The sequence below is a fragment of the Perognathus longimembris genome, chromosome 17 (genome assembly GCF_023159225.1).
Source record: "Perognathus longimembris pacificus isolate PPM17 chromosome 17, ASM2315922v1, whole genome shotgun sequence".
NCBI lineage: Eukaryota > Metazoa > Chordata > Mammalia > Rodentia > Heteromyidae > Perognathus > Perognathus longimembris.
In genome coordinates this window covers 17,982,506-18,196,893 of record NC_063177.1, presented here as the reverse complement: position 1 = coordinate 18,196,893, position 214,388 = coordinate 17,982,506, and the positions used below count along the sequence as shown (strand labels likewise).

The following is a 214,388-nucleotide window of genomic DNA, read 5'->3' as shown; positions in this document are numbered from 1 at the left end:
AAATTTTATTGAGTAACTATTGTCTGCCAAGCAATGGGCTAGGAATTGAGGGACATTCAATTCTAAATCTATACATTCCTGCATATGGTTCCAACTCTACATTTAATTCCAAATGTCAGAAATTTTAATGTAGTGAAGACATATCACATAATGGCATATGGTTACAAATATAATGCATACAATAATGAATTTGTACCAAGTTGACAATTCATAACACTAACCAAAAGTATAGGCCTGGGTCGTTCCTTTCTGAGTGTTATTGTAACACACTGGCCTGTGCTACAGATAGATAAATAGTACAATATAATCTGTAGGCATGACTCATGTGGTTCGACACCTGCCTAGCAAGCATGGGCTATCTAATACTAAGAAGGCTGACATAGTAACAGCCCTAAATCCATCAATTCCCCTTCCTGTGACTTTGAGACAGTTACTTCTCTGTTAAAGTCTCAATTTTCTCAGCTCAACAAAAATGGATTCATAAGAACTTCCTCATGGGTGGCTGTAAAGATTAAATAAAATAATCCCTGTAAAGAATGTATCATAGTTGGGGACTAGTGGCTCACACCTGCAATCCTAGCTACTCAGGAGGCTGAGATGTGAGAATTGTTTTGAAGCCAGCCAGGCCGAAAAATTCATGACTCTGATCTATAATTAACCAGGAAAAAAACAAACAAACCAGAAGTGGAGCTGTGACTCAAGTGGCAGAGGAGAGAGGTCCAAACTTGAGCCAAATAGCTGAGCAGGAGCACAAAGCCCATGGTACTGGTACATATACCCACACCCTACAATGCTATTATTATTATTACTATTATTGGGCTGGTAGTGGTGGTTTTGAAGACTACTTATCCCTTCTGTTTTTGCATTTTATCTAACCACATTTACCCTGGCCACTTATTTGCCAATGCATATTTGCATTTCCCTAATGATCCTCTAGAAATAATGTCCTCCTCCCCAAAGGTGTTCTAATGGTGTCCACACTGCCATGTATGGATATTTGGTGATTCCCTCTTCTTCTGTGTTCAGATAACTCTACTCTCTAATAGTTGTAGCTTTATATAACATCAAACACATTCGTATTTATGTTGTTTGTTTTTCATGACAGGGTTTCACTATAGAGCCCAGGTTGGCCTCATGCTGTTGATCCTCTTGCCTCAGCTTCCCAAACAGATCTCCATCAAATAATCCCAACTCTCACCATCCACCAAGGCTTAGAAACATCTGAGGGGAGAAATGGCTGTCCCGACTTTCCCTTCTTGTCTATCCTCCTTGCATTTTCTGGCAAAGGTGCAGAAGATTATCAAAATGGATGGAGTGGGCAGTAGGAAGGAGGTAGATGTGGAAAAGGAGGAAAAGAAGGACTTGTATAATCTGTACACTGAATAATTAAAGCCTGAGTAGGCTGTGCTATTAATAACTTTCTCAGAAAAATGACATTTTGTTGCTCTTTGGAATGAGCTTGATTCTGTATACATATCCAATAAGGATGTTTTTATGCTACTAAAATATGGAAGAAGCTGCTGGAATCCGAACACAATTACCAAATCCAACAGTTCCATTTGTGGACATATCTTATTAGCTTGCTTCCCCCTCCCCCTCCCCGTCCACTCCTTTTTGTTCTTCTCAGTTTTATTAAGACAAGGTACCAGGATGTAGTGCAGGCTGGCCTCAAATTTACAATGCTTCTGCCTCTACCTCCCAGAGTATGGGCATGACAAGCGCGCACCTTACTCCCTAGTTTGTTCCTTTTAATTTAACCATTCCATATTAATGTTTAAGCATGCCAGCTGTACATGAATATTCTTTTAAGAAAATCAGCAAATTTCAGATAAAGTGAAGATTCTCTTTGACTCTACCCTGGTTACCTTCTGACTCCCCAAGAGGGACCCACCGCTATGAATTAGGGAAAAATTCAGATTTTTAAAAAGATTTCTTTATATGTAGGAAAAATAATGTCTCATTTCAGGAGCACAGAAAAAGTTTATGTCAAAGATTTTGTTTCCTTGATAACTTACATGTTTCTGAGAATCTGGCCACACTGATTCACAAAGATTTAGCTCACTGCTTTTAGAGTACTCCCAGTACAATATACCAACTCTTCTAGTTTGACAAGCATTACATTGTTTTCACTTAAAAAAAGTTAAACAGTGCCACATTAAATATCTTTGTACATGTCTCTTGATTCATTTGTGCCTATATTTCTCCAATGTTAACATCTAGAAGGAAAAATACTAAACTATAAGGAAGGAAAAAATAAAGAGCCAGATGCCAGTGGCTCACGAGGATAATCCTAACTACTCAGGAGGCTGAGATCTGGGGATTGCAGTTAGAAGCCAGCCTGGACAAGAAAGCCTGTGAGACTCTTGAAAAAAAAAGCCAGAAGTGGAGCTGTGGCTTAGATTGTAGAGCACCAGTGTTGAGTGAAATAGCTAAACAATAGTATCCATTCCCTGAGTTCAAGTTCCAGTACTAGCATACATGGGAAGGGGGAGGGAGAGGAAAGGAAGGAAAGGAAAGGAAAAGGAAAGGAAAGGAAAGGAAAGGAAAGGAAAGGAAAGGAAAGGAAAGGAAAGGAAAAGGAAAGGAAAGGAAAGGAAAGGAAAGGAAAGGAAAGGAAAGGAAAGGAAAGGAAAGGAAAAGGAAAGGAAAGGAAAGGAAGGAAAGGAAAGGAAAGGAAAGGAAAGGAGAAAAAGAAAGGAAAGGAAAAGAGAGAAAAAGAAAGGACAGGAAAGGAGAGAAAAAGAAAGGAAAGGAAAGGAGAGAAAAAGAAAGGAAAGGAAGAAATACAATTGTAATGGGGCCAGCAGACACTCAGTGTTTGCAAGGGTGTGGGGGAAAATAGGCTCCCTCCTGCTTCTGTGGAAACAGACAATGGGCAATTAGGCAAAATCAAGACCTAGGTCTCAACCACCACTTAGTGTGGTGCAGATATGGCAGACTGGCCTTTCTTTTCCCTTTACTCACAAATAACATTCAGCACCACTGAGACAGACATGGTCTGATTCCTCTGCAGCTTGCAGGTAAAGTTGACTCCATGGTCCTTTTCACTGATGGGAGAGACACAGACTGAGCTGGTGTTGATTTTGTTTCCAGGTTTCAAATCTACTCTCCCATTTTCTCGGTACCAGAGAAGTTCTTCATCCCTGGTGTGATTTCTAACAGCACATTCCAGAGATGCTTGGACTCCACGTTGAGTTTCCAGGATAGAGTTCTCTGTTTTACCATTCACGGTTAGAACCAAACCTGAGGGGAGAGAGTGAAACTATTGGATGCCTATCAATAGGAGATTGGTGAAATGAACTCTGTTATATCAGGGCAACAAAAGGTATTCTCCACAGCTAATTATAGTCCATATTAGCTGGGCACTGTAATCAATCCTAGCTACTCAGGAGGCTAAGATCTGAGGAGAGAGGTTCAAAGCAAACCCAGAAAAGAAAGTCTGACGTTTACTTCCAGTTAGCCACCCAAAAGTCAGAAGTAGAGCTGATTCAACACCTACGCCTGGAGTACAGGCACCAAAACAAAACATACAGACAAAACCTAACTACAAAGAAACAGTCATACTGAGTGATACGAATTTTTGTTATGGTGGTGATGGTTGTGGGGCTTGAACTCGGAGCCTGGGCTCTGTCCCTGAGCTATTCAGCTAAAGGCTTGCATTCTACCACTTTGAGCGACAGCACCACTTCTGGTTTTCTATTGGTTAATTGGAGAAACAAGTGTCACAGGCTTTTTGCCTGGGCTGGCTTCATACCACAATCCTCAGATCTCAGCCTCCTGGGTAGCTAGGATTACTGGTGTGAGCCACCGGTGCCTGGCTGGGTGACATGATTTTACAAGGAAATAATCACACAATGTATTAACTTTTAAAAAGGAATATTAAAAGTGAGAGTCCCTCAGTTTTACTGCCCATTAGAATCACTTGGAGTTCTTTTTTTAAGAGATGCTAGGCTCTCATTCTCACAGCCCTAAATGAATGACATGACTACAACTTGGGCAATAGACATCTTTATGGGGCTGGGATCTAACCCAGGTCCTTGCAAATGCTAAGCAAAGGCTCTAGTGAACTACTGAAGTTTGAGAATCTCAGAATGACCTTATGTAGAAACTATATATATACATATATATATATACATACATACATATATATTATACAACAACAACAATCATAGCACATATTCATGGAGAAAAGTCTTTGGGAAAAAATTCCTATCTATATTGACTTGGATTGGTAAAATGGAGACAAAAGTTGTGAAATGCCAGATTTACTTTGTTCTTTCAAGGGATTAGAAGTAGAAAAGCAAGGGAATAGGAATGAGGAAATAAAAAGGAAACACAACTAGCAGTATAAAAAATATTCTGAGATATAGCATTAGGCAAAAAGGCAGAATAAAAAGTACATGTCTTATACTTACTATAAATGTATCAGAATTGAATATGCATCTTGGCAAAATCTGACTTAACAGCCCCTTTCTGATTTATTGACAAGATTATAGATAAAATTTTATATTGCATTTCTAATGTTTTAGTACTGTTTTGGCAGTGTTGAAAATTAAAAGATGTTTAAATAGATAAGGATTATGGGATACAAAAGTTACTGTGGGGTCAAGAATCAGGATCTGTAGCAGGGTTTTTTTTCTGCTCCAAGTTTTAGAAATTCCTTTTCTAAATTTCCTTTTTAATTTTCCTGGTCAGAAGTAGCAAAATTTAAAACATTCACTTCCACACACCTGGCACCTGGTTCTCCCAGACAATATTCATCAGTATATTCTGTTAACTTGTTTGTTTCCTTTTTTTTTGGTGCTAAGAATCTCAGGATCTCATATATGCTAGACAAATGCTCTACCACTGAGCTAATCTCATAACCTTCATTTGTCTTTGAAAAACTTTGGCTCTTGATAAAGAAAATGGATTGTTCCTTATAATTTGGAAGACTGCATAACCAAAATGTTAGGTAGTTTTCTCTGAATGATGGTATTTGGGGGTGGGGTAGTGTGTGTGTGTGTGTGTGTGTGTGTGTGTGTGTGTGTGTGTGTTGTTCTGGAAATCCAGGACTGCTCACATTGCAGGCAAGTGTGTTGCCATTCTCCCTCCCTCCCTCCCTTCCTTCCTTCCTTCCTTCTTCTTCCTTCCTTCCTTCCTTCCTTCCTTCCTTCCTTCCTTCCTTCCTTCCTCCTTCCTTCCTCCCTCCCCTCCCTCTCTCCCTCCCTCCCTCCCTTCCTTCCTTCCTCTGTTTCTTTTTGCCAATCATGGGGCTTGAAAGCAGGACCTAAGCACTGTCCTGAGCTTCTTTTGCTCAAGACTAGCACTCTACCACTTGAGTGACAGCTCGGCTTCCAGCTTCTTCTTTGTATGTGATACTGAGGAATTGAACCCAGGGCTTCATGCATGCTAGGCAAGCACTCTACCACTAAGCCACATTCCCAGCCCATACTGCCTAATTTTTTTAAAATATTTTTTTTGGAGCTGAGGATTTATTTAACCCAGGGTCTTGCACATGTTAAGTAGTATGCCCTCTACTACTAAGTTATATGTTGCCAATGCCATGCCTAGTTTATTTTACCATGACCATGTAATTAATGCTTTTTAAATCTGGGAGTGTGGAGGAGGAGAGAAAATGCAATTAATATTTTGTTGTAGGTGGTATATTGCAATAAATAGATTATTTGGGGGGGTAAGATTAGTATCAACATGTATTATAATATAGAAAAAAATCTGCTGGGCACTGGTGGATCATGACTGTAAATCCTAGTGACTCAGGAGGCTGAGATTTGAGGATCCTGGTTCAAAAACCAGCTTCCAATTAACCACCAGAAAACCCAGAAGTGGTGCTGTGGCTCAAAGTGGTAGAGTGCTAGCCTTGAGTAAAAAACTCAGGGACAGCACCCATACCCTGAGTTCAAGCCTCATAACTGATCCACCTCCCCCCCAACACCACACAAAAAGGGAAAATTCTGGCTGCAGCTATGGAGACAATAGACTAATTCACTTTGTCTTGTACTACCAGAAAAATGAAAAGAATATTTTTTCCACTGAATTTTCTGTTACGTTACCTGACTCCTGTATTTGAGCCATACTAATTTGTGTAGCCAAATGGGAGTTTAAGGTTGTGTCCAATGCCCACTGACTTTTTCTTTTCTTTTGCTGTTCCTAGGGCTTGAGCTCAGGCTCTGGCTTCTGTCCCTGAGCCTCTTTGTGCTCAAGGTTAGTGCTCTACCATTTGAACTACAGTGCCACTTCTGACTTTTTCTAAGTACTTTATTGGAGATAAGAGTCTCACGGACATTTCTATGCAGGCTGGCTTTGAACTATGATCCTCAGATCTCAGCCACCTAAGTAGCTAGGATTACAAGTGTGAGCTATCGGGGCTCTGCTGGCCTTTTCTTTTGTGTGCTGGTACTGGGGCTTGAACTCAGGACCAGGGTTTACTCTCTCCTCAACCTCCTCTTACCACCTCTTCCTCCTCCTCCTCCTCCTTCTTCTCAAGGCTAGTACTCTACTACTTGAGCCACAGCTCCACTTTTGTCTTTTGGCTGGTTAATTGGAGATAAAAGTCTCATGGACTGTCTGCCTGATCTGGCTGCAGATTGACATCTTCCTCAGACCTTGGCCTCTTGAGCAGCTACAATTACAGAAGTAAACCACTGAATCCATTGAACTCTTTTTGTAATCTGAAATTTGATTTCTCCAGAAAGAGACAATGATAATGTTAACTTACTTGTCACTTCACATGGCAAAAATACCATCACTAAGAGTAGAAGCCTGCACGTTCGCAGTAGACAGCTGCTCTTCCATGACATTGCTAAAGGATCCAAGGGTATTGGAGCTGCTGGGAAAGAAGAAAGCGGTTGGATCTGTACTTTGGTCTCCAATGAGTTTATGAACTTGCTTCCTGTCTATTAGGCATTTTAAAAAGGAATCCCAGATGAGTCACTCAGGCTGTAACGGTTCTACCTTTAGTTTCAAATTAAACAGCTCTGTTCTGATTAAGTTCAAAGTACTTTTAGTAATGCTAGTATTTTTTTAAAGATAACAAAAAGAAAAATGCAAGGAAACGGGCATTAAGATATAGGACAGCTGTGGGAAAACAAAACCGTTTTCCTTAGAGAAATAGAAAGGTTTGTGTTGTTTTCTTTTTTTCTTATTTATTGTCAAAGTGATGTACAGAGGTTACAGTTTCATACGTTAGGCATTGGATACATTTCTTATACTGTTTGTTACCTCCTCTCTCATTCCCCCCTCCCCCCTAAGCCAGGTTTTTTTTTTTGTTGTTGTTGTTTTGCTAGTCTTGGTGCTTGAACTCTGGGCCTTGGTGCTGTCCCTGAGCTTCTTTTGCTCAAGGCTAGTGCTCTACCACTTGAGCCACACACCACTTGTGGCTTTTTCTGAGTAGTTTACTGGAGATGAGAGTCTCACAGACTTTTCTATCTGTCTGGCTTTGAACTGTGATCCTCAGATCTCAGCCTCCTTAGTAGTTAAGATTACAGGAGTGAGCCACCAGCGCCCAACTAGAATGTTACTTTAACAGAAAGAAAAGTGAAACTTGTTTCATTCTTAGGTGGTCCCTACTAATAGACTCATTCTTCTTTCTTCTTTTCTTTTCTTGGGGGGAGGGTACCAGGGCTTGAAATCAGGACCTGGGTGCTGTCCCTTACCTTTTTTTTCTCAAGGCTGGAACTCTACCACTTGCCTCACTTGACTCACACCTCCACTTCTAGCTTTATGCTAATTCAGTGGAATTAGGAGTCTTACAGACTTTCCTGCCTGGGCTAGTTTTGTACTCAGATCCTCACAGCTCTCAGCCTCTTGAGTAGCTAGGATTACTGGCATGAGTTTTCAGCACCCAGCAGACTCCTTCTTTTTGAAATGCTTACTTTGATAATTTTTGAAAAGCTGTTCTCTGACTGTAGGGAGTGATGTGAGACCATTCCAAATTCCATAGATTAATGGTGTGTATGTCGAAAAGGCTCAATGGAAATGTGGCTCTAATTTTGAATCAGGCTAAATAACTTTGAGGTTTTCCATCTTAAAACTCTTTCCCCCGACCAGGTATGAACTTGGTTAAATAGTAAATAATCAAGGTTTATCCTGTGCTATTGCTGCTACAGGCTTTTCTGGGAAAAGCAATGTTCCATTACTTCTGCCCTGGGGCCCAGGGTATAGCCAAAGTCCTGGGTTGGGTCCCCAACACCACAAAATAAAGGAAAGAAAAAAAGAATACTACTATAAATATAATAGAAACACACATGCAAGAGACATGGTGTTAAATTCTTCACAATCATTCTTTGGATCATAAGCCTTACAACCATTCTCTTCAGGCAGTTCCTCCTTAGGCTGTTTCTCTTTGGTTCTTTTCCCCAAATAAAGGTAATACTTATCTATCACAAGTTGCACAAAAACACAGCTTTTACAAAAATGAATTTTAGTACTAGTACTGAGGTTTGAACTCAGGACCTTGTGTACTTTTTCAGTCATGGGTGGTACTCTACCACTAGAACCCCATCTCCAGTCTAGAATTTTGCTCGGAGATTAGAGATAAGAGTCTCAAAAATGTTTTTCCTGGGGCTGGGGATATGGCCTAGCGGCAAGAGTGCCTGCCTCATATACATGAGGCCCTGGGTTCGATTCCCCAGCACCACATATACAGAAAATGGCCAGAAGTGGCGCTGTGGCTCAAGTGGCAGAGTGCTAGCCTTGAGCAAAAAGAAGCCAGGGACAGTGCTCAGGGCCTGAGTCCAAGCCCCAGGACTGGCCAAAAAAAAAAAAAAGAAATGTTTTTTCCCTAACTGTCTTAGAACCATGATCTCAGCCTTCTGAGTAGCTAGGATCTGAGCCACTGGCACCCAGATAAAAATAAAAATAAACAATAATAATAAAATTTGGGTGGAGGGACTTAAACTCAGAGCCTGTGTGCTGCCCCTGAGCTTCTTTTCCTCAAGGCTAGTACTCTACCACTGGAACCACAGTTGCACTTCCAGCTGTTTTGGTAGTTAATAGGAGATAAGAGTCTCATGGACTTTCCTGCTTGGGTTGGCTTTGAACCATGATCCTCAGATCTCAGCCTCCCGAGTAATTAGGATTACAGGTGTGAGCTACGGGTGCCCAACTGAAAATAATTTTTGATTAAAAAATATTTGGCTATTGTATTTTGGGGAACACCACATGATTACTGTACATCCAGTTAAAGCTTCAACTTTTCTTCTTTCTTCTTTCGTTATTCCTTCTTTTCTCCCTCCCTTTCCCTCCCTCCCTCTCTTCCTTTCCTTCCTTCCTTCCTTCCCTCCCTTCATCCCTTCCTTTCTTTCCTTTTCTTCTCTCTCTTTCCCTCTCTCTCTTTTTCTCAAGGCAGTTTCTAAAGGTTTACAGATATGCTATAATTTGTCCAAGACCCCAAAGACAGTAAATACAGTAAACATCAAGGTACAAGATTAAGATCTGGACGTTACAGGGCCATGATTGTAAGTACCTTCTTGCCTAGATCAATATTTTCTTTCTTTAAAAGCTGCTGTTAATCCCTTCCAGTTACTGCCATTCCATTGACCTTAGCAACTTAACACTGAGTATTAACCATCAAGAGTTAGAATTTAGGGGTGACTACATTAGGCCTCCTCCCCTGTCCCAACCTGTCCTGACAGGAGCTAGTCTCATTCCTGCCAGGCTCACCTGTTTTGGCTTGGCTAGCAGGCCTGAATCAATCCTTTAATAAGATGCAATTAGCACTAACATGGACTATTTTATAATTTTCAGTTTCTGCCCAGGACATCTCACTTTAGTCTACCAATGATGACTTTTAGAATTTGGTCATTCATAAGTCTTCTCCAGCACTCTCTGCTGTAGGTAGGTCCTTGGGAAAGACTGGGAGTGTGGGCTTCTGGGCAGACTTCCCCCTGTCCTGCAGACACCTTCTCATTCCTTCACTGCACCAACATTCCTCATTTTCCACATGGATTTTCCTCACTCAACTTTCTCATTCTATCCAAGAGAGGCTTGCCACTTACCTGCTGGGCTGCAAAAAGCTGACTGCCTTGGCTGTTCTGATGCCTGGAACCCTGAATTCTTTCCCTGTTACTCTCCTTTATAATGCTTGAATTTGAACACTTTATGACAGTAAGGTCAAATGAATAAGATAAATTGGGTTCAAAGTCTATTTTCCTTTATGGATTCTTAGAGAAGACAGTAATTGGGAAAGACATCTTCTTAAGATCTAAGTTTTTCTCTGTACTCAGGTTACTGGGTGGGGCCGGACATTACTAACAGGGGTGTATTGTTTCAAGGAAGCCCTAACTCGCACAAAAATATCTGTAGCACATCTTACCAAATGCTGTCATACTCAAATGAGATGACTGTGCTTTGACAATCTGATAATTCAGGGATTGTGATGGGAAAAGTCTGAGCAGAGATTTATTTGACTTGCACAATAGTCCAAACACTGGAAGATTCTATACAACTTAGTGCTGGCAAAGTAGTTCTTGTCACTGGCAAACTAGTCCAATGTGTAAGCAGTGCCACACCAGACCCAGTAAAGACATTTTCAGTTCCCTGAGAAATCTCACCTGATTGAAGAATCATTGCATTAAACTTCCAAGAATTAGCAACAGGAAATAACTTTATTTATTGATATATATGTATGTGTGTTTATGTTATTATTATCCAAGTACATATTATCTGCCAAGTACAATTGTTCCCATCTATACAAAAAATAGAAGAATACTGATAGTTATCCATGCTTTTTTTTCTTTTCATTTTCTGTTGCATGGTGGTCTTGGCAAGAGATCACAGAGCTCCATCCCCAAGCCTATACATACATTTGAACACAATGGTTAAGCATCTCAGAGATCTATCTCTTACTGGTTGTGTGACTTCAAAAAGTTATTTAACTCATTTAAGCTTATTCCTGTTGAATCAGTACAATAGAAATAATACCCTCCCCACATAGTGGCTGTGAGATTCAGTGAAGAGGAGCATATAAAGCTGTGCTATACTGGAAGGTCTTGAAATACAGTAGGTATTAATATTATAATTATTATTAAAGTAAGTTGGACAAGGCATAATGAACAATAACAACTCTCTTTACAGTATTGTCCAAGAAAGGATCACTAGTAAGTTGGCTGAATGCAAGACCCTTCTCTGCCAAGTAGATTTGGAGCTCCTTCCCTTTCCTTCCCTTCCCTTCCCTTCCCTTCCCTTCCCTTCCCTTCCCTTCCCTTCCCTTCCCTTCCCTTCCCTTCCCTTCCCTTCCCTTCCCCGCTCCCTTCCTTCCTTCCTGTTTCCCCTTTTCAGTACTGAGAATTAAACTCAGAGCTTTGAGCTTTCTATTCTCCATGGTGCCACTGATTTTCCCCCTTTTTTGTGTGTGCCAGTTTGGGGACTTGAACTCCAGGCCTGGGTGCTATCCCAGAATTTTTGTGCTTAAGGCTAACACTCTACCACTTGAACCACAGCCCCACTTTTAGCTTTTTGGTAATTAGAGATGAGTCTCATGGACTTTCCTGCTGGGGCTAGCTTTGAACCACAATCCTCAGATCTCAACCTCCTGAGTAGCTAGGATTATGGACGGGAGCCACCAACACCTGGCTTTATCCAGTGGGTTTCTTTTCTTTTCTTTTTTTTTTTTTTTTTGTCAGTCCTGAGGCTTGAACTCAGGGCCTAGACACTTTTCCTGAGCTTCATTTGCTCAAGGTTAGTACTCTACCACTTGAGTCACAGCACCACTTCTGGCTTTTTCTGTTTATGTGGTACTGAGGAATTGAACCCAGGGCTTCATGCATGCTGGCAAACACTCTACCACTAAGCCACATTCTTGGTCTGTTTTGGATATACCCTTTTGGTGCAAATTGTTTGGTTAAAAGTGACCTCATGAAACTTAGTAAGATAGAGAAGGAAGGAAAGCTAATGAAGGATGTGTTAATGAACAATTTACTCCTATGGGTAACTGACACTCTGGAAGTCTTTGACAAGTTCTACAAAAAATTCCTCAAGATCAACTCACAATGGAGAGGGAAGTTTGGTTGAGGAACACTTTTGGGGTGTTGCGTCTCCAGCATTCCATTCTGACTTGTGAGGTCATCTGTCTCGTGTTCTAGACAAGTAGGTCTAGAGGAAAAAACATGCAAGAAGTCACTGTTATATAGGAATTATGTTCAGGGAACCTTTTTGTAGGTCAAGAAGCTGTGGGTAGGTTTCCAGCAACAACTTTTACAACTGGGTATTAGATTACATTAATAATAATGGTTAATTATTCATAGGTATAATAGTGATAGTGACATTTATTAGGAGAATTCCCCTAATTTTCAGGAGAAGCCTGCTGAAATATGTAGGGGTTATGTGTTATGAAGATTACAATTATCAAATGACTCAGCAAAAATAGTGCTGGGGATCTAGCTTAGTACACTGTATGCTCAGCAGTCTGTGTGCTTGATTTTCAGTATCACAGTAAAATAAAATAAATATAGCAAACAATAATTAACATTTACTGAATCCAAGTAGGGGTAGACTTACTAAACAAAAACGTTGATGAAATATATTTAGCAGATATTATTGAGTATTATGCACCAAGTTTTCTAAGTATCAGGAATGCTAGATCCATCCAAACCAATATGGTGGCTATGTCCTGAACTAGGGAAAGATGGCTTCTCAGGTCACTTGACTGCCACCTGTGGAATAATTCTACAAAGCTAAGATGTCTGCAAGGTGAATGGTGCTTTCTACTCTCCATAACATTAAGTGCATGCTGTGGGAGATACTGAAATGTGTGAAACAAGGCTCCTGATCTTCACAGGCCTTAAATTCCCACGTTAGTAGTGATGCTCAGGAGCCTTTAGAGTGCCCTCAGGTGCTGAGGGATTTCAAGAAGAAAAATGATAGCATGGCGCCTCTTCTGGAGAGTCAGGGAAGTGATGTGAATATCCAAGGTGATAGCAATCCCTAGAACGCTCTTCTTTCCCATAACAACTGATAGAGGGGAAGAGATTAATCTTTCTTCTTTTCAAAAATAGTTAAGCCTAGTAGTTAACCAGTAAGCCTAGACAGTATGACCAGTTGGAATACTAACTGAGTTCAGATCTTGGGATGTAGCTCAGAGATGCCAAAGCCGCTAGTTCCATCCTCAGCACTACATAAACCAAACCAGAGTTCAATACTCCACAGCTTCCACAAGTAGTTTAGGCCCAGAGTGGGAGAGGAGGAACAGTCTGGATTCTGAAAATTCCCAAAATAGAGAGACCCATCTGTTCCACATTTCTTAGGCCCAGGCACTTTTGAAAAATGACCAGAAAAGGGAATCTAGGACTAGCAGTCATGGCTTTCTGATTAATGTGGGTGTAAGAATTATAGAGGGCTGGGAGTAGAGCTCAGAAATACAACATACACTTCACACACACATACACACACACAGTTCTGGGTTCAACCCTACCAACACACACACATACATACACTTGCACGCACATGCATGCACATAAATCACCAGAAGTGTTTCTCAGAACCTTTCTTTCATTAACTCTGGTAGGACTCAGGAATCTCACCTTTAACAAGCCCCCAGGTGGCTCAGATTGATCACTTTGAGGACACCACCATCCCACCAAACAATAAACCAACAAAAACCTAAATCAAACCCCAGAACAACCATAAATATAATCATAAAAGCATCAGAATTGCCACTGTCTAGGCAAAGAGTAAATGAACTAAGTCATGCTTTCTCACCATAAATTTTGGAGGGCTTCGGCCTGCACTTCCCGAGGACTATATATGATTCAGCTGGTTTAGCATATTCATGTAACTTTGAAATTTGGCATGCATGCACAGCCTTGAGTGGCCAGACTTAGCCAAATGCCACTTTTGTTTAGTCAGAATAGAACCATACACCACTGGTGGACAGAGGGATGCTGTTGCGGAAGGCCAGAATGTGAGCCTGTGAAACATGTGCTGTTGCTACTTGAGAGTCTGTAGGCAGAGGGCTTTGAAGGTAGAACAGGACCATCCATCCCCACCATCTTCTTTGGCCTGCCTGAATTGGAGGATCTGAGCACCACCCATAATCCACTAGGACTACCATACTTAGCAAATAAAAATACAGGAAACTGTTGGGCGCAGGTGGCTCATGCCTGTAATCCTAGCTACTCAGGAAGCTGAGATCTGCGGATTGCAGTTCAAAGCCAGCCTGGGCAGGAAAGTCCCCATGAGACTCTTATCTCCAATTAACCACTCCCAAACCTGAATGGAGCTGTGGCTCAAACGGATGGAACTCTAGCTTTGAGCAAAAGAAAAAGAGCTCAGGGACAGCTCCTAGGGTCAAGTTCAAGCCACCTGACCGACAAAAAAAAAAAAAAAAAGGACACAATTGTTAAATTGCAGATATATAACAAATCAGAGAGCCTGCCTAGCATTCAAGCCAGGGCTTCCATCTCTAGCATTACGAAAAGGCAAAACAAAACCTGACAATAACCCAAAGGTAAAGGCTCCCCAAACCTTTGACTTTTTCCCTAAAGTTGTCTGCCTGCACACTGATAGCAAGCTGGAGACTAGGTTGGTAAGCCTTTATTTCCCCAGCTTCCTCTTCGAACCAACTATAGCCCCAAGTTGACAAGCCAGCACATAGGTCTGAAAAGGTAGCCATGATGTGACCTTTCTGATGACCACTAGAGGTCCCTTCTCACCCACAGTGCTCCTGGAACTTCTTGGAGCAAATCTCTGCCTGTAACAGGCATGACAGGCTTATTCTGTACCAAGCAGTAAGGGAGGGGCTGAGATATGGCAGAGATGGGGAGTTGGGGGGATACAGAATGAGGGAACCATAATAAAAGGGCTTCCTCAGAAGAAGAGAGTGAGGTCCTCCAGCATCAATCATCAAGTCCTGGGACTTAGGACGTGGGCACTTCCCTGAGCTTCTTTTGCTGAAGGCTAGCACTCTACCACTTGAGCTATAGTACCACTTCTGGCCTTTTCTGTTTATGTAGTATTGAGGAATTGAATCCAGGGCTTCATGCACACTAGGCAGGCATCCTACCACTAAGCCACATTCCCAGCCTTCTCTAGCATCAATTTTGAAGAAATAATTTTCAATCAAGAGCAGGGTGCTAAAACTTCTTCCTTATCCCAAAGAGGAAAACCCACAAGACATTCCACCACCTAATCAGGCAAACATGCAATTTCCTTTTGTGTATAGTATGGTTTCAGAAACTGAAAGTTAATGAGGCTTTAGGTTCAGGAAACCTCATTTGCCTTGGTACCTTCTAAAGGGTCTGACCCTAGTCCGTGTGTGTGTGTGTGTGTGTGTGTGTGTGTGTGTGTGTGTGTGTGTGTGTACATATATATATATATTTATTTATATTCTTTTCCTTAAAGACCCACCCACACCCATGGAAATATCAGACCTCAAGAGCATGTATCTAGCCCTGACTGGCCAGGATATAGAATTTCAGAAGAGAGGAAAGAAAGGGTGAGGAGTTTCAAAGGAAAGTCTCCTGGAGATTGCTAAGAGGTTTCCTGTGGGATGAGGAAGGGATTTATACAGCAGCCAAAGAACCTGGCAGCCACCTAACTTCTGAACAACCAGAAGTGGGAAGTCCCCTCCTCCTGACAGCCCAGAGCATTCTGTGGCCAGCAGGAGTTTGCCAAATCTTTAGAGGGAAGGTGGTTCACAGAGAACTGCCTGTAACATCCTGTTGGCTGCTTTCTGAATAAACAAATTATCCTGCCAACCATTGTGTAGGGGGGAAAAAAAACCCCAACAAAATCTAAAATCTACAGTTCTGGAGTTGCTATGAGCTATGATGAGCTGTGAACTTTACAAAGGAATAAATGGTCAGGTAGACCTGAACCTAAACAAACCACCTGCTCTGAGTAACTTAGAGACTTAATAGTGAACTCCTCTTGTCTTTCTTCATGTATTGCCCAATAGCCCCAAACCCTAGCCTCAGAAAGACAGATTTGAAGCTATGAACTAGTGGTTCATACCTGAAAGTTCATCACTAGTGACTCTCATCACTAACTAACCAGCAAAAAGCCAGTAATGAAGGTGTGGTTCAAGTAGTAGAGAGCAGAAAAAGCCACACAAGAATGCAAGGCCCTGAGTTCAAACACCAGTAAAACACACACACACACACACGAAGAAAAAAACAGACTTGAAATCTACTGTCCTGTGTTCATATGCTTAGCTGCTCTGTGAATAAATTCTGTTTGGAAAAAAACTCATTTGGCATACTGAGCAGTAGACAAATGAACAATTTTGTGTCAGGGTTCTGGGTGCATTCTGGAATACAAGCTAAAGCAATACCCATAAATTCAGAAGCCGGTGACTTAGTGGAGCTAGAAAGCTTTTGATTTTGGGAAGACAGTATGTTTCCATGGATAGAAGTATACCAGCAGCCTTGTGCTGGGACCAGCTTGCACACACTTGTGAGAACTGGGTGCAAGTCTCATCCTAACTCAGCATTCAATCACTTCCACTTAGTAGCATGAAATAGCCTTAAGTGAGAATATTTACATTGTTGTCACTGACAACCACTAAAAATCAGAGTTCTCTTTTCCAGAACATTTATCAATATGTCATTGCCTGCATCTCTCCTCCCCCCTCCCCCCAACAGAGCTGGCAAGTGCTCCTTGACAAAAGAGCACAAATGCACACTTGCCCTTTAGAGCTAGCTGCCCTCCTTGTTTGGTCATGTGGACATCTTTAGTGTTTTTCTACTAATGACATCCTGGTCCCAGACAGTGATCTCTCTCTTTCTTAAATTCACTATTGTTCTTGTCCCTGCACCAGGAGGCCCGCGGTGTCTCAGGGATTAAGTAGCCAATTGTGAGAACTTTTGAGGCAAGAACACAGCCAGGGCAGTTGATTTATCCATCTTCCTACCAGATCTGCATAGTGTCATCTAAAAGGAAACCATGTTCAGACTTGGGTAAGGTCTGCTTTGTCTTCTTTATGGTGCTAGGGAACAATCCCACAGCCTTATGTATGATAAGCAAGTGGTCCACCACTGAGCTCCACCCCTAGTCCTGACCAATGTTCTTTCAAGAAACTCAAAGTTCTCATAAATGTCCATTGTGGGGGGCTGGGGATATGGCCTAGTGGCAAGAGTACTTTCCTCGTATACATGAGGCCCTGGGTTCAATTCCCCAGCACCACATATACAGAAAACGGCCAGAAGTGGCGCTGTGGCTCAAGTGGCAGAGTGCTAGCCTTGAGCAAAAAGAAGCCAGGGACAGTGCTCAGGCCCTGAGTCCAAGCCCCAGGACTGGCAAAAAAAAATAAAAAATAAAAAATAAAAAAAAATAAATGTCCATTGTGTTCCTCTAGCACTCTACAAGTTCCTCTAGAAGTTGAGGGTGAGCATCTTTCAGTCACATAGAAATAGTGTGCAAAGAAAAGTCATGTGACTGCTCAGGCATGAGACTTGCCCAACAATAAATGGCATAGCTCAGCCTGAAGACCTTGAGTTGCAAGATATTACATGGGAGAGAAGAGGGAGGTGCTAACTGCATATCAGGTTGTCCAATGGTAAATACTTTTTGAGGGAATTTCATGGTGTCACTCAGTGGTAGAGTGCTTTTTTATTATAATAAGCACAGCAGGTTGCTTTATAGCTGATACTCAATGTCTCCAAAAGTGCTTGACACTTGGTAATATTGTTAGGAAACAAAAACCCTTGTTCATGTATGGTTCAGAATGAGAAAGAAAGAAAAGAGAGAGATAGGAGAGAGAAGATAAAAGAAGAGAGAGATAGGGAGGAAGGAAGAGGAAGAAGGAAAGAAGAAGGGAAAAAAAGAAGGAAATTGGACTAGAATGTGGGTCAAGTGATAGTACTTTCCTAGCAAACCTGCCCTGAGTTCAATCCCCAGTGTTGAAGAGAGAAAAGAGAATAGAAGAAAGGAGAGAGAGAAATAAAAAGTAAAGGAAAGAGGAAGGAAGGGAGAGGGGAAGGAAACAGAAGGAAAGGAAGAAGAAAGGAAATTAGGGCTGGGAATATGGCTTAGCGGTAGAATGCTTACCTAGCATGCATGAAGCCCTCAGCACCACATAAACAGAAAAAGCCAGAAGTGGCACTATGGTTCAAGAGGTAGAGTGCTATCTTTGAGCAAAAAGAAGCCAGGGACAGTGCTCAGGCCCTGAGCCCCAAGCCCCAGGTGGCAAAAAAGAAAAAAGAAAAAAAAAAGGAAATTAGACTGGGGTGTAGCTCAATTGATAGAGTACTTTCCTAGCAAACATGCCCTGAGTTCAATTCCCAGTATTGATTGAAGAGAGGGAAGAGGAGAGTTAAGCAATGAACCATTCTGTTAATAATTTAAGAAATTTCAATTAAGTAACATGGCAGAACTTGTAAGGAGAAGCAATCCCTTGCTGCCCCTCACTGTCTCCTGTCATCTAAGCCTATGCCTCTCCAGGCAACTTGTTTAAGATTTTAACTATTTCTTCTGGTAGTCACTACCTTTCTAGATTGCATACTATAATAATGAGCACAGCTGTTTGTTGTATAGCTGGATCCGCAGTGCTTATCAAAGAGCTTGACACATGGTAATAGTTTGAGGGAGGAAAAGTCCCAACACTTTTCTTTCTCTTCAGTGCTGAGGGTTGAACCCAGATTCTTCAGTCCTGATTGTTTCTCACCTTATTAATGGACTTCCTATTAAGAGAGATGAGGATTTAGTGCACTAATCACACTTCCCCTTCACCTCCCAACTGCTTCCAGTAAGGATTTGTCAAGATTTGTAATTCTTTCATAATATAGATACACCTTATTTGTGATTCCACGACTGTAGTCACATTTGAACTGAAGTGAGAGAATCTTGATTGCAGAGCAGACTTGTCTGTGTTGAGGACCCACATTTTCACTGCACATTCAGGGGTTGTGCATCCAGCACTTTCAAACAAGACTGTCCTTCTGCCTCATTTGGGGAAATCTTTTTTGTTTTTTAAATAATAGGCACTGAGAAATGGATTTTAAACTAGAGGCCATCTTGGGCCAACACATTCCGAGAGAGAACAAACCCAGAATGATGGACCTGAGGCAGGATAGATGAGAGGAAATGACAGTGGGACCCTCAGATGCCTGCACCATATCTTTTTTGGCTTTGCTTTACTAATTAAATTTCTTGGTCTCTACCTCAATGCACCCTAAAATTCTTTGGGGGGAGGATAAAGTCACAAACCCCAGGGTCTCCTCCTTTTGGGAGACCTCCTTGGAGTCTTATTAACTCCCTAACCCAGTGAACCTCAGCTGGTTTATTAAACTGAGGTTAAAAGGTATAACTGGGGGTGTGGCTCAGTTGTGCTATTTGTTGAGTGCATATGAAGCCGGGAGTACCATCCCCTGCGTTGCTTTGGGTGGAGTTCAGAGGCATTTGAAAAAACTACCCACAGTCCAGCTTTGATTGGGCCAAATTCCTCAGGTGAATTCCTACCCTCTCCACAATAGGGATTCTTGGGGCTTAAGAAACAAACAGATATGCTCTGTGTTTCTACTACTATTTGGGGATTAAAACAGCCCAAGTGCCCCCTGTGCCCAGAAGCAAGCAGAGTGGTTGCTGAACACAGTCCTGGCAGAAGTCCGGGTGTAGGTTACACTAAAGAAAGTCACTGATAGCATCTTGGGTCAGAGGCTGTGAAAGAAACACAGGCAGGGCCTTTGTTTTCCAAGACCTTCTGGCTGGCACTGCATACATACACAACACAAGCCCTGTCCATGTTGGTGCTTTCTACAGATCTCTTGTTTGTGTCCACTTCTATCTAGTTCCAGAAGTAGACAAGCTTTGCTTGTTTACTGTCGGGTTTTTTTTTAGCCTCCCCCCTCCCCCCACCTGTGGGAGAGATGGTGAAGGCAGGCCCGACTGGACAGCCAAGAAAGGAAAGGGCCAACAGACTGCCCGCACCCTCCCTCACCCGGAGGACAATCAGAAGCATCTTGGAGTCAAATCCATGCAAGATCTTGTTTATTGAGGAAGTACATACAGCTAAATAGGGCACAGGAGCCAATCAGGTCAAAGATCAGCAGGAAGGGGAGGGGTGTAAGGGCAGAAGAGCCAGGATGTCACAGCCCACAGAACCGCCTCTGGGTTCATCGTTAGGTGCCATTTTAGCCACACGTGGCCCCAGGACTGAGAAACAGGCGGGGCCAGCTGGTTGACTTCCAGGCGAGTCCCACAATTTATCTACACTTTCTTCTCCCTGGCCACACCCAGTCTTTGTTTTTAAAGGTTCTTGCTGGTGCTGTGGCTCTGAGAGATTAAATTTACAGGGTTTTTTTGTTTGTTTGTTTTTGTTTTGCCAGTCCTGGGCCTTGGACTCGGGGCCTGAGCACTGTCCCTGGCCTCTTTTTGCTCAAGGCTAGCACTCTGCCACTTGAGCCACAGCACCACTTCTGGCTGGTGCTGGGGGATTGAACCCAAGGCTTCATGTATATGAGGCAAGCACTCTTGCCACTAGGCCATATTCCCAGCCCAAATTTACAGGTCTTGTAACTATCAGACTTGTGGACTTGGGCAGCACCTAGGACAGATGGTAGAAGAACTTAGTTCAGGACTCTACAGCTTTCTGTTGATCTTCCACCTGCTAGAAGCCCAAGAACTAGCCTCTGCCCTGCCTTGACCCCAGGCCCAGTCTTGTGGTTCAAGATAGGCATCTATCTCCCCATAGATGACCCCATATTATGAGCAGAGCCACTCAGTCAGTCTGTACCTCCTGGTCCTTACTCATCAGCAGGGGAAACCTAGCAATGTTTACTGTGTTGCTCTATACTTAGAGACAATTCCTCCTACTAGAGGAGCATAGTAGGAAATGCTTCCTGACATAGATTTGAATTGCATAAATTTATGGTCGAACACCATGAATTCATATTAGGTAGTTAAGAGTAACAGGGTGTTGTGCCAAGTCGCAAGACCACCACCAAGAAGACCACCGAGACTCAGATATTCCGAAATGCAAAAGCAAGGCAAGGCTTTATTTAAGCGAGCTGCAACTCGGGCCTCATCCTACCCACCGACACAGCGGAGGTTAGGAGGGAGCCCCGAGCTGTGATTACACAGGGCTTATAAAGGCAAAGAACAAGGTTACAACAATCAGGTGTTCAAGCAAGCAAGATTAGGACACAGGTACAAATCTGATTGGCTCAGGGTTCAATTCTAAAATGGGGTTCACGTGGTAAAATGGGGTTCACGTGGTAAAATGGGGCCTGACTTCAAAGTCTGGCACTTCATTTTCCCCTTTTTCTTTTTGGTACCTTGGGAGCCAATCATGGCTCCATTCTGTCCATTTCATTGCCTTGCATGTCCAGGGGATGATATAGAGGTAAGGCATGGGCCAGTAGGGCCCAATGTAGTAACCAAAGGGCCTGTCACCATTTCTTACAAGAATGGTCTCTGTACCTCTGTTTTGCATGCCTCTAGTTTATCCTGCCTCATCTTCCCAAAAACAACTCTGGTCCCTTGGTTTTAAAGGGGGGCTGATAGGTGAAGATCATCCATCTTCTGTAACTTCTTCAGGCTGACTCAGGGGCGTTGACCTTACCTAGCCAGGAACCTATAACCTTAGTCTACTTTACCAAGGGACTGCAGGATTACTGCAAACTGAAAATTAACTTTCAGCTATACAGACTTACCATTAGCTGTATAGTGTTTAGTATCCAAATGTAAGCAACAAAATAATACATAAACTTCTCAGCTGTGCTCTAAGGGTCGGGTGGCTATACCCGTATTCCTGAGCAAGCCCAAAACTACCTAAAATAAGGGGGTCACCTCACTTTGGAGTGACCTGCCAAAATAACATCAACACTAGCCAGGGTAGTAAGGAAAGAAGGCAAAAAGAAAATTATAACAATATTCAGTCTAACTTTCTTTTCTTGAGGCGAAGGCAAAGCGGCTGAGTTGGGTGCTTGGAGACCTCCCATGTTCCACCACGGTAGTTATCGTCCAGGGCAAAGGGGTCAGCTGGCCTGGCGTGGAAGCAATGAACCCAAGTGGCGATGCCGTCTAGGGTTCCTTCCACCGTGGTTCTAAGGATTTCAGTCCCCTGGTCTGAATAAATGGGGGGTAGGGACAGAAGCAGAATCATAATGCCTTAAGTTGGGGTCACATTCTCGTGCATGAGCTGCAAATAATCGAGTTTACACAAAAATTCAGCATCATCCAAATCAGCAAGCAATTCAGTCTGAAGGCTAGGGATAATGGGCGGGGGTTACCTGTACATTATTTCAAAAGGAGTAAAGCCAAGCTGATAGGGAGAATTTCTTACTCTAAGCAGAGCAAAAGGAAGGAGTGACACCCAGTCTGCACCAGTCTCTAAGGCCAGTTTAGTTAAGGTCTCTTTTAGAGTCCGATTCATTTTCTCTACCTGTCCTGAACTCTGGGGTCTATAAGCACAATGCAATTTCCAATCTGTCCTCAGTGCTGCGGCTATTCCCTGACTTACTTTTGAAACGAAAGCCTGTCCGTTGTCTGACCCAATGGTGGATGGGAAGCCATACCTGGGTAGGATTTCTTCCAGGATCTTCTTAGCCACTACATTCGCAGTCTCATGCTTTGTTGGATAGGCTTCCACCCATCCTGAAAAGGTGTCTACAAAAACTAGCAAATATTTGTAATTTCTGTGAAATCTACTTCCCAATACATGCCTGGCCTATTGCCACAGAGGTGAGCTCCTTTAGTAATCTGTTGATTGGGGGCATTGGCAAGCTGACAGGCCTTTAACAGATCTCAATAAGGACACAATCTCAGGTCTACAAGCTTTCTTTCCTGAACAGATGTATCAGCTTAAAATTCTCACTGCCAGTCAGAGCTTTGAGTAAATGCGGGGGGTTGAGATTTTAATCTATCCTCTCATTTGACAAACTTACCCTTACTAACCACTATCACAGATGACTGGCAAGTTCCGGCCCAGTAGACAGACATGGGCATTGGAAAGGCATGCTTATGAACTATTCTTCTAGGACTTCCCGGCTTTAACTTTTGAAAGGCCAAACAGGAGTGACTCTAGGATCTGACACCATCTCTGCCATCCAAGCAGTGGCTTACTGCCTCTGGATGCTCCATCACTTTTGTCCCAGGAGGAGTGACTTTCCACTGGACTTGGACTCAGGGCTTGAGCGCTGTCCCCCAGCTCTCCAGCTCAAGGCTAGCACCCTACCACTTTGAGCTCCACACAACTCCGTTCCCAGCACTCTGCTGGCTGCTTAGAGACAAGTCTCTCACAGGGACCTTTCTCTGCCCGGGCTGGCTTCGAACCGCAAATTTCAGATCAGTGAGTCTTACAAGAGGCCACTTTACTCCAATTAGAAGCAACAAGGTGGTCCACACAGAAGTAGTTTTTAAGCATGCTCTCTTACCTGGAACTTATTAAGGGTCAGTATTAGATCTCGACAAACTTGTAGGAATCACCTGTGCTTCTGTGGGCCTGCTGGAAACTGTTACAAAAACCTACAAAGAAGCTGGAATGGCAATTAAACATTTTGGTAGCCATAATTCTCCTTTTCTCACTTTGCAATAATTATTTAGGACAATTTTACTTCCAAATTTCTTATCTAGAAATGTATTCTTGATTTCCAAAGCCTTTTTAACACTAACACAACATTTTAGCTTTTATCTGCATCGGAAAAACTGAAGCTCACAGGCATTCTGAAACCAGGTGCTGCCCTTTGCCTATGGGCTGCTTGTTTCAAAAGAGCCTTTTTTAAAATTTTTCTTCAGTCCCAGTTACTGCACGGCATGAAGACCTTTGAATTTTTCCTTAATGCAAGAATTACAATTAGAAATACTTATCCATTCAGCTTTCCAATATATTAGTGAGAAACATTGGCCAATTTTGCCATTTCTTCCTACATACATAGAGGTAATGAGAGTTTACTTCTATCCCCATTAGTTTAGTATATATATATATATATATATATATATATATATATATATCCTTTTAAATCCAAATTTCTGACACTTAGCTCTGATTTTTTTTAAATTTTAATTAAAGAACCCTGAGAAATCCTTTAAAGCATTTGGAAATGCCCAAACTTGATGACCCTTTGACTTTAGACTTAAACGTAGTTTTGCATCATACTGCAGTCTTGAACATGTTCACACTCACACATGCACACACATACATTTTCAAAAGATCTTAAAGTGCGCAGAATAAGCATCGGCCGTACATTTTAAGACAAAAACCTTTAACAATGATTTTAGCATTTTCCAGCCTCATTTTCCAGGGCTAGATAGTTTTAGTAAAACATTTTTAGTCTTAGTAAAACATTTTAGCGCACCAAACAATTTTCTGCTTAAGAAGGCTGGGTGGGGGTCCCCCTAGAGTTCTTTTTTGTGGACACTCTCACTGATTGACTGATTGTGGGCTGTCACCTGTACATCTTTCCAGTGAGCTAAAGTCAAGTCCAGGGGAGTGGAAAGAACGTTCCCCATTATCTGTTTGTCAGTCAGGCACAGCGCGAGAAAGAAACACACAAAAATAATCACAGGCACAGAGACCAGACAACACTTACAGACAGACTTAGGGAGCCGCGGCTTACAGGTTCGATTGTGTCTCTCCTGCCCCTGTGAGGAGGCAGACCACACAGTCTCACTGTGTCTCTCCTGCCCCTGTGAGGGGGGCAGACCACACAGTCTTGAGGCTCTCTCTCTCCCGTTCCTGTGTAGGAGCGGACCAGACAACCCCAAATATAGAGTGGATGTTAGAAGGGCCTCCCAGTTCAGTCCTTCAGGTTCAGGGTGGTAGTGGGAAGCCTGAGCACCCTGTGGAGGGCTCGAGGTATTCTCCAAGTCCTCCAGGACTGCCCATACGAGCGTGTCCACTCCGGCTAGTCCTTTACTACCTACGGGTTCAGATTCAGGTGGCTGGTCAAAACAGAAAACAAGGGAGCTGGGGATATGGCCTAGTGGCAAGAGTGCTTGCCTCATATACATGAGGCCCTGGGTCCGATTCCCCAGCATCACATATACAGAAAACGGCCAAAAGTGGCGCTGTGGCTCAAGTGGCAGAGTGCTAGCCTTGAGCAAAAAGAAGCCAGGGACAGTGCTCAGGCCCTGAGTCCAAGCCCCAGGACTGGCCAAAAAAAAAACAAAACAAAACTACAAATCACACAGACACAGACACACAGAATGAACAGCGCTATTTTCTTACCTTTGGAGTCTGGGGTCTCGGGGGTCTCTGGGGCCATCCCGGACGAAACCCCAAATGTTGTGCCAGGTCGCAAGACCACCACCAAGAAGACCACCGAGACTCAGACATTCTGAAATGCAAAAGCAAGGCAAGGCTTTATTTAAGTGAGCTGCAACTCGGGCCTCGTCCTACCCACCGACACAGCGGAGGTTAGGAGGGAGCCCCGAGCTGTGATTACACAGGGCTTATAAAGGCAAAGAACAAGGTTACAACAATCAGCTGTTCAAGCAAGCAAGATTAGGACACAGATACAAATCTGATTGGCTCAGGGTTCAATTCTAAAATGGGGTTCACGTGGTAAAATGGGGCCTGACTTCAAAGTCTGGCACTTCAAGGGAAATCTAGAAATGACTTTAAAGATGAAAATTTTTTTTTGTCTCTGTGTCTCTGTCTATCTCCTCCCTCCCTCCCTCCCTCTCTCTCTCTCTCTCTCTCTCTCTCTCTCTCTCTCTCTCTCTCTCTCTCTCTCTCTCTCTCTCTCTCTCCAGTCCTGGGCCTTAGACTCAGGGCCTGAGCACTGTTCCTGGCTTCTTTTTGCTCAAGGCTAGCACTCTACCACTTGAGCCACAGCACCACTTCTGGCTATTTCTATATATGTGGTGCTGAGGAATCGAACCCAGGGCTTAATGTATACAGGGCCATATTCCCAGCTCTCTCTCATCTCTTCTATGTGCCAGTCCTGGGGTTTGAACTCAGGGCCTAGGCACTGTCCCTGAGCTTTTGTGCTCAATGCTGGTGATCTACCACTTGAGTCACAGCCCTACTTCAGGTTTTTTTTTTTTTTTTTTTTTTTTTTAGTGCTTAATTAGAGATAAGAGTCTCATAGACTTTCCCGCTCAGGCTGGCTTTGAACCAAAATCCTCACATCTCAGCCTCCTGAGTAGCTAGGAGGTGTGACAAAGTGACAAAGGCACTCATCTTTGTCTCATATTTAAGAAATCCAAAGATATCCTAGGACTGGTATTGCCATACCTTTGTTCCTGCCACAGGGAGAAAAAACAATAAATTCAGATCGTTCCCAATAATTGCCCATACTGGCCCACTGAAGGGGATGAAAGAAACACCAGTTTTGTAATAAACGTGTATCCAAGGATAGCAGGCTTACTCAGGACCAGCTTACTTAGACATTCAACCCATCTCCAATGCTCAGCATGAATGTAAAATACTAGTTCTGTAATAAGTACATAGAAACTGCTTTTGAAAAAAAAATCAAAACCTTACTTGGGTCCATGGGTTAATTAAAAGCAGAAGAAAAGTTTGACATCCTTGTTTCCATTTTGCATTTGTTTCCTTTACTCTGAGTATCTCTTTTTTGCAAATCACCTTGGGTTTCAGAAAAAAACAGGACCAATAGATAACAAAGACAAGAACTTCTCTGAATGCCTGGAAGAATGAGAAAAGAGATAATGATTAACAGCCACCCCATGGTTAGGACTGTTTATTTCTTTGCTTACGCGTGGTACTGAGGTTTGAAGTTTTGAGCCAATAATATATATAATGAATGAATTAATTAATTTTTTTTGCCAGTCCTGGGCTTGAACATAGGGCCTGAGCACTGTCCCTGGCTTCTTTTTGCTCAAGGCTAGCACTCTACCAACTTGAGCCACAGCGCCACTTGTGGCCTTTTCTATATATGTGGTGCTGGGGAATGGAACCTAGGGCGTCATGTATTTGAGGCAAGCACTCTTGCCACTAGGCCATATTCCCAGCCCCGAGCCAATAATTAATGTAACCTGTCATACAGCTATAGCTATCATCTGCTTTTGTGTGTGTGTGTGTGCGTGTGTGCGTGCGTGCGTGCGCGCATATGTATGCATGCCTATGTGTGTGTGTGTGCCAGCCCTGGGGCTTAAACTCAGCACCTTGGACACTGTCCCCCAAGCTCTTTTGCTCTATGCTGTACCACTCCAGCCACCACACTTCTGGCTTTTTGGTGGTTAATTGGAGATAAGATTCTCAGGACTTTCCTGCCTGAGGTTGGCTTTGAACTGTGATCCTTGGATTTCAGCCTCCTGAATAGCTAGGATTACACACATAGCTCACGTCTATAGTGAGTGGCACTGGCAGTGACTCCATTTATAAATCAGCAGTTTGCTCCCATTTTGAGTCAAATGCTGAGGCAGAATGACTCTACATTTTGCTTGTGCAAGTAAACAACCACCATCTGTTCCCCACAAGCCATGATAAGTCATTTATTTATACAAATAAATGATTACTATCTATGATGAACTTATCAAATTAAAACAAGAACACATGGACCTGTGGGTGTATCAAACCCATACCTGACAAACCAGGCCCATGAGCTTATCCAACACACCAGATTGAGGGATGATGCAGGTCCCTCGCCTGGATCATATAAATGGAGGGACATCTAACACTGGGGTACAGTGGTACCCACCCACCAATCAATAGACCAGCAGGAGCATGTATTACAGATTGCCCCCAATTCTGTCCCATGGGTTTCAGCTACCCATGATTCCCTTGCTTGACAGTCTGGATCCAGTAAGCTTGGAAGCAGTTCTGTGGCTCGAACCATAATCACACCTTGACTTGGCTCTGCTTTTGGAAGCCTGTGTACCTCAATAGTTCTGTGACTGTGTTATATTTGTGTTTTACCTATCCACCTGCAGTGATCTCTCCATCTCTATCAGTTCTATTCTCTTGCCTTTATCAAGGCCTTTTAAATTATATGTCTGTGTGCATGTATGTATGAGTATATAAATGTATGTGTTTGTTTATGCTTGTACTGAGGCTTGAACTCTGGATACCTTGCATTCTTGCTTGTCTTCTTCACTCAAGGCTAGTGCCCTATCATTTGAGCCACCCCTTCACTTCTGGCTTTTTGCCGGTTATTCAAAGATAAGAGTCTCTCAAATTTGTTTGCCCAGGCTGACTCCAAATCTTGATCCTCAGATTTCAGCCTCCTGAGTAACTAGGATTATAGGCAGGAGCCACTGGCATCTAGAGTAAAACCTTTTCGAACCCTACAACCATGATACCCCTTTCTGAAGCTGTTCTATGGCCTGTCTATTATTGTGAAGCATAACGTGTGATACAAGTGTTAATATTAGTAATGGAAGATTAAAACAAAAGAATTTGCTTGCCAATAGATCATAGCTCTCAAATGACATCAGTAGAACTTGGTAAATTAACTTCAATTAAATGGATTTAACTTGTGATTTCATTGCTGACCAATACATTCTGATGAATTCTGGAAAGACACAAGCATACTTACAACAAAGTAGTACCAGAACAGAACTGAATGAGAGGACGCATAGATGGCACCCATTGATGAACTGCTTGCTTGTTTGTGTTTGGAAGGATAAAAATCCTACACATTTGGTCACACAGAAAGCATCTGTTTTTATGGAGAGTCCAGAAGGAATTGAATTTGTTTGTTTTTCTGCATTTTCTAAGACTCTATCAGATTGTGTGCTGTTGAATTTTTGCATCAGTCCAGAGTGCTACTAGATAAAGGATTTTTATTTGCTTTCTCTTCTGCATGAATTGTGTCAGCTTTGTAACCAAATATGTCCCTTTGTAGCAACAGAGTGCCTTATTGCCTTGTTTTGCTAAGTAATATTGATATCAGTGATGTTTCTGTGGTTTTGGTATTTTTCTTGCCATTAAAATGTATCAGTTTAGTCAGGCAGTGGTGTGTATGCCTAGCTAGCTACTCAGGAGGCTGAGATGTGAGGATGGCAGTTCAAAGCCAGCCCAGACAGGAAAGTTCATGAGACTCTTATCTCCAATAAACTACTCAGAAAAAAAACAGACATGGTACTGTGGCTCAGTGGTAGAGTGCTAGCCTTGAGAAAAGAGCTTAGGGACATTACCCAGGCCCTGAATTCAAGCCCCACAATGGATCAAAACAAAAACATGTGTGGTAGTCACATCTATAACTATATCATCACTTATGAAGTATTTATATTTACATGTTTAAGAGAAAACCTTGGAGGGCTGGGAATATGGCCTAATGGTAGAGTGCTTGCCTCGCATACATGAAGCCCACATATGTAGAAAAAGCCAGAAGTGGTGCTGTGGTTCAAGTGGTAGAGTGCCTAGCCTTGAGCTAAAAGAAGCCAGGGACAGTGCTCAGTCCCTGAGTTCAAGCCCCAGGACTGGCAAAAAGAAAAGAAAAGGAAAAAGCCTTGGAAACAGTGTAGTTAGTGGTGCGTACATGCCTGTAATCCCAGCATTTGGGAATATGAGGCAAGGAGGATTGCAAGTCTGAGGCTAGCTTGGGCTCCCGTAGTGAAACCCTTCTCAAGAAAACAAACCAAACAAAACTTTAAACAACCTTTTGGCCTATTAATATTCCAGATATAGGTGTATAAAGCTTTTCTATTAACTTGAAAGAATAACTCTTAAAATATCAGTAAATTAATTGGGTGATATCTTTTAAAGATGTGTTTTGCTAGGTAGCCCAGGATGACCTTAAACTTGCTCTATAGTTCAAAACTGACCTCAAACTTTCAGTCCTCTTGTCTCTGCCTCCCAAGTGCTGGGGTTTCAATAAAACCTTGCATAATTGTGGATGGAAATGAATGCTAGCAGTTAGTAATGCATTTTTGATGCATTTGGTATTTATAACTAAAATATCTTTGTCAGCTGTGATGGCAATTAAAACTGATTTTAAAAATAATCTGAAATTGGAAACATACTTATGACTCACTGCATCACAAATTGTTAAGCCAATACTTTTAAAAATGGTGGAATCTGTTTTTTTCAATTATATGGAGAATGAAACTGTTTGCCCTCTAAGAAATTAAATAAAAATTGATTTACTTGCTAGGTGCCAGTAGCTTATGCCTATAATCCTAGCTACTCAGGAGGTTGAGATCTGAGGATTGAGATTTTAAGTCAGCCTGGGCAGGAAAGTCAGTGAAACTTTTATCTCTAATTAACTACCAAAAAAGCCAGAAGTGGAGCTGTGGCTCAAATGGTAGCACACTAACCTTGACCAAAAAAAGCTCAGGAACAACATCCAGGCCCTGAGTTCAAGCCCCAGGACAAATACACACACACACACCCACACCCCCCCCCCCAACACACAATTAAGACCTTTCAAAATAGAAAACTAGAGAATGGAGAAATAACATTCTGTCAGGAAGTCTAAATCCAGGGGTCTAAAACTTAGGCAAAGCAGTTAAAGATATTATAAATTAGGATCCACATATTTGAACAAGGAAGAAGAGCTGCTGTGTGGTTATGTGACTAATCTGTAGCTGTCAGAACCCAGAAAGAAAAGCAGGCCATTACCTAGTGGGCAGTCCAACCATGGGTCAGGGAACTGTGTTGGAGGGCTGCTTCAGTGCAAGGAGCAGGGTGCAGAGTGTTGATATGAGGTGATGGCACAGTGCAGAGTGTGTTAATCTGAGCCAGACAAAGAAGGGGTCTATGCATGAATGTGATCATGTGACAGTGCCAGAGTCCAGGCAGGGTGATTTGGCCTTGACATGGGAGCACAGCCTGTTCTAGGATAGAGAGCTGGAGGACCATGAAGAGGAAATCTCTGCTCATGGTCCTAAAAAGTTGTTTTTTTTCTTTTTGTGGGCTAGTGATACATGTGAAGTCCTGATTTCAATCTCCAGTACAAAAGAAAAAAGTCGTACAAAAGATTTTTTTCTTGCTATTTTTCTGAAAGAATATGATTGGGTTTTTTTTTTTTAAATATACCTTAACAGTACCAGGTTTTTTTGTTTGTTTGTTTTTTGCCAGTCCTGGGGCTTGGACTCAGGGCCTGAGACTGTCCCTGGCTTCTTTTTTGCTCAAGGCTAGCACTCTGCCACTTGAGCCACAGCACCACTTCTGGCCATTTTCTGTATATGTGGTGCTGGGGAATCGAACCCAGGGCCTCATGTATATGAGGCAGGCACTCTTGCCACTAGGCCATATCCTCAGCCAGTACCAGGTTTTTCTCCTTCATATTACAGATAAATGCCAGGAGGAAAACTTACAAAATATGTTTAAGGGTTAAGGTAAATTTGATCACAATGTGTCATATACATATATAGAAATATCACAATGAATGGCCTTTGTGCAATTAAGTTAATGGTAGTAAGTGGATATGTGTAAGATATTACCTGATATAGGTGTGTACGAATGCTAGACATCACATGGCACTGATTATTTCTAACTATGCTTTGTTTTTCTTTTTTTTTTTTTTAACTTTTTTTCATTGTCAATACAAAGTACAGAGAGGTTACAGTTTCATATGTATGGCAGTGAGTACATTTCTTATTCAACTTGTTACCTCTTCCCTCATTTTCCCCCTATGCTTTTGTTTTTCTAATACATAAGTTTGGATGAACCTTTGAAGAGATTTTTTATGTTAAAGTAATAATAATAATAAGAGCAGGGTACTGGTGGCTCACCTGTAATTCTAGCTACTTAGGACGCCAAAATCTGAGGATCCAGTTTGATATCAGCCTGGGCAAAAAAGTCCCTGAGACTCTTATTGCCAAATGATTGCCCAAAAGCTGGATATGGAGTTGTGGTTCAAGTGGTAGAACATCAGCCTAGAGTGGAAAAGCTAAAGAACAGTACCCAGGCCCAGAGATCAAGCCCCAGTGCTGGCACTAAATAAGTAAGTAAGTAAATAAATAAATACTATTTAGAGAATATGATGTGAGTAAATTGCAAACTTCCAGACCACCTCAACTTACAGTGTTTATTCACCTCTTTCTTCAGCATTGACTACCTCATGACAGTAGTTACTACAAACTTAAAGAATTTTCTGGAACTCCTTTGCAAATAACTGAAATACCTTGTGTTTCCACATTTTCTACTTGTTTTCCTCCCCAAGATGCTAAGGGGTTGAGCCTAGGGCCTTGCCCATGCATCACAGGCTTTCTACTACTGAGCTGTAGCTCCACTTCAAATGATCCTCAGGACTCGACTTCCTGAGTATCCAAGACAATGAGCACCCAGCATCATATGAATTCAGGGTCTTGCACATTTAGATAAGCACCCTATTACTGAGCTACAACCCCAGCCTCTTAGCTTCCTCTTCATATTCCCTGTGGCCACCACATAGATGCTGCCTCAGGGCTGCAATCAGGCCTGGGTTGCTTCATTTCCAGCCTTCTGGGAAGCCACGCTTGCAAGTGTGGTGGCGGGGGAAGCTGCGTCAAATTAGATTCTACTGGTTAAGAACCTAGACACAGGAGAGTCACGATGCACTATGTAAATGTGCCAAGGTGAATGATTCCTATTTATTGTTTCCCCAGTCCTCATGAATCCTGTCACAGGAAGGGCTCTTGAGTCTTTGCTCTTCAAATAGCCAAATGTGGGACCCTTTTGCATGATTTTCTTCTATACCTGAATGAAAGTGGATTTTACAGTCACAGGAAATGCCATACAGGGTCGGGACCATGAGTCAATGGTCCCATAACTTTTTTGTTTCTTGCAGATCTGAGGACCAAACTCAAGCTTAGCACTCCCCAAGCAAGTGCTCTTCCACTGAGCTAAATCTCTAACCTGGTCCCATAGTTTTTAATCACTAGGATGAAAACGTTTTCATCAGTCCACTTTGTAATGGTAGTGGTTTTAAACTCAGCTTTCCCAGCTGGTGCTGAGAGGAAAAGTTGTTTTCAATAATTAGTCTGTGTTGAAATTTTTTTTTTTTTTTGCCAGTCCTGGGGCTTGGACTCAGGGCCTGAGCACTGTCCCTGGCTTCTTTTTGCTCAAGGCTAGCACTCTACCACTTGAGCCACAGGAACACTTCTGGATTTTTTCTATATATGTGGTGCTGAGGAATCAAGCCCAGGGCTTCATGTATGTAAGGCAAGCACTCTATCACTAGGCCATATTTCTAGCCCTTGAAAAAGTTTTCAAGGGCTGGGGATATAGCCTAGTGGCAAAAGTGCCTGCCTCGGATACATGAGGCCCTAGGTTCGATTCCCCAGCACCACATATACAGAAAACGGCCAGAAGCGGCGCTGTGGCTGAAGTGGCAGAGTGCTAGCCTTGAGCGGGAAGAAGCCAGGGACAGTGCTCAGGCCCTGAGTCCAAGGCCCAGGACTGGCCAAAAAAAAAAAAAAAAAAGAAAAAGTTTTCAAGACTAATGTGGGAGAATGTGTCTATTTACCCAGGAGCTATATCTTTCAAACATTTGTTTTAGTTTTTTTAAAAAAATCCCTCACTTATGAAACATAGATTGTGTATGGCTTGCTGTTTTTCAGTATCCTTACTTAGCAAAGTACAAACTAGATTCATATCAATCCCTCTGCAACTAAGGGGAAAGTCCATATAACCTAAAGATGACCATCCTAACCACAGTGTGTGTGTGTGTGTGTGTGTGTGTGTGTGTGTGTGTGTGTGTTGTGTGTTGGTTCTGGGACTTGAACTCAGAGCCCAGGTTTGTCCTTCAGCTTTTGTATTCACCATTTGAACAACAGCTCTATCTCTGGCATTTTTGGGGGGATGAAAGTGGGGGGGGGGTCCCATGGACTTTTCTGTCTTAGCTAGCTTCAAACTGTGATCCTCAAATCTCAGCCTCTTGAGTGGCTAGGATTACAGATGTGAGCGACTGGTACTTGGCATCTTAATCATAGTCACTTTTATTTTGTGCCAGTCTGGAGGCTTGAACTCAGGGTTTGTATGCTGTCCCTGAGGTTTTTGGTTTTTGTTTTTCATGAAAGCTAGTGCTCTACCACTTTGAGCCACAGTACCACTTCCAGTTTTCTGGTGGTTAATTAGAGATGAGAGTTTCATGGGCTTTTCTGTTCAGGCTGGCTTTGAACCCCAGTCCTTAGATCTCAGCCTCCCAAATAGCTAGGATTAGTAGCATGAGCCACTAGGGCCCAGCTTTAATCCCTTTCACTTAGATAATTCAGTGGGATGAAGTATGTTTACTCTGTGATGCAGTCTTTCCAATTACCCATTTCTAGAAGTCTGGTCATTTTGCAACACTGCAAATCTGTACCCATTAAACATAAATGCTCAATCCTCCTTCCTCTCTGCACCTTCCCCTTACCCAGTGCCAGCATTCTACTTTCCATCCCCCCTACCCCAATGTCAGCATTCTATTTTCCATCTCTACTAGTTTAACCACTCCGTGACCTCCCATTAGTGGATGCATATAATAATACCCTTTGTGTGTGACAGGGTTATTTTACTTAATAATCTCAAGGATCATCCCTTTTGTAGCATATGTTATAATTTTCTTTCTTTTTTTTTTAAGGCTACATACTATCTCTTGTGTGTTTCTAACACATTTTGTTTCACCATCTGTTAATAGACATGAGTGCAGCTTCTACCTTTTGAACATTGAAAAAGAATGCTGCTGTAAATGTAGGTGCACAAAGACTTTTCTGAAAAAAAATTGAAGGACAATTTACGTGCAATAAAATGTTCTCATTTTAAGTGATCAGTTTAATGAGTTTTGGCAGATATATTGATCCATGTAAGTGCCGCACTCATTAAAATATAGGCGGTTTCTATTACCCCAGGACATTCCCTTGGGACCCCTTTTAGTCAATCTTTCTTCCAGAACCACTCCTCTTCAGATTTTTATCACCAGAGGTTCATTTTGCCTGTTCTCTTAATATAAATGAAATTAGACAGTGTGTGTGTGTTCTCCTTTGTGTTTGGTTTCTTTGGCTCAATATAATCTCTTTGAGACTCAGCCATGTGGTTGTAATTCATTCCTTTTTCTTGTTAAGTGATGATATACATAATTCAAAAAATCCAATCTCATTTGGTTTGCTTCCAGAGAATATTAACAATAAAGGTGCTATAATTGATGTAATGCGCTTGCGCGCACATGCGCACACACGCGCGCACACACACACACAGAGGTGTGTGATGATGGAGATTGAATTCCAGACTTTGTACATAGGCAAGTGCTCTACTGCTACCCCTCCCCCACAGTTTCATGAAGTCTTGTATATTTTTTCATGGATTTTTTTTTCATTTCTCTTGGGCAAATTATTTGCCTAGGAGTGGAATTTCTCTCATCTGAATTGTATATATAATTTTACTTCTAAAAGCCTTACAGTTTTCCAAAGTGTTTGATTTTTACTGTTTACTCTTCCCTCCCTCTTCCTAGTGATGTGAGAGAGCTAGTACTCTCTCTTATATCATTTGGTATTGTCAGCTTTTAGAACTTGAACTATTTTCCAAGGTGAGGGAGTACCTGTTCATCTTTCTATAAACGCTCCCAGTGAATATTAGGAAAAGTTGCTGGGTGGCTTTGCTTGGACACAACTCTTTGGATAGAAGTTAAATAAACACAAATTTTTCTAGTAGAAGACAGACCTTGCGGCCTCTTACAATCAAATGGTGGCAGGGTAGAGGTGGTACTGCTCCCAGGATGACTGAAAACTGAAGTAGAGTGGGGGTTCGCTACAATGAAACAGGGTCCCCCCCCCCCCCAAGGGAGGGGATTCCTGATTCCCCCAAGAGTCCACCACACAGTCTCCAGCTACAAGGTGACAAAAAGACAGTTTTATTGGGGAAGTAAAAAGTGAACAAAAAAGTGAACCGACCGGCCTTGGTCGCAGCCCAGACTCGGGAGCCGAAACTGCCAAACACGAGTGCAGGATCAGGGCCCAGACTCGGGAGCTGGGACCGCGTGTCCGTGTGGCCTTCCAGCCTGGTTATAAGGCAAACATCACAGACAAACTTGTCACACGCAGGTGACCAATGAAGATACAATACTTACAGAGCATGCTAGGCCGCACGCAGGTGGCCAATAGAGTTACAGTCTGTCTCATAATATTCATTTGAACTAACCTATCATTCTAGTTAGAATTGACGCACGGATTTGGCGGGGCTCACATGATGCGGGCAGATATGCCTACTCATAGCCAGTTCCCTTGAAGCTCCCAGGCCTCAGGTGATCAATCTACATAACATCATAATAAAGAGGAGGACACAGGTTCTCTTGAAGCTCCCAGGCCTCAGGTAGTCAATCTACATAGTAAAGGGGAGCTTCCCTGAATAGGGTGGGGGAGTGCTTAGTGGAGATGGAGTTGGCTTCTGCTCTAATCTGAGCTGGAGTCAACCTGAAGTCCCTCCACAGCTATTGATGGCACTGGGCAGATCTGGCCTCCCTATTACAAAAACCACCTTCACACCGCTCTCCATAGGCCACTTCTCCCTCTTCTGCTTTTGTCTGCACATGGCTTCATCTTCATAGTTAGTGATTCCCACTGAACTGGAACCCTATTTTCAGGCAAGCCTAGGTATTCATCCATTCATACAGCCTTTCACATGAATGGAGAAGAAAACACCAGGAAAACTTTGATGATCCTGACTTGGAACAAGTATCATTTTTGAGCTTTTATACACAATCACCGATGTTAGGGTGGAGACCAACTACCAGTTGTAGGCTAGCCTTAGCTACACAATAAGTTCAAGTCTAGCCTGAGTTATATAGTAAGATCCCGTCCAAAAACAAGCAATACAAAAAAAAGAGGCTGGGAAAGTGGCCTAGTGGCAAGAGTACTTGCCTCAAATACATGAAGCCCTGGGCTCGATTCCTCAGCACCACATATATAGAAAAAGCTGGAAGTGGTGCTGTGGTTCAAGTGGTAGAGTGCTAGCCTTGAACAAAAAGAAGCCAGGGACAGTGCTCAGGCCCTGAGTCCAAGCCCCAGGACTGGCAAAAAAAAAAAAAAGAGGAAAAGGTGACAGCGTCCAAGATACATAGTACATAAATTGGCACGTTGAATTAAAACCTCTTTGCACAACTATTTAACGATAATAAAAATAAATACAGGCTGAGCACCAGTGGTTCACACCTAGAATCCTAGCTCCTAGCTACTCCAGAGGCTAAGATCTGAGGATCATGGGTTGAAGCCAGCCCAGGCAGAAAAGTCCATAAGACTCTTATCTCCAATAAAAATTACTCCAAAAAACCCAGAAGTTGCACTTTGGCTCAAGAAGTAGAGAACTACTAGCTTTGAGCACAAAGAGGCTCAGGGACAGTGTCCAGGCAGGCCCTGAATTCAAGCCCTAGAACTGATAAAATAAAATTTAAAAATAGTAAGACTACTAAAAGAATATCAATTCTACTTCCTGTGGTCATCTCAACCTCCTTCCAGTTATTAACAACCGTGGGGGCTACCAGAAACTGAACTCGTAAAGGAAAGAGTGGCTAGGATGGCTAGAAAAATATGGGTCTCATAAACTTAGAGTGTGTGTGTGTGTGTGTGTGTGTGTGTGTGTGTGTGTGTGTTTCACTGGGAATACTATGCATGGACTCATGAATGTTATGCAAGCACTCTACCACTGAGCCAAACCTCTAGCTCCTGCCTATGAACTGTTTAAGGGAAGGAGAAATATCCATAGTCTGGTCATCCCTAGAGAAGAGAGAGTAAAGGAATTTGTGGGGGGGAAAAAAGGAATTTGTAAAATGAAATCTGAATTGCTATAATTTTCCAAATCTAGAAAGAAGTTATTTTAATTTTGGCACTATAGATAAGCATATAAGGTGGATGCCACTTTAAAAAGATTTTTTTTGTTAGGTCCTCTCCCTGAGGGCTCCATGTAGATACCCCCACCTCATTAAGTCTCCACCCAGTTACCTGGGTAACCTGCTGACCTGGAGGCAGTTACCTCCCCTTTCCCTGAGGTCACCTCCTAATCCACCTGGCCACACCCCTTGCCCCTGCCCTAGATATAAGGCAGGGCTGGGTGGGGGTCTCTCTCTCTCTCTCTCTCTCTCCCTTCTCTCGGGCCATGGGTCATCTCGGCCACAGGCCAGCAGTTCGGTAATAAGGTAATAAACTTTCTCTTCTGCCTGAATACCGCGTGGCGTTCTCTTTTACCGGCTACCTACTTTAAAAACCTAACACTTTTGAGAAAGGGGGCATCAATTTGGTCCTTTAGGGCTCTGAGGGTCTTCTTAATTTGATCCTAATTTTGTTTTCTCCATTTCTGTATGTCCAGTCTTGTACTGGGCCAGCATGGAGACCATGCTTAATCAGGATCTGTTGGATGAATTAATACCTGGGGAGAAGACCTTGCTGAGCAGAACCAAGTAATGAGGTCACAAGGATGGAGCTAGAAAACTTGATGGGGACATCTGCTCTACTACACCTAGATGTTTTGCTACAATAACTACCAGTCACGTCTGCACCAATCCACCCAACTTTATCTGGCTTCATTATCTGTGGTTTCCCTTCTGTGTTTCCTTTCTCTGCTGACTCTGCTCATTCTGTGAACACACTGCCTTGTTATGTGTGCCTGGCTCTCAGGGTCTCCTAGGGACCTCTGGAGAGCTCTGCTTTCTCCAGGACTCTAATTCCCTTTTCCACCCATACCTATAACAAGAGAGATGGCTTCAGGTTGTTGCCAGAAACAGCATCAATCTCTTCACCTTCTGCTCCCCAGATAGAGTCCATCTGGCTGGATGCAAATAGGCTTTGTTTATATCAATTCAGTATCAGCAACTATTTTCCATCAAAATTGGAGGCTGAGATTGCGGGGTGCTGGGGCACATACTTGGTGTCAGAACTCACTGTGTAAGTTATGGTCTCAGCACTTTAGGCAACAGTACACAGTCCTAATTTCCTGCTATTTTTACTAGAAGATGTCTTTGCATCTATCTGGATATAACTTACTGTATCTGGGTAAAAGAGCCAAGCATTCATTCCCATTTGAATTTGTTGCTAAAATCTAAGATTGTCTTTGGGAAAACCTGTGAAATAGGTGTAAGGTATAACACAAGAAACACTAAGCTATATTTAACTGTTTCTTAGCACATAGTCACATTCCAAAAGAAACCCAAAGCCAATTCCTATAAAAAGCCTTAGGAAAAAAAGTATAGTAAATCTTCACTGAAGTTATTTTGAGGGCAGGAAGAAGGAAGCACTGAGCCCACTGGAGGGTGTGTCATGGCTCCTATAAAGTCTCACATTTCTCAAGAGCTGCCTCTAATCTTCCTTCCCCCTTTTTTTTTTCTCTCTAAAAGCCTCTTCCTTTTTTTTTTTAAGCCAGTAATTGGATTTGAACTCAGGGTTTTTTTTGTTGTTGTTGTTGATGTTGTTTGTTTGTTTTTTTACTTCTTCAGGTGGTGCTCTACCACTTGGGCCATACTCATTTTCTATTTAATATTTTTGGATCTTTGGTGATGTGGCTTTTTGCTGGTTATTCTGGAGATGCAGTCTCTTGAACTCTGGCTGACTTTGAACCTCCATCCTCTGTATCTTGGCCTTTTGAGTAGCTAGAAGGATTATGGCATGAGCCACAGGCACTCAGCTCCATTCTTCCTTTTCTTTTTAAAAGTTTTCTACCTTCATCTATGATCTGCATTATCCTTTCTTCTCTAAGGGAATGCAAGGGACTAGGTTTTTTTTTTTTTTTCCCATTATGAGGTAAAATTCATATGGCATAAAACTACCCATTTTAGAGAATGTGGGTATAATCTAGTTGTAGGTCATGCATTTTTGGTGCAAAAACCTGGTCTATTCCTTAATACCAAGAGAAAAAGTAACCATTTCAGAGTGCACGCTTCAGTGGCATTTGCTCTCCCAATGTTGGGCAACCATCTGCTCTGTAACATTTTTGTCACTCAGAAGGAATCCCTGCATAGTAGTCTCCTTTTATCAGTGATTTTTACTTTCCACAGTTCTAGGTTCCACATCACCCAAGATCCAAAATTATTAAATGGAAAAATTCCAGGAATAGAATTTTCAGAGAAGAGTTATGGAATCTTTAAACATCCCGCTGACATGGGTCATGCTTTGCGAGCATAGCCACACTGTATGCACTACCTGCTTGTCAGTCACTTGGTAGCAAATGAGCTAACAGATCCACTGTTGCTGGTATGTCAGCGCTTGAACTGAAGTAACCCTTATTTTACTTGACATTGACATCAAAGAGTAAGAGCACAGATGCTGGTTAGTCCTTCCTTCCTTCCTTCCTTCCTTCCTTCCTTCCTCCCTTCCTCTCTCTCTCCCCCTTTCCCTCTCCCCCCTCTTTTGTGCCAGTCCTGGAGCTTGTCACAAAAGACAAGAAAATAGCTTAGAAGGTATTCTCTATTTAATGAGGACAGAAAAAGATCTGCCTGAGAATGTTGGAAAGGGCGACACTGATCAAGATGCATTGTATTCATAGGCTGCTTTGTTAAATGGCAGCTCCTTTGTACAACTACTTAAAGCTAATAAATGAAAAGAGGAAAGGAAAAAATAAAATTCAGATGAGAGGAAAAACAGATAGACATTTGTATGCTGAAGTTGCTGAGATACATATATAACATATATTAAATCACAAGTCCAATCTCTAGCAGATGCACAAAAAGAAAAAAGAAAGAAGAGAAGAGAGAAAAGAAAAAAAATCTTTTTTTTTTTTTTTTTTTTTTTGCCAGTGCTGGGGCTTGAACTCTGGGCCTGAGTACTATCCCTGGCTTCTTTTTGCTCAAGGCTAGTTCTCTACCACTTGAGCCACAGTGTCACTTCCTGCTTTTTCTATATATGTGGTTCTGAGGAATCAAACCCAGGGCTTCATGTATTTGAGGCAAGCTCTCTACCACTAGGCCATTCTCAGCCCCTGAAATCTTTTTTAACTTATAAAATTATTAAAAAGGAAAAAGAAATTTGTGCTATGGCCCATAAAGAAAATTAACTAATATTTTTACAAAGGCTGCATTCACATAACTTTTATTATTATTGTTGCTTTATTTTATTATTGCTTATTAGTTACAGTAACTAATAACAAAATCTCTTGCTGTGTCTAATTTACAAATTAAATTTTATGATAGAGCTGGGTGCTGGTGTTCAGGCATGTAATCCTAGCTACTCAGGAGGCTGAGATGTGAGGATTGTGGTTCAAGGCCAGCCCAGGCATGAAAGTCCATGACAATCTTTCCTCCAGTTAACCACCAAAAAAAGCCTGAAGTGGAGCTGTGGCTCAAGCAGTTAAGGACAGCATCTAGGTCCTGAGTTCAAGCCCCACAAACAGCAAAAACAAAACAAAACAGAACACACACACACACACACACACACACACACACGGCTTTATGATAGGTGTATATGTACAGTGATTAACACGGTCTACTAGTTTTACTTGTTTGACCAGGCAGGGTGTTGTTTATTGGTGGTCTCCCAGGTTCCATCCTTCACTATCCCTTTACTAAAGGCCTTGCTTTCCACTTATGGACATAGGTAGTTTGTGAGAATCTGACTCTGCCTTTGGTCTCAAAATCTCTGGCTTACACCAAAGCTCATCAGCATATTCTATCTCCGTAGTCATAGTGATTGGTTCAGGGGTACACATGTGACTTCAACTGCTCCAATCTGAGTGAACCAATCAGTCTTGACTGTGAATGAGAAAGCATATGGCTTTTGAAGCTCCTGCAGCCCTCTTGGAATCATAAGAGGATTCAGACATATTATAAAACATCAGGAAAGGCATGGCCAAAGAACTAAGAGAACCCAGGTGCCTGGTGATCGTTTAGCTGCAGGATAAAGGATATAAAGCCTGAATCCAGAGTTCTCCTTGGACTTCTCAGATATATGAGCTAGTAAATTCCATTTATTATTTAACCTAGAATGAGTTAGCTTTTCTGATGGGTACAACCAAAAGTATCTAATACCTTCCTACTTCCCTCCCTGCCTCATGAACATAGAACATTAGTCTTGGCTAATAGTAAATCTTTTGGAAATACAGATCAAAATCACTATCTTGGCTTCATGACTAGGCAGCAGTCTATCTATGCCCCAGAAAATAAGACAACTAAAATTTAAAATAAGGGTGGGGTGTAGTTCACATTTACTTAGGATCTACAAAGCCCTAGATTCAATCCCAACAAACAAACAGAAACAGACAAAAACTTAACCAAGGGCAAATCTAAAAAGAAAGCCAAATAAATGTATTTTATTTCTCTTTGATTTAGAAAGATAAGGATTTCAAGGAATTAAGAGCATACTCAGCTAAACAGAGGAAAAACAGAACAAACAACAGCAAAACGTTAAGAAAAAATAAACCAGGAAGCAAAATACATTCCACATAGCCCACAGAAGAAAGCTACTATGGGATTATATCCTACCTGGCTGTCTCAAGGTAGTTTTCTTAGAAGCATGGCCCGAGACAGGAATGTTTGTAGGAGTAATAGGGATTAAGGAAAGCAAGATAAGCTAATCAGAAAGAATTCAGACCTCAACCTAGTTCCATATATTTCTTGCTTTAGAGCACAAATTGCTCCAAAGTTTGTCCCAACCAGAGGCAAAGAAGCCTATTATATCCTGGCATACTATGGGGTGGGGGGCTGGTTTTGAGCAAAGCAGCAATCATCAGCAAAGAGAAGTCTTCCTGAAATTGGTGCAGGCATGACTGGATTGAGGAGATGCTGGCCTGCCAGAGAGAAGGAAGTTGGGTACAAAACCAATAGCTCCTGCATGAATTGAGGTGGCTGATGTTTCTCTTGAAAATTCCTTTGTTTTCCCATTTTGACCTTTCAGAATTAAAATCATTTTGTTATTCTGCTTGCAACACACCCATAAATGTAGGTAGAGTCTAACCCAGGTGCTGCTCTGTGTGTGTGTGTGTGTGTGTGAGTGTGTGTGTGTGTGTGTGTTTATCATCCTTACCGTCAGTTGTTCTTCTAGTTCTTTTTGAAATTCATAGCCTCCAGTGGTGGCCCTCAGTCAATTCTTCAATGTCTTCTACCATGGGCACGAATTATCTGCCAAGTCACCTGTATGTTGCCTTTTATTTCTTTGTTAATTACTAGTAAATCTTTACACTCATCTCATCCTTCCTCAGTTTTTACCAACATGTAGGTCTATTTTAGGTTTACTTGATACTTTCTTTCATTCTCATTGTTAGATGTGCATACAATATATAGATACCTCTGGCTTCAATGAACTCCACAATATGATGGCAGGAGCTCAGGAGAGAATTTGCAAATAGGGCTAAAGGTATGCAGCTCTGTTTTGTGTCTTGATGTACTTCTTGCCTAAGCTAGTCAGTAGCAGCTGAAGACTAGCGCCTTTCCAGACTGCCCTTCTGAACTCTCTCTAATTATGAGCATGGGGCAATATAACACGTTGAAAAGCACACATGACACTAAAGAACAAAACAAAATTGTGCCGGGTGTGATATTTATCTTTAAAATCTCAAACTTACTTTCAGATGGTGGCTCTGTGTGTGTGTGTGTGTGTGTGTGTGTGTGTGTGTGTGTGTGCGTGTATACATGTGATAGTACCAGAGTTTGCTTGCTAGGCAGGTTTTCTACTTCTGAAACACTCTTCCAGCCCAACCTTTTGATTGTGAGATAATTTCATCACTACTAATTTTGTGGCTGCAAAGTTGCTGGGATTTGATTTGCTCTTCCAGAGTGAGTGGCCACTTAGAGCCTTCACACTAGAGGATCAGGCACAGATGAGCAATATTGAATTGGAGGTGTTAATTACCATCTGGTTTTTTCTTTCTTTCTTTTCCATACTTATAGTCTCAGAGGCCTCCCATTCCTTCAGGGAAAACTACTGGATCTTTGGAATCCAATTTGTTAGGCTGTACTATACTTCTTATGCTGTCAGTTTCTTCCATTAACTAACCAACCAAAATAAAACCTGTTCTATGTCCTATTAGCTATCAAATATAATTGACATATTAAAAAAACTTCTGGGCCCTATTAAGAGTCAATGATTGAAAACTGTTATTACTTTCCATTTTTTTTCTTCCGCTCTTTGAGGTGATTGTTTCACAGCTTTCACTTTTCCCCAGTCTCTCATTCCTACTTCAACATACTTACTTACCTTCAGCTAATGGCTGCGCTTACCATTTCATTAAGAAAATAAAACCAGGACAGGTGGATTGACTGCTTGGCAAGTGAAGATACCCTAGTATCTGTCTCTTTCTCTCTCTCTTTCTCTTTCTCTCTCTCTCTCTCTCTCTCTCACACACACACACACACTCTTGAAAGAGAAAAGAAAAAGAAAGGCAACTAGCAGAGCACACCTATCAGTGTTCAATTCCTCACATATCCAGTTAATTGTACCTCGGCCCAGAGATCCTGTGTTTCCATTTGTTACTACATTTGGCTATCTGTACGCCAACCTAAAACAAATGCCTCTGCTGGTCTGAGAGCTCATCCCTTCTCAACTACTTGAACTCAGAGGGAAAACTCCAGAAATTCTCCCTCTTAATACATCCTCAAATTTTCTTTCTTTACTACATTACGACATTATCTCATTAGTATAGGGCCAACCATTTTTTTAAAAAAAAAAGCATATATTTTTAAGTGGAGGGAAGGGGAGCTAGATATGGTGGCTCATGCTCGTTATCCTAGATACTCTGGAGGCAGACATCCTCGAGATCATGGCTTGAGACCAACATGAGCAAAAGGTTAAGAACACTTCATCTCAACAAACAAGATAGCATGGTGGTTCACATCTATCATCTCAGCTATGTGGAAAGCATAGGTCAGGAGATCATAGTCTGAGGTTGGCCCTGGGGGGGGGGAAATGTGAGACCCTACTTGAAAAATAATAGAACAAAAAGGGCTGGAAATGTGTTCAAGTGATAAAGCACCTGCCATGTAAGCATGAAGCCCTGAGTTAAAACCCCAGCAGTGCCCCGAGAACTCCAAAGAAACAACTCTCTCTTGGCCTCGTATTCCCATCTAGTCCTATCAGCATTTTAGTAGGATTTCTCAAAAAAAAAATTACCTTCTATTGTCTCTTTCTCTTTCTCTCTCCAGGATCTCAGGCTTGCTAGAGAAGGACTATATTATACATTTGAGCTATGCCCCCAGTGCTGTTGTTTTGTTTATTGATCATTTGTTTGTTTTGACATAGGGTCTTACTGACTTTGCCTGAGCTAGCTTCCCACATAGCTGGGATTATAAGCATGTTCCACCACATGCCTGGCTTCTATTCTCTCCTAAAGGCAGTCCACTCAGGCTTTCCCTGTACCATTCTCTAAAATCTCCCTTAAGAAAGTTCATCAGTAATCTCTGCATAGAAAATCTAATGATTCGTTCAGTTTAGTCCTCATTTTTCTTGCTGTTTGAGTAGCATTTAACAGGCTTCACCAAGTGATTAGTTAGGTGAGTTGGTTAGCGTACAAAACATGATTTTTCACATGAGTTAAAAAAGCACACCCTCTCTTGACTCTACTCCTACTTCCTGCCCACTCCTCAGTGCCTTTTGCTCATTTGGCCTCCCAGTCCCCATCTCTGCATATACAGGGGCCCCAAGGACAAGGATTCAGTCTTCACATCTGTTTGTCTCTCTCCCCTCCTTTCTCAGTCCTTTGGTAATCCTATCTCAGGACTTCAGGGTATTATTAGACTCAAACTGACATCTTCAGTCCAGACCTCACCTAGAACTATGGATTTAATGTCCAAGTGTCAGGCTGGGCTGTAACTCAGTGGCAAAGCAGTCAAGCCCTGGATTTGATCTTCACTACTGAAAAAGAAAAGGCCTAAAAGGATAATAAAGTGACTACCCAATTGCCTACTTTACTACCTAGGTGTCTGATAGGCATTTTCCAAACTGAACTGCTGATATTTCCCCACAAACCTGATTTCCTTTCCTATCCAGTAACTGACACTTCTCTTTCAATTAGTCGATTAGGTCAAATCCAGGATTAAGCCTCAATTTCTTCTGTTTTTGCTCCCATCCATTTCATCAGTGAATTCTGTCCATTCTCCTTTCAAAATATAGCTAGAATCTAACCACTTCTCACCACATCCACCCCCACTATTACTCTGGCCCAAGTTATGTGTCTCTTGGCTGGATTATTACACACCTTCCTAATGTCTAGTTTCATCAAAGAGGCCCAAGTGATCCTCTCAAAACTTAATATCAGGTCATATCTCTGTAACGATCATAGCTCTTAGCTGTGGTCTATAGACCTAAATGAGCTGATGTAGCATCTCTCACCCTTGGTCTCGCATCATCCTGTGATCTACCTTTTACCACTCCCCATCTTACACAGCTAGCTCAGGGTCTCTCTGAACTCAGACAGTAGGTCTCATTTCCTGTCTAACACTTTGGGCACACTCATGCCTCAAGACTTGCACATTTGGTTTTCTTTTATCTCCCAAGTGGCTCAATTCTTCATCAAGGTCTTTACTGTCTTCCCAGTGAACCTTTCTAGGGTGTTCTATTTAAAAACCACATCCTACTCTAGTTCTTTCTGCTTTTTTTTTCATTGCAGAACCTATTACCACCTATCCTGTTATTTTGAATATTTGTTTTCCATCAATCTTTTCCCGTAATAATATAACTCCCTTGAAGAAAGGGTGTGGGCGATGGGGGGGAGGAGGGAATGCTGAGAATTGAACAGGGTCTTATTTATATAGGTTTTGGCAAGGATTTATTTGACTATAACAAGTTTAAAATAGAAAGAAATGAAGAGAAGAGAAGAAACATTTTCTACTCCCAATTCAGGAAATGAAAGTCAATGACTCATATTTGTATTAAAATTGAGAGCTCTTGGAGAAGCCAAACCTAAATCTGAATGAATAGACTCCTCAGTGGTCAAATTTCTGATGTAAGCTTGTAATCCTAGTTACTTAGGAAGCTGAGATCTGAGGATCATGGTTCAAAGCCAGCCCAGGCAGGAAAGTCTATGAGACTCCTATCTCCAATTAACAACCAGAAAACTGGAAGTGGCGCTGTGGCTCAAAGTGATAGAGTGCTCGCCTTGGGCAAAAGAGTTCAGAGACAGTGCCCAGGTCCTGAGTTCAAGCCCCATGGCTATCAAAGACTACTTGTGAAGAAAACTATTTGGCATCATCTGGGCCTTTCTGCTTCTCTTTATCACCTTAACCATGGAAATTACCCATCATCTTACTGTTCACATCATCTGAAGGCAGGCTCCATGGACATTGCCTCAAAAATTGTCCATACCATCTACTAGACAGGTCCCCTTCTAGATTTCATATAGGCATCTCACACCTAAAAGATTCAAATGTAACACATAAATCCTTTCCTCAAATATCCCAAGCCTCTCCCATTTAGCTTCTTTCCTCTTGTTTTCCTTTGTGGATAATGGCAAGGTCATCCCCACCAGTCTGTAATACTTCTTATTCTTCCTTTGTACGCAAATAGTTGTTCAATTTTTGTCAATCCAACAACTTTAGACATCTCTCAGATCTTCCTAAATTGCCAGAATCAGCTCTCATCTGCATGGTCGGCTCTTTAGTCTGCCCACATAGCCCCTGGAATTCTCTTGCTAAAATGCAGGTATGATCTCCTTACTTACAGCTCTGCCAGTTTTCTGTTTGCTGTAGAATAAAGCAAAATCCCTTTGGCATGGCATTCCAGAGCCGTTCATAATCTGGCACTATCCTACTCTTACAGCTTTGCTTTCTGCTGCTCTCTTGATGGTTTACACATTTTATATTCCAGCCACTGGTCACTGCACATCCTGGGCCTCTATCCTGGCTAGTCCTTCCTGGAGTGCTTCTCAATCTCTCTCTCTGAATTCTAATTACTATTAAAAACAAAAATAGATACTACATACTGATGGTTCATGCCTGTAATCCTAGCTACCCAGGAAACTGAGATCTGAAGATTGTGGTTCAAAGCCAGCCTAGGCAGGAAAATCCCTAAGACCCTTATCTCCAATTAACTACCAAAAAGCCCCTCATAACACAGAAGTAGAGCTGTGGCTCAAGTGATAGAGTGCTAGCTTTGAGAAAAATAACTCAATGATAGTGCCCAGGCCCTGAATTCAATTCCTAGTACTGGCATACACACACACACACACACGGCTGAGCTGGGGCCATAAATCAGTGGTATACAGTACTTTTCTAGCATGCATAAGGCCTTGGATTCCATCCCTAGCACAGCCTAAAAAATGATTTGTTATACGCCAAATGTTACATATTATATATAATTATAGAATCTCATTTCTCAGAAAAATGAAATAATTTGCCCAAATCAGCTAGAGAAGTAATTGATACAGGATTTGAACTCAGCTCTGACATCAAAGCTCATGATCTGACAATATTGAGAATGTTTTCTCTGACTCCCCATCACAATGACTTTTTCCTTTGTGTTCCAAAAGCAGGCTTTTGTTTTTAAGTTCACAACATAGAAGTTATTGTACTATAGAGGTTAAACAAACAGACTCTGAAACTGGATTTCTGGAGTTTGCCAGCTATGTGAACTTTTCTCTATCATTTTATTTTTTTCTTTCTCTTTGTCTTATCCTTCCTTTTCTTTTTCTATCTTGCCTCCCTCCGCCCCCCTCTCTTTTGTTCTCTTTGAATGCCTGCCTTTTAGGATTAAAGGGTTCCACCAAGTTCAGCCACATATGTTACAGGGCCCTGGCTCCACTGACACAGCCTGGTCTTTGTTATGTCTGTGTATCTGTGTACCCTTGCTAAATTTTGCCTTCTGGGAGGGATGAAATCTTTATTCATCTTCCAATTCTCTGGCACCTGGCACATCCAACTGGCCACTGGCTTCTATATTCCATAAACATTTGTCAAATTCAATTTATAAATTTGTGGGGTGTTTGTGCAATATAATAAGACATTTACAAGTTTATGATCTGTGCTGTGCTTTAATTACCTATGACTATTTTCAAAGAAAGTGGTTATTGAATTAGGCTAGCCACCCAATGGCTTCTGCCCTTTTTTTTTTTTTTTGGTAATTAAAAAACAACAAAACAGGTCTTTGCCTTTCTGCTTCTGGGAACAGGAAGCCTTTTAACCTTCAAGCCTTTCCCAAGTTCTCTCCTTTTAGAGTCAAGACTTTCCTGGGGGCAAAGGGTGTGGAGTAGGAAAGCGACACCTGTCACAAGGTCCCAGACTTCTTGGACACAGATGAAGGTACTCAGCTGTAGGTAAACACAAAGGCAGCCCTCTGTCCTGCTGTTCCCCTCCAGTGAGCAGTGACCCGGTCTAGAGATTTGGGTTTCACTTCCAAACACAGGCACAGTGTACCTGCTAAGGAAGAAGGCTCTAATTCTGAAAGGGGCCTCAAAAGCACTGTGGGAGGCCCAAATTCCTAGGAGAGTGCTGGCTCAAGTTACTTCCCATTATTCCACTGCACTGCTACTTGTTTATTTGTATTTCAGCCTGGGTCTCACTAGGAGAGGCTGTGGGAGTGAGGGGCAGGAAAAGGACTCAAAGGACACAGAAAATGGCAGAGAAGGAAATAACTGATTGGAGGTTAATATGTCCCCTGAGACTCCTTTGATTTGAATTATTGTGAAAGGGGCTTGACTCTGTACAGAGATGGGGCTTTGTTACTGTGAGTTGCAGCTGCTGTGTGTAATGCAGACTCAACCAGATGGGGCACCTGCCTGGTGGACTGTGTTTGTTCTCATAGCCAAGTTCTCACTCGTCATCACCACCTAATCACCTGGCCTATACCTCAAGTAGTACCTGCAGGTTGCTCAGGTCATACCATGGAGCTAGCCTACGTTCTTTTATCCTGTCCCTTGGTCATCAGGTCCTGTTCACTGTCCCTCCTAAAAGTCACCTGAATCTATATCTTCCATCTCCATGGAAGTTCTCCATGACCCTTGGTCAGGGTCTCATCAGGTCCTCTTAGATAATACCTTCCTGATCGGTCATTCATAGACTCATCTTAGGTTCTCGTTTCATTCTTCAGGCTACTCACAGAGATTTGTCTAAGCTAGATTAGAATCCATCTGTGACTTTCCATGGTTTACAGAATCAAGCATACCCTCAGATCCTAGCTTACAATATTTGCCTGGTGTCTTGACACCTCCTCATCTGTGACTTCCTTATATCAGGAATCCTGAAACTGCATGAAATTCTAGACCACACAGTATTGCTCTTGAATTTGATAGCCAGCTGGGCCTGTAATCCTAGCTACTCAGGAGGCTGAAATCTGAGGATCATGGTTGGAAGCCAGTTGGATCCGGAAAGTCTGACACTCTTATCTCCAATTAACCACCAAAAAATCAGAAATGGTGCTGTTGGTTCAAAGTGGTAGAGCGCTTGTCTGGAATGCAAAAATTCATGGATAGTACCCAAGCCCTGAGTTCAAGTGCCATGACTGACAAAACAACAACAAAAACAATGAACCAACGTGATAGCCTTCTGTACTTGCTCCTCGTTCTGCCCAGAATCCCTCCTTTCCCCTAATTTTAGCTTCTTTTTGACCTTCCTACTCCTCAGAATGAATGGTGTTTCTTTCACCTATGCCCTCATGCTTGTATTGTCTCACAAACTGCACCAAATGTTTAACTTAGCAGTGAGAATAGCTTCCCAGTACTTAGTGTTCATGCATAGTAGTTGCTCAATAAATATTTGATAAAGCCAGGTGCCAGTGGTTCATGCCTGTAACCTAGCTACTCAGGAGGCCGATAACTGAGGACTACTGTTTCCAGCTTGGGCAGGAAAGTCTGTGGGACTCTTCTCCAATTAACCACACAAACACCTAAAGTAGAGCTGTGGCTCAAGTGGTAAGAGTGCCAGCCTTGAGCACAAAAGCTCTGGGACAGCACTCAGACTCTAAGTTCAAGCTCCAGGATAGGCACAAATAAATATTTCATAATGAGTGAACTCTTTTAATATTAGAGTATAGCTATAGTTCAAGGAAGAGGTCTTAAAATATCTGGTTCTGAAAGAAAATTCAAGTCATTGTAACTATGTTGCTAGATGAATAGGCTTTCAGACTTGATGAGAGAACTGTCCTATCTGGTGTTTCTTGGAGCTACAGCAATTAAAAGCTACTTTAAAGGTCGGTTTAAAAGTCTTCTCTTCTAGACCTGATGAAACAGTATATTTTCCAGCTTGTTCCAACAGTGAGTTGAGAAATTACATTTGGCAAGCAAGTTACTTCCAGAAATGTCAAACTTGCTGCTTAAAAACATGGCATCTAAACACGATGGTTATGTGTGTATGTTACATGTATCGTAGATATTATATGTACACATACACCCATATATACACCCCCCCATATATCTGCATGTAGTTCTGCCTATGTGTATGTATCGCTCAGAAGAGGGGTATACACAGCTGAAATCGTGGATGGGAGAAAATCGGCTTAAGGACTGGGGCCAGCACACACAGGGTCTTAGCTGCAGTGAAACACCCTAGAGTGACCCCAAAGAAACAGTACCATTAACACAAAGGGACCCTAATAAGCTCCCTGGGAAGTCAAAATCGGAGCGGAGTGTTCTGAGTCCTCCCGGAGTCCCATCCTTTCCAACCGCAACGCAGGCAGCGGGGCGGCAAAGGCCACAGGGCTAAGGCGTTCTTAGATTCTTCGTACGTAGACCCCTTTTTGAATCATTCTCTGGAACCTTTTGATTCTTCCAGTTCTCGGCTCTAAGCCTTAAAGTGCACCGGAGAAAAGCTGCCACAAAGACAGAAAGGTGGCTAGCAAGAGTGATCAGACAAAAGGGGGGACAATTTAGGGGGGCAAGCCATAAAGAGACCAAACGAGGGACGTGAGGAAGGAGGAGAACCACACAGCAGAGGAAGGGAGAGTGACCGAACCGGTCCCGGATCAGAGCAGGAAAGGCACGCCCGGGGCGGAGGAGACCCAGGGAGGGACGGAGGGGGGCGGCGGGGGTGGGGGGCGGGAAATCGACGGCTTTAAGGATAGCTCCGCCCCCTGTGTTGACGTAGGGATAAGGCCGCCCATGATTGGCTGCAGCTGGAGGGCGGGATGGGGTTGCTAGGAGCGGTGGGGATCCGGCTGGCCCCGGCCGCCGGGAGCGCGGAGCCGCGGGAGCGGAGCCGTGGAAGCGGCGCTGCTGGAAGATGGCGAGCTGCTGGGACGCTCGGCCGCCCTGGCGGCCAGGGCGCATGTCGCTGTGTCTGCTGCTGCTCCTGCTAAGCTCGGCCGGGGCGGCGCACATCAAGAAGGCAGAGGCGACGACGACGACGACGGGCGCGGGCGCTGAGGCGGCCGAGGGCCAGTTCGACCGCTACTACCACGACGAAGAGCTGGGCAGGGCGCTGAGGGAGGCGGCGGCCGCGGGGCCGCCCGGCCTGGCGCGCCTCTTCAGCATCGGCCGCTCGGTGGAGGGCCGGCCGCTGTGGGTGCTGCGCCTGACGGCGGGCCTGGGGCAGCCGGCCCCCACGGAGGACGCGGGGCCGGACGCCGCGGGACCGGACGCCGCGGGGCCGCTGCTACCCGGCCGGCCGCAGGTGAAACTGGTGGGCAACATGCACGGCGACGAGACCGTGTCGCGCCAGGTGCTGGTCTACCTGGCCCGCGAGCTGGCGTCGGGCTACCGCCGCGGGGACCCGCGCCTCGTCCGCCTGCTTAACACCACCGACGTGTACTTGCTGCCCAGCCTCAACCCTGATGGGTTTGAGCGCGCCCGCGAGGGCGACTGCGGCCTCGGCGACGGCGGCAGCCAGACCGGGGTCAGCGGCCGCGACAACAGCCGTGGCCGAGACCTCAACCGCAGCTTCCCCGATCAGTTCAGCACCGGTGAGCCCCCGGCCCTGGACGACGTACCCGAGGTGCGAGCCCTCATCGACTGGATCGGCAAGAACAAGTGAGTGTCGCCTGGTCCCCGGTGCCGCAGCAAGGGCAAGAGGCCGGCTCCGACACACAGTAGGTGCCCAAGCCGTGCCTGCCAGCCTGAGGGTTGGGGAGTGGTGGTGGTGAACCAGGGACCTGGGCCTGGTGGAGTTGCCTGCTCATCTCGCTAATAGTAAAAACAATATAGTAGAATAAAGCATTGCCTAGGGGGCTGTCATTTGTTCAGGGCATGGCTGGAGGGGAGATCTTTGGAGCATGCCTGTTCCTATTCTTCAGGGATCAAGCATTGGCTGGGACCTGAAGGAAATCCTAGGTCTTGTTCACTCATTTTATAGGTAACTGTTAATGTGGTTATTACTAGAGGCACTGTGCTAAAAACACTTTCCGTGACTGTGACTGTATTACCTCCTTTGAGGGTGGCCATAAACTGATGACACTCACATCCTTGTTTTGCATAGGGGATATTGAGGTGCAGATTAGCTACCTAATTTGCATGGTGAAGAGAGTAGCTGGCACTTGACTTAGCGGTCTGATTCCTTGTCACAGATCTTAAAAGCCAGGGGGAGGGGGTTACAACCCAGAATGGCAAATGACACCCCCTACCCCCCAGCCAGGGTGTTCCTCTTGATATTTGACAGGGACTGGCTCTCTTCCAGTCTTTGCCTCTATCACTGTGCACATGGACTGAGCTCTGGAACTTGCCCAGACCTGAGAGCCACTTCATTTCTGATGTCAACTGTACAGCTTATTCTTGGGCCCCAGCAGAATAAGTGATTGCCACACATAAACCACACCCAGATCATGTGTGAGATCTAAAAAATTGAAAAAGAAATAGAAGTATGGGGACTTTAAGAAGTTCATATGTAACAAGAGAATATTATAAACATAGGAGATGTTTAGTGTTGAGTCTTACAGCAACTGTTTCCACTGGCAAGTTGTGTGTGGACTGCAATAATATGGACAGACTCTAGAAGGGGGAGAACTTGACCTGAGCCTTGAGAGAGGGGTGGGCTTAATAGCAAAGAGGAGGAGAGGAATAAAGAAGTACTGACTCCCAGGGAATTGTCTGAAGTGGACACGTTCCTCTTTTTCAAGCATTGGCTTTGGCAGTATCTTAATAAGGGTTTTGAAACAGTAGTTAATCTTAGCATCTTGATGTGAAGATTTTTGAGTAGCAGGTAAGATAAAGACATTTCTCTAAAGGAGACAGAATCATTTCTTCCATCAGATTTCCATCATAAATATGAGATCTACAAAATTCATGGGCCATTATGACACTTCTAGATTGTTTTTGTCTTCTACCTTCCTTTTTACTACTCTTTAGAAGATCCTTTGTAGATATTTAATTCCATAGTACTTATTGCCAGAATCTGTGATGACCAGGACTTTTCTGAGATGAACTATCAACTACATACATGGCTTCTATAACTTAAGTATTTGGTTTTCTTTTGTGCTGGAGGGAAGGGGAGGGGGCAGAACTGGGGTTTGAACTCAGAGCCTTGTGCTTTCTAGGCAGATGCTCTACCACTTGAATCACTCCCCCAGACCTACTTTTTGTGTTTAAAATCACAATACCTGCAGGAATTTTTTTGTTCCGTATTAGTTATTGGTGTGCCCCCCCCCCCCCAGGAGAAAATTTTGGTGTAAATCACTTAAGGCTATACAGGAAGCCTTAAGTTTAAGTCTGGAACCAAAAATTCACTGTCTACTCCTTCATATCACTAGTACTTAGTAATGATGAGTTATGCTCTGATCTGGTTAATTCAGAAGATTTGTGAAGATTTTCAAAGTTCATGTGAGTCAGTTGGTATTACGAAAGAGTTGTTTTGTTTTGTGGTAATGGATACTCTAATCATACCCAATCACTTTTTCAGGCACATTTTAATAAAAAAAAGAAGTATGTGATTATATAGGATAAAGAGTGCATCTGTCTATAACCTCAGTCTTCAAAATCAAAATATGAATTCTCTAATGAGTAATAACAAAGGACTGTTTTGTAAATAAAGTTAAGTACATAGTACACACACAGTTTGAAATTGGTACCTAAATAATAATTATGGATGGGATATTAAAAACAAGGCTGAGTCAGGCACTGGCAGCTCATGCCTGTAGTCCTAGCTACTCAGGAAGCTGAGATCTGAGGCTCATGGTTCAAAGCCAGGATGGGCAGCAAAGTCCATGAGGTACTTTTCTCCAGATAATCACCAGAAAACTGGAAGTAGAGTTGTGGCTCAAAGTAGTAAAGCACTAGCCTTGAGCAAAAAGAGCTGAAAAAATGTGCCTAGGCCCTGAGTTCATACCTCATAACCTACAAAACAATACAAAACAACAGAAGAAAAACCTCAGCAACAAAAACCCCAAACAGTCTATATGAGAAAATGGGCTTTCTTTTCGTGTATTCTTTAAAGAAAATCATTTGAGGGCTGGGAATGTGCCTAGTGGTAAAGTGCTCGCCCTGTATATATGAAGCCCTGGGTTTGATTCTTCAGCACCACATATATAGAAAAAGCCAGAAGTGGTGCTGTGGCTCAAGTGGCAGAGTGCTAGCCCTGAGCAAAAAGAAGCCAGGGACAGTGCTCAGGCCCTGAGTTCAAGACCCAGGACTGGCAAAAGAAAAAAGAAAATAATTTGAGTAAAGCTCTTTTTGTAATTGTTCTTTTTGTTTTATTTTGAATATTTTGACACAGGGTCTCTTTTTGTAGCTGTGGCTGGCCTAGAATTTGGTATGGGGCTTAGGCTGGCTATAAACTCACCTTTCTTCTGCCTCTCTCTCCCAAGTGCTGGGATTACAGGTGTATACCACTACACTGAGTGTAGTGTGTGTGTGTGTGTGTGTGTGTGTGTGTGTGCGTGCGTGCGTGCCGGTCCTAGGGCTTGAGCTGAGGGCCTGGGCCCTGTCCCTGAACTTAACTTTGCTCAAGGCTAGTGCTCTACCACTTGAGCCAAAGCTCCACTTCTGCTTTTTTGATAGTTAATTGGAGATAAGATTCTTCAATGATCCTCAAATCTTAGCTTCCTGAGTATTTATGATTACATGTGTAAACTGCCAGTGCCTGGCAATAATTTCTTAATATCTTATTCCCAGATTGTTTATTAAAAATAAATTTGCTAGGTATACACCAGACTCTGGGGGCCATCCTCAGCATTGAAAAAAAGAAAAGAAAAAGATTTTTGCTACTTCAAATATGTAAGCTTCTAAGATTTATAGCCCCTTATATTTCCAGTCAAACTTCAGGGTCTGACAGGCACTCTACCACTAAGCTACACCCCTATTTCCAATTTTTTGGTATATTTATGATGAGCCTTACCACAGTGTTGGGGGTGGGTAAAGTATTTTTGAGAGTAGTATATGTCTACAGTTTTCTGAATCTTTGTAGTTTTTAGCCATCTGAGGTAATTTTTTTTTTTTTTAGTTATTTGCAAGGCATTTTGGGAAACATGATAGAGTAAGGAAGATCTTGGGTTAGAGGCGCGACTCAAGTGGTTGAGCACCTGCCTAAACAAGTGCAAGGCTCTGAGTTCAAATCCCAGTACTGTCCCCTATCTCCCAAAAATGTTAGAGTAAAAAAGATTTTTATTTATTTATTTGGTCAGTCATGGGGCTTGAACTCAGGGCCTGGGAGCTCTCCCTGAGCTTTTCTGCTCAAGGCTAATGCTCTACCACTTTGAGCCACAGCTCCACTTCCAGTTTTCTGGTGGTTAATTGGAGATAAAAGTCTCATGAACTTTCCTGCCCTGGCTGGCTTTGAACTGTGATCCTCAGATCTCAGCCTCCTGAGCCACCAGTGCGGAGCGAGTTGGGAAGATTGAATTGACCTTTACCACTAAATAGTAGACTGCAAATATCTCACCATTCTAAAAATATTTGGTCAGGACATTTTAGCATGTCTGGGAGGCATTACAAGAAATGTTGAACAAAATTAAAAACAGCATTTAGTAGAAAATCTTGGATTTTGAAGTTTTAATTAAAAAAATTAAAAAGTAGCCTGCTTCATCTAGAATATTCAGGACTTTTTTGTTGTTGTCATTGTTCATAATGTATTCTTAGTGCCTAGAACAGTGAACAGCTCATAGTTGATATTAAAAAGATATGTATTGCTAAATGGAGTGCCTGAACTTGGGACCAGCCTTCTTAAAGCATTCCCAAGGTCAGTAGATCAAAAGGTACGTAAATTATTTTAAAACACAAACGAGAGTAAATTGTTAATAGCTTAGCTATGGGAGAGAGGTGGGTAGGGCAGATTTAGGAAGTTACAAAGGGTACCTCATGATTGTTTTGTGTCATTCTATCTGTGTTGTTCTGTCACCTAAGAGTGGGTGGTAGGTATAGGAAATAGAATGACCGTGGGTATGGTTGTCATTCCCTGGCATCCTGCTAGAGATAGTAACATAGTTTGTTGAGATAGTTTGTTGAGAAGGAGCTATAAAGCAGTCATTGTGCCCAAAGATGTTTCATGTATATTATCTTAGTTTTTAATAACAACTCTGGGAAATAGTAACATTAATTACCATTTTACAGATGGGAGAGAAATTGGAGTTTATTGAGTTTAGAGGCGATAACTTCTGGTTTTGGTATTGTTGAGCAACAGTTCTGGGAGACTGAATGTTCTCACCCATATTTTCAAGGCTTCAAGAGCATACTATTACCACTACACCAAGTGGTATCTCTGGTGTCTGGAAATGTGTTAATTATAATTGTATTACTTTTCAGCAAGTCTCTTTATAGTCTCATGTTTAATCACAGTCATCATTGGCTAATTCTTCCTTGTGATAAATGAAGTCCATATTGTAATTTTTATTGTTTGATCTCCTTTGGGATGGTGCTGATGATGCTTAAAATAACATTTTGAATTAGACATATGATTGATTTAATTTTCTTTCAAACATATAGAAAGTAATACTACTAATCAACCCCCTTTAGAATTTTTGAGAGTTAATTTCAACCACAGAAGCTAGGCAGATGGAAGAAAAACTAGAATACAAAGAGAAAAATGTTTAATCCCTACTCACAGCAATACATTGAACTGTTATGTAGAGGAAAGAGGCATAACTAGAATGTATGTGTTTATCTTTAGTTTTTTTTTAATATAAAAGGAATCCTTTCATATAACTATATTTGCAAATTTGATCACATTACGAATTATTCACTTACAAGTAGAAACAGTGGGGCACTAGTGGCTCAAGTCTGTAATTTTAGCAACTCAGTGAGTGAAGATCACAGTTCAAAGCCATCCCAGGCAGGAAAATCTGTAAGACTTATTTCCTGTTAACCACCAAAAAAGCTAGAAGTGGAGCTGTGGTTCACGTTATAAAGCATTAACCTCGAGCAAAAAAGCTCAGGGACAGGGCTCAAGGACTGGCCACAAAAAAAGTAGAAGCATAGATCTGGGGTATAGCTCAGTGATAGCTAGTGTGGGTAGCATTCAAGTGACTTTGTGTGTGCTTCATAGCATGGATGCATGCACACACATGGACGAGTAAATATCATTTTGGTGGTGCTTAGGTTTGAACTTGGGTCTTGCACTGATTAGGCAGTCACTCTACCATTTGAGCCAGCCCTAGCTAATGGTAGAAAATTCTTAAAGTTCCTGTGATTAGCTTGAAATGTAAAGCTGCTTGGTTCCCCCCCCCCCCACTACCACTTGGAATTACTAGGGATTGAACCAAGACCTTGTGCGCTTTTTTTTTTATTGCTGTCAGTAATAGTTAACTTATAACAGCTGATAGAATTGTCTTCTAAGTCTGTAAGAGAGATATTGAGTTCATCTATGGGCCTGGGGGCTAGAACTTAGTGGTAGAGCACTTGCCTAGCCATGTGCCAGACCCTGGGCTTCACCCCAGCACCAAACAACAAAGAAAAAAAGATGAACCCATTTATAAATGATGGTGTAGAATTTTAATACTGAATTTCAAATACATGATATTGAAATATGTCATTTGATTGTGTTTTCAAAGGTTTGTGCTTTCTGGAAACCTCCATGGTGGCTCCGTGGTAGCAAGCTATCCTTTTGATGACTCACCAGAACATAAAGCCACTGGAGTCTATAGCAAAACCTCAGATGATGAAGTCTTTAAGTACTTAGCAAAGGCTTATGCTTCAAACCACCCCATAATGAAAACCGGAGAGCCTCACTGTCCAGGAGATGAAGATGAAACTTTCAAAGATGGGATCACAAATGGTGCACATTGGTATGATGTGGAAGGTATGCAAAGCACTGAGCTCACTATATTTTCTCCTTATTTTTTGAAATTTTCAAACCTACAGTAAAATGAAAGACTAAATACTTATATATCCAGTATTTAAATTAACTTACTGTTAGCATACCACATACAGCTCGCCTCCTCATGTCCACACATAGCCACACCCCCTCCAAAACCAAAATCATTTGCCAAATTGTCCAAAATAGGTTGTGGATTTCATGACACTTCACCTCTGAGTTCCTCATTGTATATACTTAGGTACAAGGACATTTTTCAGTATAACCATATACCAGGATCATAACTGAGAAATCAATAGTAATTCAGTCCATCCATCCATCCATCCACCCACCTACCCCACCCATCCATTCATCCATCATAGTTGTCTATCTACTTACTATACCTCACATTTCCCCTCTTTTCACAAAACATTCTTTCAACTCCTTTTCTTCAGATCTAGGATCCAGTCAAGGTTCAAGCATTGTAATTTGACTCTGGTAAAGAGTACAGACTAGTTGTCCTATGAAACATTCCATATTGTGGATTTGATACTTTAATTTTGTGGGGTTTTTTTTGCTGGTCCTGGGGCTTGAACTCTGGGCCTGGATACTGTCTCTGGGCTCCTTTTGTTTAAGGCTAGCACTCTACCTCCTGAGCCACTGTGCCATTTATGGTTTTTTGTGTGATTAATTGGAGATAATTGACTTTCTTGCCTGAGCTGGCTTCAAATCATGATCCTCAGTTCTCAGCCTCCTGACCTAGCTAAGTTTACAGAAGTAAGTTACCAACACCCAGCTTGATACTTTTATATGTTAAAATTCAGATTTAATTTTCCAGTAAGACCATTATACAGACTGCATCACATCTTATCAGAAGATAAATAAAGTCATCTATACAAGTAGCTAAGTTGGGCTGCTTGGCTAATATGTTGATTGCCAACTAGATAGCTGCTTTTAATATAAGACACATTTTCCTTTTATATTTTAATCTGTGGAGTGATCATAGAAAATTTTTTTTTCTAGTTTTAAGGTTTGAACTCAGGGTCTCATGCTTGCTAGGCTTGTGCTTTACCAGTTGAGCCATGACTCCAGCTTTGCTTTTTGCTGATTATTTTGGAGATGGAGTCCAGTAAACTTTTCATTCGGGGCTCATTTTGAACTGTGATCTGTCAGATTTCAGCCTCCTGAATAGCCAGGATTATAGGCATAAGTCACTAGTGCCCAGCATATGTGTGGATGTATATTATATATCTATATAATATTTATGTAAGTACATGTATATGTACATATTCATATATTTTTAAGAAAAAAGTTGCTGTTTTAGTCTTTTTTCCCACCTAATAGGTCAAAGTCACTTCAGGGGCTTTTGAAAGCTAGGTAAGAACTTTTATCACTGGCTACATTCCCAGCCAAACCATTTTAGCTAGTGTGTGTGTGTGTGTGTGTGTGTATGCTTGCATGTACACTAGTTCTGGAGCTTGAATTTAAAGCCTGAGCACTGTCTCTGAGCTTTTTTTGCTTAAGGCTAGTGCTTTACCACTTTGAGCCAAAGCTCCACTTCTGGCTTTTTCAGTTATTAATTCAAGATAATGAGAGAATGTCCCAGATTTTCCTGTCCTGGCTGGCTTTGAACCACAATCCTCAGATCTCAGCCTCCTGAGTTGCTAGGATTACAGGCATGAACCACCAGTGCTTAGCTAAAATTCTATTTATTATTTTATTTTATTTTTATATTTTTGTTGCTGGCCCTGGGCTTGAATTCAGGGCCTGAGCCCTGTCCCTGAATTTTTATGCTCAAGAGTAGCACTCTACCACTTGAACCATAGCTCCACTTCTAGTTTTTTTGGTGTTTTTAATTGGAGATAAGAGTCTCATGGACTTTTCTGCCTGGGCTGGCTTTGAACTGTAGTCCTCAGATCTCAGCTAAGATTACGGTCATGAACTACCAGCATCCAGTAAAATACTGTTTTTAAAAGAATTATTAAACTAATCTTGAATTACTTATCTTTCCTTTTTAAATGTTGTGAAAACAGCTATTGTTCCTTTAAACTTTTCAGCTTCTCTGTGCTCAAGGCTAGCACTCTACCACTTGAGCCACAGCACCACTTCCAGCTTTTTCTGTTTATGTGGTGCTGAGGAATTGGACCCAGGACTTCATGTTCGCTAGGCAAGCACTCTTCTGCTAAGCCACATTCCCAGCCCATTAGTACAAACATTTTCTAGTTGAATCTATAGTGAAATGCCTTTGGTCTTCCTTACCATGTTTTTAGCAGTCTCATTATATCAGGTCTTAAGTAATATCTATCAATGTGTGCCTTTATTTAAACTTTTGAATTACTTTTTGACTTATGTCAAGCATATAAAAAATGAGTCCCGGGGCTGGGGATATAGCCTAGTGGCAAGAGTGCCTGCCTCGGATACACGAGGCCCTAGGTTCGATTCCCCAGCACCACATATACAGAAAATGGCCAGAAGCGGCACTGTGGCTCAAGTGGCAGAGTGCTAGCCTTGAGCCGGAAGAAGCCAGGGACAGTGCTCAGGCCCTGAGTCCAAGGCCCAGGACTGGCAAAAAAAAAAAAAAAATGAGTCCCAAGTTTAGGGATTTAATAACTCCTAGATTTCCTGATCCTGTTCTAGTTTCTGTCTTTGTTTTTTACTCTAAACAAGCATTTTCGCTTGGAATATGTAGAAGCCAAATTCCCCCCATAATAGGTAATCAACTAGATAAAATGTATAAAGTTTGTATTTCAATCTGAACTGATAGTTTTGTGAGTTAGTTAATTCATTAATTTGAGATGCATGATGCTATTTAGATAATAGGTTGGCAAATAATATATGTTTTTGGAAAAAATTCTAAAGGGTTGGAAAATAATCTCTAATTGATAATTGAATGAAGAACAGAAATCTACTACTTTAGAAATAAATGTTCTGATCCTTTTCCAGTTCATAAGTGTGGTGATTGGGTTCTCACGTGCTTGCGTGATGTACCTCCCTCTAAACCTTGTTGCGACATGAGTACATTATCCATATGACATGAAAAAAACAAAAGAAGTAAATATCCTGCCTTCACAGAAAGTGAGTAAGGCACAGAATATTTGGTTAAACCAATTGTTAGATTTTTATGATTTTTTCAGATATCTCTAAGGAAACAATTTTGCTGCTACTATTTTTTTTAAGCCTTTGTGAACATTTCTTTTTTGATGATAGAAACAATTCTGAGTTTCTCAGATCATGGTATTGTGAAATAGGTGATCAATGACAAATATCAATTGAAACTTTTTTTTTTGCCAGTCCTGGGGCTTGAACTCAGGGCCTGAGCACTGTCCCTGGCTTCTTTTTGCTCAAGGCTAGCACTCTACAACTTGAGCCACAGTGCTGCTTCTGGCTTTTTATATATATATGTGGTGCTGAGGAATTGAACCCAGGGCTTCATGTGTATGAGGCAAGCACCTTACCACTAGGCCATATTCACAGCCCCACTGCTACTGTTTTTATTATTTTTATGAGGATCACTTTCTCTCTTGTTTTAGCTGGACAGTCAGGACTGTTTTATGTTATTTCTGTAATAGCTAGCTTCTCTTCCTACCTTACAAAATATTACATAGTTTCTTCTTAAAGAGGAAGCTGTGAGGGTTTTAGTCATTTCGACAGGGCAGAGTCATTTTGTTTACTTTCTGCAGGACTGCAGTAAGATATTATGACACCTTGTGACTTAGCTTGAGTTCAGACTTGGTTATCCTGGACTGATTTTAGTGTTACTCTCTATGATGTGTTAGGAATTCTAGCTCAAAGAACTACAGACTTTTAGAACTGAAAGTGAATATAGATCTTGATATAGATCTAGTGTAGTCCTTCTGTTTTTATGGAAATTCGGGGCTCTAGAGAGGAAATAACTTATGTAATTTAATTATTCATTTAGCAAACATTTACTGAGTACCTGCCATGTCTCATATTCTGTATCAGGCCATAGGGACACAATAAGAAAAAAAGGAAGAGTTCCTATTTACAGTGATTGTATATGATCCACCTCTACAGAGTTGACTTAGCACATTTACCTGCTTGTGTAGGTGGCCTTTTTTCTCTCAACATGCCTTCCAAATATTCAAGATCATTTAAAGAATGACTAATGCAGTGAGGCCTGTGAACAGCATTGCTCATCTGCCACAGACTGGTTACTGTGAGTCTCAGTAGGACTTGTATTGTTTTGGTTTTTGTTCCAGTTCAAGGTTTGAACTCAGGACCTAGGAGCTGTCCCTGAGCCTTTTCACTCAAGGGTAGTGCTCTACCACTTGAGCCACAGCTCTACTCTGGCTATTATGGTGGTTAATTGGAAATAAGAGCCTCACAGAATTTCTTGTCCAGACTGACTTCAAACCACAGTTCTCAGATCTCAGCCTTCTGAGTAGCTAGGATTACAGGCATGAGCCACTAATGCCTGGTGTAGATTTGTTCATTGTTTGTTTTGTTTTGTTTTTGCCAGTCCTGGGGCTTGAACTTAGGGCCTGAGCACTGTCCCTGACTTCTTTTTGCTCAAGGCTAGCACTCTACCACTTGAGCCACAGTGCTGCTTCTGGCTTTTTTTTTTTTTTATATATGTGGTGCTGAGGAATCAAACCCAGGGCTTCATGTGTATGAGGCAAGCACTTTGCCACTAGGCCATATTCCCAGCCTAGATTTGTTCATTTTGAAGAACTGCCATCTGTAAAATTTATGAAAGGTCAAGTGACCCAAGATAATGTGTAATTGAAATTAATGGTCCAAAAGTCACCATTGTGTATAAGTTTTCTTAGCCAAAATATCATTATATTCTCTCCCCTGCAGATAGAAAATCACTAGAAGGCAGCATAATATAGTGGCTGAGAGCAGAGGTTTGGAATCTTACTAGTATAGATTTGAATCTCAATTCTGTCTTTTCTTTTTCTTTTTTTTTTTTTTTTTGCCAGTCCTGGGGCTTGGACTCAGAGCCTAAGCACTGTACCTGGCTTCTTTTCCTCAAGTTTAGCACTGTACCACTTGAGCCACAGCACTACTTCCCGCTTTTTCTGTGTATGTGGTACCGAGGAATTCAACCTAGAGCTTCATGCATGCTAGGCATGCAATCTACCACTAGGCCAAACTTCTGGCCCTGTCTTGTCTTGTCTCTGTGCATGTGTGTGCAAGAGTGTGCACATGTATGTGTGTAAGAGAAATGTATGTATGTAAATAAGGGTACTGTATTTTATCTGACTGATGCTCAGGTGAGGACTACCTTAAGCACTTAGTTCAGCATCAGTCACTATAGCTAACAGCTCTTATTTCTGCTAGTATTTGGACTTCATGGACTCAGGGACTTTTCTGTTATCTGCTTTTCTATTTCCAGCACATAGAAGCATGCCAGGTATATAGAAGGTAAACAATAAGACTTTTTTTTTTTTTGTGAGCACAGTGGCACATGCTTGTAACATCAACACTGGGGAGCTGAGGCCAGAGGATCATAAGGTTAAAGCTAGCCCAGGCAATTTTCAGACCATATTGGGCTAGGGCTATACAGTAAGATCTTTTTTCAAAAAAATAATAAGTAAATAAAAAAGCCTTTCTTAAAAAATGAATTTTTGGGCTGGGAATATGGCCTAGTGGTAAAGTGCTAGTCTCATATACATGAAGCCCTGGGTTTGATTCCTCAGCACCACATATATAGAAAAAGCCGGCAGTGGTGCTGTGGCACAAGTGGTAGAGCACTAGCCTTGAGCAAAAATAAGCCAGGGACAGTGCTCAGGCCCTGAGTTCAAGCCCAGGACTGGCAGAAAAACAAAATAAAACAAAAAATGATTTTGTGCCATCTGAGAAATGAATACATAAGTCTAGACTTATTTTCCCTAGGGGGGAAAACAAAATAGTTCATACTCGGACAAAATAAACTTACTCTGCTAGTAGATCCTAGATCAGAGCATTTTTTTTCTTCCAGGGCTAAAGATCATGCACCAGGACCCTATACATGCTAAGCAAGTGCTCTACCAATTGAACTATATCCTCAGCCATATTTTCAACCTTTTTTTCTTTACTAGCAACTTCTAATATGAAATACCTTCTAGTTGTTTATATGCATTTCATGTATGTATATAACTAAAATAATTTCATGAAATGGTACTTAACTTTGTAATGTGTTCTGGTAGCATTTCTTTTGCTTATCTATCTATCTATCTATCTATCTATCTATCTATCTATCTATCTTATCTATCTGGGGCAGTACTGGCACTTGAACTTGGGGCCCGGGCTCTGTCCCTGAACATTTTGCTCAAGGCTCTACCACTTGAGCCACAGCTCCACTTCTGGCATTTTATAGTTAACTGGAGATAAAAGTCTCATATACTTTTCCTGCCTGAGCTGACTTCAACCCCAATTCTCAGATCTTGGCCTATGAGTAGCTAGGATTACAGGCATGAACCACCAGTGCCTGGCACCTTCATTTTCTTAAAAGAGTGTATCCAAATTCACTGATAGACTTCACAACACACTAATGGATTAATGACCTACGCCTTGCAAAAAAACAATGGTAGAATGGTAGCATTTATTAACTTTCAAATAAAAAATGGAAACAAAACACCTTCAAATTACATGTGCTAACTGTTTTTTCCCTAGCTTGTTTATGTTTCAGTCATTTCCAGGGAAGACTGAACCACAATGTAGATCAGATTGTCTTCCCTGTAACTTGAATGAGTATTATAATAGGAAGTTAGTCAGAAATACAGTTGTTGGCTGGGTGTAGTGACTCATGCCTGTAATCCTAACAACCAAGGAGGTAAACATTGGGAGGATTGTGGTTTGAGGCTAGCCTGGACAAAAAGTTCTCTAGATCCCATCTCAACTGAAAATGCTAGACATAGTGATATGTGCCTGTCATCCTAGCTACATGGGACATGTACATAGTACTGAAGTTCAGGCTCACCCCTGGGCGGAAAGTGGAACCCTTTTTTAAAAATAATAGGGGTCTTCTATTTTTGCTGGTCTCATTTATTTTAGTAGGATTAGTAGGATGAGTCTAAACTTCAGAGTCTGATTCAGCCTATATTCCTGGCCTCATCTTTTATTGCTCCTGCACCACTGACGACTTGTCCTTCCTCCAGAACCTGCACCTTTCTATGTGGGGCTGCATTCTGTCTAGATTGTTTTCTTCTAGGTTAGCTGCGCCTCCCCTGAAGCTTCTTCTGTGATAATGGCTACTCTCCTGCCTTCCCGGAGCCTTTTGTTTTTATCATCTTTTAACGCTCACCCACTTGGCTTGGACAGAGTGGTATGATTCATTTTGAAGTTATATTGGTGTAAAATGCATTGGAAGGTACACAGTCTTAGGGAAAGGGAGACTAGGGAGGCTTTTGTACAGATTTGAAATGAGATTGTTTTTAGAGACAAGGACTTTATCTGCTGGGACACATGAGAACCAAAAGGGAATATGAAAGATATAAGAAATTGTGCAAGAATTGCAGGGTTGACCACTGATATCAAGGAGTTATTACCTGGAGAATTTTAGGCCTGCATAAGTGTGAATAATAGGAATGGGGAAAATTCTTTGGAGGGGTGAATGAGTGAGTGTGTGTGTTCTTTTTGTAGGAGAAAAGTGAAAATTGGAGGTAGTTCCTGATGTCAAAACTCCCCCATTGGGCATTTAGGAACTAGAGCCTGAATGAGAATTCAGGATGAGAAGGAGACTTAGAAGATGTGAGATGGGCGGACAAAGTATATGGCAGAGTACAAGATTTCCAAGGTTGAATTGATATTGCTTCCTGGCACATTTTAATTGTGTGGAGCCAGAAATTTAAGTAGAACATTTATGTAAATGAACAGATGGGTGATTTCTCACCTTCTCATGCCTCCAAAGTCTGGCATTTTGGACCACCATGTTTTCTTTTAGGAGTGCTGACAATTCAAATACTAATTCACAGCCTGTTCGTGTTTTAAGAGTACAACTGATAATCAAATATGCCTTGCGAAGTGCTCTTGGTCTCCTCTAATCTTGTACATTAAAGAACAGGTTCAGTTGCTTCCTCCCTTTTTCTTTCCCTTTTTTAATTTAAATTAGAGTGTTGCTTGATTTTTTTTTTTTAAAGGAAAGCCAAAATCACACTCAGCAGGATATTAACTTTTGCTTCTACTTGAGTTAAGGATTTGCTTTAGTAAACTGAAATACAAAGCTGATATAAAATCTGACATTTAGGAGCTGTGCACTTGAGTACTTTATAATATGGTAATAACTCCTGGAAGGTTGAGAATTAAACACTGAAATATCAGGGTTTGACCTCCAGTTCTTCAAAATTCATACCTATAAATTGAGATCTGTTCGCCCCCCCCTCCTTTTTTTTTCTTGGCTAACTCAGCAGATAGGAAAGAGGAAATGCTGTTAGAGAGCTGTGTAGAAGTACTGTTGAACAGAAAACAAAGGGGCATGATCTCCCTGATATATGACTGTTAACAAAGGGAGATGGAGAGACAGTAGAGACCAAGTCTGTGAACACTGTATATGTGCTTGATACATTGTATACTGCATATGGGTCTACCTGACCTAGACAAGGGATGGGAAAACAGGTTGTAAGATATCACAAGAAATGTACACAATGCCCTACTATGTAACTGCACCCTCTTTGCACAGCACCTTGTAAAAAAAAAAAATTTATGTTCAATTGATAATAAAAAAAAAATTTAAAAAAAAAAAAAAAAAAAAAAAAAAGAAGTACTGTTGACTAAGTTAGACCTAATACCAGACATAGGACTGTGTAATTTAGCTTAGCTCTAAAGTCATACCATTAGCAAATATATATCTAGTAGGAGTGGTGAAGGAAGTGATTTTTCACAAGATAAGTTGCTCAGAATACAAAGACTAAGTCTAGTTAAGATTTGGGTCAATTTGTATTTAAACATTGGGAATGGGTGGGATTTTAAAAAGGGCAACCTCTCCTTTTCTATTCATTTGCTTTAGTTTTTCCATTTCTTTTGTGTGTGTGTGTGTGTGTGTGTGTGTGTGCACACGCGCATGTGTTTAAGTATCTTGCTTTTAAAAATATCTCAGGGAGTATAGAATTATCACTTACTAACTCATTAGTTGTCTGTAAAGAAACTGGCCAGAGTTAGAATTGTGTGAAATTCTCTGTCTTTTGAAAAACAGAGTTGTACTCCTTTATATACACTTTGGCTTTCCTAGGCTTTAGGTGCCTATGATCAACCATGGTCTAAAAGTTCCAGGCATAAAAATTCATAAGCTATCAATTGTGCACTGTCCTGAGTGGCATGAGGAACTCTTGTGTTGTCTTGCTCAGAACACGAACTGTAACCATGCTATATATGCTACGCCCTTGATAGTCTCTGTTTCTGATACCTGACCAGATAGCGCAATGCTTGAGTTCATGTCACCCTCCCACAGTAGCCCAGTGCTACTGTCATCTCACATCACCATAAAAAGAAAGGTGAGTGCAGTGTAATAAGATGCTAGAAGAAACTACATTCACATAACTTTTATTACTGTATAATGTTCTAATTGTTCTACTTTATTATTGTTAACCTCTTACTCTGCCTGATTAATAAATTGATTTGGACTTTGTCTTTGGCGTTGTATGTATAGGAAAAAGCATAGCATATATATGGCTTGGTATTTTCCTTGATTCAGGCATTTGTTTGGGTTCTTGGAACATATCCCCCACAGTTAAGGGACTTCTGTGGTATTACACTGTAAACTTAAAATGGAATTGCTTATCCACATTCCTATACTCTAAAAGGCTTTTCTTATAAAAATTGTTTTGGCTGGTAGCCTGGCTCAAATGGTAGAGTATTTGCCTAGCAAGCACCAGACCCTGAGTTCAAACCCCCATACTTTAGAAAAAAAAAATAGTTTTCTTGTAAGAGATTAATAGGATTCTTGCATGATACAATTTAATAATAATTGGCCTGCCAGGGCAATTTTAATAAAAGCTTGTTATATTTTAAGTCTCACACTAAAGGTTGAGCTACTTTTTTTTTTCTACTGGCTTTCTGCTTGAGGCAGAAGAATAAATCATTAGTATCTTTATGTTTGCTTGTTTTGTTGTTGTTGGTGGTGTGTGTGGGTGTGTGTGTGCGCGCGTGTCCTGGTGTGCTAGTACTATGGCTTGAACTAAGGGCCAGAGCACTGACCCTTAGCCTTTTCATTTCTGGATACCACTCTACCACTTGAGTCACAGCTCCACTTTGGGCTTTTTGATGATTCATTGGAGATAAGAATGTTACAGACTTTCCTGCCTGGGCTGGTTTAGAACCAGGATCCTCAGATTTCAGCCTCCTGAGTAGTTAGGATTAAGGGCATAAGCCATCAGCACCTGGCTTCCTGTACTTTAAGATATGCAATACATTATTATACAGGAACAATCCCCTACTTCTGTTTTCACTACAGTGATCTTGCTTTAAAGAGAAAGAACTAATAAATTCAACCTTACAGTCAAATGCTTGCAGGGTGCCAGTGGCTTATTGGTATAATCCTAGCTACTCAGAAGGCTGAGATCTAAGAATCCAGGTTCAAAGCCAGCCCTGGCAGGAAAGTCTGTGAGATTCTTATCTCCAAATAATTACCCAAAAGCTGGAAATGGAGTTGTGGCTCAAATAGTAGCACACTAGCCTTAAGCAAAAATACTCAAGGACATTGCCTAGGCAGCAAGTTCAAGCCCCAGTCCTGCACTACACACAAACATAAATTTCAAAAAGCATGCACATGAAGATTAGTTTTGAGACAAATAGATTGGAAGAATTTAATTGGCTTGAATAGTATATTCTCTGATTAGAAGATTTAGCCACCAATAACTATTAGTATTGGTATTGACCACTATTGGTTATAGCATGGGACAGATTTTAATGTTTACTCTTGAGTCTTGTTCACTGTAATTGGTAAAGGGATGAAGGAATAATAAATTTCATTGTACATTGCATTCATTTATTTCTGTTTTTTTTTTTGTTTTTTCTTGCCAGTCCTGAGGCTTGAACTCAGGGCCTGAGCACTGTCCCTGGCTTCTTTTTGCTCAAGGCTAGCATTCTACCACTTGAGCCACAGCACCACTTCTGGCCTTTTCTATATATGTGTTGCTGAGGAATCGAACCAAGGCTTCATGTATATGAAGCAAGCACTTTACCACTAGGTCATATTCCCAGCCCTCATTCATTTATTTCTGAGCATTAAAAAAAACTGGGTTGGTGTGCTGCGTGTCTCTGGTGTGAGGAGTGGCAGCCCGCCACTCCTCCATACCTTACCACCATTCCCTTTGTCATCCCCTTTTATATTGTACTTTTCATACATATGGTATCTCTATGCATTGAAAACTCACCCGATTTTTACTTTGAAATGTATTTCATTGTCTACAGAATTTAGGGAGAGAGAGAGAGAGTTTCTTTTCTTCTTCTGTACAATGCTGGGGATCAAACATAGGGCCCTGTCCATGCTAGATCAGCATTCAACCATTAGCTACACTCTTCAGCCCTTGTGTTTTTGAGACCAGGCCTCATTGTATAGCCCAGGCTTGCCTAGGACTCTATATGTACCCCATGCTGGTCTCTAACTTGATAGACTGTTGCCTCTACCTTCAGTGCTGAGATTATAGGTGTGCACTACCACACCATGCTAAAAATATTTTTTTTATTTATTTACTTATTTATTTTGCCAGTCCTGGGGCTTGGACTCAGGGCCTGAGCATTGTCCCTGGCTTCTTTTTGCTCAAGGCTAGCACTCTGCCACTTGAGCCACAGCGCCACTTCTGGCCTTTTCTATATATGTGGTACTGAGGAATGGAAGCCAGGGCTTCATGTATACAAGGCGAACACTTTACCACTATGCCATGTTCCCAGCCCTAAAAATATTTTATTATATTTACATTATGTTGAAGTTTTTCTTCCATATATTGAAGTTGGAGGTTTCTCTCATATTATTTCTCTTTTTCCTGAAGAACTTTAAGAATTTCTTTTAAGGCAAATCTAATTGCATTGAGTTCTTGTAGCTTTCCCTCACTGAATGTGTATTTTTCCCTTGTTCTTGAAGGGTATTATTATCATTGTCAGTCATGGGGCTTGAACTCAGGGCCTAGGCACTGTCCCTGAGCTCTTTTGCTCAAGGCAAGTGCTCTACCACCTTGAGCCACAGCGCTACTTGCAGATTTCTGGTGGTTAATTGGAGATGAGTCTCACAGATTTTCCTGCCAGAGCTGGCTTCGAACTGTGAATCTCAGATCTCAGCCTTCTGACTAGCTAGGATTACTACAGGTATGAGCCGGATCTGAAAAGTATTTTTATTGGGTATAAAACTCTGGGTGATAGATTGACAGCCTTTAGTTGTGTTTGTTTGCTTTTTCGAAAGCTTTAAAAATGTCTGTGCCATTTCTTGCCTCCATGGCTTTTGCTGAGAAGCTTACAGTCATCCTGCCCCCCTGCATTGTTTTCTCAGCTACTTTCAAGGATCTTTTTCTTTGTCTTTTGATTTTTAAATTTACTTATTTACTGGGACTGTTTCTTGCTATGTACCCATTGCTGGCCTTGAACTGGTAATTCTCCTGTCTCAGCAGTCCTTCCCCCCTCCTCCTCTAATTGCTGAGATTACAAGTGTGTACCATTACCATACTGGCTTAAGGAAGTTTTAAATTGGTTATTTTTCAGTTATGAAATTTCCAGTTTATTATTTCTATGTGTTCTGTTTAATTTCATTTTAAGAATGTTTAATATTCTTTTTTTTTTTTTTGCCAGTCCTGGGGCTTGAACTCAGGGCCCGAGCACTGTTCCTGGCTTCCTTTTTGCTCAAGGCTCTACCACTTGAGCCACAGCACCTCTTCTGGCTTTTACTGCTTAAGTGGTGCTGAGGAATCTAACCCAGGGGTTCATGCATGCTAGGCAAGCACTCTACCGCTAAGCCACATTCCCAGCCCCAAGAATGTTTAATATTCTTTGGAGCATAAGTGTAACAAAGATCAGTTAGATGATTCTAACATGTGGGTCATCTTGTACTTAATATTGCTCCTTATTGAGATTTTACCTCTTAAAATGTCAAATAATTCTGAAATACATTCTGAAATACATTCTGGACTTTTTTCTGCTTGGAATTTAAAAGAATACATATATATTTATATATACATTATTGTTATTAGAAGGGTGATATACAGAGGGGTTATAGTTACATAAGTCAGGTAATTAATACATTTCTTTTTTGGACAATGCTACCCCTTCCCTCACTCTCTCCTAATTTTTCTCTCCTGTCCCTACCCACAAGTTGTATAGTTTATTTCCAACATAGTATCTAATGAGTTACTGCTGCTGCATTTGTTCACCTTTAGTCCCACCCTTTCTATGCTTTCTCTTAGACTCCCAAAGACAGATAAACAAGACAAAATGTAAAGAAAACAAAAATAGCAAAAAAAAATGAAACCCTTTTTCTATTTCTTGTAGATCATTTTGATGTATATTATTTTATATGATCATATGCACATTGTTATTGCGCCTTTGTGATCCTCTCCTTTGGTCTCACTGAGTGAATGTGTAGAGACCTGTATAATTTATCATATCTCATTGAATTTTTTTTGGTCTTTTAGCATCCACTGTGTTTACTTGTAGATTTATAGACACATTCTAGTTACCACAATTGAGAGAAATTATGTAACCTATGTTTTCTTTGTATCTGGCTTACTTCACTTAATTTTTTCCAAGTCTTTCTATTTCCTTACAAATGGTTCAATATTGTTCTTTCTGATGGAAGAATAGAATGCCATTGTGGATATATACCACATTTTCTTGATCCAGTCACATTCTGGACATTTTGAATCTTAGAAGATTTGAGTTTTGGCCAGATGCCAATGGCTACTTAGGAAGCTGAGGTCTGAGGATCATGGTTCAAAGCCAGCATGGGCAGAAAAGTCCTCGAGACTCTTATCTCCAGTAAACTATTCAGAAAAAGTGGGAAGTGGGGCTATGGCTCAAGTGGTAGAGCACTTGTCTTGAGCACAAAAAGGCCCGGGGACAGCACTCAGGCCCTGAGTTTAATCCCTAGGACCAGCAAAAAGATAAATAAAAAAGATTCGAGTTTTGTTATGCTGTCTTGTCTGGTTTTTGTGTCCGCCCTTGTCTATCCCCTACAATTCCCCTATATAACCCAGGGCTTCCTGCATACTAGGCAAGTACATCATCACTGGGCTACAGCCCAGATCCTGAGTCTTATTTAAATAAATTGTTTTAATTTTTTTTGTTTGTTCTAGCAGGGAATGACCTAGTTTGGTTCAGCCACAGATTTTGACTTGCTCCTGTGGCCTGTGGTTTTGATGTCATTGCTGTCTTCAAAGCCTTTATGGTGGTGTTGAGATCTGTCCTGTGTGTATACCACTCAGGTGTCAGTGTAGGAACTAGGCACTGGCTGCTCTGAAGTTTGATTCTTAGTGGTTTGGTTATGCTATTAAAGGTCACACACACACACACGATTCAAGAGAAAGCCAGGACTTCATGGACACCTGTGTGATTCCTTTTGTAAGTTTCTTCAGATCTACAACATCACCAAGTCTCTGTCTCCCAGGGTCTCCTAAAAGAAATGATAAATCAGGACATGAAAGAGATGCTTTTGTGGAAAAGAAGGGATGTGCACTATCATTAGTCATCAGGAAAATACAAGTTAAAACCACAGTGAGACACCACTGCTCACCCAGTAGACTGCCCAAAATTTATAAAAGCTGGGCCAGTTGCTTGAGAAACTTACTAGGTGATGCAGAACACATGGAATGTTAATACATTGCTGGTGGGATTGTAAGAACGGGACAACCAGCACTTTGAAAACAAACAACTTTCAAATCTAAACTTACCTATGACTCACCATGTCGCTCCTACATGTTTACCATATTAAGATCTATGCACAGCTTTGTTCATAATCACCAAAAAAAATCAAAACAGCTGCTATATTTATCACCTGGAGAATGGGTAAACAAATTGTACTACATCAATACATTAGAATACTTAGTAATAAAAAGTACTATTTATATGTGCAACAACTTGGGTGAATCTCAAAAGCATGCTGCTAGGTAAAGTAGCTCACCCTTGTAATCCCAGCTACTCAAAAGATGGAGAACTGGATGGATGCTGTTTAAGGTCAGCCTAGGCAAAAAATTAGCTGAGATCTTCTCTCTGTACGCCCCTCCCCACATCTCAGCAAAGAAACGGATGGGGATGTGGTGGCCCACACCTGTGATCACAGCTACACAAAAAGCCTAAGAAGGAAGATCATAGCATAGGCTAGCCTGGGTAAAAACACAGGCCCCTAGCTCACAAATAACTGATTCTAAAAGGGCTGGTGGCTTGGCTTCAGTGATAAAGTACCTGTCTAGCACTTGTATTCAAATTCCAGTACGTCCAAAAATTATGCTAAATGAAAGAAGCTTGATATAAAAGTCTGTGTACTTTATGATTTCACATATATGACATGTTAGAGAAGGCAAAAAATAGGGAAAATTAAATTAATGGTTGTCCAGAGACTGTGAGCCCTGGGGCAGGGAACTTACTGTAGTGATGCAAAAACTGTATTTTGATTGTGCTGGTGGTTGTATATTCCTCTGCATTGCACTTAAATGGGATGATAGCATGGCAGTCATGTCTCCAGAAGCTGACGTAAACATTCAAACCATATGCTAACTAGAGGTTGTCAAAAGTACTTGGAAGCTGAGTGCAGGTGGTTCACACCTGTAATCCTAGCTACTCAGGAGGCTGAGATCTGAGGATCATGGTTCAAGACTACCACCACCCCCGTCCCAGGCAGAAAAGTCTGTGAGACTGTTATCTCCAATAAACTATTCAGGGGGCTGGGGATATGGCCTAGTGGCAAGAGAGCTTGCCTCCCATTCATGAAGACCTTGGTTCGATTCCCCAGCACCACGTATACGGAAAACAGCCAGAAGAGGCGCTGTGACTCAGGTGGCAGAGTGCTAGCCTTGAGCGGGAAGAAGCCAGGGACAGTGCTCAGTCCCTGAGTGCAAGGCCCAGGACTGGCCAAAAACAAAAAACAAAACAATAAACTATTCAGAAAAGTTTAGAAGTGGCACTGTGCCTCAAGTGGTAGAGTGCTAGCCTTGAGCACAAAGAGGATCAGAGATAATGCCCAGGCCTAGAGTTCAAGCCCCAGGACTGGAAAAAAGAAATGTTTTGAACCAGTTACTTCATAAATCAGAATAAGAGAAACTGTTTAAGAAACTTTGTATGTTTCAAAGAAGAATAATATATGCAAAAAAGTTTTGTATGTGTTATTTTATAAACTCTTTGTTGATACCTGGTAAATACATGTATAATTTTATTAGTACATAGAAATATAATACATGGTAAATATACCATAAATTATATCATAACTTACTAAACCAGTCCTCTTCCATTGTTGGACACTTAGGATTGTTCCTAGTTTTATTTTCCCTTATTTTAACTTTTTTTATGTGCCACTGTTAGGGCTTGAACTCATGGCCCGGGTGTTGTCCCTGAGCTTTTTTGCTCAAGGCTAGCACTCTAACATTTGAACTACAGCTCCACTTCTGGCCTTTTTTTTGGCATTTAATTGGAGATAAAGAGTCTCATGGGGAATCTCCATAATGCTTGCCAGAGTGGCTGAACCAGTTTACATTCCCACCAACAATGAAGTAGGGTTCCCTTTTGGCCACATCCCCTCCAACAATTGTTATTGTTAGTTTTCTTGATATATGACATTCTTACTGGGGTGAGATGGAATCTCAATGTTGTTTTGATTTGCATTTCTTTTAATCAGGAACCAACCCAGGTGCCCCTCAGTAGGTGAATGGATCAGGAAAATGTGGTACATATACACAATGGAATTTTATGCCTCTATCAGAAAGAATGACATTGCTCCATTTGTAAGGAAATGGAAGGACTTGGAAAAAGTTATACTAAGTGAAGTGAGCCAGACCCAAAGAAACATGGACTCTATGGCCTCCCTTATTGGGAATAATTAGTACAGGTTTAGGCAAGTCATAGCAGAGCATCACAAGAGCCCAATAACTATACCCTTATGAACACATAAGCTGATGCTAAGTGAAATGAACTCCATGTTATGGAAACAATTGTTATATCACAGTTGTAACTACTTTCAATGTCCCATGTGTATCTGTAGCTCTATTATTGATGATGTTCTTCTATCACCTTCCTGTGGTTGTACCTACACTATCTCTGTAATCTTATCTGAGTATATTGGAAACCGTGTATGCTGGTATTAGAAGTAGGAAATTGAAAGGGAATACCAAAATTGAGAGACACAGGGTAAAAAAAAAAAAAAGACAAACAACTACAAAAGCAATACTTGCAAAACTGTTTGGTGTAAGTGAACTGAACACCTGGCCGGGGGGGGGGGGGGAGGAAAGGAGGAGGAGATGGGTATGAGGGACAAGGTAACAAACAGTGCAAGAAATGTATCCAATGCCTAACGTATGAAACTGTAGCCTCTCTGTACATGAGTTTGATAATAAAAATTTGGGGGGGGAAAAAAAAAAGAGTCTCATGGATTTTCCAGCCTGGGCTGGCTTCAAACTGCCATCCTCAGATCTCAGCTTCCTGAGTACACGATTACAGGTGTGAGCCACCGGCACTGACTATTTTCCTTTTAAAGTTTTCATCCTTTTAGCTATTATCTCAGAATCAGTTCCTGGAAAAAGCTCTGGTTTAAGTAATCTCTGTTTTAAAGATTTTTACATACATGTTTCTAAATTATTGCCTAGAAATGTTCTATAATCTTTTGTCCATTTTTATTTTATTTACAATTTCTTATAGTAGTGCTTTTTAGATATTTTACAGTTTCTAGGTAGGCCATATTTAGAAAAGCTTTCTTATCCCAAGATCATGAAAATATTTATACTGGCTTCTTATTTTGCTTATGATTTCATTTTTACATTAAATCCTATATGGATTAGAGAGTTGATCTCATAAACCTCCTCAATTTTTGCCACCTAACCAGTTTTATCCATGTTAAAAGTTACTGATTTTCCCTCCATTGGTTTTAAATATCTTCTTGTCCTATCCCTGTTATTACTGTTATTGTGACTTTCTGTTTTCTGCTATTGGTCTGTTTAATTTTGATGCTGAAATAAGAGCTTCTTTTATAAGTATAGTTGTGTAATACAACATCTAGTAATGCAGGTATCCTCTTCTTATTCTTACTTTTTGTTCTCACTCATTTCTCAGAAATTCTGTTATTTTTTCAAATTGACCTCTAAATCCTTTTGTCCGATTATGCAGTAAAAATCTGTTTTGCATGATATTTATAAATTCATTTTGGAGAATTTTCTATCTTCATAAGCCTCCTATCTAGACAAATGACAACATCTAAAATCTTCAGTAAACAACACTGATTTATAGTGTACATTTTATTACACTTATATCTTATGAGGATCCTTTTTGTACTTGTTGTATTTCCTGATTATTGCTGAAATATAATAAAGATACCTTTTTTTAATTTTTAAATTTTATTTTGCACAGTGCTAGTGATTGAGCCAGTTTTGCATTTAGTAGGCAAGCACTTCTTCTATACTCTCAGCTCCAAGATGTTGGTTTTTGTATTGCTTTAGGTGTTCACCTTTTCATTTTAAGTATCATTTTACATGGCCTTATGTTTATCTTAAATTCAGTCTTGTCAAAAGAGCACTTGGGGGGCTGGGGATGTAGCCTAGTGGCAAGCGTGCCTGCCTCGGATACACGAGGCTCTAGGTTCGAATCCCCAGCACCACATATACAGAAAACGGCCAGAAGCGGCGCTGTGGCTCAAGTGGCAGAGTGCTAGCCTTGAGCGGGAAGAAGCCAGGGACAGTGCTCAGGCCCTGAGTCCAAGGCCCAGGACTGGCAAAAAAAAAAAAAAAAAGAGCACTTGGGGGGCTGGGAATATGTCCTAGTGGTAGAGTGCTTGCCGCATATACATGAAGCCCTGGGTTTGATTCCTCAGCACACATATATGGAAAAAGCTAGAAGTGGCGCTGTGGCTCAAGTGGTAGAGTGCTAGCCTTGAGCAAAAAGAAGCCAGGGACAGTGCTCAGGCCCTGAGTTCAAGCCCTGGGACTGGCCAAGAAAAAAAAAGAGCATTTGGGGAATATATATCAAGATGTAACAAATATTCTGTATTTCCACTAGATTCTGAACTGTGACACTAATATTAATATTACTGTTAGATACAGTATTATCTGTAATACGTCCTCAAGTCTAAGGGACTTTCAAAAGGAAGCTTATCTCCATGAATCTGACCTTTAGTTTTGGATTAATTGGATAGTTATATGTTAATACAGTGTGTGATTTATTGGAACTGGAGGCCAGTAAATGTATTTTTTTCTCTTGGATCTAAGTCTTACTTTTGAAAGATTTCTTCCTTCCTACTTATTGCCCCAAGGATATATTTGTATGTGTCATTGATTGGAGCTGTCTACTTATGGTCCTATTAAAGTTACATCTGACAATCAGATTAGGTAACATTCTACCATGTTACTGTAAGCTGCCTTGAGCTAATATTTCTTAAATTGCTACTGACTATGTAAAACAATTAAGGAACAAAGACAAGAATGCTAGGACTCAGGCCTGGTTAATGCATTGTAGTTTGTTCATAGACTTCTGTTATCATTAAAGTGTGAGTTGGCCATGTGTACAGTTATCTAGCTATTAAATCACACATATGCAAAAGAGAAAGAAAAAGATCAGGCTGGGAATGTGGCTTAGTGGTAGAGTGCTTGCCTAGCATGCATGAAACCCTGGCTTCGATTCCTCAGTACCATATAAAAGAGAAAAAGCTGGAAATGGCACTGTGGCTAAAGTGGTAGATGCTAGCCTTGAGCAAAGGAAGCTCAGGAACAGTACCCAGGCCATGAGGTCAAGCCCCAGGACTGGCAAGAAGAAAAGAAGGAAGGAAGGAAGGAAAGGAAGGAGGGAGGGAGGGAGGGAGGGAAGAAAGAAGGAAAGAAGAAAGAAAAGAGGTCAGTTTGTATTAACATTATTCTGAAATGGTTATTTTAATGTGTTCTTTTTTTTTGTTTCTTCAACAAGACTGTAAACCCTGAATAGATTTTTTAAATTTACAAATCCCAATAATCTTAGTGTAATGTCTTGCTATTCCCAGTGACCATTGTGTTATGACCAGTAAAACAAAATAAAATAAACCAGTTACAGAGAGACTGAATTTCTCATGTTTCTGCTTACACAAGGAAGCATATGGTATAGTTGAAATCTTAGAAACTGAAAGCAGAGTGGTATTTGTTGGGCTAAGGAGAGGAAAGAGGAGAGTTGTTCAGTGGGCATAGCATTTCAGTTTTGCCATATGAAAAAGTCTGAGATCTATTGTTCAACAATGGGAATAGAACTATATTATTCTGTTGTCTTTTTGCTATAACAAAATACTTAAAGCTGGATACAGGAATGCTCACTTATTTCGAGGCTATGATGGTTAATCTTAATTGGCAACATACTTGTCAATCGAGAAATATTTCTAGAGATAATTACCTCGTAACAGTTCTGACCCAGTGAATGAATTTCCTTTGGCTCTCTTTAATGAATTCATAGTATGATGGCATTATTGTGAGATAGTGAAAAGTAGGAGATAGGGCCTGCTGGGGAGGAAGTTAGGTCATTGGGGATGTGTTCCTGAAGGGTACTTTTTTTTTGGCCAGTCGTTGGGCTGAACTCAGGGCCTGAGCACTGTCCCTGGCTTCTTTTTACTCAAGGCTAGCACTCTACCACTTGAGCCACAGCGCCCACTTCTGGCCTTTTCTATATATGTGATGCTGAGGAATCGAACCTAGGGCTTCATGTATATGAGGCAAGCACTCTTGCCACTAGGCCATATTCCCAGCCCCAAAGGTACATTTTTGCCTTGACCTTTTTCCCATATTTCATTCTCTCCCTCTGCTGCTTTTTCCATCATGAAATGAGGAACTCCTACTAATTACTTCTGCCACTATGATGTTCTGCCCACGCACATGGGGCCCAGAACTGTGGATTTCACTCTGAAACCATGGACCAAAATGAATCTTTCCTCCTTTAAATTATTCTCTCAGGTATTTGGTCATAGCTATGCAAATGTAATTAATTTTTGTGTTTTTTAGATATTCTCTCTAAAAGTTCAAATCAGGCCGACCCCATCAGTTTGGCTTTTGGTGAGGGCCCCCTTGATTGAGTCATCATAGAGGAGAAAAACAAAAAGGAAACCAGTTACAGGCCAAACAGAGCAAGATCCAAGGTGGCTTTGCTTTGTAACAACTTACTCTTGTGTACTAATTGGGGCTCCATAAAAATATTAATCTCTTCCAGTGACCTAATCACCTTTTATAAGGCTTCACCACCTGTCATATCACCACACTGGAGACTAAGCTTCTAGCATATGATCCTTTGACAAAACCACATCCAAACAATGACAATAGTTTATACTGTTGTAATATACATGTGAATTGACTAAGGTGGTAGTTTTGTTATGTGTTCTTTAACCCAATAAAACCAAAACAATAATTCTTTAATAGTTCCTAATGTACTCAGAATGAAATCTAATCTCCTTGCCTTTAGTGCCAAAGCCCAGTATGATCTGGTTTTGCTCATATCTCTCAGGTTCATTTTGTACCATTGCTTCCTTGTCCATTGTTGTCCAGCCTCAGTGGCTTCTTCACATTTCTCAAATTCTGCCTGGAATGCTCTCTCAGACTTTAACCTAGCTGGCTCTGTCTTGTTTTTCAAGTCTTGGCTTTAGTCGTGCCTCCTCATGAAGATTTTTCCTGACAAATTAATCCTCCTTATTATCAGTTGCTGTGTCACACCACTCAACTAAATCTTCTGCACAAGGTTTCCCACCATCTGCTATTTTCTTATTTGTGTAAGAAGTTAAGTTGTATGAGAGCAGGAACCTTGTCTGTTTGTTCATCTCTGTATTCCTGTGTACTTAGACTAGCATCTGACATGTGGTCTGTCCTCGGTAAATACTTGCTGATGAAAATTGAACTTAAATGATCACTTCTTGTGAAGGACTACTCTTTCCTCCAAGCTTTAAACTTACATTTTAAAATTCCATTTAGGGGCTGGCTGGGCACTTGTGGGTCATGCCTATAATCCTAGCTACACCAGAAGGCTGAGATCTGAGGATCACTGTTTGAAGCCAGCGCAGGCAGGAAAGTCTGTGAGACCCTTTTCTCCAATGAACTTCCAAAAAGTTGGAAGTAGACTTGTGGTTTAAGTGCTAGAATGCTAACCTTGAGCAAAGCAGCTCAGGGACAGTACTCAGACCCTGGGTTCAAGCCCCAAACCAACACACACACACACACACACACACACACACACACACACACACACACTCTCTTCTTGGCTGTTTTCATCTAACCATTCTACAAATACCTCAAACTCAACATACTCCTAACAAAAATTGTCATGTCCCTCACTGCTGAGTTAGTTATACTATCAAATATTGTTGCTTGTCTCTGTTACTGGTTTGTTAGTAACTCAGCTGATGAGGCCTGAGGTCCTCTAGGATTACTCTCTCTTCCCCTGCTCCCACCATTTATCAATCCTGTGGGTAGTTCATCTTGCATCCTTTCCTTCCATTTCACAGTTGCTGCCACCTCATTTGAGAGCTAATTATTTTTTACTGGGACCATTTTTAAAACAAAAAGGATGATGAGGTTGTTGAAGAAAAAGGAAGTCTACTTTGCCAGGGATATTATGTTGGAGGATTTTGATGGGTCATTGGCATCAACTGATGAGCAAACCTGGGTTTGTGAAGGCATCTTTTAGGGACAGTAGAAGGACAGGACAAAGGGCAGGGTCCATTTCAATGAAAAAAAAAAAAGGCTTTGGAAAGCATCTGCTATTATAAGTACCCACATTTCAGGAGCTAGGTGAGGTCATAGAGAAGTTATACCCCCTCAATAAGATCAACTGACAAGAATGGTAAGGCTTTCCACAAAGTGAATGTGTGGGTTTGTGTAGGTGTAAAAGTGGCTAGCTGTGGGTGCTTATTCCCCTTTAATTTTGTCTTCCATCAAACACGTTTTAAAAGTTTATTTTGCCTTATATTTCCCTGGCTGTATAGCTGTATTAGCCTAAGTAGAGATAGTTTTCCTTCCTCCCTTCCCTTCCCTTCCCTTCCCTTCCCTTCCCTTCCCTTCCCTTCTTCCCTTCCCTTCCCTTCCCTTCCCTTCCCTCCCCTCCCCTCCCCTCCCCTCCCCTCCCCTCCCCTCCCCTCCCCTCCCCTCCCCTCCCCTCCCCTCCCCTCCCCTCCCCTCCCCTCCCCTCCTCTCCTCTCCCTTCCTTCTTTCCACCTTCTTGGTAAAGCTAGAACAATTATGGAACACAAAGTACTCAATGATACTTTGTCATGAATGTCCTATAACTCTGAACTGATATGTACCCTTTATGTCATTCTGTTAAGACTCTTTACCTCCTTGTGCCTCATTTTTCACCTCTGTAAATTAGGCAGAGTATAATATTATCTCACACAATTGCTGTAAAGATTGTTAACCTACATAAAACTTGGGGCTGGGAATATGGCCTAGTGGCAAGAGTGCTTGCCTCGTATACATGAAGCCCTGGGTTCTATTCCTCGGCACCACATATATAGAAAATGGCCAGAAGTGGCACTGTGGCTCAAGTGGCAGAGTGCTGGCCTTGAGCAAAAAAAAAAAAAAAGAAGCTAGGGACAGTGCTCAGGCCCTGAGTCCAAGGCCCAGGACTGGCAAAACAAAACAAAACAAAAAACAGGTCTGGTATATTGTAAATGTAGTGCTATTATTATTGTTATTAACAGATATAACTTATTCTTTATAACTGTCCTACCAATTAAATGTCTTTTCTTTATATATATTTCTTCTCAATATATATGTGTGTGTATATACACACACATACCTATGTATATATTTTTTTCTTTTGTTGGTCATGGGGCTTGAACTCAGGGTCTGGGCACTGTTCCTGAGCTCTTTTGCTCAAGGCTAGCCCTGTACCGCTTTGAGCCACAACACCACTTCTGGTTTTGTGGTGGTTAATTGGAGCTAAAAGTCTCATAGACTTTTCTTCCCAGGCTGGCTTTGAACTGTGATCCTCAAATCTCAGCCTCCTGAGTAGCTAGGATTACAGGCATGAGCCACTAGTGCCTGACTTAATGTATATTCGTTTTAACTTTATTAGTCTCTATAGTTGAAGAACCTTCTCCAAGTTCATAAAACTTAATGAAAAGAAAATGCATACTTGGGCTGGGAATATGGCCTAGCGGCAAGAGTGCTTGCGTCCTATACATGAAGCCCTGGGTTCTATTCCACAGCACCACATATACAGAAAATGGCCAGAAGTGGCGCTGTGGCTCAAGTGGCAGAGTGCTAGCCTTGAGCAAAAAGAAGCCAGGGACAGTGCTCAGGCCCTGAGTCCAAGGCCCAGGACTGACCAAAACAAAAACAAAAACAAACAAAAGAAAATGCATACTTGGCAGAGGGGGCTGAATTTAGTCTTTTGAAAGGTAGGATACCTTTCATTTTGGGGATAAATTTGTTTTTTTCCTTCATGTTTCAGGTGGTATGCAAGATTATAATTATGTATGGGCCAACTGTTTTGAGATCACACTAGAACTGTCTTGTTGCAAGTACCCACCTGCTTCACAGCTTCGACAGGAATGGGAGAACAATCGTGAGTCTTTGATCACACTGATTGAAAAGGTAAAAAATCCCTGAAGGTTGGAGAATAGAAGCAGTAGATTAAATAAAGGAGAAATTTGGTTGGTTGCATATGAATGGCAGTCTAAATTTGGTATTCTTTATTTATTTTTTTTGTTTTGTTTTTTTCCCAACTTGGACCTGAACTTGGGGCCTGGAGGCTGTGTCCCTTCCTCAAGGCTAGTGCTCTATCACTTGAGCCACAGCTTTACTTCTGGCTGTGTGTAAGGTGTGTGTGTGTGTGTGTGTGTGTGTATGTGTGTGTGTGTGTGTGTGTGTGTGTGTGATGGAGGTAAGAATCTGATAGAATTTCTTGCCCTGGCTAGCTTCAAATGGTGATCCTCAGATCTCAGCCTCCTGAGTACTTAGGATTATAGGTGTGAGCCACCAACTCCTGGCCTCTTTATCTGTTTTTATTATTTAAGATTATAGGTTATTTCTACTGATTATTTTATTATAATCTGTTAGAGCATATCCTAGCTGTGCCTCTACTGTCTTCCCTAATCCTACCCCCAGCTTTCTATTCCCTGGGGCTCCCATTGCCTGTTTTAGAACACTTTTGCAAATGGAAATAATCAGTGAGATTTGTACTACTAGGGGCTGGAGTTGTACCTTGGTTGTAGGATACATGATTGGTATCAGCAAAAGAAATCCTGGTTCAATTCCAACTGTCAAATACTTCTAACAAACTTATACTGCTAGGTTCTTTAAATATGTATTTTTCAAGAGCCTTTGCCATTCATTAAATGAATCACAGATACGAGTTTAATTTATATTTTAAACTCGTACAACAATTACATAACTATTAGATATGCCAGAGAGTATAGTTTGCTAAGGAAATTAGAAACCTGGCTTTGAAAAGAAGGAATTTCAAAAACACCTTAATGGTATAGAATTCAGACACACCACATATTTTAAAAAATAGTATTTTTGTTTATATTTTATTTGACATTCAAGGGATTGAAAATACTTTGGTAGGTTCGAGAAGTTAGTAGATCAGTGTTCTGTTGCTTTGCCTTTCAAATTGATTGTCTCTGAACTTTGATTCTTACTTTTTAGGTCCACATTGGAATTAAAGGATTTGTTAAAGATTCAGTAACGGGATCTGGGTTAGAGAATGCAACTATCTCAGTGGCTGGTATTAATCATAATATCACAACAGGCAGATTGGTGATTTCCACCGATTGCTTGTTCCTGGAATATATAATCTTACAGCAGTATTACCTGGGTAAGAATTTAAACTAGGCTCTTAAAATGTTAAGTGTCTGTTTATGTCTAAGACAGAAAGATATCTATTAAGTATTATTTGCTATATGGGCCTTTTATTTTTCCTTACGTTTGAATTCTTCTCCTTTCTCCTTTTTTTTTGTAATGAGAGAAGAGTATCATGGAGTATTTTGTCATATGACAAAATGTGAAGTGTAATTGTAATGTTGGAAGGAAGAAAAAAATTTAAAGCTTGGGAAGAAACTTAGCCATGTGAAGCACTGACCCAAGAACAGAAGCAACCCAGGGCTCTGTAAATGGCATTTGGAGAACTCTGAATCTTCAGCTTCCTAGCATATGAAAGGAATGGTGTTCCAACCCCTCCACCCCCGCCCCACCCTGCATACCTTTCTGGAAGCTTGCCTTCATAAGGATTTAACTGATAACCTTTCATTTCATCTTGAAATTTAAAACATGAGAAAGAAGCTAGAATGCTGGTTTGATAAGGCACAGTAAAAATGGATAACTTATACTTTTAAATATTGTAACCATGGTTATAATGGAGCAATTAGCATATTCATTTTTCGAATGTTATTTTTTTGAGAACATTGTAGTAGGTGGTATTTGAGAAGGTTGGTAAGAAAATAGTTAAAGACTTAGTCTGAGATTCTTAAGAGATCATATCTTAAAACTCCTTTAAATTTTATACATGTATCTTTGTTTAGTTTTGAGTTTTGATAGGGTACTAAAAGGCTACTGTGTTCCCTGATGTTAGAAGTATTGTCTGTCTTAACTCCAAGCCCTCACCTTTGTCAAATATTTTTTCAGGTACATGCCGTTGACTGTTAATAATATAATGGTAAAAGAAGGACCAGCCACGGAGGTGGATTTTTCCCTTCGGCCAACTGTGGCTTCAGTAATCCCTGACACAACTGAGGTGGCAGCAACTGCGAGTACAGTTGCTGGTCCTAATATTTCTCCTGGAACATCCCCTTCCACCAGCCAATTCAGCCAAAAGATTTTCACCACCACCATTTCCCTGACATGGAAATCTTCTTGAGAAGATTTGCCAATGAATATCCTAATATCACTCGACTTTACTCACTAGGAAAATCAGTAGAGTCTAGAGAACTCTATGTGATGGAGATATCTGATAATCCAGGTGTCCATGAACCAGGTAATTGGTATGGTCTTGCATATAATTTCAGTAATGCCTCTCAAAGCTTTGTGTTATATTGCTCTCCTTTGTTAAGGAAGGGTATCTGTGTAATATGTATAGTTAAGAAAATATAATAAAAAAAAGAAAATGTAGCCTATCTACTCCCCCCAAAGAAGAAATCTATCTGCTAATCCACATTAGGCATGGTATTTAATATGTACTTAAATTAGATTCCTTCTACTAATATTTATGTTATAAATTAAATTTTTTTGTACACGTACACACACATATATGTGCATACACACACACTTTGATTCTGCTGAAACATACATGTCTTTAAGGAAGCTTTGAGATGTTTGAGAAGGTTTTACTTGATTTTGATAAAATACATGTTTGTTAAAAATGTTCGGTTCCAGTGGCTCATGCCTGTAATCCTAGCTACTCATGAGGCTGAGATCTGAGGAGGCTGAGATCTGAGGATCACTGTTCAAAGCCTGCTGGGGCAGGAAAGTCCATAAGACTCTTATCTTCAATTAACCACTAGAAAACCAGAAGTGGTGTTGTGGCTCAAAGTGGTACAGGGCTAGCCTTGAGCACAAAACCTCAGGGACAGTGCCTAGGCTTTTGAGTTCAAGCTCCAGAACCACCACCACCACCAACAAAGAATTTCATTCAGGATCATTGAACATGTTGGTAAGAAAAAGGAGAGTCCATGAAAAATGAGAATGAAAATGTCTTCCATGTAATTACTTTTGTTTTCAGGTGAACCAGAGTTTAAGTACATTGGAAATATGCATGGAAATGAAGTAGTTGGAAGAGAATTGCTCCTGAACCTCATTGAATACCTTTGTAAGAACTTTGGAACAGATCCTGAAGTAACTGATTTGGTTCGCAGCACTAGAATTCACCTTATGCCATCCATGAATCCTGATGGGTATGAAAAGTCCCAAGAAGGTAAAGTATAGCTGATTGGTAATACTTAGGGTTTTAATTATTGTATGGTATGATTATTGCTAGGGCAGAGGAGACTTTGAACCTCTTGTTTCCTTGGAATTTCTTCCTTTCTTATAAGCTCCTTTATATACTTGTAAATTGGCCAGACTATTCATTAAGATCAAGCTTATGTTCACAGCTTTTTTTTCTTGTATTTTAGTAATGTCTTTATTATTCTGAGTCCTCTAGAGGAGCAGAACCAATAGGAACACATAGAATTATAAAAGATTTATTAGATTGGCCTAAATTATTAGAGGCTGTCATCTGCATACTGTGAGCGAACCCATAGTCATTTAGTCCAAGAAGCTGGAAGCTTCAGAGCAGGGGAATCTAATGGTGCAGCTCCAGTCCAATGCTGAAGGCCTAGATGCTCTCTAGGGAAGCTCTAGGGTAAATCATGTGGAAAGACTGAAGAAATTGGAATCTAGTATCTATGCGCCATGGCAGAGCAGGAAGAGTGGAGCCGATACTGACTGGCTGGCTTCCTCCTTCTACCTTTGTGCCACCTTTGTATCATCTGTACCTGCAGCCTTTTGGATGGTACTACTCACAGAGTGGATCTTTTCTCCTCAATTGCTATCCCACATGTCAGTCATCTCTAGAAATGTCCTCACACCCTTATTGGGAATAATTAGTACAGGTTTAGGCAAGTCATAGCAGAGCATCACAAGAGCCCAATAGCTATACCCTTATGAACACATAAGATGATGCTAAGTGAAATGAACTCCATGTTATGGAAACGATTGTTATATCACAGTTGTAACTACTTTCAATGTCCCATCTATATCTGTAGCTTCTATTATTGATGATGTTCTTGTATCACCTTCCAGTGGTTGTACCTACACCATCTCTGTAATCTTATCTGAGTATTTTGGAAACCGTGTATACTGGTATTAGAAGTAGGAAATTGAAAGGGAATACCAAAATTGAGAGACACAGGGTAAAAAAAAGACAAACAACTACAAAAGCAATACTTGCAAAACTGTTTGGTGAAAGTGAACTGAACACCTCAGGGGGGGAAAGGGAAAGGGGGAGGAGAGAGGGAGGTATGAGGGACAGGGTAACAGTACAAGAAATGTATCCACTGCCTAATGTATGAAACTGTAACCTCTCTGTATATCAGTTTGATAATAAAAATTTGAAAAAAACAAAAAAGAAATGTCCTCACAGACACACCAAGAAGTGTATTTTATTAATCTCCTAATCTCTCAGTCCCATCAAGATTAATATGTACTTTTTAAAGTTTTAACAAGAATTTATTTTAGTATAACAGGATTAAAGCAGGAAAAATAGAAAAAGTGAGAGAAACATTTTCTGTTCCCCATGTAGGAAGGGGATTTAAAGACTCCAGCATAGTATAATTTTTTTCTAAATGGTTTAATTTTAACAGTAATTTTTTAAATTCAATTGTTGTGTTGGAAGTCTTCTAAGTGAGAAATCAAACCAGAAGTATTTGAAGGCAGTGACTGTTTTTGACCCAGTTCTATTGCTCAGACATAATCTTAGCCTGCTTAATCATTGACTTTCCATTTCTCTGCCTCCTCTAGTGAGGCAAGCCTGTCTCTCCTGTGACAGCGTAGCAAGATCTGGGAGAACAGGTTTATTCAAGCCACCTGTGTAGAACACAAGTAGAGTAAAAATTTGTTTTTTCCCAGCTCATAATTCTGTGGGGAAGTTTTAAGGGTTCCTTCTGAAAGTTTGGTCATTTTGGTCTATCATAGATAGACATTGGGCAAATTAACAGGGAAAAAAGTAACAAATTTACTAATGTGCAGAAACAGAGCACCCATATACAAAGTACATGACTAAGTAGACAGTTGAAGTTTATATACAGTTAAGCAAAGGGATGGAGTTTGGATTTCTTAGGTGGGGAGGTAGCTGCAGGCTATGGAAGTTTGAGGGGGGAAGCACACTGTGATACAGGTTTTTGTGTGTGTGTGCATGTGTGCATGTGCATGTGCTGCTCTTGGGAATTGAACTCAGACCTGAGCACTGTCCTTGAGTTTTGTTTGCTTATGCCTGGTATGCCTTGAATTTGGTGCTTATGCCAGCCACAGCTCCACTTGCAGCTTATTGGTGGTTAACTGGAGTCTTACAGACTTTCCTCCCCAGGCTGGCTTTGAACTGAGAGCCTCAGATTTCAGCCTTCTGAGTAGCTAGGATTGTAGATTATAGATGAAGCTACCAGCACCCAGCAAGATAAAGTCTCTAAATAATAGGTATCTGTGGTCATCTCTGGAGCAGGCTTCAGATCCCCAATCTCTTCCTCATATGAAAATACCTTTTCTAGGGCTGGGGATATAGCCTAGTGGCAAGAGTGCCTGCCTCGGATACACGAGGCCCTAGGTTCGATTCCCCAGCACCACATATACAGAAAACGGCCAGAAGCGGCGCTGTGGCTCAAGTGGCAGAGTGCTAGCCTTGAGCGGGAAGAAGCCAGGGACAGTGCTCAGGCCCTGAGTCCAAGGCCCAGGACTGGCCAAAAAAAAAAAAAAAGAAAATACCTTTTCTAGGTGGAAAAGAATTGTCTTATAGGAAAAACTTCTGCTGTGTTTGATACTTATTAATATAGAGAAATGTACGTTTCTTTTTATTTAAAAAAATCAGCTTTTCAGAGTTATTTCTGTGACTGCAGTTTCTCTCAATAACTAACTTGAAATATGCCTGAGAACTCTATTTGGGGTGTGATATCTCACAACTTCTAGGCAATAATACCTGTAAGTAGAAAAGGAAAACCACAGTATGAATATGCAGCCACATGGTTGATAACTTACCCTGAGCTAATTACTAGTTATATTAGCCTATCATTATTATCCAGTTGATTTGCATTTTTTCTTATAATTGTAATATGGAATATGCACAGTTAAGGTTAAGTTGGACTTTTTTCATCGATCAGTTTAAATTTCCAACTTTTTTGGTGTTTTTTTTGTTGTTGTTGTTTTGTCTTACTTTACTTTTTTGGTGAATGCTTCAATGTAACCATACCATAATTTCTTTTAAGTTGGTCTGGTTCTTTACAATGTCTTCCTGTGTACAAGTACAGTAGAGTTCCTCTTTAACCAGTACTGCTCACTCCAAGGTGTGAGCATGTCTTTGTGTGTTGATTATTGACAGTTGAATAAAGCCTTAATATATTTATATAATTGGATTTTTTCCTCTCAAAGTATGACTAGAGGGTAGAAGCAAAATGATGGTAGCTTTAGCTTTCTTTCTATTTTAAAGGTCTGGAAAAGAGTTCTGAAACACATAATTTAAATAGGATGTATTATTTTATTTTTTATTCTGGTTCTGATTCTTGAACTTGGGCCTGGGTGTTATTTTTGAGCTTTTGTGCTCAAGGCTAGTGCTCTCCAACTTGAGCTACAGCTCAATTTTCAGCTTTTTTGGTAGTTTAGTGAAGATTAGAGTCTCACAGACTTTCTTGCCAGAGCTGGCTTCTAACTGTGATCTTCAGATCTCAGCCTCCTAAGTATCTAGGATTACAGGCATGAGCCATTGGGCAATAAGATATATTTTAATCACAAAGAAATTGATAATAATGAATTATAATGTGCTTGCACTTGACCGTGAGTTAAAATAGCTGAAGCAGTATGTGTTGGATTAAAATGCAAGTAAAACATAGCTTAAACGTGAATCTTCTATCTTTCAGGAGATTCAGTAAGTGTGATTGGAAGAAACAATAGCAACAACTTTGATCTGAATCGGAATTTCCCAGACCAGTTTGTTCAGATCACAGATCCTACCCAACCAGAAACTATTGCTGTAATGAGCTGGATGAAGGCCTATCCATTTGTGCTGTCGGCAAACCTGCATGGGGGTATGGCAACTCTATATTCCACTAATGTGTTCTTATTAGGAGCAATTGAAAATTCTAGTGAAACTTTATCTGTTTATAGTCTTAAGCTTTTAGAAAATGAGTATTCTGTTGCTGCTTCTATGGCATATAACAAAAAAGGTATTATTGTTTTTTAGGCCAGTTATATGGCTGTTCCCTTCAGTCTCTTTTTCCTCCTTCCTGGCCTTTCTTTCTTTACCCTTTCTACCCTTTCTCTATTCACCTTCTTTCTTTCTCTTCCCTTTCTCTCCTTTCTTCTCCATGCCCAACTTCTCTCCACTGAGATGGATCATTGTGCTCTTGGCTGCCTTGGAACTTCAGTCCTCCCAATATTAACTTCCCATGCAGCTAGGATGACAGGCACATCATCACTACACCTAGCTGTGTGAAGGGGGTTTCTCAAACTTACACTCAGACTGGCCTCAAATAACTGTTCTCACAATCTCAGCCTCCCAAGTAACTAGGATTGCAGATGTGAGCTATTAGTACTCAGCTGATTCTTTTTGTGTGAATTCAGATCACAGATCTAAGGTGAAATGATGTTTTTGAAACATTACATTTGAGTAGGAGGAGGTGTTACAGCATACTTATTCTTGGGGATTGAATGAGTATAGTTCTTCATACTTGCTGCCTAAGAATATTTTTTCTGTGAATATTTGCAGTTGTTTCTTATTTCATCTAAATTAAGGTTGGAAACTCCATCCTGTTTCCTCCCTTCCTGTGAAGAAATATCATGATAAAAAAAAAGGCAAAGGTGAATAGCTGAGTAGAGGGCATAATAGATGAACGAAAACAGCGTGACTAATAGGAAAATAAAAGATTCCATTCTCTGGCAGGGGAGTGAGAATGTGCATGGAAACCTGTGCCTGAGAAGCACAAAGGGTGCTGATAGCTTCACGTGTCTCTTAGCTGCTGAATAGTTTCTAATGAGATCCTAAGAGAAACATTTGACTATTTTGAGTGTGAACAGGCCTGCTCTGTTATCCCTGTTATTTAATCTCTCTGCTTTAGATTTCCTATCTCTGAAGTGAGATGGATAGATGAATTTATTATTAAAAATAACCTCTTGTTATTTTTAAATTTCATGACCCGTAAACTGTCTTAGTCTTACTGAAAACATAAACAAATTCATTCAGTTTTTCTCATCCTAGGTATTATAAAATTATGCAAGTTATACCTGCATACTTCTGGTTTCCATTCTGATATGTAAATAGATAAATTTCCAAGACCTTTCCTGTTAAGGCAACCTTTAGGTCTTACATATGTAGCTATTTATTGTATTGCTCACTTTGGTTCTTATTGACAAAATTAATTATTTTTTTTCTTTTTTCTTTTTTGATGGGCTGATCCCATAGCTTTGCATACGCTAGGCAAGTATCCTACCACTGAGTCACACTCCAAGCCTTATTTCTCATTTCTGTTCCTGAACACATTTTGTTGTTTTTCTTCTCTGGCACTGTTATCAAAAGCTTACTTTATGTCAGTGATCCATTTTGAAACAAATAATGGTATATTTTTCCCTTTTTTGGCTTGTAGGTTCACTGGTGGTTAACTACCCTTTTGATGATGATGAACAAGGAATTGCCACATACAGTAAATCACCAGATGATGCTGTGTTTCAACAAATAGCACTTTCTTATTCTAAGGTATGCTTGTATTTAAATATCATATGCTATAAAATGAATTGATTAAAGAGTGGTGTGGAGTCTGGCACCAATAGCTCATACCCATAATCCCAAATACTCAAGAAATAAAGGTGAGGAGGATTATAATTCCAGGCTAGCCTGGCCAAAATGGTTCATGAGACCTTATGTCAACAAGAAAAAGCTGGTTGTAATGGCATATACTCTCACCACAGCTATAGTGGTAAGCTTAAATAGGAGGACTGCAATCCAGGCCAGCCCAGCCAAAAAGTGAGACCATGTCTCAAAAATAATCACAGCAAAAGTAATAGAGCACCTGCCTAGCAAGCACAAAGTCCTGAGTTTAAACCTCAGTGTCAGAGGAAGAGGGGGAACTTTAATGTCCTCCAAGTGTTTTCTTGGTTGGGTTTTTCATGACTCCTTTCAGTCAGCTAGTCTGTGGGCTTCGGGGGCTTTTCTTTTCCTATTTCCTACTTGACTTTGTGAATATACTACATGTCTTTCTCCATTTGGCTTTAATAGCACAGTACCTGGAATATGTGGTGTGAGCTTCTTTCATTTAACAAACATTTAAGTTACAAGCCAAGTGAAAGATAAATAGAAGGATTGACAAACTGCCATGCTACAGCCAGTGGGAAGATCAAGCTTACCACTTACTTCTTGTAAATTAACTTACAAGACATTGAATTGTAGCTATAGCTATACTTTCACAGATTGCCTATGGGTGCTTCCTCCTTCAACTTTTGAAAATGAGTTTGTATATTACCATGTTAACAAACTAAAGTAGAAAACCTTGCAGAATTGAAAAATTGCAACAGAGACCTTAGGGGGCTATAAAGCCTAAAATTTTTACAATCTGGCCCCTTTTCAGGAAAACATTGCTAATGACTAGTTTAAAGTATTTAATCTTATATTAGTAGATAGCAAGAGAAAGATGGCAAAAGTTTTTGTTAAATTTAATTTTATTGTCCAGGTGATTTACAGAGGGGTTATAGTTACATACATAAGGTAGTAAGTACTCTTCAGAATATGGATTATTTTTCTGACCAGAAACTTAAGTTTTGTATGTTTGAAATTTTTATTTTAAAACATATTCTTAGAAAAAACTTCAAAGTTGGGGTTTGGGCAATAGGTGTGTTCAAATTCCCTTTATAACTTACCTGAATATAGATAAAGAAGGTTAATACTTCAACTCTGTGCTGTCTAGTCAGTCCTTCGTCAGTCTGCCTTTCCTACTCCTTGATTCTCTGCAAGTGGCACTTGTGTGATTATTAGGAGTTGCAAGTAAAGGAGAATAGCTATTGATTTTTGCCTTAAAGGATTGTTATTTTCTACTGGGCACAGTGGCTCATGCCTGCAATCCTAACTATTTAGGAGGCTAAAGGCTGGGGAGATGGCTGTTAAGAGACCAACCCAGGGCGCGCGCGCGTGCGTGCCTGCATGTGCGTGTGCGTGTGCGTGTGCGTGTGTGTGTGTGTGTGTGTGTGTGTGTGTGTGTGTGTCCTGGTCCTGGTCCTGGGGGTTGAACTCAGGACCTGGGTGCTGTCCCTGAGCTTTTATGCTCAAGGCTAGCACTCTACTTTCTACTCCACTTTCAGTTTTTTTGATGGTTCAGTGGAGATAAGAGTCTCAGACTTTCTTGTCTGGGTTTGGCTTCAAACTGTGATCCTCAGATCTCAGCCTTTTGAGTAGCTAGGGTTACAGGTATACAGTGCCTTGTTTTTTTTTAAGTAGATTTTTTTCAAGTCCCAGGTACCATATAAAAGCTAAATTTAATGTGTATTGAACATTTTAGATATCTTTTCTATAACTCCTCTCTGTTCAACACGTTTTTTTTTCTTATTTATTGTCAAAGTGATGTACAGAGTGTAAAGTAGATTTTTTATTGTTATTATAAAGGCAATATAATGAGAGGTTAGAGTTATATAGATCAGGTAATGAGTACATTTCTTTTTGGACAATGTCACCCCTTTCCCCTCAGTAAGACCTTTCCTTAACCAATAAAAAGCTGGGTACAGTGGCACAGGGCTGTCATCCCAACTGTGCAGGAAGTGTAAATAGGAGAATCATGGTTCAGGCCAACTGGGGCAAAAAGCAATATTCTATTTAAGAAATAACAAACTATAACAGAAAAGGTTAAGGGCATAGCTGAAAGATCCTGAGTTCAAATCCCAGTTCTATAAATATCAGTAGCAACAAGGGAGGAAATAAATCTTTCCTTCTGTTGGAAAAAAATCATTTTTTTTTGGTGGGAGGAGTGATGTACATGGAATAATGACAGAAGAATGGGTATTGCATTATCTATCTAAATCAAAATGATTGGAACAGATTTTGCACACACACACAGACACACACACACAGACACACACACACAAACTCCCATTACATATTGCACCTGTCCTCATGGTTCAGTTTTTCACCCGCATTGTGACTTCTTGTTCCTTAACTTCTCTTTATTCTCTTAGGCTGTTAAACTGTTTATCTCTCATCTTTTTCTCCTGCCTGGACTCATGACCATATCTTTTCAGTGATACTTCCAAAGTTCTGGTATGCTCCTTCGACACGTCTGCCTTCCTGATATCCAGTCCTCAGTAGGAGACTGGGTGTCTCTTCTCCAGCCCAATATTACCTGTTTCCCACAGCCTTCACTGAGTGGTGACACTTTGCTGCATTCCATGTGTATGCGCTCTCACCTCAGCTTAGTCCTCAATCTAGTTGGCAGTGTCTCATGTTTTGCCATTTGACTCCCTGCCTCACTTCCCACTCGAGGGATTATGGGCCTCTGCTAGTCTGGTTCTCAGTAGATCACTTTGCATTGAATTGAAGTAGAACTCTGAGTAACCCGATGTAAGTTCGTTCTGACTCTATTCTCAGTTACCAATTACTTGTGCCCTACTCTTGTCTCATCCATTTCTTGATCCCACAGCATCCTGCTTTCACTGGAATCTTAGGTCTTCATATCTGTTGTTAATGGGAAAGTGATCACTAAAGTTCTCAGTCTTTACTCACTGCCTCCCTTTTATTGACTAACAAGCAGTTTGCCTAAAAGTGGAACTTACATTAATAACTTTTCATAAAGCTACCTTTCCAAAATTTTTCATTGTTATGCTTCCAGACTTCTCCAGAGTGAATAGGAGACTTTTGAGTAACCAGAGAGTGATGGCTATGTAGTAATCAGCCTCCCAGAATTACTTCCTAAATGGCACAAAACAACTTCCACAGTTTTACCACTGGTATTACAAAAGATCTAAAAGTGCAAAATAACTATAAGTTTAAATTTTTTTTAAAAGAAATCTCAGCATAATTTGTTTGTGTTCCATCCTGCCTCACCCGTGCAAGTTTATGGTAGGAAGAACTGACTGAGAAGACAGAACAGGGGATTAGTGACGTGAGGGCCTAAAGCTGACTCGGAATGACCATACATTTCATATAACCTAGAGCCTAAAATGCGTTTAAGTAACTGGGCAGAAGAAAGCATGAAATACTGGGAAGAGATTTCAAAAAGAATCCGATGTGGTTTAAAGGAAAATCTTCCAAACTCAGCTTCTGGAGGAGAAAGAAATGAAAAGGTGGCCTTTGACAGTTAGTGAAGGGGAAAACAAGAGAAAATAGAGGGAAATACAGGGTTTTACAAGAACAGAATTATAAAATCCAAGGCCTTGTTACTTCACCCTCACCACTAAGACAAAAAAATGAAAGCAGCCACACTGAATTATGTGGACTTTGCTAAACTACAGAAACTGCACCATTCAACTAAGACTTAATGTAAAACAGCCCAATATCATAAAAATGAACAGTACTTCCATGGAGAACTATTACAACTAGGAATTGAAACTTTACACATGCAAACAAGAAAACCAAAATATACCTAAACATGAGTTGAGAATATGAAAAGCACCTTCACTCAGTAAAAAATGAAACCATTTGGGAGGAGAGGACCTAAAAGTGAGCATTAAAAGTAAGTTGATGATGTCCAATCTATCAGTCTCTTTGTCATTTGTGCTTTTAATGTAACAATCAGGAAACAAGGGCAGCAAAGATTTGTTCCTGTGTGTATTTTTAAAGCCTTTTATGGATTTACCTCATACTTTTAGCTATCTTGAATTAACTTTTGGGTATGATGTGAGGAAAAAGCCAAAGATTATTCTTTTGTATGTGGATATTCAGTTGTCTCCATACCATTTTTTAAAAAGATCATTCTTTGTCCATTGACTTGTCTTGACGTCCTTATCAAAATACCAATTATAGCCAGTCACTGGTGGTTCATGCCTGTAATCCTAGACACTCAGGAGGCTTGAGATCTCAGGATTGTGGTTTGAAGCCAGCTTGGGCAGGAAAGTCTGTGAGACTCTTATCTCCAATTAAATCACAGAAAAAGCTAGAAGTGGCACTACATCTCAAGTGGTAGAGTGCTAACCTTGAGCAAAAGGAGCTCAGGGACAACAACCGAGCCCAGAGTTCAAGCCTTAGGACTGGCAAAAACAAAACAAAACAAGACTTAAAAAACCTCCACTATTTATGAGAATAAATCTCTAGAGCCATTAATATATCACATGTCACCCTTTAAAAGTCATCACTGGCTCCTTTTTGCTCTGAAGATGAAGGCAGAATGTTAATGGTTTCTGTCTAGGACTGTGGCATCCTAGAGTGGGATTCATACTAGATGATTTACTAAGATGCAGGAAGAACATTAGAAATTCTATTTAGAATTTTTTAAAGTATTTTTTAAGTTTAAGATTTTTGTGCAGATTTACAACATACATGTTAGAGTGGTGCAATAGCATAATACTACATCAAAATAATTGTATGGGTAGATAGTTATTGATGGAAATGGGGACACAGAGGATAGAAGATTATAGTGTAAGACCTCATTAAATGAGCAAAAAAGCAAAGCAGCATATGGACAATTATTGCAATGATTTAAAATAATGGATTTTAATATAAAAGTTCTATAGGGTCCTAAGTCTTTAATGGGGATATTAAACTTCAGGTAAGGGATTGCTAAAAGTTAAATGGTTCATTCTCAAAGTAAAAAGAAAATGGGAGGTTATTATTATTATTTATTTTTTAGTCATGGGGCTTGCACTCAGGGCCTGGGTACTGCCCCTGAGCGCTTTTGCTCAAGGATAGCACTCTACCACTGGAGCCACAATGCCTTTTTGGTTTTCTGGTGGTTAATTGGAGATTAGAGTCATAGACTTTCTTGCCCAGGCTGGCTTTGAATCACAATCCTCAGATCTTAGCCTCCTGAGTAGCAAGGATTATAGGCATGAGCCCAGTGCCCAGCTAAAGTTTTTTTGTTTTTTGTTTTGTTTTTTGCCAGTCCTGAGGCTTGGACTCAATGCTTGAGTACTGTCCCTGGCTTCTTTTTGCTCAAGACTAGCACCCTGCACCACTTCTGGCCATTTTCTGTATATGTGGTGCTGGGGAATTGAACCCAGGGCTTCATGTATACAAGGCAAGCACTCTTGCCACTAGGCCATATTCCCAGCCCCCCAGCTAAGGTTATTTTTACCTCCATACTTTTCTGTTTTTTCTCTTCCCAAAAGAGAGAGATAAAATCTTGCTTCAGTTTAGTTTCCTCCAGAAAATTTGCTCTGCCACTCAAGGCAGAAGTAACCTTTATAAAAGAAGTGGTACTAGGGTTTGAACACATGGTCTCAAGTTTGCTAGACAAGCATTCTAACACTTGAGCTATGCATGCCCCTACCTCTCAAAAGTTAGCCTTCTCTCCTCTGGATTCCAATAACATTTCTTTGTGCCTTGATGGCAATTTTTCTTACTCTTTGTTGAGTAAGCACTTACACATATGTCCGGGGTGCCAGACAGTGTACTGGATGCTGAGGACACCAAGATAAACCCTTTCCCGGAGAATTGTCTTAGTGGAAGAAAAAAATGCAGCTAACTGTAATAGAGTATAATACATTGTCATCAGTGCCCAAAGGCTTATCCTAGTTCCTCTAGAAGTTAGGGAAGGCTCCTGATTCTATAGTGTGTGTGTGTGTGTGTGTGTGTGTGTGTGTGTGTGTGTGTGTGTGTGTGTGTGTGGATGTGTGGATGTGTGTGTTGTTTTGTGATTTAAGATGCTTAAAAATACAAAATTAATGTGTGAATATAAGCAGAATTTTAAAAATATTTTTTGTGCTGGTCCTAGGGCTTGAACTCAGGGCCTGAGTGCTGTCTCTGAGATTCTTTTTCTCAAGGCTGGAGCTCTACCACTTGAGACAGCACTACTTCCAGCTTTTTTTGAGTAGTTTCTTGGAGATAAGAGTCTCATAGACTTTTCTGCCCAGGTTGGCTTTGAACCTTAATCCTCAAATCTCAGCCTCCTGAGTAGCTAGGATTACAGGCATGAGTCACCAGCAAGTAGAAATTTTTTAGAGAAGGATTAGGCTGAGTTTTTCTAAATTACTTATAATTGCAAATAATAAAATCTTACATATTATCCTACAAAGAACATTTTTAACTTTTAAAAATAAATTCATATAGACAAAATTTAAATGACATATAGAATTTATATATTGAAAAGTCTCACTTCTTCCTTTGTCCCTGTTCCACACCCCAACCCCTAATTCTCACTATTGGTACCACGTTTATTATTATCCTATATTCTTCCTGTGTTTTTTGATGTAGATTCAAGTAAATACAAGTAAAGATTCTTTTTTTTTTCTTCAGGAAAATTCCCAGATGTTTCAAGGTAGACCTTGCAAGAATATGTATCCTAATGAATATTTTCCTCATGGAATAACAAATGGAGCTAATTGGTATAATGTCCCAGGTAAAGATTATCAAAACCTTACAACATGATGGATTTTCTGTTCTCTGGAATGGTGTGGCTTATTACTGATCTTTTTTAATTTTGAGAAAGAATCATTCTTTTAAACATATTGTTTAAATAATTTAAATTTTTAAATAACCTTTTCAGCTATTTTATTTTTGTGTTCTTTGAGTTTTGAGTAAAGCTATGCATTATAACTTGGTTTAAGTGTTCACTTTTGTTTCTGACTACTGCAAAACACCATATATGTGCTAATAGGACGAATGTAAGCTACACATGAATTTCTATTAGACATGAAAGTACAGGTGTTTTACTTGGACTACAAACATTAGAGAACCTTCCCGTGAATGCATTATTGTTTTTCAACCAATGAAGATCCAAGATGAATGTGATGTATTACTAGGAATGCTGGTAAAAACCAAAACCTTTCAGGATGTAAACTATTTAGAACTTCCTCAGTGATTTCTCTTATTTTTTTACTTTTAGGTGGTATGCAGGACTGGAACTATTTACAAACAAATTGCTTTGAAGTAACTATTGAACTAGGTTGTGTAAAATACCCATTTGAAAAAGATCTGCCAAACTTCTGGGAACAGAATCGAAGATCTCTAATCCAGTTTATGAAACAGGTACTCAGAAGTGAACTTTTGATTTTTTTTCCAAAAGCAAGCAAGGTTTTTTGTATGACACATGGTTTTCATATAGTGATTTTAGAGTAAACACTTTCTAATATTCACTCCTTTTGAGTATTCCAATTTTAGTATATGTATCTAAAAATGACACATTTGTATAAATGTGAAATAATTGAAGACAATGATTAAACAAGGTAGCTAATGATTAGTGAGAACTTTTTACCATCTGCTTAAAAGGCTGACATAATTTAGATGTATACCTAAGCATTTCTCAAGTGAAAGAAGATGGATTGTAAATATTTTTTATCCTTATTGTCAGTGGTTTACTATGAACTGATTAATTTCTTTTTATTCAGATATACATGGTAAGTAAAGATAAAGACTCTAAGAAATAAGTGAATAGTAATCTAATGTGTTATGTTAGTACATTTCTGCTTTTATCATTTCCTTAAATGGTGTAACTTAAAGTCTGTGAGTTTACACATACTTTATTCTGAATTTTTTACATATGAAAGATATAAAATGTGTATAATTATCACTGCTATTTATGTACCTATATTTAGCAGTTTTTAACATTTTGCCATATTTGTTTTATTTATCTGAAAAATACATACACATGATATATATTTTTGGCTGAACTATTTGTGTAGAAAATGGGGGTGTTAGGACTTTTTACCCAAAAATATTTCAGTTCCTGTCTTCTAAAGATAAGGATATCCTATACATCATCACTAAGCCCAAATACCTCATCTAAGAAAATTAGCAGTAATTTTTTATTTTTTTGCCAGTCCTGGGGTTTGAACTCAGGGTGTAGGCACTGTCCTTGAGCTTTTTTTTTTTTTGGCCAGTCCTGGGGCTTGGACTCATGGCCTGAGCACTGTCCCTGGCTTCCTTTTTTCTCAAGGCTAGCACTCTGCCACTTGAGCCACAGCGCCACTTCTGGCCATTTTCTAGATATGTGGTGCTGGAGAATTGAACCCAGGGCTTCATGTATATGAGGCGAGCTCTCTTGCCACTAGGCCATATTCCCAGCCCCCCTTGAGCTTCTTTTGCTCAGGGCTAGTACTCTACCACTTGAGCCACAGCTCCATTTCCAGCCTTTTTTGTGTATATGGTACTGAGGAGTCAAACCTAGGGCTTGGTGCATGCTAGGCAAGCACTCTACCACTAGGCCAAACTCCCAGCCCTAAACAATAATTTTATTTATTTATTTATGTATTTATTTTTCCAGTCCTGGGCCTTGGACTCAGGGCCTGAGCACTGTCCCTGGCTTCTTTTTGCTCAAGGCTAGCACTCTGCCACTGGAGCCACAGCACCACTTGTGGCCTTTTCTATATATGTGGTGCTGAGGAATCAAACCCAGGGCTTCATGTATACGAGGCAAGCACTCTTGCCACTAGGCCATATTCCCAGCCCAACAGTAATTTTTTAATATTATTAAACACCTAGTTTATATTCAGATTTCCACATTGTCCCAAGTGTAATTTTATAGATGTACTTTATAACCAAAATCTAGTCAAGATTTATGCATTATATTTGATAGTTGTATCTCTTTATGCTCTCTAGAATTATTCTTCCTTTTATTTTTAATGACATTTCCCTTCAGAAGAGGCCTATGAGAAATGGTCCTAATGTCCTAGGGCTTAAACAGTGTTTTTAATATTTTTTATTATAAAGACAAACCTAGCCTATGAATAACTAGCCTTTAGAAACAGAAATGTTTTGTTTAATGAGCATTTACATGAGCTCTACTCCAGAGTCTTAAATTCCCGTTTGTTTTATTTGTTTACATGATTAACAATCTGTTAGTTTAGAACATGAGCTCTCAAAGTAATTAGATCATGATCTTTACCACTAAAATCTGGTGTTCTGTCCTTCATCCAGGTTCATCAGGGTGTCAAAGGATTTGTCCTTGATGCCACAGATGGCAGGGGTATATTAAATGCCACCATTAGTGTTGCTGAAATTAATCACCCAGTGACTACTTACAAAACTGGAGATTACTGGCGCCTCTTGGTTCCTGGAACTTACAAAATCACAGCATCTGCTCGAGGGTGAGTGAGGAATGGATTCAACTGAGGGCTTGGGATAAGAAATATGGTTCCATTCTGGAATATTATTTCTTGAAAGTCCTAGAGAGACCAGGCACTAGAGGAGCCTCTCAGAAGGCTGAGATCTGAGGATCGCAGTTTGAAGCCAGCCTGCACAGGAAAATCTGAGAGACTCTTCTCTCCAATTAATCACAGAAAAAACTAAAAAGTCAGAAGTGACACTGTAGTGGTTGAGCACTAGACTTGAGCATAAAGGAGCTCAGGGACAGAACCCAGGCCCAGAGTTCGAGCCCTAAGGCCAGCAAAACAAACAAACAAACAAACAAACAAGTCTTAGACAGCCTGCTTATTAGCAAGCCAGAGCTTCACAGGTAGAAGTTTGGAACTGGTTTCACTCTCCTCCAGTGGCAAAGTGAGCACCTGCCTGACATGAGGACTCTGTGCAGCTGCCACACTATATTTGACCACTTGCCCTCTGTCCTGATGCAAAAGCCAGAGTAAGCAATTTCCTTCACCGTTGGTAATAATTCTGGGAAGTACTCTTAAAGTACTCTTAAAAGGCACCTGTTCTGCTGTGTGCTCTAGTTGCATTGTCCAGTAGATTCTGCTACTTTAGACCTCACCCCTTCAAAGTCTGATTCTGACTCCACATTCATTTTTGTTTGTTTGTTTCAATGACATTTTCTTCTGATCGCAGGTTTTCTAAGTAAGGCCATTTTCATCTTTTTGCTTTCTTTTCACATGGGATCTTGCTGTGTTCCTCAGGCTGGTCTTTGATTCCTGGACCTTTGCCTACTGAGTAGCTGTAGCTACAGATGTGTATCACTATGCATAGCTCAGATTTAAAAGAGAAAATGAACCTAGGGCCTTCCCCCCTTAAAAACAATAACAAAACTCCTTTTCTTTCATACACATAGATAGATAGATAGATAGATAGATAGATAGATAGATAGATAGATAGATAGATTTTACAAGTGGCAAGGATTGGAACTACTGTTCCAATAACAGTATTTAATTGGGGATTTAATTGGGGATTTAATTGGGATAACAGTATTTAATTGGAAACCCTCTTGCAGTTGTTTTTTTTCCTCATGTTTTAATAAGGGTATGCTGCCACAGGATATTTACCTCCCCTCCCTAGCCAACTTATTCCTTTCTTATGTGTGTGAGGGGGTGAATGTCCACATGTGTGTGAATGCACCCACATGCTGTTATTGGGGGGGCTTGATCCCAGGGCCTCTATTTCTTGTTAGAGTTCTTGTTAGTGCTCTACCACTTGAGCCACACTTTTAGTTCTGCGGGTTTTGTGGTTTTTTTTTTTTTTTTTTTTTTTTTGCAGTCCTGGGGCTTGACCTGTGGGCTTGGGGCACTGTCCCGGAGCTCCTTTTGCTCAAAGCTAGCACTCTACCCTTTGAGTCACAGTGTTACTTCCAGCTTTTTCTGCAATTAATTGGAGATAAGAGTCTCACAAACTTTCTTGCCTGGGCTGTCTTCAAACCACAATCCTCGCATTTCTGCATCTTGAGTAGCTACAAGAGTTAGAATAGTAAGAGTTACAGATCTCAATCTCCTAAGTAGCTAGAGTAGTTACAGGCATGAGCCACCAGTGCCTGGCCAGTTCTAGCTCTTTGCTGGTTACTTTGGGATAGGAATTGTCTGTCCTTAAGTAAACCCTGGCTTCAAACCTTGATACTCATATCTCGGCCTCCTTAGTAGCTGGGATAACAGGCCTGGCTGACCAGTTTATTTCTGAAGTGTTCATTTTAACATTAATTGAAGTGAAACTAAGTACATAAAAATAGGCTTTCAAATATCTAGTGGTCCATAAATGGAGGAGTTAGAATTTCACACACCCATGAGTAATGAGGATATTTCTGTGTTTCATCCATTTTGGCAGTATATTAGAGGAACTAAAGCAGCAGGGTATTTGAGAACCAGGTCAGGAATGATGTCTGTGATGGAAAATGTCCTAAATGAGCACCTGGCAGGCTTTTCCACACACATACTCTAAGAGCAGTCAAGGAACTTACAGTCCAGGATACATGGGGTGCGACAGATTTTCATTTGAAGTCATATTTTCAAGCTTTTTTTTTTTTTAATATGTGTGTTGCCAGTACTGGGGCCTGAACTCAGAGCCTCTCATTCTCACCCAAGGCTAGTGCTCTACCACTTGAGCCATACCTTCATTTCTAGCTTTTTGATGGTTAATTGGAGATAAGAGTCTCATAGATTTGTCTGCCTGGGCTGGCTTCAAACCAGTTCTCTTCAGTTCTCAGCCTCCTGAGTAGCTAGGATTACATGTGTGAGCCACCAGCACATTTTTAATCTTTAGAGATTCACTCAAAATGTACATATACCAGTGTCTCTTCTCTGTGAATTAATTTTAAAGAACCATATTATACCTAAAATTCAAATACTTTTTAGGAAGATATACCACATGTCTTCCTCTGGTTCATGAATCCCTTCTGTGTCTGCTTCTCAGTGCTTGGGTACAGATGCTGAAGAAGTGTGGTCCTGTTCTGTCTGCTTTTTTCTAGGTATAATCCAGTTACCAAGAATGTGACTGTTAGGAGTGAAGGTGCTATTCAGGTCAACTTCACACTTGTTCGATCATCATCAGATGCAAACAATGAATCAAAGAAAGGAAAGGGGGATAGTACCAACACAGAGGATACCAGTGACCCAACTACTAAAGAATTTGAAGCTTTAATCAAAGACCTTTCAGCTGAGAATGGGTTGCAAAGTCTCATGTTAAGCTCCTCCTCAAATCTGGCTCTTTATCGATACCACTCATACAAAGACTTGTCAGAATTTTTGAGAGGACTTGTAATGAACTATCCACAGATTACAAATCTTACCACGTAAGTGTCACCTTTTGCCTGCCTACCTGCCCCCCTCTTTCTCCCTTCTTTTTTTTTTTTTTTTTTTTTTTGCCAGTCCTGGGGCTTGGACTCAGGGCCTGAGCACTGTCCCTGGCTTCTTTTTGCTCAAGGCTAGCACTCTGCCACTTGAGCTGCAGCGCCACTTCTGGCTGTTTTCTATATATGTGGTGCTGGGGAATCGAACCCAGGGCCTCATGTATATGAGGCAGGCACTCTTGCCCCAGCCCTCTTTCTCCCTTCTTACACCTCCACTTCCTCCTCTCTCTCTCTCTCTCTCTCTCTCTCTCTCTCTCTCTCTCTCTCTCTCGCTCTCGCTCTCTCTCTCCTTTAAGGTTTATTCAGCACTAGCTACATTAAATGTGTCATATAATTTATTTAGTGGTATGGGGAGCTGAATGTATAATGTTTACTTATTTCTTAATAGGTATTTAGAGATCTATCTGAGAATGACTCGAGACCTTTGTGAGGAACATTGGAGGAAATTACTTATTAGATTAGTAATGCATAGCTTGAACCTTTTGGAAATGTAAAATTACTCTTCCTGTTTACTATAACTTATTTCAAAACTCTTCTCACGTTTCAGCTGGAGAGTCAAGTTCTCACTAAATATTGTTTAGTAGCTTCTATTTGCTGGGGAAGGGGGTGTGTGTAACCATGTGTTTACCTATCATGTATCCAGCTGATTTCATCATTTCCTGTACTCTAGTCTCTACTCATAGTCTCTTACCCAAAGCTTTAGGGGAATGTTTGATTGAGGTTTTGGGAAAATACTCCTACTGGTTAATGTAAGACTAATGGCAGAGACATTCTTTTTTACTTTCTGGTGCCTCTCTGCTTTACTTTCCCTGTTTCATTATATTCCTCTTTAGGTCTTATTATAGTTTCTCCACAAGTATTTTCCATGATTAGTTCAGTCCTATATTTATTGTATAGAGAGAGTCTTTACATTTTGCTTTCTGTTACAAGTCTCATTTGCATATCTAATGAACATTATCTCCCCTGCTACATTTTATTTTACTTTGTCTTTCTTCATTAGTCCTTTTAATTTTTACCAGAGATTTTAGCTTCTTCAATTCTGATCTACAATGTTCATAGATACAGAGTAATAATTTACTTTGGCAATTCTGTTTCCTTTCCCTCCTCAACTGATTGTTAAATATTTCGCTGTCATTCAGATTTTAAGGTCATATCCATCTTAATGCTGTTGAGAGCTTATAGACCTAATTTTAAAAATGTAAACCCAAATTTGACATTATTTTGCAGTTTTCATAGCTTGTCTAATTTTTTTCACCTTGTAATTCAAGATGTACTTCTAGTTAACTCCCCAAATGTGGCAAACTTGATGGGGGCAGGAGTTTTAGCTGGTACATGAATAGGCATTAACCATTGTTGAATAGTGTCTTGCACAAGTAGCGATTCTTTTATTCCATTCATCTTCCTCCATTTAATGCTAGCATATTTTCCTTATGGGGCACTTGTGACACTTCCCTATAGTAAAGAAAGCAAGCCTTAAGCTCAGGGCTCCTGGGCAAGCAGAACACTTGACTGTTGTTTTGTTTTCATTGAATTGACTTTACTATGAAACTTACATTTACAGTAACATATTATTTACATAAATTAATTTAGATTGAAAGTAGGATGTCTAATTGATGTTTCCATAATAAAAATTTAATCAAATCTATATGAAAGCCATAGATTGTAGGAGATAGGGCACATATTGTGAAGATGGATGGTATGGAAAGGAAAGCTAAACTACATTGTAATCTTTCCTAAATCTGATAATATATTTCTTCTACTTGCTTGGTCATAGAATACTAAAATTTTCATAAGGTTTTCTGACACAATCTGACTAAGCCTTTTTAAAATGACTTTTAAAGGCTTTTTTGTGTTTTATTTACATTTTAATGTTTAAATTCTACAAGTTAGCATAATGCTTTATCATTTGCTGACTTTTTTGTGTCTGGCTTTTGAAAGTTTGGGACAGAGTGCTGAATATCGTCATATTTGGTCCCTTGAAATCTCCAATAAACCCAACATATCTGAACCTGAAGAACCAAAGATTCGTTTTGTTGCTGGTATCCATGGAAATGCTCCTGTTGGCACTGAACTGCTTTTGGCTCTGGCAGAATTTCTCTGCCTGAACTACAAGAAGAACCCAGCTGTTACCCAAGTAAGAGAATAGCCTGCTTTGACATACTCTAAAAGAAAGAATCTCAGTGATATCAGAGTACCATTTAAAACTTTTAAATTTCTTGTTAGAATTTACACACTTTCAGGCTAATTGCTAGTGACTCACACTTGTAGCCCTAGCTACTCAGGTCAGGAGGCTGAGATCTGGAGATGGCAGTTCAAAGCTAGCCTGAGCAAGAAAGGCCATGAAAATCTTATCTCCATGGAGCTGTTGCTCAAGTGAGCATGTAGTAGGTCAGAAATTAGTTCTTGCCATAGGTATTAATGCTCTGGTTATCTGGAGAAGAAATTGCATGTAAGACAAATATTCTATCTTTTTTTTTTTTGGCCAGTCCTGGGCCTTGGACTCAGGGCCTGAGCACTGTCCCTGGCTTCTTCCCGCTCAAGGGTAGCACTCTGCCACTTGAGCCACAGCGCCGCTTCTGGCCGTTTTCTGTATATGTGGTGCTGGGGAATCGAACCTAGGGCCTCGTGTATCCGAGGCAGGCACTCTTGCCACTAGGCTATATCCCCAGCCCCTATCTTATTTTTTTAACATGCTGATTTTAGTTCCTCTATCTCATTGTCCAGATATACATTGATACTTTCAGATTACACATTTCAACTTACAACCCAGAAAGTAGTTTCACCATTATTACTGATTTAAGTCAGTGATCAGGAAATCTTTTCTGTAAAGGGCCAAACTGCATGTATTGTAGGCTTTGTGGGGCAGACATTCTGTAACTGCTCAACTCTGCCATACGGCACAAGAGTTTGTGCCAATAAAACTGTACACAAGAAAAGCAGCAGCTGTTGGGTGCCAGTAGCTCACACCTGTAAACACAAGTACTCAAAAGGCTGAGACCTGAGACTCAGAGCCAGCATGGGCAAGAAAATTCATGAGACTCTTATCCCCAATTAACCACCAAAAATCTGGAAGTGGAGCTGTGGTTCAAGTGATAGAGAGTCAGCCTGGAGTTAAAAGGCTGATGGATAGTGCCCAGGCCCTAGGCTCAAGCCCCAAGACCTATACCCAAAAGAGAGAGACAGAGACAGAAAAGAGAGAGAGATCACTATAAAATTAGTTGTACAATAGTACTTTGCTTCTTTTAAAATTTATCAGTAGCAAGAGAGAATTGTACTTTACATTTCATTATTTTTATCTTGCCATTTAAATTAACCATTTAAAATGAACAATCTTGGGAGGGTTTTAGGGAGACATGGTGGTTGATTCCTTTAATTCTAGCTACTTGGGGAGGCATAGATCAAGATTGGGGCCAGTTCAAAGCCATTCTAGGCAAAAACTTAGGGAGATGCTCCCTATCTCAAGAAATAAGATGAGTGTGGTGGCACACACGTTATTCCAGCTACATGATGGATATAGGTAGGAAATCGTATCCAAGACTCATGTGAAAAGTAACTAAAGCAAAAAGGCTGGGTGTATGGCTCAAGTGGTAGAGTGCTTGTCTAGCAAATGCAAGTCCCTTGAATTTAAACACTAGTACTTCTCTTTTCACCCCCAATAAAAAAGAATGATAAAGACTATTTGAGGTATGCAAAAGTGCCTGTGGATCCCATATGGAGCTAATAAACTGATTGATTTCTGTTTCTGTTTTAGCTGGTTGACAGGACTAGGATTGTGATTGTTCCTTCTCTAAATCCAGATGGGCGAGAGCGAGCACAGGAGAAAGACTGTACTTCAAAGACAGGACAAACAAATGCCCGTGGCAAAGACTTGGATACAGACTTCACAAGTAAGGCTAGTTTTTAGACCATTCAGATGCTTTGGAGATCATTCTTTCTCTCTGCTAGGAGATTGGTTGGTTTTATTTTATAGATGAGTTGATGAAGAACTGCTGTGTCTAGGTTATGACTAGCTTGTATAGAGACATATATTGTTTTGCTCTTTACCCTCCCAAATGTTTGTACACAATATCTATGCATATACTAATTTGAAGGGGCTTTTTTAAAATTTACTTAAATGGGATCATGATCTATTCATATTATTCTGTAACTTTTTTTCACTAAATATATCGTTGACATCTTTTCACTTTACTACTTATATGGATTTTTTTTTTTTTTTGCCAGTCCTCAGGCTTGAACTTGGGTCCTAGACACTGTCCCTGAATCTCTTTGTGCTTAAGGAAAGTTCTCTACACTTGAACCACAGTGCCACTTCTGGCTTTTTCTGAGTAGTTTATTGGAGATAAGAGTCACAGACTTTCCTGCCCAAGCTGACTTTGAATTGTGATCCTCAGATCTCAGTCTCCTAAGTAGCTAGGATTACAGGAGTGAGCCACCAGTGCCTGGCCAACGTAGATCTTTAACATTTTCATCGATAGCTATTATAATATATGGTACTAATCTAGTTCATTCAACCATTTGTTTCTAGTTTTTTGCTCTTGCCAATAATGCTGCAGAAAACACCTTGCTTTCTAAGAATCTTGTTTTGTTTCAAAGATAGGTGATTTACTACTATCATTAAGTAGTTGTACAAAAGTTGGGTGGTTTTTGTTTTTTGGGTTTTGTTTTTTGTTTTTTTGCCAGTCCTGGGCATTGGACTCAGGGCCTGAGCACTGTCCTGGCTTCTAGCACTCTGCCACTTGAGCCACAGCACCATTTCTGGCTGTTTTCTATATATGTGGTGCTGGGGAATTGAACCCAGGGCTTCATGTATATGAGGCAAGTATTCTTGCCACTAAGGCCATATTCCCAGCCTGTTTTTTTTTTTTTTTTGCTGGTCCTGGAACTCAAACTCTGGGCTTGGACACCATCCCTGAGCTCTTCAGCTCAAGGCTAGCACTCTTCCACTTGAGCCACAGAGCTACTTCCAGCTTTTTCTGTGATTAATTGGAGATAGGAGTCTCATGGACTTTCCTTGGGCTGGCTTTGAACCTCGATTCTCAGATCTCATCCTCCTGAGTAGCAAGATTTACAGGCGCAATCCATGAGTGCCTGGCCTAAGTTTTCTAATATCCATCTTTTTTTTTTTTTTGGTAAGAATTTTCTTATATTTGCTTAGTGGTATTGATGTGTACATATTATCTCAAAGTATATGAAGCACCAAATAACTTCCCTTCTACTTGTATCTCTTAATTTAGACAGTGGCTTATGGAAAAATAAGTAATTACAATTTTTTTAAATTAGCATATTAATTGTGCTCACATAGAGAATATTTTCTTTCTTTCTTTTTTTTGGTCGGTAGTGGGGCTTGAATTCTGGCTCTGGGTGCTGTCCCTGAGGTCTTCAGCTCAAAGCTAGCATTCTACCACTTGAGCCACAGTGCCACTTCCAGTTTTCTGGTGGTTAATTGGAGATCAGAGTCTCATGGACTTTTCTGCCTAGGCTGGCTTTGAACTATGGTCCTCAGATCTCAGCCTCCTGAGTAGCTAGGATTACAGGCATTAGCCACCCGCTTCCACCTGAGAATATTTTCATAGGTAATTCACACTAAGATTTAGAACTTGGTCATTTATATTTGACTTCTCTCTTTTTTTAGGTAATGCCTCCCAGCCTGAGACTAAAGCCATCATTGAAAACTTGATTCAGAAGCAGGATTTCAGTCTTTCTGTTGCTTTAGATGGTGGTTCTGTGCTGGTTACTTACCCATATGACAAACCAGTACAGACAGGTATGCAGAATGTCCTTTCCCTATATACAGTAGTTACCTTACCTATATCTATTCCTATACCTGTTTAAGACTAGGTAAAAAATGGCATGCCAGTAATGTCTAAGTGTTTTTAAATTGTGAGAAAATAGCCAACATAAGGCAATGATCCGTTCCTTACTTCAGCATTTCAAACATTTACTTGGAGAAGACAAGTGTGATCTAATGAAGACCTAGCTTTATTGAGTCTAGTCTTCTTGTCACAACTATTTATTGAGTGACTGTGTGTGTGTGTGTATCTTGGGAATACAAAAGTGAATATGACATTGTACCTGCCTCAAGAAAGTCATGTAACAGGCTAGGAATATGGCCTAGTGGGCAAGCCTCACATACATGAAGCCCTGGGTTCGATTCCTCAGTGCCACATATATAGAAAACAGCCAGAAGTAGCGCTGTTGCTCAAGTGGCAGAGTGCTAGCCTTGAGCAAAACGAAGCCAGGGACAGCACTAAGGCCCTGAGTCCAAGGCCCAGGACTGGCAAAAAAAAAAAAAAAAAAGTCATGTAACAATACATTACCATCCTGTTTTAAATCTTAACTGGCCAGTAGAATCTTGTGGTGAGTTAGTTGATGGTTAAAGCTCTGAGGAAGGAGAGGGAGATGGGAAGTCACAGCATATGGAGAAAGTTTGGGCTGTTCTCAGTGTAGTTTACAAGGAATATTGTTATTAGGTCACAATGTCCTCCAAGTGAGGTAAAGCATACCAAGTTTGTTCTTTTAGACAAGTTTGTAATTTTAGCATAGTAGTCTATTGTATAAACTATATTAGTATCTTTTAATAAAAGGAAGAAGTTTGCCTTCGACGTCTGATTATCATGGACTAAACAAGACTATATTGTTCATTGTAATTGCTACTTGATAAACTTAGGTGGGGTACAAGATTTATTAGAAGGAGAGAAAGTTGACATGTATCCCTGATGTTGGACTTGGACAAAGATGTCTCTACTTATTTGTGATTTTCCCCTTTTTATAGTGGAAAACAAAGAGACTCTAAAGCATTTGGCATCTCTTTATGCAAATAACCATCCATCAATGCACATGGGTCAGCCCAGCTGCCCCAATAAGTCAGGTGGGTATATTCCCCGACCCTTTGTTATTAATTGTTGCTGTGGTTGCGTTGGGGGAGGAAGGCCTTACATTGTTGTCTTGATGATCTTGTCTCTCTCGATGCTTTTATAGATGAGAATATCCCAGGAGGAGTAATGCGTGGAGCAGAATGGCACAGTCACTTGGGCAGCATGAAGGTATGCTTTATAGAATACATTGAGAATGGAACTATGAATAATGGCCACCGGGTAAATGAATAGGTAACACTTCTGATAGCCTCAACGCTTTCCTGACACATTTAATCAGACAGTAATCTTTTCAACCATTTTTAATATAATTTAATAATCTTATTATATTTACAATGTTATAGAGACATGGCTATATTTATTTCCAAAACCTCTTTGTTTTGCAGTAAACTCTTTTCCTTCTCTTCCTGTAATCCCAAGGAAACTTTATAACCTTTAATGAGCTTTCTGTCTCTATGAATCTGCCTATTCTAAATATTCATGTGGACTCATAAAATGTTATCCTTTCATATCTGACTTCTTTTATGTAGCATAATATTTTTAAAGTTTTTCCTGCCCATTCAGTACTGGGGTTTGAACTAAGGGCTTTGTATGTATTAGGCTAGCATTCTACAGCCCTTGGAATTCACCCCCTCCTTTTTAATAACAAAATATTTCATCTATGTGTATGTGTTGATGGACACTTGTATTGTTTCACCTTTGGGCTGTTGGAAATAATGCTTCAATGAACATTGACACACACACCTATTTATTTAAGGCCTTGTTTTATATAATATATATATATAGAGAGAGAGAGAGAGTAGAATTACTGAATCATATTGTATTTCCATGTTTAACATTTTGAGGAACTATAAAACTTTTTCATAGTAATTGTACCATTTTACATTTCTTTTTCTTTTTTGCCAGTTCTGGGGCTTGAACTCAGGGCCTGGGTGCTGTCCCTGAGTCTCTTTGTGCTCAAGGCTAGCACTCTACTTGAGCCACAGTGCTACTTCCTGCTTTTTCTGAGTGGTTTATTGGAGATAAGAATCTCATGGACTTTTCTGTCTGGGCTGGCTTTGAACTGCAGTCTTTAGATCTCAGCCTCCTGAGTAACTAGAATTACAGGCATGAACCACTAGTGCCTGGCTTACCATTTTACATTCCTGTCAGTCATGTTTAAGGATTCCAGTTTCTCCCTATCTTCAACATTGTTTATTATTTTAAGTATATCCTAAATATGTGTGATAATTTGCATTTTTCTGATGGCTTGTATTGAAATACCATTTCATGTGCTTATTAGCCATTTGTATATCTTCTTTAGAGAAATACCTATTCAGATCTTTTGCCTATTTTTAATGTCTTTTTATTTTAAGCTGCAGTTACTTATTTACTCTGAGATCCATGATTTTTCAGCTGTGTTCTCCCCTTGTGTAGGTTGTCTTTTTGCTTTCTCATGCTTTTGTTGGCAAGCCTTAGTGTCCATTGTCAAATCTAAGGTTATGCAGATTTATTTACTACTATTCTGAGTTTTGTGGATTTAACTTTTGAAACACTTTATTTGTGTATAGTGTGTAATAGGAGTTTAATTTCATTTGTTTGTTGTAGGCATCCAGTTGTCCCTGAAATAGAAAAGAAGTTTGAAAAGAACATTCTTCCCCTATTGAATAGTTTTGACACTTGGCTAAATTATCATTGATGTATAGGTTGATCCTTAAAAATTCTTTTCCTTTGGTCTACATCTTTTTTAACCTAAGGGCCTGGGCACTGTGCCTTAGCTTTTGGTGCTCAAGTGATGTTCTATTTGAACCACAGCTCCACTTCTGGTGTTTTTGTGTGTGGCTGGCTAATTAGAGATAAGAGTCTTGGGAACCTTTCTGCCCAGGCTGGCTTGATCCTCAGGTCTCAGCCTCCTGAATAGCTAGAATTACAGGTGATGTGTATCTCTATGCTGGTACTTCTGTTTTAATTTCTATAGCTTTATAGTATCTTTAAAATCAGGAAACATAAGTCTTTTAATTTTGTTGCTTTTAAGGATTGTTTTTTTGAGGGGCTGGGAATATGGCCTAGTGGCAAGAGTGCTTGCCTCATATTCATGAAGCCCTAGGTTCGATTCCTCAGTACCACATATATAGAAAAAAACGGAAATGGCACTGTGGCTCAAGTGGCAGAGGGCTAGCCTTGAGCTAAAAGAAGCCAGGGACAGTGCTCAAGCCCCAGGACTGGCAAAAAAAAAAAAAAAGATTTTTTTTTTTTTATTATTCAGAGCTCCTTTCTGTTCCACTGAATCTGAAGATTGGCTTTTTCTCCCTATAAAACAGGCTGTTAAAATATTGTTAGGGATAGTGTTCAATCCATAAGTTACCCCTACAATATTGTCTTCTTGCGCATCAACAGATTATGCCTTTCATTTATTTAGTCATTAATTTCTTTCAGACAGCATTTTTGTTGGTTGTCCCTATCCTTCCAATTCAAGTGATTAGCTGATCATTCCATTCTCATGTATAGCCAGAAACTAATTTTATTACTTTATTTCCATCTCTGACTGCTTTCTCTCCTGTATTTACTAAGAATTTTCCATGTAGGAGGCACTTTGCACTTTTAATGACACAGTGTTGAACTGAATAACTTACAGAATTAATTTCATATAGAAGACAGCATGTCATGAAAAATTATAGAGTCAGTGAAGGTTAAACCTAATCAGAGCTGCAACCTTCCCCCTATTGAGGAGATAGCATTGGGAGACAGATGGTGACACAAGCCATTTCAGAAAGAGGAAGCAAATGGGCAGAGGTCAATAAGCAGTGTTGTTTAGTCAGACTATAGGACAATGGAGAAAAAGGAAAAAGAGTTTAAGGCCTTGAATGCTATGTTTTCCTAAGAAATGGGAAGCCACGGAAAGTTTTGAGCAAGGATATTCACTGACATGACTTGAGCTATGTGAAAGGAAAATTAATTTCTTAATAGTGGCTTAGGCTGATTTGGAAAAAGGAGAGACTGCTTTTGGAATAGTCTGGAGAAGTAGTAAGGGTCCTAGGTGTGTTTACATTTGCTATAAAATGAGTTACAGATTGTTTACATCACCCAGGTTTTCTTCATTAAACAATTTTTTTGTTGCACAAAACCTCATTGTCACGTTTACTTACTCATTTCCCTATGTTTAATTTTGAACTTCATATTCCAGGATTATAGTGTCACCTATGGCCATTGCCCAGAAATCACTATATACACAAGCTGCTGCTACTTTCCTAGTGCAGTCCAACTCCCCTCCCTTTGGGCAGAAAACAAGCGGTCTCTTCTTAGCATGTTGGTGGAGGTGAGTATTTTTTCCTAGTACTGGGCTACAGGGCTGGGAATATGGCCTAGTGATAAAAGTGCTCGCCTCATATACATGAAGCCCTGGGTTCGATTCCTCAGCACCACATATATAGAAAAAAGCCAGAAGTGGTGCTGTGGCTCAAGTGGCAGAGTACTAGCCTTGAGCAAAAAGAAGCCAGGGACAGTGCTCAGGCCCTGAGTTCAAGCCCTATGACTGGCAAAAACAAACAAACTCTAGTACTGGGCTACAAACCCAGGTCTTGCACAATACTATGCTGTATCACAGGAGAATATTCATCAGAAAACTTTATCAGAACATTATCTTCATCGTTTGCCAAAAATTTGTGTTATTTATTTTGACCATATATAGGAAAGACAATGCATTCACACACCTGAAATCTGCTATGTTTGGCTTTGTGAGATGTTTCAGGTTCCTCAAGCTGAAGGTAACCCAGAGTTACTGGAGCCCATGTACATGGTGGGAAGGCATTCAAAGATTAGGTTCTTTTTTCTGTGTGGTACTGGAGTTTGAACTCAGGACCTTATGCTTGCCTCCTGTAGGCAAGGGCTCTTTTGCCTTTTTGTTTTCCAAGGAGAGTCTCTTGCTTTTTTGCTCAGGGCCAGCCTCAGACCTTAATCCTCCTACCTATACCTCCTGAGTGGCTGGGATTATACATGTATGCTACTACCACATCCACCTTGTTTTATGAGATGGAAAAGTGTCTCACTAGCTTTTTTTTTTTTTTTTTTTGTACTGGCTGGCTTCGAACCATCCTCCTGATCTCTGCCTATGGAGAAGCTGGGATTATAGGTGTGAGCCAACACACCTGACTTGAAGATTGGGTTCTAATGCTTTAAGCTTTCACTTTCGGAATATTCATTCTTTTCTCTATTTCTGTGACTATGAAGCATTGGATGAGTAGTGAATGTGATCAGGATCAGTTCAGAAGAAGGAATAAATGAGACTTTCAATGTTGATTGGGGTTTGGGTTTTCTTGTTGCTGGTTTGTTGTTGTTGTTGGTGGTGGTGCTGGTGTGTGTCTGTTTTGATAGCAGGGATGAAACATATACTAAGAATGTACTGTACCACTGAACTATATCCCCAGGCTTGGCTTGGCTGGCTGGTCTTCCCTTCCCTTCCCTCTCCTCTCCTCTTCTCCCCTCCCCTCCCTCTTTGTCTTTCTTCTTTCAGACAGGGTCTTTTTGGAGGCTGGACTTGAACTCACAATCTTTCTGCCTCAGTCTTTCAAGTAGCACCACTATATCTGACAAGATGTGTGTCTATGCATGTGGTATTCATTTTTTATCATATCTCAAGCTACTGCCCCTAGAATACCTGATATTATAAAAACATAAATTTGTATTTTTAATGTTATTTTCAGGTTCACAAGGGAGTTCATGGATTTGTTAAAGATAGGACTGGAAAGCCAATCTCAAAAGCAATCATTGTGCTCAATGAAGGAATAAAAGTCCATACAAAAGAAGGAGGGTATTTCCATGTCCTGCTAGCTCCTGGTGTCCATAACATCAATGCCATTGCTGATGGGTACCAGCAACAGCATTCACAGGTGTGAACTCAAATTGAATGGTAGTTTGTAGATTCTTATTCTCAGTAATGCTATTACCTTTGGTTGCCAAATCATATCTTTCTGTCCTTTGGTGACAAAAGAGAAATTTTTATACATTTTGTATTCTTTAGAAGACAACAAGTCACCTTGTTGGTTTGCTCCGCAGGCCCTGCACATATAATGCTGCAGGGCTACAATATAGACTGGCTGCTAATTCTTGGACTTTATCCTTCTAGGTCTTTGTGCATCATGACGCAGCTAGCTCTGTGGTAATAGTGTTTGACACAGATAACCGGATATTTGGTTTGCCCCGGGAGCTTGTGGTAACTGTATCAGGTAAAGAATATTTCATTTTTAGTAAATGAAGTTAAAACCAGTCTTTTTTTTTCAGTCTCAGGGCTTGAACTCTGGGCCTGGGCTCTGTCTCTGAGCTTCTTTTGCTTAAGGGTAGTCCTCTACCGCTTGAGCTATAGCACTACTCCTAAAACCAGTCTTGTCATTTCACTTCTGGGAGTAGATTCCTCCATAATCACAGCTAGCTGTTTTTTTTTCCCTAATTCCTCTTTATCTAAACATAGTTGTCCTGAGCCACTCTTCTCCCCACCTCACCCATGCAGTCTGTACTAAATTCACCTCTACAGGGAGGCCTACCTAACTCAGCATTACCCCCATCATTACCCCATCACAATATTATATATAATAAATATATACATATATATTCACTTATTTATTCAAATTTAATGTCCTCACTAAAACATAAAACATAATCTGTGAGCAACAAGGAGTTGATCTGCATCCCCAGATCCTAGAGTTGTTAACTCAGGAATAGTTTGCTTTAGATGAAAATTATACAGGTTCCTTGGAGTTTGACGTGTATTAATTCTGGTTTTCCAGGATCCAGGAAAAAGAAAATATTTGGTTTCTTCCAGGGCTAATTTGTGCCATTGTTTGAATTAATGAAAGATTAGCGAGGAAAAATGTGATTAAAAAAATAATAAATGCTGCATTTGTATCTGCTTGGTTGAACCAGATAAAGTGTGAAAAACTTAATGGTTAAAAACACAAGAGCTGGGGCTGGGAATATGGCCTAGTGGCAAGAGTGCTTGCCTCGTATACATGAGGCCCTGGGTTCAATTCCCCAGCACCACATATACAGAAAAGGCTGGGAGTGGTGCTATGGCTCAAGTGATAGAGTACTAGCCTGAGCAAAAGAAGCTCAGGGACAGTGCCCAGACCCTGAGTTCAAGCCCTAGGACTAGCAAATAAATAAATAAATAAATGAATGAATGAATGAATGAATGAATGAATAAATAAATAAACAACATAGGAGTCATTGACTGATTAAAAAGCAGGTTGTAGGATTGAGAGTATATAGCTCAGTGATAGAGTACTTGCCTAGTATGTACAAGGTCCTGGGTTTGTTCCCCAGTACAAAAGAACCACAAACCCAGATTACAGAAATACAGATACTGTGATTTCACTGTAGTAAAGGAGAAAATACATATGCAAAATGAAAGATCTAGGAAAGTAAGATAAACATCATTTCTGGGTACTAGAAACATTAATTGATTAAAGATGTAGGGCCTTGATTTCGTTTGTTTATTTAGTCTCATTTTGTTTCATTGTGTGAGTACTATAGTTTGAAACCAGGGCCTTGTGCTCTCACCCAACTTGCTTATTCATGGCTAACTCTCTACCATTTGAGCTGTGCCTCCTTTCTGGTATTTTGAGGGTTAATTGGAGGTAGAGTCTTTCTGATTTTGCTGCTTGGGCTGGCTTAGAACCTTGATCCTCCAGCTCTCAGCCTCTTGAGTTACTAGGATTATAGGTTTGAGCTACCAGTGCCTGGCTCAGGGCTTTGGTTTTTATTTATTTTTTGTTGATCTGTGTTTCCAGCTTTGCATACTGTACATGTATTGCTTTTATAATAATAATAGTAACAATAATAATAAAAGGTTGTTTGGTGGGCAGGGTACTGGTGACTGAACTTAGGACATTCTGCATGTTAGGCAAATGGTCTACCATTAAGCTGCATCCAAAGCTGCAAAAGTGTTTATTCATATCCTCAATGCATAACACTCACATGATGGTTTTTGTTGGGCAGGTGCCACCATGTCAGCATTGATCCTAACAGCTTGCATTATCTGGTGCATCTGCTCAATCAAGTCTAACAGACATAAGGATGGCTTCCATCGGCTCAGGCAACATCATGATGAGTATGAAGATGAAATTCGCATGATGTCAACTGGCTCCAAGAAGTCCCTCCTCAGCCATGAGTTCCAGGATGAAACAGACACGGAAGAGGAAACATTATATTCTAGCAAACATTGAAAAATACACTTTGCATATCTCCCAGCATAAGTACCAAGCAAAATGACAGTTCCTCTTGGGAGATGCTACATTAAGAAGAGACTATCTTGCTTCTTCACAAAGCTTTGGGAAGTTACCTTGCAAATTTATATCCTCTGTGAATTTTGCTGGCAGTGTTGAACTTCCCTTCTTTTAAGTACTCTTAACCTTTTTTAAAAAAAAATCTGATTTCTATTTATGCAGCAGAGATGAGACAGCCACTTTGTTTTTTGTTGTAATTTAAGATGAGCTATTTGGAACTTATGTAATAACAGCATAAAGCCAACTAGTGGATGTTGCATTTTGCACATCGGGTATTTTACTAGTGGCTTTGTTTTTTTTTTTTTTTTTTCCTTTTCTCCTTTATTTTTTAAGGCCAAAAGAATCTAGAAATATTAAGGCAGGGACAGCAGTCAGACTCTGACATAAAGCTTTAAATACTCAAGGTTTTTTTTCAACCTACTGAGGAGTACTCTTCTCTAGTTATCAAATAGCTGGAGTTTCTCTTATTCAGGTTTAATGGAGGTTGAATGATTTTCAAACACATATGACATTAGGAAATGAATAAATGGGCTTCCGAATTTGTCTTTCTACCTGTTTCCAGGCTAGATCAGAACAGGTGGGCTAGCAGGATTTCACTACCTCTCTTGTAAGGTTTGGTAAAGTTCTAAATCTCCCCATTTTAAGGGAGATCTCGTTGACTTTGTGGAAGGTCTAAAGGTCCTCTTGAATGGAAGTGAGAGGGAGATACTAGCAAAAGCTGAAACTCTCGTTGCCTATCTTTTAACTTGGTAAAAACCCACAGGTGCTGCTGCTTTTATCTGTGAAGCGCTAGTTGATTCTAGGAATGCCTAATTCTTCAATAGTTCCTAAATTCAAGCCTTTTTCTATGTTGTACACTTACGGTTTTCAGATGACCTAGCCATCTGCAAGTTCTGAATTCTACTGAACATATCTGGAAGTGTGGATGAGACCTACTTGCACATTTGAACACACCGTATCTACGTACCGTGCTCCAGCCCCAGCCTTCGCCTTTAAAGCATACCATTAGTGAACTAGCACCGCCAGTCTTGTTCCCAGCAGGCCTCTGCAAGTGATTGGGTTCTTTGACCTAATGTTTCATTAGACACTCTTTTTTTTCTGAACAGCCAGTTTTGTTAAAAGTTCAGTTGAAAGCCTTTAAGTATGGCTCCCTCCATTTAAAAAAATGTAAACTAAGGATTGTGTGTGATATAACACTGTGGTGCATAAGTACCATCTTCACTGCTCATCAGGTCAAGACCTGAAAGATATGCATTTGACTGTGTCCGTCTCATGCTATTCTGTGGAAATGATCCTTTTATAAGTATAAGTCTTATCGATGATGTAATGGTTTCATACCTTTGAATGTGTTAATGGCCAAGTTGCTGCTGAACTTGTACTAAATCAGGGGATAAAAAAAAAACCTAGCTTTTATTCTTTCAAATTGTATTCATATCTCTTAATGTATCACTTATCCCAAAGGCTTCATGTGGAGGAGTTTACTCAATTCACCTAGGTCATTCCACCAGATTTTTGTGAGGATTGAATCCAGTGTGGCTTAATACAATAGAGATCTTTTTAGCAAGAATAATGAGGACATGATGTGTGTCAGCAAATATCTGTGATAAGTTTTAGTGGCTTAAGGTTGAGTCATTCTAGTATTGATCCTGACATTAGCAACTCCAAATTTCACCACCTCACTCACATCACATATACACACAGAGTTTGTGGGATGCTATAATGAATGAAATATACATAATTTGATTTCTTCTAATAACACTTTTGTTTTCTGTAAGTATATGGGGTATTGTTCCTTTTCAGCTTTATTTTTAAGAGTGCAAAGTCAGAAAACCAACACAAGTCCTACGAATGGCTGGCTCTGCTTGGGACATTGAAACAACCTGCTGGGACAGCCTTGGCTTTATTAGCATTGGTCTTCACTCAAGGATACCTTATTTACTTCCATCTCAAATTAACTGTATCTTTATATATAACTTAAAAAGCCAGGCATTTGAAGTACGTATAAAACTTTTCATTTTAGAGATGAACATAGTTCTTTTAGTAATTTTTCCTGAAATGGAGACCAAATTCTGAGATTAAATCTTGAAACTTTAATGAATTTCTAAATAATGCATTTAGCCAAGAAATAAGGCCTTTCTTGGCCTATAAACATGAATGTACAGGATCTATGACTACTAAGACTGTGGTCTCAGCCCTGCTCTGTCTTTTATTTGTGGATCTAGTCTAATATTAGAACATATGAACAGCAGAAAGCATTGAAGCCATGTGGGCTTGGGGAATGCATTTCTTCAGTATTTCTCTTGGACATGCCATTCCCTTGGAGTCATGGAGGCACATTAAGTATTACAGTATTAAGAAATTGGCTCAAAAAAAAAACACAAAGAAAAACAACTCACTTGTGCCCTCTACTCACAATGCATGGTTCTGTCCTAGTGATCCATTTGTAAGCCTTCTTCCCTCCCAGCTTCTTAATAAAAGTAAAGTGATTGAGGAAGTCATGTTCAAAGTGTCCACTTGTGTGTCATGTACTCATACTCATAGTTCAGTACAATGAGCCCAAGTAATCAGGAGGAAAAAGCTCTCGGGTTTCCATGTACTTGGCAGAACTCTTGGGTAGTAAGTGGGACCCATCCAGTTGAGGAATGCATGAAATTCTCACCACAGGGAATTCACTTTGGGACTTGGTCATAAAAAGGAAACTTTATATTTTTGGCTCAGTGTAATTGAATGATTAATACTTGGTGATTTTCATTTGAATAACTGAATTAGTGAATATTGAACTTAAAATGAATTATGAGTTGGCAAACTAATAAAAGATAAGTGTGTATGTCTGAACTTACTGTGTTTCTGAGCTAGCCCCAGGTTATTCAGTTACCATGACATGAACTCTATTTCCATTTATTCTGAGCATTAAATAAGCTTATTTTTTGGTTAACATAAATGCACTTATGCCTGGTTTTGTCCCTGCTGTATTAAAAGCTTCCTGCCTATCAATGCTCCAGTAGTGCCCTATGTTACAGTTCCCTGGTGAAAATTGTTCTAACAGTAGCAACTGTGCATTTCCCCTGTATTTTACTAAAAATTCCATTCATGGTTGGTGGTCCATGATTTTCTATCCAGCAACTATCAGGACTTTTAATTAAAGCAGATTTGGGGGAGAAGATGATTAGAGTCCTTTATTAATGTCAACCAAACTTGAATTTCTAGATCATGAAGCAATCTCTCCCCAAACCCAATTCTCCTGTTTTGGGTGGTATTTCATTAATTCCACTTGATTTTCAGAATATTATCCTGGTTGATTTTGATTTGATGGGATATGTTAGGAAACTTGAAAGTAGGTTATCATTTTAAGGCAACTGGGTTAAACATTATGTAAATGTATGGTTGTGATTTTTATAAATGGCATAACACAAGTGTACTAGCCTCCTCTGTGTGGCCATACTGCAGGTTTTCTAAAGGCATGACATCATGCTACTTTTTAAAGTTTTCTTTTCACCTCTCCATTTTTTTTGGAATAATATTGTCCCACTGCAGAACTATCTATAGCCACTTATATGACATGCCCAATTCCCATTCATCTGAAGTGCTTCAATCTTTGCTTTAGTTTATGCACTGTGCCTTCAAAATAAAAAATTTAAAAGGACTTTAAATGAAGTTGAATAGTTTTAAATAATCAATCTGTGTAATATATGTGAACTCTAACTGTAATGAGGTCCTTTCTGGTTTTTTTTATATGTAAACAAATCTAATCCTGTATAAAAGTTATTTTATGATGTTTGTCTTTCTTTGTGTTTTGTCATAATCATTTTGAAAGGCTATAGACCAGGGAAAGTTATCATTCTAATTTTAAATTTATATTTCACTTTTCTCCCAGTACTAGTAATACAGGCTGTCATTAGAAGAATGTTTCTATCTCTGGGTAAGTTCAGAAACTGACCCACAAAAAAAGGCTTTGTTTCAGAATGAGCTGTGTCATAAAACAGCTGCAGTTCTCTTTTCTGTTAGCTCATCTGATAAACTAGCAACCCAGCATTTAACACCCAGCAATTTCTCATCTCTCTGTGCCCTATCTTCAAGATCAAGAAAGGCTGAATGGTTTATTACCTGTTTTTAACTTGTTAAAATGGTTCTTTGAGAGCTGTGGGCATGGTTCAAGTGATAGAGTGCCTTTCTAGCAAACTCAAGGCCCTGAATTCAAAATTCAATACCAACAATAACAAAATTAATCCTTTTCTAGGTGAAGCCCAGTTAGAATAAGGTGTCCTGGCACCATCAACTCCAGTGGTGATGAGTTCAGTAAACGCCCTGTCATTTATAACAATTCATGGGAACTGCTACTTTGATACGGACTGGGAAAGCAAAGCCTTATGGGAAACGTGGGCTTTGATAACTAGGAGCTAACTCAAAGCACACACTTACAGAAATAGAAATGGATATAAGCTATACTTCAGTTGTGTTTGGTTCCTCTGAAAAGAAAGGTGCTTGTAGGTAAGGCAGGGAGCTTAGACTACTCTGAGATTGATTTGTAGCTCTCCCATTTGCTGCTTCTGTGATCTTGTAGTACATAAGTCTGTTTCATACTGTGTGAGGAATAATCTCTGGTAGGGTTGATTATATATGGGAATGAAATGAAGTGACATTAGCACATTTGACTTAGAATTGAGTGTCCATAGTAACTAGCATAATTTTTTTCATTCGCTGTCTTCTGATCCTTTTGAAAGAAAATTATTTGTGTTAGCTGTATGAATAAAGATCTTTCAATGTATGGTCTTTTTAAATTCAGAATGATTAGATACAAGTACTTGAAGTTTTCTTGCATTGTGTAGTTCAATAGATTGTTTAAATTTTTTTTCTTTAAGGGAGGTTTTTCTTTTTAAATTTATTTTTTTGTCCATCATGGGGCTTGAACTTGGGCTGGACACTGTTCCTGAGCTAATTAAGGCTAGCACTCTACCACTTGAACCACAGCTCCACTTCCAGTTTTCTGGTGGTTAATTGGAGATGAGCCCCACAGATTTTCCTGCCTAGCTGGCTTCAAACCATCATCCTCAGATCTCAGCCTCCTGAGTAACTAGGATTATGAACACCCAGCTTTGGGTGGTGGTTTTGTTTTGACAGTACTGGGGTTTACAGTCAGGGTTTCAAGCTTGCCAGGTAGGTACTCTATCACTTGGGCCATATTTCCAGAGGTTTTTGCTTTTTCAGGTAGTGTCTCAAGTTTTTGCCTAGGAATCGCCTCCTCCCTACCTGTGGTGCCTCATGTAGCTGGGATGAGAAGCATACTCTACCTGCCCAACTCATTGATGGAGACAGGGTCTCACTAACTTTTTGCCCGAGTTGTCTCTGAACTGCAGTTCTCTCTGGTATCTGGGATTAGAAGAGTGAACCATGTGACCCTACCAACAATAAAGTTTTGATTGTGCCAAGTGCTTCAGAGTGCTTAAATAAAATTATATTGTATTCTTCTGTGAAGCCTTATGTAACTGCTACAGGAAGTCTGGATAGTGATAATAGTCTTATGTCTTAATGTTTGATACTATATCCTACATTTTTTAAATCAGTTTTAAAATACCTGAATCAAGAATCCTTTGAGTTTGTTCATCAATAGTAATCTGCTGAGTCTGTTCAGGTACCTTGTCAGGTACCTTGGGGTTAATAGATATCAGTCAATAAATAGGACAGAAACTGAACACAAGACTCAGCTACGAGTAAGCGCCCCATATAAGTCTTCATCTGATTCAAGTGCTGATTCCACAATATGTGCTACAAACCTCAGATAATTACACCATTATTTCCCAGAACTTTAAAAGCAATGAAACCAGCCAGATCCCAGTAGCTCATGCCTATAATCCTCACACAGGGAGCTGAGATCTGGGGATCATGGTTTGAAGCCAGCTGGGGCAGGAAAGCCCATGAGATTCTTATTTCAATTAATCACCAAAAAGTCAGAAGTAGAACTGTGGCTAAGGTGGTAGAGCACTACACTTGAGTAGAAAAGCTCAGGGATAATGCCTGGGTCCTGACCCAGGACCAGCAAACACACACACACACACACACACACACACACACACACACACACACACGAAAATCAGCAAATGAAGCCCAGTGTTTGTTTCATATTACAATTTCCACCTACATGAACCAGTATGTTAAATGCAAGCATGGTCTTTCTAAAGAAAGACCATGTTTGGCTGAGGTGAGATGAAAATCCTGTTCTGTTATTGCATGAGCAAATGTGGATAAGATGAGCAAGATGACAGGTCACCTTATGGAGCAGAAAGGTGTTCAATGTGGAGGTCAACCTGGAAGAAACTTCAGACAAAGGATGAGTGCTGGGGACTAGACTGAAGGCAGTGAGCATGGGGTATATTGATATGGATGCTTCCACTTGAACAAAAATATTCTATTGATTCAACTGGGTGCAACTTAAAGAGGCTGCCATAAAGCTGTACATAGAGATCTTCAAGATGGAACATGGGAGACTACAATGAAGATTAAATAGTAATTATGCTGCTGTTTTCTGTGATCATTGTGAAGCTAAGCCAAAATGAAGGAGACATAGAAAAGGTTTAGATTGTTAGACATGAGGTGTGGACTGGAGCTCAGTGATAGAGTGCTTATCCGGCATCCAAGAAGCCCTAGGTTTTGTCCCCTGCATCACCACCAAACATTTTGAAATTACTACCAATTTCAAATATCAAATCCCAACATAAAGAATTACTGTCACTTTATTATGTATAGCAAATGGTTCCTAGAAGAGTTTTTCAAGACCAAACAAGCTTTTGCTTCAGCATCTGAAAAAGATGGAAGGAACCTAGATTTGATCCTAAAGACTGCACAGAAGGGATGAGGAGTGGGCAGTATGGTAATGACTGAATTGGAGGGCTGTTGGATGTTTTCCTGTTCTGGTGGTCCTGGGGCTTGAATTCATGGCCTGGGTGCTAACTCTGATCTTTTGTGTTCAAGACTGGTGGTCTCTCACTTGAGCCACAGTTCCACTTCTAGTTTTCTGGTGGTTAATTAGAGATAAGAATCTCATGGACTTTCCTGCCCAGACTGGCTTTGAACAGCTATCCTCAAATCTCAGCCTCCTGAGTAGCTAGGATTACAGACGTGAGCTACTGGTACCCAGCAGCAGTTGGATTTTTTTTTTTTTTTTTTTTTTTTTTTTTTTTTTTTGCCAGTCCTGGGCCTTGGACTCAGGGCCTGAGCACTGTCCCTGGCTTCTTTTTGCTCAAGGCTAGCACTCCGCCACTTGAGCCACAGCGCCGCTTCTGGCCGTTTTCTGTATATGTGGTGCTGGGGAATCGAACCTAGGGCCTCGTGTATCCGAGGCAGGCACTCTTGCCACTAGGCTATATCCCCAGCCCCTGGATTTTTTTTTAAATGTGTTTTTTTTTGTTTTTTTTTGCCAGTCGTGGGCCTTGGACCTCAGGGCCTGAGCACTGTCCCTGGCTTCTTCCCGCTCAAGGCTAGCACTCTGCCACTTGAGCCACAGCGCCGCTTCTGGCCGTTTTCTGTATATGTGGTGCTGGGGAATCGAACCTAGGGCCTCGTGTATCCGAGGCAGGCACTCTTGCCACTAGGCTATATCCCCAGCCTTTAAATGTGTTTTAATGTCATTTTAAATTTACAAAAGTATATCCCCAGCCTTTAAATGTGTTTTAATGTCATTTTAAATTTACAAAAGTAGGGGCTGGGGATATAGCCTAGTGGCAAGAGTGCCTGCCTCGGATACACGAGGCCCTAGGTTCGATTCCCCAGCACCACATATACAGAAAACGGCCAGAAGCGGCGCTGTGGCTCAAGTGGCAGAGTGCTAGCCTTGAGCGGGAAGAAGCCAGGGACAGTGCTCAGGCCCTGAGTCCAAGGCCCAGGACTGGACAAAAAAAAAAAAAAAATTAAAATTACAAAAGTTGCAAGGAGAATACAGGGCTTAGTGTGAGGGAGGTCGATGTCGGAGGGCAGCAGAGGAAGGCTGCCTCCTCCTCTATTCAGTAGGACTTAAATAGAACATGTCTGGAAAGGGACTGGCATGGAAGCACAACTAGAGCCTGGTAGCTAGCTTGGTTGGTCCAAGCTATGGCTCAAACTATGCTGCTCTATGGCAGACCCCTAATGAAGGTATCTCCATCCTCGAATCAGAGGGAATCTCATACTTCACCACCAGTGCAAACAAACAAAAAAATTTCACCTAGGTTTTTGAAGTTGACATGATCCAATGCTATGAAATAAATAAAAGATAAACTTAGCTGAGAAAATCACAGGGAACTACAATAGAACTTTTTGGAAATAGAAGATACAGAAATAGAAATGGATATTTGTAATAGCTAGAATAGAGATCTGGAGAAACAATTACACACCACAGAGATAAATAGAAAATATGTGCCAGGCTGGGAATATGGCCTAGTGGCAAGAGTGCTTGCCTCATATACATGAAGCCCTGGGTTCGATTCCTCAGCAACATATATATATATATAAAAAACAGCCAGAAGTGGCACTGTGGCTCAAGTGGCAGAGTGCTAGCCTTGAGCAAAAAGAAGCCAGGGACAGTGCTCAGGCCCTGAGTCCAAGGCCCAGGACTAGCAAAATAAAAAGAAAAGAAAATATGTGTCAGGTGCATAAAAAATGTTTAATATAAAATCAGAGAATTTCAAAACTTCAAATTAAGATGAGAAGAATCATCTAATGTTAGCTGTTCCACCACCGGGCTGGGGAGGGAGGACAGAGGCCAATGAAAGCAGACCGCAGGAAAGACACAGAGGAGTGCTTGCCAGAGAAAGGATGTGATGGGCTAACACTGCTCTAAAACTGCCAGAAAGACAGCCCATCTCATCTGAGTGGTCTGAATGCACGCAAGTTGCTCAGGAAAGAAAACTGGAAGGAAAGGCTTCAACGTGACCACCATTAAAAGAGGGCAAGGAGGGATTTCAAGAGCCATGTTTGTAACACAACATCTAGTAAGGTGAAAAAAGTGAACCAAAAAGCTGGACACTGGTGGCCCATGCCTATAATTCTAGCTTCTCAGGAGGCTGAGATCTGAGGATCACGGCTCAAAGCCAGCCCAGGCAGAAAAATCTGTGAGACTTATCTCCAACTCTTATCTCTCCTAGAAAAAGCTGGGAATGGAGCTGTGGCTGTGGTAGAGCCTTGAGGGAAAAAGCCGAGGATCAGCATCCACCCACTAAGTTCAAGCCTCATAACAGGCAAAATAAAAACAAAAACAAAAGTGAACCCAAGACCTGTCCTCCAACTGCCATATAAATAATTGTATACTGACTTTTAAAAAGCGCTTTTTTTAATGAACCAAGGAGACACACCCTTTGACAACTAGAAATGAAAGAAAAGGGAAACAAGACAATTTATAATCCAATCCTGCCAGACAAATGAGAACTGCATAGTTGGACTTAATCTCTCTCCATCACCAAAATGAAAACCCACTCAACCTGAACTTTGCTCAACTGACAAGAGATTCAGTCATGAATATAGCAAGGACATTGAATTATAAAATAAACACATTATGGTTTGCAGATGATATAATGTATTTGGAAAATTTTTTAAATACAGAGAAAAATAGAAAAAGCATGATACCATTCTACTCAATAACCCTGGGTGATTGGCTTGAACCAGCCCCATGTGCTCCAGAACATTTAGAGGGCTAGTGCCTCAAGAGCCTGAAATCTGAAGATCATGGTTTGAGGCCAGCTCAGGCAGACAAGTCCTGGATATGTGTGTCCAGGTTTGAAACTAGCCAGAGCAGGAAAGTCTGTAAGACTATTTTCAGCAATTAGCCACCAAAAAAAGCTGGAAGTGGAGCTATGGCTCAAGTGGTAGGGAAGCTGTAATCTCAGAAATGGCAAACTGCAGAATAGAAGAGCCCAAAAGAAAGCCTTCTCTCTCACTAGAATAGGACTCTGGAAAGTTCAGTCTAGTAAGGCAACTTCAGACAGGACTCAAAAATCCAACACATCTATCTTTTCCCATAGTAACATCAATTTGTACCAAGTGAATCATCATAGCATAAATTTTGAGAGACAAGCAAGGAACATTCATAATGGGATAAATAGGACACATACAAGTCCATGACACAATGGACACATATGCTTCTCATCACACATATCTGACTCAGAGGACAGTCAGTTCCCAGCAGGCTGGGAGTGTTTGTGCTGTGAGAATGTTGACACACTGAGGCAAAACTACAGTGATCCAGTGATGATAAGGTGATGTGATGATTTGTTCAGACATTGACCTTGATTCTGATGTTTTGATGACATTATTATTATTATTATTATTATTTGCCAGTCCTGGGGCTTGGACTCAGGGACTGAGCACTGTCCCTGGCTTCTTTTTGCTTAAGGCTAGCACTCTGCCACTTGAGTCAAAGCACCACTTATGGCATTTTCTGTTTATGTGGTGCTGAGGAATTGAACCCAGGGCCTTATGCATGCTAGGTAAGCACTCTACCACTAAGCCACATTCCCAGCCCTTGATGACATTATTGATGGTGATGTTGTTGACTTCTTTGTCAGTAGATGGTAACTCCAGTGCAACCCATTGACCTGTGGCCAACAAAAATCCTTACAAAAGTTGAATCTCAGATGAAAATTAAGGAAATTATAGTACATAGAAAAATCTCAAAAGGGGCCGGGAATATGGCCTAGTGGCAAGAGTGCTTGCCTCATATACAGGAAGCCCTGGGTTGGATTCCTCAGCACCACATATATAGAAAAGGGCAGAAGAGGCTCTGTGGCTCAACTGGCAGAGCGCTATCTTTGAGCAAAAAGAAGCCAGCGACGGTGATCAGGCCCTGAGTCCAAGTGCCAGGACTGGCAAAAAAAAGAAAAAAGAAAAAAGAAAAGATCTCAAAAATTGATTATAAGAATATTGGATATGGGGCTGGGAATATGGCCTAGTGGCAAGAGTGCTTGTCTCGTATACATGAGGCCCTGGGTTCGATTCCTCAGCACCACATATACAGAAAATGGCCAGAAGTGGCTCTGTGGCTCAAGTGGCAGAGTGCTAGCCTTGAGCAAAAAAGAAGCCAGGGACAGTGCTCAGGCCCTGAGTTCACGGCCTAGGACTGGCCAAAAAAAAAAAAAAGAAAGAATATTGAATATGTTCCAAATCTAGAATGCAGGTTTAGAATAGCAACCAATGCAAAATAATCATGTTTCTGAACACACCACATACTGGATAGTGTGTATATACGCGTGCACACACGTATGTGTGCACATGGTGGTCCTGGGTCTTGAACTCTGAGCTTGGACATTGTCTCTGATCTTTTTTTCACTCTAGACCGGCACTCTGCTGTCTGAGCTACACCTCTACTTCCAGTTTTTTGGTGGTTAATTGGAGATAGGGTTTTGCTGCCCCAGTGGCTTCAAACCGTAACCCTTGGATCTCAACCTCCTGAGTAGCTAGGATTACAGGTATTACTGCCACTTGGTTAGCTTGTTACATTGTTATCTTTAAATGATTTTACAAGAATATTTCCATTTAACCTGTCTTCTTATGTGTACAATTTATCCTAGTCAGTCACCTCTTCCCTCATTCTTACCTGGACCTATCCTATCCTATCCCCACTTGTCTCTTTAAGGCTCCAAGTTCCATTTTCACATATGCATACTGCATATTATGACTGTATTTGCCCACCAATCCTCTTCCCATTTATCCATCTTTCATTTAGCCCCTGGATAGCTATTAAAACTTAAAGTGGTTTGATATCCTCCAAATGGTGACCACAAACAAAGTAAAATTTGGTGCAGATGTTGATCTTTCCAAGAGCAACGCATAAGTGATTGTTGTTGTTGAAATCAAAGGTAAACCTGTGTGCGTTGTTCGTGGCAGAGGTTGAAAAAAAGGCAGTCTAGAGCATCATAACAGTTCAAAACATGCTGTGGAAGCCAGAAAATACTTTTCCCCTTAAAAAAAAAAGTCAACCCCAGATTCTATAGAAAAGATGAATCAACATTCTTTGACCAAGAAAAATTAATAGAACATTTCACCTGGAAAAGAAAGAGGGCTGAGATTCAATTATAAATGCCAGAAAAGCTGCAGGTGAAGAAGGAGCTATAGAAAGTGGATGATGACACACAGGTGCAAGTGGGACGAGGAAAAGGGCCTGTGACTGATCATGAGGGAAATCAAGGACATTTGAAGATGATTCTCAGTGGCAAAGTTACCTGATGGAGGAAAAAGGATAAACGGAGGCCACGGAGATGACAAAGTTATTTGGGACACAGAAAACACGTATGGACGGGGAGAGATAAATTTAGGAAACCTCAGGAGCTCAAATCTCGTTTCCAATCTTGCTTCTTTTTTTTTTTTTGCCTGTTAATCTGTTATGATTTATTAGCTGTACAGCAGTAGATCCTCCTCCTCCTCAGCTTTCAACCCCATTACATATTTTATTACAGGGCTCATGTTGGCGTCCTAAAATAATGAAAAATATCACACAGTACAGCTAAGTACAAAATGCATCAACCTAGAGTCGGATAGCTAACTGATGGCTCTCTTAAAAGCAATACACAGAAGAAAAAAGTGTTTGAAATCAGTAAGACTGAGGCTCTCTAAAAAACACATTTTAAACATGTGACAGTTCATGTGCAAGAATCGCTTTTTAAGTTGCTTCTTAAAAGGTGTAAAACAACGATGTGACCGCTAGGTGGCAGTGTCTTCGGAGGCTAGCGTATCCCATCGGCCCTGGCGATCAGGGCAGAGGAGGCGCGGATGTGACGCTCTAGGCCACGTTGCCTCTATCCTCCCGTTCCGCCTGACGTTGGCCCCAAAGATGGCGGCAGGAACCAGCAATTACTGGGAAGGTGAGGGTGAAGCCTCCGGGTGGGTCCCGCGCGGGTCCGAGACGCTGAGTGGGGCTGGGTCTTGGGGGGAGGCGGCAGAGGAAAGAGCTAGGTTTTCGGAGTGGCCCTGCCGAGGGGTGTGAACCCCGAGGCCTGGAAACGAGGCGGGGGGCCCAACCTGACTGGATGGGGTGAACGGGCCCAGGGTGGGGGTTAGGTGGAGGGGCCGCGGCCCACAGGGAGAGGACGGGGGATCGGAGTCCGCCGGGACAAGAGCGGAGGGACCGAGAAACTTTGACAAGCCGTCCGTGGCCACGAACTCCGGCCAGAAAAGTCCAGAGCCCCAGCGCCGAGGTCATGCCCAACAGAGTGGGAATAGAGGCGGAACTTACCAGTCCGGGCCCTAGGGGAACTTGTGTCTCCCTGCTGGGGCTTCTACCTTCCGCCCTGGGGTCTAGGATCGGCTTTAAAAAGAGGAAAAGTTGAGAGTGCCCGTGTGAACTGTGGTACATTGGCTATACTTCTTCCACCAGAAGTCCTGCCTCCGCTTTGACGAGTGCACTTACTGAACTCCTGAAAATAGGGTCTAATCAAGTGAAGTCATATAAAACTCATGCTTGGGCCGGGATAAACAACGGTTAGAGCAGACTCGCCTTCTCTCAACTTTCTCTGTACTCTACTGCAACATAGAAAGTACCCTCCAAATCCCTTTACTCCTCTGACCTATTTCCACCTGCCACCCACAGAAGCCTTAGAAATGGATGATTTAAATTCATCCTATACTCATCTACCGTATTTTCAAATACTTTTACATGATGTTGAGAAGTGTGGTTGTGGCTTAAAGCACACATCAAAATGCTTATTTGAAGTGTATTAGCTCGGATACACTTTTAAGTTATGTAGAAGTGGCTACCCATAACTTTATTACTAATTATTATGCTGTTTTGTTTTTTTTTGTTTGAAACACCAGCCTGTAGTAATTATAGCAGCTCACATGGGCACCCTACCCTGTGCTAGGTGCTTTAAGTACGATTACTAATGCATAAAAGAACCATGAAGGGAGAGATTAAAAAAAAAAAGGCAGAGGTTCTTCGGTGCTAACTAGGTTGTCATTAAATCTCAGAGCCAATATGTGACTGAGCTGAGATTCAAACTGGATTCGAACTCTGTGCATATATGTTCCACTATGTTATTTTGCTTCCTACTTCTGATGGCAAAATATTGTATTCTTTACTCTGAGACAGTCTTATCCCATTCATTCCTATATTTTAGCTCTTATATTTTAACCTCCATGACTAAGAGTACGCAGGTGTGTGTGTGTGTGTGTGTGTGTGTGTGTGTGTGTGTCTTTCTAGATAGGACTTACCTCATTCATCCCCTTAGATGCCAAACTACTGCACCAGTTTTTCTGCTTGCTTGCCTCTACTTTGAAAACTTGCTTGTGTTTCTGCATTTATTTCTATTACAATTGTGTCTAACCTTAGTAAGACATTGTTAGTTTTACCTCCATTTCTTTTCAACAAATTTATAAAAAGGCAATTTTAAACTGAGGACTGGTGGCTCACGTTTGTAATCTTAGCAACTAGTCTGAGCTAGAGGATCATTCAAAACCAGCCCAGGCAGAAAAAGTCTGCAAAACAGCATTTCCAGTTAACCAGCAAAAAGCCAGGCTGGAGATGGTACAAGGAATAGAACAAGGCCCTGAGTTCAAGCACATGCATATGCGTACACATTTTAAATTTTGGGTAATTTAATTTTCCTTTATGGCTAATTGCTAAGGTATTTTACTGTTAAGAAAGAGTTCCTTAAGCCTAGCAAAGTTTTGGAGCATACAGACTGCAAAAATTTCTGTCAGAAACAGTGATGGCTTCTTATAAAGTTACTGGATAAATTGCTGTGATAATGGCCATAAACCATATTTATTTTGTGATTTGTGATTTGTACTTGTATCCTGCTTTTCTCTGAACCACAGAATTTAGGTATTGATGTACAGTAATTAAATGATGTTAGAACATTTGTTGTCTAGCTGTTTGGAGATGCTGCTCTTCTTGCCCCATTTGAAGCTTAGATAAGTGACTAATTTGCTTTCATGGGTCTTTGGCTTTCCTCTTTTAATACTTTACAGGAGAGAACTAGCTCAAAGATTAAAGTATGTTCATTTTCAGGGTTTGCTTCCTTCAGAATAGTCTTTTGTTTTTCATGTCAATTGACAGACTTTGTGTCTAATTCCTTTTATAATTTTGTTAAAGATCTCAGGAAACAGGCCCGACAGCTGGAAAATGAACTTGACTTGAAACTGGTTTCCTTCAGTAAACTATGCACAAGCTACAATCACAGCAACGCTCGAGATGGAAGACGCGACAGGTATAGGTACTACCAGATTCTGTCTCGTATGACTTATACTATATAATGTTTTTAAAGCATCAAAAAATAAACTAAAATATGTAACTCTACAACTTGGTCTGTTGGTGAATTTTTGGTGTTTTATTCTTTGCCAGTGATTGTTTTATTTTTTAGTGACTTACTGAAATGTTTCCTAATTCTTAAAATATTTATTTGTGGTCCTTAGGAAAAGGCTATGATGGTCTCAGGAGAAAGCTGCTAGAGCTTCAAAGTGGATTTGTATCTCAGAGTTTCTAGCTCAGCGGAAGAAAATGTAGCTGATTTGCCCATTTCGTTTTTTGTTTCTTTTTGTTGGTCATGAGGCTTGAACTTGGGGCTTGGGTGCTGTCCCTGAGCTCTTTTGCTCAAAGCCAGCTCTAACGCTTTGAGCCACAGCACCACTTCTGGTTTTCTGGTGGCTAATTGGAGCTAAGAGTCTCACAGACTTTCCTGCTCTGACTGGCTTCAAATCAAGATCCTCAGATTTCAGCCTCCTAAGTACCTGGCTCCCATTTCATTTTTTTTAAAGAAATATTTTCTTAATTGTTAAATGGATAAAGGAGCTAGCCAAATGCAAAGTATGCATACTGCTCTTCTGGTATTTATTCTTTTAGAAGGCATTAATGTAATGTGTGTCCTCATTGTTAATCGTAACAGCTACTTTTATACTTGGTACTTACTTGAGGAACTACTATATTGCCATAGAGAATCTATGGGAAATATATTCTTTTTGAGTTTTGTGTTTATATCTGCTTGTTTAAAAAAAGTTCAAGGAAGCTGGGTACTGGTGGCTCATGCCTATAATCCTAACTACTCAGGAGGTTGGGATCTGAGTATCACAGTTTGAAACCAGACCAGGTCGGAAAGTCTCTGAGATTCTTATTCCCAATTAACCACCAGAAAAAGTGAGAAGTGAGCTATGGATCAAGTGGTAGAGCACTAGCCTTGAGTAAAAAAGTCCAGAGACAGTACCCATACTCAAGAGTTCAAGCTCCAGGACTAGCACACAAAAAAGAAAAAGGTGTAGGAGTTGTTTAAGGTACTTGAAAGAATAATATAATGGACCCCATATACTGGTTTTCCATTTTAAGAAATGATCATTGCAGATTCAGTCAAAGCCTCTGATGGCACCTCACTTTCTCCTGTCTATGCCATATGTGTATATGTGTGTCTACAAATATGCATATATATGGCATAGAAATACTATATATTATGTTTCTTTCTAGGCAATTTATACTATCCTACAGTAGTTATTTAGCAACTTTCTTTTTTAATGTTATTGAGATTCAGTTATGAATACATTTAACTCTGGAATATTCATTTGCTATTAGTACAGCTGTTTTAGGGTTTACTCATTCAATGGATAGAGGTTTCTAATTTGCTTACTTATAATTTAATAGCTGACACAGTGTGTACCATATTTCACATACTATACCGAAAGCTTTATAAATGTTACTAGGACCATTTTTACATGAAAATTTCTCTATTTCCTAACACTGAAATTGTTGGCAAAGTTGTTAATCCTTTCTTATTTTCATACTTTTTCAAAGATAAGTGCTGAGATTTTTTCATTGAACAATAATAATAGTACAAGCCTGGAAACTGAGTTTGAACTTACATCTTTATTTCTAGACCTCATGCTAAAACTTAATATATTATGCACCTTCCAACAAAGGACTCTTTTCAACACTATAGCCAAAGCACTTTTTTTCCTTTTTAATAAGGGCAGGTGTGTTAAAAAGATATTAGGGCCAATATATTTACTCTGGGACCTAAATTATTAGCACATCACATGTATTTGATTGCTGTGCACTGTTTTGGGTTCAAATTCATTGAGCAGTAAGCAAGTTAAGAGTAGGAAGAGTGTTCTTTTTTATGAGTAAACTTATTTTGTGATTTCCTGAATTTAGGTCCCCCACCAGATTACACTAGCAAGTACAGTTTTAAACCATGTTCACAGCTGGGCTCATGCCTGTAATCCTAGCTACTCAGAGGCTGTGATCCAGAAGATCATAGTCTGAAGCCAGCCCGGGCAAAGAAGCCAACAAGACACCCACCTCCAAAGTAACCTGCAAAAATCCTGGCCGAACACGTGACTCAAGTGGTAAAGCACCAAACAAGCAAGGAAGCTGAGCAAACACAAGACCCTGAGCTCAAACTAGTACCAGGAAAAAAAAAAGACAACTCAAGCAAACAGAAATGTCTGCTATTAGATACATACTGTTATGTGATACTTTCTGTTTTTACTCTGTTCTGCGGGAGTTTAATACTTTTAATCGGGAAACGATTGAAAACATTCCCTAAGAAATTTTACAAATTGGGTCTGACTATAGAATTTCTTTAACTTAACTATTACTTTAAATAAAAAACAGAAACAAACCCTTAGGTTGTGAGGCGCAAGATCCAGCTTTGTAGTAGAGCAGTTGCCTAACATACTCAAGGCCCTGGGTTCGATTTCAGCACTGAAAAAGAGAGGAAGGCAGGCAGAGAGGGAAGAGAGAAAAAAGATCCAGTATGCATTGTACATTTTAAAGTGTTTTGTTTAATGTTACGTTCTAAGAATGTCACAATGAATAAATTCAGCAATGACTAGAAATTTTCTTCTGGGAATCCTTTCCAAATCCTACTGTTGTAGAGAATGAATTTTGACCATTTCCCTGGACTTGTATACTGTTCTAGGAGGGGTGAAGTGGACTAACCAATATGGAGATTGCTCCAATATCCATTCACTCAGCAAATACTTACAGGCATCCATCATGTACCAGGTGGTAGGTGTGTATCTGTGAATAAGATGGAGCCCGTTTCCTTCCTCCAGCTTACATTCTGCTATCCCATGTGTGTGTTTTGTTGTTGTTTTTTAATCTGGTAAGAAAGGATCTATTAATATACAGGGAAGTTTTGCATGGACACATTTTCAGAGCTAATTCTAGGACTTTGGCTTGGCTGTGATATAGAACAACAAGAAGCTGGACTTAGACTGGCAATGGTAGCTACTTGGGAGGCTAAGATCAGGACAATCACAGTTCAAGGCCAGCCTAGGCAAAACGTTTGTTCTAGACCCCCATCTGATCCAGTAAAAGGTTGGACACGGGTGGATACCTGTCTCCTTAGCTACTGGGGGAGCATAAATAGGATCATGGTCCAGGCCAGCCTGACATACACTATTCAAAGAGTAACTAGAGAAAACTGGATAGTGTGTGTGAGTGTGTGTGTGTGTGTGTGTCTTAAGTAACAAGTGGCAGGGCCCTGAATTCAGACCTCAGTACTACTGAAAAAGAAAAGGACCAAATATTTATTGTCATATTTCAGAGAAGATAAAATTGGAATGTTTGAAGAAGCAAACTTTTAGACCTAGTTAAAAAAAAAATCTCAAAATAGCCAGGTACTAGTGGCTCATGTCCATAATCCTATCTACTTGGGAGGCCGAGATTGTGAGGACAGAGGTGCTACATTCCCGTCAGCCAGCTGTGTTGAAAAGCTTAAAATAGGGAAATCAAGGTCCAGGTAAATGTCTAGACAGGAATCAAGACTTTATCTTAAAAATACCTACATAAAAAACGGTCAGAGGTATGGCTGGTGGTAGATTGCCTGTCTAGAAGGTATGAGGCCCTGAGTTCAAACCACATGCCTGGCAAAATAAAATAAAAATTTTTACTAAAGCTTGGTGTAGTTGTTCATGCCTATAATCCCAATACTCAGGATATTGAGGCAGGCAGATTGAGAGTTCCAGGCCAGCTTGGGCTACGTAGGAAGAGCCTGCCTCAAAAGTAAATAAATCATTGCTACTCTGGCTATTCTGCTGCTGATTATTGCTGGGAAACATACAAGCACAGTCGCTGAGGTACTTTTTGGTGTTGAACTGATGATTATATTTGTTTTGCTTGTCACACTTCTACAGGTACTGTTAAAGGACAGATAAAGCCTTCAATTAGATTGAAGAACATGATGATTGCCTGGGCATTTGTCTGTCTAAATAACTGATAATACTTGGGGACCTGGTGAGGGATAGCATTTTTTCAGAAAAGGCCATAGAGACTTTGAGGGCATGAGGTTTTAGAATTTGAGTCTGTCAAATGTTTCACATTTTTTACTGACTAATCTGATATTTTAAAAAAGTTTAGTGGGCTGGGAATGTGGCTTAGTGGTAGAGTGCTTGCCTAACATGCATGAAGCCCTGGGTTCGATTCCTCAGCACCGCATAAACAGAAAAGGCTGGAAGTGGCGCTGTGGCTCAAGTGGTAGAGTGCTAGCCTTGGGCAAAAAGAAGCCAGGGACAGTGCTCAGGTCCTGAATCTGAGGCCCAAGACTGGCCAAAAAAAAAAAAAAAAGAAAGAAAGAAAAGCCAGGGACAGTGCTCAGGCCCTGCGTCCAAGTCCCAGGACTGGCAAAAAAAAAGTTTAGCTTGTTTTTGCAAAACAAGATGAGGTGATTGCATGTCATGAATGGAACTGTAGAGGGTTATGATGAAAATAGGCCGAAGGTGGCTGGCTGTATTGTTCATGATTGTTAATTAGTTCATTCTAGAAGGTTTTAGTTGCAATTTTGTTTCTTCTTGGTAAGGGTCATGAAAAGAAGGAAGAATTTAAGGAATCATAATTTTAGAGGGTAAAAACTGGAAAAATGCTGGGCACTGGTAGCTTATGCCTATAATTCTAGCTACTCAGGAGGCTGAGATCTGAAGATTGCTGCTCCAAGCAGGAAAATTCTTGAGACTCTTATTGCCAGTTAACTAGCAATTAGCAGGAAGTAGAAGTGGAGCTGTGGCTCTTGTGGTAGAATGATAGCCTTAAGCAAAAAAGCTCAGAGACAATTTCCAGGCCCTGAGTTCAAACCCCAGGACTGATACCAAAAAATAAGCTCCATAACATAACTACAATCCTTTTTTTTGCCAGTACTGGTGCTTGAGCACTGTCCCTGGCTTTTTTGCTCAAGGCTAGCATTCTACCACTTGAGCCATAGCTCCACTTATGACTTTTTCTGTTTATGTTGTGCTGAGGAATGGAACCCAGGGCTTCATGTATGCTAGGCAAGCAAGCACTGTATTGCTAAGCCACATACATTCCCAGGCCCTACAATCCATTTTTATGCCTTCTTTTGTAAGGAGTTTATAGTTTCCCTTTTTAGTACATTTTTAATGGAGTTCATCATGACTTTTTCATATATTTATATTTCCTTAATGTATTTGGATGTTTTTGTTCCAAATACCCTCTTATCTCCCTGTCCCACTGATCTCTTTCCTCTTGCCAGATAGTCTCCATTCTACTTTCATATCTTTTTTTGTTGTACTGGGGTTTGAACTCAAGGACTTCAGCTTGGTAGGTAGGCATACTACTTGAGCCACACCTCCAACCCCCCCTTTTTTTTTTGCCAGCCCTGGGGGGGTGGACTCAGGGCCTGAGCACTGTCCTGGCTTCTTTTTGCTCAAGGCTAGTACTCTATCACTTGAGCCACAGCGCCACTTCTGACCATTTTCTATATATGTGGTGCTGGGGAATTGAATCCAGGGCTTCATGTATACAAGGCAAGTACTCTTGCCACTGGGCCATATTCCCAGCCCCTTCCAAACCTTTTTGATTCATTATTTTTTTGAATAGGCTGTCATGTCCAGGCTGATGTGGACCAAGATCCTCCTATTCATGCTTTCTATGTAGCTGGGATGACAGACACACCATTGCTGCCAACTTTTTATTGGTTGCAATGGTATCTCTGTGGACACTGTTGCCTGGGCAGCCCTCGTACTGTGCTCTTTCTGATCTTAAGTCTCCCAAGTAGCTAGGATTACAGAAGTGAGTCACTATACCTGAAGTTTTTAGAAGTCTAAATTCCACATGTAAGAGAAAAGATGTAGCCATATGTCTTTACGGCATGTTTACTAGTTTATTTTGCTTAACATGATGATATCTAATTTTGTCACTTTTCCTGCAGATGACATAATTTTGTTCTTTATGGCCGACCCAAACTCCATTGTTTAGTTTTCTTTTACATAATTTGTTCTTTAAATGTATGGTTAATTAGACAGTCAAGTTGCTATCGCTTGGGAAACAAGCATTTGGAATTTCTTTATATTCAGTTTTTATTTGGTTGGTTGGTTGGGTGTGTTTTTTTGTTTTATTATTTTGAGGCAGGGTCTCACTATAAGGCTTAGGCTGGCCAGGAACTCATTTTGTAATCAGGCTGGTCTTGAATTTAGAATCCTCCTGTCTTCGCTGCCAGAGTGTTGGGATTACAGGTGTATGCCACACCTAACATTCAGTTGTATTTTATACTATAATGTTGTAGGATATATGATCTTTATAAAAAAGTTCTATAAAAATCAGTTTCCAGAGAATTAGGGGAAATGTTCACTTGATCTCTTTATAAGAATGATTACCTTTTTATTTTGAGAGTATTTTAAACATCTTGAGTAATGAATATTCTTTGATTTCTCTTTAGTTCTGATACAACACCCCTTTTAAATGGATCAAGTCAAGACAGAATGTTTGAGACAATGGCAATAGAGATTGAACAGCTTTTGGCAAGGGTAAGTGCTTTCTGTGTAATGGCCAATTTGCTAGTATCTTTGTACTTGCTAGATGTGATACTGCATTATATTAATGCAGCTATGTTTGTTGAAATCATCCATTCAAGATAGCCCTCGAAAGCCACGGGAATTTTTTTTAATAGTCATCTCCATGCTAGATGACTGTTATTTTAGCCTTTATGGATTATTTAGGTGAGCTGCTGAACTTAGGATTTTGTTTTGGTTTAAGTTTATTGTCTTGTGTCGTCTGCCAAAAGGACATATAGGCAAATAATTTACTTTTAGGTATTTATAGTGCTTTCTGAAATATTTTCTCTTCCTAGCTTACAGGGGTAAATGACAAAATGGCAGAATATACCAATAGTGCCGGCGTCCCCTCCTTGAACGCAGCACTGATGCATACATTACAACGACATAGAGACATATTACAGGTAAAAAACAAAAGGATATGTTGGAAATGATCTATACAATTTGCATGTGGAGATGGGCGGGAAACCTGGGAGAGAGTGAGGGAAGGAGTGACATTGTCCAAAATGAAATGTACTCATTACCTGACTTCTGTAACTGTAGCCCCTCTCTATATCACCTTTATGGTAACAGTTAAAAAAAAAAGATGGAAAAAAAGGAAACAATCAACAAAACGATTTTTCAAAGCCCCAATACCAACACACACATCAGGAACATATATACATATACAAATAAAAGATTGTTTTTTAACCTAATGCAGTAGTTTGAATATCACATTAAAAGCCACCATTATGGCTGGTGGTAAAGCACGAATAACATTCCCATTAAAGGAAAAAGCAATACAACGCAAGGTAGTTTTTGGTAGTGCAATTAAGCAAAGAGAAGGAGGAAGAGAGAAAAGAGAAAAATTGGGAAGGAAGAGACAAAGTTCCTATAATGTAGCAAGATAAGATGATATGTCTGATATACTCAAGAAAAATTACCTAAAGGTGGTTACTGGTGGCTCACACCTGTAAGCCTAGCTATTCAGGAGGCTGAGATCTAAGGATCACAGTTCAAAGCCAGCCTAGACAGGAAAGTCCATGAGACTCAGAAAAAGCTGGAAGTGGCACTGTGGCTCAAGCTAAACCTTAGCAAAAAGGAGCTCAGAGACAGTGCCCAAGCCTAGAGTTTGAGCTCCAGGACCAGCAAAAACAGAAAGGAAGGAAAGGAGGGAGAGAGGGAGGGAGGGAGGAAGGGAGGGAGGGAGAGAGGAAGGAAGGAAGGGAGGAGAGAGAAAGAGAAAGGAAGGAAGAAAATTAAATAAAAGCTAGAAACAAATGCCATAAAATGATAGTTTACTAATTATAAAAGCAAATATTTTTCTTACGTATAAAAAATAACCTATTAGAAAGTATAATGGGAGGGGCTGGGAGTATAGCTGGTTAGAGAATGCACAAAGCCTTGTGTTCGTTCATTGGCACCAAAAAAAGAAAAAGAAAAGAATATATATTGGAAAGAAACTGTAAAATCCTTCTGTATAAATTTAGTGGAATATGTGGGAATTGTACATGTGAAATTCTACAGAAGAACAGAGAATATTTAAGTATAGGAAGGAATTACTCTGCTTTTTGACAGGGAGATTTCTTTCCAAATCAACTAACAGACTGAATATCAAACATTAGAAATAGTTCTTTTTAATCTTAAATTTTTATTTTATTTTTTTTTTAGGGCTTGGGCTCATGGCCTGAGCACTGTCCCTGGCTTCTTTTTTGCTCAAGGCTAGCGTTCTACCACTTGAGCCACAGCGCCCACTTCTGGCTTTTTCTGTATATGTGGTACTGAGGAATCGAACCCAGGGCTTCATGCATTCTAGGCAAGCACTCTACCACTAAGGCACATTCCCAGCCCCTTAGAATTTTTTTCTCTATAATTTTAGGTCTTGTGACATGGTACTATAAAATAGGGATGGTAGTTTGAAATTTACAGTGTGATGACAAACCACAACTGGTATGTATGGATGAACATAGTTAACTTCTATTGAGACTGGATGTTGGTTTATTACAGGATTACACACATGAGTTCCATAAAACCAAAGCAAATTTTATGGCAATACGGGAAAGGGAGAATCTCATGGGATCAGTACGAAAAGATATTGAGTAAGTTACTTTTTATGTTATTTGTAGAATTCGGGGGGGGGGTGCTAAGAATATGTCTATGGTTAATGACCAATTGATTAGTAGAGCTAGGATTTAGATCTCAGGGTTTCTAATTCCCATTTCACTGTGTTTTGAATTGCTGCTACAATGTGGATCCTAATCTACTTTGCCAGTCCTGTGTGACCTGTGACCCTAGTGTCACCATAGGCCCTTGCTAATCTTTACCTTCCTGTCTTAATTCAAAGTCCAATTCAGACAATACTTCCATGAATTCTCTTACCCTAAGAATTTATTGTCAGTAACTGAGCTCTCCATGTTTCCTTCCTAATTACCACCTACCTTTGGCTCCTGATTCCAACATTCACACATTCAGGCATGCCTTTACTCTTGTTCTGAAATGCGGTCACTTTCCTGGCACCTCCCTGTGCTTTGTGCCATGGCACTGCTTCTTACCAGTCCTTCAGTTCTAACAGTAGCACTCTGTGTTTCTGTAGTACTTATTTATTTTTGTGCCAGTCCTGGGGCTTGAACCTCAGGGTCTGGGCACAGTCCCTGAGCTTCTTGGCTCAAGGCTGGAACTCTACCACTGAAGCCACAGCTCTATGTCCAGCTTTTTGGTTTTTAATTTGAGATAAGAGTCTCACAGTCTTTCCTGGCTTTGAATTTCAATTCGTATATCTCAGTCTCCTGAGTAGAATTACAAGCATAAACCACCAGTACCCAGCCAGTTGATGAATTTTTAAAAATGTGTTCTTCTTTATTAGTAGGAATAAGAAAAACAAAAGTGTTCACAGTAGTAATAAAATACTTTTTAAATTTTGGTAGTACTGGGGTTTGAATCCAGGGCTTCACACTAGTCAGGAGCTCTAGGACTTGAGCCATGACTTCAGACCTATAATTTTTGTTTTCTTTTTTGCTCCACTTTTTTGGTCAGTTTTAATGTTAATATTAAAATCTTTTAGTGTGTCAAAATTGGCATTTTGTTAACTGTGCATTTCAATGTTCTTAGCTGTCAGTTCAGTGGATATGTGGCACGCACAGGCCCATTGGGGAATGGGGGACGGAAGGAGGCAGGCATTCCCATTCCATGGGGTGCATGTCAATCAGCCTCAAAGTGTGCTTTCACCTGGAGCAAATGAAGGTACAGACAAGGGAGAAAGAAGACATTTTGTTGCTTAAGAATTTGGGGTTATTTTGGCGAGAAACAGTAAGACTTAGGTCTAAATTAGAGAAATATTTGTATTTATAGTAGCAGTTTTAGACATTTTAAAAGTATATATTTTAATTATTCAAAAGTATGAAGACATAGAGTTTGTCCTCTTGATGTCACTAGGGTAGTTTCTTAATTTGATTTTTTTTTTTTTTGCCAGTCCTGGGGCTTGGACTCAGGGCCTAAGCACTGTCCCTGGCTTCTTTTTGCTCAAATCTAGCACTCTACCACTTGAGCCACAGCGCCACTTCTGGCTTTTTTGGTTTATGTTGTGCTGAGGTATCGAATCCAGGGCTTCATGCATGCTAGGCCAGCACTCTACCGCTAAACCACATTCCCAGCCCCCTTAATCTGATTTTACAGTATCTTACAGAAAGTGTTCTTAATTTCTCTTTATCCCTTCCAGGTCATATAAAACTGGGTCTGGAATAAACAACAGGAGAACAGAACTGTTTTTGAAAGAACATGACCACCTCCGAAAGTAGGTAGTTTTGAGTGTCTGTGCACTGTCTGGCTTCTCATGCTAATTCTCCTAATGACTATGACACAGAAGTGGAATTGCAGTGGTTCCAAACATAATTAGGAAAGATGGGATGCTTTTGAGTGTTTCACTTCACAGTTATGTTACCTCTAATATGTTTTCTATTGCCTTAATGTATTCTCTTTAGGAAAACAATTACTCTCAATGCTTTTGTGTATACTTCACATTACCAATAATAACAATAGTAATTATACTGTTAAGTTATGTTTGAATGTTCTGTTACTAACATAGTAAGAAACTTTATAAAGGGTAAGTTGGCTGTGTATCAAATCTAAAAAAGAAAGTTTTGTGCTATTTCCGAAGAACAAGTCAGTTTCTTTGTTTTGTTGTTGGGTGCTTCTGAGGATCCTTATGCATGTTAGACAAGTACTTTGCCACTAGCTATGGTCTCAGCACACTGCTTTGTTTTTTCTTATCTTCTTGCTTGTATTTTGTTGTATAACTTAAGAATCCAAAAATTACTTCTATGAGCATTTGATTAACTTGTACCCATGATAGTGTTAGGAATAATGTTGATATTTACTACTAAATTTAGTTGATCAGTCATGTTATATGAGCTTAAGGTACTGTTCAATTCACTTGCCTTTAAAGATTAGCACTTAAAATATCAGCTAGTAAAATCAGAACACAGAAAATGCTGAATGTGATAGTGTATTTCTGTAGTCCCAGCTCTGAGAAGGATTGCTTTAACCCACAAGTTCAAGACCAGCCTGGGTAACATATTGAAACCCTGTGTACACACACATCACACACACACAAACAGGAAAGAGGAGAGAGAAGGAAGAGAAAAAAGGGAGATCGTGTGTGTGTGTGTGTGTGTGTGTGTGTGTGTGTTTATGTGGTGCTGGGAATTGAACATAAGATTTCATTCATGTTAGATAAGTGCTCTGCTCTAAAGCCATACCCTCAGCCCATGGTCTTTTTAGGAACCTGTGAACCTGTGTACTTCTCATGTTGGAACTAGGTATTATTCTTTCTTAGTTTGCTGAATGTTACTGATTGGCACAAGGGGGCAGTCTTTCCTAGAGTTTAATCTATAGTCATTCACGTCTATGGTAGTTGTTTCTGTATTTGATCAAGAACACTGTAAAAAGAAATAAGCATTACGTCCACAACTATATTAATACAAGTATAGAATAATTTAAGGGATATAATGTTCAAATAGTACAAATAAAGATTAGATTGCATTATGTTTGTATTATATATTGCCAGATTGCCACATATGGCACACATCCCATAATCCTTATACTTGGGATGCTGAGGCAGGAGGATCACAGGCTTGAGGCCACCTTGAACTATACAATAATACAGTAAAACCCTTTCTCAAAAGAAAGACTAAAGAAACATTTAGAAATTAGTAGTTTATTTTTAAAAGAATGATTTGAAGTTGAAAATAGTATATCAGAATGATCCTTAATGTCATTATTTCAAAACACATTATACATTATATTTGCAGGAAGTTTTGAATTATTCAAAGAAAGCATAGAATTTCGTACTCATTTCATAGGAACAAAATAGAGCCAGATACTGGTGGCTCATGCCTGCAATCCTAGCTACTCAGAGGGCTGAGATCTCAGGATTTCAGTTCAAAGCCAGCCTGGGTAGGAAAGTCCATGAGACTCATATCTCTAGTTAACCACCAGAAAACCAGAAATGGAGCTGCAGCTCAAAATGGTACGGTGCTAACCTTGAGCAAAAGAGCTCAGGAACAGCACAAGCCCTGTGAGTTCAAGCCTCACTACCCACAAAAAGAAAAGAAAAGAAAGAGGGCTGGGAATGTAGCTTAGTGGTATAGTGCTTGCCTAGCATGCGTGAAGCCCTGGGTTCGATTCCTCAGCACAACATAAACAGAAAAAGAAGTGGCGCTGTGGCTCGAGTGTGGTTCAAGAGTGCTAGTCTTGAGCAAAAGAAGCCAGGGACAGTGCTTAGGCCCTGAGTTCAAGGCCCAGGACGGCAGAAGAAAAAGAAAGAAAGAGAGAGAGAGAGAGAGAGAGAGAGAGAGAGAGAGAGAGAGAGAGAGAGAGAGAGAGAGAGGAGGGAGGGGAGGAGAGGGGAGGAGAGGAGAGGAGAGAAGAGAGGAGGAAGAAAAAAGAAATTCCAGTATATATATATATTTTATTTTTTGAGTAATTTGCTTAAGTTATAAAATGGTGAGAAACAAGTAAAACTTTTTGTTGTTGTTTTTCTGTGCTGGGTTTGGGGCTTGACCTCAGAGCTTGGACACTTAGCTTTTTTTTTACTCTACCACTTGAGCCACAGTTCTACTCCAGCTTAGAGTGCTAGCCTTGAGAAAAAAAAAAAAGAAGAAGAAGAAGCCAGGGACAGTGCTCAAGCCCTGAGTTCAAGCCCCAGAACTGGCAAAAAAAAACCCCAAAAAACCCAAGCAAACAACAAGAAGCAATAAATTCCTAGAATTAAAGAATTTATTCATTATGTGGCCAGGAGGTATAGCCAAGTGCTTGTCTAGAACGCTGGAGGCCCTAACTATTATTACCCCTTCCAACAAAAAATATATATTTATTTAAAAAGCTTTTTAAAGCATATTGTTATATTTCCTCTCTAGTATACCTCAGTAATAGCATATACAGAAACACTGCCAGATACCCTTAATAACACTAAGGTTTTGACCTTTCTGCCCCTGTGCTGTAGAAAAATCTTAGGACCTAGAACATGTTGAACACATACTCTAGCATTGAGCCACATCTTTAAACATTTTCATCATAGAAAACTTAGCTTGGGCAGATGATATAGTTTAGTAGTAGAGTGCTTGCCCCATATGCATGAGGCCCTAGATTTATTCAATCCCCAATATCAAAAAGACAGAGAGAGACAGAGAAAAAAGAAAAAAGTAAAGTTAGGTTTAACAGCCAGGCAAAAGAAGCTTAAAGAAGTGATAATTTACTTAAAGGGCTAGGCAAAGGATATATGAAAATAATCTTTTTATGATTTTTCTGTAAGTCTGAAATTATTTCAAAATAAGGTAACATTAAAAAGCTAGCTTTTTTAATGTTAGTCTTTTATAACTCCAGCACAATTAACAATTAGCAAATTAAAATTGGCACAAAAATACTAACTAAACTACATTTTATTTAGAAGTTTTCCATTAATGTCCTTTTACATATTTCAAGATCCACTTCAGACTCCCATATTCTACTTAGTTATCATGCTTTCTTAGTCTCCTCCAATTTATAACAAAACTTTCTGACTTTAATTTGTTAGGACGAAACATCAGACAATCCCTAATTAGCAATTATTTTGCCAGAATATTCTATAGTGTACGGTTGTGACCTTATCTAATTTGGAAAGAAAACCACCCAGCATTGTCTTTCTTGGAGCATTATATCAAGGCATAGAGCATGTCCAAATGTCATTAAAACTGATAACCTCAATTTCTTGGCTATGGTAATGTCTGCCTGTTTTCTCTACTATGGTGTTTGACTACTGTGAATTTTCTGTTTTATTGTTTTTTTTTAAAAAAATGTGATTCTGTAAGAAAGAGTTGCTTTTTAACCACTTATTTTATTCATGTATTTATATCATAGACTCATAGATTGCCTATGAATTTTAATAAAGCTCTAGTGTATGTGCACGTGTGTGTGTGTGTGTGTGTGTGTGTGTGTTAGTAGCGATTGAATTCAGGGCCTCTGAGGTAAGCTAGAACACTATAATTATTTTCTTGTTCACTGTGTTCATATTTGGCCATTGGGAATTCATTTAGATTGGCTTCTGTCATTTGACATCCTTCATTCTTCTTTGAATTACTTCCAGTCATAGCTTGTCTTGTATTTCTCCTGCCTCCATTCTGCAATCCTCTTCTCTAGGGAAACTTGGTGCCTTGTATTGGAGAATGTACTCAGAAACTAAGATATGGATTCTAGGTAGGTTTATTGTTGTTGAGGCTATTGTCTTTAAACAGTGCTTGTTGTTAAAACTGTTTATCAGCTGGATGCCAGTGGCTCCTGCCTGTAATCCTAGCTGTTAAGAGGCTGATCTGAGGATCATAGTTAGAAGGCAGCCCAAGCAAGAAAGTTCATCAGACTCTTACCATGAATGAGGCTGAATTTTTTCATAGCTTTTTTTTTTTCAATCTTTGGGGGATAAGTTGTTTTTCTCCTTTGTAACTGTAATGTGATAAATTACATTGATTCCTTTCAAACATTAAATCAATCTTTAATTCCTAGAACAAACCTAACTTGATCCTGATATAGTTTTCTGTATATATTATTGTTAAGGATTTTCTCATTCTTATGGGAAGTCTATATTTTCTATACTTGAGATACCTTTGTCTGGTTTTTGTATAAGGGTAATCCTGGCTCCATTAAACGAGTTGGGAATTATCTGCTTGTATTTTCTCAGAATTTATATGAGCTTGATGTTATTTCTTTCTAAATGTGTGTTATAATTTACCATTGAATTTTGCTCAACCTAGTTTTCTTTGTGGCAAAATTTTTGGATTACAATTTTTTTTTTATTAATTGGACGTAAATTTTTTTACAAGGTGTTGTGCAAAGAGGGTGCAGTTACATAGTAGGGCAGTGTGTACATTTCTTATGATATCTTACAACCTGTTTTTCTATCCCTTGTCTAGGTCAGGTTGATATATATGCAAAATACAATGTGTCAAGAACATATACAGTATTCACAGACTTGGTCTCTACTGTCTCTCCGTCTCCCTTTGTTAACAGTCATATATCAGGGAGATCATGACCCTTTGTTTTCTGTGTTCTAGGCTTGTCTCACTCAACATTATTTGTTCGAGTTCTGACCATTTCCCTGAGAATAACAGTATTTCACCATTCCTAATCGCTATGTAGTATTCCATTGTGTATAAGTACCATATCTTTTGGATCCATTCATCTGTGGAGGGGCATCTGGGTTGTTTCCATATTTTAGCTATTGTGAATTGTGCCGCGATAAACATGGAAGTACAAATGCCTTTTTGATATCTTGGATTTTGCTGTTTAGGATAGATGCCTAGGAGTGGTATGGCTGGGTCATAGGGTAGGTCTATATTGAGCTTTTGGAGAAACCTCCATACTGTTCTCCAAAGTGGTTGTACTAATTTGCACTCCCACCAACAATGGAGAAGGGTTCCTCTTTCCCCACAGCCCCTCCAGCATTTGTTGTTTCCTGAGTTCAGAGTATAGGCCATTCTAACTGGGGTGAGGTGGTATCTCAGGGTTGTTTTAATTTGCATTTCCTTTACTAGCAGGGATGTTGAGCATTTCCTCATATGTTTCTTTGCCATTTTTATATCTTCTCTTGTGAAGTCTCTCTTTAGCTCTTTTGCCCATTTCCTAATAGGTTTATTTGGCTTGGAGGGGCTTAGTTTTTTGAGTTCTCTGTAGATGACCGATATCAGGCCTTTGTCTGTTGCTGTGCTGGTAAATATCCTTTCCCATATCGTTGGCTGTCTTTCTATTTTGGTGGCTATGTCCTTAGCTGTACAGAAACTTTTTAATTTGTAGTAGTCCCATTTGTCGAGTCTTTCCCCTATTTGTTGTGCCCCTGGGACTCTATTCAGGAAGTTCCTTCCTGTGCCTATAAGTTCTAGTGTCTTTCCTACTCTGTCCTTCAGTAGTTTCAAGGATTCAGGTCTGATGTTGAGGTCCTTGATCCATTTTGAGTTGATCTTGGTGCATGGTGATAGGCTTGGGTCTACTTTGAGTTTTCTGCATATGGCTGCCCAGTTCTCCCAGCACCAGTAGTTGAAGAGGCTATGTTTATTCCATTGTATGTCTTTAGCTCCTTTGTCGAATATCAGTTGGCTGTAAGAGTGCGGTTTTATTTCTGGGTCTTCAGTTCTAATCCATTGGTCTTCCGATCTGTTTTTATACCAATACCATGCTGTTTTTGTTATGATGGCCTTGTAGTAGAGCTTGAAGTCAAGTATTGTGATACCTCCTGCACTGCTTTTTTTGCCTAGAATTGCTTTGGCTATTCTAGGTTTTTTGCTGTTCCATATGAATTTATGGATTGGTTTCTCTATTTCAGTGAAGAATGTGGCTGGGATTTTGATAGGTATTGCATTGAATTTGTATAACAATTTGGGCAATATGGCCATTTTCACTATATTGATTCTGCCTACCCATGAGCATGGGAGGTCTTTCCATCTCCTTGTGTCTTCTTTGATTTCCCTTATTAGATTTTTGTAGTTTTCATTGAATAGGTCCATCACGTCCTTGGTTAAGTTGATCCCTAGGTACTTTATTCTTTTTTTGGCTACTGTAAATGGAATTGTTTCCATAATTTCCTTTTCTGTTTGTCTATTGCTGGTGTACAGAAAAGCTGCTGACTTTTGTGGGTTGATTTTGTATCCTGCTACTTTGCCAAATTGGTTTATTAGGTGTAGGAGTTTGGGTACTGAGTTTTTTGGGTCCATCAGATATAAGATCATGTCGTCTGCGAATAGGGATAACTTTATTTCTTCCTTGCCGATATGGATCCCTTTGATGTCCTCCTCTTGCCTTATTGCTATGGCTAGGGATTCCAGCACTATGTTGAACAGAAGTGGGGAGAGTGGGCATCCTTGTCTTGTTCCTGAGTTTAGGGGGAATGATTTAAGTTTCTCTCCATTTAATATGATATTAGCAGTTGGTCTGTTGTATATGGCTTTTATTGTTTTGAGGAATGTTCCATCTATTCCTGTTCTCTCCAAAGCTTTTAATAGGTATGGATGTTGTATTTTGTCAAAGGCTTTTTGGGCATCGACTGAGATAACAATGTGATTCTTGATTTTAGTTCTGTTTATGTGGTGAATTACGTTGATTGATTTACGGATGTTGAACCATCCTTGTGACTGAGGGATGAAGCCTACTTGGTCATGATGTATGATATTCTTGATCAGTTTCTGGATCCTATTAGCTAATATTTTATTGAGGAGCTTTGCATCTGTGTTCATTAGTGATATTGGTCTGTAGTTCTCTTTTTTGTTGGATCTTTGCCTGGTTTGGGAATGAGTATGATATTAGCTTCGTAGAATGAGTTTGGGATTTCTCCCTCCGTTTCTATTTCGCAGAAGACTTTGAGGAGTATTGGAATTAGCTCCTCACTAAAGGTTTCGTAGAATTCGTTGGTGAATCCATCTGGGCCTGGGCTTTTCTTAGTAGGGAGGTTCTTGATTACCTCCTGTATCTCACCGTAAGTTATTGGTTTATTTAGCTGATTTATTTCTTCTTGGTTCAGTTTGGGCAGTTTGTACTTCTCTAAGAATTGATCCATTTCCGTAAAATTGTTTTTTGCTGAGTAGAGGTTTTGGAAATAGCTCCTTATGATTGTTTGAATATCGTGTGTACTTGTTGTAATTTTTCCTGTGGAGTCCCTGATTTTACGAATATGAGTCTCTTCTCTTCTTTTTTTTGTAAGTCTTGCAAGGGGTCTGTCAATTTTGTTTATTTTCTCAAAGAACCAGCTTTTAGTCTTATTTATTTGTTGAATGGTCTTTCTATTTTCAATCAGATTTATCTCTTCTTTAATCTTTGTGATCTCTCCCTTCCTAGTCATTTTAGATTCTGTCATTTCTTGTTTCTCCAGTTGTTTTAGTTTCATCGTGAGGGTATTCACCTGTGCTGCTTCCATTCTTTTAATGTGGGTGCTGAGTGCAATGATCTTGCCCCTCAGTACTGTCTTAGCTGTGTCCCATAGGTTTCTTTGTGATGTGTTTTCTTTGTCATTGTGGCTTATGAATTCGTTGATTTCATCTTTAATTTGATCTGTGGCCCAAGTGTTGGATAGCAGCGTGGGGTTTAGCCTCCAAGAGTGTGTATAGGCTCTGTGGTATCCTTTGTTGTTGAGGGTTACCTTTAATCCACTGTGATCAGATATAATACATGGGATGATGTCAATACTTTTGTATTTGCTGAGGTTCTTTGTGTGGGCTATGACGTGGTCTATTTTGGAATATGATCCATGGGCTGCTGAAAAGAAGGTGTATTGGGTCTCTGTAGGGTGAAAGGTTCTATATAGGTCTGTTAGATCCATTTGGGAAATGGTGTTATTTAGGTCCTCAGCTTCCTTACTAATCCTCTGGGTGTTGGATCTGTCTCTTGGAGAGAGAGGAGTATTAAAGTCACCCACTATGATTGTGTTTGCGTCTATCTTGCTCTGTAATTCTTTGAGAATTTGCTTGACATATGTCGGGCCTCTTTTGTTTGGTGAGTATACATTTATCACCGTGATTTCTTGATTCTGGATTTTTCCTTGTATTAATATGTAGTGTCCTTCTTTGTCTTTTTGAGTGGACTTTAAAGAGAAGTCCAGCTTGTCTGAGATCAGAATGGCTACACCTGCCGTTTTGGTGGATGCATTTGCTTGGTAGATCTTGCTCCATCCTTTCACTCGAAGCCTGTTTTTGTCCCTTGCTGTAAGGTGGGTCTCTTGTAGACAGCAGATGTCAACTTTTTGTTTGCGAATCCATTCTGCCAGTCTGCTCCTCTTTATCGGGGAGTTTAAACCATTTATATTTACAGAGATCAAGGATAAGGGTGTTTTTTCTCCTTCCATTTTCTTGGTGGGCTGTTTTTTCTTTTTTTTTTTTCTTCTTGTCTTTAGTGAGCTTGTGTTTCTGCTGGACTTTGGCTATTGAAGTTTCTTTCTGATTCTGTCTGTGTGTCTTTTACGATCTCTGTTGGGTGGGGATCCCCTCTTAATATTCGCTGTAGGGCTGGTTTTTTATTCACATACTCCTTTAGCTCCTCTTTGGTGTGGAAAGATCTGGTTCTCCCTTCGAATGTGAACTCCAATTTCGCTGGATATTTGATCCGAGGTTGTAAATTGTTATTCTGGAGTACTTGGATGGTGTTCTTCCACTCACTTCGAGCTTGGTAAGTTTGTGTGGATAAGTCAGATGTTATTCGAATCCTCTTCCCATTGAAAAAAGTTTCCTTCTTCGCTTTGGCTGAATTCAGAATTTGCTCTTTAATCTTGAGGTCTGTAGTCTTGAATATTATGTGCCTTGGGGTGGCTTTCCTGGGGTCTGGTCTGCCAGGTGTCCTATAGGCTTCGGTTACCTGGATGGGGTCCCCTGTGAGATTGGGGAAGTTTTCTGCAATAACTTTATTGAGAACATGATTAAGCCCTCTGCTCTGGTATTCGGCTCCTTCTTCTATTCCAATTATGCGCAGATTATATCTCTTGTCTTTGTCCATTAGTTCCTGGATTAGTCTTCCCTGAAGCTTCACCTTTTCTTGGAGTGTGGTCATTTTCTGGTTGTTGTCAGCTGCTTCATCGTCCAGGCGAGAGATTCTGGATTCTATATGGTCTACTCTTTGTGTTATGGTTTCAATTGCGGAGTTTATGGATGTCAGAGAGCTATTTATGGTTGTCATATCAGCTCTGATCGTGGAGATTTCTTCCTTTAAAGAGTTGTATTTTAAATCTATTTTTTCATGCATTTCAATTCTCAGGATGTGGAGATTTTCTTTAAAGGCAGCTTGCATTGTATCCATTTTTGCTTCCATTTCTTTAAAGCAGGCTTGCATTGTATCCAGTTTTGCTTCCATTTCTTTCTTGGCTTCCTGGGTGTCCTTCCAGATTTCCGCTCTAAATTCCTGGAATTGTTTTCTGATTTCATTTCTGATGCTTTCGATCATTCCTGTTAACATGGCCTCATTTACTTTTTTAGTCTCCATCTCCTCTTCAGTCGTGCTGCTTTTTGGAGCTGGCGAGTTGGCTTGCCCTTTGATGAACTGAGCTATGTTTCTTTGTGATTTGCGCATCTGGCGATCTGGATGGCTTCTCAGGTTTGGTTTGTAGCTCTTCCCTCCCTCCTGTGTAGACGTGTCTACGGCAGCAGGTGCTGCTGCTGTGGCCCCGCCCACCAGTGCAGGGTACGCCTACCAGAGCGGGTGCTGTCGCCGGGGGCCCCGCCCTCCTGTGCGCTGTGCGTCCACTGCAACAAGCACTTTGGCGGGATATGCCTCCCAGAGCAAGTCCTGGGTTGTTGGGTTGTGCTTGTGCCCTCCCATGAGTCCGTTGGGGGGGGCGGTATGTGTGGGGTCCAGTGGGATCGACTGTCCGGGTGTGGGTTGGCACCTTCAGTCCTCACCTCTGCTGTGAGTGGGGGACGTGATCAGGCTCAGGTGACCCTGCTGGGCTGGTATTGCCCACCAGCGCCTGTGGTTTTAGTTGTAAGAGTCTGCGAGGTCCAGGCGCCTCGGGTGGGGTTTGCACAACCGGCCGTCTCCCGGCCCCTGTTGGGAAAGGGGCGGGGCCGGTACTGCCAGTTCAGGGACCTGTGGGGTGTTGGTGCTGCTGGGCCCTTCCCCTGCTAAACTGACTTCCCAGTGCCTGATGGGAGCTTCCCCGCCTGATTTGGGGGTTCTTTGTTCCCTCAGGGGTGGGGGAGGGGGAGGGAGGGCACTCACTTTTGCTGCTTTGTGTGTGTGTCCCGCACAGTCCTTGGCCCTCCAGGGGTTGGCTAAGTGTCGTGGTGGCTTCCCTGGTTCCCGATTTCTGCCGTGCTGGGTTCCTTTGTCCGAACCCGGTGTGGACCCGAACTTCTCATCGCTGCCGGTGTGTGTCTTGGTCCGCACCCTGTCTTGTGCCCGTGGGGTCTCCCACTATATGAATTCTGCGCTCCTGGCAGCCTGTCTGCCGATCGCCAGGTTCCCCTTTCCCAGCCTGACCCTGTTTGGGCCAGGGTCGGCTGGTGGGGGGAGGTGCCCCGGAGAATCTCCGGCTCTGTGTAGGTTTTCGGTTCTTCTTTTTTGCTCCTTTTTGTTTTCCTGCGTTTCTCCACTGCTTCTGGCTGCTGGTTTTGCTGGGTTCTTGATGGGGTGTTGGGTGTTGGAGTTCCCAGCTCACTATGCCGTTGGAGCGAGTCGGGGTGCCTCCCTATTCTATCGGCGCCATCTTTCCTTCCTCGGATTACAATTTTTGGGATTTTGCATTTTTTGTAGTTACAGGACTATGAGTCTACTTGGATTTATCCCTGGGACAGCAGATAGTTTACTGTAATTTGGGTCAGCTGGAGTCACAAATCCATCCTTGTGGCAAGGAGATTTGCAAAGCCTGTTACCAGAAGAGATGCTACATGTTCAGGACTCCAGGGAACTTATCAGCCAACTGGTTGTATCAATTTGGATTTACTGCTCTCTCTCCCATACTCCAAGCCATAGACATAGAAAAAAATACTGTGGCTAAGCAAAATCTTTTTATTCTAACATATTTATTGAAATGTGCTTTTAATTTAATATTCCCTTCATTCTTCTTTTCCCTCCACCAATGAATTATGAACTTTTTATGGGCTTGTAGAACCCTCCCTAATCGGCGTACTGCCTGGATACCTAAATCCATTGCTTCATTCATTTCACCCTCCTGATCTCCTAGAGACCAGCTATATTAGCCTCTGTCTCCCTTCTCAACCACATTAAGCTTGCCCCTTTTCAGCCTCTTTGTGCATTTACCTCTTTAGAATTTTCCATGTACTTTGTTCATTCACATGGTCTAAACTTTATGGTCTTTATGGTCTAATCTTATTACCTCCTCAGAAGTAGCTAACTCTCATCTCAAGTCGCCTTCCCTTGTTGTTAACCAAGCACTTTTTGTGATTGGGGGTTGAGGGAAAGCTAGGGGAGGAGAGTAGGTACTATTCCCGGGGCTTGAACTCAATGTCTGAGCACTGTCCCTGAGCTTTTTTACTCAAGGCTAGTGCTAGTGCTCTACCACTTTGAACCACAGCTCTACTACCAGCTGTTTTGGTCATTAATTGGAGATAAGAGTCTCATAGCCTTTCTTGCCCAAGCTGCCTTTGAACCATGATCCTCCCGGTCTCAGTCCCTTGAGTAACTAGGCTTACAGATGTGAGCCACCAGTACCTGGCAACAAAGGACTTTTTAAAAATTCAATCTTAAGGGCTGGGAATATGGCCTAATGGCAAGAGTGCTTGCCTCATATACATGAAGCCCTAGGTTCGATTCCTCAGCACCACATATATAGAAAAGACCAGAAGTGACACTGTGGCTCAAGTTGGCAGAGTGCTAGCCTTGTGCCCTGAGTTCAAGCCCCAGGACTGGCAAAAAAAAAAAAAAAAAAAAATCCAATCTTAAAAGTATTTTTGACAGTCTGTAACAACTTGTTCTTTTTACCTTTTTTTTAGTATTTGACTCTCCTTGAATATAAGCTTAATGAGTGAGGACTTAGTTACTGCAATTATTGAATCTCCAGTTCCTATAGAACTGTAGATATTTTATGTCTAATTATTTTATGAAACAATAGACATAAACAGATAGATGTATATACTGTGGGCCCCAATGTAGAAAACCTGTTTTATTCATTCACTCACCAACTATTTATTGAATGCACTGTTTACAAGGCACACACACATTTGTGCATGTGAAATCTGATTTTGATGATTATAGGGATTATTATAACCAGCTATCTTTTACTTTGCAAAACAAATTCCCCATGAAGTTCCTTTTAAAAACTTAAATTCTTTTGTATTGTAATAGTCTTCAGGAAGCATCACTTATTTACAGATGAGCAAACAAGATTCATACAGGATGTAGGCCACAGTCTCATAACTATTTAATAGCATAGCTCTTACTAAATGCACATTTCCTAACCCATTTCCATATTTGTCTCAGCATCACACTGCCTTCCCTGTGAGTTGCTTCTTTAAAACTTGATTTTCATTGTGGTAAGGAACCAGCTTAGCATAGGTTGTTGTTGTTGTTTTTTTTACATTTAACCTAATTTTATTCATGCTTGCCTTGAGATGAGGAATGGATCATTCAGAAGTAACTTAACAGTAACGACTACAAATGTTTTCATGAACTACTCTAAAACTACCATAATGATTGATGTACCTTAATTACTTCCAAGTGTGACATGGATTTTGCTGAGAATTAAAATACCACTAGCTTTTTATTTCTTTTAAGAACAAGTGAGCTGGCTTCTGTCTGTTTTTCCATACTTAAGATGAAATGGTAGCTGTCTCCTTGTGTGGTATGATTATGAGTGTAAATGGCATAGGATTAAGTAACTTTAGAAAACTAAAGCACTCTGGAAATAGAAAGAATTTGTTTCAGATAAATTTTAAATTATACAACTATTATATAAAGCAAGTTATACCTCAACAGGTTTCAGTATTTAGTTGAGAATTTTGTTTTTATTATATTGTCTATTTAACATATGATTATTCTTAGTGTAATGAAATTCTAATTGTGTTCATGGACCATGACTATTTTAAAAATATAAGACCTTTGTAAGCAGTGTTTTTTCTTAGAAATTTTTGTATGTTTATATGTAATAGTTTTGATAAATATCTTATGATTACTATTAAATGCTGGTCAGGTATAATATCTGTGAATGGAATAATAGACTCCTTGTGTTCAAAGATTTACATTAGATTTCTCAACTATCTATGAACACTTATGATTCATGACATATAGTTTTGTTGAGATATAGACTTGAATGTTTTGTTTCATGCTATGGAACTGGTGTTGAGGAAATTGCCTGGCTAATAAGTAAGCCTCACTCCCATATGGACAGCAGTATTTATACTTCAACCTCACTGCAAACTTTGTACTTCTAATATACACACACCACATAACATTTTTTGTGAAACATTACCCCAAGAAGAAAAACACCATGATAAAGGTAATTGTAGTGAAGTGGCCCTCAGACAGCAGTGTTCTAAAGTTGAAAATTGGAAAGTATGAAAAAGAAATTATAGGTTATTTCAAACTATAGGATTTGAAATGTACAACCATCTTTTCTTCCCCCCACCCCTCACCCTGCCCCAGTGGTGCTTTTGCTAGAAGTTGGCCTTTTGTATGCTAGGCAGACTATCTTAGCACTTGAGCCACATACCTAGCCCTTTCTGCTTTAGTTATTTTTCAGGTAGGGTCTGGAGTTTTCGCCCATCCTTGGATCCTTATATTCCTGTGTACGCCTCCCACGTAGCTGGGCTAACAGAAATGTACCACCATGTCCAGCTTACTGATTGAGATGAAGTCACTTGGAGTTTAGGTTGGTTTTGAACTAAAACCTTCTCAATTTCAACCTCCTAGTAGCTGGAATGATAGGTATGAACCATTGTGCCTAATCTTGAGATACATGCTTACCTAAAGCAGGAATTATTTATATAGTAGAAAATTGAATTTTTAGCTTATGAGAACTGATAGCATTTTGATTCTTTAATTATATGTTATTCCATTCATGTGGTATTTTAAGATTCCCTAAGATTTGTTCCAGGTGGTACAATTACCTGACATTAAAATAGTTGGTAAAAAATAAATAACATAGTTAGGAACTTTTATACTGAACTGATTTTTTTCTTCACTTAGAGCTTGTTTAGTTCAATACCAAAATCAAGTCTTATCTTTAATGAGCATGTGACTTTCTTAATAAGACTGGAGATGAAAGTACTCTTATCATAGTGAGGTGTAATGTGACATTTTGTCTCCCCAGTGGTGTGATGTGATATGATATGTTTGGTTTGATGTGACATGATGTGATGTGTTGCCTTCCCCCTGTGGAAATTTACAAAGGTTATTCCAGTGTTAACCCTGATTGATATACTTCATCAGTACAAGAAGAATCTGTGGGTTCAAAGCATGGTTCAAGTGCGGAGTTCTGAGTTGAAATCCCCATACTGGAAAAAGAAAAAGTATTTATTATGTATTCATTCATCAGGTATTTAATGAGTGTTTCTTGTGTGTTCGGTATTGTACTAGACACTGGGGAATCCAAGATACATCAGACTCAATCTCTACCCCTGGGAACTCATTCCAATTAGAGAAATAGTAAACAAATAAGGATGATGGTCTATGAGATACTGTGTTTTTCAGAAATATTAAGTTAGATTATATGAAAAACATTTGAAAGCTTTAAAATTTCAGATACTTTTTTTTCCATGAATAATACAATGTCTGGTATACCTTAGATGGTTATTATATTCTGGATGAATTGCTGAAGAGTCAAGAGGATTGGTTTTGCCTGCGTGTTTGGGTAGGATGAGAGATACTTCACATAACTTTCGAGCTGGACTTTGAAACATGTTAAGTTGTTTATGTTGAGAACTAGGGAAGGAGATTCCAAAGAGAGCCTTGATCGACTATGTATGTCTTAAGACTTCTCCCATGTACAAGTTTCTTTGTTTATATTATATCTTTTGAGCCTTATAACAAGTCCATGGGGTGAATTATGTAGCCAAATCCTCAAGCCTTGATCAGAAGCCAGGTTCTAAGATGTAAGAAAAAATATAGTGAGCTGACCCATTTTAGTGATTGATATATGAGGAAACTTTTTAAATTTTTATTGTCTATATATATGTGATATACAAAGGAAGAAATTTTTAAGGGTTTCAGACAGTGATTAGAAAATACTTTTAAATACTTCATTGAATTTTTGTTGTTCAGGATTTTCAGTTCATTTGTCTACTGGACAGTAAATGGCAAATGGATTCCACATTCTTTCTTAAGCTGTCTATTTTTGCTATAGTTAATCAAGTTTGTTGACTTGAATTTTGTAAAATGGTTGCTTAAAATTCTGTGAAGGAGAGTTACCTGCCTTTATAAAGTTGGCACCATGTTATATAAATGACACATATAATCAAGAGAATGTGGTATTTGTAAATGACTAAATAGGTCAATGAATAAAAAGAGGCCCCAGAAGTGGACCCACACAAATACCTCACCTTTCCCAGAACTAAAAACAGATGACAGACTAAATGTAAACTACAGATCTAGGTGATCTTGGGTTTGGCAATGAATAGTTATTTATTTTGTGTTAGTACTTAAGTTAGAACACAGGACTTCAAGCTCTCATTATTGCTCACTTGAGACATGCCTCCAGTCTGGCATCTTGCTGATTAATTAGAGATGGAGTCTTGCTTCTTTGCTCAGGCTGCACTTTGAACCTCAGTCCTCTAGAACTCAGCCTCCTGAGTAGCTAGTATTATCATTGTGACTTATAGTTAAAACTTGAAATGAAAACCTTACACAGTGTTCAAGCCACTTAAGAAAACAAAAGACAATCCACGGTATGTGCTGGATGCTGGACATACTTGTGTGTGCCATCTGTAACTACTATGCTGTGTGCATGGTTAGGCTAGTATTAGTATCTTCATATAAAATGAAGACCCAAGCTGTGAGCATGACTCCTGCACATTGGTTTATGTTGTATTTTGAAATATGCTCTGCATTGTATCTTAGGACTTTTTAAAAAAGGTGTATTTAGGGGATTAAAAGGAGAAAAAAAAAATTTTTTCCCCCAAAGGGTGGGGTATTTGAGCTTACAACTTTCACTTTTCCTAGGTTATTGTTCTTTTCAGGCTAATCCAGAAAACACTGTTTTCTTTTACTGCAGTTCAGATGGTGCTATAAAATTAGCATCATCTGGGGCTAGGAATGTGGCTCAGTGGTAGAGTGCTTGCCTAGCATGCATGAAGCCCTGGGTTTGATTCCTCAGTACCACATAAACAGAAAAAGCCAGAAGTGGAGCTGTGGCTCAAGTGGTAGAATGCTAGCCTTGAGCAAAAGAAGCTCAGGGACAGTGCCCAGGCCCTGGGTTCAAGCCCCAAGACTAGCAAAAAATAAAATAAAATTACCATTACCTGTCTTCAGATCTTGTAAAAATGTGAAATACTTTTTAATTTTCACATTTCTTTTCAGGTAGAAAATTACTTACTAAATTAGACAAAAATATGTTTCGACAGAATGCTTTTTCAGTTTTTCTGAATGCTGCTGCTTTAGTTGTATATACTTAAGATGTGAGGCTTTATATTGTGTAAATTGACATTAGGGTTTTTTTAATGGTTGTCATTTGGCAAATTGGTCAGCATTTCATTTTTTAATGTTTTTTTGTTTAATTGCATACAGCTGTAAGATATATTGCAGGGAATTCCCATGTATTCTTTACCAGTTTTCTCCATTGATAACCACTTGCAAATTAAGATACAGTATCGCAAGCAGGATATTAACGTTCATATAATCAAGATGAAGAGCACTTCTGTTACCACAAAGATCCTTCAGTAGACACTGCTTCCCTCACGCTTCTATCCTTTGCATTAGCCTTTTGCAGCCACTGATGTAGCCTCCATTCTTGTCATAATTTCTCTTCCATAATACATATGTGTGAAACACACCACATATACCTCATATAAACTTTTCAGATTGTTTTGTTTTGTTTGTTGAGATGGGGATTCACTTTATTGTCCTGGTTGGCCTCAAACTCCTGGGCTTAAGCAATCCTCCTACCTCATCCCTCAGAGTAGTAAGATTGACTCTTTTCACTTGCCGTAATTCTCTGGAAATTCAGTGGGGTTGTATGTATCCGTAGCTAGTTTCTCTTCCTGCTGAGTCGTACTGTGTCATGGATGGACTGACTGCGTGGCTGGTTTCACTATTCACCCATTGAAGGACATCTGGATTGTTTCCTCTTTTTGCTATTACAAGTAAAGTTGGTATAAACATCTGTGTGCAAGGTTTCATGTGAACATAGTTCATTGCTGAGATAAATGCCCAGGATAGGATTGTTGGGTCATATGGTGGTTGTGTGTTTACTTTTTTAAGGAATTTAAACTACAAACCTTTTCCAGAAAGTATTTTCACTAGTGATACAAAAAAGAAACCAGTTTTCCATATCCCCATCAACATTTGGTGGTGGCAATTTTTTTTTCTTATTCCTATGGTGCTGGGGATTAAATCCAGGGTCTTGTGCCTGATAGGCAAAACACTCTTCCACAGATATACATCACCACCCTCCTTTTTTGTTTTAGCTATCTGGTAGGTATATGGTAATAACCCATTTTAGTTTTAATTTGCATCTAATAACTAATGATATTGAGCATATTTCCATATGATTATTTTCTCTCTGCATGTCTTCAATGAAATGTTTCTTTGTGTCTTTTACCTGTTTCCTAGCTGAGTTTTTTTTTTTAACCATATTCTAGGTTCCTAGTCCTTTGTCAGATATATATGGCTTATAAATGTTTTCTCCCAAGGTGTTGTGTTTTTTTCCTCATTACAGGATTGTTCTCTGATTCTTGCTGGAGTAGAGATGAGTGCTAGTCTAGAAGTAGGGATTGTGAAGACAAAGAAAGGGAAAAAATGCTGCTATTTATTGAAAAGCCAAGAGCTAAGTGTCAAGACTGCTTGAATTTGAATCCTAGCCTTGTTGGATAACTGTAGGACTCTTGAGCAAGTTAACTTTCTGGCTCTGAATCACAATTTCCTTTTTGTAAATTAAAATGGTAGAATCATCCTCTTAGAATTTTGTGAGGATTAGATTAAAATGTCAGGGCATTTAGAACATGGCTCCTAATAAGCTGGTATTAGGTATCATTATTAACACAATTATTAAATTAATAGTGTATCTGTCTTATGTGTTTAATTTGTTTTGTTGATTTTATCTTTAGTAAGGCCATTAGCACAAAACTAGTTTGTTGAACTTAACAATAGAATTCCATTTTTTTTTTGTATTGTACTGCCTGGATTTTAAAATACCTTATTTTTGTGTCCAGCCACTGGGTTGAACAAGACACTATTAACATAAGTTAATCACTCTGCCTTTTGTGACCTTGTGGCCACTTTACCTTAAAAGCTGTTCATCTGTGGTTATCTGTCTCATTCAAGGTCTACAGTAGTTCCTGCCTTATCTTTTTATCCCTCTCTGACCCAGTACCCTCCAAAAGCATGTCTATACACATTTACTAAAAGGAAAATACTTAATAACAAATAGATTTTGCCAGAATAGTAGATTTAGCTAGGCATTTGTAGCAGCTTTGTGCTTAGATTTAAAATCTACTCTCTAATAGCAAATGAATACCTAGTGCTTACTATTGCCCAGGACTGGTGCAATCATTACATAAACTGCTTTAATTCTATAAATAAGTAGGTTCTATTATCATTGCCAGCTTTTAGATGAGAAAACTGAGTCGCAGAGAAACGTGTCTAATAACGAGTAGCCAGGTCAGCATTTCAACAGTCACATCTGACTTAACCACCATCTTAGGAATTTTTTAAATTCTTAATCACAGAATTTATACAAGGTATTTATGATACTTTAAAAGCTAATATTTATTCCTTAATGCATACAGTAACTTGGATTTTATAGCCCATTAACTTGATAATAAAACTTGGAAAGAAGTAGTTGGGGGAAGGTTTAAGTGCCTACTACGTACCTTGCAATATGCCAAGTAAATCCAGATGCCTAGAAATTTTTCTTTTCCACAAAGCTACCCTTTGACCAAACTTATTCCCCTGAAATGGTTTGTTTTTTTTTCTTTCCTCCAATTTGTGGTGCTGAAAGGCATATAAGTACAGAGCAGAAATGCCTGTTTGTTGTCTTGGTTCACATTCTTGGATTCTAAAAATTAAGAAGCCAAGATTTGGTTTAGTTTCCAAAAAACTCCTCAGAAAAGGAAGAAACCTTAAAATGTAAATAATTACTACTTAAAGGTATCACTATTGTATTCACCTATCCTTTCTCAACAAGTTAGTTGCAATTCTTATTTTGAATAAATGGTGGTGACAACTCTGAGCTATATAGATTAAAGAACTTTTATATCTTTATGTTGTTATTAAAACTGCTCTGACGTTAATAATCAGGTGCTTCTGTGGGGAAAGATTTAAGTTAACACATAAAAGCATGATGTAAATTATACTCATGTGGAGAGACTAATTTCAGAGTCCAGAATTTTCTCTAGGTATACTTTGTATTGTCTTTATATTTATCTCATAAATGTCTGAAATAGTTACGTATGTATCAAAATTAAGAACAAGTTTTAAGTATGTGTTTAATAATTCCAGGGTTTGAATTTTCTTTTTATCTGCAGCTCAGATCGTCTGATAGAAGAAACAATAAGGTAGGATAAACTTTTGTTTTTTTTTCTTGGCATTTTTTCCACACATTTAATGAATAGATCAAGTTAGTCTTAGTGCCTAAAGTGAAAATCAAGTCATCCTTAAGAATTTCACTAGATGGTTATGTATTTATAAGAGACCAAAATACTTTATAGTTATCAGGCTATTAAAATTTTCAGTATATAAAGCATTGTTTTGGGGAAAGGAGGTATGCAGAAACAACAAACATTTGTTTTCTTATTATAGGTCTTCATCCTGTGCTAAAACACGGTATACACTATTGTATTTAGTCTTCTCAGTAGCTTATGAAGTAGCTATTAGTCATTAGGCACTATCTCCAGAATGAAAAAGAAACAAGTGATTTATATATGGTCACTGATTAATGAGTAATATCAAAAATTCAAATCCTCTAACTGGAGTGTCTCTTTCTAGATCCAGAGCTCTTTCTAAACCATCAGTACATTTACTATTTTTTAGGAAGAATTCAGGCTTTTGGTTGGGGGTTGGTTTGAAATCTGGCTTTGCTTCTATTAGACTTTTGTTCTTGAATACATTACTGTAACTTCTTGGAATCTTTGTAAATTAGGTTAAAGTAAAAGCAAAGACAATTTTATTCCAGTATAAAATAGGTTTGCAAATTGGTGGCATAGCTTAATTAGACATTGGTTCTTTTCGTTATATAAGTTGAGTGAATTTAGATTGCTGCTAAGAGTCTGTTCATACATTGAGCTATATATACAGGATTAGATAGTGGCTAAGGGGCTATATTGTGAAGGAATTTTCAGTAAGCATTGTCTTTTGAGACAGGAAGTCTACAGAGAATTTCGCATCTTATGAGGACATTTCTTACAAAGATTACTTTGTATCTAGAAGTCAAAAATTGAGTAACTTGTCTGTGAGATAAACTACAGTTCATGAAATGGAATCTCTTCACCAGAAAATGTGTACTCCCTGTTAACCAAACTATGGTCATCTTAATTTTTATTTCCACCCCATTTTCTTGCATGTTTAAGGTCATGAAATTGACAATATGTAATATATATGGGGGTAATGTTAAAAGAAGGGTTGCAGATATAGCTCAGTGCTAGAATACTTAGTTGCATAGCACTTGCAAAGCCATGTGTTTGATCCCAAGAAAGAGGGAAAGGAGAAAATGAGGACAGGAGGGAAGGGGATAAAGCTTGGCTTACCTCACTCAACAGTGTTCCCTAGTTCCATCTATTTTCCTTCAAATAACATAATTTTATTTTTCTTCATGACTAAATAATATTCCATGGTGTATATACATGTATATATACACACATATCTTACACATGCCTATATATCTAGGTATTTACATATATGTATACACACCATGGTTTATGCAGCTGCACTTGGTGACTTCCTTCCAAAGGTAAAGAATGGAAACTAGAAGAGAACTTTGCAGTTGACAGACTTAACAAGATCTCAACCAATAGATGACCAAAGAATGATCAAGGTCGGCATCATTACTAGCAACTCATGTCTGCCATCTGCTGCCTTGATGTAATGTGATGTAGGGAGAATGGCACTTAGGTCTGTGGTCTTCCTTCAGTGAAGAGCATCAGAAAAGCCCAGACTGAGAGGCAGTCCACAACATCCTTGAGTTGGCCCTCAAAACTGTCAAGGACATCAAAAACAAGGAAGACTTGAGAACCTGTCAGAGACAAGATTTGGTCTATGGAGGCATAACATATAACGAATTGGAAACGGAGAATAAAGGACATTAAATAAAAATGAAAGAAATCTAGATAAAGTATGGGCTTTGATAATAAATATACCTATCAGTTTATATGCATATACCCTACTAAAGTAATGTTTTAAGAATACTAGAAACTTGGGACAGTTTATTACTGTAGTCTGTAATAAACTAAGCTTTTCTGGATAATCCCAAATATTCCAAAATTAAAAATAAGAAAGCTCTCATAATAAGCATGAGGTTAGATTTAAACTTGAATATTTTTCCCTACAACATCGTTATTAACAATGAGGAAAATACAAAGACAGGAAACAATGATTAATCTTAACCCCATATCCAGTTACAATGCAATAATTATTCTTTGTCTTCTCCATAAATTTAAATATATTTCTAATGATTTAATTTTATAAATGAAAAAATTAGATAAAGCTCAGGAGATAAGAACACTTAAGAACTATTAATTCACTAAAAAAAGAAAAAAAGCATGTTACTAGAAGGCCTTTTTAAAAAAATATTACCGTTTATCTCCAAATATGACAGGCATTACAAGTGAAATTTTACTGAATATAAAGCTAGTTATGGTTACCTATGTATGAATAAAGTAAAACATAAGTTCAATAATTGTTTCATCATATTCCACATGTCAAAATTTATCTTTTCATATTGGAGATACATTTAAAAAACTGAACAACCAAGGACTGGTATGTAGTTCAGTGGCAAAGCACTTGCCTAGCAAGTACAACAACCTGGGTTCAATCCCCAGTACCAAAAAAGGAAAGGCAAAAAAAAAATGTACAACTGAATATATATTTTGACAGTTTATTAAAAAGAACTCGTATTTGTAAACTTAGAAATGTATTTAAATGTGTAACTAGTATTGTCTGTTGTTGAAAAATGAGTAAATGAGTTTACATCAGATAAGAAAGTTGAAGTTCCAGTAAGCACATCAATGATTTATTATTTTAAAAGCATAATATATTATTTGGAGCTTATATAGTGCCTCTAAGTATTTGACCCTTGAAATAATAATCTAGATTTCACTCAGCTTGACTCTAAATGATGGAATGAGATGTGAAAGTATGTCTAGATAGATATATTTTATGTGGTTTGGAAACATATTCAACAAGGTAATAACTTAATGTATGATGATTATATCCATTCTCAAAGAAGTACAAGTGCAAAGTGTTCATTTTTTAATCTCCACCCTCTTGTGAGTCAAAGTATGCAGGAGTTAGTGACAGTTCCCATTTTAAAACCAGAGGAATATGTGATGCATAGGTTTGAATTCTGTTACTGACTGATGTAAATTTAAAAAGAATGTTGTCAGTTTCCATCCCTGCTCCTCAGGCTGAGGCAGGATCTTACACTCAAGGCCAGCCCTGGCTGCAGCTGTACTGGGAAGGGGGTGGGGTGGGAGTACCCTCTGGTCCAAGCTTTCATTATCCATTTGGACAGCTCCCCACTGGTGACCCGGGTGCTGGGATGAGACCGATGGCCTTCACGTGTGCTCTTCTACAGGGACCTGGTCATTTATAGGACCACCAGCGGGTTCTCATCTCCCCCACTCCAGATGACTTGCACATATCCTTCCTTGACCTGACCTCCTTCTTGTCCAGAACCCCACAGATAACCTGCTGGCCTTTCACACATCCCTTCCTCCCTTTGGCTAGCTTCTAACTTAACTTTGGATGTCTCTTAATTGCCTGTCAACAGCTCTCCTTTCTTTTCTTATCTGCAGTGACCATTAAATATCCAGCTCTTTGGGCAGCTTCTCCTGGGTTGTCCCCAAGCAACTCTGTGGCAAACTAGACTCATTTTATGCCTTCTAGCGTTTTATTCTCTGAGAAAACTGTCTTAGATGTTTTTTATTGTCCTTTATACATTTTTGTTTCTTTTTTTATGTCTTGAAATTAATATTTTGAGTCATTTGTCATTTGCTTAGAGTTCTCTCTCTTTCCTTCTCTCCTCTCCCCCCCCCCTTTATCCTCTCATTTTGAGAAGATACTTGATCTTTTTTTCTCTGAGATGTCACTTGTCCAAAACTGTGTTCATTGGCAACTGCGGTAGATCAAGCTATTGGAGGTTCAAGCCGTGACAGATCAGCTACATAGAGGCATTAACTCAGATATTTTTTTAAGCAGGACATGGGAGTAGTCACATGAAAGAGACTGCCTTCCTGAAGATTTCCCCTCCTTGGCAGTCTTACTTAATGACTGGTATCTTAGTCAGCTGCTTTCGGAACCCAGCTGCATCTGTGTCCCAAATTCTGCCTAGTAATTCTCAAGTAGAATATTAAAACCCAATTTGTTCAATAATTGAGTGCCAATTATATATGAACACATACTGTATTTCCGTTTTTATGCTTATGTCTGAACTTCCTTCTCAACAGTTTTCCTGATTAAGAATATTTTGGTAACAGGTTACTTTTAAAACTATTTACAGATGCTTTTGTAATGTGATTTTTCTGTTAATGACTTGTTTCATTTGTTATTTTGAAGAAAACAGAAAATAGGTTGTAGCTGTGGGATCATTTAGATAAAGGACAATGGGAAGGTGGGTGAGGAGTAATTTCCTCCATTCTCCCATCTTCCTGCTGGTGTTTTTCAAGATTATCGTGCTTACTGTAGTTTTCTGTTTACTTTTAAGGTTATGATGAATCCATTCAGGGCAATCTCAAATGCCAATTTAATTACTTTCTTTTTTTAAGCATTGCTATGGCAACAAAGGAAAATATGACTTCTCAGAGAGGAATGCTGAAGTCAATTCACAGCAAAATGAACACCTTGGCCAGTATCCTTTTTCAAAGTTTGAAATCTCTGTTGGGACATATTTATGCTTTTCTTTGTGGGGAGGGTAGGAGTAAAGACCCTCAGTAATGACCACTGTAACTGCAAATATCTTTGAAAGTTCATGCTGTTTAGCACTACTTCCAGTCTGTACACAAGAAGTTTAGAACTAGTATATTTCAAAAGTCTGTTTTAAAATTATTCACATGAGGGGCTGGGAATATGGCCTAGTAGCAAGAGTGCTTGCCTCGTATACATGAGGCCCTAGGTTTGATTCCTCAGCACCACATATACAGAAAATGGCCAGAAGTGGCGCTGTGGTTCAAGTGGCAGAGTGCTAGCCTTGAGCAAAAAGAAGCCAGGGACAGTGCTCAGGCCCTGAGCCCAGGTCCCAGGACTGGCAAAAAAAAAAAAAAAAAAAAAATTTATTCACATGAAATTATTTTATATTTAAAAGCTTGGCATGGGCGTAGAGTTGCACACCTATAAAACTAGGACTTGGGAGGTGGAGACAGACTTGCAAGTTCAAGGCCAGCCTAGACTACTCAATGAATTCTCTATCAGTGTGGTCTATATAATGAGATCCTATTTCCAAAAAGTAAATAGACAAATATAAAAGCTCATCTGTCAGGATGTCCCGGTATACATTGTTGTTAACTGAACATCCTAAGTTATGTTCCTAGTTCACATGGCAGATGCTCAGAAGGGGTCGGAAGGACCAGCCTCATGTTTATGCTGTAACTTCCTACAGAGTCTGCTGACTGGATCACAGGCTGAGTTCCAGGACAGACTGCTTGTTTGCTATGACCTTTACTTTTTAATTACGTTTATATTTAGTTTCCCAGTTTGGAATTAAATTTACTAAATCCTTTTGAGAAGCCCTGTACTGCTAACCTGCCATTCTGAAGCTTTTTTTTTTTTTTAACTCTCTGAGAAAACAAGCTTTCTTTCCAACCTATGGGAGGAAGGACCTATAATTCAAGATTAGAAGACATGATCATGTAGAATATTCTAAATAAATACAGACAGGAGTTCAGTTCCCAGTACACTCACACACAGTCTCACACAGAGTGTATGTGTGTGTGTCCTCATATATGATGTATGATATATATCATGAAGTGTGATATGAGTAAGTGTGGTTTCTGGCAGAAGCCATTTCATTACAGAAAATGCAGTGAAATTTCTCCCAGGAGTAGTACCAGCTCTCCTTGGTAGTTCTCCTGAACGTCATACAGTATCTCTTAATAAAGAGGATGCACCTGCAGATGTACTGTCAAAACCCATTGCCAGAAATAGAAAACAGTGTGGGCACTTTGCTCTACAACATAGAAACAAAGGAAAGTATGAAGATAACTTGAAATACTAAGTACAGTGTAGTCGTGCTATTATAAAGCCCCTAAAATAGGCATTTTCATGTCTTTTCTTTTTTTATGTTCTCAAATAGAATAACACTTTCTTGTTTGCCAGTTATGGGGCTTGAACTCAGGGCCTAGGTGTTGTCCCTGACTTCTTGCTCAAGGCTAACGCTCTACCACTCTAGCCACAGCACCACTTCCAATTTTCTGGTGATTGAGAAAAGAGTCTCACAGACTTTCCTGCCTGGGCTGACTTTGAAAACCTTGATCCTTAGATCTCAGCTTCCTGAATAGCTAGGATTACAGGCATGAGCCACCAGTGCCTGGCCAACTAAAGATTTTTACCTGCTTTCCTACTGTATTCTGCCTACTGCTGCAAAGTAAAATTAAGATTTTTTAATAACTCTCCAGTGCCTGATTATATAGACCATAATGCTGGTTCCTACCAATTGCCTCACCACCAGAAGGGTTACTTACCTGTAGAGAGGGGATTGGGCTTTCCTAAACTCTCAGGCAGAGCTGCCCTGTCTCCTGCACCCCCCTGCCTGCAGACTTTCTCTGCTCCTCACCATACTGATTCCCACCCTATCCAGAAGCTCATCAGGAACCCCTCAACATGAGATTGTCATTCTTCTCTTCTGTTTTTCTCTTTCCATTGTCCTTATTTGTATAGTACACACATGACCAAGAGATGAGAATTTGTCCTAGTTTTGGAATGTGTGTTTGTGAAGACACCCACAGTGTGATTTTCTTCCCCTCTTTCTCTTCTCTCATTTACTATTTGTGGACTCTACCCACCACTGTTTGTGATTCCAGTGACTTTTCTCCCAAGAGACTTCTCACACATAACCTTAATAAAGACTCTCAAAGATCGTTTTCCTGCCGTCAACAGCCTGATCCAGAGAATCAACCTTAGGAAGCGGCGCGACTCCCTCATCCTAGGTGGCGTAATTGGCATCTGTACCATCCTGTTGCTGTTGTATGCTTTCCATTGATGGCTCCTTCCTGGACACTTGGAGCCGCCACCCTCACACCTGATCTGGGAGAAGGAAAAGTGGGAAGGAGAACTTGACTGTCCGATCACTAGCTTGACCATCTGGATGAATTCAAAACTGAAATGATGGGCTCTGGGATATTGAGCTGAAGCCACAGTTTTTCTGTGCTATCTTTTCTAACACACATTTCTCTGTTTTTAATTTTAAAAAAGGAAAACAGTTTTCAATTGGTTTGTCTCCCTAGGAGGTAAGTAAACCAATCAAAAACAGAGTGTCTGTGCTTCAGTAAAAATGGTGGAGTCTGGGGACAGCTGCGCTCTTCGGAACACCAAGTTCTTTATAGCCAAAGACTACTTTCGGCCACCAGGTTGGGTTGTGAATAAAAATCATTCTTGTCCTTTTATTTAACACTCATGATGAGAAATCATAAGTCCTTTCTTGATAATCTGTGCTTTAGATTACTACTCTATGTCCCCAACTCTTTGGTATTCAAGGAAAATTTTGCTATCCCACTTTCCAGTTTCTTTGGAATGTGATAGGCCAACTTGAGCATGTTTGTGGTCATCTGACATGGAGAATACGCAAAAAAGGGTTTGTCTTTTTTTTCTTCTAAGTTGTGAATACACTGGGTCAACTATATTATTGAAAAAACATTAACAATGACAAAGCCTCTTTCTTTTTAAGGAACCAGTAATTGTTTCATTTTTTTTTTCAAAATTTCTTTCATTAGTCTATATATTGCTACTAATGAATGAAATCTGAGTCCTACCATGGCAGAAGAAATTGTCAGTGCCCGTGCTTCTCCACGTCAGTTCACACAGCTCACGGAGGGTGCTCTTTGCAGTGGGAAGCTGCCCGTTTGTAAATGACATTGCTGGGTTGCTCCCCACATTGCTCTGCAACTTTGGAGCTGCACCGGGGTACCAAGAATGCTGTGTTCTGTGAAAATTGATCCATTCCAAATCTGTTAAGCATTTCCATACATCCAGAGAGAGGTTTCAATGTTGAAAGTAATTGTGAAAGCTCCCCTGTGTGCCTGCACCCATCATCTGGACGGCGGCAAGATGTTAAACTACACTTCAGAATTCTTTCCACGTCTAGCCATTTCTCCGTTTCTGTAAATTTGTTCCTTGTCTTACTGAACTATCATGTATCCTAGAGACTTGCAGCCTCTCTGCTCCTCTCAGAGCAGGGCTGCCCTTTGCAGTGGGATTGACGGTGATATTTATTTTATCCAGCTGTGCCATGAGATTGAAACCATGTTAGCATAGAGTTCTTTGTTGCATACTGTGTGTTGAATACTGCTAGGTGGACTTGATATACTGCCTCATGGGTAGACTAGCGGACTGAGAGGGTTGTCATTCTGGTGTCAGAGTTTTATTCCATTCTGGGAATGAAGGGCCTTTTGATATATTTTTCTTAATCATGGGGTTTATTTTTTTAAGCATGGATCATTGACTGGAGAAGCCCTTGACGTTCAGCTTTGCCACTGTGAATCTTAAAGATCAGGGACGTAAGTTCATTTAGTCAGTTCTCTTTGGGAGAACAAGACTTCTCTGCCCTGATGCTTGATTATCTTTGATTTTTCAAAGGGTTTTGATTGATGGTATGCCTCAGCTAGACTTTGTGGGATTTTGGTTTGCTATATAGTTGGCATTTATAAAATCTGAAGTATCATAAATAAAGTATTTATTTAACTATACTGACAGTCTTTTCTATTGGTCTGAGTGCTTGGTTCGCTCGTTAGAGCTGATGTGACCTGGGTTGATGGAGCTTGCTGTGCTGAGTGCAACACCAGTGCTGGGGCCAGTGAGCCTTTCAGGAGCAGCTGTGCTTATATGAAGTAATACAATTATGTCGGTTATTTTCTTTAGGAAAATAGTAAATCGAGTTCTTCCAAGGAAGTTGAAAAAAGCTTGGTATCGCTAGGTGCCAGTGGCTCACACCTATAATCCTAGCTCCGGTGGCGGAGATCTAAGGACCGTGGTTCAAAGCCATCCAGGGCCAGAAAGTCTGTGAGACTCTTATCTCCAATTAACACCCCCCCCCCAAAAAAAGAAAGCAAAAACAAAACAAAACAAAAACCAGGAGTGGCAGTGTAGCTCAAGTAGTAGGATGCTAGCCTTGGGCAAAGGAAGCTCAGAGACAGCACCTAGGCCCTGAGTTCAAGTCCCAGGACTGGCACCAAAAAATTTTTTTTAAAAGTTGGGTGTCAGTGTTGGTGTCAGACAGGTCTAATGTCCCAGTGCTGTCACCCGTTGTAAGGCGCTCCAGTGAGCAAGCAATGCGTGGACTCGATGCTTTCCCTTCCTTCTTATCTGGTTCCTGCGTCCGCTGGCAGAAAGGAAATGGAGACGTGCCCTTTACAGACAGGGATCCTGTGATTACTGATTGAAACTTCAGTTTCATGCCATTGAACTTTTGTTCAGTTTTGTTTCCTCTTGCTGCCGTCCTCCGTAACAGGGTTGCTGGGCTCAGGAGCAGCAGTATCTTGTTAAAACAGTCAGAACCCAGAGGTCTATGGTCCCAGTAAAGTGTTGCCTCTGAGGGAAGCCATGCTCAGCCTTTGTTTTATACACCTTGATTTTTTGGATCTTAGTAGCGATCCAGAACTTTCCACTTCACTCAAAAAGATAAACATCTATGGAAACAGAAGAACAAAATACCAAATTAGGGGGGGGGGGGGAGTTGGGTTTTTGTTGTGGCTGTTTAGGTTTTGCCATGTATCCCAGGCTGGCCTTGAACTCTCAATCCTGCCCCAGCCTCAAGTAGCTGAGGTTACAAGTGTGTGTCATCTTATTTCTAAGATTGTGCTTTTTATGTTTTCTGGTGACAGTAAAAATGTTTAATGTGTTACTCAGTTCAAGCCGAGATGTCCAGGTGCTGTAGGTTATCCATCCTGGCACTCTCCACGAGGTTACCATTGATAATGCTGAAGGACTCCCTGTAACCTGCACTGCTCACTTTTTGGAGGGTTTTCCCTCCTGAGGCTTTCCTTTCCTGCTCTTCTGTCTGTACCAAAATTCACTTTTGCAGAGAAAGCCTTTTTCCATAGTGCCCAGTACTCGAGTGAAATGTGGAGTTGACTCCTGAGAATGGAGACAGGGGACAAGACAAGAGGAGATACCTTGAGGGTACTTTTTGTACCTGGATCCAAATACTGTTTTCTTAGTTCTTGTATGTTGGGCATGAGTACATCTGAATAGAGTGACTCTGGGTCCCTCTGGAATTGAGACCCTTTGGATTTACATGCCCAGTCATTCATTTTCTGTTTTGCCATTAATGATCTCAACCTGGTGAAAATGACTTCTAGGAACTAGTGTAGCCTTTTTTGTTCCTGATCCCTTATCTTTCATTATTATTTTTTGGAAGTTGAGTTTTCTACTGTTTGTACTATTAAGTTGTTGAGGATAAATGGCCATGTCCACTGTTTCCCTGAGTTTTTGTGGCAAATGTTGGGCCCTCGCACTAACAGTCATGTTCTGTGCTCTCCAAAATGATGCAGAACTTTTCATCATGGTCTTAATATAAACTGGTGGTGTTTAAACCCTTGAGTTTTACAGGGGCAAGGAAAATGATGGGCAAGTGAGTTTTAAAGATATTTATTGAATAAGAAGCAAAGACAGAACTGAGCCACGTCCTAGAAGAGCTTTTTTATTTTCTTTCTTTGTACCCAGCCTAAATTCTGACTTTAAGAACAATTTTTTGTATCCCCCTACTCCATTAGCTCTTGCTTGGGGTGGGATTGACCCCAGTCATGCTTCATGATGACAGAACATGTTTTCTCATGACAAATGCCAATATAGAAATTTAAAAATATTCCTTTCCAAATGCACTTTGTAATTTTTTGCTTTTAAAATGGCATCTTGAAAATTTTATTGTATTTGTACTTAATTTTTGTTCTCATCTAAATGTGCATTTTCTGACTGTATAGAAGAAGCTTTGTTATGTAATTTAATAATAAATATCTAAATGGTGTGCCTGTGGCTGTGTTGAAATGTCTGAACAGTTTGAGAATGGTGATCATGAAACCTTTGGTGTAGATAAGTATTTTTATTGATATTCTAAAACTCTGGATGGCTGGGTGCTGGTGGCTTCATCGTATAATTCTAGCTACTCATGGGACCCAAAAGGTCAGTGTGTGAAGCCAGCCCCGAGGTAGGCAAGTCCATGAGACTGTCTCCAAAGCATCCAGCAGAAAGTTGGGCTGGAAGCATAGCTTGGGTAGTAGAGCACTAACTAAGCAAGCCCTGGATTCAAACACTAGTGCCCACAAAATAAAACGAAACAATAAAATACAGGAAGGAAGGTACTGGAAAACTTTTACCTAATGTCTAAGAAGCGAAGGGGAATCTATGATTATGAAATGTCAGGAGATATCATGGAGTCAAAAATTCAACAAGTAGTGGGCTGGGAATATGGCCTAGTGGTAAAAGTGCTTGCCTCATATACATGAAGCCCTGGGTTCAATTCCCCAGCACCACATATAGAAAAGGCTAGAAGTGGCGCTGTGATTCAGGTGGCAGAGTGCTAGCCTTGAGCCAAAAAGAAGCCAGGGACAGTGCTCAGGCCCTGAATCCAAGGCCCAGGACTGGCAAAAAATAAAAAATAAATAAATAAAAATTCAACAAGTAAGCCAGAAAAACAATCTCTTTCTACTTAAATAATGATGTGTATGTGCACGTGCGCTGGTCCTGAAGTTTGAACTCAATCTGAGTGCTGTCTCTGATGAGTGTTATGAACCACATATAAGTAGTCTAGACACAACCCTGTGAATGTACTGCCAGAACATTGTACTCTTTAAAATTACTAACATAGGCTAGGCACTTAGGAGCCTGGGATCTGAGGATCAGTTTGAAACCAGCCCAAGCAGGAGTCTATATGAAATTTTTCAGTTAACAAAGTGGAGCTATGGCTTAAGGGGAAGAGCGCCAGCCTTTGTCTCTTAATGAGGGCACTAATCCTGTTCATAGAGACGCCATACCCCTGGCTTAATTACCTCTCAATGCCCTCGCTAATGTCATGTTGGGGGTTAGTATTTTTTTTTTTTTTTTGGCAGTCCTGGGGCTTGAACTCAGGGCCTGAGTGCTGTCCCTGGCTTCTTTTTGCTCAAGGCTAGCACTCTACCTCTTGAGCCACAACGCCACTGCTGGTCTTTTCTATATATGTGGTGCTGGGGAATAGAACCCAGTGCTTCACGTGTGCAAGGCAAGCAGTCTTGCCACTAGGCCATGTTCCCAGCCTCGGGGGTTAGTATTTTGACAAGTGAATATTGGAAGGAAAGACACTGATATTCAGCCCATAACACTACCTAAATGGCCCATCCTTTGGGAAGACTCCCTGGCCTGTGCCTTCTCAGATTTCCTTTGTGCTCCTTGGATTCCAGCATAGGACTTAGGCATTCTGTTATATTTACCAGGTGCTTCTTTCTCCCCCACACAACCAAAGTCTGAGCACTTTGAGGGAACAGGCCATTGTAATTCATCTTTATATTCTCCAATACAATAGATGCAATGTATCTTCAGTAAATTTTGAAAGGGGAGAAATGGAATGAATGTGGCCACATGCTCTAGTTCCTGCATTAATCACTGCCTGCCTGGTAATTCAGTAATCCAGCCCTTCAGTTTTCTTTCCCTGCGATCAGTCAGGTAAAACAGGCATCATGGTTCTTATTCTCCACAGCTACTTCAAGACTTTTCTGCTGCCAAAGAAATCTTTGGAAGCAAAGAGTGAGTGCAAAGCAGGACCGCAGTATCGGCTCCTGGGAAATCCCTCTTGTGGAACTCAGACAGCTGCTTGGCAATCTATTGTGACCAAACCATTTCAGTCAGGCCAGACTTGACCCAGTGAAATAAAGCAACTTCATAGTATCTACTATCTGCAAAGTCATAAATAAATATAATCTTCAAGTGACTCACTTCCAAGAATATCTTTTTCTTTTTTTCTTTTTTTTTTTTTGCCAGACCTGGGGCTTGAACTCAGGGCCTGAGCACTGTCCCTGGCTTCTTTTTGCTCAAGACTAGCACTTTACCACTTGAACCACAGCACCACTTCTGACTCTGAAACTACTGCAAGACAGAGTAGGAGAGACACTAGAACTTATAGGCACAGGCATGAACTTCCTAAACAGAGTCCCAGTGGTACACAGCAGATAGGAGAGAGACTCAACAAATGGGACTATATTAAAATAAAAAGGTTCTGCACAGCTAAAGACATTGCTACTAAACTAGAAAGACGGCCAGCCAATTGGGAAAAAATTTACCAGCAGTGCAACAGACAAAGGCCTAATATCCATCATACACAGGGAGCTCAAGAAACTAACCCTTTCAAACCTAATAAACCAATCACTTAATGGGCAAAGGAACTAAGTAGATACTTCTCAGAAGAAATAAAAATGGCAAAGAAACACATGAGGAAATGTTCATCATCCCTGGCCATAAAGGAAATGCAAATAAAAACAACCCTGTGATACCATCTTACCCCAGTCAGAATGGCCTATATTCTGAATTCAGACAACAACAAATGCTGGTGAGGATGTGGAGAAAGAGAAACCCTACTGCACTGCTAGTGGGAATATAAACTAATACAACTCTGAAAACAGTCTGGAGGTTCCTCAAAAGAAACTAAACATAGACATACCCTACAACCCAGACATACTACTCCTAGGCATCTCCCCTAAGCAACAGGAACCAAGATATGACAAGGACACCTGCACTTCCATGTTCATTGCAGCACTGTTCACAGTAGCCAAGATATGGAAACAACCCAGGTGCCCCACTACAGATGAATGGATCCAAAAAATGTGGTACCTACATACAGTGGAATTCTACACTGCCCTTAGAAAGGATAAAACAATGGCATTTGCTGGGAAATGGATGGAACTAGAACAAATCATGTTAAGCGAGATAAACCAAGAACAGAGAGACAAAGGTGTATGGTCTCTCTGATATGCAGGTGTTCAATTTAAAATACAAAGAGATAGAACAAAGTAAACAGGACTCAAGATACCAAAATACAGTAAAAACAAAAGAGGCCAGCTGTGGGAGAAAGGCACCAAATAGCAAGATCCAAGCACCTCTTAGAACCCCAAAGATAAGGAAACAAAAGTCCTCATCTGAAAATGTTCCATTATTTTTAGATGCCTCTATATTTCCTTTCTCATATGTGGGATATACATGAGCACACCCAAGGGAAGCTGGGGGGAGGGCACAGCATGAGTGAGAAAAGGGTGATAATAATAATAAATAATATAGCCGAAGGGATCACAGATACATCGGACATTGATGAAAATAAGTAACTCATGGGTGGGGATGGGAAGGAGGGAATGAGAGAGGAAGAGGGAACAGATGATACTAAACAAAGAGAATGTACATATCACCTGAAATGGAAGAAATGATTTTATTCTTAAAGTTCATAGACTTCATAAGCCATGTAAAGTAGAATGATAATTTTCATCATTATGGTGCTTAAAGTATGTACTGTGAAATATATGTAGTAATTTAAACCCAATTGAGTCTCACAGATTTTCCTGCCTGGGCTGGCTTTGAACCACAATCTTCAGATCTCAGCCTCCTGAGTAGCTAGGATACAGGCGTGATCCACCAGCACCCAGCTTAAATTTTACACATATATATGTATATTTTTCCTGCTCACTCCTTCCTTCCTCCCTGCCCAGAGCTGAGGATTAAACTCGGGGCCTTGCAGTTGTCAGGCAATTGCTCTTACACTGAGCTAAATCCCCAACTCCTTAAATGATATTTTTTAAAGGAGAAATAAGCTGCTTTGAAAACATCCGTATCTTCAAGGCGTGTTTTTTTAATGGATGGACGGAGACTTGTGTTTAGCCAAAAGCACGAGAAACTCCACACTGGTAGGAAATTAGAGCACTGAGCCATTAATTGAGCCGTGAGCATTTTGCATTGTGTTGTCTTCAGTCGTTTATGGTAGTTCACTGTTGGCAACGATGATGGCTGAGCTCCTATAAGACAAGCAGGGCTCAGGATTTATATTTAAGATGACTTTACAGAGAGAACCCAAGAGTGGCTTTCCCAGCTTGCGTTTGACAAAAAGGATGGTTGACCTTCCATCCTCCTCCACCTCCTTTCTGGGATGTAACATAGGTTTGAGATGCTACAGACCCTGAGCAAACACCTCATCCAAGTTCATGTCCTTTTAAGAAAGCAATGGAGAACAAGAACAAGAAATGCTTTCCCTCCTAAAACCTCTTTGTGGTTCTCTTCTGGTCCTGCTCTTTGATTGAAACCATTTATTAGTTCATAAAAATATAAAATGGGCTGGGAATGTAGCTTAGCAGTAGAGTGCTCACCTAGCGTGCATGAAGTCCTGGGTTCAATTCTTCTGCACCACATAAACAGAAAAAGCCGGAAGAAGCCAGGGACAGTGCCCAGGCCCTGAGTCCAAGCCCCAGGACTAGCAGAAAACAAAAAATATAACAAAAATTAAAACTTATCTCCTAGGCTAAGTTTTATCAGATTAGCATTTAACTCTGAGGGAAGAAGTCCTTTATTCTGTGAAAGTATTATGTTGTCATGAATGTCATTGATTAGGGCATTAAGTTAATTTCAGCCAGAGACTCCTATAATTCTTTCCTGAAAATGCTCAGTTTTACTTGCTCAGCATCTACACTTTTTTTGTGGGGGGGGGGGTGGAGGTCCGGGTGTTTGAACCTAGGTCCTGGGCACTGTCCCTGAGCTTTTGTGCTCAAGGCTACCAATTTGAACCACAGTGCTACTTCTGGCTTTTTGGTGGTTACTCAGAGATAAGAGTCTCATGGACCTTCCTGCCTGAGCTGGCTTTGAACTACAATCCTCAGGTCTCAGCTTCCTGAGTAGCTAGAATTATAGGCATGTGCCACCAGTGTCAGGCTAGGGTATTCTTTTTAATGAAACATTCCTTCAGAGTTTATTTAGATTATTTTCTCTAGTAAACTGATATTTTTCTCTTTGGATAAGCGTATTGTAAATGTACCCTCCTTCTTTGTATCTTGTTTTTTCCTTCCTTCCTTCCTTCCTTCCTTCCTTCCTTCCTTCCTTCCTTCCTTCCTTTTTGCCAGTCCTGGGCCTTGAACTCAGGGCCTGAGCACTGTCCCTGGCTTTTTTGCTCAAGGCTAGCACTCTACCTTGAGCCACAGCACTACTTATGACTTTTTCTGTTTATGAGGTGCTGAGGAATCGAACCTAAGGCTTCATGTATGTGAGGCAAGCACTCTACCACTAGGCCATATCCCCAGCCCATTGGTTTTTACTTTCTTCAGAATAAATATTCTTGGCCAGGCCTGATGGTGCATGCCTGAATGCTGGTTACGAAGGAGGCAGAAGCAGGAGGAGAGCCATCTGAAGCTGGCTCAGGCAAATGCTTGAAATGTTATCTGAAAAGTAAAAGCAAAAGAGGATTTGGGGGGCATGACTGGTAGAATGACAACTAATGGGGATCTGAGTTCAAACTAATGAACTGTTTAACAACAACAAACTTTAATGGTTTAGAAGAAACATGTTGGGGGCCAATGAAGAGGGGAAACAAAGGGAGGAAGAGTGAGCAAATGCAGTCATCTTCTATGTATACTATGTAAAAATTGGACTAGGCACCCGGGGCTCCCACCTATAATTCTAGCTACTCAAAAGGCTGAGGTCTAAGAATTCAGGTTTGAAGCTAGCCCATTGGGAAAACTCCCTAAGATGCTTATTTCCAATTGTCTACCAAAAAGCCAGAAGTGGCTCTGTGGCTCAAGTGGTAGAATGCTAGCCTTGAGCAAAAAAAGCCAGAGACAGTGCTTAGGCCCTGAGTTCAAGGCCCAGGACAGACAGAGAGACAGACAGACAGACAGACAGACACACACACACACACACACACACACAGAGAGAGAGAGAGAGAGAGAGAGAGAGATCAACTTTTCTTGTCTAGGAGAGAGAGAGAGAGAGAGAGAGAGAGAGAGAGATCAACTTTTCTTGTCTAGGAGAGAGAGAGAGAGAGAGAGAGAGAGAGAGAGAGAGAGAGAGAGAGAGATCAACTTTTCTTGTCCAGGGTCCATCTGGGTGTTTGTAGAGCTTGAGCATTTGCTAAGTCTTTGTTTTCCCATTTGTAAAATGGAAACCGATCTGTTGGAAATGAGCTATCCCGAGACTCACACGAGAGGTGTGAGAAGACGTAGGTGCGCCCTAGATGGTCTGTAAATGTCAGCTGCGTGTGGATCTGCTAACAGAAGCCGGACTTCTGAGTGGACAGTGATGCCTGTGATTTCCCTCTGGCGAGGTGGCATGGAGAAGGAGACGTCTTCTACTGTGGCTCTGCCTGTTTCCCTCCACCAGCTGTTACCTGTCGTGGGATGACTTTTCCCTGTCTGCTGCTTCGATCACACGCCCAGCCATGTCCTCATCCGGGGGTTTTCTTCCTGTCTCCATTCCTGAAGCCCCCTTCCAGCCGAGAGGAACTCCAGGGAGTTAGTTTTCCTTCCCTTCAGGCTCGTTGTCCTCCAGAGACTCCACCTCTGGTGCTCAGCTTCCCTGGAATCTGCCCTTGAGAGATGCCACTGAACATGGGAGGCACCCAGGGGCTCCCGGGGCCTGGCCTGCTGCGTCATGGGCTCCTGGGGGACACTCCTTGCATGGGAGAGACCGCACCCTTGATGTAAGTGTGCAGCCTCCAGGCCCCCTGTCAGTCCAGGACTGAGCCAGAAGAAACTTTTAGGAGCAGACTCCCCGGATGTGACAGGAATCTAGAGATGAGAACCCCAAGTCTTCCTGTGAAAACTGGGGAGGCTGCTCAGTAGTACAGCATAGGTTTAGCAGGCACAGCCCAGAGTTCATTCGCTGGCACCAAAAAATTAAAAATAAGAAAAAAAATGAATGAAATCCTGATGGTTTGGGCTGTGGAGTAAAATCTCGGGTATAGTTCTGGCTGTGTCAGTGCTGAAAGCTAACTGTAGTTCTGCCTGGGATGGCAGAAGATAAGAGGCTAGCTGTAGAGGGTTGAAACACCTGCGAATTATTTTCTCTATTCAATTGATAGTTCTTTGGATAAGTGTATTGTAAATGCACCCTCCCTCTTAGTAGCTTGTCAGAGGCTCTTGATGTCGGGAGATGGAAAATTGTAGTCACCTCAAACACTGTAGTTTTAGAAGAATAAAGGGCAAAAGATCCAGCTATTGATGGCTCACAGCTGTAATCCTAGCTCCTCAGGAGGCTGAGATTTGAGGATCATGGTTCAAAGCCAACCCAGGTAGAAAAGTCTATGTGACTCTTATCCCCAATTAACCAGCAAAAAGCCAAAAGTAGATCTGTGGCTCAAGTGGTAAAGCACTAGCTCTGAGCAAAAACGTTAAACAACAGCATTCAAGCCTTAGTACCAGAAAAAAAAGGGGAGGATGAGCAAGTAAAATAATACTTAGTTGGAATGAAGTGATGAATATATATAATTGGTGAACCATTACCAACAACCTTAACCGCATTTTCACAATTTCCTAAAATATGTTTTAAAATCACAGAGCTTTTCCATTCCGATGGATAATGGCAAGTCCATATTAGGCCAATCAGATATGGAGAGTCCTAGCTTCTTACGCTGAACAGGAACAAAGGGTCACCCCATCATAACCTCCCCTGAGACCTTTGTCTCAGTTAGTTAGTCTGCTAGCTAGACCTTTCGGTTGAATTCAGTCTTGTGAAATCCGTTTTGTCCTTGGCATAGACATCTTTAGTCAGAGACATATCCAAGTGCAAAGGGCATCTAGGCTACTGAGATGAGCTTCACAGCTTCTGCTTAACTGAAAAAAAAACCTTAAAATATAAGCTGTATTTCTGATTTGATAAATTCTTCTGAAAGATAAGACTTTTTTTTTTTTTTTTTTTTGCCAGTCCAGGGCTTGAACTCAGGGTCTGAGCACTGTCCCTGGCTTCTTTTTGTTCAAGGCTAGCACTCTGCCACTTGAGCCACGGTGCCCACTGCCAGCTTTTTCTGTGTATGTGGTGCTGAGGAATCAAACCCAGGGCTTCATGGATGCTAGAGGAGCACTCTACCACTAAGCCACATTCCCAGCCCTAAGATAAGGCTCTTGCTAGATGCCGGTGACTCATGCCTGCAATCCTAGCTACTCAAGAGGCTGAGATCTAAGAATAGTGGGTATGAAGCCAACCTAGGCAGGGAAATCTGTGAGATTCTTATCGCCAATTAAACACACACACACACACACACACACACACACACTCAGAGCCAGAAGTGGGGCTGTGACTCAAGTGGTGGAGTGGCAGCCTTGAGCAGAAAAAGCTCAACACCCAGGCCCTGAGTTCAAGCACCAGTATTACTTCTGCAGTTCCCACTCTAACTCTACTGCTGGCTGTGAGATCTAGGGCAAGTTCAGACCTCTAATCCCTGTACAAACAACCCCAGGAGATTTTTAAGAATAGAGTCCTACATGGGATGGCTTTTATGAGGGAGCCCTTCCTTTCCCCTCACTGTGCCTTCTCAGTGGTACCCCTGGGTAAGTGTGTGCCTCTTAACATGACTTTTACAGACTCTGTCTTCTCTGTGCTCTCCCCATCTTCCCTAAGCCTGTGCCCAGAACTTCCCTCAGCCCAACCCCACTCCCCAACATGAAGAGCATAGCAAGATCTCAGCTACAGAAGTCAGTCCACACAATAGTAGGAGCCAGGTGATCCTCCAACACCCACAAACATGCACTGCAACATCCACTCTGTCAGGACTCTCCTGAGCCCATGACATTCAGTGTGAACAGACAACGGTCCCTGTCCTCACAGGACTTGGGGTTGCAACAGGGCAGAAACAAGTAGTAAACAAGCCAACAAATCCACAAAAGGACTTCTGGCCTGGTGTGGTGGTGCAGCCTTATAATCCCAGCACCCAGGAGGCTGAGACAGGAGGACTGAGAGTTTGAGGCTAGACTGAATTACAAAGCAAGACTCTGCCTCAGCAAAAGAAAAGAAATGAGATGGCACCACTCTGTGAGAAAGAGGGGCGAGACAGTGGGTGTGTGGAAATATCCCCCTTCGGTGCTTTTGGCATATTCCAAGTGTGCCAGAATGAGGTTGGATTCATGATGTAATGAGAATGAAATTAAGGAAGAAACAACCAAACTAAAACCTCCCTGGCCCTGGAGAAGATCCTGATGAGGAAGAAGGCCTGCACCCAGGCAGTAAGTGTGGCTGTGGGGGAGGAGAGAAGGGGACTACACAGAGATTGTGTGCCCCCCCCCCAGTTCCTCCCCAGTCCCCTCTGCCCTGTTGTCATCACGTTGCTCTTATAATTAAGCCCCGTGTTCTCCTCGCCTGGGATGCGTGTTTACCTCCTGCCTGTTTAACCAGCCCACAAGCAGCTCCCATAGGCTGTGATCAAAACATGAGTTCACTGGACTTGGTTCCCTGGGGATGGTGGCCTGGCCCTGCCTGGAACTGTGTGTTCCCTTCTCCAGGGGATTTCCTGAGACCCTAGAGTGTGTCCCACAGTCAGAAAGAGCCTGGCCTGGGGCCTCCCAAAGGCCCCCCCACACACACCAGAGGATGAATTTGAAGTGATCTAAGGGGTTGAATTTAGAGGAAAAGCAAATCATAGCAGCCCAATCCACATTCGAGGCTTTCCCCACCCAGCACCCTCAGGTGGCTCTGCAAGTGGGAAAGGTCCCCTACTTCCCAACGGCCTGTGGCTGGGTCCCAGGAGGGTGGGATTGCAGCTCAGGCAGACTGCAGGATGGGCCAAGGGGAGGCTGGAGACAGACACATCCCAGAGCGAGGTGAGGACCCAGAGCCAGAATGCAATGCAAAGCAAAGGAGGTTGGGGCGGGGGGGGGGGGGGGGAGACAGGAGGGGGGAGTGAGCTCAAGCCCTGGTGGCTCCCTGGAGGTGAGGCAGAGAGTGGGGACTTTTCTGCATTCCTACTTGTCAGGCCAAGCAAGAAGACCAGCTCCTGGGGCTCCCAGCCCCTTGGAGGGCTGGCTCGGCACCCGAGCTGTGCCCATGATGCACTGCAGCCAGGAAGGCTGGCACAGCTGAAGGAGGCAGCTTAAAGGAAACGGAAGGAGCTTGCATCTTAAAAGCTTTGCCACGTCCAGCATCATGCAACAAGCACTTAGCTGAGCCCTTTTATTATAAAGTGACTGTGGCTGTATGTGCAAAACAAATCCCTTTTTAAAAGCCTGGAGGATAAATGCTCAGATATCCACATTGATTGTTTCAGCTAATGGATTATGGGGAATAACTTTTTTCCTTCCCCTCTACATTCATATTTTTAATTAAATTATGAATTATAAAAATAATACAGGAATAAAGACGTGATGGAAGTTTCTGATGATAGGAGGAGATGGAATAAAACCCAAAGACTGCCCAGCCCTGTGACTTCTGTTAGCAATTTGGTGTGTATAACATGCCTTGTTCTGAAATTCTTGTTTCATTTTGTTTTGGTGCTGGACTGGAACTCAGGGTCTCACATATGCTAGGCAAGCACTCTGCCACTCACTACATGCCCAGTTTGCCCCTGTGAGCTCCTCCCCTGCTTTTGTAAGGCTGAAGACGAACCTCCATGACCCTGGGCACAGGAAGTTCCTGTGAAGCAGAATTAGATTCCTGAGCAGTCTGGGAGACAGGCTGAGGGTTGCACCATGAGACAGCAGCCTCTGAGACATTGGGCCTTGTGCCACAGTCCCCTTGCTTCCTGCCCAAGATGACTAGGGTCTCCTCTCACCTAGAAACTTCCCTCTCTGGCAGGCAAATAGGCAAAAGGGGATGGATCTTTGTTACAATTTCTATGAGGAACCTAGAGTTCAAAACAAACTGAGAAGCTTCTTAGAAGAACATTCTCCAGTGGAAAAAACTGTCAGAAGACATCAAAGGCATGGGCCAACCCAGAGGCAAGAATGAATGACACACAGCCCCCCAACTATTCAGTCTCCCAGCCTGACCTTTGACCCGGTAGGAAGAAGGAGGTGTCTGGCTGAGACCTCTGGTAGCTTGATACTCTCCAGAGCCATGGAGAAAGTCAAGGCCAGTCATTCCCAGGGGGTCCCAACATTCAAGTATGCTCCTAGCCCTTGGCCCAGGCTTCCTTGTCTCATTCTGTTGAGTGAGCATCTTCCCACTTCCAGCTCCTGCAGTTGCCATGGTGAGAGCTCTGGGTTCTCACTGGCCCAGGAAGACATGAATCCCAGGCATTAACCAAGAGCTGCCTAGAAGAACCTTCCTTATCCCTGCTTCGTAATTACAGAGAGAGCAAAACCGGACTTGAGAACAGCCAGCTATGGAAGCCGAGACAAGTCAAACAGTTACGGTTTGTCTGTCTTACACAGCCCTTGGAAACGATGTTTACAAGGGGTTTCAAATAACCTGGGGGGAATGCTTGGGTCAACAAATCTGAAGTCGATTTAGAAGAAAATGTTCCTCAAAGAAAGAACTTGGGCTGGGCACTGCACACTTGTAATCTTAGCTATATATGAGATCAAATTTCTGAAAGCTAGACAGTATCTGAAAAACAAACTAAAAGGGCTGGAAAGCACTCAAGTGCAAGGCCTTGAGTTCAATCCCCCGTTGGGGGTGAGGGGTGGGGCTGACATCTGGTTAAATTAGGAGATACTGAGTGTCTACTCTGCTTTGGAGATTCATGGTACACACTTGAGCCTAATAAAGGCACAGGAGAGTCTTCCTGTCAAGCCACTGTATTTAGCTTGATTTCCTTCAGCATTTTTCTGACCTGTTGGATGATAGCCTTTCTTCCCCAGTCACAGGCTGTGGCGGGTCACCACACCTTGTCCCTGTTGAGGTGATCACTGAGGATCCAATAGATGGCTGGCTCCCGTCCCTTCTTCCTTGTAAACCAAGCTACACGTCCTCACCTTCTCTTTCTATCCCCAGATCCTCTCATGGCTCGGCAAGGGGGGATTTTTCCAGAAGAGCCTGCAGGGCTGGATTGAGTTCTGCCACCTGGGAGAATCAAGACAAAGAAGCAATGAAATCTGATTATACAGAGAAATAACATTTCTTGCACACCAGAGTTTGGTCTGGGAGATATATACTATGGGAACCTACAGAACAGGACTGAGTCCAAGTCAGGCACAGTGACTCAAGCTGTCAGCTATGTAGAAGGCAGAGATCATGAGGACCATGGGTCAAGTCGCAGCTGGGCATACAAATTCATGAGACACCACCATTTCAGCCATGACTGGTACCATGTCTTGGCCCTCGTATCTCAGCTACATGGTGGACACAGTGGCTCGGCCTGTCATTCCAGTGACACAAGGAAACACAAATAGATGGAACCTAGCCCAAGCTGGCTCCAGCACGAAGTGAGACCCTACCAAGAAAACAGGGGACTGGGGCTGGGAATGCAGCCTAGTGGTAGAGTGCTTGCCTAGCCATAAAGCCCTGGGTTCCATTCCTCAGCACCACATAAACAGAAAAGGCCAGATTTGGTGCTGTGGCTCAAGTGGTAGAGTGCTAGCCTTGAGCAAAAAAAGAAGCTTGGGGATAATGCCTAGGCTCTGAGTTCAAGCCCCAGGACTGGCAAAAAAGAAAAAAAAAAAGGGACTGGAAGAATGGTTTGGGTGCTTGAGAGCCTGCCTTGCAGGTAAGAGGCCCTGAGTTCAATCCCCAGTGCTGGGGATGGGAGTAGGGGAAGCACCGGGGGCTCACGCCTGTAATTCCAACTACTCAGGAGGCTGAGATCTGAGGATTGCACCTTGAAGCCAGCCTTGGCAAGAAAGTATATGAGACTATTATCTCCAATTAATGAGACAACAGCCAGAAGAGGAGCCATGACTCAGTGATACAACATCATCCATGAGTAAAGGAAAATAAAAAGACAGTGTCCAGGCCTAAGTTCAAGACTCAATACTGACTTGGAAGGAAGGAAAGAAGAAAGAAAGGAAGGAAGGAAGGAAGGAAGGAAGGAAGAAAGAAAGAAAGGAAGGAAGGAAACTGAGTACAAGCGTCCTCAATGCATTGGGACTAAGGGCTGAATTTGGTGGACAGACAGACAGACTCCAACACCTGCAATCTCCCTTCAATTGCCTACAGTTCTGTGGACTGTATTTAGGAAAAGTCTGATCTGAGAGGGGGAAACCACTGTCCAGTCTCTATCCCGGCTCCTCCTTGCTGCCTAACACAGAGAGGCTCGGAGTTCTGACCAGTGCATGGAACCCTGGCCCGTCTAGCAACTTCTGCTTCCCAAGACCTTGGCTACAATGAAAGAAGCCAGAATTGATTGCAAGGAGTGTTGACAAGTGTGGCATAGGCCTGCTGAGCACTGGATACGGGTGAGAGGATCACCTCTACTTGCCATTCAGGACGTGCAGAGGATGTAACAGCCCCATCCTGGGTCCAATTTGTTGCAATGCCAAACCTGAAGGAGCACTCCAGGGCTCAGTGGACAGACAAGAAGCCTGAGATTCTCTTAGAAGCCCATTAAGCAAAGAGGCGTAAACACTGAGAGCAGGGCTGGGAGGAGCCGGGATGCCTCTGGTTTGCAAATCTTGGTACTTCCTTGTCCTCATGAATTATGCACACCCACGGCCAGGCAGCTGATCAATAATGCAGGAGGCAGGAGCCTAGGCATGGCCCAGCTTCCAGCTGACCTGCTCCACTGCCAGCTCTGGGGAGAGACAGCAGCCCCCACTCTAAGTCAGGAGCATGGGGGAGGGGGTCTTGGGCCCTGAGATTGTGCCTGGGGCCTCTGAGACCCTGCTGTCCTGGGTGGGCACAGGTTAGATGCTCAGGCTGTGGGCATCCCTACCTCTTACACTTTGTAATTTCCATACTTTCTCTGTCTACTGGGCTTGAAGTCTGGGCCTGGGCACTATCCCTTAGCTTGTTTGTTTGTTTTTCTCACAACTAGCTCTCTACCACTTGAGCCACAGCTCCATTTCTGGCTTTGTGCTGGTTAATTGGAGATAAGTCTCATAGACTTCCCTGCCCAGGCTGTCTTCATACTTTGATCCTCACATCTCAGCCTCCTGAGTAGCTAGGATTGCAGCAGGCCAGAGCCACAAGTGTGCCAGACTTTGGGGACCCCTTCTGAGATCTGCACAAAGGAACCCTATGGGAGTTGGTGGGTCGCAGGAGTAGGAATTCCAGGCCAGTGTGGGGCCTTCCTTTGCCCTCCTGGAGGCTGAGTGGGAACTCAGGACAAGCCCCGGTGTTCATTATGATTGTGAGTGGAAATTTCCATCCAAGCAACTCTCAGACACCTGCCTGGCTTTCCTCTGTCTCTGAGCAGCTTCTAGAAGGCCCACCTTCCCTCAGGAATTGAGGCATTCCTACCCCCCACCCCCACCCCAGCCTCTCACTCTCACACTCTGGGTCTTATCATCTCTGGAAGTCCCCTTAGAATGTGGGGTGCAGGCCTCTGCTGCTTGGAGACTCCCCAGACTGATCAGAGGGACTCTCTAGTCCTCTTTGCTTCTAAAGCAAGCAAGATGGCTGATAATAATAAAGCCAGGGAGGATGAAAGGAAGGCAAAGAGAAAGAAGGAGAGAGAGAAGAGCACCCATGGGAGAAGGTAAGGCCTGAAAGTCCCTCACCATGCCACTGCAGCAGGGCTGGCCCTCTCCTGAGGAACAAGACTGACAAGTCCCACCTCACCCTGACACCGCCCCCTCCCCCCCCCCCCCCCGCAGCCCTGTGCCATAGGGGAAATTGACATCTTGTTTGCAGGTGAGGAACTGGAGGCCTTTGGTCCAGTGGCACCGGCCTTTGTCATTTGTGAGGAGTTCCCACCTTGCCTTAGAGATTCCACAATGCAAGTCCTCCCTCCAGCCTCCATTTTGGTTTCTGAAATGGGGTTATAAGCATGGCCAAATATGCCAAGGAAACTCAGATCCAGAGCCAGGCAGTAAAGCTGGTCACTGCTGAGGTGCGTGTGCTTACGATTGCCTGGTTGTAGTGGGGTCCGAGGCGGGGCCCGTGGGGGGCGGGGGGGAGGTCCCACAACCCTCCAAGAGTCCACTACTCAAAGACAGCCTCAAGTAAAAAGATGAATTTATTGGGGAAGTTCCGGATGGACCAGTCCCAGGTTTCAGAAAAACATATAACACAAAACAGGACAGCGGCACAGAGACTTACTTCCGGAAGATTTCTAAGTAGCAACAAACCAATTCAGCTCCAATGGAGAGCTGACTTGGGACACCAGGGGGACAAGACATGTGGCATGGTATAGTGGTCCCTGAGCTGTCCTGCCCCTAAATAGGGTCAGGCCAGGGGGCTGGGTCACAGGGAGCTCCCAGTCCCAAGCACTTGACAGACAGGTTCAGTAACATATAGGCCATATGCTGGCCCCTGTCTCTTGGGATTCAGGAACTCCCATTACCTGGGGATGGGGCTTCACTTCCTGTAGGAATCCAGGCACGCCCATCAAGAATTGGCCCGTGGATTGTGTGGGGGGGTGGCGTGGAGAGGGGCATTATTGTTTACAGGGAGAGGGAATCTTTCCCGGCTTCTGAGCAGATGGGAAGGGGCCCTCAACTCTGAAGCTCAAGGGCTGGGGAGATAGTGGAGATGGAGTCAGCTTCTGCCCTCGTTCGCTGGCCAGATCTGACCTCCATATTACACTGGTAACACCAGCCAGGGGACATTTGATCTTCATGTGGACCCCTGAAGATGCTTCAAAGGCCTTTGAAAAGACCCCTGCAACACAACCCAGAGGCCAAAGGCTGCAGAGCAATGTGATGAGGGTCACAGTGCATAAATGTTGCTTACATGGCCAGTCCCCATGGGAGATCTCTGGGCTTGCCTTTTTTTTTTTTTGGCCTAAGATCAGGACTTGAATTCAGTACCAGAGGTTTCTACACATTGGCCAGTGCTCTCTACCAACTGAGCCACACCTCCAACCCTGTTCTCTGGGCTTCCTAAGGCCTGGCAAGGCTTCTTTTTTTTTTTTTTTTTTTTTACAGTTGTACAAAGATATTTTAATTCAGCATGGCAATTTATGAATACACTATATCTTGCCACCCCTCCCATCAGCCCCTCCCCCAACTCAGTAAATACTTAATTCATTAAGATGCCATCCCAGAGAATCAGGCTCTGGAGGACTGCCCATGCATGCCCTCTCCTGGAACTCACAACTTGGTGGAAGAGTTTAATCCAGAAGGGATTTAAAAAATAAAATACAAAGCCCAATCAACCAGCAGAATGCCAGAAGTGGAGTTGTGGTTCAAGTGGTAGAGAGCTAGCACTGAACAAAAAAAGCTCAGGGACAGCACTAAGGCCCTGAATTCAAGCCCCAGGACCAGCATACATATAAAACCCTCCCACAAAAAAACACCTTTCATATATATACATATATATATATGAATGTGTGTATATGTGTGTGTGTGTGTGTGTGTGTGTATATATATATATATATATATATATATATAATTTATTTGTCAGTCCTGGGCTTTGGACTCAGGGCCTGAGCACTGTCCCTGGCTTCTTTTTGCTCAAGGCCAACACTCTGCCACTTGAGCCACAGCACCACTTCTGGCCATTTTCTGTATATGTGGTGCTGGGGAATTGAACCCAGGGCTTCATGTATATGAGGCAAGCACTCTTGCCACTAGGCCATATCCCCAGCCCAGTGAGACTCTTATCTCCAATTAACCCTGGCAAGGCTTCTGACTCTAGAAGGACATGCTTGGCTATGTACTAGGCACTGGGCTCCTTGCTTTGAAGCAATTCATCCAGGTCTGGCTGGATGAATTTTACTCCCAGTGATAGTGACTGAAGGATTCTTCTTACTGGCTACCCCCAACCTCCAGGGACACAGGCCCCACTTGCTACTACCCTCTCCTTCCCAAAGTCCACTTCTCCTCACACCACAGCCTTCCCTTCCTCTGTAGAGCTGTCCTTTAGGTCGAGGTCATGTGACTCAGGAAAGCTTTTTTTATCTTCGAGTCCCCAGAGTCCTGTACAAGGCCTGGCACATAGTAGGTGTTTAAAGTGTGTGAGAAGAAAAAGAGGGGCCCAGCCTTAACCACTCCTTCCCCTCCTTCCTGCTCATAGATGCCTTGCCAGACCTCCATGAGTCTCCACTCCTACTAGCCGGTGACCTGTCTCCCCCATCTCTGTAAATCTGCTGCCATCTGGGCTCACATAAGGCATACCTGGAGTGGAAGTGAACCAGAGAGGAGACAATGTGTTCATGGTTACTTCCTGATTTTTTTTTTTTTTTTTGTCCATTGTGGGGCTTGAACTCTGGGCTGAGGTCCTGTCCCTGAGCTCTTCAGCTGAAGGCTAGCCCTCTATGACTTGAGCCACAGCACCACTTCCGGTTTTCTGTGGTTAACTGGAAATAAGAGTCTCACTGAGTTTTCTGCCTGGGCTGGCTTTGAACCATGATCCTCAGATCTCAGCCTCCTGAGTACTTCCTGATTCTTCAAGGTGACTTTGGTGAAGCCGTCAGTCTTGACTAGCCCAGTAATACGCCACTTACTCCTCCATAGGAAGCAAAGCCACACCCATGCAGGCCCAATCAGGTACCACAGTGTGGGGTGTACGTGGGGACACTTAGGCAGTTAATTCTCTCTCTCTCTCTCTCTCTCACAGACACACACACACACACACACACACGTGTTGGAGGGTGTACCACAGTGCCTGTTTGTGCAGATGAGGGGAGACAGGTGAGAGCCAGAACTCAGGCCTGCACAGCCCCTTAGCCAGTGAATTCTTTGGTCTCAGCCCTGGGTTTTGCCTCAGTGGAGGGAGATGGGTTGATGGGCATCCCACAGCCACAGATAGTGTGAGCTGTAGACTTTACATAGACTATTTCATTGGATAATAACTCTTTCAGACTTGATGAGTCATGGAGAGGTTAAGGAGCCTCCCCAAGGGGGCTCAGCTAACTAGAAGCCAGGTGGGATTTGAACCCAAGTGGACCAGCTCCAGCCCCATAGCCTGATCCACTCAGCTCTATCACTCAGGTCCTGAGACCTCCCTCCCTTCTCCCTCTCTGCATCCTTCTCCCTCTGCTCCACCTACTCCTCCCTCTTCCCCATGCCTAGAGTGAGCAAGAGCTCTTTCCTGCCCTCTTCTTTTCAGCCCAAGATCTTCCATCTATGCAGAAAGAAGGACAAGGGGAGGAAGAGACAGGCCAGCATACCCACCTCTGGTACAAATGGGAGAAACTGAGGCCCACACATGACAGTGATTTACCCAGAGAGATACCTCATGTGGATCATGGAACCCCAGTGTGCATAGGGTCCCCAGGCCTACCCTTAATCCTAGGGACGAACAGGTTGAGGGGACTGCTCCCACACTTTCACCCCCTGTGTGCAGGCCCTTGAATCTCAGCAGTGCACACAGACAGCCCAGAGACCACACATGGTTAACTTTATTTCTCTCCATGCCAAGAAATACAGCCACTGGTTATGGCAGTGGGGGAAGAGGAGAGGGGAAAGGAAGGAGGGGAGAGGGAGAGAAGCAGTCGTTGCTCCCCACAGGACCCCAGGAGAGGCTGGTCGGTACCCTCGGCCATGGGACCACCATATTCACACAGCTGGTAGCTGGACCAAGACGGCACCAGAGCAGAAGGGCCACTCTTCCCCTCAGCTTCAATGTAGTCTGGAGATGCCTGGCTGCCAGTGACCTGGGGCTGCTGGAAGTGTCCCTCTGTCCCCCTGCCTGGGGACTGCTTCCGGAAGCCCCGGTGGTGCTACAAGTCGCTCTTATCTTAGTGAAAGAATGTTCCAGCAGAGCCATTCCCGGGACTGTTTGCTGGTAGCTTCACCTAAACAGAGTTCTAGACTGTTCTGTGCTTAAAGTGTGAATTGGTGTGTGTGTGTGTGCGAGTGTGTGTGTGCGAGAGAGAGAGAGAGAGAGAGAGAGAGAGATGCAGGGCCTGGTGTATAGTGTGGTTGGAGGGGTAGAAGGCCCGATATGAGTAGCCTTCCCAGGACACAGAGGCTGTAGAGATAAAGACCCCTCTGCCTCATTTTCTCTGCATGGTGATCCCTAACCCTTCTCCTCCCGTGTCCTGGAGCTGGGGTCTCCATCTTCTTGTGGACATCACCCACTCATAACCAGGACCCTGAAACTGGCTGATGTGGACCTCACAGCTCCCTGACCTAGCCTGACCTCCCAAGCCACATGCACACTCTGCTCCAACTCTCCTGACCCACAGCAAATATAGATAACTTTTTTTTGGCCTCACAGATACCATCAACAATCCCAGCCAGGGCTGGGAATATGGCCTAGTGGCAAGAGTGCTTGCCTTGTATACATGTAGCTCTGGGTTCAATTCCCTAGCACTGCATATATAGAAAATGGCCAAAAGTGGTGCTGTGGCTCAAGTGGCAGAGTGCTGGCCTTGAGCAAAAAGAAGCCAGGGACAGTGCTCAGGCCCTGAGTTCAAGGCCCAGGACTGGCAAAAAAAAAAAAAAAACACACACACAAAAAAGAAACAATCCCAGCCAGTCCCCACTTGAGGAGCGAGAGAGGCTCCCAGCAGAGGCCTGATATAGGAATACCAGCCTTGAAGAATCCACGAAGACTTCTGCCTTCTGGGTGTCAGGCGGGGGTCCAGGAGGGGAGGCACCAGGGTCCTGATGTGGGGTAGGGGAATCAGGCCTTGCCAGGGTGGCTGTGGCTGGGGACCTATCCCCACATTGAGGGCAGAGACTCTGGCTGCTAGGCAAAGAAGCCAGAGGATCAGCAGGGCAAGTAAGGCTCTTGTGGATACAGCCTGTGCCATGGAGAAAATTGGGAGAAGAAAATGGGGGGGGGGGAAATCAAGGAGGGAGACAGGCCTGCTCAGCAGCTGACATGTCCCAGAGGCCTCAAGACACAGAGGCCAAGATGTCCAGCCCCCTGACTCCAAGCATGTGAAAATGTCTCTTTAAAATCTGGGTCTTTTGGCTCAGTCCTTCTCTCTGTCTTGGGACTCTAGTTTCCAAAACAAAATGTCTTCTGGGTGCTAATGGCTCAGGCCTATAATCCTAGCTACTCAGGAGGCTGAGATTGGAGGATTACAGTTTGAAGCCAGCCCCAGCAGGAAAGTATGAGACTCTGATCACCAATTAACCACCAGAAAACCAGAAGTGGAGCTGTGCCTCAAAGTGGTACAGTGCTAGCCTTAAGCAAAAAGGCTTAGAGACAACACCCAGGCCCTGAGTTCAAGCCTCATTGCATCAGGTCCCAGGAGTTTCCGGTGGGTGTGAGCCAGACTACATGCTCAGGAGGTGGCGAGAGGCAGGCAGGGTTATCAAGGGAACATCCTGGGAGAGTCCTCAGCAGAGAGACAGACAGGTCAGTGCGTCCTTCATCCCGTCCGCAGCCCCTCCACATTGCAGTGGATGGCGTCCCCAGGCAGCGGCTGCTGCCCAGCTGCCCTTATGTCTCTGGGTGTCCAGGGCACGTGCTGAGCGTCAGCTTCCTCTGGGCTAAGGTTGGGGTCACCGTAGCCAGGTGGCACAAAGCATGCGTGCCGTGTGTTTCCTCCCCTTGAGAAAGCCATACAAAAGATGAAGTCCTACATCCGTGTTCCTGGTCCACAGACGCCGTGAGTCCGTGCAGCTGTTTTCCCTACCACATGTGATTTGATCGGTGCAGCTGGTTTTCTTCTTGTCTGGCAGTTTATGCTGCTTGATAGGTCCCAGGAAATTGTGGGGATGAGGAACAAGCCAGAGCATTGGGGTCAAAATGCTGGGATGTGTTTGTGAGATTAAACCTTTTTATCCATTGGTTACACAGTAAATTTCCTTCTTTCTTTCCTTCCTTCCTTTCTTCCTTCCTTTCTTCCTTCCTTCCTTCCTTCCTTCCTTCTTTCCTTCCTTCCTTCTTTCTTTCCTTCCTTCCTTCCTTCCTTCCTTCCTTCCTTCCTTCCTTCCTTCCTTCCTTCCTTCCTTCCTTCCTTCCTTCCTTCTTTCCTTCCTTCTTTCCGTCACATATTCCCATCTGGTGTGGGCTGATAATGGGGTGTCTTGGGTTTTCCCTCCAAGATTGTGCTTTTGGAAATGGGTGGACACTTGGCAGCCACCATCCCGCCATCCCGTGGTAGGCAAAGTATGTGGGTTCAGAGCTAGCCAGCATCTGCCTCTGCTAGCACGGCTCCCTGCTTCCTTCTATTTATTCTGAACTGTAAAAGAAAGAGAACAGTTAAGACAGAACAAAGCTCAGAACATTGGGAATTCAATAATTCAAGGGTTTGGTTTTTATTTTCTGATGAGAAATGGTAACAGGGATAAGGTAGAGGGTCCAGGACCTCTTTGGTTTGGAACTCTTGGTAGAAGTGCACTCCTGCCGATGAAAGAAGACTGGGACTGGTTCATCAGTAAACATCTGACCCTCTCTAGGCCAATTAGAATCAGTTTTGGGACTTCTGTTCTAACTATTGACCAAGAGGTACTTTTAAAAAAAATTAAAGGTAAGCACGGTAAGTTTATTTGAAAGTGAAAAAAAAAATCCATGAAAGGAATAAAGAGACCCTTCAAAGAGAAGGGATACAAAGAGGAGGCCAGTCAAGATACTGTTTTGTCCTCCTGTTTAGCTACTAGACTGGTCAAAAGGTATACCACTACTATGACTGTTGTTAGTGCTTCTGCTTGTCACCCTCCCATCACAAGGAGCAATCCTGCCCAGAAATGAAGCCAACACACTGGAAAGCAGGACAAAAGAATGAGACAGGGAGCTGGGAATGTGGCTTAGGGGTAAAGTGCTTGCCTAGCATGCGTGAAGCCCTAGATTTGATTCCTCAGTACTACATAAACAGGAAAAGCCAGAAGTGGCACTATGGCTCAAGAAGTAGAGTGCTAGCCTTGGCCAAAAGAAGCTTAGGGACAGTGCCCAGGCTCTAAGTTAAAGCCTCATGACTGGCAAAAGAGAGGGAGAGGGAGCGGGAGAGGGGGAGAGAGAGAGAGAGATTCTTGTCAGTATTCTCTGTGAACCTGAACACACAATTTTGTCCAAAAACTAACACAGTCCATGCTGAAACCATTTATGAAAGTTAACAGAGCTGGCATATGACCTAGTCAGGCTGGGAATATGGCCTAGTGGCAAGAGTGTTTGCCTCATCGTATACATGAAGCCCTGGGTTCGATTCCTCAGCACCACATATACAGAAAAGACTGGAAGTAGTGCTGTGGCTCAAGTTGCAGAGTGGTAGCCTTGAGCAAAAAGAAGCCAGGGACAGTTCTCAGGCCTTGAGTTCAAGCCCCAGGACTGGCAAAAAAAAGTTAACAGATTTCCTTTGCCAATTTGAGTTCAGAAAGTTGTTTCTTTTCATTGAAAGAGTCCTGACAGGCACCAGTGGCTCATGCCTATAATCCTAGCTATTCAGGAGACTGAGCTCTGAGGATCAAGGTTCAAAGCCAGCTTGGGCAGGAAAGTCTCTGAGATTCTTATCTCCAATTAGCTACAAGTGGTGTTGTGGCTTAGAATGGTAGAGTTAGCCTTGAACAAGAAGAGCTCAAAGACAGAGCCTAGGCCCTGAGTTCAAGCCCCATGACTGACGGAAAAAAAAAGGAAAGGAAGGAAGGAAGGAAGGAAGGAAGGAAGGAAGGAAGGAAGGAAGGAAGGAAGGAAGGAAGGAAGGAAGGAAGGGAAGAAGGAAGGGAGGAAGGAAGGAAGAATCTTGGCTAAGGTGACAAGTAGCAGGTCAAGGGAAATGGAATGTAGTAAGAAAAGCCTAGTGCCCTGAGCTAGTGGCTCCTACCGCTCACACACCTGCAAACCCATCAGATTGGGTCAGTGAGGAAAAAACTGAGGCTCCGAGAGTTTATGGAACATGCTTCCATTTGCACAGGAAGACCAGGATTCTGAACCCAGGCTGATTGCAAGCCTGCACAATTCCTTCTCTCTTGCCAAGGTTGCCTGTGACTCCAGGGCAGATTTCCATTCAGTAGGACTCAGATGCTCAGATGGAACCTGTGGATTCTGCAGATGATGTCCCAACTGCAGGCCCATGGAGTACATTTCTTTTTTTTTTTTTTTTGTCATGGTGCTTGAACTCAGGGCCTGGGCACTGTCCACTTTTGCTCAAAGCTAGCACTGTATCACTTTGAGCCACAGCTGCACTTCCAGTTTTTTGTAGTTAATTGGAGGTACAAGTCTCATGGACTTTCCTACCCTGGTTGGCTTCGAACTGCAACCCTCAGATCTCACCTGCTGAGTAGTTAGGATTATGGGCCGGTGGAGTGCTTTTTTGAATGTGTCCCATGTGTGGGACATCTCTGAGTTGGATAACCCTAAATTCACAAAGCAGCATGGGCTCTATGAAGAGCTGAGAGTGCTCTGAAAAGGGTTCTCTTGCTAACACTTTGTATGGTATGTCTAGAGTTCCCTGATACTTGGATGGCTATAATCCAGAGGACTGGACTGAGGTTTTAAACCAGTCAAGGTAAAAAGTTAATGAGACTCCTTCCCTCATCTCAATCAATAAACTGAATTTGGTGAGGCACCTATGACCCCAGCTACCTAGGAGGTCATAAATTCCTACCTATGATCTAGGTGATAATCTGTAGATCAGGATCTAAGGCAAAAACATGAAACTCTCCCTAAAAATAAATAAATAAAACAAAAAAGGGCTGGAAGCATAGCTCAAGCAGCAGCGCACCTCCCTAGCCAGTGCAAAGCACTAAGTTCAGACTCTAGCATGGAGAACAGAGGAAGGATTCTCCTGCCGAGATGGTTTCACTGGGCCCCTTTGTGTGCTCACAGAGTATTGATTCCTGACTTCCTGCTTGGACATGCTTTGCTTCTGGGCAGTCCAGAAGTCTCAGCAAGCAGGCATATGCATTGCTTTACCAAGCTGACTCGTAGCCTTCATCACACTGGGGGCTTCTTCCTGGTCCTTGATACATGTGCCCAGCCAGATAGGACCAGGACTATCAGAGCTGTGATGAGAGGTCATAGCCTCTACCTCAGGCAGGCACTGCTGGGGTTGGAGCCATTCTTCTGGAGTTGGAGGATGAGCTGTATCCCCACCCCCATCCCTACACACTGCATCTTCCCTAGGGGCTCCCTTTGCTCCACACAGTGGAGCCTCACCTGCGACGTTGACAGTGACAGCCACGATGATGATCACGATCCCCAGGATGATGAAGGTGATGCTTAGCAGCCGGGCCAAGCGGCCCAGCCTCCGGGCCCCGTCCATGTCCCCCTGTTGCACGCTGCTTCGAGACTGCAGAGAGAGGATGGCAGACATCTCAGGAAGGCTGTCCACCAGCCGTACATCTGTGGCAATCCTGCAGTGGCCAAAGTGGGCTCCCAGACACCCTCTGTCCCCACTCCCACCCACATGTTAGCAGCCTCCTCCTATGCCTCTGTGTGGACCCCTGACCATGCCTAGCCCTTGGTGGCATGGGACAGCTGGAACTAGAACCAAACAATGCAGGGCACATCCTCTCAGGACAGTTCATGGCAGAGTAGCAATGGCAGGTGGTATGACAGAGACCCAGGGAGGTCTGGGAGGATGGACCTGGCCTGCCACACCTTGCAGGAACCCACTGCCTCTGGGGCCCAGCTCAAAGCTCAGTTTTGGAGTCACACTGGCACCCAAAAACAGCTCCTGCCATTTTCTGTACATGCTGCCTCTTTTTCTCTGTGAGCGAAGCTTCCTCTTGCCGTGAGAGAAAAGCAAGACACCCTCCTCCATCCCCAACTCTATCTCCCACTCAAGACCACCCTGTTCAACCAAGCTCCCCCATCATACAAAAAAGCCAGGGCCAGGGTAGGAGAAATTGGCCTCTGCAGCACTCCTTGTTGAGCTCTGTTTTTTTTCTTGGACCTTGTTAATCTGGTGAAATTAGGTGGATAAGAGTGGGGATGGGTAATGGAAGAACCAAGAGGAAGGGCTGGGAATGTGGCCTAGTGGTAGAGTGCTTGCCTCACATACATGGAACCCTGGGTTCAACTCCTCAACACCACATATAGAGAAAGGCAGAAGTGGCACTGTGGCTCAAGTGGCAGAGTGCTAGCCTTGAGCAAAAAGAAGCCAGGGACAGTGCTCAGGCCCTGAGTTCAAGCCCCAGGACTGGCAACAAGAAGAAGGAGGAGGAAGAGGAGGAGGAGGAGCAGCAGCAGCAGCACCAAGAGGACCCTGGGCAAGTCCTGGGTGTCTTGGTGGGAAATGCATGTGAGTATTTGAAGGGTGGCCCAGACCATGCCTGTGATGGTCTGGGATTGCCTGCAGGACTACAGCTGGCCCTAGGACCCCAGAGTCCTCACCCCAGAATCCCTCTGCTCCTCTTGGGCTTTGTGGACTTGCCCTAGCCCTCTATGGACAGGCACAGACAAGTGTCTACCAAAGTGTGCCTACTTTCAAGCCCTCAGACTAGCCCTCCAGTGACTTCTGATTCTTACAGATTCCTAAGTACTGCATGGAAATGTAATTAAGTGGGCTGGGGATATGGCCTAATGGCAAGAGTGCCTGCCTCATATACATGAGGCCCTGGGTTCGATTCCCCAGCACCACATATACAGAAAATGGCCAGAGGTGGCGCTGTGGCTCAAGTGGCAGAGTGCTAGCCTTGAGCAAAAAGAAGCCAGGGACAGTGCTCAGGCCCAGAGTCCAGTCCCCAGGACTGACCAAAAAAAAAAAAAAAAAGAAATGTAATTAAGTGCCTGATGATGATGATGATTCATTGAAACCTTGCTTTGTGCCATGAAGCTTGCTAAGGGCTAAACTTCCTAATCTCACTTGGCCTTCAAATCTTCCTAAGAGACAGGCAGAGCTTCTAGACCAGCGCCTCTCCCAGCGCCTCTCAGATGAGAAAGTTGAGGTTTGGGGCTGTGACCTTGGTCTCTCTGCTCTCTTGACACGGGGGCCTCCACAGTCAGGGTCCCATCCTCTTCACTGCTCAGAATCCTAACCAACCGTGACCCAACTGCTCTTTCATGCCAAGCAACTTGTAGAACAGTGCCACATGTGATGCCATTTGCACCTCGCCTGTGAGACTCCCCCCACTGAACCACACCCCTGGAGTCCACCTTCTCTGTCACAATTCCTCTGCCATCTACCTTGCTAATTAATTCAGGGGCAAAGGGGTGAGATGATTGGATACTGGCTTCTGAAAGGCCCCTCAGACTGTTGTGTGGGGATCCAAGGGGAGAGCAAGTCAGGAGCTACTGCAAGCATTCAGTGAGAGCCAGCTATGGAATCTCAGGCCTGTATTCCCAGAATTTGGGATGCTGAGGCAGAAGAAAGGAAGATCAATAGTTCAAGGCCAGCCAGGAGTATATGGCAAGACTGTATTCCCTCCCTTTCCAAAAAAATTGCTGGGTGCTGGTATAGGCCTATAGTCCTAGCTACCTAGAAGGCTGAGATCTAAGGATCTCAGTTCAAATCCAACTGGGCAAGGAAATCTACAAGACTCTTTTTCTTTTTTGCCAGTCCTGGACCTTGAACTTAGGGCCTAGGCACTGTCCCTGTGCTTCTTTTGCTCAAGGCTAGCACTCTACCACTTGAGTCATACTGCCACTTCCAGCTTTTTCTGCTTATGTGGTACTGAGGAATCCAACCCAGGGCTTCATGCATGCTAGGCAAGCACCACCACTAAGCCACATTCCCAGCCCTCTGTGAGACTCTTATTTCCAATTAACCAGCAAAAAGCTGGCAGTGAAGCTGTGTGTCAATGCTAGAGCAACAGCCTTGAGCAAATAAAAGCCCAGGGACAACACTCAAACCCTGAGTTCAAGCCCCAGGACTGGCACACACAAAAATAATCAGGGAGCTGTTGGGAGCAGCTGAGGCAGTCTTGCCTGCTCATTGTCTAGGGCTCTCAGATGGGCTTTACACTTCCTGTTTTTAGTCCTCTCCTACTCTTTTCCACAAACCCTGAGCCCAGCTAATTGGAACTGCACAGGGTGGGAGCACCAACCCCATACACCTTTGTACCTTCCAGCATTCCTGCCTCCCCCAAAACACCACAGGGGCACTGCATCCCCCTCTTTCCAAGGCAGGGCTGTGGGGACTATTGATTGGTAGGTAAATGGGGTGTTGGAGAAAAGCAGCTTGTCAAGGGGACTGAGGAGGGGCCAGAGGGCAGGAGAGAATGGGGGCCAGGATATCCTAGATGGAAAGTGTTTCGGGGGGGGGGGGGAGGCCTGTGGCTCCTCAGGCCAGGGGGGTGCAGAGGAAGCTAGCACTGAGGAGAAGAGGGCACTGGGCAAGAGAGAGCACTGAGTGGTCCTGGGGAGAGATCAGGGTGCAGCAGTGAACTGGCCAACATGGCTGTTAGAAGCTTAGCCATGCACTGAGGGGAAGAGGGGCCTTCTGGGTACCATCTGGGTAGGTGAAATGAAAGAGAATTTCTTCAAGAGGGAAGAGGGAAGATCTAGCAAAGAGGCAGGGGTACCAAGACAAGGAGACACAGATATTGACCACAATGTCCCAGGCAGCAGAGAGATGCTACAGTCTGGCCCAGGACCCAGGGATGGGCTGTGGACAGAGAAGATGAGTTCTTATCCTTGGGGCCTGGAGGAACATGGCACAGTAGGCTCATACCTCCATGGGTCCAAAGGCAGGTGTGGGCAGGAGGTTGCATTCATACTTCTGGGTGTCAGGGATCTTATTGACAAAGGGCCAATGCCTTCCAGTGACAGGAAAAAGAACATGGATCTGAGGTGAGGAAAGGCATGAGTGGGGCTCAGGATTCAGCCCATCTTGAGACTCACAAGTTCAAGGCTCAGTCTCTATCTCGATGGCAGAGCCACCTGGATCAGGATTTTTTTCCCAAGTAATACTGGGCTGGGGATGTGTCTCAGTGGTGTAGCACTGACATAGCATACATGAAGCCTGAAGTTCCATCTGCAGCTCCACACAAAAAAGTAAAAATATGGCATATTTCACGAGTCATGGGAAAGCAGTTAATCAGCCTCCCCTTATGTCTCACTCCATTCTCTTCTCGCTTACCAGCTTGTGTCATTGTTTCTTTCATTTGTGTCCTTGTCCTTCCCTAGACTGTATGCTCCATGAGGGCAGACTCCATCTTGGTATCCCTCACATCTAATGGAGATCAGGCCCTAAAAGGTGTTCGGTAAATGTTTAAAGAAGAAAGAATTTAAAGTAAATGTTTAAGGAAGAAAGAATTTAAAGGACCAAGAAAATAATGAGAGGAGAGCCAGGCACTGGGGGCTCACTTCTGTAATACTAGCTACTCAGGAAGCTGAGGTTTGAGGATCAAGGTTTGAAGCTATCTGGGGCAGGAAAGTCTGTGAGACTTTTACCTCCAGAAGTGGAGCTGTGGTTCAAGTAGTAGAGTGCTAGCTTTGAGTGAAAAACCCCAGTGACAGAGCCCACCCAGTCAAGCCCCAAGACTGGCAAAAAGTAGAAGGAGGAGGAGGGGGGGGAGGAAGAGGAGGGGAAAGAGGTGGAGGAGGGGAAAGAAGAAAGGAAGGAAAGAGGAGGGAGGGAGGGAGGAAGGAAGGAAGAAAGGAGGGAAGGAAGGAAGGAAGGAGGGAAGGAAGGAGGGAAGGAAGGAAGGAAGGAAGGAGGGAGTGAGGGAGGGAGGGAGGGAGGGAAGGAAGGAAAGAAAGAAAAAGAAAAAAGAGTGAGAGGAAAATGACCTTTAACCTTTGAATTTAGCCAATGGAATGTTCAAAGAGAAGATGCATGAAAGAAGTAAAGTTAAGCTCAGTGCTGGTGGCTCACAACTGTAGTCCTTCTAGCTACTCAGGAGGCTGAGATCTGAGGTCTTGGGTCAAAGCCAGCCTGGGAAAAGTTCAGGGGACTCTTATCTCCAGTTAAGCAGCAAAAAGCCACAAGTGGAGATGTGGCTCAAGTGGTAGAGCGCCACTTTTGAGCAAAAAAATATCTAAAGTAGACCCTGAGTTCAAACTCCAGTACTGGCACAAAGGAAAGAAGGAAAGATAGAAGGAAGGAAGGAAAGAATGAAGAAAAGAAAAGAAAAGTAAAAGAAACAAGAGCCAAGGGACTCTTCAGCTGTAAACACAACAGGACAGGAACAGAATTTGAAACAAGCCTGGTTCCCCAGCTTTACAGAGAAATGCCTGTGCATGCAATATTGATTCAGGACCATGGACAGGGGTGTATGCATTTGGGTAGGAGAGAAATGATCAAAGAGGAAGTGTCCCACACACATCCAGCCAGTCTCTCCTTTGTCTACAGAGCCACACACCCAAGCATCTTCATCATACGTGTACCTTTGGGCCTCAGAGACACCACTGAATTTGTAGCCAACACCCGCGGTTGAGGCTCAACCTACTTGCTCCATGAATGGATGATTGTGTAAATGAATGCAAGTGTGAAAAAACTGCTGTCTACAAGTTATTAAGTTATTAGGCTACCAAAAACCGCCTCAGGAAGGAAATGTCAAAGCCATCCAATGTTTTGATGCCCTCCCATGCTTTGTAGCAACAACCTACAGAAAACGGGCACCTGACAGTCTCCCACAAAACCAGGCAGGACTGGGCACCTGCCCCACCATGGTGTAATGAGGGGTGAGACTCAGCCCACAGTGGCTAACGTCTGATTTTTCTGCCTGTGAAGGATTTTTCCCTTCGCAGAAAAATATGTACAGTTCTATCTGTATTAATATCACAGTGATCATTTCCATCTATTAAGTGTTTACTATGAAGCAGGCCAAGCCCCATTTCTCAGCCAGTGCCCTTGCCGTGCACGTCCCAGGGACATGGAGGTCATAGGCCAATTCCCTTTTCTCTGATTATGTTTACCTGTGTTCGTCCTCATGGTCTCCCCTTTTCAGTGGTCTCATCCCATAGTCAGCACCTCCCCTTTCATCTAGGCCTCCCCATCGCTGGGATCATGCCAGCTCCAAGGTCCTCCTTGTCACCCAGCTTTTCTCTGATTCCTCCCTCTTCAGCCTCACTCTGCCCTAGGTATGTCCCCCCCGCCCCTATTTCCTAGTTGTGTTTTTTTTTTCCTCACCTCCTCAATCTCATTTTCAAGAACCTTTTCTGAAGCCAGGTGCTGTTGGCTCATGCCAATAATCCTAGCTACTCAAGATGCTGAGATCTGAGGATCATGGTTCAAAGCCAGCCTGAGCAGGAAAACCCAGAAGACTCTTTTCTCCAATTAACCACCAGAAAATCAGAAGTGGAGCTATGGCTCAAAGTGATAGAGTGTTATCCTTAAGCAGAAGCGCTCAGGGACAGTGCTTAAGCTCCGAATTCAAGCCCCACAACTGACAAAAAGAAGCTTTTCTGGGGTGGAGGTATGGCTCAGGTAGTAGAGTGCCAGCCAGTGAGTGAAAACAAGCATCAGATGGTGAATTCAAGTCGTGGTCTCAGATAAGAAACAGAAACAAACCAACAAAAACCCTTTCTGTCTGGTTTACCTCTGCCTATTCCATTAGTATTTTAGGTACCAGAGCTCCAAAACATTACTGCCCTTCCTTCTGAGCCCATGGCTGAGCTCAGACTTCTTGTCTGGACAAGAGGTCTCTCTGATGTAGTCCATTTACCACTATGGAGGTGATTGATTTTAACTGGTTATTGGTTTTAAAATATAAGCTGACTATCCTGCCTCTGTTTAAAACTCTTCAGGGCTCCTCCCAGTCACTAGAATAAAACTGAAATTCCAGCTGGGACACCAGTGGCTTATACCTGTATCACTAGCTATTTGGGAAGCTGAGATCTGGGGATTGTAGTTCAAAGCCATCCCAAACAGAAAATCCTGGAGAGTTTTATCTTTGACTAACCAGCAAAAGTCAGAAGTGGAAGTGTGGCTCAAGTTATAGAGCACCAACCTTGACCAAAAAAGCTAAGTGAAAGTGTAAGACCCTGAGTTCAAGCCCAAGTACTAGCAGTCTCTCTCAGTCTCTCTCAATCTCTCTCTCTCTCTCTCACACACACACACACACACTCACACAGTCAATCCTTGAGATCTTGAAATTCCCAGAGAGAGCTCCTGCTGTCCTCCAGTCCCCATCTCATTCTTTCCTCTTCCTCTGCCATCACACACCTACCAGCCCTTTCTTTATCTCAACCATCTATTTCCCAAGGGCCTAGCACACAGTCTGCTCCCTAAAAGAGGCACAGTCGTTGTTGGGGCCCTGCATCTCTTCTACTTCGTCCTCTCAAAACAAGCAACTTGCCATTTGAGTAGGCCAAATGAATGACCTAGCAGTGTAATCAACCATTAGAAAGTTTCCATAACCTCTGGTATCCTGACCGGCCCTCCACACCAAATGCCAGGCCCAGCCCCATTCAGCCTCTTCACTCACTAACCACAAATGGAAATCTGGCCACAGTCCTCAGCATCTAGCCCTGCCATGGGCATGCTACCACAAGGGATAACACTTTAAAACACTGTATAAGTAAACGCGGACAGTCATAAAGGGCCATAAGCTATGTGAGTTCCATTTACACAGTATTCAAAATAGGCAGTTCTATAGAGACTGAAAGGTTTGTGTTGACCTAGGACTGCGAGGGATTAGAGATGGAGAGTAGTGTACAGAGTTCCTTTTGAAAGGGAGGAAGATGTTCTCAAATGAATTGTGGTTAAATTATAACTGTCTGTGAGTACATGAATTACCATTCTGCCATTAAATGTGGTAGCTTAGGCCTATTAATCCTAGCTACTCAGGAGGCTGAGATCTGGAGGCTCTCAGTTGGAGGCCAGCCCAGGCAAAAAGTTAATAAGATTCCCATCTCCATCAATATCTGGGCATGGTAGCACACATCTGTTATTCCAGCTATAGGCAGGGGAAGCATAAGTAGGAGGATTACAACTTGTGTTGGCCCAGGCATGAACATGAGACCTTAGTCAAAAAGTAACTAAAATATAAAAGGCTGGGATGGGTGGGGAATGTGGCTTAGTGGTAGAGTGCTTGACGAGCATGCACGAAGCCCTGGGGTTGATTCCTCAGTACTATGCAAACAGAAAAGGCTGAAAGTGGCCCTGTGGCTCAAGTGGTAGAGTGCTTCCTGAGCAAAAGAAGCTCAGGAACAGTGCCCAGGCCTTGAGTTGAAGCCCCAGGACTGGCAACAAACAAACAAACAAATAAAGAAAATGGCTGGGAGTGTGGCTTGAATGGTAGAGCACCTGCCTAGCAATTGTGGGTTCTTGAGTTTAAAACCCAGTGTTGACAAGTAATGTCATGTGCAACATGGATGGAACTGGAGATTATTATATGAAATGAAATAAACCAGGCACTGAGAGACAAATCCCCTCATGATGTTATTCATCTAAACAAGATGATCTCATAGAAGTTGAGAATAGAAAGTTGGTCTCAAGAGACCAGGGAGTGTAGGAGGAGAGAGAGATGGGGAGCAGTTAATAAGTGGGTGCTAATTCACGGTTACAGAGGGACACAGTAAGACAAATACAGGTAACAAAAAAGATACTATACAATACCGACAGCTAGAAAAAAGTGTTTTTAAAGTTTCTACCACAAAGAAGTGGTAAATGAAGCCAGGATTATAATCCTAGCTACTCAGAAGGCTGAGATCTGAGGATCCTGGTTCAAAAGCAAACTTGAAGACTCATTGCCACTTAACCACCCAAAAGCCAGAAATGGAGTTGGGGCTCAAGTGGTAGAGCATTAAACTTCAACAAAAAAGCTAAGGAACAGTGGGTGCTCAGGCCCTGAGTTCAAACCCAAGTACCTGTGTATACACATGCACAGGCCAAATAAGTGGTAAACATTGGAGGAAATATCTGTGCAACTGATTTAAACATAACACAATGTACACATATACTGAAACATTACGTGACATCCACTAGAATATATAATCTTGATTTGTTTGTGTATAAGATTAAAATGACTAAACCCATTGAATCTTACTCTTCAGCTAGGTCAGCTGTATAAAATGTAAATTATATCTCCATAAAGCTATGTTTTAGAACTCCACTATTGAGCCAGGTGTGATGGTGCATCCCAGCACTCTGAGGTTTGAGGCAGGAGGGTCACAAGTTGGAGGGTAATCTGGCTTCTCCCTCCTTTGTCTCAAAATAATTAAAAAATTAAAGAAAAGAAAAAAAAACACCCTGTAATCCTAGCACTTGGGAGGCTGAGGCAGGAGGATCACAGGTTCTAGACTTACCTGGGCTAAGTGAGATCAAAAACCAAATGAAATAAAGCAATCCTACAGTGGCTTCCCATCTCCCACATGGGACACTCCGGCTGCACTTAGCCCCTATGACCCCAGCACTTAATGCGGGGTGTTGTTCTTAAGTACTTCATGAGCTCATCTCACTTCACCCTCATAGCTAGCTGTCTAATGCCCATTTTGCAGATTGGTAAACTGAGAGGAATGATGATATGATTCCCTTGTGCTTCTGTATAGGCACTTCTTGCAATGTGGTCATAAGCATCTGTTGACAGGGTTCCTGGCCTGGTCCACAGGCTCCTGGGACTTGTCTGTGGTGTCTGGAGTCATACTGGGTTTTGGGGTCTCTGTCTTAGGACCCAGTCCCTTTTAATAAGGGCAGCTGCCACTCAGCCCAAACCATGAACCTGCCCCAACCCCATCCCCACTTGTGACAAATTCTAGAATATGTTTTCTCCTGAGCTCTTGTGTGATTTCCCTCCCCAGAGCCTGTCTTCCCACCAGGGACCTCTCCCTGTCACCAAGAGCTCCCTGCCCAGAGCGGGTGGCTGCACCCAGGTGACCTGGCTCTGTCTCCCAGTTGCTCCCAGATGTGGCAGCAGCATAGGATGGTCAGAAGGAGCCTGTCTCTTAAGCCAAATCTTGGCAGAGGCCGGAGGAGCCTCTCCCTGGATGGAGATTGGGCCTCCATGAAAGAGCCAGAGATATCAGAAGAAATACAGCTTTCCCAGAAGACAGCCAGAGGGACCACAGCTCCGAGGGGCTTGGTGACAGAGGACTCGGCACGCAGGGTCGTGCCATCCATTCCTGGGGCTCTGACCAGCCTGGGGGAAGCAGCAGCTCCTCATTCTGAAAGTCATCACCACGCCCAGCCTCTTCCCCCACCTTCTGAGACCTCAGTGTCTCTGGCCATTGTCTACTGGCATTTTTGTGGGATTTTCTGTCAGTAGTTCTCCCCCAAATGGCTTGGCTTGGGGACAATCTGAGGGGATAAATTGGGAGCCCTTTGAAAGTGAAAGTTCGTCCCTCATGCCCTCCTTTGCAAGGAGGATGTTAACTTCAGATTCCCCAAATGTTCACCCATGTTCAGACTCCCCTGCTGTAACGATGGATGGTGGAATTTGGGTAAACACCAAGTTCACAGAGCTCAATGAGCTCAGGAGCAGCCTGCCAACACCCTCCCCTGCCATGTGCCCCGAGAGGGAGCCAGCCACCTAGGCCTTAGATCAAATGCCAGAGAAGCTGCTGCCTGCTCTTAGAAACGAGCTGGTGGAGGCTGGTAGAATGCCCAGGTGGTCCAGGGGACCTGGCTCCCCTCTTGTGTGTCTAGGGGCCCTGGGACCTTCTTTGGGCTCAGACACAGAGTTCTCCTAAGGAAAGTTCTACTGACGACACTCCCCTTTCCATAAGCAAGCACAACACACACCCACCCCACCCCCTGTCCAACTTGGCTGTATTTCTGCCCTATTGTCCACAGCTGCAGGCCATTCTCTGAGGCCCTCTCCCCAGCAGGGAGGGGGGAAACTCAGATGAAGATGCCCAGGACAGAGAAGAAAGGGACCCAGAAAATGTTTTCCATTCCTGAGTCTCTCTTAAAGAGAGATGAGGAGAGGTCTCCCACCAAGCCCCCATCATCCATCTGTCTTTGCTCGGTACCTTGCAAGCTAGTTGAGTGTTTGCCTGGAGACAGGCTTGCCCCTTCCTGAAACCCAGATCCTGTCCCCTCAACAAAGAGTACTCACCATTATAGAAAAGATGAGGGGGATGAGGTTGAGGGGCCAGACGGGGCAGAAGCAAGAGGCGATGGCAAGGACCAGGTAATCTTTCGGGGCTTCTTGGTCCTGGGCATAGGAGGTGGTGACGATGGAGGATGCTCGTCTTGAGCTGACCCGGGAAGGGGAGCCGGGGTGTGAGGTCTCCCGGCGCCCCTCGGAGATCACCTTGAAAGGCAGGCTGTGGCCATTCTGCTCCAGATCCAGGGCGCCCGACAGGGACTTGGACAGATTCAGGGTTGTGTCAGCCTTGTCCTCCACCTTGGTCAGAAGCTTCTCCATCTCGGGCAGGTCCAATGGTGAGGTGGAGCCCAGCTCCTGAGACCGGGGAAACTGAGGCTGCACTGGATTAGCCATGTTGGACCAGGTCTTGGGCTCTAAGCTTGCACTGGGGCGTCAGAGAGATCTCAGCATACCATTCCCCAGCCCACACTGAGTTGAGGAGAGGGTTGTCTCCAGGGCAGGAGCAGAGATGTCACCCCTAGGGAACCAAGAGGCCCGCAAGGCGCCAGCCGGTTCACAGGGGCTTCTCTCAAGGCCAGCCGAGGTGGGAGGCCAAGGCCTGCTGCCTCCCCTGCAGATGCCGGAGCCTTCAGCGCTGTTCAAGTTTGAGGCCAACTTTGCTGGCGCTGCTGACAGCACAGATGGGCGGGGAGGCAAAGGAAAGCCCGGAGAGCAGAGAGAACGCTCCTTTCCAGAGTAAGGCTGAGGCTGAGACAGAGAGGCTGGTGCGTGCGCGTGCGTGCGTGTGCGTGTGTGTGTGTGTGTGTGTGTGTGTGAGAGAGAGAGAGAGAGAGAGAGAGAGAGAAAGAGAACCTTCCTCCTTCCCTCCCTCCCTATCTACCCTCCTTGGTGATGCCTTTTCTTTTCAATTCCCCTCTCCCCAGAGAACCACCCTGGCAGCGTTCTGCCTCTGCCCCAGCCTAGCCCAGCCTGGCCCAGCCCAGCCCTCAGGGACTCCAGCCAGCCTCTGGTTTCCAGCACCGGCTCCTCTGGGCCAGGGGTTCTGTCTGGATGGGGGGGAAAGGGCTAATCATAGAGACACGTGCCTCTGATTCTTGCCTATTAAGCTGTATTTTGTATCTTCATGGCTGCTGGGAAATATTGGACCTACCCAGTATCCTACCCAGTTCTTGCCCCTCAACTTCTAGAGGCCAAAGGTTGCCTCCTGGCTTCGGAGGGAAGGGGAGATCTGGACACCACATGGCCCCAGCCTTGTCTGGGCTTCCAAGCACTTCACCAAGGGCTGGGGAGGAGCCTACAGGCCCACAGCGGCTTTCCCATCATGTTCAGGAGCAGTAGATGATGCTGGCTCCCAATTGCCTTGGGTTCTGGCTGTCTTTCCTCTAATTCTCTCTGCATTGTTATCCTCTCTTGCTTATATTCCCTCCCTTTCTTCTTCTAGTCTCTATATCTTTTCTTCTCCATTCCTGCCCCTCTCTTTCCCTTGTTTTAAAAGCCACCTGGAAACAAGTTGGATAAGATATGTACTTGCCTTACATATGAAACTGTAGCCCCTCTGTACTCCACTTTAACAATAAAGAAGAGAGAGACAAAGAAAAAAAGTCACCGGGAGGCAACAGGGGTGGATGAGGGGCATGGGTAGGTGTGTGGTTTGGTAGAAGTATATGAAATTATTTAAAGTTCTAAGGACAGCTGGCATGGTGGTACAGCCCTGTAATCCAAGCTACTCAAGAGGTGTATGTAGGAGGACTGAGTTCAAGGCCAGCCTAGCAAAAGTTAGCAAGATCATATCTCAAAAACAATGTAAACAACAATGACAACAAAAGAGCTAGCTCAAAAGTTACAGTGCTACGTGTCCAGGGGCCTGAGCCTAATTCCCTGTACTACATACACACAAAAGAGGAAGGATTAGGAAACTGGATTTGGAAAAGTCTCAAGATCATGGGGTTCAAGCCTATTGTTATAATAATTGAGAAACTGAGGCCCAGAATTGGACAGAGACACTCATCTCCAACTACATCCCAGTAAGACATCAGCCACTGAGCCAAGTTCTGGGGTTTGGTTAAAACTGGCCATGTTAATAGGAAGAAATAGTTTAGGGTTATGTATCAAGCTGGCTTCAGAAATGCTTCTTCTCATAAAGCTTGGGTCAGACAGATGGAGAGACAACTGGCAGGAGGGATGAGGGGAAGGAGCACCAGGGAGACGAGCCACATGCAGGGCCACCTGAGGTGGCACCTAGGGAGCTAACAAGAACACTTAGCAAGCCAGGTGTCTGTGGTTCACACCTGTAATCCTAGCTACTTAGGAGGTTGAGATCTGAGGATCAGACTTCAAAGCCAACCCCAAGAAGGAAAGTCTGTGACATCTTACCTCCAGTTAACCACCAGAAAACTGAAAGAGACAATGTGGCTCAAAATGGTCGAGCTCTAGCCTTGAGTGAAAAAGCTCAGGGACAGTGCCCAGGCCTTGAGTTCAAGCCCCACGGTACAGGGCCGATGGGGGGTGGGAGGATGGGAGAATGTGGGAGGATGGCACTTGGCAGCTAAGAGGTTTTGAAAAGATTGGTAACTGAGGCCCAAATTTCAATCAATTAGACTATATTTGCTGGAGGCCCCAGCTTTCAAATTTCCAGAAACATGTTGATGCCTTACAAATATGAAAGTGCCTTCCAAGGGGGCTAGGTGGGTCCTTAGCACTGCCAGGCTCTCATCTCTGTGAGCTGTCCCATAGGTAGAGGGCCCAATCCAGTAGCCTCCAGGCACATGTGACTACTGAACACTTGAAATGTGAATAGTCCAAAGGGAAATGTGCTGTGGGTGGGAAATACACACAGAATTTAGAAGGTCAGAAAGAATAATAAGTAAAAATATCTCACTTAATAGATTTTTACCTTGATGACATGTTAAGATGATGATATTTAGACTGGGCTAAATAAAACATTATTAAAATTAATTTAATGTTTCCTTTTCTCTTTCCCTTTTTAATGTGCCTGGAAGAAAATTTGAAGTTAAGAATGAGGCTCTAATTATCTTTTTTTTTTTTTTTTTGGCCAGTCCTGGGCCTTGGACTCAGGGCCTGAGCACTGTCCCTGGCTTCTTCCCGCTCAAGGCTAGCACTCCGCCACTTGAGCCACAGTGCCGCTTCTGGCCGTTTTCTGTATATGTGGTGCTGGGGAATCGAACCTAGGGCCTCGTGTATCCAAGGCAGGCACTCTTGCCACTAGGCTATATCCCCAGCCCTCTAATTATCTTTTCATTAGGCAGCACTGGCCTAGAAGACAGAATGAACCAGACATAAAGGGGTCTTTTTGACTTAATAGAAAGAGAAAAGGGAAAAGCCACAAAGTCCCCAGAGTGGCCTGTGGCATGAGGTTGCCTGGATGGGCTGGGCTGGGGCACCTGGGAACCAAGTTTGTTCTGCTAGGGCAGATGCTGTGTTTACACTGCCACCTAGTGGGTAATAATGATAGCATTGTGGTGGATACCAAAGAGGAGGCGGAGGAGGAGAAATGGGGTGATGGGGCTGCCCAGTGAACCCAACCCAAGCTAGTCCAGTCATCAGAGCCCCAGGTGAGTACCTATCTGGGTTGTACATAGAGGCTAGTGGATTATACTCATCTTACAAAATGGACTTTGTCTCACACAGTATTAACTCAGCCTGTGTGTGTATGTGTGTGTGTGTGTGTGTGTGTGTGCGCGCGCGCGCATGCAAACACATGCACACAATGATATTGGGGCTTAAACTCAGGGCCTGGGCACTGTCCCTTAGCTTTTTTTGCTTATGGAGATAGGGATTTTAGATAGAAAAGTCACAGATTTTTCTACCTGGAGTCGCTTCAAACTGTGATCCTCAGATCTCAGCTACCCGAGTAGCTAGGATTACAGGTATTAATCACTGGAACCCAGCTAGCATATGTTTGTTTGCTTACTTGCTTAAATTATTGCATAAAACTTGGGGTTTCAAACTTCTAACATGAAGATCTTGAAACCCTGGGCTCATTTCCTACAGAAATTGGATCAGCTCCTTAGTCAATTCCCTGTTCATGTAGACATTCTGCTAGAGAATCTGAGTGATGAGCTCTAGTCCAGCTGGAACATAGACTGGCAGAGCCATGATCTGTAACCTTTTTGAAGTGTTATGATTGTTATTCTCTATCCTTTAAAAGTTAACTCCAGGGGCTGGGAATATGGCCTAGTGGCAAGAGCGCTTGCCTCATATACATGAAGCCCTGGGTTCAATTCCCCAGTACCACATATACAGAAAACGGCCAAAAGTGGCGCTGTGGCTCAAGTGGTAGAGTGCTAGCCTTGAGCAAAAAGAAGCCAGGGACAGTGCTCAGGCCCTGAGTCCAAGGCCCAGGACTGGCAAAAAATAAAAATTAAAAAAATGTTAACTCGGGGCTGGGGATATGGCCTAGTGGCAAAGAGTGCTTGCCTCGTATACCTGAAGCCCTGGGTTCAATTCCCCAGCACCACATATACAGAAAATGGCCAGAAGTGGCGCTGTGGCTCAACTGGCAGAGTGCTAGCCTTGAGCAAAAAGAAGCCAGGGACAGTGCTCAGGCCCGAGTCCAAGCCCCAGGACTGGCAAAAAAAAAAAAAAAAAGTTAACTCCAACCAGGCACTGGTGGCTCACACCTGCAATCCTAGCTATTACAGGAGGCTAAGCTCTGGAGGATTATAGTTTGAAGTCAGCCTGAACAGAAAAGCCCACAAGACTCCATCTCCAAAATAATCAGCAAAAAAACAAGGCTGAAGGTGTGG

The 214,388-nt window shown here is 41.7% G+C and overlaps 4 protein-coding genes, 1 long non-coding RNA gene and 1 other non-coding gene across 11 annotated transcripts in view; 4 read left to right on the top strand and 2 right to left on the bottom strand.

The window, feature by feature from the left end:
- Positions 1 to 6,889, bottom strand: part of Tmigd1 (transmembrane and immunoglobulin domain containing 1) — a 15,647-nt gene extending 8,758 nt beyond the window's left edge. Inside the window, exons 1-2 of the mRNA XM_048365602.1 lie at positions 6,719 to 6,889; positions 2,965 to 3,243 (exon numbers count right to left, since the gene is read on the bottom strand). Of these exons, the coding sequence (XP_048221559.1) occupies positions 2,965 to 3,243; positions 6,719 to 6,800 (361 nt within the window). The 5' untranslated portion in view covers positions 6,801 to 6,889. The remainder of the gene's footprint in view (positions 1 to 2,964; positions 3,244 to 6,718) is intronic.
- A 44,848-nt stretch (positions 6,890 to 51,737) lies between these two features.
- Cpd (carboxypeptidase D) lies at positions 51,738 to 122,490 on the top strand. The gene is given in 23 exon segments (XM_048366445.1): positions 51,738 to 52,543; positions 58,486 to 58,733; positions 83,235 to 83,377; positions 84,434 to 84,539; positions 84,542 to 84,602; positions 85,409 to 85,575; positions 85,578 to 85,757; positions 86,502 to 86,693; positions 90,382 to 90,549; positions 92,104 to 92,213; positions 98,886 to 98,988; positions 99,475 to 99,617; positions 101,505 to 101,674; positions 104,209 to 104,532; positions 106,528 to 106,723; positions 108,341 to 108,476; positions 110,222 to 110,353; positions 111,362 to 111,457; positions 111,568 to 111,632; positions 114,625 to 114,756; positions 116,141 to 116,326; positions 116,563 to 116,662; positions 118,431 to 122,490. Coding segments are annotated over 23 exon segments (4,131 nt in total). The 5' UTR covers positions 51,738 to 51,797; the 3' UTR covers positions 118,658 to 122,490.
- LOC125366615 lies at positions 61,659 to 61,761 on the top strand. Its single transcript, XR_007213909.1, has one exon. It is a non-coding gene; the product is annotated as a small nucleolar RNA U13 (small nucleolar RNA).
- An 8,993-nt stretch (positions 122,491 to 131,483) lies between the features above and the next one.
- Positions 131,484 to 172,638, top strand: Gosr1 (golgi SNAP receptor complex member 1). Of its 5 annotated transcripts, none has more exons than XM_048366447.1 (9): positions 131,484 to 131,538; positions 133,767 to 133,881; positions 140,332 to 140,419; positions 140,743 to 140,850; positions 142,433 to 142,524; positions 144,141 to 144,215; positions 164,056 to 164,085; positions 168,508 to 168,590; positions 170,812 to 172,638. In XM_048366447.1, the coding sequence occupies exons 1-9, from the start codon at positions 131,508 to 131,510 to the stop codon at positions 170,934 to 170,936; spliced, it is 747 nt and encodes a 248-aa protein (XP_048222404.1). In that variant the 5' UTR covers positions 131,484 to 131,507; the 3' UTR covers positions 170,937 to 172,638. The 5 variants fall into 5 exon arrangements, with proteins under 5 accessions (XP_048222404.1, XP_048222403.1, XP_048222406.1 ...); XM_048366446.1 differs by having other exon boundaries at positions 133,767 to 133,887; XM_048366449.1 differs by having other exon boundaries at positions 131,513 to 131,557; positions 133,767 to 133,887.
- A 501-nt stretch (positions 172,639 to 173,139) lies between these two features.
- On the top strand, positions 173,140 to 191,322 carry LOC125366054. 2 transcript variants are annotated; one of them, XR_007213776.1, is made up of 3 exons: positions 173,140 to 173,364; positions 185,939 to 185,942; positions 191,312 to 191,322. It is a non-coding gene; the product is annotated as an uncharacterized LOC125366054 (long non-coding RNA). The 2 variants fall into 2 exon arrangements; XR_007213775.1 differs by lacking the exons at positions 185,939 to 185,942; positions 191,312 to 191,322 and adding an exon at positions 173,453 to 174,914.
- A 4,413-nt stretch (positions 191,323 to 195,735) lies between these two features.
- Trarg1 (trafficking regulator of GLUT4 (SLC2A4) 1) lies at positions 195,736 to 210,421 on the bottom strand. Its single transcript, XM_048365770.1, has 3 exons — positions 209,629 to 210,421; positions 198,902 to 199,034; positions 195,736 to 195,992 (listed from the first exon to the last, which is right to left on the bottom strand). The coding sequence occupies exons 1-3, from the start codon at positions 210,013 to 210,015 to the stop codon at positions 195,979 to 195,981; spliced, it is 534 nt and encodes a 177-aa protein (XP_048221727.1). The 5' UTR covers positions 210,016 to 210,421; the 3' UTR covers positions 195,736 to 195,978.
- Positions 210,422 to 214,388: the final 3,967 nt, after the last annotated feature.

Excerpts from the sequence above, each read along its gene's own strand:
- Gosr1 (XM_048366446.1), top strand. The coding sequence starts at position 131,508 with ATGGCGGCAGGAACCAGCAATTACTGGGAAG. Across the intron at positions 142,525-144,140 it reads TCAGTACGAAAAGATATTGA|GTCATATAAAACTGGGTCTG; the intron begins GTAAGTTACTTT and ends TATCCCTTCCAG. Across the intron at positions 144,216-164,055 it reads GAACATGACCACCTCCGAAA|CTCAGATCGTCTGATAGAAG; the intron begins GTAGGTAGTTTT and ends TTTTATCTGCAG.
- Trarg1 (XM_048365770.1), bottom strand. The coding sequence starts at position 210,015 with ATGGCTAATCCAGTGCAGCCTCAGTTTCCCCGGTCTCAGGAGCTGGGC. Across the intron at positions 199,035-209,628 it reads CCCTCATCTTTTCTATAATG|TCTCGAAGCAGCGTGCAACA; the intron begins GTGAGTACTCTT and ends CTCTCTCTGCAG.